The 288,358-nt window shown below is 45.1% G+C and overlaps 2 protein-coding genes across 2 annotated transcripts; both read left to right on the top strand.

Moving 5' to 3' along the window:
- The first annotated feature begins 139,751 nt into the window (after positions 1-139,751).
- TUT7 (terminal uridylyl transferase 7) lies at positions 139,752-255,457 on the top strand. Its single transcript, XM_077299541.1, has 29 exons — positions 139,752-139,885; positions 149,346-149,827; positions 152,940-153,112; positions 161,441-161,557; positions 161,688-161,865; positions 162,258-162,346; positions 164,654-164,705; positions 164,824-164,893; positions 166,233-166,359; positions 169,578-169,697; positions 195,455-195,589; positions 198,603-198,783; positions 199,822-200,840; positions 204,575-204,725; positions 206,824-206,910; positions 207,029-207,129; positions 207,219-207,276; positions 207,383-207,486; positions 231,219-231,308; positions 231,406-231,519; positions 238,719-238,796; positions 240,378-240,555; positions 240,832-240,879; positions 240,966-241,057; positions 242,042-242,157; positions 249,716-250,023; positions 250,195-250,271; positions 252,185-252,242; positions 254,609-255,457. The coding sequence occupies exons 2-29, from the start codon at positions 149,371-149,373 to the stop codon at positions 254,674-254,676; spliced, it is 4,446 nt and encodes a 1,481-aa protein (XP_077155656.1). The 5' UTR covers positions 139,752-139,885; positions 149,346-149,370; the 3' UTR covers positions 254,677-255,457.
- An 8,378-nt stretch (positions 255,458-263,835) lies between these two features.
- On the top strand, positions 263,836-280,080 carry ISCA1 (iron-sulfur cluster assembly 1). Its single transcript, XM_077299537.1, has 4 exons — positions 263,836-264,270; positions 267,566-267,619; positions 269,212-269,317; positions 277,625-280,080. The coding sequence occupies exons 1-4, from the start codon at positions 264,190-264,192 to the stop codon at positions 277,771-277,773; spliced, it is 390 nt and encodes a 129-aa protein (XP_077155652.1). The 5' UTR covers positions 263,836-264,189; the 3' UTR covers positions 277,774-280,080.
- The last annotated feature ends 8,278 nt before the right edge of the window (positions 280,081-288,358 follow it).

The raw sequence follows: 288,358 nt of genomic DNA, 5'->3' as shown, positions 1-288,358 counted from the left end.
CAACGTTTGCACGTGTTTGCATGCATTTTTGCATGCGTTCGCATTGTTTATGCGCATGTCTTAAGAAAAAAAATTTCACAGAGAATTTCATTGACACAAGCCACATCCAATGGGCGAGGCTCATGGGATTTTTGTATATAGGCCCTTGTGCAAATGCAAGCAAACGCATGTCCTTGCGTTCCTATGCGTTCCCATAGACTATAATTCGTTGTTTTGACACACTCCTTCCGCAAGCGTCCGCATGCGTATGGCGGCGTAAATTTGACTCCAAAAAAATTCTAACATTGTGCATTAGCCGTGCCTAGCAGCACACTTCCAAGCTACGCATGCGTAAGCAAACACGAGCGAACGTATGCAAACGCATACACCTGCGTCTACAATGTTAAAGATAGGAAATCAAAACTCATGTGGATGTATGTGTCAGAAACGCTGCGGACACAACCGCAAATGTGAAACCAGCCTAAGCCACACTGTGGGACTCAGAATGGAAGGAGCACTATTTGACTCTCGGAGAACACATTATCGCAAAATAGTTTGCGCATACCATATACAGAGCTCATAAGTGCAAGAAGAGCAGAATACCCTGTTAGGCTAGCTTCACACTAGTGTTCGGATGGCAGCCTTCTTCCTCCACTGGCGTGCCTCTTCGTTCAGCTCCACCTACGTCTCCATGCTTTCTTTGCACCCTATCTTTAACATAGGGTACGCAGGCATGCATCGTTTTGAAGCTGCGCCGACCGCAACAAAATCCTAACATGTTGCATTTGACGCAGGTCAGCGCAGCGTCAAGACGACGCATGCGGAGGCATCCGTATACATCCGTATGGCCTGCGTACCCAATATTAAAGATAGGCTACGCAGGACACATGCAGAGCTGAAGGAAGAGGTGTGGCAGTGGGCGGGGCTTAACGGAGGAAGAAGGCTAGTGGGAAGCCTGCCTTAGGCATCGGGATTCCTCTGCTGTGCGGGATAGATCCTAAACATTGCCTGGTGCTGTGGTCTCCCATTCTGGCCCAGCCGCTGCAAGTGCTGCTCAGCACAGACAGTGGTCCCAGCATCTTGCTCAGGCTCATGGTATTCGTTTGGTTACTGCTGGCTCCCCAGCTAAGTCTATGGTAACCAGCGATGAGCAGGTGCAGCCTGATGCTTGGGAGTCTAAGTCCAGAAATCATCCGACTGAGCATGTCCGTGACATGACGTCCTCCCATTGGTGGTCGGTAGTGTTGAGCGATACCTTCCGATACTTGAAAGTATCGGTATCGGATAGTATCGGCCGATACCCGAAAAATATCGGATATCGCCGATACCGATACCAGATACCAATACAAGTCAATGGGACACAAGTATCGGAAGCTATCCTGGATGGTTCCCAGGGTCTGAAGGAGAGGAAACTCTCCTTCAGGCCCTGGGATCCATATTCATGTAAAAAATAAAGAATAAAAATAAAAAATATGGATATACTCACCCCTCCGGCGGACCCTGGACCTAGCGGTGTTAACCGGCAGCCTCCGTTCCTAAGAATGAGCAAGTGAAGGATCTTCGATGACGTGGCGGCTTGTGATTGGTCGCGTGACCGCTCATGTGACCGCTCACGCGACCAATCAGAAGACCGCGACGTCATTGCAGGTCCTTCACTCGCTCATTCTTAGGAACGGAGGCTGCCGGTTGCAGCGGTTACAACCAGGGCGCGTCAGAGGGGTGAGTATATCCCTATTTTTTATTTTTATTCTTTATTTTACACATGAATATGCATTCTGATCCCGATTCCCGATATCGCAAAAATATCGGAACTCGGTATCGGAATTCCGATACCGCAAATATCGGCCGATACCCGATACTTGCGGTATCGGAATGCTCAACACTAGTGGTCGGACTTAGCTGCTCTGGTGATGTGGCAGCTCCGGATTGGCCCACATGTGATGCCTCGATTGACTAGGCGTGAGTGTTTGGGGTGGAGCCTAACGTATTAAAAGCTCTCAGCGGCGCGCTAGTATCATTTCTGTTTGGTGTGTGAGGGTGGATATTCTACCACTATGTCTGCATGTGTGTGTGTCTTTGCTTCGAGACTGTACACATTGGCAGGCTGGTTGCACACTTATGCGGTTTCGTGCCATTGGCTCAACGCCTGATTCTAAAGTTTACTAGATGCTATGGGTGCCGGTCAGGCACAGGTTCAGTAGTGTCAGGACTGCGGTAACTAGCCGCTTGGCTTTGCATCTTTTTCGTTCATGTGTGCGATTGGCACAGTTCAGCTACAGAGCAAGCTCAACCCTTATGCTATACTTCTCGGTGTAAGCGACAGGGTATTGTACCTAGCGTCTATGAGCTCTCTCTTTTGGCTCTGCATCTGCTTCATTCAGGTGTGTGGATAGCACCGTTTAGTTGCAGAACTAGTCACGTGCTATTTTCCCTGTGACGTTAACAGGGTATAGCACTTCGCATATTTGTACCATACCTCTCGGTGAAGTAATTGAGCTTGGTATTCGGTGTTCAGTTCACACTGAGTGGCGTTAATTCAGTGTGTTCAAGGTAATGCTCGCTGTTTTGTTCAGTCATTGTCCACACTAGCAGCAGTTTACATCTCTACACAGTGGACCCCGAGTTGCGATTGCACTTTAATTTATATTTTAATTTGTGTAATCCCCAACCCTAACATACCCCTTCAAGTGACCCAATTTTGGAAATTACACACCTCTGGGAATTTATCTAAACGTGAAGTGACAATTTTGACACCATGGCTGTTTTCCAGAAGAAAGGAGAAGTGGATGTTGCGGTGTTAAAATTGCAAAACTGCAATTGTAGTGCCCATACATTGTACAGTAATGTGCATATATTGTGCCTAGCTTGTGTTTCTGGAGACATGGACCGTGTAAATTAAGTGGGCTCTCATTGCTGGATTTGGCAGCGCAGAATTCACTGGATTTTTTAAGAGTCATAGTGCGCTTCCATAGACTTTGTGCTACCACATTTATCCTGCTCTGTATGCTCAGCCCTTATATCAGGGTTTCCATCTAAATTTCCGAATTATGTGATTAAGATGAAACCTCTGAAAGATCCATGCACTAAAGTGAGGCAGCAGAGTTTCTCTGGACTCCATCTGGCCTCTGTTCAGCAGTGTCCTTTTCAGAAGTGCACAAAATTGTGGCTCAACCGCACTTTTATGGACGCTTAAACAGACAAACACTAACGGATCATAGGCCAGACAGCGGCCACAGTGTCTCTGTCTGCCTCATTATAGGGAATCTTCCGCTGTGGGTTCCATCTGAATCACGTATTTCAGAGATTTACATGGAAACACCGGTGTTAGCGCTCAGAGCAGAGCACAGGATAAATGTGTGCTGAGCCTTACTGCGATCTTTGTGAGGCAGAATGAAAAAAATCAACAGTAGGAGAAGAATTGGTTTTATTATTTTTTTTACGACGTTCCTCGTGCGGTATAAGTGGTTAGGCGACTTTATTCTTCAGGTTGGTGCGATTACAGCGATAACAGATTTATATTGCTTTTTTTTTGTTTGGCTGCTGTCACACACTAAAAGACTCTTTTTATTGCAAAAACTAGTGTTTTGCATCACCATATTTTGAAAGCTATAATTTTTCCATCTTTGGGCCTATAGAGTCATGTGAGGGCTTGGTTTTTGTGGGATGAGATGAAATTTTTATTGGTACCATTTTCAGACACATTTTTTTTATCACTTTCTATTCTGATTTTTGTGAGGTAGAATGAACAAAAAAAAGCAATTCAGGAATTTATTTGGGGGGGGCTGGGGTTAGGTCATTACGAGTGTGGTAAAATTGATAAGGCAGTTTTATTCTTTGGGTCAGTACTATTAAAGTGATACCTCATTTATATAATTTTATTATGTTTTGGCACTTTTACACAATAAAAACTATTTTATAGGAAAAAATAATTATTTTTCAGCGCTTTATTCTGCTGATGGAGCTGTATGACAAGATTATGTTTTCAGCGGTACCATGTTTATTTATACCCATCTTTTTTATTGCATTTTAATCCACTTTTTGTTTAGCAGTATGATGATAAAGCATTGGTTTTAGCCTTGTTTTTTATTTATTTTTTTATGGTGTTCACTAAAGGGCTTAACTAGTGGGACAGTTTTATAGGTCTGGTTGTTCTGAACATGGCGATACCAAGTATGTCTACTTTTATTGTTTACATTTTTTTCAAACAAATATTTATTTATGGATACAATATCTTTTGATTTTTTATTAGAATTTTTTTTATTTTTATATATACACTGCTCAAAAAAATAAAGGGAACATGAAAATCCCACATCCTAGATATCACTGAATGAAATATTCCAGTTGTAAATCTTTATTCATTATATAGTGGAATGTGCTGAACAATGAAACCTAAAAATTATCATCGTAAATCACAACTAATATCCCACGGAGATCTGGAGTTGGAATGATGCTCAAAATCAAAGTGGAAAATAAAGTTCCAGGCTGATCCAACTTCAGTGGAAATGCCTCAAGGCAAGGAAATGATGCTCAGTAGTGTGTGTGGCCTCCACATGCCTGTATGACCTCCCTACAACACCTGGGCATGCTTCTGATGAGGCGGCGGATGGTCTCCAGAGGGATCTCCTCCCAGACCTGGACTAAAGCATCCGCCAACTCCTGGACAGTCTGTGATGCAACGTGACGTTGGTGGATGGTGCAAGGTTGCCTGGGTGTAATAATCTGTCTCGTGTCAATAAGAACCAGGGTGCAGGGATGTATTATTATGGACCATGTCGAAAGGGGTTAAAGCAAGCAAGCGGCCAACCTACTCCTAACCCCCCTCACCACGATGATATGGGCTGTCATGCCAGCTGGTGGCTTGCTGACCAGGAGAACATGATTTTTATTACCGCATATACTCGTGTATAAGCCGAGATTTTCAGCACATTTTTTTGTGCTGAAAACGCCCCCCTCAGCTTATACGCGAGTCATTGTCCAGAAAGCCAGTGGGGTAAGGGGAGAAGAGCGGCAGAGCAGTGGCAGGAGGCAGCGTCTGTGACATCATACTCACCCTCCTCGCGCGGTCGCTGCACATCCCTGCATCTCTGTTGTCCCGATGCAGCAGCTCTTCCTGTGCTCAGCAGTCACGTGGTACTGCTCATTAAGGTAAAGAATATGATCGCGTCTCCTCTCCCATAGTCGTGGAGCGCATATTCATTACCTTAACCCCTTAAGCCCCAAGGGTGGTTTGCACGTTAATGACCGGGCCAATTTTTACAATTCTGACCACTGTCCCTTTATGAGGTTATAACTCTGGAACGCTTCAACGGATCTTGGCGATTCTGACAATGTTTTCTCGTGACATATTGTACTTCATGATAGTGGTAAAATTTCTTCGATATAACTTGCGTTTATTTGTCAAAAAAATGGAAATTTGGCGAAAATTTTGAAAATTTTGCAATTTTCCAAATTTGAATTTTTATGCCCTTAAATAACAGAGATATGTCACACAAAATAATTAATAAGTAACATTTCCAACATGTTTACTTTACATCAGCACAATTTTGGAACCAACATTTTTTTATGTTAGGGAGTTATAAGGGTTAAAAGTTGACCAGCAATTTCTCATTTTTACAACACCATTTTTTTTTAGGGACCACATCTCATTTGAAGTCATTTTTAGGGGTCTACATGATAGAAAATACCCAAGTGTGACACCATTCTAAAAACTGAACCCCGTAAGGTGCTCAAAACCACATTCAAGAAGTTTATTAACCCTTCAGGTGTTTCACAGGAATTTTTGGAATGTTTAAATAAAAATGAACATTTAACTTTTTTTCACACAAAATTTATTTCAGCTCCAATTTGTTTTATTTTACCAAGGGTAACAGGAGAAAATGGACCTCAAAAGTTGTTGTACAATTTGTCCTGAGTACGCTGATACCACATATGTGGGGGTAAACCACTGTTTGGGCGCATGGCAGAGCTCGGAAGAGCAGGAGCGCCATTTGACTTTTCAATGCAAAATTGACTGGAATTGAGATGGGACACCATGTTGCGTTTGGAGAGCCCCTGATGTGCCTAAACATTGATACCCCCCACAAGTGACACCATTTTGGAAAGTAGACCCCTTAAGGAACTTATCTAGATGTGTGGTGAGCACTTTCACCCAACAAGTGCTTCACAGAAGTTTATAATGCAGAGCCGTAAAAATAAAAAATCATATTTTTTCACAAAAATTGTATTTTCACCCACAATTTTTTATTTTCCCAAGGGTAAGAGAAGAAATTGGACCACAAAAGTTGTTGTGCAATTTGTCCTGAGTACGCCGATACCCCATATGTGGGGGTAAACCACTGTTTGGGTGCACGGCAGAGCTCGGAAGTGAAGAAGCACCGTTTGACTTTTCAAAGCAAAATTGACTGGAATTGAGATGGGACACCATGTCGCGTTTGGAGAGCCCCTGATGTGCCTAAACAATAAAACCCCCCACAAATGACACCATTTTGGAAAGTAGACCCCCTAAGAACCTTATCTAGATGTGTGGTTAGCACTTTGACCCACCAAGCGCTTCACAGAAGTTTATAATGCAGAGCCGTAAAAATTAAAAAATCATATTTTTTCACAAAAATGATCTTTTCGCCCCCAATTTTTTATTTTCCCAAGGGTAAGAGAAGAAATTGGACCCCAAAAGTTGTTGTGCAATTTGTCCTAAGTACGCTGACACCTGATATGTGGGGGCAAACGACTGTGTGGGTGCACGGCAGAGCTCGGAAGGGAAGGAGCACCGTTTGACTTTTCAATGCGAAATTGACTGGAATTGAGATGGGACACCATGTCGCTTTTGGAGAGTCCCTGATGTGCCTAAACATTAAAACCCCCCACAAGTGACACCATTTTGGAAAGTAGACCCCCTAAGGAACTTATCTAGATGTGGTTTGAGAGCTTTGAACCCCCAAGTGTTTCACTACAGTTTATAATGCAGAGCCGTGAAAACAAAAATTCTTTTTTTTTTCGCAAAAATTCTTTTTTAGCCCCCAGTTTTGTATTTTCACAAGGGTAACAGGATAAATTGGACCACAAAAGTTGTTGTCCAATTTGTCCTGAGTACGCTGATACCTGATATGTGGGGGGGAACCACCGTTTGGGCGCATGACAGAGCTCGGAAGGGAAAGAGCGCCATTTGGAATGCAGACTTAGATTGGTCTGCAGGCATCACATTGCATTTGCAGAGCCCCTGATGTACCCAAACAGTAGAAACCCCCCACAAGTGACCCCATATTGGAAATTAGACCTCCCAAGGAACTTATCTAGATGTGTTGTGAGGACTTTGAACCCCCAAGTATTTCACTAGTTTATAACGCAGAGGCGTGGAAAAAAAAAATTCCAGAAAATTATATTTTAGCCCCCAGTTTTGTATTTTCCCAAGGGTAACAGTTGAAATTGGACAACAAAAGTTGTTGTCCAATTTGTCCTGAGTACACTGATACCCCATATGTGGGGGGAACCACCGTTTGGGCACATGACAGAGCTCGGAAGGGAAGGAGCGACATTTGGAATGCAGATACAGATGGATTGGTCTGCAGGCGTCATGTTGCATTTGCAGAGCCCCTGATGTACCCAAACAGTAGAAACCCCCCACAAGTGACCCCATATTGGAAACTAGACCTCCCAAGGAACTTATCTAGATGTGTTGTGAGAACTTTGAACCCCCAAGTGTTTCACTACAGTTTATAACGCAGAGCCGTGAAAATAAAAAATATTTTTTTTTTCCACAAAAATTATTTTTTAGCCCCCAGTTTTGTATTTTCTCAAGGGTAACAGGAGAAATTGGATGCCAAAAGTTGTTTTCCAATTTGTGCTGAGTACGCTGATACCCCATATGTGGGGGGAACCACTGTTTGGGCGCATGGCAGAGCTCGGAAGGGAAGGAGCGCCATTTGGAATGCAGACTTAGATGGATTGGTCTGCAGGCGTCACGTGGCATTTGCAGAGCCACTGATGTACCCAAACAGTAGAAATCCCCCACAAGTGACCCCATATTGGAAACTAGACCTCCCAAGGAACTTATCTAGATGTGTTGTGAGAACTTTGAACCCCCAAATGTTTCACTACAGTTTACAACGCAGAGCCGTGAAAATAAAAAATCTTTTATTTCCCACAAAAATGATTTTTAGCCCCCCAAATTTTTATTTTCCCAAGGGTAACAAGACAACTTGGAAGTTGTTTTCCAATTTGTCCTGAGTACACTGATACCCCGTATGTTGGGGTAAACCCCTGTTTGGGCGCAGTGGAGAGCTCGGAAGGGAAGGAGCACTGTTTTACTTTTTCAACGCAGAATTGGCTGGAATTGTTGATCGGACACCATGTCGCGTTTGGAGAGCCCCTGATGTGCCTAAACAGTGGAAACTCCCCAATTCTAACTGAAACCCTAATCCAAACATGCCCCTAACCCTAATCCCAATGGTAACCCTAACCACACCCCTAACCCTGACACACCCCTAACTCTAATCCCAACCCTAATCCCAACCGTAAATGTAATCCAAACCTTAACCCTATCTTTAGCCCCAACCCTAACCCTAACTTGAGCCCCAACCCTAACCCTAACTATAGCCCTAACCCTAACTTTAGCCCCAACCCTAACCCTAACTTTAGCCCCAACCCTAGCCCCAACCCTAACCCTTGCCCTAACCCTAACCCTAGCTCTAACCCTAACCCTAAACATAGCCCTAACCATAACCCTAGCCCTAACCTTAACCCTAGATCTAACCCTAGCCCTAACCCTAGCCCTAACCCTAACCCTAGCCCAATGGGAAAATGGAAATAAATACATTTTTTTAATGTTATTATTTTTTCCTAACTAAGGGGGTGATGAAGGGGGGTTTGATTTACTTTTATAGCGTTTTTTTATAGCGGATTTTTATGATTGGCAGCTGTCACACACTAAAAGACGCTTTTTATAGCAAAAAAGTTTTTGTGTCTCCACATTTTGAGACCTATAATTTTTCCATATTTTGGTCCACAGAGTCATGTGTGGTCTTGTTTTTTGCTGGACGAGTTGATGTTTTTATTGGTAACATTTTCGGGCACGTGACATTTTTTGATCGCTTTTTACTCCGATTTTTGTGAGGCAGAATGACCAAAAACCAGCTATTCATGAATTTCTTTTTTGGGGGGGGGCGTTTATACCATTCCACGTTTGGTAAAATTGATAAAGCAGTTTTATTCTTCAGGTCAGTACAATTACAGCGATACCTCATTTATATCATTTTTCTATGTTTTGGCGCTTTTATACGATAAAAACTATTTTATAGAAAAATTATTATTTTGGCATCGCTTTATTCTGAGAACTATAACTTTTTTATTTCTTCGCTGATGATGCTGTATGGCAGCTCATTTTTTGCTGGACAAGATGACGTTTTCAGCGGTACCATGGTTATTTATATCCGTCTTTTTGATCGCGTGTTATTCCACGTTTTGTTCGGCAGTATGATAATAAAGTGTTGGGTTTTTTTTGCCTCGTTTGTTTTTTTTTTTTTACGGTGTTCACTGAAGGGGTTAACTAGTGGGACAGTTTTATAGGTAGGGTCATTATGGACGCGGCGATACTAAATATGTGTACTTTTATTGCTTTATTGCTTTTTTTTTATTTAGATAGAGAAATGTATTTATGGGAATAATATTTTTTTTTTACTTTAATTAGGAATTTTTTTTTTTTTTTACACATGTGGAAATTTTTTTTAAAACTTTTTTACTTTGTCCCAGGGGGGGACATCACAGATCGCTGATCTCACAGTTTGCACAGAACTCTGTCAGATCAGCGATCTGACTTACAGCGCTGCAGGCTTACCAGCGCCTGCTCTGAGCAGACGCTGGTAAGCCACCTCCCTGCAGGACCCAGATGCAGCCCCGCGGCCATTTTGGATCCGGGCCTGCTGCAGGGAGAGGAGGTAAGAGACGCTCGGAGCAACGTGATCACATCGCGTTGCTCTGGGGGCCTCAGGGAAGCCCACAGGGAGCCCCCTCCCTGCGCGATGCTTCCCTATACCGCCGGAACACTGCGATCATGTTTGATCGCGGTGAGCCGGGGGTTAATGTGCCGGGGGCAGTCTGTGACCGCTCCTGGCACATAGTGCCGGATGTCAGCTGTGATAGTCAGCTGACACCCGGCCGCGATCGGCCGCGCTCCCCCCGTGAGCGTGGCCGATCGCATATGACGTACTATCCCGTCACAGGGAATTAAGTCCCAGGTCACCTTGACGGGATAGTACGTCATGTGGGATTAAGGGGTTAATGAATGGTACCACATAATCGCTCAGCACAGGAAGAGCTGCCGCGCCTGGACAACGGAGATGCAGGGACGTGCAGCGACCGCTCGAGGAGGATGAGTATGACGGGGAAGACAAGGGAGGACACCGAGCCATGCATACAAGGGGGAGGATGCCGAGCCATGCATACAATTGGGAGGACAGGGGAGGAAGCTGAGCCATGCATGCAACTAGGAGAATAGGGGAGCCACACATAGCATGACAGGGATGAGGGGACAATGCATACCATACCCAGCTTATACTCAAGTCAATAAGCTTACCAAGTTTTCTGTGGCAAAATTAGGTGCTTCGGCTTATACTCTGGTCAGCTTATACTCGAGTATATACGGTACATAGTGCAATACTAACACGCTGATGAAGCAACATAGCAAAATGCAAGTTGCAGTGATGCTGAGGCGGAGCAGGCCATATTATGCAATTGGGTTAATTATACTTAATACTCTGCCAAGAAGAGTGGGCAGCTTTACCATCTGAGAAAATAAAGAACCTCATCCACAACTACCACAAAAGACTTCAAGCTGTCATTGACGTTAGAGAGGGCAACACATGGTATTAAGAAAAGCGGTATGTAAACTTTTGATCGGGGTCATTTGGATGTTTTGAGTTGTCATTATGATTTAGAAAGAGAAAACAGTAGTTTGACAATAAATGGCTTCACCCAACCACTAACCACGAGTGGAGAAAAAGTTTTGGTGTTATCATTCTTATTCTCTGAAAAAAGTCCAAGAAAGCAAAAATTCTACCAAGGTATGTAAACTTTTGAGCACAGCTGTATGTTGTATCTTATAGAGGATATTTCTTGTTATTCTTTTCCTGTTTTGGGGCTTTTGAAATTTTATGAGGTTTCTACTTATTGTTTGTCTAAGCTCTATAAATATATTTTTTTTATTTATTGAGGTATTTTCTTATAAATTGGGTAATACTGTAGCATTGCAGTAAATAGTAAAAGCACTCACATTTTCAAGTCCCCTAAAAAGGAAAAAAAGTTAAAAAAACATAAAAGAAAAACATTTGAAAATTCAAACTCTTCTCCTCCAATAATATAAATAATATAAAAAAATACTTATATGTGGTATTGTAAGGAAATGGACATGCTGCCCACCTTTCCTTCTTGAACAAAAAAGTGTTGTGTGCTATAATGTGAAATGTGATGTATAATGTGAATTGCGATGTGCGTTAAAGGTGTTTGTGATACTGATGATATGTGTAGTTTAGGGATAATGAGAGTTAATGTGTGGGACAAGCCCAGAGTGAGAGGGGATAAGTTGAAGGAAAAGTGAAAATGTCATGTCAAAAAGTCAGATAGTGCCTGAAGTGCAAAGAAAGAGAACCTAAGGTCCCTTGTGAGCAGTGCCGCATCTTGGGATGTCCCTAAAGTGAAAGACATAGTGAAATCCGGAGTAGAAGTGACTAAGAAACAGAGTGATTGATCAAAGACAGATCCTGGGAGAGGACATCTAGCAGAAAAGTCCAGAGTTTATAACTCTTGAAGGTAGCGAACCTAGACTTGACTGATAACGTGAGACGAGCACAAACTCCTGGGCAGGAGTTACAGAGCATCAGGGAGCTTGAAGTTAAAGGGAACCTGTCACCCCCAAAATCGATGGTAAGGTAAGCTCTCCGTCATCAGGGGCTTATCTACAGCATTCTGTAATGCTGTAGATAAGCTGCCGATGTTACCTGAAAGAGGAGAAAAAGACGTTAGATTATACTCACCCAGGGGCAGTCCCGCTCCGATGGATGTCTCAGGTCCGCTCTGGCGCCTCCCATCTTCATTCCATGATGTCCTCTTCTGGTCTTCACGCCGCGGCTCCGGCGCAGGCGTACTTTGTCTGCCCTGTTGAGGGCAGAGCAAAGTACTGCAGTGCGCAGGCGCCGGGAAAGGTCATAGAGGCCCAGCACCTGCGCACTGCAGTACTTTGCTCTGCCGGAGCCATGGCGTGAAGACCAGAAGAGGACGTCATGGAATGAAGATAGGAGGCGCCGGAGAGGACCTGAGACACCCATTTGACCGGACCGCAGCCCCTGGGTGAGTATAATCTAACCTCTTTTTCTCCTCTTTCAGGTAACATCGGGGGCTTATCTACAGCATTACAGAATGCTGTAGATAAGCCCCTGATGACGGTGAGCTTCCCTCACCATCGATTTTCGGGGTGACAGGTTCCCTTTAATCCCGTCCATACTGGCACCCTAATGGGAAAGAAGACGGAGAACCACAGGGCGAGTAAAGGACTCTTGCTATGCAGTACTGTAGGAGTTGGGTTGTGGTGGAGTAGTGAGAAACAGTGGAGACGGAGAACAAGTAAAGAAAGGAAAAAGTAAAGAAAGGAAAACAATAGAAGAAAGAGGAAGGAATCTGTGTGTGGAAAATGCTTCAAGTTGTAAAGGAAACGTTCATTAAGACTGTGTGCATAAGACTATTCCCTGTATATACTGTCCTCATACACGCTAGCAGGGTGTGCAATGAGACATGTAGCTAAACCCCCTGTCTTCTTTAAGAAAAGAGGCTGTAAAGTTGTAACCTTCTTTTATTGATTGCAGATGTGACAGGAAAGGGTGAAACTATAGGATGCAATGACAGGAGCATTTCAGAATATATATAACTGCATAGAGCATGAAACACAAATAGTCTGCAATACACAGGTAACATGAGGTAATGTACAAACTGATGATTACCTACTTAGTACAACAAACATATTGATAAACACAGGATTATAACACATAGATAGTGGCTTACCAACTATGCTTAGAGCAGGCTGTTTAAGGAGCATGAAGAACACGAATGGTGTAGTTTCTCCTAACACGCATGGAGGAGCAATGGCTACTGTTCCCTTCACAGTGTCATAATAAGACCATAATGCAACAGAAACAATCCCACAATGCCCTAGGAACTTCCCACAAGACATTGCAAATTAAACTAGAATCTATGCATTAAACGGACAGCAGGTGGTGCTGTTACCTTACAATATAAAATATATGAAGGATTAATACACACAAAAAATACAATGTCTGTAATAACGGAGACATAAAAAAACGACTAGACTTTCTAGACAGCTATTATATGGCTGGACAGAACACTGTATATATTCCCTACCAAGTTCCCATTCAGGAGAAAGTTTATTTTCAAATTGTCCATCACCTGGTCCTGACAAACCAGCAACATTGGTTACATGCAGACTGCACAGATGTAGTTCTCAACAGCACAAGTCCACACACCCAGCCAGGACCTCTACTTTCATATAAGGCCGGTTTCACACGTCAGTGGCTCCGGTACGTGAGGTGACAGTTTCCTCACGTACCGGAGACACTGACACACGTAGACACATTGAAATCAATGCATCTGTGCAGATGTCATTGATTTTTTGCGGACCGTGTCTCCGTGTGCCAAACACGGAGACATGTCAGTGTTCGTGGGAGCGCACAGATTAAACGGACCCATTAAAGTCAATGGGTCCGTGTAAAACACGTACCGCACACGGACGTTGTCCATGTGCAGTCCGTGTGCCGTGCAGGAGACAGCGCTACAGTAAGCGCTGTCCCCCCCACGTGGTGCTGAAGCCGCCATTCATATCTTCGCTGCAGCAGCGTTTGCTGCAGAGAAGATATGAATAATCCTTTTTTTTGTTTGTTTCTCGTGTTTAACATAAAGATCCATGTCCCCACCCCCCTCCCACCCCCTGTGCGACGGCTGTTATTAAAATACTCACCCGCCTCCCTCGCAGTGTCCTGTCCTGGCCGCAGCTTCTCCTGTATGCGGTCACGTTGGGCCGCCCGTTACATAAATGAATATGCGGCTCCACCCCTATGGGAGGTGGAGCCGCATATTCATGACTGTAATCGGCGGCCCCACGTGACCGCTCATACAGTAGAAGGTGCGACCAGGACGCAGCACCAGCGAGGGAGCCGGGTGAGTATTTTAATAACAGCGGGCGGGCGCACAGGGGGTGGGAGGGGGGTGTGTTGTGAATTTGGATTCTGGGCTCCCCCGGTGGCCGCTTGTGGAATTGGACTTGTCATCCTCTTTCCTGTTTCACCTGGTTCCATCAGTAGTGGGTGTCGCTATTTAAGCTCATTTCTCTGGTGGTTTCTTGCCGGTCAACAATGTTATCTGATGCCTCTCAGTGCTTGTTCCTGCTTCTAGACAACTTCTAGATAAGTTGGACTTTTGTCCATGTTTTGTTTTGCCTATTTGTTCCAGTTCACAGCTGAAGTTTTGTTACTGTGTCTGGAAAGCTCTCGTTGATCAGGGATTGCTACTCTGGCGTTATGAGTTAATGCCAGAGTTTAAGGTAATCTCTGGATGGTGTTTTGTTAGTGTTTTTCTGCTGACCATGAAAGTATACTATCTGTCTTCTGCTATCTAGTAAGCGGACCTCAAATTTGCTAAGACTATTTTCCTGCTGCGTTTGTTGTTTCATCTGAACTCACCGTCATTATATGTGGGGGGCTACTGTCTTCTTTGGAATATTTCTCTAGAGGTGAGCCAGGTCTTATATTTCCCTCTGCTAGCTATTTAGGTCTTAGGCCAGAGCTGGGCATCTAGCGATAAATAGGAAATGCTACCTGGCTATTTCTAGTTGCGCGGCAGGCTTAGTTCATGGTCAGTATAGTTCCATCTTCCGAGAGCTTGTCCCTCTATAGGCTTGCTATGATCTCTGCTTGCAGAGATCATGACAGTTTGACCGGCCAATAAAGTGTTAAAGACCCAGGTTGAGAAAGGAGAGTTATAAGAAGTCTGCTGGAATTTTTTTTTTTTTTTTTTCCTCCAGTCTGCCTTGCTGCAGTCTTTTTTCTCTCTCTCCTCCTAATCTCTGTATGCTCTGTGTGCACCTGACAATAATGGATCTCCAGAGTGTAACTGCGGGTTTGAATAATCTCATCACGAAAGTACAAAATTTACAAGATTTTGTGGTACATGCTCCGGTATCTGAGCCGAGAATTCCTTTGCCGGAGTTCTTCACAGGGAATAGAGCTAGCTTCCAGAATTTCCGAAATAATTGTAAGCTTTATTTGTCCCTGAAGTCTCGTTCAGCTGGAGACCCTGCTCAGCAGGTTAGGATTGTGATTTCCTTGCTCAGGGGTGACCCTCAAGATTGGGCCTTCTCATTGCCAGCAGGGGATCCTGCGTTACGCGATGTGGATGCGTTTTTTCTGGCCTTGGGCTTGCTTTATGAGGAACCTCATTTGGAACTTCAGGCAGAAAAAACTTTGATGGCACTATCTCAGGGGCAAGACGAAGCTGAAGTTTTCTGCCAAAAATTCCGTAAATGGTCTGTGCTTACTCAGTGGAATGAGTGCGCCTTGGCGGCAACTTTCAGAGAAGGTCTCTCTGATGCCGTTAAGGATGTTATGGTGGGGTTCCCTTTGCCTGCAGGTCTGAATGAGTCCATGACAATGGCTATTCAGATTGATAGGCGTCTGCGGGAGCGCAAACCGGTGCACCATCTGGCGGTGTCTATGGACAAGACGCCAGAAAGTATGCAGTGTGATAGAATTCTGTCCAGGAGCGAGCGACAGAATTTTAGACGGAAGAATGGATTGTGTTTCTATTGTGGGGAGTCTACTCATGTTATATCAGCATGCTCTAGGCGTACAAAGAAGCTTGATAAGTCTGTTTCCATTGGCACCATTCAGTCTAAGTTTATTTTGTCTGTAACCCTGATTTGTTCTTTGTCATCCATTGCCACGGACGCCTATGTTGACTCTGGCGCCGCTCTGAGTCTTATGGATTGGTCCTTTGCCAATCGTTGTGGTTTTGATTTAGAGCCTTTGGAGACTCTTATTCCTCTGAAGGGGATTGACTCCACCCCATTGGCTAATAATAAACCACAATACTGGACACAAGTAACCATGCGTATCGATCCGGATCACCAGGAGATTATTCGTTTCCTGGTGCTGTATAATTTACATGACGATTTGGTACTGGGATTGCCATGGTTGCAGTCTCACAACCCAGTCTTGGACTGGAGAGCAATGTCTGTGTTGAGCTGGGGATGTAAGGGTATTCATGGGGACGTACCTTTGGTTTCTATTTCGTCGTCCATTCCCTCTGAAGTCCCTGAGTTCCTCTCTGATTATCAAGACGTCTTTGACGAACCCAAGCTTGGGTCGTTACCTCCGCACCGTGAGTGCGATTGTGCCATAGATTTGATACCGGGTTGTAAATATCCAAAGGGTCGTTTGTTTAATTTGTCTGTGCCGGAACATGCTGCTATGCGGGAATATATAAAGGAGTCTTTGGAAAAGGGACATATTCGTCCATCTTCTTCTCCCTTGGGAGCTGGGTTTTTCTTTGTCTCAAAAAAAGACGGCTCTTTGAGACCATGTATTGATTATCGGCTTCTGAATAAGATCACTGTTAAGTATCAATACCCATTGCCATTGCTTACTGATTTGTTTGCTCGTATAGAGGGTGCTAAGTGGTTCTCTAAAATTGATCTTCGTGGGGCGTATAATTTGGTGCGGATCAGGCAGGGGGATGAGTGGAAGACCGCATTTAATATGCCCGAGGGCCACTTTGAGTATTTGGTCATGCCTTTTGGTCTTTCTAATGCCCCTTCAGTTTTCCAGTCTTTTATGCATGATATTTTCCGCGATTTTCTGGATAAATTTATGATAATATATCTGGATGATATTCTGATTTTTTCTGATGACTGGGACTCTCATGTCCAGCAGGTCAGGAGAGTTTTTCAGGTTCTGCGGTCTAATTCTTTATGTGTGAAGGGGTCTAAGTGCGTTTTTGGGGTCCAGAAAATTTCCTTTTTGGGGTATATTTTTTCTCCCTCTTCCATTGAGATGGATCCCGTCAAGGTGCAAGCTATTTGTGACTGGACTCAGCCCTCCTCTCTTAAGGGTCTTCAGAGATTTTTGGGCTTTGCCAACTTTTACCGCCGATTTATTGCTGGTTTTTCGGATGTCGTTAAACCACTGACTGATTTGACCAGACAAGGCGCTGATGTTGCTAATTGGTCCCCTCATGCTGTAGAGGCCTTTCAGGAGCTTAAGCGCCGTTTTGCCTCTGCCCCTGTGTTGCGTCAGCCTGATGTGAATCTGCCTTTTCAGGTTGAGGTTGACGCTTCGGAGATCGGAGCTGGGGCAGTGTTGTCGCAGAAAGGTTCCGACTGCTCCGTCATTAGGCCTTGTGCCTTCTTTTCTCGCAAATTTTCGCCCGCAGAGCGGAATTATGATGTTGGGAATCGGGAGCTTTTGGCCATGAAGTGGGCTTTTGAGGAGTGGCGCCATTGGCTCGAGGGGGCTAGGCATCAGGTGGTGGTATTGACTGACCACAAAAATTTGATTTATCTTGAGACTGCCAGACGCCTGAATCCTAGACAGGCGCGCTGGTCTTTATTTTTTTCTCGCTTTAATTTTGTGGTGTCATACCTACCGGGTTCTAAGAATGTTAAGGCAGATGCCCTTTCTAGGAGTTTTGACCCGGACTCTCCTGGTAATTCTGAACCCACAGGTATCCTTAGGGAGGGAGTAATTTTGTCGGCCGTTTCTCCTGATCTGCGGCGGTCCTTGCAAGAGTTTCAGGCGGATAGACCGGATCGTTGTCCGCCTGATAGACTGTTTGTTCCGGATGATTGGACCAGCAGAGTCATCTCTGAGGTACATTCTTCTGCATTGGCAGGTCATCCCGGAATTTTTGGTACCAGGGATTTGGTGGCAAGATCCTTCTGGTGGCCTTCCCTGTCACGAGATGTGCGAGTCTTTGTGCAGTCATGTGACGTTTGTGCTCGGGCCAAGTCTTGTAGTTCTCGGGCTAGCGGACTGCTGTTGCCCTTGCCTATTCCTAAGAGGCCTTGGACACACATCTCGATGGATTTTATTTCAGATCTGCCTGTTTCCCAGAAGATGTCTGTCATCTGGGTGGTCTGTGACCGTTTCTCTAAAATGGTCCATTTGGTTCCTCTGCCCAAGTTGCCTTCTTCTTCTGAGTTGGTTCCTCTGTTTTTTCAGAATGTTGTCCGATTGCACGGTATTCCTGAGAATATTGTTTCTGACAGAGGTACCCAATTTGTGTCTAGATTTTGGCGGGCATTCTGTGCTAGGATGGGCATAGATTTGTCTTTTTCATCTGCTTTTCACCCTCAGACTAATGGCCAGACCGAGCGGACTAATCAGACCCTTGAGACATATCTGAGGTGTTTTGTCTCTGCTGACCAGGATGATTGGGTTGCTTTTTTGCCATTGGCAGAGTTCGCCCTCAATAATCGGGCCAGTTCTTCCACCTTGGTGTCCCCGTTTTTCTGTAATTCGGGGTTTCACCCTCGATTTTCCTCCGGTCAGGTGGAATCCTCGGATTGTCCTGGAGTGGATGCGGTGGTGGAGAGATTGCATCACATCTGGGGGCAGGTTATGGACAATTTGAAGTTGTCCCAGGAGAAGACTCAGCGTTTTGCCAACCGTCATCGTCGTGTTGGTTCTCGGCTTTGTGTTGGAGATTTGGTATGGTTGTCTTCTCGTTTTGTCCCTATGAGGGTCTCTTCTCCTAAGTTTAAACCTCGGTTCATCGGCCCTTATAGAATATTGGAGATTCTTAATCCTGTTTCTTTCCGTTTGGACCTCCCTGCGTCCTTTTCCATTCATAACGTTTTTCATCGGTCGTTATTGCGCAGGTATGAGGTACCTGTTGTACCTTCAGTTGAGCCTCCTGCTCCGGTGTTGGTTGAGGGTGAGTTGGAGTACGTTGTGGAGAAAATTTTGGACTCTCGTGTTTCCAGACGGAAACTCCAGTATCTGGTTAACTGGAAGGGTTACGGCCAGGAGGATAATTCTTGGGTCAATGCATCTGATGTTCATGCTTCTGATCTTGTTCGTGCCTTCCATAGGGCTCATCCTGGTCGCCCTGGTGGATCTGGTGAGGGTTCGGTGCCCCCTCCTTGAGGGGGGGGTACTGTTGTGAATTTGGATTCTGGGCTCCCCCGGTGGCCGCTTGTGGAATTGGACTTGTCATCCTCTTTCCTGTTTCACCTGGTTCCATCAGTAGTGGGTGTCGCTATTTAAGCTCATTTCTCTGGTGGTTTCTTGCCGGTCAACAATGTTATCTGATGCCTCTCAGTGCTTGTTCCTGCTTCTAGACAACTTCTAGATAAGTTGGACTTTTGTCCATGTTTTGTTTTGCCTATTTGTTCCAGTTCACAGCTGAAGTTTTGTTACTGTGTCTGGAAAGCTCTCGTTGATCAGGGATTGCTACTCTGGCGTTATGAGTTAATGCCAGAGTTTAAGGTAATCTCTGGATGGTGTTTTGTTAGTGTTTTTCTGCTGACCATGAAAGTATACTATCTGTCTTCTGCTATCTAGTAAGCGGACCTCAAATTTGCTAAGACTATTTTCCTGCTGCGTTTGTTGTTTCATCTGAACTCACCGTCATTATATGTGGGGGGCTACTGTCTTCTTTGGAATATTTCTCTAGAGGTGAGCCAGGTCTTATATTTCCCTCTGCTAGCTATTTAGGTCTTAGGCCAGAGCTGGGCATCTAGCGATAAATAGGAAATGCTACCTGGCTATTTCTAGTTGCGCGGCAGGCTTAGTTCATGGTCAGTATAGTTCCATCTTCCGAGAGCTTGTCCCTCTATAGGCTTGCTATGATCTCTGCTTGCAGAGATCATGACAGGGGTGGGGACATGTATCTTTATGTTAAACATGAGAAACAAACAAAAAAAAGGATTATTCATATCTTCTCTACAGCAAACGCTGCTGCAGAGAAGATATGAATGGCGGCTTCAGCACCACGTGGGGGGGACAGCGCTTATCTCTAGCGCTGTCTCCTGCATGGTGCGTGTGGTATCCAGTCGGCACACGGGCAACACACGTGTGCCGCACGTGTGCCACACTGATGTGCCACAGAAACGCACGGGCACACGGACACGGATAATTCCGGTACCGATTTTTCCGGTACCGGAATTATCTGGACGTGTGGGACTGCCCTAAGAGACGAGTACCTTGCCCACGGCTGCCGCACAATGTTACAGTATCACTGTGTCAGTAAAAGTATAACATTATTTAACCCTATTGGTAAACATTGTAAAGAGAAAATAATTGCCAGAATGGCAATTTTTTGGTCGCTACAACACCCCAAAAAATGTAATGAGAAGTGATCAAAATGTCACCACACAGATAGCAAGCCCTCATACAGCTTTTTCAATATACAAAATGGAAATGATCTTCGAAAAGGGAAACACAATCAATTTATTTTTATTTTGAAATTTCCAAATTTGCTTTTGCTACATTTTTTTCCCACTCATTTGTCAGTCACTTCACTCATTTTTATGACTCTTGGAGGAAAAATAGGAAAAAAAGCAAAGCATAACAACAGAAAATTGCTTAACTTTGAACTAATTATTAGTTAATGCATTATCAAAAAAAGTATTATTACTTACAGCAGTTCTTTAATATGCACATATTTAAAAACATTTATTTATTTTTTAATGTGGCTTTAAAAAAAGATCTTGAAATATTTTACACTAGTCACTAGAAGGTCAGTCGTGATAGCCTAGTCAACTTTGCTGTACAGACTGGGAGAGCATAAGCAGAGTCATCTCATTACTATTACAGCAATTTGTACTATAGTGTTGGAGACCTGGATAAGGCAGGATTGCAGCAGTATACATTCTACACAAAGATATGGCTCTTTATATAACTTAGGTCTCTGTGTTAGAGGCTGTAATCCATCACTTTCAGTAGGCTGTAATAAAACAGATTCCATTTATTGCAACCATAAATATCACACACTCCTTGCTATACTATCTTTACAGACAACCCACAAAAGAAATAAGATGTGAGTAGCTATAGGAAAGTTTTTAATGACACAAAATAAATGGCTGCTGTACAATATCAAAAGAGCATGTTTCTACATTTCTTTTACATGTTCTACTTATAGTATAGCTAAGTGAAGAAAAGAAAATCTAGCTTATTCTCTTGAAACGTATTTCTTGCATGCTGTTTATCTAAGAATGAATGTAGCAACTGAACAACACCATGCTCCATGAGACATGACTGAGTATTGCCCAAGCCCAAAATGTAATGAAACGAGTGATGCAATACTTCTTACTAGACAGGATTTACAAGGTTACATAAATATTTTATGAGGTTCTCTCTAGATTTATGGGAAAGCCTTGATCCACAGGTTGTAACCAGCATGTTTAGGTGCTTTCAAATTATATTAAATTAGACATGCCTCATGCAAAAGCTATTCTGCATTTCTAGGTAAGGTCTCAGGAGAAATATTACAATAGATGCATTTTTACTATACCATATTGAACACCTGCACCTTTTAAAATAATCATGTTAACAGTTTATTGGAAGAATGAAGGAATGTGACTATTAATGCACAGAATATGCATTTACAGAGTTTAAAGAATTAATTTTTATAATTAAAAAATATACTGTGTAACACAAGTTCTACATCTTAAGTTAGTCATAAGAAATTGTCTAAAATCACAAGAACTTAAGAACTTTCAGAAAAAAGAAAGTAGGATTAAAAAATCTTCATCTCTGAACTTGGGCAGGGCAGGGGTTATAACTACAATGGGTGTAGTCACGGCCATGCCCTAGAATTTAGGTGAGCTCAAAGTGTCCGTTCTCTGAGCAATCCAGAAGTCACAATCAGGGCTCACACTCATCGGTGAGGAAAACGGACGAGTTCAATCCGATAAAATAAAATTGGATTGCAATAGGACCAATGTTAATCTATGATTCCCTGCTTGTCTGCAATTTGTTTCTCAGCCGTCATCAGACTGAGAAAAAAATCACAGCATGCTGCGAATGTCCTTGTATATCGGATGAGACTCGCCAATGCAAGTCAATGGGAGTGAGAAAAAAAATCGGACGACATAAGAACCATCTGTACGATGCCTGATTTTTACGGAGCAATGTTAATAAAAATAAACAAAAACAACCGGAATCATCCCTTGACAAGAAGTGACACACAGGGAAGTGTTTGCAGGCTTCCATAAAACAAAGCACCATTGCATGTTCCATACCTCCACGGAGTTGACAGAAGAAATTTGGCCATGTCACGGGCAACAAATGTCGAAATGTTGTTGGTTTTAGTTCAGGAGCGGCCAGAGCTATGGGACTCAAGGGACTCCAAATATCAAGACAAAAATGTTAAGGATGCATCCTGGAGAAATTTTTGTAGACAATTATTCACACAATATGTTGAGAGTACTCCGTATGTCCAAATGGGGATGAGGAAAATTTTTTTTTTAATTAAAAGGACTATTTTGTTATTGTCAAATTTTGTTATGCAGGGTGATTATAAAAAGTATGTTTTTTTAATTAACTATTAAGTTGTCTAATGTACTTGCAAAAATTGTGAACTTCTAAGTTATTAGCATTTTGGAAATTGACATATTACCTTTTGCAGTGAATGATGTTACCCAAAGATGGAGAAGTTGTGGTGATCAGTACAGGAAAAAGAACCAGCAGCGAGAGAAAAGTGAAGCTGGAGCAAGTAAAAAAAAGACCCTATCTGTATATGTCAGTCTTAAAATTTTTGGCACCCGTAATGGAATTACGACCGTAAGTTTGCCATCCCCATGCTGTATTAGCGATCAGCCTGCAAAAAAAGTTTTAAAAAAAATAAAAAAACCTTTTTTAAATAATTGTCAAATTATTTTTTATAAAATCAAAAATAATTGTAAAAAATCTAAAGATATTGTATCTATAAATAAATATTTGAATGAAAAAAACAATAAAACAACACATATTTGGAATCGCCGCGTCTGTAACAACCCGACCTATGAAACTGTCCCACTAGTTATCCCCTTTAGTTACACCGTAAAAAATAAATAAAAAACAAGGCAAAATACAATTCTTTATCATCATACCGCCAAACAAAAAGTAAAATAAAACGCGATCAAAAAGATGGATATAAACATGGTACTGCTGAAAATGTCATCTTGTGCTGCAAAAAACAAGCCACCATACAGCTCCACCAGCAAAAATATAAAAAAGTTATAGCTCTCAGAATAAAGCGATGTAAAAATAATTATTTTGTCTATAGAATAGTTTTTATTGTGTAAAAGTGCCAAAACATAAAAAAAACTATATAAATTGAGTATCGCTGTACTCATACTGACCCGAAGAAAAAAACTGCCTTATAAATTTTACCACTCACTGAACAGCATAAACCTCCCCCAAAAACAATTGCTGAATTGCTAGTTTTTGTTCATTCTGCCTTGCAAAAATCGGAATAGAAAACGATCAAAAAATGTCATGTGCTTGCAAATGGTACCAATAAAAACGGCAACTCATCCTGCAAAAAACAAGCCCTCATTTGACTCTGTGGGACAAAATACGGAAAAATTATAGCTCTCAAAATGTGGTGATGCAAAAACTATTTTTTGCAATAAAAAGTGTCTTTTAGTGTGTGAGAGCAGACAAAGAAACCCGAAATAAATCTGGTATCGCTGTAATTGCACCGACCACCGAACTAAAGTCACCTAATCACTTATACTGCATGAGTAACAGCTTAAAAAATAAATAAAACCAATTCCTCACCTACTGTTTATTTTTTCATTCTGCCTCCCAAAGATCGCAGTAAGGTTCAGCGAACATTTATCCTGCTTGCAACGGGGTTTCTGTGTAAATCTCTGAAATACATGATTCAGATGGAACCTCTGGCGGAAGATTCCCTATAATGAGGCAAATGGAGGCACTGTGGATGCCGTCTGACCTGTGATCCGGTGGTGTCCGTCTTTTTAGGATTGCAAAAAGTGACGTCGGCCACAGTTTTGTGCACTTCTGAAAAGAAGGACACCGCTGAACAGAGGTCAGACAGAGTCCGGAGTAAATCAGCTGCCTCATTATAGTGAATGGATCCCTCGGGGGGTCATCTGAATCCCGTCACTCAGAGATTTAGATGGAAACCCCAACTTAGTTTTCAGCGCAGAGTGCCAGATAACTATCATCCAAAACATTATGCAAAATGTTCCCAATAAAAGCTTCAACTCAATCCACAAAAAAAGCAAGTCCCCACTCAGGTCTGTCATCTCTTAGTGGAAATATAGAGGGCTTCCACGTTACTGGTAGTACAAAGGCTCTGGAAAAGCAAAATGGCTCCTCGACCAACTGAAGTAATTTAGCAAATTTTCCGCTCTCAAATCCCAATGCCCCCCTCCCTTATGAGCCCCATAGTGTACCTAAACCACATATTGCATCCACGTTTGGCATTTCTGAAACAATGAGAGCACACCTAACTTATGGGTGCATACTTTTAGAAGCACTAGCTGGGCATAACGTACTGGTGACTACAACGTACTGGTCACTACAGTATACTGGTCACTACAACAGCAGTTTGCAATTTTCACACAGCAACATTCATTGCTGCTTGTTTCTGGAAAATACCCATGGAGTCCCTACACCTGTAGATAAATTCCCCAAGGGGTATAGTTTCCAAAATGGGGTCACTTGAGGCGGGATTCTGCTCTTCTAGAAATTATGGGCCCTGTATATGTAGTCTGCAAACTGTTCTAGGAAAATTTGCGCTCCAGGAGGAAAATAGCGCTCCGTTCCTCCCGAGTCTCTCCGTATGACTAAGTAGTACTGTACAGCCACATAACGGGTATTGCCACATTCAGTAGAAATTGTAGGGCAAATTTTGGTGCCATTTTTACCAACTTCTTGTGTGAAAATGTAAAATTTAGGGCTAAGACAACATTTTGGTGGTAAAAATATACCGTATATACTCGAGTATAAGCTGAGAATTTCAGTCCATTTTTTTAGGCTGAAATTGTCCTTCTCGGCTTATACTCGAGTAATTCCCGGGGTCGGCAGGGGAGGGGGAGCGGCAGCTGTCTAATCATGCTCACCTGCTCCTGGTGCGGTCCCTGCATGTCCCTGGTTCTCCGGGTGCTGACAGCTTCTTCCTGTATTGAGCGGTCACATGGTACCGCTCATTACAGTAATGAATATGGACCCGACTCCACTCCCATAGGGGTGGAGCCGCATATTCATAACTGTAATGAGCGGTACCATGTGGCCGCTCAATACAGGAAGAAGCTGTCAGCGCCCAGAGAACCAGGGATGTGCAGGGACCGCGCCAGGAGCAGGTGAGTATGATGGGGGCAGTGCGTGATATTCACCTGTCCCCCGTTCCACCATCAGGCGCCACTCTGTCTTCCGCGTCCTCTGCAGTGACGCTCAGGTCAGAGGGCGCGATGACGCAATTAGTGTGCGCGCCGCCCTCTGCCTGAACAATCAGTGCAGAGAACACAGAAGACGCAGCTGCGCCCAGCGGTGAAACGCGGACAGGTAACTATAGCAAGTGCCAGGGGCCTGAACGACAAGAGGTGAGTATGTGATTTTTTTTTTTTTTTTTATCACAGCAACAGCATATGGAGCATAATAGTCTATGGAGCATCTTATGGGGCCATGTGCAGCATTTGTGGAGCATTATATGGGGCAAATGTGTCTATGGAGCATCTTATGGGGCCATAATCAGCATTTGTGCAGCATTATATGGGGTAAATATCTCTATGGAGCATCTTATGGGGCCATAATCAGCATTTGTGGAGCATTATATGGGGCAAATATCTCTATGGAGCATCTTATGGGGCCATAATCAGCATTTGTGCAGCATTATATGGGGCAAATGTCTGTATGGAGCATCTTATGGGGCCATAATCAGCATTTGTGCAGGATTATACGGGGCAAATGTGTCTATAGAGCATCTTATGGGGCCATAATCAGCATTTGCGCAGCATTATATGGGGCAAATGTGTCTATGGAGCATCTTATGGGGCCATAATCAGCATTTGTGCAGCATTATACGGGGCAAATATTTCTATGGAGCATCTTATGGGGCCATGTACAGCATTATATGGAGCATATGTTAATATGGAGCATCTTATGGGGCCCATCATAAACTGTATGGAGCATTATATGGGGCGTATTTTGTATGGAGCATCATATGGGGCCATTATGAACTGTATGGAGCATTATATGGGGCTCCTGATTCAATATGGATATTCAAAAACACTTAACCTACTAATGTCTCAATTAATTAAACTTTTATTGGTACCTATTTTTATTTTTGACATTTACCGGTAGCTGCTGCATTTTCCACCCAGGCTTATACTCGAGTCATTAAGTTTTCCCAGTTTTTTGTGGCAAAATTAGGGGTCTCGGCTTATACTCGGGTCGGCTTATACTCGAGTATATACGGTAGTTATTTTTTCTTAACTGCCCAATGGTATAAAATTATGTGACACATCCCTGGTGTCAGTATGATCACTGCACACCTAGATGAATTCATTAAGAGGTGCTGTTTGTAAAATGGGGTCACTTATGGAGAGTTCTGCTGTTTTGGCACCTCATGGGCTCTCCCAGTGGGTTATGGCACCTGCCATCCATAACAGTAAAAAAAAAATTCCCAAATACATGTAGGGTATTGGCGCACTCAGGAAAAAATGGACCTCAGTTTGTTGTAAAAAAAATGCTATTAGCCCTCAGAAGCACCTGAGGGTTCAATGTGCTCACCACACATGTAGATAAGTTCCCTGAGGGGTCTAGTTTCCAAAATGGTGTCACTAATGGAGGATTTTCATTGTTTAGGCACATCAGGGGCTCTCCAAACTTGATATGGCATCTGCCAATTGTTCCAGCAAATTATGCATTGAAAAAGTCAACTGGCGCTCCTTGCCTTCCGAGCTCTGCTGTGTGCCCAGACAGTGGTTTTCTCCCTCATATGGGGTATCAGTATGCTCAGGAGAAATTACACAATAAATTTCGGAGTCCATTTTTCCTGTTACCCTTGTCAAAATAAAAAAATTTGGAACTGAAGTAAATTTTTGGTGATAAAAAGGTAAATGTTAATTTATTTAGTTTAAAACATTCCTGTGAAGCACCTAAAGGGTTAATAAACATCTTGAATATGGTTTTGAGCACCTTGAGAGGTGCAGTTTTTAGAATGGTGTCACTTTTGGGTGTCTTGTAACATATATACCCGTCAAAGTGACTTCAAATGTGATGTGGTCCCTAACAAATGGCTTTGTAAATTTTGCTGGAAAAATGAAAAATCGCTGGTCAACTTTTAACCCTTATAACTTCCTAACAAAAAAAAATGTGGTTCCAAAATTGTGCTGAAGTAAAGTAGACATGTGAGAAATGTTATCTGTTAACTATTTTCGATGACATATCTCTATGATTTAAGGGCATGAAAATTCTAATTTTGAAAATTGCGAAATTTTCCAAATTTTCACAAAATTTCAGGGTTTTTTTCACAAATAAATGCAAGTCATACCAAACAAATGTTACCACTGTCATGAAGTACAATATGTCAAGAAAAAAAACAAACTAAGAATCACCGGGATCCATTGAAGTGTTCCAGAGTTATTAACTCGTAAAATGACAGGGGTCAGAATTGTAAACATTGGCCCGGTCATTAAAGGAAAGGTGCCGTATTTTATTTTTTGTATTAAAAATGATTGTTTATATGAACAATTATTTTTAATACAAATTTACATTTTTTAACTTTAACATTTTTTTTATTATTAATTTTTTTTTCAGCCACTGGGCGCCGCCATTTTACTTTGCGGGAGTGTAAGTGTACCTGCACGACACTTACACTCTGCAAATACGGCAGCCCTGGGCATAGAGATCTGCGGTTGGTGTCCGACCATATAGTTTACATTGTGCTGCTCTCTGCTGTGACTGGCCACGCCCCCTGAGCCGTCCACACCACAGCAGAGGCAGGAGATCAGCGCCATCTTCCTGGAGCTCACAGTGCATCTGTGAGCTCCAGCTTCCCAGGATAATAACAGGAGCCCTGCGGTTATAGGAGGAGGAGAAGGAGGAGACCAAGGATGGGAGGGAGAAAGGACTCAGCAGGGAGCCTTGAAGTAAGTATCAGTGGGGAGGGGGAGAGGCAATCTAATCCTATCCTTTGTGGTGTTGACTCTGAGCAGTTATCTCCTCCCATGTTTGTTACTGTGCTGACTGTATATCTAATCCTCTCCTGTGTGATACTTTGCTGAGCTGTGTATCTACTTCTCTCCTGTGTGATACTGTCTGCTGAGCCATGCATCTAATCCTATCCCATGTGTTACTGTGCTGACTGTGTATCTAATCCTCTCCTGTGTGATACATTGCTGAGCTGTGTATCTAATCCTCTCCTGTGTGATACTTTGCTGAGCTGTGTATATAATCCTCTCCTGTGTGATACTTTGCTGAGCTGTGTATCTACTCTTCTCCTGTGTGATACAGTCTGCTGAGCCCTGCATCTAATCCTGTCCTGTGTGATACTGTCTGCTGAGCCGTGTATCTAACCCTATCCTGTGTGATACTGTCTGCTGAGCCATGTATCTAATCCTACCCTGTGTGATGCTGTCTGCTGAGCCATGTATCTAATCCTACCCTGTGTGATACTGTGCTGAGATGTGTATCTAATCCTCTCCTGTGTGATACTGTGTGCTGAGCCGTGTATCTAATCCTATTCTGTGTGTTACTGTGCTGAGATGTGTATCTAATCCTCCCCTGTGTGATATTGACTGCTGAGCTGTGTATCTAATGCTATCCTTTGTGATACTGACGGCTGAGCCATGTATCTAATCCTATCCTGTATGATACTGACTGAGCTGTGTATCTAATACTGTTCTGTGTGATACTGACTGCTGAGCTGTGTATCTAATCCTCTCCTATGCACTCCTCTCCCCCCGTTATGTGTGATCTATATGGCGGTATTATGTGAGATCTATATGGCGTCATTATGTGAGAAGTACATGACGGTATTATGTGTGATCTATATGGCAGTATTATGTGAGAACACTGGTGGTATTATGTGAGATCTATATGGCGGTATTATGTGAAGTATATGGCGGTATTATGTGTGCTCTATATGGCGGTATTATGTGTGCTCTATATGGCGATATTATGTGTGCTCTATATGGTGGTATTATGTGTGATCTATATGGCAGTATTATGTGTGCTCTATATATTGGTTTTATGTGAGAACACTATGGCGTCGTTATTTGCGATCTATATGATGGTATTATGTGAGAACTATAGGACAGTATTATGTGTGCTCTATATGGCGGTATTGTGTGCTCTATATGGCGGTATTGTGTGCTCTATATGGCGGTATTATGAGTGATCTATATGGCGGTATTATGTGAGATCTATATGTCGGTATTATGTGAGAACACTATGGCGTTGTTATTTGCAATCTATATGATGGTATTATGTGAGAACTATAGGACAGTATTATGTTTGATATATATGGCGGTATTATGTGAGAACACTATGGCAGTATTATCTTCATAAACGGACCAATTCTATGGTGGTCCTGGCAGAGCACCTGCACACGGGTCTGGGGTAATAGAGGGGGCAGCATGACCTCCAGTTAGGTGCAGTCAGGGGAGGGCTGGTGAGGCAGCTGAAGAGAGGGGTCTCATTTTCATCGTAACTATATGGCTACATTTCCTTCCCAGCATCACCCCGGACTGCGCCTGTCACCTCGCTTTCCCACATCGCCAGGACAGGATGGAGAAGACAGGATCTGAGGAGGGGAATGGGGTCTTTGCATGCAAAGTCTGGATCAGAACAGGCTATCAATCCACAGAAATGTTTCCTGGATTTCTGTGGAGCAGACAAGCAGACTGTCCATCCATGTGTATAAAAGACAGCGCTCTATGTAAATCCCTGGCTGCTCCGCACCGAACATGGTGCCCCCATAGACCTGCACATTGCTCTCCTGAAATACTCTGTGCTGCTGTCACCCTGCTCCCTCCACCACATATCTCCCAGAATCCTTGCTGCCTGCCATCCTCGGTGACTGTCTACTTGTCAGTATAACTCTGCAGTCGCCAACAAAATGGCTGCTCACTGGGTTCCTGAATATCATCCTCTCTTATCCCTTAGCAAACACCCAGAAGGGGAGGAGAGGAGACATCACACACGTCAGCAGACTCCGCCCATAATTACTGCAGTGCAGTAATGTGAGCTAGTTGTACACTAGGTTTTTGTCAAATTTCATTAGCTGCTCCCCCTAGTGTTTAAAAGTGGAAATGCCAAACCTTTTAAAATTTATTTTTCATATTTTACTAAATTATAAACAAATGATAATATTTTTTAAGGAAATTTAAACATTAATTCTTTACATTTTTTCAATCGCTGGAAAAAAAAATTTTTTGATGGCACCTTCCCTTTAACATGCAAAGGGGTTAAAGCTGCAAACAAAAACATCCATACTACATCTCATCTATGCTGCCATCCCTCTAAAACATACCCTCCTTCCACTGTTCCTCCTACTGACTCACAACATCCCTATACCAGTGAACCAGCACCATACATACGCCAGCATACTACCACTGGCTATCCGCCATCCACAGGACCTCCTGTATTAGGTACTCATGAAACATCCTCCAGACAAAACCCACACACAGGAACTCAGCCAGCATCTGATCCAGCACAAACACATTATTGACAATGATTACTTACTATGCACCACACTCCACACAACCACAGTTTGCTCGGCAGATTATCGCAGCCATACTGTATATCCTCCTGGCCAACTCCACAGGATCCTTTTTGGTAGTATTCTGCTCCAGTTGATTATGTTCCCAGTCAGCAACCACAAATAGCACTTCCTAACACCCCCCCCCCTCCGCAAACATTGTACAATATCAAGCAAGCCCTCAGCCAACCAACCCCAAGCATCTTTCAGTCTACCCTCCCCCTCCGCATCACATCATTCCTTTTTCCAGTTGTAATATTTTGTGTGGGCTATTGTTAAATCATTGTCAAAATTTACAAATTGACAGATGTGCCTAAATTAAGGCAAATGTGTCTAAATTAAATGCTCGTGAATAAGCAAAATATGTGTCACATTTTATAATGTGAGTGCTGTCTGCATTGTGCACATGAAAGTTTACACATTGTTAGATTATTACAACAGTCATAATCGACACAAATCATGCAACATAGCCCTACATTTTCATGCCAGGGTATGGGTCCCTCAGGCATCAGAAAATAATCCGCAAGAACTTTGTGCAATTGGACTAGGATTGTTAGCCAATCCTCCCTCAGCATTTATGGACACATCATGGATGCAAGAAAAATTGTGTACACAGGCCTTAATGCCACCATTGACATTTTGCTCAGTTACTTGGAGGGCAGTAAGCAAAATCCTACATTTAGCGGTTAAAATGCCAAAGGCGCATTAAACCAGACATTGTGCCCGAGTTAGCCTGTAATTATAAATCTGACGAAGTCAGTCATGGCTACTTGGCACTCAGAAGGATTTGCAGTGAATGGAGTTATTTATTCAGGCAATCAAAAAAGTTAAACGTTTTCAGTCTTACAATCAGACCTTCCTCAGAACTGCTTGCCACTAGTTTGCCGGAGTCAGTCCATGCAGCTGCGCTGGTGTGTGCAACAAGCCTTCACCAGAACAGCTGCACGCAGTGACTCCAGCAAACCAGTGGCAATCAGTGCCACGGATCCATTTATTTTCTATGGGAGTGTCTGAAAAAGCCCAGTCACAATAAGGTGCAGTTTACAATGCTAAAGACGCCAGGCTCCTTTAGGCCAGTCTCGCACGTCCAGATAATTCCGGTACCGGAAAAATCGGTACCGGAGTTATCCGTGTCCGTAAGCTCACGTAGGCCATCCGTGTGGCACGCGTGCGGCAGCCGTGTGCCGCCTGGGTACCACACGGACCGTGCAGGAGAGACAGCGCTACAGTAAGCGCTGTCCCCCCAGCATGGTGCTGAAGCCGCCATTCATCCCTTCTCTCCATAGGGGTGGAGCCGCATATTCATCACTGTAATGGGCGGCACCACGTGACCGCTCATACAGGAGAAGCTGCGGGGCGGAGAGCAAGCGTCGAGGAAGGCAGGTGAGTATTTTAATGCCGGCGGCCGGGCGCACAGGGGGTGGGAGGGGGGAGGATGCCCTAAAGTTTATTTTAAACACACAAAAAAAAAGATTTTTCATCCCTTCTCCACAGCGAGCGCTGGAGAGAACGGATGAATGGCGGCTTCAGCACCATGCTGGGGGGACAGCGCTTACTGTAAGCACTGTCTCCAGCACGGCACACGGACTGCACATGGAAAACATCCGTGTGCGGTACGTGTTTTACACGGACCCATTGAGTTTAATGGGTCCGTGTAATCCGTGCGCTCCCACGAACACTGACATGTCTCCGTGTTTTCCAAACGGACACACGGTCCGCGAAAACACGCTGACGTGCAGAGACACATTGATTTTAATGTGTCTACGTGTGTCAGTGTCTCCGGTACATGAGGAAACTGTCACCTCACGTACCGGAGCCACTGACGTGTGAAACCGGCCTTAAACTGATTGTGACAACCAGAGGCGTAGCTAAGGTTTTGGTTCAGGGGGGTGAAGCTTCTGAGTGGGCCCCTAACCAGGTAACCATGATTACAACTCGGTGACACACCCTAATAGTGGATGTAAGAGAACCTCAGTAGATGACCGCGCTGTTACTGAAAATAATCTCTGTACAAAAACCAATATGGATATTACTGCCATATGGTCAGTGGTAGATACCAGCCCTACAGAACATAGATCACAGCACAGTTACAGATAATGACTTACCACTGACGTTCTTTCTGATGGAGTTTTTCACATTTCCCGTCTTTTCCATCTGGCCCAGACCAACATGACAACTTCTTCCAGCCATGACTCGGCTGCAGAGAATACAACAAAGACACATTTTACTTCTCATATTCCAGCCCCATCACCATCTATTACCAACCTGCACAAACTCCTCATCCTGCTGATACCCCAATATTGAGCCGCTGCTGCCGTGTGTCCCTATTACTGCACCTGATACCCCAATACTGAGCCGCTGCTGCCGTGTGTCCCTATTACTGCACCTGATACCCCAATACTGAGCCGCTGCTGCCATATGTGTCCCTATTACTGCACCTGATACCCCAATACTGAGCCGCTGCTGCCGTGTGTCCCTATTACTGCACCTGATACCCCAATACTGAGCCGCTGCTGCCATATGTGTCCCTATTACTGCACCTGATATCCCAATACTGAGCTGCTGCTGCCGTATGTGTCCCTATTACTGCACCTGATACCCCAATACTGAGCCGCTGCTGCCGTGTGTCCCTATTACTGCACCTGATACCCCAATACTGAGCCGCTGCTGCCATATGTGTCCCTATTACTGCACCTGATACCCCAATACTGAGCCGCTGCTGCCGTGTGTCCCTATTACTGCACCTGATACCCCAATACTGAGCCGCTGCTGCCATATGTGTCCCTATTACTGCACCTGATATCCCAATACTGAGCTGCTGCTGCCGTATGTGTCCCTATTACTGCACCTGATACCCCAATACTGAGCCGCTGCTGCCGTATGTGTCCCTATTACTGCACCTGATACCCCAATACTGAGCCGCTGCTGCCGTGTGTCCCTATTACTGCACCTGATACCCCAATACTGAGCCGCTGCTGCCATATGTGTCCCTATTACTGCACCTGATACCCCAATACTGAGCCGCTGCTGCCGTGTGTCCCTATTACTGCACCTGATACCCCAATACTGAGCCGCTGCTGCCATATGTGTCCCTATTACTGCACCTGATATCCCAATACTGAGCTGCTGCTGCCGTATGTGTCCCTATTACTGCACCTGATACCCCAATACTGAGCCGCTGCTGCCGTATGTGTCCCTATTACTGCACCTGATATCCCAAAACTGAGCCGCTGCTGCTGTATGTGTCCCTATTACTGCACCTGCTGTGTGGATCTATGTGCCTTCTAAATTCTAAAGCAACCTTCTATAATATAGTAATGCTGGGTGCAAGTGCCCTAGAAAACAGTGCCCATATTTTACCCCCTAAAAAGTAATATTGCCCTGTGTGCCCCTTTGATAGTCACAATAACCTGAGTTCCCCTATAACAATAAGTGCCCACTTTACATTTAACAATGTCCCGAGTCTCTACCCTGTTCAGCTCCCCTATACAGTACACAGTATGATGCTCTCTTATACACAGTTAATAATAATAATAATAATAAAGTTTAATGCCCGCTCACTGTATAGTACCACCCACTCAGTATACTGACCCCTTAGTAGCCCCCAAACTGTTTGATGGCTCCAACACTGTAAGATGACCCCCTCACTGTAATCTCCACACTGTATGATGGCCCCCTAGATAGCTTCCATATAGTATAGTGCACCAGATAGTCCTTAATATAGTATAATGTACTCCCCATATGCATTCTTATAGCATAATGCACTCCCCATAGGCCTTTATATAGTACTAGACTGTGGCCCGATTCTAACGCATCGGGTATTCTAGAATATGCATGTCCCCGTAGTATATGGACAATGATGATTCCAGAATTCGCGGCAGACTGTGCCCGTCGCTGATTGGTCGAGGCAACCTTTAGGACATCATCGTCGCCATGGCAACCATTATGACATCTACGTCGATACTGTGCCCGTCGCTGATTGGTCGAGGCCTGGCTGCCTCAACCAATCAGAGACGCGGGATTTCCATTATGACATCATCGTCGCCATGCTGTGCCCGTCTCTGATTGGTCGAGGCCTGGCGGCCTCGACCAATCAGAGACGCGGGATTTCCAGGACAGACAGACAGACAGACAGACAGACAGACGGAAAAACCCTTAGACAATTATATATATAGATAATGCACTCCCCATAGGCATACTCTATATTGTATAATGCACCCCCTTAGGTAGACTCTGTAGCATAAGCAGCCCACATAGGCAGACTCTGTAGTATAAGGCAGCACCCCATAGGCAGACTCTATAGCATAAGGTATCCCCCATAGGCAGACTCCATAGCACAAGGCAGCCCCCATAGTCAGACTCTGTAGTATAAGTAAGCCCCCCATAAGCAGACTCTAGTATAAGGTAGCCCCCATAGGCAGACTTTGTAGTATAAGGCAGCACTCCATAGGCAGACTCTGTAGTATAAGGAAGCCCCCATAAGCAGACTCTAGTATAAGGCAGCCCCCATAGGCAGACTCTGTAGTGTAAGGAAGCCCCCCATAGGAAGACTGTAGTATAAGGAAGCCCCCATAGGCAGACTGTAGTATAAGGAAGCCCCCCATAGGCAGACTCTGCAGTATAAGGAAGCCCCCATAGGCAGCCGCCGTAGTATAAGGAAGCCCTCATAGGCAGACTCTGTAGTATAAGGCAGCCCTCATAGGCAGACTCTGTAGTATAAGGAAGCCCCCCATAGCCAGACTCTGTAGCATAAAGAAGCCCCTCCATAGTCAGACTCTGTAGTATGAGGAAGCCACTCCATAGTCAGACTCCGTAGTATAAGGAAGCCCCATAGGCAGACTCTGCCGTATAAGGCAGCCCCCATAGGCAGACTCTGTAGTATGAGGAGGCCCCTCCATAGTCAGATTCTGTAGTATAAGGAAGCCTCCATAGGCAGACTCCGTAGTATAAAAAAGCCCCCATAGACAGACTCTGTAGTATAAGGCAGCCCACATAGGCAGACTCTGTAGTATAAGGAAGCCCCAATAGGCAGACTCTGTAGTGTAAGGAAGCCCCCATAGGCAGACGCTGTAGTGTAAGGAAGCCTCCCTGTTATGACCCCAATGGCAGAGGGTCTCAGAAATAATTACTAACTCTGCAAACACAAAAAACCAGCTCATAGGGCAGTGGTAACTGAGCTGACCATATATCTAATCCTAGCACCACAAATAGAAGCAGCCGGGGAACGTGCCTACGTTGGTTCTAGACGTCTCGCGCCAGCCGGAGAACTAACTAACCCTAGAAGGGAAAAGAAAGACCTTTCTTGCCTCCAGAGAAAAGACCCCAAAAGTTGGATACAAGCCCCCAACAAATAATAACGGTGAGGTAAGAGGAAAAGACAAACGTAAGAATGAGCTAGGTATTTAGCAAAGAGAGGCCCACTAGCTAATAGCAGAATATAGTAAGATGACTTATATGGTCAGCAAAAACCCTATCAAAATATCCACGCTGGATATTCAAGAACCCCCGAACCGTCTAACGGCCCGGGGGGAGAACACCAGCCCCCTAGAGCTTCCAGCAAAGTCAGGAATCACATTTAGTACAAGCTGGACAAAAATAAGAGCAAAGCAAATAAACAAAAAACAAAGAAGCAGGACTTAGCTTAATTTTGCACGAACCAAGACCAGCAGACAGGAGCAAACAGAAAGGATCTGATTACAACGATGCCAGGCACTGGACTAAGGATCCAGGAAGTTTATATAGCAACACCCCTGGACTAACGACCCAGGTGGGTGCCAAACTGAGGAAAGACAATCCCAGAGTCATATCACTAGTAACCACAAGAGGGAGCCAAAAAGTCTAATTCACAACACCTCCCATAGGCAGACTCCGTAGTATAAGGAAGCCCCCATAGGCAGACTCTGTAGTATAAGGAAGCCCCCATAGGCAGACTCTGTAGTATAAGGCAGCCCCCATAGGCAGACTCTGTAGTATAAGGAAGCCCCCATAGGCAGACTCTGTAGTATAAGGAAGCCCCCACAGGCAGACTCTGTAGTATAAGGAAGCCCCCACAGGCAGACTCTGTAGTGTAAGGAAGCCCCCATAGGCAGACTCCATAGTATAAGGAAGCCCCTATAGGCAGACTCTGTAGTATAAGGAAGCCCCCCATAGGCAGACTCTGTAGTATAAGGAAGCCCCCATAGGAAGACTCTGTAATATAAGGCAGGCCCCATAGGCAGACTCTGCAGTATAAGGAAGCCCTCCATAGGCAGACTCTCTAGTATAAGGAAGCCCCCATAGGCAGACTCTGTAGTATAAGGCAGCCCTCATAGGCAAACTCTGTAGTATAAGGAAGCCCCCATAGGCAAACTCTGTAGTATAAGGAAGCCCCTCCATAGACAGACTCTGTAGTATAAAGAAGCCACCCCATAGTCAGACTCCATAGTATAAGGAAGCCCCATAGGCAGACTCTGCAGTATAAGTCAGCCCCATAGGCAGACTCTGTAGTATGTGGAAGCCGCTCCATAGTCAGATTCTGTAGTATAAGGAAGCCTCCATAAGCAGACTCTCTAGTATTATGCAGCCCCATAGGCAGACTCTGTAGTATAAGGAAGCACCCCATAGGCAGACTCCGTAGAATAAGGAAGCCCCCATAGGCAGACTCTGTAGTATAAGGCAGCCCCCATAGGCAGACTCTGTAGTATAAGGAAGCCCCAATAGGCAGACTCTGTAGTATAAAGAAGCCCCTCCATAGTGAGACTCTGTAGTATGAGGAAGCCACTCCATAGTCAGACTCTGTAGTATAAGGCAGCCCCCATAGGCAGACTCTGTAGTATAAGGAAGCCCCCATAGGCAGACTCTGTAGTATAAGGAAGCCCCCACAGGCAGACTCTGTAGTGTAAGGAAGCCCCCATAGGCAGACTCCATAGTATAAGGAAGCCCCTATAGGCAGACTCTGTAGTATAAGGAAGCCCCCCATAGGCAGACTCTGTAGTATAAGGAAGCCCCCATAGGAAGACTCTGTAATATAAGGCAGGCCCCATAGGCAGACTCTGCAGTATAAGGAAGCCCTCCATAGGCAGACTCTCTAGTATAAGGAAGCCCCCATAGGCAGACTCTGAGGACTCTTCCCCCTGAGGAAGGCAAATCGCCGAAACGCGCGTCGGGGTGGATGCGAGTGCTGTGCGTGGGTACCGTGACTGATTACTGGGGTAGGTATTTCCACCTTTGAGATATATTTATATGTATGATTATCGGTACCGCTGAAACAGATATCTTCATGTGATGGATATTACTTGGATTCTCCATTTGGACTTCTACCTGTGTAGTCCGTAATATACATTAGTCACGCACCTTACTCGGGTCCTTTTGGGATATGCGTGTGTGGGTTTGTATAGCGGATGGTTTTTCCTACCATGCTGTGTACCTGTGTGTTTTTATCTCTCAATAAAGTTTTTCTATATTTATATTATTTGACGCTTTTTTTTACTGCATGTTTGGTGCTGTGCTTTTGTTCTGTAGTATAAGGCAGCCCTCATAGGCAAACTCTGTAGTATAAGGAAGCCCCCCCATAGGCAAACTCTGTAGTATAAGGAAGCCCCTCCATAGTCAGACTCTGTAGTATAAAGAAGCCACCCCATAGTCAGACTCCGTAGTATAAGGAAGCCCCATAGGCAGACTCTGCAGTATAAGTCAGCCCCATAGGCAGACTCTGTAGTATGTGGAAGCCCCTCCATAGTCAGACTCTGCAGTATAAGTCAGCCCCATAGGCAGACTCTGTAGTATGTGGAAGCCACTCCATAGTCAGATTCTGTAGTATAAGGAAGCCTCCATAAGCAGACTCTCTAGTATTATGCAGCCCCATAGGCAGACTCTGTAGTATAAGGAAGCACCCCATAGGCAGACTCCATAGTATAAGGAAGCCCCCATAGGCAGACTCTGTAGTATAAGGCAGCCCCCATAGGCAGACTCTGTAGTATAAGGAAGCCCCCATAGGCAGACTCTGTAGTATAAAGAAGCCCCTCCATAGTGAGACTCTGTAGTATGAGGAAGCCACTCCATAGTCAGACTCTGTAGTATAAGGAAGCCCCCATAGGCAGACTCTGTAGTATAAGGAAGCCCCCACAGGCAGACTCTGTAGTGTAAGGAAGCCCCCATAGGCAGACTCCATAGTATAAGGAAGCCCCTATTGGCAGACTCTGTAGTATAAGGAAGCCCCCCATAGGCAAACTCTGTAGTATAAGGAAGCCCCCATAGGAAGACTCTGTAATATAAGGCAGGCCCCATAGGCAGACTCTGCAGTATAAGGAAGCCCTCCATAGGCAGACTCTCTAGTATAAGGAAGCCCCCATAGGCAGACTCTGTAGTATAAGGCAGCCCTCATAGGCAAACTCTGTAGTATAAGGAAGCCCCCCATAGGCAAACTGTAGTATAAGGAAGCCCCTCCATAGTCAGACTCTGTAGTATAAAGAAGCCACTCCATAGTCAGACTCCATAGTATAAGGAAGCCCCATAGGCAGACTCTGCAGTAAAAGTCAGCCCCATAGGCAGACTCTGTAGTATGTGGAAGCCCCTCCATAGTCACATTCTGTAGTATAAGGAAGCCTCCATAAGCAGACTCTCTAGTATTATGCAGCCCCATAGGCAGACTCTGTAGTATAAGGAAGCACCCCATAGGCAGACTCCGTAGTATAAGGAAGCCCCCATAGGCAGACTCTGTAGTATAAGGCAGCCCCCATAGGCAGACTCTGTAGTATAAGGAAGCCCCCATAGGCAGACTCTGTAGTATAAAGAAGCCCCTCCATAGTGAGACTCTGTAGTATGAGGAAGCCACTCCATAGTCAGACTCTGTAGTATAAGGAAGCACCCATAGGCAGACTCTGTAGTATAAGGCAGCCCCAATAAGCAGACTCTGTAGTATGAGGAAGCCCCCATAAGCAGACTCTCTAGTATTAAGCAGCCCCCATAGGCAGACTCTGTAGTATAAGGAAGCACCTCATAAGCAGACTCTCTAGTATAAGGCAGCCCCCATAGGCAGACTCTGTAGTATAAGGAAGCCCCCATAGGCAGACTCTGTAGTATAAGGAAGCCCCGATAGGCAGTCTCTGTAGCTTAAGGCAGCCCCATAGGTAGACTCTGTAGCATAAGGAAGCACCCCATAGGCAGACTCCATAGTATAAGGAAGCCCCCATAGGCAGACTCTCTAGTATAAGGCAGCCCCCATAGGCAGACTCTGTAGTATAAGGAAGCCCCCCATAGGCAGACTCCGTAGTATAAGAAAACCCCATAAACAGATTCTGTAGTATAAGGCAGCCCACATAGGAAGACTATATATTATAAGGCAGCCCCCATAGGCAGACTCTGTAGTATAAGGAAGCCCCCATAGGCAGACTCCATAATATAAGGAAGCCTTCATAGGCAGACTCTGTAGTATAATATAAACATAAGGATGAATGACCTTGGGGAGATCAAAACATCCAACACCGCGGAGACACCATCACGTGTTTCTCAACGCAGTGATCCAGAACACTGCCCCCATCCCTTAAGGGAAATATGCAAATGCATGTAGAAAAGCCGCGGAGACACCATCACGTGTTTCTCAACGCAAGCAATGAATAGCCAGGTCTTTCACTGGGAAGGAACAACCACGGGAAGGGCAGCATCCATTAAAGGAAAACCACCTATGCCAAAACATGGTATCCATCCACAGACAGCTGTTTCGGGGTATTTGCCCCTCATCAGTGTTGAGTAGGAAACTGGCTATTAGGAGCAGTGCCTAGTGAAGAGACTATAAGCATAAGGATGAATGACCTCGGGGAGATCAAAACATCCAACACAGCAGAGACACCATCACGTGTTTCTCAACGCAGTGATCCAGAACACTGCCCCCATCCCTTAAGGGAAATATGCAAATGCATGTAGAAAAGCCGCGGAGACACCATCACGTGTTTCTCAACGCAAGCAATGAATAGCCAGGTCTTTCACCGGGAAGGAACAACCACGGGAAGGGCAGCATCCATTAGAGGAAAGCCACCTATGCCAAAACATGGTATCCATCCACAGACAGCTGTTTCGGGGTATTTGCCTCTCATCAGTGTGGAGTAGGAAACTGGCTATTAGGAGCAGTGCCTAGTGAAGAGACTATAAACATAAGGATAAATGACCTCGGGAAGATCAAAACATCCAACACCGCGGAGACACCATCACGTGTTTCTCAACGCAGTGATCCAGAACACTGCCCCCATCCCTTAAGGGAAATATGCAAATGCATGTAGAAAAGCCGCGGAGACACCATCACGTGTTTCTCAATGCAAGCAATGAATAGCCAGGTCTTTCTGTAGTATAAGGCAGCCCCAATAGGCAGACTCTGTAGTATAAGGCAGCCTCCATAAAAATAAATAAATACTCACCTCTCCTCATCCTGGCTCCTCCGCTGCTCCGAGCGCCCGCTCCTCTCTGGACAGCAGGCACCGTGTAGTGACGTCATCGTGACCCCTGTCAGTGTCTGAGTCAGACGCTGAAAGGAAGATGATGAGAGGAAGCATAACGCTCCTTCTCTCATCAATGCGGTCAGTTGTATCGGCATTCAGCCGATACAGCTGACCTTGCGATAACAGGCGGGGAGCCCACTGCTGGCACCGGGCCCCCTGCCTGCTCAGGGCCCCCATAGCGACCGGGCAGTAAAGCAGGGAGATCGATTCTCCCTGCTCTGCCGCAGAATGTAACTGTATCGGCACGCTGTGCACACGCCGTTACAATTACAGTAGCATAACTCCGGGTGGGCCCCCTGAGAGAGTGGGGCCCGGGGTGATGGCCCCCCTCTGCCACCCCAGTGGCTATGCTACTTGTGACAACAGATCATCACAAGTGCAAAAAAGGTGAGCTATACCATTTCAACACATAATGACATTCCAAAACTAGATCCCTTTCATCTCCAAGTGTACCTGGGAGGAGATTGGAGAAAATCCTTAGTTTTGTCATGTGACTCACAATAAACACACTTTCTCAAGGCGCTGGAAGGTAATGTCAGTTCAGTTCTTTAGAGTAAAAAAAAAATAGACTGGTATAAAAGTTTCAGCATTAGAGTTTTTCCATTTATTTTTATTTCCAAGCAATAATTATGTGACAACCGTGAAACAGCCGAGACCATAAAACTGTCTAGTAAACTTTAACTAATAAAACTTGAACATCTGTAGAAGTCAGGAGAAAGGAGGAGTAAAACTTACCCTATATTTTCTATACAGGGAAAATCTCCATTCTTGTGTAATGCAATATCATTTACAAGCATGGAGAAAAAGACAAACAATTCCCATCCCTACATGGACATATCAAACTGAAAAGCAAATTGATTGGCAGCATTTCTTTCAGATGCACTATTACTACTGTACTTTGTCACGATTGCCCAATATTACTGGACTGCACTTCTTTTTGGAATATATTTATAACGAAAGCTTACACTGGATGTCTGGTATTTTCAACCAGTGCAAAAATAGAAGTGACCAATAAATTATGATAAAAACATGATTTTTTTACTTAGAAAAATCAACATAAAATTTAACCGAATAAAATTCAGGAATGGGTTCTGGAAAGAATAGAAGTTAAAGGATCTAAAGTAAAAATAGCAGCATCGGTATATAATAACTCTATAATTTTATGAGTCAACACTTTATAATACAAGAAAATGTATATATTTGCCTGTTTGAACCTGGGAGTTTTTTTCAGAACAGTTATACCTATAAGTAGAGATGAGCAAACTTGTTTGGAAAACATTCGTCAATCTCAAATTTGGCATGAATGTAGCCAGAGCCCGGACAAAACAGGAGGAGTGTGAGATCGGCTTACTATTACTCACGATGTCGGAAAGGGGTTAAAAATCGTTAGGCCTAATATTGGGGTGCAGTGAGGAGGCCCAATTAGCTAATCCAAATTGTTTGTCATAAAACTGTGTTTCAAAGACAAATCAGAAGGCCAGATTTCCACTTAAAAATCGTTAGTCCTAATATTGGGGTGCAGCCATGAGGCTTAATTAGCTAATCCAAATTGTTTTGATAAAACTGTGTTTCAAAGACCAATCAGAAGGCCACATTTCCAAATCATTAGGTATAACAGTGCTGTTCAGGCTCACTATCTAAGAAAATAGAGATTGTTCATTTAGTGACAGGTGACTGACAGCTGTGTGCCTAAGGTTGTGAAACAGCAGGTTACAAGAGGGGAAGGCTATGCAGCGCCCCAGAGTCCTGGCTGTTGCAGTACTGATGCTCCGCCGCTAAGGGGGGCTATGGTACGTCTGATGGCACTGAAGGAGTTCACCTGACCAGGTATCACAGACACCAATACACTTCACAGTCTGGCCTCCAGGGGGAGCTAAGGGTGCTATGTATTAGGCCACTCCTCACAATCTGACAAGCTGACTGGGGATCGAACAGGCAACATCCTGTGGCAGAGGGTGTTGCAGGGAGAGACTCAGGGGGGTCCTTGTCAGGAGTGGGATCCTGGCAGAGACCTAGCGAACCAGAGAGAACGTTACGGGACCGCGCCTGCACCTGATCGCGGCGGTACCCTAAGAAAGGACAAGAAGCGAGGTTTATTGTGCTGAGTGAGAAACGAGATCAACGCAACAAGGAGAAACGCCAGTAGGAGTCGTGCTGTAAGACCGAGGCAACATCCTACTGAGGCACGCAGCCGGTGGCCGGAACGCCGAGGAAGTATAGAGCTCCAGGCCTAACTTCAAACCTACGGCAGGACAGTCAGTTATAGGCGGGCTGTCTCACTCAAATCACCTAAGAAGACATAGGGGGCAACATTTGGAGAGGGGCGACACTAGGGTCCCGGAAGAGCTCCGAGCCTACCCGTCATACGGGTGCGTCCTAGCCATATGATCTGGGGGACGAAGCAGAACATCATAATCGAGTTGTGAGGGAACTTCAGAAACAGACACAACAGTTGTGGGGACTATCCCGTAAGCACAGCAGGGGAGGACCACAACACACAAGCGCTAGAAGGTAGGCACAGATTTCCACCTGCAAAGGGAACTCTGGAGGTGCCATTGGACCGGCCGGACTTGCGCAGCCCGGTTAACCGTATTCCGGACTGAGGATCCTGAAGCCTTCAGTAAAGAGGTAAAGAGACTGCAACCTGGTGTCCTCGTTATTTACTGCGGCCCACATCATAACATCATCACCATACCTCCACCTTCATTGTACGCCCCCCCAGCAGGGTCACGGACCGGGTCTAGCCACCGTGACAACCCCAGAACAGAGACTCAGAGGCCCGGTACCGGGTCTCGGCCCTGCGGCAGTGGGGGCGCTACAACTTGGCGTCACGAACAGGATCTACTTAAGCCTGAAGAATCAGGTCATGTGTGCCTTGGAACTGTGATTTATTATACTTGGACTGTGACTTATTGCAAAGACTGTGCATTGCCACTTGCCGCCAAAAGTGCCCGCCAAAGCGGCCGCCATTACAGCGCTAAGGAGAGCGCAGGAGAAGAAGAGGGGCGTGAAGTGGGCGTAAACAAGCTGAAGAGCGCGAAAGACAATGGCCGCCCAGTCTAAGTATTTCTGTCCCTTGAGGACATGTCCGTCAGCAGCCGAGATCCGCCTCCTAATCCTTAGTGGAGGGCGGAGGCAAAGAAAGCGAAACCGCCCACGAAGGAGAGAGCGGGAAAAGGACCAGGAAGAAGAAGTCAGCGACATGGAGGACGCCATGGCGAGCCACCCGGAGCCGGAGCGTGGGGTAGGAGCAGAGGACTCCCCCAGCTACCCGGAGGGGCACCGCAACCAGGCCTCCACCGCTGATATTGACTTCCTGCAGGCCGGAGTGGATGAGCTCAGCGACCAACTCCTGCGGACGCAGCTGAGCACTGAGGCCGGGTGGAAGAAGACCTTCATCGGGAGCCTCACCAGACGTCTGTCGGCAGCCTCGTCTGGTCCGGAGCAAGAAAGAAGTTACAGCGCTCCGAAGCCAGAAAGCAAGGCTCTGCCGGAAAGCGAAATGCTGCAAACGGAGATGACAACGCCGCAGCGCAAGGTCCTGCAACCAGCGTTCCAGATCCCAGCGGAGACGGAGCAGATCGGCACCGGAGGGACCGCATCTGAAGCAGGTATGAAGAACGACCCTGCCTCGCCAGCAGAGGACCTGCTGATAGGCCCTGTCGCGTTACCCCCTCTCCCTGGGACTTATAGACTCCGGCGCTTTACACCCTGGGATCGGGCCACGGGTATGGAGCACTTCTTAAAGGCCCCGATCTCGCCGATCACCTTGCCGAGCGAGGTCTATGCGGAGCTACGGCCGCCAGAGCGAGAGTAAACCTCGATGCCATGGATATGTAAATAGTTAACTGTTTGTTTCCCTGCTCTTTGCTGCTTTAAACCCGACTAGGGTTATTCTTAAAGGGATCCCTTTGTTTACCCGGGATCCCTATTGCTTTTATTTTTGTTTTTGTTTTCCCTTTCTGCTCCTTTTAACCCCCTATTTGGAAAAGACTGCTGGATCATGAACACTGCATGATTACAAACTCATTGTAAATAGTTTGCACCTTCTTAAAGGTGCCCTCTACTGGTTTTACAAAAGAAAGGACTCTTTGCGAAGAAACTGTTCCTGGAAGCAGTACCGGAGTCCTTGCTGCACACTGACTTGCAGCTTGAGAAAGTTGCACTACCTCATAGAGACTTGGTCCCCTCTTAAAGGGAACGTTCACCCATAGCACTTAAAGTATAATGATGCCTTAAGAAAAATAGTGATAATGCTTACATGTAAAGTTATGTGTAGTTAGCTAGTTAATTGTAAGAAATGTTTAATAATGTGTTAGAAAATGAGGACAGGAAGTGAACCCGTATGGGGTTAGTCGGTGAGTCCTCCTAGGAGCCATACAGAGATGGCTCAGTGATCTTGAACTGAGAGAAGGATGATACGTTCTATACTGTGTATAGTAGCAGAAGGGCAGTAGGCCCGGGTGGAAAGGGGCGGTCCTGCAACAGAACGAGAGGCAGTAGGCCTGGGGCAGATAGACAGGCGGTCCTGCAGATGTAAAGGTGGAAAATGAAGAAAAGTTGATTAGCCTTATAGCGTTTTATAAGAAGGTCTTTAGTGGATTTCGTGTGTACGTCCTTAAAGGCAATGTTAAATTATTGTTCAAAAATTTGCACTTAGTAGAATACCCGGTTGGGTAAGAGAAGTTATTTATAGTATGTTATTTAAAATATTTAACCATGTTTGTAATGTTCAAGTGTCCTCACCTCCCATAAAGGGAAGCTCTGTTCAAACTTGCTTATTGTTATTGCATTTCAAAATTGTATGTCTTTTTGCTGACATATATTATTGTTTTCTTCCCAGTCCAGGAGTACTGGATTTAACCGGGGGGGAGTGCAGCGCCCCAGAGTCCTGGTTGTTGCAGTACTGATGCTCCGCCGCTAAGGGGGGCTATCGTACGTCTGATGGCACTGAAGGAGTTCACCTGACCAGGTATCACAGACACCAATACACTTCACAGTCTGGCCTCCAGGGGGAGCTAAGGGTGCTATGTATTAGGCCACTCCTCACAATCTGGTAAAACTGGGGGTTAGACAGGAAGTTAGAAGGAAGCTGACTGGGGATTGAACAGGCAACATCCTGTGGCAGAGGGTGTTGCAGGGAGAGACTCAGGGGGGTCCTTGTCAGGAGTGGGATCCTGGCAGAGACCTAGCGAACCAGAGAGAACGTTACGGGACCGCGCCTGCACCTGATCGCGGCGGTACCCTAAGAAAGGACAAGAAGCGAGGTTTATTGTGCTGAGTGAGAAACGAGATCAACGCCTTCAGTAAAGAGACTGCAACCTGGTGTCCTCGTTATTTACTGCGGCCCACATCATAACATCATCACCATACCTCCACCTTCATTGTACGCCCCCCCCAGCAGGGTCACGGACCGGGTCTAGCCACCGTGACAACCCCAGAACAGAGACTCAAAGGCCCGGTACCGGGTGCCCCTCGGCCCTGCGGCAGTGGGGGCGCTACAGCTACATAGAAGGCCAGTCTCACACGTCCAGATAATTCTGGTACCGGAAAAATCAGTACCGGAGTTATCCATGTTATCCGTGTGCTCACATGGCACATCAGTGTGGCACACGTGCGGCAGCCGTGTGCCGACTGAGGACCACACGGACCATGCAGGAGACAGCGCTACAGTAAGCGCTGTCCCCCCTGCGTGTGGTGCTGAAGCCGCCATTCTTTCCTTCTCCCCAGCAGCGTTCGCTGGAGGGAAGGAATGAAAAATCATGTTTTTTTATTTTTTTTTTTTTTTTTAAATAAAGTTTCCAGTCAGCTCCCGCCTCCCACCCCCTGTGCGCCCGCCGCTGGCATTAAAATACTCACCCAGCTCCCGCGATGCTTCCTCTCAGCGCCGCAGCTTGTCCTGTATGAGCGGTCACATGGTACCGCTCATTACAGTGATGAATATGCGGCTCCACCAAGGCGCACAGGGGGTGGGAGGCGGGAGCTGACCGGGAACTTTATTTTAAAAATAAACAAAAAAAAAACATGATTTTTCATTCCTTCTCTCCAGCGAACGATGCTGGAGAGAAGGAATGAATGCCAGCTTCAGCACCACACGCTGGGGACAGCGCTTAACTCTAGCACTGTCTCCTGCACTGGCCGTGTGGTCCTCAGTCGACACATGGGCGGCACATGGACAGCATCCGTGTGCGGTACGTGTTTACATGGACCCATTGACTTTAATGGGTCCGTGTGATCCGTGCGCTCCCATGAACACTGACATGTCTCCGTGTTTTTCAAACGGACACATGGTCCGTGAAAACAAGACATGTGCAGAGACACATTTATTTTAATGTGTCTACGTGAGTCAGTGTCTCCGGTACGTGAGACAACTGTCACCACACGTACCGGAACCACAGACAGGTGAAAACAGGTGAAACAGGCCTTACATGGGTGGGAAAAAAATGGAAAAAGTGAACAACTCCATACGAAAGAACGTCAGCTGTAATTCACCATCTATAACTGTACTGTGATCACTTATTTGGTATCTACCACTATATGGTCTCGATATAGTAATATCAGTGTTCGTTTTTATAGATAGATTTATTATTCCCATAGTCCTTATTTCATAAGGCTGCAGGTCACTTCAAAAATCAATAAATTACATATTCAATTGTGGAATAGCACAAAAGAAAACGAAGTGAAGAAGGAGGGAAAAATTGTTTAAAAAGTAATAAATTTATTGAAACAATGTGTTAAAAATTTATACAGAAAAACATGGGAAAAGACAAGGGATGGGAAGGGGGGTTAAACCACCAGACTAGAGAGAACGGATCTGCACTGTACCATACAGGGTTAAAAAAGTGAACCCAATAGTAGTATGATGGTAGTTATGGTACAAAAAAAGAAGAAAAAGGGGAGCGATCTAGGTACACCTGAAAAAATATATTAGTATCCACAAAGAGCAAAAAGAGTCCCCAAATACACACGAAATATCCTATTAATGGGTTAATATGTAGATGTAGGGTAAATGCATGTCTATCCAGGTATGCAAGACAAGGGAAAAACTGCTAATAAACCTGGAGAATATACCCACAATAAAATGCCAAGATGGAAAAGCTGCCAAAAGAAGGAGGAATTTGATGTGGGGGAGTAGATTACCTGTGGTGCAGAGCAAGTGCGATGGTACCTAGCGCTGATGGTAAAAGTGCAGATGCGGTTCCCCTGCGCCCGACAAGCGCTGTTTCGCCGTAGCTTCTTCGATAGGGGCGAGGACAGGGTTTAGGAGGTATACGGGGCTTTTATAAAACGTTAAATGGTGACGCTGAGTAGACCGGAAGTGTCCCAGGCAGCTTCAAACTGCGCGCGCGTCACAGGGCCGTCCCACCATACCAAAGGGACTTCCGAGCATGCGCACCGTGGCACACAGTGGAACGCACTGTGGTCACGTGATTAGCGCCTCTCGGAAGTCAGAGGGGGAGTACGGACCCCGCGCGTGCGCAGTACCGCTTCTGGATACACGAAGAAGGGGAAGGAGTGTCAGCAGGTCATCCCAGGCAGCTTCCCACTGCGCACGCGTCTGAGACTCCTGGAGAGAGGTTTGACCTTTTCACTTACGTGTCCGTTGGATACCTTCACGGCAGTTTGCGACTTACACCTTTTCTCCAGGAAACTCATTCTCAAAAACTCCCATTATAAAAGTGATATCAATGATACCTTCTCTACAGTGGAAGAAAGGGAAACACTAAGAAATCTTGAGGAACTTTTACAGGAGAATACATCAGCCCAGGTAAGCAATTTTCCCCATAATTTATTTAATAAGTCTCGGAAATTTCCTCCTATTAATACATGCCCGGCCATTGATATATTTACGAGGGTTCTCACCACTGAAATCGAATCGTTATCTGAAAAACCGGCCTGGCTTTCTAATTTGAAAAAAGAAGAAAAACAAGCTTTGGTCCATTTACAGTCTTTAAAAGACATAGTCTTTAAACCAGCAGACAAAGGTGGTAATTTGGTAATATGGCCAGTTAGCATGTATGAAAAACAAGCCTACAAACTGCTCGATGCACCAGGCTGCTACAAAAAGCTAACATACAATCCCCTCTCTAGATATCATGCAGATCTTTTACAAATAATTGAAAAAGCTTTTGAACAAGGGATTATTACTAAAAAAAATGGTGGAGACCATCCAAAAATTACACCCTAGGTTACCCACTCTGTATTTAATCCCTAAACTCCACAAGGATCCTGTGGACCCCCCAGGAAGGCCTATTATCTCTGGAAATGGTGGCCTATGTGAAATTATTTCGGATTTCATAGACTTTTTTCTTAAACCACTGGTATTTACTTTACCATCCTATATCCAGGACACCACGTCGGCTCTCCAGAGACTCAACAACTTGTCCCTGGATGACCACATGACTATGGTCACTGCCGACGTGGAGGCCCTATACACCTCCATTAGGCATACTGATTGCCCCAAAGCGGTTGAATGGTATCTGCAAACCAGTGATTTAGATAGAACTATCATTCCCCTAATTCTTACCCTTCTGGAATTTGTGTTAACGCATAACATCTTCACTTTTAATAGACACACCTACTTACAGACCCAGGGCACCGCTATGGGGGCCTCCTGTGCCCCCTCATATGCCAATCTTTTTTGGGGGGCATGGGAAAGGGAAATCTTTCAAGGGGACACCATCCCTGAGATACAGTGGGTCCAGGGGTGGATGAGGTACATCGATGATGTATGGTTTATTTGGGAGGGAACATCTCAGGACCTTCAGAATTTAATGTCAAAATTAAACAATAACACCCGTAACATCTTCCTGACTTATAAATCTGGACGAGATTTGGAATTTTTGGATATAAAAATCAAAGTGTCTGATGGTATTATACGTACAGACCTTTATAGAAAGCCTACGGCAACCAATTCCCTGCTACATGCCACCTCTTCCCATCTTCCCACAATTATCAAAGGAATCCCGATAGGGCAGTTTTTAAGAGCTAGACGCATTTGCTCTGAGGATTCTGATTTCGAAAAACAAGCAGTGGATCTCACAGATAGGTTTTTACAGCGGGGGTATAGTAAAAGGAACATTCGGAAAGGTTACAGAAGGGCTAAAAACACCTCCAGAGACTGCCTACTATACTCCACCCAAAAAAAGTTAAAAGAAACTGGAAATCAGGTAAGATTCATCACAACATACAACAACCGCTGGAGTTACATTAAACTACTCTTTAAGAAACACTGGAATATCCTCATGACTGACCCAATCCTTCAAAAAATCCTTCCCCCTGGTCCATCAATGGTAGCAAGAAGAAGTAGAAATCTACGGGACTTATTAGTACACAGTCATTATGACCCTACTCCCGAATCCAGGCAAAAACCATTTCAACAGGGATTCTTCCCATGTGGGATTTGCAAGGGGTGCCTCAATATGAAAAAGGCGTTTTCTTTCACCAATGCCGAGGGATCTAGGACCCTGGATATCCGTAAACATCTTACATGTTCCTCCCAAGGTGTTGTATACCATGCCACATGCCCATGTGGCCTAATATATATTGGCATGACCACTCGGGAGGTTAAAGTGCGGGTACGTGAACATGTTATAGACATAGAAAAGGCTAAAACAATCCAGGACCTCTCCCTTCTAAAGACTCTACCGCGTCACTTTAAAATCAGACATGACTGTAACTCTAAAGGACTATTGTTTAAAGCCATTGATCAGGTCAATTTGGGGACACGTGGCGGTGATTTGGCCAAGTCTTTAGCACAACTGGAAAGCAAATGGATTTTATCGACTTGGTACAATCACCCCACGTGGCCTAAACGAAAGCTTTGGCTTTAATTCATTTCTGTAACTGCATACCTATATAATGTGGGACCGGTTTTTAGGTATTTTTAATCATTCTTTGTTCATGTCTTTTAACCTTTCTATTTACCTCATTTCCGGGGGTTTTAATTCACATTGAATGTATAATTAACGGTGATGTTCTTATCTTAGGCCTGCATATCTGTGTGGCGTTGCTTTTGGCTGTTGTGTTCCTTCTGGCTCTTCTTCCTCTGGTCATTCTGGATCTTGGTAGATGCCTTGCTCCAAAGGACGGACCTCCTCCCATCCTTTTCCGTGAAGGAGTCTGGATGACCTGCAAAAGAGGATACTGTGGAAAGAACGGGTGGACTACATTTCTACACACGGACTTATAGATAGTTCAGTTACATGCATTTATTTTTTAAAATTGTGTGGTCCCTGGGCAGGTACTCTCTAAGTGTTATCTCTATCCCCAATACTATTTTTCAAATATTCACATATCCCTGTATGTGGCCCTGGGGATGGTACCCTCTAAGTGTTTTCAACCTTATGTGTGTATATGGATATTAGGTCCTTCTCACTGTGGTCAGCATCACTTGCTTTCTTTACACTTATCTCACATACTGCCACCAGTATAATTCTTTAACCTGGGACTGTTTTTACTCATCCCTAGACACACCTCTGATGGTTTATTACTTCCATTCTTTGTGGAAGGTTTTTACAAACGTTGGTTTAATTATAGTTATATATGTCACTCACGCCCTTCAATTAGTATCTCATTTCCCTCCCCCCCCCTTTTAATAAAAAAAGTTGGCCGTAACATCCTTCATATTAGATACATTAATCTGGTCTTACTATGATTGCACTTATCTAAGCAGGTCTCTGCTTTTATCTTCACTGTCCCACTTTTTTCACCTCCTATTTTCCCCAATATCCATTACGGTCTATGTCCCCTTATAACCCCCCCCCCCCCCCCCCCTTTTTTTGAGCAATTCTGGTATTTTGTCCCCTGGTTTTTTGCACTTTGTCATCTAACATGTCTAACGGTCTACTCAGCGTCACCATTTAACGTTTTATAAAAGCCCCGTATACCTCCTAAACCCTGTCCCCGCCCCTATCGAAGAAGCTACGGCGAAACAGCGCTTGTCGGGCGCAGGGGAACCGCATCTGCACTTTTACCATCAGCGCTAGGTACCATCGCACTTGCTCTGCACCACAGGTAATCTACTCCCCCACATCAAATTCCTCCTTCTTTTGGCAGCTTTTCCATCTTGGCATTTTATTGTGGGTATATTCTCCAGGTTTATTAGCAGTTTTTCCCTTGTCTTGCATACCTGGATAGACATGCATTTACCCTACATCTACATATTAACCCATTAATAGGATATTTCGTGTGTATTTGGGGACTCTTTTTGCTCTTTGTGGATACTAATATATTTTTTCAGGTGTACCTAAATCGCTCCCCTTTTTCTTCTTTTTTTGTACCATAACTACCATCATACTACTATTGGGTTCACTTTTTTAACCCTGTATGGTACAGTGCAGATCCGTTCTCTCTAGTCTGGTGGTTTAACCCCCCTTCCCATCCCTTGTCTTTTCCCATGTTAACGTTTTCTGTATAAATTTTTAACACATTGTTTCAATAAATTTATTACTTTTTAAACAATTTTTCCCTCCTTCTTCACTTCGTTTTCTTTTGTGCTATTCCACAATTGAATATGTAATTTATAGATAGATTTATTGTCAACCACAGTGCGGTCATCTGCTGATGTTCCCCTATACTCAAAAATAGGGTGCACCACGTAGCTGTAGTCAGGATTACCTGGTTAGGGGCTCACTCAGAGCTTTCGCCGCCCCCCGGAGAGCCAAAAACCCTAGCAATGCCTGTGGTTCAGAGGCCGGGCAGTGAGTGGTAGAATGCGCGCACACCCTCAGTGAAACCACCAACACCAACTGGTTGTCTGTCACTGAAGATGGCAAACACTGAAGCAGGACAATTATTATTTCATATGTTACATTTTTGCATATTACATAGCATCAGGTCTGTCCATAGCTTATCTCGGAGGAATTCCTCAATTTCATAAGATGACATATTGCCATCTAGTGACCGTTGTCCATATTACATCTTTAATAACAGGATGACAGGATGGTTATTAATGCCATATAATAAGTTATTGTGCATGATGGTTAAGAAAGCATGGAGAGCCACTCAATTGTTTATAACCCCACAAATGGAACATGAAAATGGTACAAACGCAAACCAATAAAATAAAGATAAATAGATTTTTTAAAACATATACAGCAATCATAATAATGAATCAATCAAAACCACCAAACAGATGACCCCATACATTTCAGTGCGTAGAGTTCTAAATAAATGGGGCAAAACTTACTACATCATTAAGGCCTTTTGGTTTAACCCCCTAGTGACGGAGCCAGTTTGCAGCTTAATGGCCGAGCCAATTTTAACAATTCTGACCACTGTCACTCTATGAGGTTACAACTCTGGAATGCTTAAACCGATCCCACTGATTCTGAGAATGTTTTTTGGTGACATATTGTACTTCATGATAGTGGTAACATTTCTTCGATATTACTTGCGTTTATTTATAAAAAAAAAAAAAAAACAGAACTATGACAAAAAAAAATTAAATTTTGCAATTTTCAAACTTTGAATTTTAATGCCCTTAAATCAGCGAGATATGTCACACAAAATAGTTAATAAATAACATTTCCACATGTCTACTTTACATCAGCACAATTTTGGAAACAACTTTTTTTTGTTAGGAAGTTACAGTATAAGGGTTAAAAGTTGACCAGCGATTTCTCATTTTTACAACAAAATTTACAAAACCATTTTTTAAGGGACCATCTCACATTTAAAGTCACTTTGAGGGTTGTACATGACAGAAAATACTGAAAAGTGACACCATTCTAAAAACTGCACCCTCCAAGGTGCTCAAAACCACATACAAGAAGTTTATAAACCCTTTTCGTGCTTCACAGGAACTGAAGCAATGTGGAAGGAAAAAATTAACATTTCACTTTTTTTTACAAACATTTTAATTCAGAACCAATTTTTTTTTATTTTCAAAAGTGTAAAAAGACAAAATGAACCACAAAATTTGTTGTGCTATTTCTCCTGAATGCGCCGATACCCGATATGTGGGGGTAAACCACTGTTTGGGCGCACGGCAGAGCTTGGAAGAGAAAGAGTGCCATTTGACTTTTTCAAGGCAGAATTGTCTGGAATTGAGATCGGACGCCATGTCGCGTTTGGAGAGCCCCTGATGTGCCTAAACAGTGGAAACTACCCCACAAGTGACACCATTTTGGAAACTAGACCCCTTAAGGAACTTATTTAGATGTGTGGTGAGCACTTTGAACCCCCAAGTGCTACACAGAAGTTTATAACTTAGAGTCATAAAAATAAAAAATCGTATTTTTTCCACAAAAATGATCTTTTCTCCCCCAAATTTTTAATTTGACAAGGGTAACAGGAGAAATTAGACCCCCACAGTGGTTGAGAAGTTTGTCCTGAGTACATCGATATCCCATATGTGGGGGTAAACCACTGTGTGGGCGCACGGCAGTGCTTGGAAGGGAAGGAGCGCCATTTGACTTTTTCAATGCAGAATTGGCTGGAATTGAGATCGGACGCCATGTCGCGTCTGGAGAGCTCCTGATGTGCCTAAACAGTGGAAACCCCCCCACAAGTGAAATCATTTTGGAAACTAGATCCCTTAAGGAACTTATCTAGATGTTTGGTGAGGACTTTGAACCCCCAAGTGCTTCACAGACGTTTATAACGCAGAACCGTGAAAATAAAAAATAAAATTCCCTCAAAAATTATTTTTTAGCCTGCAATTTTTTATTTTCACAAGGGTAACAGGAGAAATTGGACCCTAAAAGTTGTTTTCCAATTTGTCCTGAGTACGCTGATACCTCATATGTGGGGGGGACCACTGTTTGAGCACACATCGGTGCTCGGAAGGGAAGTAGTGACGTTTTAAAATGCAGACTTTGATGGAATGGTCTGCGGGCGTCATGTTGCATTTGCAGAGCCCCTGATGTACCTAAACTGTAGAACGCCACCCAAGTGACACCATTTTGGAAACTAGCCCCCCAAGGAGTCTTATGTAATATCATATCACCAAATCCGTCAATAACACCGAAAAGAGCCCCAACATGCCCCAACCATGATATGTTAGTTCGTAGTCAAGGCCAATACCTTTTGAAAATTTCCCACATTTCCCTCCATTGAGCATGATAAAGTGTTATTAGTCTCTGCTGATCCTTTTTGTGTGGATTCGTTTTAAGGAGATGGTCTCTTGGGGTCATCCTTGCCCTGTCGTATCCCTGTTGGATGACATCATTGTTATAACAATCACCAAATTCATCAATAACACCAAAAAGCGTCCCAACACTCAATGATATGTTAGCTCATAGTCATTACTAGGTTCGGATTACGATCTCTGAATTTGCAATATTTGCCAATTAATTCGTCATATATTCGCCGAACTTATAACGGCCCCAAATGCTGCCAAAATACATCAAATTAGGGGCAGACACCATGAAAGTGGCATCAATTCACCCACAGTAAAAATTGTAGCATGGCAATGCAGCAATCAGCCAGGCATGAGGTATGGGGCAGCATTTACAGCTTTCAATTGAACGGCACAGTAAGATAAGGTGGGTGAGGGATCGATGTAGGGCCCCTTTGCTGGGAGCCCTGATACCACATGCAACACCTCTACCTGCTTTCATGCTGAGCCACACTCAGGTGGCACAAATATCAGTTTCGTAGACTACCATTGTCAGAAAAATTTAAGGATAGTAACACGTAACACTATGTGAGGCAGTGACAGGTGTTATATGCGAGGGTCACTATGTGTTCCCCTGGATGTGCAAAGAAGCATATATGATTGTGATTGCAATGCAAAATAAAAGTGAGTATTGGTCTTGGGCATGCAATGTGTCCAGGGCAGATATAAGAAAACCTGTTCTGGGCTTTTATTTTTTAAATGGACTATGGGATGGCAGCGGAGCAATCCGTTTACTCCCTGGCCCTGGGCTTTCCATGTGGCCAACGGCCACAGGTTCTTTTGTAAAAGTCCCTTCAGCAGAGGGTTGGGTGTGTCAGTTTTGGTCTTGGAAGCAGGCAGAGCAAAAGGCTCTGCAGAGTTCAACCTGTGTGAGGCAATACAGGGCCAAGCAGAGCAAAAAGGCCTGGCACCCTCAGTGTACACATCGGTGCAGTCGCCCACGGCAATAGGTCACGGACTATCTTTGTTTTCCCGGCTGTGACCCAGAGGATCCGAATATTAAAAGAGACTTTACTTTAAACTTTTTCTGGGTCACATCATCATCACTGCACAGCGTGGATACCTCTGCACTACAACGGGTAGTTGAGTCCAAGGTGGTGGAGGCCTGACGGTCTCGGAGGCTAACTGCTACATGTAACACCCATGAAGGCGACCCAACCAGGAGTCTACACATTTTCAAAATGTAGTGGCAGACACTACCAAAGTGGCATCAATTTCACCACAGTAGAAATAGTATAATAGAGACTGACAGGTCTTCCACTAAAACCAATCCAGCAGATGGACACCCAACCAAGAGTTTTCACATTTTCAAAAATTATTGGCAGACAATACCACAGTGGCATCAATTTCACCACAGTAGAAATAGTATAATAGGAACGGACAGGTCTTCCACTACACCCAATCCAGCAGATGGACACCCAATCAGGAGTGTTCACAATTAAACAAATGAGGGCCTTACACCACAGAAGTGGCATAAATGTCACAACAGTAGAAACAGTATAATAGGGACCGACAGGTCTTCCACTACACCCAATCCAGCAGATGGACACCCAACCAGGAGTGTTCACATTTAAACAAATGAAGGCCTTACACCACAGAAGTAGCATACATTTCATGAGAGTATAAATAGTATAATAGGGACCGACAGGTCTTCCACTAAGCCCAATCAAGCAGATGGACACCCAACCTGGAGTTTTCACATTTTAAAAAATGAGGGCCTGACATCACCGAAGTGGAATAACTGTCACGAGAATAGAAATAGCATAATTTGTACCGACACATCTCCCACTACAGCTAACCCAGCAGATGTAGACCAACCATGACTGTTCACATTTTCACAAATTTCTGTTAGTAGCAGCAGCCACAGGTGGCACAGAATCCACACTAAAGGTATCACAGAGTGCAGTTACATGACATTAATGCATCACACTAAAAATGCAATATCACCTAGTCTCTACAGTCTGTGATTGGGGTGCAAAAGTCCTTAGAAATCCATGACTTGTTCATCTTGATGAAAGTTAGGTGGTCTAGACTTTCAGGGGACAGCCGGATGCGCATATTCGTCAGGACACCACCAGCAGCGCTGAAGACACGTTCTGAGAGAACGCTGGCTGCCGGGCATGATAAAACCTCCAAGGCGTGTGAGGTGAGCTCAGGCCACTCATCCATTTTGGAAGACCAAAATGTGAAAGGGTCCAAACCCTCCCTAATGGTATTGATATTCAGATCTAGATACTCCTGCACCATCCTCTCCATTCGTTCACCATGTGTAAGACTTGGACTCTGTTGTGCTAGTGCACGAGTTGGTCTAAAAAAAGTGTCAGTTAGGGTTGAGCGAAACGGGTCGATCATTTTCAAAAGTCGCCGACTTTTGGCTAAGTCGGCGTCTCATGAAACCCGATCCGACCCCTGTGCTTGTCGGCCATGCGGTACGCGACTTTCGCGCCAAAGTCGCGTTTCAATGACGCGAAAAGCGCCATTTCTCAGCCAATGAAGGTGAACGCAGAGTGTGGGCAGCGTGATGACATAGATCCTGGTCCCCACCATCTTAGAGAAGGGCATTGCAGTGATTGGCTTGCTGTCTGCGGCGTCACAGGGGCTATAAAGGGGCGTTCCCGCCGACCGCCATCTTACTGCTGCTGATCTGAGCTTAGGGAGAGGTTGCTGCCGCTTCGTCAGAAGCAGGGAGAGCGTTAGGCAGGGTCCACTAACCACCAAACCGCTTGTGCTGTAGCGATTTCCACTGTCCAACACCACCTTCGGTGTGCAGGAACAGTGGAAGCTATTTTTTTTTTTTTTTTTCCTCAGCGCTGTAGCTCATTGGGCTGCCCTAGAAGGCTCCGTGATAGCTGTATTGCTGTGTGTACGCCACTGTGGAAACCAACTGCTTTTTTCAAAGCACATATCCTCTTGTTCCTTTCTGCACAGCTATCTTTTTTGTTTGTCCACACTTTTTATTTAATTTGTGCATCAGTCCACTCCTATTGCTGCCTGCCATACCTGGCTTAGATTACTGCAGGGAGATAGTAATTGTAGGACAGTCCCTGTTTTTTTTTTTTGTTTTTTTTTTGTGGGAGATTAAGATTGGCATTTCTGCTACAGTGCCATCCCTGTGTGTGCCATCTCTCACTGAGTGGGCCATAGAAAGCCTATTTATTTTTTCCGTGATTTGTGTTCTAAATTCTACCTCAACACAAAAACACTACATCAATCAGTGGTAGAAAAATATTGGCCTCAGTCAGGGCTTGTGTGCCACTGCTGTGTGTGCTATCTCTCATTCAGTGGGCTATAGAAAGCCTATTTATTTATTTATTTTTTTTCTTATTATTTGGTTTCTAAAGTCTCCCTGAAAAAAAAATAAAAATAAAAAAACAGTGGGAGAGTAATATTGCCCTTTCAGCTTGTGTGCCAGTCTTGACTCCTGGGTGTGCCACCTCTCTCTCATTCAGTGGGCCATAGAAAGCCTATTTATTTTTTTGGTTTTTTTAATATTATTTGGTTTCTAAAGTCTCCCTGAAAAAAAAAAAAACATAAAAAAACAGTGGGAGAGTAATATTGCCCTTTCAGCTTGTGTGCCAGTCTTGACTCCTGGGTGTGCCACCTCTCTCATTCAGTGGGCCATAGAAAGCCTATTTATTTATTTTTTTAAATATTATTGGGTTTCTAAAGTCTCCCTTAAAAAACAAAAAATACCTAAAAAAACAGTGGGAGAGTAATATTGCCCTTTCAGCTTGTGTGCCAGTCTTGACTCCTGGGTGTGCCACCTCTCTCATTCAGTGGGCCATAGAAAGCCTTTTTTTTTTTTTCCTTGATTTGTGTTCTAAAATCTACCTCAACACAAAAACACTACATCAATCAGTGGGAGAAAAATATTGGCCTCAGTCAGGGCTTGTGTGCCACTGCTGTGTGTGCTATCTCTCATTCAGTGGGCTATAGAAAGCCTATTTATTTATTTATTTTTTTTCTTATTATTTGGTTTCTAAAGTCTCCCTGAAAAAAAACAAAAACATAAAAAAACAGTGGGAGAGTAATATTGCCCTTTCAGCTTGTGCGCCAGTCTTGACTCCTGGGTGTGCCACCTCTCTCTCTCTAATTGTGGGCCATAGGAAGCCTTTTTTTTTTTGTTTTTTTTTAAATATTATTTGGTTTCTAAAGTCTCCCTTAAAAAACAAAAAATACATAAAAAAACAGTGGGAGAGTAATATTGCCCTTTCAGCTTGTGTGCCAGTCTTGACTCCTGGGTGTGCCACCTCTCTCTCTCATTCAGTGGGCCATAGAAAGCCTTTTTTTTTTTTTTTTTTTTAATATTATTGGGTTTCTAAAGTCTCCCTTAAAAAAAAAAAATACATAAAAAAACAGTGGGAGAGTAATATTGCCCTTTCAGCTTGTGTGCCAGTCTTGACTCCTGGGTGTGCCACCTCTCTCTCTCATTCAGTGGGCCATAGAAAGGCTATTTATTTTTTTGGTTTTTTTAATATTATTTGGTTTCTAAAGTCTCCCTGAAAATAAAAAAAAAAAAAACTTAAAAAAACAGTGGGAGAGTAATATTGCCCTTTCAGCTTGTGTGCCAGTCTTGACTCCTGGGTGTGCCATCTCTCTCTCTCATTCAGTGGGCCATAGAAAGGCTATTTATTTTTTTGGTTTTTTTAATATTATTTGGTTTCTAAAGTCTCCCTGAAAAAAAAAAATAAATAAATTAGGTGGGAGATTAATATTGACATTAGTGCTTGAGTGACAGTCCTGCGTGTGTGTCATCTCTGTGATTTTGTGCCACAAAAAACAGAGTGTGTAACATTGTGCCTGATTTTCCTTGTGGTCTCACCAACCTGTTAAGGGATATTGAAATCATACTGAAGTTATAGCTCACCGTGTAAGTTGTTTGACAGCAACAAATAAAGTTACTTTGGTTAAGATTTTAAAACAATGAGGAAGTCTGGTGCAAGAGGTCGTCGTGGGCGTTCATTGTCAGCTGGTAATGATGGTAGTGGTAGTGGAGCATCAGGTGGTCGTGGGGATAAAAATATTCCACCTAAGTCTGGAGCTGTGGAGCCAGTTTCGTCGTCAGGCTACACAAGGCCTCGAACGCTCTCTTTTCTGGGAGTAGGAAAACCGCTTTTAAAGGCGGAGCAGCAACAGCAAGTTTTGGCTTACATTGCAGACTCAGCCTCTAGCTCTTTTGCCTCCTCTTCCGAAACTGGTAAATGTAAAAGCAGCGCGTCGCTTGTGGATGTTCACGGTCAGGGACAAGTCGCTTCCTTGTCCTCCTCAGCAAAAACTACAACAAGAGAGAAGGATGCAGCAGGCGACACAACGGGTCACTCCATGGAGCTCTTTACACATACCGTCCCTGGCTTAGAAAGTGAAACATTTAACAGGCCATGCCCATTACAAGTATATTCTGACATGGAGTGCACTGATGCACAGCCACAGCCAGAGTACTATGCTGCTCCTTTGACTCAGACCACCACATTGCCCTCTCAGGGTACAGATCCACAATCAGACCCTGATGAGACTATGTTGCCCCGCCACGAACGCTATACCACCGACCGACACAGTGACACAGACGAAGTTGCACACGAGCTCGAAGAGGAGGTAATAGATGACCCAGTTATTGACCCCGATTGGCAGCCATTGGGGGAACAGGGTGCAGGCGGCAGTAGTTCAGAAGCGGAGGTGGAGGAGGGGCCGCAGCAGGCATCAACATCGCAACAGGTTCCATCTGCCGGGCCCGTATCTGGCCCAAAACGCGTGTCAAAGCCAAAACCTGTTGGAGGACAGAGTGGCCATCCGGTTAAAGCTCAGTCTGCAATCCCTGAAAAGGGATCCGAGTCTAGGAAGAGTGCAGTCTGGCATTTTTTTAAACAACATCCAACTGATCAGCGCAAAGTCATCTGTCAAAAATGTTCAACTAGCTTAAGCAGAGGTCAGAATCTGAAAAGTCTAAATACTAGTTGCATGCATAGACACTTAACCACCATGCATTTTCAAGCCTGGACTAACTACCAAACGTCCCTTAAGGTTGTAGCACCCTCGGCCAATGAAGCTAGTCAGCAACGCAACATCCCTTCCGTCACTGTAAGGCCACCATTTTCCGCACCACCGGCAGTATCTGTGCAGGTTTCTTTGCCAGCCAAAAGCAGTCAGGGTCAGGGAACCACCAGTTTTGTAGGAGGAAATATTGCATCTAGGGCACCGGCGGAAACAATACCGTCTCCAACCGTCTCTCAGTCTGCCATGTACACCGGCACACCCGAAAGTTCCACGATCTCCAGCTCTCCAGTCCAGCTCACCCTACATGAGACTCTGGTTAGAAAAAGGAAGTACTTATCCTCGCATCCGCGTACACAGGGTTTTAACGCCCACATAGCTAGACTAATCTCGTTAGAGATGATGCCCTACCGGTTAGTTGAAAGTGAAGCTTTCAAAGCCCTGATGGAGTACGCTGAACCACGATACGAGCTACCCAGTCGACACTTTTTTTCCAGAAAAGCCATCCCAGCCCTGCACCAGCATGTTAAACAGCGCATCGTCCATGCACTCAGGCAATCTGTGAGTACAAAGGTGCACCTGACTACAGATGCATGGACCAGTAGGCATGGCCAGGGACGTTATGTGTCCATCACGGCACACTGGGTGAATGTGGTGGATGCAGGGTCCACAGGCGACATCAATTTAGGGACAGTTGTGCCTAGCCCACGGTCTAGGAAACAGTTGGCTGTAGGCGTTCGCACCCCCTCCTCCTCCTCCTCCTCGTCCTCCTGCAGAAGCTACAGCTCTTCCACAGAACGCAGTCTGCCAACCACTCCATCGGCAGATGACACTGTTGCACACCAGTTGTCCCATTATGGGCCAGCTACTGCCAAGCGTCAGCAGGCTGTATTGGCTATGAAGTGTTTGGGCGACAACAGACACACCGCGGAAGTTCTATCCGAGTTCTTGCAACAAGAAACGCAGTCGTGGCTGGGCACAGTAGATCTTGAGGCAGGCAAGGTAGTGAGTGATAACGGAAGGAATTTCATGGCTGCCATCTCCCTTTCCCAACTGAAACACATTCCTTGCCTGGCTCACACCTTAAACCTGGTGGTGCAGTGCTTATTGAAAACTTATCCTGGGTTCTCCGACCTGCTCCTCAAAGTGCGTGCACTTTGCTCACATATCCGACGTTCGCCTGTACACGCCAGCCGTATGCAGACCTATCAGCGGTCTTTGAACCTTCCCCAGCATCGCCTAATCATAGACGTTGCAACAAGGTGGAACTCAACACTGCACATGCTTCAGAGACTGTGCGAACAGAGGCGTGCTGTTATTTATTTGTGGGAGGATACACGGGCAGGCAGTAGGATGGCAGACATGGAGTTGTCAGGTGTGCAGTGGTCTAAGATACAAGACATGTGTCAAGTCCTTCAGTGTTTTGAGGAATGCACACGGCTGGTTAGTGCAGACAACGCCGTAATAAGCATGAGCATCCCCCTAATGCGTCTGCTGATGCAAAGTTTGACGCACATAAAGGAGCAGGCGTCTGCACCAGAGGAAGAGGAAAGCCTTGATGACAGTCAGCCATTGTCTGGTCAGGGCAGTGTACAGGACGAGGTAGCGGGCGAAGAGGAGGTGGAGGACGAGGAGGATGATGGGGATGAGTATATTTTTAATGCCGAACCTTTCCCGGGGGCACAGGAAATTGGTTGCGTGTCACGGCCGGGTTCTGGTTTTTTGAGGGACACAAGTGACGTAGATTTGCCTGCAACTGCCCCTCAACCAATCACAACCGGAGATTTGACAACTGGAACTTTGGCCCACATGGCGGATTATGCCTTACGTATCCTAAAAAGGGACACACGCATTACGAAAATGATGAACGATGACGATTACTGGTTGGCCTGCCTCCTTGATCCACGCTATAAAGGCAAATTGCAAAATATTATGCCACATGAGAACTTGGAACTAATATTAGCAACCAAACAATCAACTCTTGTTGACCGTTTGCTTCAGGCATTCCCAGCACACAGCGCACGTGATCGTTCTCACACGAGCTCCAGGGGGCAGCAGACTAGGAGTGTTAGGGGTGCACACATCAGAAGTGGCGTTGGACAGAGGGGTTTTCTGACCAGGTTGTGGAGTGATTTTGCTATGACCGCAGACAGGACAGGTACTGCTGCATCAATTGAAAGTGACAGGAGACAACATTTGTCCAGTATGGTTACTAACTATTTTTCATCCCTTATCGATGTTCTCCCTCAACCGTCATTCCCATTTGATTACTGGGCCTCCCAGACACCTGGCCAGAATTGGCAGAATATGCATTGCAGGAGCTTGCTTGCCCGGCAGCAAGTGTCCTATCAGAAAGAGTATTCAGTGCTGCAGGTTCAATATTAACCGAAAAAAGGACTCGTCTGGCTACCCAAAATGTTGACGATCTAACATTCATTAAAATGAACCACAACTGGATTTCGAAATCTTTTGCCCCACCTTGCCCGGCCGACACCTAGCTTTCCTATGAAAAGCTCTTGCCTGTGAATTACTTTTCTAATGTCTAATTTGCTGCAGCTGATTGTACAGCATACGACATGTTTACACCTCCCTAAATGGCAAAACTCCCCACACGGGGCCGTGGTATCGCGACTTAGCGCAAGCACCCGTGAGACTGCTGTTTGTCTGAAGAGGTGGGTGTGCTCGCTTTTGGTTGACGGCATTGCTACTGGGTCCCTCATAGTACAATGTAGTGTCTCTGGCGGTGGCGGTGCGCACCCAACGTCAGACACACCGTTGTAACATGAGGGGCCCTGGGGCGGTCCCGCCGGCCTCAAGAGAGTTCCCCCCTACCCCAGCTCAAAATGTGCTCTACCACGTGCAAAATTATGTCGCACAGCTCCACCAATCTTTAGTCTATTCGCTGACATCATTCAATGTCTGGCACTGACAATACAAATTTGTAGACATCTATGATGCAACTTAAAGTAGTCTGTGTCTGTGTCCTATATTGGCACCATTAAATAGTTACTGCCAAATTACTATGTCAGAAACTCAGTAGATGAGCCCACCCCTGTACCTAAGTATGCCACCTTTTTTTTTGTTTTGGTTGTTTTGCGAGACATTAACATCTATTTATATTTTGGGAGTACTGGGACAGACACTCCTTGCACTACTCCTCCACTCACCACCAAGCTGCCTGTGTATCCATGTAACCGCTGTAAAGCTGCCATGAGCCTATTGTTTGTTATTTTAGGCCTTTGATAGCCTGTCTGCGGTCCCTACTTTAAATACTCCTCCACTCATCACCAGCTGCCTGCCCGTGTATCCATGTAACCGCTGTAAAGCTGCCATGAGCCTATTGTTTATTATTTTAGGCCTTTGATAGCCTGTCTGCGGTCCCTACTTTAAATACTCCTCCACTGACCACCAAGCTGCCTGCCCGTGTATCCATGTAACCGCTGTAAAACTGCCATAAGCCTATTGTTTGTTATTTTAGGCCTTTGATAGCCTGTCTGCGGTCCCTACTTTAAATACTCCTCCACTCACCACCAAGCTGCCTGTGTATCCATGTAACCGCTGTAAAGCTGCCATGAGCCTATTGTTTGTTATTTTAGGCCTTTGATAGCCTGTCTGCGGTCCCTACTTTAAATACTCCTCCACTCACCACCAAGCTGCCTGTGTATCCATGTAACCGCTGTAAAGCTGCCATGAGCCTATTGTTTGTTATTTTAGGCCTTTGATAGCCTGTCTGCGGTCCCTACTTTAAATACTCCTCCACTGACCACCAAGCTGCCTGCCCGTGTATCCATGTAACCGCTGTAAAACTGCCTTAAGCCTATTGTTTGTTATTTTAGGCCTTTGATAGCCTGTCTGCGGTCCCTACTTTAAATACTCCTCCACTGACCACCAAGCTGCCTGCCCGTGTATCCATGTAACCGCTGTAAAACTGCCATGAGCCTATTGTTTGTTATTTTAGGCCTTTGATAGCCTGTCTGCGGTCCCTACTTTAAATACTCCTCCACTCACCACCAAGCTGCCTGTGTATCCATGTAACCGCTTTAAAGCTGCCATGAGCCTATTGTTTGTTATTTTAGGCCTTTGATAGCCTGTCTGCGGTCCCTACTTTAAATACTCCTCCACTCACCACCAAGCTGCCTGTGTATCCATGTAACCGCTGTAAAGCTGCCATGAGCCTATTGTTTGTTATTTTAGGCCTTTGATAGCCTGTCTGCGGTCCCTACTTTAAATACTCCTCCACTGACCACCAAGCTGCCTGCCCGTGTATCCATGTAACCGCTGTAAAACTGACATGAGCCTATTGTTTGTTATTTTAGGCCTTTGATAGCCTGTCTGCGGTCCCTACTTTAAATACTCCTCCACTGACCACCAAGCTGCCTGCCCGTGTATCCATGTAACCGCTGTAAAACTGCCATGAGCCTATTGTTTGTTATTTTAGGCCTTTGATAGCCTGTCTGCGGTCCCTACTTTAAATACTCCTCCACTGACCACCAAGCTGCCTGTGTATCCATGTAACCGCTGTAAAGCTGCCATGAGCCTATTGTTTGTTATTTTAGGCCTTTGATAGCCTGTCTGCGGTCCCTACTTTAAATACTCCTCCACTCACCACCAAGCTGCCTGTGTATCCATGTAACCGCTGTAAAGCTGCCATGAGCCTATTGTTTGTTATTTTAGGCCTTTGATAGCCTGTCTGCGGTCCCTACTTTAAATACTCCTCCACTCATCACCAGCTGCCTGCCCGTGTATCCATGTAACCGCTGTAAAGCTGCCATGAGCCTATTGTTTGTTATTTTAGGCCTTTGATAGCCTGTCTGCGGTCCCTACTTTAAATACTCCTCCACTCACCACCAAGCTGCCTGTGTATCCATGTAACCGCTGTAAAGCTGCCATGAGCCTATTGTTTGTTATTTTAGGCCTTTGATAGCCTGTCTGCGGTCCCTACTTTAAATACTCCTCCACTGACCACCAAGCTGCCTGCCCGTGTATCCATGTAACCGCTGTAAAACTGCCATAAGCCTATTGTTTGTTATTTTAGGCCTTTGATAGCCTGTCTGCGGTCCCTACTTTAAATACTCCTCCACTCACCACCAAGCTGCCTGTGTATCCATGTAACCGCTGTAAAGCTGCCATGAGCCTATTGTTTGTTATTTTAGGCCTTTGATAGCCTGTCTGCGGTCCCTACTTTAAATACTCCTCCACTCATCACCAGCTGCCTGCCCGTGTATCCATGCAACCGCTGTAAAGCTGCCATGAGCCTATTGTTTGTTATTTTAGGCCTTTGATAGCCTGTCTGCGGTCCCTACTTTAAATACTCCTCCACTGACCACCAAGCTGCCTGCCCGTGTATCCATGTAACCGCTGTAAAACTGCCATGAGCCTATTGTTTGTTATTTTAGGCCTTTGATAGCCTGTCTGCGGTCCCTACTTTAAATACTCCTCCACTGACCACCAAGCTGCCTGTGTATCCATGTAACCGCTGTAAAGCTGCCATGAGCCTATTGTTTGTTATTTTAGGCCTTTGATAGCCTGTCTGCGGTCCCTACTTTAAATACTCCTCCACTCACCACCAAGCTGCCTGTGTATCCATGTAACCGCTGTAAAGCTGCCATGAGCCTATTGTTTGTTATTTTAGGCCTTTGATAGCCTGTCTGCGGTCCCTACTTTAAATACTCCTCCACTCATCACCAGCTGCCTGCCCGTGTATCCATGTAACCGCTGTAAAGCTGCCATGAGCCTATTGTTTGTTATTTTAGGCCTTTGATAGCCTGTCTGCGGTCCCTACTTTAAATACTCCTCCACTCACCACCAAGCTGCCTGTGTATCCATGTAACCGCTGTAAAGCTGCCATGAGCCTATTGTTTGTTATTTTAGGCCTTTGATAGCCTGTCTGCGGTCCCTACTTTAAATACTCCTCCACTGACCACCAAGCTGCCTGCCCGTGTATCCATGTAACCGCTGTAAAACTGCCATAAGCCTATTGTTTGTTATTTTAGGCCTTTGATAGCCTGTCTGCGGTCCCTACTTTAAATACTCCTCCACTCACCACCAAGCTGCCTGTGTATCCATGTAACCGCTGTAAAGCTGCCATGAGCCTATTGTTTGTTATTTTAGGCCTTTGATAGCCTGTCTGCGGTCCCTACTTTAAATACTCCTCCACTCACCACCAAGCTGCCTGTGTATCCATGTAACCGCTGTAAAGCTGCCATGAGCCTATTGTTTGTTATTTTAGGCCTTTGATAGCCTGTCTGCGGTCCCTACTTTAAATACTCCTCCACTCATCACCAGCTGCCTGCCCGTGTATCCATGTAACCGCTGTAAAGCTGCCATGAGCCTATTGTTTGTTATTTTAGGCCTTTGATAGCCTGTCTGCGGTCCCTACTTTAAATACTCCTCCACTCACCACCAAGCTGCCTGTGTATCCATGTAACCGCTGTAAAGCTGCCATGAGCCTATTGTTTGTTATTTTAGGCCTTTGATAGCCTGTCTGCGGTCCCTACTTTAAATACTCCTCCACTGACCACCAAGCTGCCTGCCCGTGTATCCATGTAACCGCTGTAAAACTGCCATAAGCCTATTGTTTGTTATTTTAGGCCTTTGATAGCCTGTCTGCGGTCCCTACTTTAAATACTCCTCCACTCACCACCAAGCTGCCTGTGTATCCATGTAACCGCTGTAAAGCTGCCATGAGCCTATTGTTTGTTATTTTAGGCCTTTGATAGCCTGTCTGCGGTCCCTACTTTAAATACTCCTCCACTCATCACCAGCTGCCTGCCCGTGTATCCATGTAACCGCTGTAAAGCTGCCATGAGCCTATTGTTTGTTATTTTAGGCCTTTGATAGCCTGTCTGCGGTCCCTACTTTAAATACTCCTCCACTGACCACCAAGCTGCCTGCCCGTGTATCCATGTAACCGCTGTAAAACTGCCATAAGCCTATTGTTTGTTATTTTAGGCCTTTGATAGCCTGTCTGCGGTCCCTACTTTAAATACTCCTCCACTCACCACCAAGCTGCCTGTGTATCCATGTAACCGCTGTAAAGCTGCCATGAGCCTATTGTTTGTTATTTTAGGCCTTTGATAGCCTGTCTGCGGTCCCTACTTTAAATACTCCTCCACTCACCACCAAGCTGCCTGTGTATCCATGTAACCGATGTAAAACTGCAGTATTTTGCTTATAAAAAAGAAAATACTGGAGAGATATCAAATGCAGACATTTTAACATTAAAAACAAAAACACATACAACAAAAAACTGGTACAGTACAAAAATTGGCCACCAGCTACAAAAACTTTCTCCTGCAAGTAGTTAACTGAAAGGTTTTTTTCCATTGAAAACACAGATATGGCATCCACCGAGTGTTGTCCTGTCGCGTCTTCTTTATATTATTGCCAAGAAGCTGCAACTGAATAAAGCTGAGCTTCTACCTTCTGCCTCTTATTAACTGCTTTTTTTTAAAAAAATTGTCCACCAGCTACAAAAACTTGCTCCTGCAAGTAGTTAACTGAAAGGTTTTTTTCCATTGAAAACACAGATATGGCATCCACCGAGTGTTGTCCTGTCGCGTCTTCTTTATATTATTGCCGAGAAGCTGCAACTGAATAAAGCTGAGCTTCTACCTTCTGCCTCTTATTAACTGCTTTTTTTTTATAAAATTGGCTGTTCCGGCCTACTAAAGGTGTCTGTCTGCCCCTGCCTGGTGTTGTCCTCAACTGAATAAAGCTGAGCTTCAACCTTCTGTTCCAAATTACCATTTTTAAAAATGCAATTGGCTGTTCCGGCCTACTAAAGGTGAATGTCTGCCCCTGCCTGGTGTTGTCCTCAACTGAATAAAGCTGAGCTTCTACCTTCTGTTCCAAATTACCATTTTTAAAAATGCAATTGGCTGTTCCGGCCTACTAAAGGTGAATGTCTGCCCCTGCCTGGTGTTGTCCTCAACTGAATAAAGCTGAGCTTCTACCTTCTGTTCCAAATTACCATTTCTAAAAATGCCATTGGCTGTTCCGGCCTACTAAAGGTGAATGTCTGCCCCTGCCTGGTGTTGTCCTCAACTGAATAAAGCTGAGCTTCTACCTTCTGTTCCAAATTACCATTTCTAAAAATGCCATTGGCTGTTCCGGCCTACTAAAGGTGTCTGTCTGCCCCTGCCTGGTGTTGTCCTCAACTGAATAAAGCTGAGCTTCAACCTTCAGTTCCAAATTACCATTTTTAAAAATGCAATTGGCTGTTCCGGCCTACTAAAGGTGAATGTCTGCCCCTGCCTGGTGTTGTCCTCAACTGAATAAAGCTGAGCTTCTACCTTCTGTTCCAAATTACCATTTTTAAAAATGCCATTGGCTGTTCCGGCCTACTAAAGGTGTCTGTCTGCCCCTGCCTGGTGTTGTCCTCAACTGAATAAAGCTGAGCTTCAACCTTCAGTTCCAAATTACCATTTTTAAAAATGCAATTGGCTGTTCCGGCCTACTAAAGGTGTCTGTCTGCCCCTGCCTGGTGTTGTCCTCAACTGAATAAAGCTGAGCTTCTACCTTCTGCCTCTTACTAACTGCTGTTTTTTTAAAAAATTGGCTGTTCCGGCCTACAAAAGGTGTCTGTCTGCCCCTGCCTGGTGTTGTCCTCAACTGAATAAAGCTGAGCTTCAACCTTCTGTTCCAAATTACCATTTTTAAAAATGCAATTGGCTGTTCCGGCCTACTAAAGGTGTCTGTCTGCCCCTGCCTGGTGTTGTCCTCAACTGAATAAAGCTGAGCTTCTACCTTCTGCCTCTTACTAACTGCTGTTTTTTTTAAAAATTGGCTGTTCCGGCCTACTAAAGGTGTCTGTCTGCCCCTGCCTGGTGTTGTCCTCAACTGAATAAAGCTGAGCTTCAACCTTCTGTTCCAAATTACCATTTTTAAAAATGCAATTGGCTGTTCCGGCCTACTAAAGGTGTCTGTCTGCCCCTGCCTGGTGTTGTCCTCAACTGAATAAAGCTGAGCTTCTACCTTCTGCCTCTTACTAACTGCTGTTTTTTTTAAAAATTGGCTGTTCCGGCCTACTAAAGGTGTCTGTCTGCCCCTGCCTGGTGTTGTCCTCAACTGAATAAAGCTGAGCTTCAACCTTCTGTTCCAAATTACCATTTTTAAAAATGCAATTGGCTGTTCCGGCCTACTAAAGGTGTCTGTCTGCCCCTGCCTGGTGTTGTCCTCAACTGAATAAAGCTGAGCTTCTACCTTCTGTTCCAAATTACCATTTTTAAAAATGCAATTGGCTGTTCCGGCCTACTAAAGGTGAATGTCTGCCCCTGCCTGGTGTTGTCCTCAACTGAATAAAGCTGAGCTTCTACCTTCTGTTCCAAATTACCATTTCTAAAAATGCCATTGGCTGTTCCGGCCTACTAAAGGTGAATGTCTGCCCCTGCCTGGTGTTGTCCTCAACTGAATAAAGCTGAGCTTCTACCTTCTGTTCCAAATTACCATTTCTAAAAATGCCATTGGCTGTTCCGGCCTACTAAAGGTGTCTGTCTGCCCCTGCCTGGTGTTGTCCTCAACTGAATAAAGCTGAGCTTCAACCTTCTGTTCCAAATTACCATTTTTAAAAATGCAATTGGCTGTTCCGGCCTACTAAAGGTGAATGTCTGCCCCTGCCTGGTGTTGTCCTCAACTGAATAAAGCTGAGCTTCTACCTTCTGTTCCAAATTACCATTTTTAAAAATGCAATTGGCTGTTCCGGCCTACTAAAGGTAAATGTCTGCCCCTGCCTGGTGTTGTCCTCAACTGAATAAAGCTGAGCTTCTACCTTCTGTTCCAAATTACCATTTCTAAAAATGCCATTGGCTGTTCCGGCCTACTAAAGGTGAATGTCTGCCCCTGCCTGGTGTTGTCCTCAACTGAATAAAGCTGAGCTTCAACCTTCTGTTCCAAATTACCATTTTTAAAAATGCAATTGGCTGTTCCGGCCTACTAAAGGTGAATGTCTGCCCCTGCCTGGTGTTGTCCTCAACTGAATAAAGCTGAGCTTCAACCTTCAGTTCCAAATTACCATTTTTAAAAATGCAATTGGCTGTTCCGGCCTACTAAAGGTGTCTGTCTGCCCCTGCCTGGTGTTGTCCTCAACTGAATAAAGCTGAGCTTCTACCTTCTGCCTCTTACTAACTGCTGTTTTTTTTAAAAAATTGGCTGTTCCGGCCTACTAAAGGTGTCTGACTGCCCCTGCCTGGTGTTGTCCTCAACTGAATAAAGCTGAGCTTCAACCTTCTGTTCCAAATTACCATTTTTAAAAATGCAATTGGCTGTTCCGGCCTACTAAAGGTGAATGTCTGCCCCTGCCTGGTGTTGTCCTCAACTGAATAAAGCTGAGCTTCTACCTTCTGTTCCAAATTACCATTTTTAAAAATGCAATTGGCTGTTCCGGCCTACTAAAGGTGAATGTCTGCCCCTGCCTGGTGTTGTCCTCAACTGAATAAAGCTGAGCTTCAACCTTCAGTTCCAAATTACCATTTTTAAAAATGCAATTGGCTGTTCCGGCCTACTAAAGGTGTCTGTCTGCCCCTGCCTGGTGTTGTCCTCAACTGAATAAAGCTGAGCTTCTACCTTCTGCCTCTTACTAACTGCTGTTTTTTTAAAAAATTGGCTGTTCCGGCCTACTAAAGGTGTCTGACTGCCCCTGCCTGGTGTTGTCCTCAACTGAATAAAGCTGAGCTTCAACCTTCTGTTCCAAATTACCATTTTTAAAAATGCAATTGGCTGTTCCGGCCTACTAAAGGTGAATGTCTGCCCCTGCCTGGTGTTGTCCTCAACTGAATAAAGCTGAGCTTCTACCTTCTGTTCCAAATTACCATTTTTAAAAATGCAATTGGCTGTTCCGGCCTACTAAAGGTGAATGTCTGCCCCTGCCTGGTGTTGTCCTCAACTGAATAAAGCTGAGCTTCAACCTTCAGTTCCAAATTACCATTTTTAAAAATGCAATTGGCTGTTCCGGCCTACTAAAGGTGTCTGTCTGCCCCTGCCTGGTGTTGTCCTCAACTGAATAAAGCTGAGCTTCAACCTTCAGTTCCAAATTACCATTTTTAAAAATGCAATTGGCTGTTCCGGCCTACTAAAGGTGTCTGTCTGCCCCTGCCTGGTGTTGTCCTCAACTGAATAAAGCTGAGCTTCTACCTTCTGCCTCTTACTAACTGCTGTTTTTTTAAAAAATTGGCTGTTCCGGCCTACTAAAGGTGTCTGTCTGCCCCTGCCTGGTGTTGTCCTCAACTGAATAAAGCTGAGCTTCAACCTTCTGTTCCAAATTACCATTTTTAAAAATGCAATTGGCTGTTCCGGCCTACTAAAGGTGAATGTCTGCCACTGCCTGGTGTTGTCCTCAACTGAATAAAGCTGAGCTTCTACCTTCTGCCTCTTACTAACTGCTGTTTTTTTAAAAAATTGGCTGTTCCGGCCTACTAAAGGTGTCTGTCTGCCCCTGCCTGGTGTTGTCCTCAACTGAACAAAGCTGAGCTTCCACATTCTGGCTTTCGCCCTATACTATCAGATATTAAACTGCATTTGGCCTACTAGTGTGGTTATGCCCTTGAAACAGTGTCTGCTGCTCTTGGGTTTGCTACTCCACTGAACAAAGCAATGCCGCCTGTTTAGTCCTGTTACCAATTTTGAACTGCATTTAGCCTACTTTATTCTTTGGCCCTATATCTGTTTCCTCCTCATCCTGCCCATTGCCCAGCCACTGCTAGATGAGTCTGCTGGTACATTGACCTAGACCACTACATTCCCCTTATACTCTACACAGCCAGAATCTGACCCTGCTGAAAGTAAGGTTCCCCTTCCCGCATGTTATACCACCTTACACAGGGACAGAGAGGAAGGTGCAGATGAAAGTGCAGGTTCCTTCATCAGGTGGGGGGGCATACTCGTTGGCGACGTCACTGGCACAGGGCCCCTCAGAGTACGCAAAAGTGTCGCTGCTGGTGGGAGGCGCCCCCGCCATGCAAACACACATCGCTGTACTTTGAGGGGCCCTGTGCCAGTGCCAATGCGAACGAGTGGGCCCCCCCTGCTTGCTCAGGATCACAGCACTTGCAACGTTGAAATACTTACCTTTCCCTGCAACACCGCCGTGACGTAGTCCGCATTTCCTGGGCCCACGAAAAACTTGAGCCGGCCCTACTCCCCCCACAACTTTTGCCAAATGACCCCCAATTCCCTATGCCCAACTATTATTATAAAGTTAATTAAGATTGACAAGCTTCAGAAACAAGAATGGATGTTTTTGGCATTAAAATGGGCACTGTAGGTGTTTTCCTGGCCTCCACTCACTGCCGACTATGCTTCCCCATTGACTTGCATTGGGTTTCGTGTTTCGGTCGATCCCCGACTTTTAGCGATAATCGGCCGACTGCACTCGACTCGACTCTGGACAAAATCGGGTTTCACAAAACCCGACTCGATCTTAAAAAAATGAAAGTCGCTCAACTCTAGTGTCAGTGTCAAAGGACTCACAGAAATTGCTTCTTCCACTTTAACTGTTGCTGCTAATGTTTTGTTGTTGATGAATTGACATGCCGGAAGTTGGAAGCCTAGAGCTGCGATGCGAACTGCTGTCTTGGGAAAAAGCTCTCTTAAGGTTGTGTAAAAGCGTGTTTCGATACTCCAGCATTCGCGGGTCCCTTTCCAGGGAGGGAAGTGTTGTGAATTCTGTTCTCGAACTCCCTCCGGTGGTTATGAATGGTACTTCGGCGAGTTCTGCCCATGGACTCCCTCTGGTGGCTGTGAGTGGAGCTGCTGGTTCTGAGGTTCTGTCCTCAGATGACCTCGTTTAGTCCTAGGCTGGCTGCTCTATTTAACTCCACTTAGATCGTTACTTGATGCCAGCTGTCAATGTCCTAGTACTGGTTCAGTTTGCTCTTGGATCTTTCAGATGACCTGTCTACTCCAGCAAAAGCTAAGTCCCTGCTAGCTTATTTGTTTACCACTGTTTTCTTGTCCAGCTTGCTATCATGATTCTGCCTGGCTAGCTGGAAGCTCTGGGATGCAGAGTGGCACCTCCACGCCGTGAGTCGGTGTGGGGTCTCTTTTGCACACTCTGCGTGGTTTTTTGGTAGTTTTTTATGCTGACCGCAAAGATACCTTTTCTATCCTCAAGTCTGTTTAGTTAAGTCTGGCCTCCTTTGCTGAAACCTATTTCATTCCTGTGTTTGTGACTTCCATCTTAACTCACAGTCAATACGTGTGGGGGGCTGCATATTTCTTTGGGGAATTTCTCTGAGGCAAGTTAGGCCTTATTTTCTATCTTTAGGGGTAGTTAGCTCTTAAGCTGTGAAGAGGCGTCTAGGCAGAGTCAGGTACGCTCCACGGCTATTTCTAGTTGTTGTGATAGGTTTAGGGGTTGCGGTCAGCAAAGCTCCCACTTCCCAGAGCTTGTCCTGTATTACTAGTTTGCTCATCAGGTCATTCCTAGTGCTCCTAACCACCAGGTCATCATAACAGTACAGCTGGCCCGTAAAGTGTTAATGCATCTCAATAGAGGGATAAAGGAAGTTCTGAGACCATTTTTTTTTTCCTCTGCAGCGTGTTTTGTTTTTCTTTTCCCCTAAATCTCTGGGTGGTTCAGGACACAGGTGTAGATATGGACATTCAAGGTCTGTCCTCTTGTGTGGATCAACTCACTGCAAGGGTACAAGGCATTCAAGATTATGTAGTTCAGAACCCGATGTTAGAACCCAGAATTCCAATTCCTGATTTGTTTTCTGGGGATAGATCTAAGTTCCTGAATTTCAAAAATAATTGTAGACTGTTTTTTGCTTTGAAACCCCGCTCCTCTGGTGACCCCATTCAGCAAGTAAAAATCATTATTTCTTTGCTACGTGGCGACCCTCAAGACTGGGCATTTTCCCTTGCGCCAGGAGATCCTGCATTGCGTAATGTAGATGCGTTTTTTCTGGCGCTTGGGTTGCTTTATGATGAACCAGATTCAGTGGATCAGGCAGAGAAAATCTTGCTGGCTTTGTGTCAGGGTCAGGATGAAGCGGAGGTATATTGTCAGAAGTTTAGAAAGTGGTCTGTGCTTACTCAGTGGAATGAGTGTGCCCTGGCGGCAATTTTCAGAAAGGGTCTTTCTGAAGCCCTTAAGGATGTTATGGTGGGATTTCCCACGCCTGCTGGTCTGAATGAGTCTATGTCCTTGGCCATTCAGATCGATCGACGCTTACGTGAGCGCAAAACTGTGCACCATTTGGCGGTATCTTCTGAGCAGAGGCCTGAGCCTATGCAATGTGATAGGACCTTGACCAGAGCTGAACGGCAAGAATACAGACGTCAGAATGGGCTGTGTTTTTACTGTGGTGACTCCACTCATGCTATCTCTGATTGTCCAAAACGCACTAAGCGGTTCGCTAGGTCTGCCACCATTGGTACGGTACAGCCAAAATTTCTTTTGTCCGTTACTCTGATTTGCTCTTTGTCGTCCTATTCGTTTATGGCATTTGTGGATTCAGGCGCTGCCCTGAATTTGATGGACTTGGAGTTTGCCAGGCGCTGTGGTTTTTTCTTGGAGCCCTTACAGTATCCTATTCCATTGAGAGGAATTGATGCTACGCCTTTGGCCAAGAATAAGCCTCAGTACTGGACTCAATTGACCATGTGCATGGCTCCTGCACATCAGGAGGATATTCGCTTTTTGGTGTTGCATAATCTGCATGATGTGGTCGTTTTGGGTTTGCCATGGCTACAGGTCCATAATCCAGTATTGGATTGGAAATCAATGTCTGTATCTAGTAGGGGTTGTCAAGGGGTACATGGGGATGTCCCATTGTTGTCAATTTCGTCTTCTCATCCTTCTGAAGTCCCTGAGTTCTTGTCAGATTACCGGGATGTATTTGATGAGCCCAAATCCAGTGCCCTACCTCCTCATAGGGATTGTGATTGTGCTATTAATTTGATTCCTGGTAGTAAGGTTCCGAAGGGCCGACTGTTCAATTTATCTGTGCCAGAACACGCCGCTATGCGGAGTTATGTAAAGGAGTCCTTGGAGAAAGGGCATATTCGCCCGTCGTCGTCACCGTTGGGAGCAGGGTTCTTTTTTGTGGCCAAGAAGGATGGTTCTCTGAGACCTTGTATAGATTGCCGCCTTCTCAATAAAATCACCGTTAAATTTCAGTACCCTTTGCCGCTACTGTCTGATTTGTTTGCTCGGATTAAGGGGGCTAGCTGGTTCACCAAGATAGATCTTCGAGGGGCGTATAATCTTGTGCGTATTAAACAGGGCGACGAATGGAAAACAGCATTTAATACGCCCGAGGGCCATTTTGAGTACCTGGTGATGCCATTCGGGCTTTCTAATGCTCCATCTGTGTTTCAGTCCTTTATGCATGACATCTTCCGAAAGTACCTGGATAGATTCATGATTGTATATTTGGATGATATTTTGGTCTTTTCGGACGATTGGGAGTCTCATGTGAAGCAGGTCAGAATGGTGTTCCAGGTCCTTCGTGCTAATTCCTTGTTTGTGAAGGGGTCTAAATGTCTCTTTGGAGTTCAGAAGGTTTCATTTTTGGGCTTCATTTTTTCCCCTTCTACTATCGAGATGAACCCTGTTAAAGTTCAGGCCATTTATGATTGGACTCAGCCTACTTCTGTGAAGAGCCTTCAGAAATTCCTGGGCTTTGCTAATTTTTACCGTCGCTTCATCGCTAATTTTTCTAGTGTTGTTAAACCATTGACTGATTTGACCAAGAAAGGTGCGGATGTGGTCAATTGGTCCTCTGCGGCCGTTGAGGCTTTTCAGGAGTTGAAGCGTCGTTTTTCTTCTGCCCCTGTGTTGTGTTAGCCAGATGTTTCGCTCCCGTTTCAGGTCGAGGTGGATGCTTCTGAGATTGGAGCAGGGGCTGTTCTATCTCAAAGAAGTTCTGATGGCTCGGTGATGAAACCATGTGCTTTCTTTTCTAGAAAGTTTTCGCCTGCTGAGCGCAATTATGATGTGGGCAATCGAGAGTTGTTGGCTATGAAGTGGGCGTTCGAGGAGTGGCGACATTGGCTTGAAGGAGCCAAGCATCGCGTGGTGGTCTTGACGGATCACAAGAATCTGACTTATCTCGAGTCTGCCAAGCGGTTGAATCCTAGACAGGCTCGATGGTCGTTGCTTTTCTCCCGCTTCGATTTTGTGGTTTCGTACCTTCCGGGTTCTAAAAATGTGAAGGCTGATGCCCTTTCAAGGAGTTTTGTGCCTGATTCTCCGGGAGTTCCTGAGACGGCTGGTATTCTCAAAGAGGGGGTAATTTTGTCTGCCATCTCCCCTGATTTACGGCGGGTGCTGCAGGAGTTTCAGGCTGATAGACCTGACCGTTGCCCAGCGGAGAAACTGTTTGTCCCTGATAGATGGACTAGTAGAGTTATCTCTGAGGTTCATTGTTCGGTGTTGGCTGGTCATCCTGGAATCTTTGGTAATAGGGATTTGGTGGCTAGATCCTTTTGGTGGCCTTCCTTGTCACGGGATGTGCGTTCTTTTGTGCAGTCCTGTGGGACTTGTGCTCGGGCTAAGCCCTGCTGTTCTCGTGCCAGTGGGTTGCTTTTGCCCTTGCCGGTCCCGAAAAGGCCATGGACGCATATTTCCATGGATTTTATTTCAGATCTCCCTGTCTCTCAAAGGATGTCGGTTATCTGGGTGGTTTGTGATCGCTTTTCTAAGATGGTCCATTTGGTGCCTTTGCCTAAGTTGCCTTCCTCCTCTGATTTGGTTCCGTTGTTTTTCCAGCACGTGGTTCGTTTACATGGCATTCCGGAGAACATCGTGTCGGACAGAGGTTCCCAGTTTGTTTCGAGGTTTTGGCGGTCCTTTTGTGCTAAGATGGGCATTGATTTGTCTTTTTCTTCGGCTTTCCATCCTCAGACAAATGGCCAAACCGAACTAACCAATCAGACTTTGGAGACATATCTGAGATGCTTTGTTTCTGCTGATCAGGATGATTGGGTGTCCTTCTTGCCTTTGGCTGAGTTCGCCCTTAATAATCGGGCCAGCTCGGCCACTTTGGTTTCGCCTTTTTTCTGTAATTCTGGTTTCCACCCTCGTTTTTCTTCAGGACAGGTTGAGTCTTCGGACTGCCCTGGTGTGGATTCTGTGGTGGACAGGTTGCAGCAGATTTGGACTCACGTGGTGGACAATTTGACATTGTCCCAGGAGAAGGCTCGACGTTTCGCTAACCGCCGTCGCTGTGTTGGTCCCCGACTTCGTGTTGGGGATTTGGTTTGGTTATCGTCTCGTTATGTTCCTATGAAGGTTTCGTCTCCTAAGTTTAAGCCTCGTTTCATTGGTCCTTATAAGATTTCTGAAATTCTTAATCCTGTGTCGTTTCGTTTGGACCTTCCAGCTTCTTTCGCCATCCATAATGTGTTCCATAGGTCGTTATTGCGGAGATATGTGGCTCCTATGGTTCCCTCCGTCGACCCTCCTGCCCCGGTGTTGGTTGAGGGGGAGTTGGAGTATGTGGTGGAGAAGATTTTGGATTCTCGTATTTCGAGACGGAAACTTCAGTACCTGGTCAAGTGGAAAGGTTATGGTCAGGAGGATAATTCTTGGGTGGTTGCCTCTGATGTTCATGCTGCCGATCTTGTTCGTGCCTTTCATTTGGCTCGTCCTGATCGGCCTGGGGGCTCTGGTGAGGGTTCGGTGACCCCTCCTCAAGGGGGGGTACTGTTGTGAATTCTGTTCTCGAACTCCCTCCGGTGGTTATGAATGGTACTTCGGCGAGTTCTGCCCATGGACTCCCTCTGGTGGCTGTGAGTGGAGCTGCTGGTTCTGAGGTTCTGTCCTCAGATGACCTCGTTTAGTCCTAGGCTGGCTGCTCTATTTAACTCCACTTAGATCGTTACTTGATGCCAGCTGTCAATGTCCTAGTACTGGTTCAGTTTGCTCTTGGATCTTTCAGATGACCTGTCTACTCCAGCAAAAGCTAAGTCCCTGCTAGCTTATTTGTTTACCACTGTTTTCTTGTCCAGCTTGCTATCATGATTCTGCCTGGCTAGCTGGAAGCTCTGGGATGCAGAGTGGCACCTCCACGCCGTGAGTCGGTGTGGGGTCTCTTTTGCACACTCTGCGTGGTTTTTTGGTAGTTTTTTATGCTGACCGCAAAGATACCTTTTCTATCCTCAAGTCTGTTTAGTTAAGTCTGGCCTCCTTTGCTGAAACCTATTTCATTCCTGTGTTTGTGACTTCCATCTTAACTCACAGTCAATACGTGTGGGGGGCTGCATATTTCTTTGGGGAATTTCTCTGAGGCAAGTTAGGCCTTATTTTCTATCTTTAGGGGTAGTTAGCTCTTAGGCTGTGAAGAGGCGTCTAGGCAGAGTCAGGTACGCTCCACGGCTATTTCTACAGTTAGGTCCATATATATTTGGACAGAGACAACATTTTTCTAGTTTTGGTTATAGACAATACCACAATGAATTTTAAACAAAACAATTCAGATGCAGTTGAAGTTCAGACTTTCAGCTTTCATTTGAGGGTATCCACATTAAAATCGAATGAAGGGTTTAAGAGTTTCAGCTCCTTAACATGTGCCACCCTGTTTTTAAAAGGACCAAAAGTAATTGGACAGATTCAATAATTTTAAATAAAATGTTCATTTTTAGTACTTGGTTGAAAACCCTTGGCTGGCAATGACTGCCTGAAGTCTTGAACTCATGGACATCACCAGACGCTGTGTTTCCTCCTTTTTGATGCTTTGTCAGGCCTTCACTGCGGTGTTTTTCAGTTGCTGTTTGTTTGTGGGCCTTTCTGTCTGAAGTTTAGTCTTTAACAAGTGAAATGCATGCTCAATTTGGTTGAGATCAGGTGACTGACTTGGCCATTCAAGAATATTCCACTTCTTTGATTTAATTAACTCCTGGGTTGCTTTGGCTTCATGTTTTGGGTCATTGTCTATCTGTAGGATGAAACGACGACCAATCAGTTTGGCTGCATTTGGCTGGATCTGAGCACACAGTGTGGCTCTGAATACCTCAGAATTCATTCGGCTGCTTCTGTCCTGTGTCACATCATCAATAAACACTAGTGACCCAGTGCCACTGGCAGCCATGCATGCCCAAGCCATCACACTGCCTCCACCGTGCTTTACAGATGATGTGGTATGCTTTGGATCATGAGCTGTACCACGCCTTCGCCATACATTTCTCTTTCCATCATTCTGGTAGAGGTTGATCATGGTTTAATCTGTCCAAAGAATGTTCTTCCAGAACTGTGCTGGCTTTTTTAGATGTTTTATAGCAAAGTCCAGTCTAGCCTTTTTATTCTTGATTCTTATGAGTGGCTTGCACCGTGCAGTGAACCCTCTGTATTTATTTTCATGCAGTCTTCTCTTTATGGTAGATTTGGATATTGATACGCCGACCTCCTGGAGAGTGTTGTTCACTTGGTTGGCTGTTGTGAAGGGGTTTCTCTTCACCATGGAGATTATTCTTCTATCCTCCACCACTGTTGTCTTCCGTGGACGCCCAGGTCTTTTTGCATTGATGAGTTCACCAGTGCTTTCTTTCTTTCTCAGGATGTACCAAACTGTAGATTTTGCCACTCCTAATATTGTAGCAATTTCTCGGCTTGTTTTTTTCTGTTTTCGCAGCTTAAGGATGGCCTGTTTCACTTGCATGGAGAGCTCCTTTGACTGCATGTTTACTTCACAGCAAAACCTTCCAAATGCAAGCACCACATCTCAAATCAACTCCAGGCCTTTTATCTGCTTAATTGAGAATGACATAACGAAGGGATTGCCCACACCTGTTCATGAAATAGCCTTGGAGTCAATTGTCCAATTACTTTTGGTCCCTTTAAAAACAGGGTCGCACATGTTAAGGAGCTGAAACTCCTAAACCCTTCATCCAATTTTATTGTGGATACCCTCAAATGAAAGCTGAAAGTCTGAACTTCAACTGCATCTGAATTGTTTTGTTTAAAATTCATTGTGGTAATGTCTATAACCAAAATTAGAAAAATGTTGTCTCTGTCCAAATATATATGGACCTAACTGTAGTTGTTGTGATAGGTTTAGGGGTTGCGGTCAGCAAAGCTCCCACTTCCCAGAGCTTGTCCTGTATTACCAGTTTGCTCATCAGGTCATTCCTAGTGCTCCTAACCACCAGGTCATCATAACAGGGAAGCATCTGGCAAAATTTGGTTTTATAACGTGGATCTAACAGAGTGTCAACCCAGTAGTCAGCAGTAGGGTTGAGCGACTTTTGCTTTTTTAGGATCGAGTCGGGTCTCGTGAAACCCGACTGTCTCGAAAGTCGGATCGTGTGAAATCGGCCGATTATTGTGAAAAGTCGGGGGCCAACCGAAACACGAAACCCAATGCAGGTCAATGGGGATTTTTTTTTTTCTTTTTTTTTTCTCTCTCTCTCTCCCCTCCGCCCCTGCAAAGTTTGCGTTTCACTGTGCAAATCGCTATATCCCAAACATTAAGATGGCGGTTTTACCCCCTGTGACGCCGCACAAAGCAAGCCGGAACCTATGTCATCACGCTGCCCACACTCCTTCATTGGCTGAAAAAATGGCGGGGAAAGCGTCATATGAAACGCGACTTTGGCGCGAAGATCGCCGACCGCATGGCCGATCCCACAGTGGGATCGGGTCGGGTTTCATGAAACCCGACTTTGCTGAAAGTCGGCGACTTTTGAAAATGTCCGATCCGTTTCGCTCAACCCTAGTCAGCAGTATTCCTAATCATAACTATACAAGGATCATGTTGCTGATAGTGCAGCAATAAGGCACTCATATGTCAGGCTCTACCATGAGGCTCTACCATGGGTAACAATGAGGCTTGTTTCCTCTGTCTCCTCCCACCAACCACGAACAACAGAGAGGGATGGTGTCATGGTTGTGAACAGGGTTCCTTCCCTGTCCTCCCTGGGTTAATTTCTATAGCATCCTTTTGGTTTGGGGTGGGCTATATTTACCCGCCTTTATCTGGGGATCCTTGTCAGTGATACATCTGTCTTGGCTGTGTGTCTGACCCCCTGGTGTGCTTGCATACTGTTTAGTCCGATTGCTTGCTTGTGTACGTCTCGGTCTGTTTCTCGTTCTGTGCTTTGCCTTGTGATTCTGTGCTTCTTGTCTGTTTCTGGTTCTGACCTTTGGCTTGGTACTCTAACTTCCCTACTGTCTGCCCCATTTGTACTGCACCGCTATCTTTGGCTCCCCGACGTTTTGCTACATATCGACCACGCTTAAGTCTCACCCCTTTTTGGTACTTCATTGATCTCCCTCCTAGCTTGACTTCGGCACGTTCAGACTACTCTCTGACTTCAACGGTCACCGCCACTACTTGACGTCTGGCTCCGCCACCGTCCACTCCCCGGAAGTCACGTGTTTCAGGCCCTGTGCTCCGGCAGGTAAGTTCACCACAGCGCTCCTTCCTCTCTCTCTGTCCTTCTGTAACACGTGCACAGACTCCTGCTGTAAGTCTGCAGCAGGGCTCTTGACAGGTGGATTATCCTCTTCATCTGACATTTGCTTGCCTATCATCTCTTCCTCCTCCATTTGTTCCTCAGATCTTGAACCTTTGATAACAGTTTGTCTGTTATCACCAGCCTCACTCGATCGCAGTAATCCACCCTCCCTTGGCACTCGCCTGTGTGACGACAGTCTGGAACTTATAGACAATTTTATTTTAATATTCTGCATCCTCCTCTGCTTCCTCATCTTCTTCTGGGACCACTATCTCCTCCCGCAGGCTATTCAAAGCCTGCTCCAACATATAGATGACCAGAATAGTGATGCTGATGATGGCGGCGTCATCGCAAATCATCTTAGTAGCCATTTCAAAACTGTGCAGAATAGTACAGAGGTCATTAATCGGTGCCCAATCTATAAACATGATAAGTGCCATGACCGTACTGCGTTGGCCCAGGCTATACAACATGACATACTGAATCAGGGTTCGTTGCTGCTGCCACAGTTGCTGCAATATGTGCAGAGTGGAATTCCACCGTGTCGGCACATCGCATATCAACCTGTTAACTGGCATGGACAAAGACCTCTGTATCAATGCAAGTTGATGTGCAGAGGGGTGCGAATGGCGGATATGAGCACACAGCTTACGTGCTTTCTGGAGCAGCTCACCCAGGCCAGGATAGTGGCGGAGAAAATGCTGTACCACCAGGTTGAGGACGTGAGCCATTTTAACAATTATTAAGCATAATAACAGATGCGGATTCTTTACTGTAAGAGCTGTGAGACTATGGAACTCTCTGCCATATGATGTTGTAATGAGTGATTCATTACTTAAATTTAAGAGGGGACTGGATGCCTTTCTTGAAAAGTATAATGTTACAGGTTATATATACTAGATTCCTTGATAGGGTGTTGATCCAGGGAACTAATCTGATTGCCGTATGTGGAGTCGGGAAGGAATTTTTTTCCCCAATGTGGAGCTTACTCTTTGCCACGTGGGTTTTTTTTGCCTTCCTCTGGATTCAGGTATCCAAGAATTGCATTTTAGACTGTGAGCAGTCCATGGTGAACCCCAACCCAGGATGAACATTATTCAAATAGAGATGGAACCGCTCATGGCTGTCCTGGAGGGCGAACACGTGTATACATCGCGGTTCTGGAGCAGTGTTAGGGGCTGGCGGCGCTACATCGACGACATTTTCTTGATTTGGGATGGGGACCATAGTGAACTTGAGCGGTTCCATCTCTATTTGAATAATGTTCATCCTGGGTTGGGGTTCACCATTATACCTGTATGAGTAATTTTGTGGTCTATGTCCTTAGCTGTCCTTGTGGTCTATACTATGTTGGGGAGACCACTAAGGAGGTTAGGACTAGGATCAGCAAACACAAAAGTACTATTAGAACTAAGCGTATTGAACTCCCGGTACCTAGGCATTTTCATGAAATGGGACATTCAGTTAATCAGTTGAGATACAGGATTATAGATGACGTTCCTGTACCTAGACGTGGTGGGGACCGGGTTTCTATGTTGAAAAAGAAGGAGCTCAAATGGATATTTGAGCTTGATACACTCTCTCCAAGAGGTATGAACATTGAGTATCAACAGAGTTGCCTACTATAGAGCTGTCTCCTTTAGCGCCCATGGGATTGAATGTGGGTCCTCATTAGTGTATTGTTTTTAACCGTATTTGTGTTTTAGTTTCGTTTTTAAAGAAGTGATACCCCCTATGATTAGGTATCTCTACCTCCCCCTGTTATATGTGCTATGTGGGTTTGAATATGTCTGTATTTTCATAATATAGAGATGGTATATTGTATTCTGAAATATGATCTTGATGTATTATGTATCCATCCTCATTAGATAGCGTGTTCGCTACTATGACAAGATATCTAGATGTCCATGTTAGGTTGTTTTTTCCAATATATATGGATTTGTATATTGTGCGATCGGAACCGTTTCTTTTTCTTTTTTTCTTTTTTTCCTTTGATGTATTATTATAGGGTCTGAATAAGGCTCTGGGAATAAGAAGATGTTTAAAGTTGCTGTTGAAATATGGACACTGCACACAATATATGATGGATTTGGTACGTTATCCATACCTGCCTATCATTTGGAAGTGGAGGATTAAAATACACCCGGTGGTCTCAGTTCCTGGAATATGTGCACGAAGTAAAAGCCATATGGCTATGGATATTATATACCATGCGCATTGGAACTTTCCATGAAACTGGAGCTGTACTGAATGGAATTGAGACCATGACATTGTGGACTTGTGCACTTTATTATCGGTCCTGGACTCGGATGGGCAGCTCGTGAATTAAGGACGTGCACATTATAATATCGGTCCTGATTTGGGATGTTTTTTAAGGACATGCGCACTGATGGACTGCCTCTTAATTTGCGCTGTATGATATGGGGCTTGTGAGATTCTTTGCAGTACGGTAAATAGAAGCCCTGTGTTGGGACTCCAGTGGGCGGATGCTGGGGCATGCGCAGTGGTGGTGTCCTCTTAACTTGCGCTGTATAGTATCGGCCGTGTGAGATTCTCTACAGCTTGGTAAATAGAAGCCCTGTGTTGGGACTCCAGTGGGCGGATCCTCTGTTGGGGCATGCGCAGTGGTGGTGTTCTCTGTGGGGTGGTGGGCGCTGTATACCAAACACAGTGCGGTCACATGGGACCAGCGCTGCGGCCTGATTGGGCTGCGCCCATTCTGTACACACCCACGGAACCATGGTAACCACTGATGCATTGCCCCAATAGGATGATGGTGTATGTTTACAAGAGGGAAGCCGGGAACATGTACACTGGATTTATGAGGTGGGATATGTTAAAGGGATCGATCAAGAGGTGTTTTCCTATATATAAGGGGGTTGAGTATTGTCTGTTGGATATTTTGTACTGTTTTTATGTATTTTTATGGTGTTTAGAATATCGCTATTTTTTTCTATCTGATTGTGACACCCTCATTGGCTGTTTGTTAACCATGGGGGTGGTCCGACTCCTATTGATATATAATGGTGGTTGAAACATGCTTGTACTGTGCTTGAAAAAGGTCTTCGGACCGAAACGTTGCCGCAGGAGGCAGAATAAAGTGTATTGCTGTCTATCACTTCCTGATGTGGCGCTGTCCTCTTTCAATCTTTATCATGGACTTCTTCTGCTGGGCTGGACCCCCTGGTGTGGACGTGCGCCCTGATGTCCATGAAGACTACGTTAGTATTGGGTGCGGCTTGACCGAGTTTTGTTTGATATTGGCATAGGACGTGACTTTATGGTTCACTAGTGCTTTCACTAACATTACCACCTACCCCACGTACACCTTGAACACCAAGCGTAATTCCCCTTCCACCATGGCCTCGCTTTTTCCCAGTCATGTTGCTCAGATAGTGGGGTAGGAGCAAAGTATTAGCAAACAAAAATTAGATTTTTAAACTCTGCACCACCTCTGCAAACTGCTGAATTTCAATGACATTAAATTCCAAGGTGAAATATGGCGTGCTGTGTCATGTTAGTCATAGAAGAAAGAATTGTTTGAGTGCTGATGAGGCCTGTATGACAAAGAAGATATGCTACAAACAATTTGAAAGTCAAATGTCCACTATTAGGTTATATATACTAGATTCCTTGATAGGGTGTTGATCCAGGGAACTAGTCTGATAGCCGTATGTGCAGTCGGAAAGGAATTTTTTTCCCCAATGTGGAGCTTACTCTTTGCAACATGGGTTTTTTTTGCCTTCCTCTGGATCAATATGTTAGGGCATGTTAAGTTAGGCTATGGGTTGAACTAGATGGACTTAAAGTCTTCCTTCAACCTTAACCCCTTAATCCCATATGACGTACTATCCCGTCAAGGTGACCTGGGACTTAACTTCCAGTGACGGGATAGTACGTCATATGCGATCGGCTGCACTCTCGGGGGGAGCGCGGCTGATCGCGGCCGGGTGTCAGCTGACTATCGCAGCTGACATCCGGCACTATGTGCCAGGAGTGGTCACGGACCGCCCCTGGCACATTAACCCCCGGCACACTGCGATCAAACATGATCGCAGTGTTCCGGCGGCATAGGGAAGCATCGCGCAGGGAGGGGGCTCCCTGCGTTCTTCCCTGACACCCTCGGAGCAACGCGATGTGATCGCGTTGCTCCGAGGGTCTCTTACCTCCTTCTCCCTGCAGGCCCCGGATCCAAAATGGCAGCGGGGATACATCCGGGTCCTGCAGGGAGGTGGCTTACCAGCGCCTGCTCAGAGCAAGCGCTAGTAAGCCTACAGCCCTGCATGTCAGATCGCTGATCTGCCACAGTGCTGTGCAAAGTGTCAGATCAGCGATCTGTCACTGCAACATGATGCCCCCCCCCCGGCCCAATGTTATAAAGTGAACAAAAAAAAAATGTTGTAAAGTGAAAAAAAATATATTCACATGTGTAAAAAAAAAAAAGAAAAGAAAAAAACCTAAATAAAGAAAAAAAATATATATTGTCCCCATAAATACATTTCTTTATCTAAATAAAAATAAAAAAACAATAAAAGTACACATATTTAGTATCGCCGTGTCTGTAATGACCCCACCTATAAAACTGTCCCACTAGTTATCCCCTTCAGTGAATGCGGTTAAAAAAAAAAAAAAAAAAAAAGATGCAAAAAACAACGCTTTATTATCATACCGCTGAACAAAAAGTGGAATAACACGCGATCAAAAAGACGGATATAAATATCCATGGTACCGTTGAAAACGTCATCTTGAACCCAAAAAAACGAGCCACCATACAGCATCATCAGCGAAAAAATAAAAAAGTTATAGTCCTCAGAATAAAGTGATGCAAAAGTAATTATTTTTTCTATAAAATAGTTTTTATCATATAAAAGCGCCAAAACATAAAAAAGATATAAATGAGGTATCGCTGTAATCGTACTGACCCGAAGAATAAAACTGCTTTATCAATTTTATCAAACGTGGAATGGTTTAAACGCCCCCCAAAAAGAAATTCATGAATAGCTGTTTTTGGTCATTCTGCCTCACAAAAATCGGAATAAAAAGCGATCAAAAAATGTCACGTGCCCGAAAATGTTAACAATAAAAACTTCAACTTGTCCCGCAAAAAACAAGACCTCACATGACTCTGTGGACCAAAATATGGAAAAATTATAGCTCTCAAAATGTGGAGACGAAAAAACTATTTTTTGCAATAAAAAGTGTCTTTTAGTCTGTGACGGCTGTCAATCATAAAAATCCGCTAAAAACCCGCTATAAATAGTAAATCAAACCCCCCTTCATCACCCCCTTAGATATGGAAAAATAATAAAATTAAAAAATGTATTTATTTCCATTTTCCCATTAGGGTTAGGGCTAGGGTTAGGGCTAGGGTTGGGGCTAGGGTTAGGTCTAGGGTTAGGATTAGGGCTAGGGTTAGGGTTGGGACTAGGGTTAGGGTTTCAGTTAGAATTGGGGGTTTCCACTATTTAGGCACATCAGAGGCTCTCTAAACGCGACATGGCGTCCCATCTCAATTCTAGCCAATTCTGCGTTGAAAAAGTAAAACAGTGCTCCTTTGCTCCTTCCCTTCTGAGCTCTCCCGTGCGCCCAAACAGGGGTTTACCCCAACATATGGGGTATTATAATAATTATAGGGGATAACTCAGGAGACTCTTTGCATGGAACAAGAAAACTACAGGACACAGTTTTCTAAGTGGTAAAGTCTATATTATCACACGGTGATTCAAACAGGTGCAGAGAGAAACTCAAGTCCACAACACTTTGAGTAAATATTAAACACAGCTTAGCAGTCTATAGGAAACTTCAGAGAAAAATGCAATCACGCAGAAAGTCTATGAAGCACAATTATTCTTGAGGATACTTGACACGAATAAGTCCTTGTTTTAGTCCAAACACAGATAGATATGCTTATAAGGCAGTTCAAATAATATCTTAGCTCAACCAGGGAGGCCTGGGTAATAGTCTCAGGTTTTTTCAGAGCAGCAACAGCTTACATGTCCAGCAAATGCAGATGGAAGTAAACACGAGCAGCAGATGAAGGAGGATTACTGGAAACTGGTATATGCAGCAGGAACTCAGAGCAGAGTAGCAGGATCACCACACAGGTTCACAGGAGCAGGTATATAGCCAGGGAGTCATCAGAGTCAGGAGCTGGATGCAAGGCAGAATACTCCAGCACAGACTGAAGGCTGGGGTGGAGTTTTATAGCAGGAAGACATAGTGCACATGAGACCAAAGGCGCCATCTTGGAAAAGGGCAGTAATGCACAAAAGGTAATAAAAAATGTTCAGAGTCCTGACATTACTCCCTCCTTAGAAGCGGCCTCAGGACGATCCTGGACCTGGTTTCTCAGGGAATCTCTGATGAAAATGAGAAATCTTCTGTTGGGCATTGATGTTTTCCACAGGTTCCCAAGAGTCTTTCTCAGGGGGATATCCCTGCCATCTTATCAGATATTGGAGCCAATTCCTGCGAATCCTGGAATCAACAATTTCCTCCACCACAAATTGTTCTTGCCCATCAATCACCACAGGCTGCGGAGGTGACACAACACGTCCCTGGAAGGTATTAGGAGATACAGGCTTTAGTAAAGATACATGAAAAACTGGATGTACCTTCATAGTCCTAGGCAGCTTCAGCCGGCAGGCCACAGAGCTCACAATACCGTTGATCTTGAAAGGGCCAATGAATTTCTGTCCAAGTTTTTGTGAAGGAACGTTTAACTTCAGATTCTTAGTTGCTAACCACACGGAATCTCCTACCTTGAACATGGGTGCAGGTTTACGGAATCTATCAGCCGATCTCTTATAACGTTCTTGAGCTGTGGTCAGGGATTCCTTCAGAACCTCCAGATTTTGCCTCATCGCAGTCAGCCTTTCCTCCACTGCCGGAACCGGAGAATTAATTGGAGACCTAGGTAAGATACACGGATGATAACCCAGATTGGGAAAGAAAGGTGTAAATTTTGTGGAGGCGCTCTGAGAATTGTTATATGAAAATTCGGCTAACAGCAGCAACTCCAACCAATCATCCTGGAGATGGCTGACATAGCATCTTAGATATTGTTCCAGCGTCTGGTTGGTACGCTCAGTCTGACCATTTGTCTGGGGATGATAAGCGGAAGAGAGATAGACATTTATATTGAGTGCAGAGCAAAATCCCTTCCAGAATCTGGAAGTGAACTGTATTCCATGGTCAGAGATGATCTCATCCGGAACCCCATGCAACCGGAAGACATTCTGTATAACCAAGTTCACTGTATCTTTAGCTGAGGGGAGGCCGTTGCATGGAACAAAATGAGCAGCTTTAGTCAGGCGATCAACTACCACCATGATTGTATTCATGCTCCCCGATGTAGGCAGCTCCACAATAACGTCCATTGATATAGACCCCCAAGGTCAGGACGGAACAGTTAATGGTTGTAGAAGACCTGTAGGTGCCACATGAGGAGTCTTGTAACGAGCACATAACTCGCAAGAGAGAACATAGTCCTTGGTATCCTTCAGGCAAGTTGGCCACCAGAAGAATCGGCTCAGGAACTCTTGTGTCTTCTGTACCCCCCTGTGACCAGCCAACTTGGAGTCATGTACCAACTTGAGGATCTGCAGACGGACGACCTCAGGGACGTAGAAACGTCGATCTCTGAACCACATGCCACCCTTAAAGACAAGATTAATATCCACAGGTGGGTTGGCCAGAAATACATCACCGTCATAGGCCTCCCTGCACTCCTTCCACAAGTCCTGATCGTGGATAACTCCGATGAAATTGGCATCAGATAGAATGGTCTTGGACGGGGCTCCAGGTACGGAATCCGCAGCATGGATTCGGGATAAAGCATCAGCCTTCCCATTACGAGAACCTGGACGGTACGAGATAACAAAGTTAAATTGATTTAAAAATAAGTTCGAACGAGCCTGATGTAGAGAAAGACATCTAGTGGATCTGAGGAACTCTAAATTGCGATGGTCAGTTAGCACTATGATCTGTTGTGCAGCTCCTTGCAGATGATGCCTCCAATCTTTGAAAGCCGCAATTGTAGCCAGCAATTCCTTGTCTCCCACGTCATAATTCTTCTCTGCTGAGGTTAGTCTACGGGAAAAGAAAGCACAAGGATGTAGCAGACCCTTCTCTCCAGTTCTTTGGGAGAGAATAGCCCCCAAAGCATTATCAGAAGCGTCACCTCCACAATGAAAGAAAGTGTTGGATCTGGGTGTATCAACAGCGGTGCTGATGTGAAACAGATCTTAAGCCGATCAAAAGCTTCTTGAGCCTGTGATGACCACTTAAAGGGCTTTTCCTTCTTTGTCAAGGAAGTAATGGGATGGACAATATCAGAAAAATTTCGAATAAAGCGTCTGTAGAAATTTGCAAAACCAATAAAACGTTGGACCTCCTTAACGTTCTTGGGTACCGGCCAGTCAAGGATAGCCTGAATCTTACGAGATTCCATGTTCAGCCCCTGGGGAGAGATGATATAACCTAAGAACTGTATCTCAGAACGATGGAACTCGCATTTCTCCAGCTTAATATACAGATGGTTCTCTTTCAGATGTCTTAAAACAGTTTTGACATGTTCTTCATGTTCCTGTAAAGAGTCAGAAAAGATTAGTATATCGTTCAAATAGATCACCACAATCTGGTCCAGCAAATCTCTGAAAATGTCATTAGCAAGGTGTTGAAACGTTGCAGGGGCGTTACAAAGCCCAAAGGGCATCACAAGATATTCAAAGTGTCCATACCGGCATCTGAATGCTGTCTTCCACTCATCCCATGGACGAATACGCACCAAATTATAAGCCCCACGAAGATCCAGTTTAGAGAACACCTTAGCATGGCGGACTCTTTCCAGTAATTCGGGAATCAGAGGCAAAGGGTAATGATTTCGTACGGTTACCTTATTGAGTTCCCGATAGTCAACACAGGGTCTCAGGGTCCCATCCTTCTTTTTTTACAAAAAATATAGGTGCCCCTGCTGGTGAGGAAGAAGGACGTATGAAGCATTTGGCCAGATTTTCATTAATATACTCCTTTAAGGCTTGAAGCTCAGGTGCCGCCAAAGGGTATACGTTACAAAAAGGAATAGCTGCCCCAGGAAGCAGCTCAATGGGACAGTCATAATGCCTGTGTGGAGGAAGCTGATCTGCATTCTTCTTGTCACAGATGTAAGAGAACTCTTTATATGCTGGAGGTAAAGAAAATACCTGTACATGTGGTTTCGTAGCCGTGGACTCAGGGACAGCTTCTGTTAATGCTGAGTTGCTTCTTGTTGGAAAAATAATCTCCTTGGTCTCCCAGTTGATAATTGGGTTCTGAGAACGCAACCAAGGAATGCCAAAAATCACAGGAAAATGAGGAGAAGAAATTAGCAAGAAAGAAAGTTGCTCCTGATGATTAGGCTCCAACACAATTTCAAGGGGTACAGTCTCCTGATCCACAGGCCCAGAGATTAAAGGTGACCCATCCACTGTTTCCATGGTAATTGGAGAGGCTCTTTGCTGAATTTCAATACCATGTTCCTTGGCAAATGCGATATCCATGAAATTGCCACCTGCACCAGAGTCAATCATAGCTGCACTGGAAATCCACTGTCCTGAACACAGGATCTTAATAGGGAGAGAACAGTGAGAGTTCTTTTCCTTAAGCTCCTTGGGGGCTGAAGTCATAGAAAGTGAATGGAATACAGCGTTTAAAGGCAGGCTACATTCAGAGATGTCAGATTCATCATCACAGTTGTCATACTCTCCTACTGCTGCTAGCACCTTGTTAGGCCGTCTAGGACACTTAGGACAATTGATCAAGAAGTGGTCAGACTGGCCGCAGTAGAAACATAGACTTTCACGAAGGCAATGCTCCTGGTGCTCATTGATCTTGCGCCTCTGAACGGAATCAATTTGCATGGGCACTGCCTCCTCCTCCCGAGAGGTTTTACCTGTAGGCTCTTTGGAAGGAAGGGAAAAGTTAGAAATACGGTTATATGCAGCAAACTTCTCCTGCCTACGCTCAGTAAGATGAATGTCTATGCGCACACAATGCTGTATAAAGGTCTCTAGCTCTTGTGGTGACTCAGAGTGAGCTAGTTCATCTTTTACAATACTAGACAGACCCCTTTTAAAAATAGGCAATTGTGCATAACTGTCCCAATTGGTATCTACTGCTAATCTCCTGAATTCAGTAGCATACTCAATAACAGAACGTTTAGCCTGGCGTAAAGACAATAAAGCAGATTCAGCGGTTGCACGGCGATTAGGGTCATCAAACATTAATGCCATAGCGGCCAAGAAATCATCCAAGTTATTTAACCGTGGGTCACGAGACTCAATCATTGGATTCGCCCAGGCGAGCGCTCGTGCGGTCAGCAGCATTATTACACACAATACTTTGGATCTATCATTAGGAAAACAGTCAGTATGCACATCAAAATATAGCATACATTGATTCACAAAGCCACGAAATTTGTCGCGATCACCATTAAATCTGAATGGGGGCAACTTAGGTGGACTAGCTGGTGGCGGTTGCCCAGAGGGTAAAGTCGCTTGTGCAGCTATTTGCGTGCTTATGTCCTGAAAAGCCCGTCCATACTGGGACTCTATGCCAGCAAGTTTGTTTTCCTGGGCTGCCATGCGGGTGCTTAAGTCCTGCAAAGTCTGTCCAAACACTTGTTGATTGTGTTCAAAGCTTCCAAACTTCTTTTGCAGACCTTCCACATCTTTCTGCAGTGATCTAATTATGGAAAACACCTGCTCTAATCTGCTCTCTGCAGTCATTGTTCCAGCAGTCTCCTATTTTGTGGCTAGAGTATCCTGTAATAATTATAGGGGATAACTCAGGAGACTCTTTGCATGGAACAAGACAACTACAGGACACAGTTTTATAAGTGGTAAAGTCTATATTATCACACGGTGATTCAAACAGGTGCAGAGAGAAACTCAAGTCCACAACACTTGGAGTAAATATTAAACGCAGCTTAGCAGTCTATAGGAAACTTCATAGGAAAATGCAATCACGCAGAAAGTCTATGAAGCACAATTATTCTTGAGGATACTTGACACGAATAAGTCCTTGTTTTAGTCCAAACACAGATAGATATGCTTATAAGGCAGTTCAAGTAATATCTTAGCTCAACCAGGGAGGCCTGGGTAATAGTCTCAGGTTTTTGCAGAGCAGCAACAGCTTACATGTCCAGCAAATGCAGATGGAAGTAAACACGAGCAGCAGATGAAGAAGGATTACTGGAAATTGGTATATGCAGCAGGAACTCAGAGCAGAGTAGCAGGATCACCACACAGGTTCACAGGAGCAGGTATGTAGCCAGGGAGTCGTCAGAGTCAGGAGCTGGATGCAAGGCAGAATACTCTAGCACAGACTGAAGGCTGGGGTGTAGTTTTATAGCAGGAAGACACAGTGCACATGAGACCAAAGATGCCATCTTGGAAAAGGGCAGTAATGCACAAAAGGTAATAAAAAATGTTCAGAGTCCTGACAGGTATCAGCATACTCTGGACAAATTGAACAACGTTTGGGGTCCAATTTCTCTTGTTACCCTTGGGAAAATAAAAATTTTGGGGGCTAAAAAAACATTTTTGTGGGAAAAAATGATTTTTTATTTTCACGGCTCTGCGTTATAAACTGTAGTGAAACACTTGGGGGTTCAAAGTTCTCACAACACATCTAGATAAGTCCTTTGGGGGTATAGTTTCCAATATGGGGTCACTTGTGGGGGGTTTGTACTGTTTAGGTACATTAGGGGCTCTGCAAACGCAATGTGACGCCTGCAGACAAATCCATCTAAGTCTGCATTCCAAATGGCGCTCCTTTCCTTCCGAGCTCTGCCATGCGCCCAAACGGTGGTTCTCCCCCACGTATGGGGTATCAGCGTACTCAGGACAAATTGGACAACAACTTTTGGGGTCCAATTTCTCCCGTTACCCTTGGGAAAATACAAAACTGGGGGATAAAAAATAATTTTTGTGGGAAAAAATAATTTTTATTTTCACGGCTCTGCATTATAAACTGTAGTGAAACACTTGGGGGTTCAAAGCTCTCACAACATATCTAGATAAGTTCCTTAGGGGTTCTACTTTCCAAAACTGTGTTACTTTTGGGAGTTTCTATGTTTAGGCACCTCAGTGGCTCTCCAAACGCAACATGGCGTCCCATCTCAATTCCTGTCAATTTTGCATTGAAAAGTCAAATGGCACCTTCCTTCCATTCTGAGCTCTGCCATGCGCCCAAACAGTGGTTTACCCCCACATATGTGGCATCAGCGTACTTAGGACAAATTACACAACAACTTTAGGGGTCCAATTTCTTCTCTTACCCTTGGGAAAATAACAAATTGGGGGCGCAAAGACCATTTTTTGTGAATAAATATGATTTTTTATTTTTACGGCTCTGCATTATAAACTTCTATGAAGCACTTGGTGGGTCAAAGTGCTCACCACACATCTAAATAAGTTCCTTAGGGGGTCTTCCTTCCAAAATGGTGTCACTTGTGGGGGGTTTCAATGTTTAGGCACATCAGTGGCTCTCCAAACACAACATGGCATCCCATCTCAATTCCTGTCAATTTTGCATTGAAAAGTCAAACGGCGCTCCTTCCCTTCCAAGCTCTGACATGCGCCCAAACAGTGGTTTACCCCCACATATAGGGTATCAATGTACTCAGGACAAATTGCACAACAACTTTTGGGGTCCAATTTCTTCTCTTATTCTTGGGAAAATAAAAAATTTGGGGCGCAAAGACCATTTTTGTGAAAAAATATAATTTTTTATTTTTACGGCTCTGCATTCTAAACTTCTTTGAAGCACTTGGTGGGTCAAAGTGCTCACCACACATCTAGATAAGTTCCTTAGGGGGTCTACTTTCAAAAATGGTGTCACTTGTGGGGGGTTTCAATGTTTAGGCACATCAGGGGCTCTCCAAACGCAACATGGCGTCCCATCTCAATTCCAGTCAATTTTGCATTGAAAAGTCAAATAGCGCTCCTTCCCTTCTGAGCTCTGCCATGCGCCCAAACAGTGGTTTACCCCCACATATGGGGTATCGGCGTACTCAGGATAAATTGTACAACAACTTTTGTGGTCCATTTTCTCCTGTTCCCCTTGGTAAAATAAATCAAATTGGAGCTGAAGTAAATTTTGCGTGAAAAAAAGTTAAATGTTCATTTTCATTTAAACATTCCAAAAATTCCTGTGAAACACCTGAAGGGTTACTAAACTTCTTTAATGCGGTTTTGAGCACCTTGAGGGGTGCAGTTTTTAGAATGGTGTCACACTTGGTTATTTTCTATCATATAGACCCCTCAAAATGACTTCAAATGAGATGTGGTCCCTAAAAAAAAATGATGTTCTGATGTAAAGTAGACATGTGGGAAATGTTACTTATTAAGTATTTTGTGTGACATATCTCTGTGATTTAAGGGCATAAAAATTCAAAGTTGGAAAATTGCGACATTTTTAAAATTTTTGCCAAATTTCAATTTTTTTCACAAATAAATGCATGTTTTATCGAAGACATTTTACCACTATCATGAAGTACAATATGTCACGAGAAAACAATGTCAGAATCATCAGGGTCCGTTGAAGCATTCCAGAGTTATAACCTTATAAAGAGACAGTGGTCAGAATTGTAAAAATTGGCCCGGTCATTAACGTGCAAACCACCCTTGGGGCTTAAGGGGTTAATAGCTATGTTACTATGTTACTACTGTATGATAATAGGAATAGAAGAATGTTGTGTGGACTCTGGATCATGTCTCTATAACACACCAGATGCTACAAACTATGTTAAAACCAGATCCCCTACTGTATGACACTAGGAACAGAAAAATTTTGCGTGGCCTCTGGATCAGGCCTCTAAAACACACTAGATGCTACAAACTATGTTAAAACCAGATCCCCTACTGTATGACACTAGGAACTGATTTTTTTGTGGCCTCTGGATAAGGCCTCTAAAACACACTAGATGCTACAAACTATTTTAAAGACAGGTCCCCTATTATATGACGTTAGGAACACAAGAATTTTTGTGTGGCCTCTGGATCAGGCCTCTACAGCTTAATTTTAACCCAACAAAATGACAAAGTGTAATACGGCGGGCTGTCTAACTTCTTGCAACTGAAAAAATATAATTTGTTTTAATGTGCCTTAGGTCTTTCCAGCAGTTTCATATCACCACAGCACTAAATGAAAAGGTGGGAAAAAATATTATTTAGAACTCTATACTTGTGCATAGAGTACAATAGAAGCAGTGCACAACACACTTGTAGGACATGTGCCCTGCTGGATTTTTCTGTGGACCTCAGTAATGGCCAAAAAAAGCTGGAAGGTAAATTTAACAGCCATACTGGACACTATCTAGCTACACTATCTGACTTATATACAACCGCATAGCTAACTAGCTAAAATCTGGGATACAGCAGGCTGTTTCACATTTAGCTAGTGAAAAATGTTATTAAGGCCGGGTCTCACTAGCGTATAACACGGACAAGTGCTATGCGAGAAAACCTCGGCATGCAAGAACAATGACAGCATGCTGCGATTGGCACTGAGACTCTTCCGAGTCTCGGCTCACTTGCACCCATATAAGTCTATAGGTGCGAGTGACACAGCGCACATCACTCGGATATCATCCGAGTGCTGTGAGATATATGCCGACGCTGGCAATGGAGGAGATGGAGAAATTAACTTCTCCACCTCCTCCGCAGCTGTGCTCCGATCCTCTCTGTGCGAAAGGCTCGTAGCACAGTAGCATGACACTCGGGGCTCCAGCTCGCAGCAGAGCAGGAACCGAGAGTCATTAGCATATCGCATCCGATGCCGTACGCTAGTATGACCCTGGCCTTAGAATCCTATACTCGTGCATGGAGCACAATAAAAGCAGTGCACAACACACTTATAGGACATGTGCTCTGCTGGCATTGTCTCACTAATGGCCAAAAAAAATGATCTAAGGTAAATTTAACAACCCCACTGGACACTAACTAGCTACACTATCTGACTGATGTACAACCGCCTAGCTAACTAGCTAAAATCTTTGATACAGCCGTCTTTTTCACATTTAGCTAGTGAAAAAATATTATTTAGAATGCCATACTCGTGTATGGAGCAGAATAGAAGCAGTGCACACCACACTTGTAAGATGTGTGCCCTGCAGGCTTTGTGTGTGGACCTGAGTAAGGCTACGTTCACATTTGCGCCTTTAGGCGCAGCGTCGTCGACGCATAACGACGCATGCGTCATGCGCCTCTATCTTTAACATTGAGGGCGCATGGACATGCGTTGTCACGCGTTTTGTTGCGTTTTGCGACGCATGCGTCGTTTGAGCGCACCTGGAGGGGCGCGGCAAACGCAACATGTTGCAGTTTTCCGGCGTCAAAATTTTTTTTAAAAACGCATGCGTCGTGTTTGCGTCGCCGATGCGCAAAAAACACCCATTGAAGTCTATTGACAACGCAGGCGACGCAGGTACTTGCGTCGCTGTGCATTGTATGACGCATGCGTCTTTTTACTAAAAAACAATAAAAGTGTCTAGACACTGTCTAGACACTACAAAACACCCTATAAATAAAAAAAAAGGGGTTGGCATTGTCATTTGCCAGCTGCAATACAGCCAGACAACACCTGAAGAGAGATCTGCTTTCAAAAGCTGTAAGTATCTATTCTCATTGCATTTTTTTTATGTTTTTTTTCTTCATTTTCAATTCAATTTGTGCAATGTTTGCTTACGGCTATGGCACTGTGGGTTTTTATTGAAAATCTTCTTTTTACATCTGGTTCTGATGTATTTCTGGCGTGATATGATGGCATTTTCTTGTTTCCGGCCTTGCTTCTTTTTGGATTGCTTTTAATGTATTTTGGGTTCTTCAGTTGACATGCGGTTGTTCCACTGTTTTTTTAAGGATTTTCTTGTTTAATTTCTGGTTTTAAGTATATCACTTCTCATTGCATTTGTTTTCTGTGTTTTATTTCTTCATTTTGAATTCAATTTTGCAATGTTTGGTCTGTACTTTATAACGGCTATGCCACTGTGGGTTTTTATTTAAAATCTGTGGTTTTATATATGGTTCTGATGTAGTGTATTTCTGGCGTTACATGATGGCGTTTTCTTGTCTCCGGCCTTGCTTGTTGTTGGTTTGCTTTTAATTTTATTTTGGGTTCTTCTGTTGTCATGCGGTTGTTCCACTGTGTTTTTAATGATTTTCTTGTTTAATTTCTGATTTATGTGGTTTTCTTTCTGGTTTCTATTCTGGGGGTAACCGTATGGCGTTTTCTTGGGTCATGTCTTGCTGTTTTTTATTGTAAAGTATGGCGGATTATGCTCGATTGCCTTTTCTTTGCCCTTTGTATTTTTTTTTTTGTTTTGTTAAACCAAAAAGGTATTTGTGTCTAATTTTTTGGATTTCTACATAGGGGGATGTTGTTGCTGAATTGTTTTTTTGTCTTTTATGGAACTGAATTCAGCTTTTGCTATACTCTGCATTGTGTTGTATCTGCCATAGATTTTTATAGCAATGTATGGTGTAGTGGTTTGATCAGCGCTTGCTGAGTTGGCATTGTCCTATGAGTGAACAGTCCGTTGTGGTAGTAATGATGTATTTATATTTTTTGCTATTTTCTTTTATGTGGCTGTGTTTTTGTGCCTTTTCTTTAAAATTTTTTAAAATTTTCCCTTGCAGAATTGTCAAGGTAGAATGGCGAGCGACTCATCTAGCCACACGGCGCAGGGGAGTTCGGTGAGTATTCTGTACAGTTGCTTACTATTTGCTGTAAAATTTGTACTCTTGGTACTATTTATTTTGTAAACAATTACAGGCTTCTGGAAGTGAGGAGGAAGGAACCCAGCAGGAGCAGCGACCTCGGGGCCAAGCTGTGGCGGAAAGACGGCGACTAAGTATTTTTCTAAACAAAAGTAATGTTTTTTATATTTATTTCCTTTTTTTTTCATGGTGGAGGGGGGTGGGGCCTGGTGGGTCGTGTTGGTGGTTGTTGTTGTTGGCAATTTGTTCAAAACGTTATCAATAATGTTTTTATATTATTCTAGGTTTCACAACGGGACCGCGATGAGAGTATAGATGTCGATCTCCTTATTTCCAGCATACAGGAGCGTGGCCCGTTGTGGGACAGCCGTGACCCCCGGCACGCGGACCAGGTTGTGTTGAGGCGGATGTGGGCGGAGGTGGCAAAATCGCTGTGGGATGGCTTTGACAGCGCATCCACTACGGAGAAATCAAACTTTGGTAAGTATTTTTGAAACTCCGCTCAGACCCATCAGTCCAGGATAACACAACCGTGTGTGATGTGATCAACGCCTTCAAATTTGTTGCATCGCACACGGCTGTGTTATCATTTGGAAATGTACATTATCTTACCTTTTTTTTGTTTGCATTCACAGTCAAAAAGTTGAAGACCAGATGGCGATCCATGAAGGACCGTTTCAATCGGGGCCTGCGGAAGGAGAAGCAGGCTCGAAGTGGTGCTGCTGCGGCAAGGACATCCACATACAAATATACAAGGGCATTGCAGTTTCTGAGACCGGTCCTTGGCCGCCGAGAGTAAGTATTGGTGCTAAGCATCTGGAACTGCACAATATGCATGTCCACATAGCAAATTGCCCAGCCACATAGTACATGTCCTAGCCACGTATTATATTTCTCATCCACATAGTATATTGCCCAGCCACATAAAACATTGTCCAGCCACATAGCATATTGTCCATCCACGTTGTATATTGGCCATTCCACGTAGTCTATTGGCCAGCCACGTTACATTTTCACTAGTGCCATGGTATATTGCCCATCCATTATTTTTTTTTTTTTTTTAATTTATTACCGTGACAGTCCTTGTAGTCCACGACAGTTTCCGTTCCGAGCCAGGGTAGTTCTGATCGCAGGAACTGTGATGACGTCTCTGTCACATGACAATGACGTCATGGCACGTCCTGCGATCATCGTAAAATCTGGCGGTCGGTCGTCTCAATAGCCAACAGAAGCCAACAATGTTTTTTTTTTCAAATCAAATTGTGACTTTCAAGTTTTTAAGATTCATGCCGCATAGGCAGCGTCAATACTAAAGAGTTGCTGACACCAATGTTTTTAGTCCAAAAACTTTTTGTATGAACGCCGGCCGTTAGCAATGACAGTGGTGAGTATGCGGGCGACAGGCATTGACTGCGGGAAGGTTTCACTCATTTTCTTCTGCAATGTGCCCATCGCTGATTGGTCGCGTCAGCCATGACAGGCAGCTGGCGAGAACAATCAGCGAATTATGAGTTAAGGACAGACAGACTGACAGACAGACGGAGTTATATTTTAAAAAATGTTACTGTTGAGTTATGTAATGTTAACTTTATTATATTACAGGACTTGGCGTATGTGATCTGTTTTTTTGTAATATTAATGTTTTCCTTATCTTTCCACAGAACACACAGCAGCACCCTCGAGCCTGTTGGCCTATCTGGAGCGGTCCTTCATGAATCGCCATCTGACCCGTCACAGCCATCCCACAGCGAGAGCAGGCATGCACCACCATCTGGAGAACCGGCAGCCGGTCCATCAGGTGTTCCCCTGGCCGAGGCCACTGGCGCTCCTTCCTTCGGGTATTCCCGACAGCGTCAGCGGGCCTCGGACAGGCCGCTAATGCCCGAATTTTTGCATTTGAGCACGGTCTTCCAGAACTGTTTCAAGGCGCTGGGCGATAGAATGGACACTGCTCTGTCCAATATCGACCGGCGCCTTGAAAATATGAAATCCGAGCTCTCGAGGCCGGCAAAACATTTTTTTAGTGCCATTGCGAAGGGCATGGTGGAACATCTTACGCCGGAACTCCAGATTTCGGTGATGCAGGCCTGCAACAATGCCTACGTGAGTGCTCTGCAGCAAGCTCGGATCATGCAGTCAGCGACTACAATGCCCGTAGTGCCATCGCTGGCTAGCATGACTCCGACTCCTGCTGCAGAGCCACTCTCCCGAGGTCCCGGTGCCGAGGGATGCCGCCACCGACACCATCACACAGAGCCGCCGAGGCCTGCTCCTGGTAGGCCCTCAGCCTCCAGAACCCGTCCTGCTGGGGAAGGCGCAGAGGGACAAAAAAAGAGGAGGAAGACTACAAGAACAGCTGCTGCGGCTCTGGCTGCTCCAACACAGACACCAAGATCTCGGCTGGGGTCGAGCCGGAGCAGCAGCAGCCAGAGCCAGTCAAGAACAAGTGGCAGGCTTGTGTTGCCTCCTCCCTCCCCTGCAGAGGTGGCTTTATCTTCACCGGCATACACAGAGGGCTTTGATTTGCCCTCAAGTCTCTTGGACTACGGCTCTACATCCTCCTCCTCTTCCTCTCCCCACTCCCAAGCAGAGACCTACCACTCACCCATGGTAGCTGAGGTTGATACCCCATAGTTTTATTTCCCCCTTTTTTTCCTGTTTCCCCTATTAAAACAGTTATTTTTCAAACAATATTTGTTTTTATTGTGCAGTGTACTTCTCGGCAACTCACACCGTGCGCCGTCTACACATATTTTGTGTTTTAAACACCTCATATATATGCAATGTCATACACTATTTCAACAATTTTTATTTTGCCTTTTTTTGGGTGTCTCTCATTGCTCTATGAGGTGTTTACAAACACTAACTGACATAGATTGTATACATAGAATAAGGTCAGTGCTCCAGTAAGTGGTTGCAATGGTCACGTGGCAAAGTGTTGACACTATTTGAATCAGGATGTATTTCTGCATCCTGACTTCAATACTGTAGACTCGCAAGAGTGGAGCGAACAAGATTGGCTCCCTCGTTGGCAAGCTGAACACTTTCCAAATACTTGCATATGGACCCGGCTTCCTGGTGTGCGGTTGATGATCTGCTTTTTTCCGGCACCGCAGCCGCATGTTCCAAGGCTGTGTGAGTGGCACAACCCATGCACAACCGAAGCCTATTTGTTGGCCTCGCCATGGTGTGGTGCCAGTCACACTGCCGCGTCACATGCAGCTGGGGTGAAAGTGTATGATCAGCCAGCGCGCTCAATGAAGCCGTGTTCCACATGCAACTAGTCTGGAAACTTGACAGTTTGCCAAGGAGGGAACCGATCTTGTTAGCTCAACTATCGAACACACGGCCATGTGAACAAAAGTGTGGGTTTTTTTTGGGAGCTGGTGATCACCAGAGTACGTTTTGGGCGGTACACTGTTTTAGCACAGTTGGTAGAAAAATGGACTTTGGAGAAGTCTAGAAAACTGTAAAATATTTTTTTATTAAACAACAACATTTTAAAAAAAGGGTAGCCAGTTTGTAGATAGGGCACATAAGTTTAGTCAAAACACAAACATTTATAAAGTATAGGTAGATGCCAAATTTGAAAGAACATTACATTACCCACCTAAACTGATGACATTTATTGCACATAATACTGCAGAAATATTTTATTATCATTATATTATATTTTTAGCACAGTCACAGTAAAGGTATTTATTGTTGTAGTTAAAACCAGAATAAAGTACAGCAGTAAAACATAAACACTACACCATTGTATCTTGCCATGACACACGGCCAACATCTGAAACAAAATAGGAAGCAAATTGATCCCTCATCTGCGCAATTTCAACACTTGTCCTCAGAGGATCATTTTGGTAATCGGGCAATGGGTTTGGTATGGGTTCATCGAGTTCCACGTTCAGTCTCTCTTTGGCCATAATATAATTGTGGAGAACCACACAAGCCTTCACCACCTCATCCACTGTCTCAATTTTCAGATTAATGGCGGATCCTAATATACGCCATTTGGAGACAAGGATGCCAAAGGCGCACTCCACAGTTCTTCTGGCCCTGGACAGTCTGTAATTGAAAATACTTTTTGTGTGGTCCAAACCCCGACTGGAGTAGGGTTTCAGTAGGTTGGCACACATTTGAAATGCCTCATCCCCCACCACAACAAATGGCATTGCCGGGCCTTCGGTGTTGGGAAGAGGTCGTGGCTGGGGGAAATTAAAATTGTTCTCATATAATCTTCGCCCCATATCAGACTCCTTAAATGTCCGTGAGTCATTTGCCCGGCCAAACGCACCAATGTCCACGGCGAGAAACCTGCAGTGCGCACCTGCAATTGCCATGAGCACGGTGGAAAAGTATTTTTTGTAATTAAAAAACAGAGATCCACTTCTTGCAGGCTTTGTAATCCTAATGTGCTTCCCATCCACCGCTCCAATACAGTTGGGGAAAGAACACAGTTGTTCAAATTTATTGGCGTTGGCCTCCCATATTTCAGTGGTAGGGATGGGTAAAAATTCATCACGGAGATTATCCCACAAAGCGCGACATGTGTCGGCAATAATTCCCGAAAGTGTGGAGACTCCAATCCTGAATTGGAAATGCAGGGATCTTAAGGTCTCTACGGTAGCCAGGAAACTGCCAAGAAGAAAAATAAAGAAATTAAATTAAAGTACATTGTAATAAAAATAAATACATTTACCATACCCAACCCCAAAAACTTCCCAAAAAAAAAAAAGGGCACAAGGGCAGAAAATATCACTGTCATGCTACATTATGTACCGTAGAGTCACCAACAGCCGTTCCTCTGCAGAAATTGATCGCCGAAGCTGCGTGTCCTGCCTGGTAATGGCTCCTTCCACCAGACGCAGCAGATAGCGGAAGCTGTCTTGAGACATCCTGGTATATTCAAAATATTTGTCCAGGTTGTCATTTAGCTCTCCACACAAGCAATGGTAGGCTCCACGGCTCTCCCGGACTTCCACAATAGGGTGTAGCCAAAAGCGCCGATGACTCCTTCTCCGTTTATCCCTTTTCCTTTGATGGTAATAGGCGATAGCATAGGCATTAGCCAAGGCAAAATCCAACTCCATATCCATGTAGATACTCTCCATGGGACGCTCCATCATGATGCTGGAAACACAAGCAAAATGGGAGGAATTCATCTCTGCCAGGGTATATATAGACAATTACATTACACCCACCCTCTTCTAGCCATTGGTGGTCTTTATCTAGTGTCTAGACACTATTTGGGGTTTTTCTTTGGAAGAATGACATCACTTTAGGAAAACGCATGCGTCGGAAAACGCTGCGTTTTTTGGCCAAAACGCAAAGATTTTACAAAAAAAACGCTGCGTTTGCCGACGCAGGCGTTGCGCACCTGCGTCAAAAAAACATGCGTTTTTCCAAGTGTTTACATGCGTCGTGCGTTGCATCGACGACGCTGCGCCCAAAGGTGCAAATGTGAACGTAGCCTAATGGGCAAAAATTTTTTTTTACCTTCCAGCAATTTTTTTTTTAACAGCCACACTGGACACTTTCCATCTACACTATCTGACTGATATACAAACACCTAGCTATCTAAAATCTTGCTGCTAACAGTGCCAGCGTCAGGAGCAGCCTCTCTGCGCTGTTACAGTGTCAAAATCGCGCTAAAGTCTACTGATTCATCTAGTAGACTTACATTTAATGCTATATGGCCATGCAAACTTATATATGTTGGCCTGACATCACAAGAGTTTAGAGTCAGAATATTAGAGCTTATCAGAGATATAAAAAAATGTTGCTAAAACTGTGGAATCGGACAAATTGATAAAATTAAATAATATTCCTAAGCACTAAGATTAGCAAGATTGTAATTGGAGGTTACTCTAATTTTGGGGCGTAGACAACTTGGGGGCTAGGGGTGGTGACCTTGTAAGGATGCCACACTTGATACTGTTAAACCAAAAGGCCATAATGATGTAGTTAGTTTCGGCCCATTTCTTTAGAACTCTATGCACTGCAATGTATGGGGTCATCTGTGTGGGGGTTTTGATTGATTCATTATCATGATTGCTGTATATGTTTTAAAAAATCTATTTATCTTTATTTTATTAGTATGTGTTTGTACCATTTTCATGTTCCATTTGTGGGGTTATCAACAATTGAGTGGCTTTCCATACATTATTAATAGTTATGACCGAGCGTACTCGTTGCTCGGGTTTTCCTGAGCACGCTTGGGTGGTCTCTGAGTATTTGTAACTGCTCGGAGATTTAGTTTTCGTTGCCTCAGATGCATGATTTACAGCTGATAGACAGCTTAATTACATGTGGGGATTCCCTAGCAACCATGCAACCCCCACATGTACTCAGCCTGGCTAGCAGCCGTAAATCATGCATCTGAGGCAACGAAAACTAAATCTCCGAGCAGTCACAAATACTCGGAGACCACCCGAGCATGCTTGGGAAAACCCGAGCAACCAGTATACTCACTCATCACTAATTATTAACAATCATGCTGCACAATAATTTATTGTATATGGCATTAATAACCATCCTGTTATTAAAGATGTAATATGGACAACGGTCACTAGATGGCAATATATCACCTTATGAAATTGAGGAATTCTTTGTGGAGAAGCAATGGACAGACCAGATGCTATGTAATATGCAAACATGTAACGTATGATATATTAATTGTCCTGCTTCAATGTTTGAAATCTTCAGAGCCAGACAACAAGATGGCGTCGGTGGTTTCACAGTGGGTGAGCACAGAAGGATCTACTGTGCTCACATGCACGGTGGGGATTCCGTGATGATGGCCGGGTTGAGTGACACGCGGTGGGAGGGATACATGTGCCCAATTACACAGTGAGTCACTGGGTGCCGCCCATCATCCCTCCTCCTCCTTGCTCGGCACCCGATGAGATCTCCAGGGCAATGTATTTAGTGTAGATTTCCTGGGCGGCGACCACGGAGCACAATGGATGATGGGTGGCTACCTTTTGTTTCCTCCCTCCCCCACCTGATGGCCATCTGGTCCTGCAGCACACACCGCATGGACCTGTCAGCCGGTGAGATCTGGATGAGCAAGAGGCGACACTTTTAAATGAATGACAGGTGATTTGATGGCGAGCACACCTACATATACCCCACTGGAACATTGCCTCAGTACCCCCTGATAAAGCTACACGCGAAACGTACATTGGGTGCTGGGCACTGTGGTTCGACTTACTATAATGGCACATGGCCTGTATCGTTGAGCTATATTTGTTAACATACTTCTTGCTACCCTACAGGGGTCCTTTTCCTTCTATCTCAATATAGGCAAGTTATACGTAGCAGCATAAATGAGATGCTCTTTTTGCTCTCCTTTCTTATTCCATTGCCACTGCGGTGACTCACTGAGCTCAGCGCTGCACCGTGAGACTTTTCCTCACTGTGCTAGCTGAGATCTCACTGAGGTCACAGCAGTTCAAGATCCCAGCTGGGAACGCAGCCTCAGTGACCTGAAGTAACCTCGATAACATCACCGCTAGTCACTGATGCTGAGATATCAGCAGCTCATTCTCCAGTGGTTTAAAGCTTGGACGACCGCATCTTGGCACCATCCAGGTTGAAAACTATTTATGCCAGACATGGATTAATGCATGGGATAGAACATCGGACAGGTGAGGGATATGGTTGTTTTTTATTTTTGTTTTTTTACAGGAGACCATCGCTTCAATGGAATGCACGTTAGGTATTTTTGCTGTTTATTAGTCTCTGTTTTTTTTTTACAGGGGGACCCATCTATTCTTGATAACCAGCCTTGCTAAAGCTGACAGCTGAGGACTGCAGTCCACAGTTGTCATGACTTCAGCAGCAGTCCACTCCTTGTGAATCTCCCCCAATTTTTTAAATGGTCTTTTCATAACAATCCTTTCAAGGCTGCGGTTATCCCGTTCCTTATGCATCTTTTTCTACCACACTTTTTCCTCAACTTTCCATTAATATGCTTGGATACAGCACTCTGTGAACAGCCAGCTTCTTTAGCAATGACCTTTTGTGGCTTACCCTCCTTGTGGAGTGTGTCAATGACTGACATCTGGACATCTGTCAAGTCAGCAGTCTTCCCCATCATTGTGGAGCCTACTGAAACAGACCTTTTTAAACACTTTGCAGGTGGTTTTTTTTGTTAATTATTCTAATTTACTGGGATAATGACTTTTGGGTTTTCATTAGCTGTAAGCCATAGTCATCAACATTAACAAAAATAAACACTTGAAATAGATCACTCTGTTTGTAATGACTCTATCTACTATATAATTGTCTAAGGGTCACTTCCGTCTGTCCTTCTGTCTGTCTGTCACGGATATTCATTGGTCGCAGCCCGTCTGTCATGGAAATCCAAGTCGCTGATTTGTCGCGGCAAAACGGCCACGACCAATCAGCGACGGGTACAGTCCGGCAGCAAAATGGCCGCTCCTTACTCCCCGCAGTCAGTGCCCGCTCCATACTCCCCTCCACTCAGCGCTCACACAGGGTTAATGGCGGCGGTAACGGACCGCGTTATGCCGCAGGTAACGCACTCCGTTACTGCTGCTATTAACCCTGTGTGACCAACTTTTTACTATTGATGCTGCCTATGCGGCATCAATAGTAAAAAGATCTAATGTTAAAAATAATAATAATAAAAAAAAATCGTTATATACTCACCGTCCGTCGGCCCCTCGGATCCAGAACCGGTTTTTCCCGCTCCTCGCGACGCTCGGGTGACCGCTCCATGCATTGCGGTCTCGCGAGATGATGACGTAACGGTCTCTCGAGATCGCTACGTCATCATCTCGCGAGACCGCAATGCACTCTTGGGACCAGAGCGCGTGAGGAGCGTCGGTAACCGCTTCGCCTGCATCCGGGGGCCAACGGAGGGTGAGTATAGAACTATTTTTTATTTTAATTCTTTTTTTAACAGGGATATGATGCCCACATTGCTATATACTGCGTGGGCTGTGCAATAGTCTACGTGGGCTGTGCTATATACTGCGTGGCTGTGCAATATACTACGTGGGCTGGGCAATATATTACGTGGCTGTGCAATATACTATGTGGGCTGTGCAATATACTACGTGGCTGTGCAATATACTATGTGGGCTGTGCTATATACTGCGTGGGCTGTGCAATATACTACGTGGGCTGTGCAATACACTACGTGGGCTGTGCAATATACTACATGGGCTGTGCAATATACTGCGTGGGCTGTGCAATATACTGCATGGGCTGTGCAATATACTACGTGGGCTGTGCAATTTACTACTAAAATAAAAAATCGTTATATACTCACCGTCCGTCGGCCCCTCGGATCCAGAACCGGCCTTTCCCATTCCTCCGGTGACCGCTCCATGCATTGCGGTCTCGCGAGATGATGACGTAACGGTCTCGAGAGACCGCTACGTCATCTCGCGAGACCGCAATGCACTCTTGGGACCGGAGCGCGTGGCCTGTTATACACTACGTGGCCTGTGTTATACACTACGTGGCCTGTGTTATACACTACGTGGCCTGTTATACACTACGTGGGCTGTGTTATACACTACATGGGCTGTGTTATACACTACGTGGGCTGTGTTATACACTACATGGGCTGTGTTATATACTGCGTGCGTAGGCTGTTATATACTACGTGAGCTGTGTTATATGCTACGTGGGCTGTTATAAACTACGTGGCTGTGTTATATGCTATGTTGGCTGCTATACACTCCGTGGGCTGTGCTGTATACTACGTGGCTGTGCTATATACTCTGTGGGCTGTGTTATATACTACGTGGCTGTGCTATATACTCCGTGGGCTGAGCTATATACTCCGTGGGCTGTGCTATATACTACGTGGCTATGCTATATACTACGTGGCTGTGCAATATACTACGTGGCTGTACAATATACTACGTGGCTGTGCTATTTACTACATGGGCTGTTATATACTACATGGCTGGCCGCGAACAATCAGCGACAGGCGCAGTCCGGCTGCGATTTGGCGCAGGATTTGAACCACGCTTCGCTAATTGGTCGCGGCCGGCCGAATCCTGTGTATTCAATGTATTATTCTAAAATCTTAATAAATAAACTACATACATATTCTAGAATACCATCTAGTGTAATATATGAGTTTCACTTTTTGTATTGAAGAACTGAAATGTCACGACCACAAGGGTCGGTCCAGCGGACATCACAACAAACACCAACAATGGGATGGGAAAAGGGGGAGGAAGGCCCTAATGGTAGGGAACGAGGGATGGGGCACCTCATAACTCAGCCTGTGCCTTTCCCTAAGCTCCCCTAATGCTCTCTGCAGGTCCTTCCCTCAACACTGGTCCCTTGATTTCACCTCACTCAACCCTGGCTAGTGCACTGGCCGGCAAGGACACTAGTGTCACCACTGCAGATGATACAAACACAGGGGATAGTGACATACACGAGACAGACAAGGAAAATACACAAGTAACTTAGCTCCAGGCAGTGCTGCCAAGCTCCACACTGCAGAGGACACGGAAAAAGGACCCCGAACTCCACCAAAGTAGTTGATTCAGCACTGACACCAGGGAGCTGCACACGCCAGTCCTGGTCTACATAGAATAACTCTATCACCAACAGTCAGCTGATGCATCATGTGACTATTTATAGGATGGTGGGAGTGGTCACCACCCACATCAGCAGACTTAGCAACTCAGCAGCTTGCAGCAAGGAAAACTGACATTAACCCTCGCTGGCTCAAAAGCAAAAAACGTTTAAATTAAAGCAGAGCGAGAGCTGTCACGAATCCAAAAATGGTTCATGACATGAAATTACATTTTTGATGATATTCTAATTTTGTGAGAAGCAGTTGTATATGTATTTTTTGAGAATTAATTGGATTTGAAAAGTTTGTTTTTACAAATTACTTTTATTTTGGAAGGATTTATTATTTATGGTAAAACTCTGTTTAAATGCTAAAGTGTCCATAGTAAAATGAGAAAAAAACATCTACACACCTCCTAAAGCAGCACCTTGACAAGCGGCCACTAATAGGCTGCAGCATTCGTATGAAATAACACATAGCAACAACAACGCTGGAACAGCGCCGGTCCTGTTAGGTGATTATTTTTTATTATTATTATTGTTATTATTATTTACTGTGGACACTTTAGTGGGCCATTAACCAGCAGTGGAAACCTCTAACTTTCCATACTTCAATGGACATCTTCCATCAGCAAACTAGAGCATGTTGCAATTGTAAAATATGTAGATAGTTTATGTGGGTATTGTGAATGAATCAATAGATGAAAATTAGTCCCTGTGTTTTTTCACCTATGCAAAAAAATAGTCCAAGTGTCATCTGTGTTTTGGATTGGAGATTTATCAGTGTTTGGTCGCTATGTCTATTTTTCCCATCAGTGATTTTCACAGAAGGATAAATAAATAAATGAATAAGCTTCTCCAATCTATTCCAATGTTAACCCCTTAGTGACCAAGCCAATTTTTACCTTAATGACAAATCCAAATTTTACAATTCTGAGACTGTTTTCTTGTTACATATTGTACTTCATGATTGTGGTAAAATGTATTCAATATGACTTGTGTTTATTTATGAAAAAAAATAAATTTGGCAAAACTTTTTAAAATGTTGCAATTTTCAAACTTTTATTTTTTGTGCCCTTAAATCAGAGAAATACAGGTCCTTCTCAAAAAATTAGCATATAGTGTTAAATTTCATTATTTACCATAATGTAATGATTACAATTAAACTTTCATATATTATAGATTCATTATCCACCAACTGAAATTTGTCAGGTCTTTTATTGTTTTAATACTGATGATTTTGGCATACAACTCCTGATAACCCAAAAAACCTGTCTCAATAAATTAGCATATCAAGAAAAGGTTCTCTAAACGACCTATTACCCTAATCTTCTGAATCAACTAATTAACTCTAAACACATGCAAAAGATACCTGAGGCTTTTAAAAACTCCCTGCCTGGTTCATTACTCAAAACCCCCATCATGGGTAAGACTAGGGACCTGACAGATGTCAAGAAGGCCATCATTGACACCCTCAAGCAAGAGGGTAAGACCCAGAAAGAAATTTCTCAACAAATAGGCTGTTCCCAGAGTGCTGTATCAAGGCACCTCAATGGTAAGTCTGTTGGAAGGAAACAATGTGGCAGAAAACGCTGTACAACGAGAAGAGGTGACAGGACCCTGAGGAAGATTGTGGAGAAGGACCGATTCCAGACCTTGGGGAACCTGAGGAAGCAGTGGACTGAGTCTGGTGTGGCTACAGGTGCCGCATTCCCCAGGTAAAGCCACTTTTGAACCATAAACAGCGGCAGAAGCGCCTGACCTGGGCTACAGAGAAGCAGCACTGGACTGTTGCTAAGTGGTCCCAAGTACTTTTTTCTGATGAAAGCAAATTTTGCATGTCATTCGGAAATCAAGGTGCCAGAGTCTGGAGGAAGACTGGGGAGAAGGAAATGCCAAAATGCCTGAAGTCCAGTGTCAAGTACCCACAGTCAGTGATGGTGCGGGGTGCCATGTCAGCTGCTGGTGTTGGTCCACTGTGTTTCATCAAGGGCAGGGTCAATGCAGCTAGCTATCAGGAGATTTTGGAGCACTTCATGCTTCCATCGGCTGAAATGCTTTATGGAGATGAAGATTTCATTTTTCAGCACGACCTGGCACCTGCTCACAGTGCCAAAACCACTGGTAAATGGTTTACTGACCATGGTATTACTGTGCTCAATTGGCCTGCCAACTCTCCTGACCTGAACCCCCTAGAGAATCTGTGGGATATTGTGAAGAGAAAGTTGAGAGACGCAAGACCCAACACTCTGGATGAGCTTAAGGCCGCTATTGAAGCATCCTGGGCCTCCATAACATCTCAGCAGTGTCACAGGCTGATTGCCTCCATACCACGCCGCATTGAAGCAGTCATTTCTGCCAAAGGATTCCCGACCAAGTATTGAGTGCATAACTGAACATTATTATTTGATGTTTTTTTTGTTTGTTATTAAAAAACACTTTTATTTGATTGGACGGGTGAAATATGCTAATTTATTGAGACAGGTTTTTTGGGTTATCAGGAGTTGTATGCCAAAATCATCAGTATTAAAACAATAAAAGACCTGACAAATTTCAGTTGGTGGATAATGAATCTATAATATATGAAAGTTTAATTGTAATCATTACATTATGGTAAATAATGAAATGTAACACTATATGCTAATTTTTTGAGAAGGACCTGTACAGTACAGACCAAAAGTTTGGACACACCTTATCATTTAAAGATTTTTCTGTATTTTCATGACTATGAAAATTGTAAATTCACACTGAAGGCATCAAACTATGAATTAACACATGTGGATTATATACTTAACAAAAAAGTGTGAAACAACTGAAAATATGTCTTATATTCTAGGTTCTTCAAAGTAGCCACCTTTTGCTTTGATGACTGCTTTGCACACTCTTGGCATTCTCTTGATGAGCTTCAAGAGGTAGTCACCGGGAATGGTCTTCACTTCACAGGTGTGCCCTGTCAGGTTTAATAAGTGGGATTTCTTGCCTTATAAATGGGGTTGGGACCATCAGTTGTGTTGTGCAGAAGTCTGGTGGATACACAGCTGATAGTCCTACTGAATAGACTGTTAGAATTTGTATTATGGCAAGAAAAAAGCAGCTAAGTAAAGAAAAACGAGTGGCCATCATTACTTTAAGAAATGAAGGTCAGTCAGTCCAAAAAATTGGGAAAACTTTGAAAGTGTCCCCAAGTGCAGTGTGTCATGGTTCTCAATGGCAAGAGACCGTAGTAAAGCATACAAAAGGACTAGCTCTTGGAAGATGGGAACTCGAGCTGACTGTGAGCTAAACCTACCGCACAACTAACAGTGGCCGGGTAGCGTGCCTACGTTTTATCCCTAGACGCCCAGCGCCAGCCGGAGGACTGCCTGACCCTAGCAGAGGAAAATACAGACCTGGCTTACCTCTAGAGAAATTTTCCCCAAAAGGCAGACAGTAGCCCCCACATATATTGTCGGTGATTTTAGAGGAAATAGACATACGAAGTATGAAGATAGGTTTAGCAAATTGAGGTCCGCTTACTAGATAGTAGGAAGACAGAAAAGGGAACTTCACAGTCAGCTGAAAACCCTTTTCAAAACACCATCCTGAAATTACTTTAAGACTCTAATATCAACTCATGACACTAGAGTGGCAATTTCAGCTCACAAGAGCTTCCAGCCTCAGAAATATTCAAACACAGAGAACTGGAACAAAAATGCAAAACAAACTTAGGACTACAAGTCCAACTTAGCTGATAGTAGTCTAGGAGCAGGAACATGCAACAGAAAGGCTTCTGGTAACATTGTTGGCCGGCATAGAAATGACTGAGGAGCAAGGTTAAATAGAAAACTCCCACAGCCTGATGGAAACAGGTGAACAGAGGAGATGAAGCACACAAGTTCAGTACCACCAGTGACCACCGGGGGAGCCCAGAAACCCAATTCACAACAGTACCCCCCCCTCAAGGAGGGGGCACCGAACCCTCACCAGAACCACCAGGGCGATCAGGATGAGCCCTATGAAAGGCACGGACCAAATCGGAGGCATGAACATCAGAGGCTGTCACCCAAGAATTATCCTCCTGACCGTAGCCCTTCCACTTGACCAGATACTGAAGTCTCCGTCTGGAAACACGGGAGTCCAAGATCTTCTCGACAACGTACTCCAACTCACCCTCAACCAACACCGGAGCAGGAGGCTCAACGGAAGGCACAACCGGTACCTCATACCTGCGCAACAATGACCGATGGAAGACATTATGAATAGAAAAAGATGCAGGGAGGTCCAAACGAAAGGACACAGGGTTAAGAATCTCCAATATCTTGTACGGGCCGATGAACCGAGGCTTAAACTTAGGAGAAGAAACCTTCATAGGGACAAAACGAGAAGACAACCACACCAAGTCCCCAACACAAAGACGAGGACCAACACGACGACGGCGGTTGGCAAACTGCTGAGTCTTCTCCTGGGACAACTTCAAATTGTCCACCACATGCCCCCAAATCTGATGCAACCTCTCCACCACAGCATCCACTCCAGGACAATCCGAAGACTCCACCTGACCGGAAGAGAAACGAGGATGAAACCCCGAATTACAGAAGAAAGGAGAAACCAAGGTGGCAGAACTAGCCCGATTATTGAGGGCAAACTCCGCCAAGGGCAAAAAGGCAACCCAATCATCCTGATCCGCAGACACAAAACACCTCAAATAAGTCTCCAAGGTCTGATTAGTTCGCTCGGTCTGGCCATTAGTCTGAGGATGGAAAGTAGACGAAAAAGACAAATCAATGCCCATCCTAGCACAGAATGCTCGCCAAAATCTAGACACGAATTGAGTTCCCCTGTCAGAAACGATATTCTCCGGAATACCATGCAAGCGAACCACATTTTGAAAAAACAGAGGAACCAGCTCGGATGAGGAAGGCAATTTAGGCAAGGGGACCAAATGGACCATCTTAGAGAAACGGTCACACACCACCCAGATGACAGACATCTTCTGAGAAACAGGAAGATCAGAAATAAAATCCATGGAGATGTGAGTCCAAGGCCTCTTCGGAATAGGCAAAGATAACAACAATCCACTAGCCCGAGAACAACAAGGCTTGGCCCGAGCACAAACATCACAAGACTGCACAAAACCTCGCACATCTCGCGACAGGGAAGGCCACCAGAAGGACCTAGCCACCAAATCCCTGGTACCAAAGATTCCAGGATGACCAGCTAACGCAGAAGAATGGACCTCCGAGATGACTCTACTGGTCCAATCATCCGGAACAAACAGTCTACCAGGCGGGCAACGATCAGGTCTATCCGCCTGAAACTCCTGCAAGACCCGTCGCATGTCTGGGGAAACAGCAGATAATATCACCCCATCCTTAAGGATACCTGTAGGTTCAGAATTACCAGGGGAATCAGGCTCAAAACTCCTAGAAAGGGCATCCGCCTTCACATTTTTAGAACCCGGTAGGTAAGAAACCACAAAATTAAACCGAGAGAAAAATAACGACCAGCGCGCCTGTCTAGGATTCAGGCGCCTGGCAGACTCAAGATAAATCAAATTCTTGTGGTCGGTCAATACCACCACCTGATGTCTAGCCCCCTCAAGCCAATGACGCCACTCCTCAAAAGCCCACTTCATAGCCAAGAGCTCCCGATTACCAATATCATAATTTCGCTCAGCGGGCGAAAATTTACGAGAAAAGAACGCGCAAGGTCTCATCACGGAGCAGTCGGAACTTTTCTGCGACAAAACCGCCCCAGCTCCGATTTCTGAAGCGTCAACCTCAACCTGAAAAGGAAGAGTAACATCAGGCTGACGCAATACAGGGGCGGAAGAAAAGCGGCGCTTAAGCTCCCGAAAGGCCTCCACAGCAGCAGGGGACCAATCAGCAACATCAGCACCCTTCTTAGTCAAATCAGTCAACGGCTTAGCAACATCAGAAAAACCAGTTATAAATCGACGATAAAAATTAGCAAAGCCCAAAAACTTCTGAAGGCTCTTAAGAGAAGAGGGTTGCGTCCAATCACAAATAGCCTGAACCTTGACAGGGTCCATCTCAATGGAAGAGGGGGAAAAAATGTACCCCAAAAACGAAATCTTTTGAACCCCAAAAACACACTTAGAACCCTTTACACACAAGGAATTAGAGCGCAAAACCTGAAAAACCCTCCTGACCTGTTGGACATGAGAGTCCCAGTCATCCGAAAAAATCAAAATATCATCCAGATACACAATCATAAATTTATCCAAATATTCACGGAAAATGTCATGCATAAAAGACTGAAAGACTGAAGGGGCATTTGAAAGACCAAAAGGCATTACTAAATACTCAAAATGGCCCTCAGGCGTATTAAATGCGGTTTTCCACTCATCCCCCTGCTTAATTCGCACTAAATTATACGCCCCACGAAGATCAATCTTAGAGAACCACTTGGCCCCCTTTATTCGAGCAAACAAATCAGTAAGCAGTGGCAAAGGATACTGATATTTAACCGAGATTTTATTCAAAAGCCGATAATCAATACACGGCCTCAAAGAGCCATCTTTTTTAGATACAAAGAAAAAACCGGCTCCTAAGGGAGATGACGAAGGACGAATATGTCCCTTTTCCAAGGACTCCTTAATATATTCCCGCATAGCAGCATGTTCAGGCACAGATAGATTAAATAAACGACCCTTTGGAAACTTACTGCCCGGAATCAGATCTATAGTACAATCGCAATCTCTGTGCGGAGGTAGTGAACCAAGTTTAGGCTCCTCAAAAACGTCACGATAATCAGATAAAAATTCCGGAATCTCAGAGGGAATAGATGACGAAATGGAAACCAAAGGTACGTCCCCATGAGTCCCCTGACATCCCCAGCTTAACACAGACATTGCTTTCCAGTCGAGGACTGGGTTATGAGATTGCAGCCATGGCAATCCAAGCACCAACACATCATGTAGATTATACAACACAAGGAAGCGAATAATCTCCTGGTGATCCGGATTAATACGCATAGTTACTTGTGTCCAGTATTGTGGTTTATTACTAGCCAATGGCGTGGAGTCAATACCCTTCAGAGGTATAGGAACTTCCAGAGGCTCTAAATTAAACCCACAACGTTTGGCAAAGGACCAATCCATAAGACTCAAAGCGGCGCCAGAGTCGACATAGGCGTCCGCGGTAATAGACGATAAAGAGCAAATCAGGGTCACAGACAGAATAAACTTAGACTGTAAAGTGCCAATTGAAACAGACTTATCAACCTTCTTAGTACGTTTAGAGCATGCTGATATAACATGAGTTGAATCACCACAATAGAAGCATAACCCATTTTTTCGCCTAAAATTCTGTCGTTCGCTTCTGGACAGAATTCTATCACATTGCATAATCTCTGGCGCCTTCTCAGTAGACACCGCCAAATGGTGCACAGGTTTGCGCTCCCGCAAACGCCGATCAATCTGAATGGCCATTGTCATGGACTCATTCAGACCTGTAGATTATAGATTGTAAGCTTGCGAGCAGCAGGGCCCTCATTCCTCCTGGTATCTGTTTTGAACTGTGATTTCTGTTATGCTGTAATGTCTGTTGTCTGTAGAAGTCCCCTCTATAAGTTGTAAAGCGCTGCGGAATATGTTGGCGCTATATAAATAAAATTATTATTATTATTATTACCTGTAGGCACAGGGAACCCCACCATAACATCTTTAATGGCATCAGAGAGACCCTCTCTGAAATTCGCCGCCAGGGCGCACTCATTCCACTGAGTAAGCACAGACCACTTACGAAATTTTTGGCAGTATATTTCAGCCTCATCTTGCCCCTGAGACAGGGCCATCAAGGCTTTTTCAGCCTGAATCTCTAAATGAGGTTCCTCATAAAGCAACCCCAATGCCAGGAAAAACGCATCCACATTGAGCAACGCAGGATCCCCTGGTGCCAAAGCAAATGCCCAATCCTGAGGGTCGCCCCGGAGCAAGGAAATTACAATCCTGACCTGCTGTGCAGGATCTCCAGCGGAGCGAGATCTCAGAGACAAAAATAATTTACAATTATGTTTGAAATTCTGGAAGCGAGATCTATCCCCGGAGAAAAATTCAGGTAAAGGAATTCTAGGTTCAGATATAGGAGCATGAATTACAAAATCCTGTAAACTTTGAACCTTCATAGCGAGATTATTCAAACCTGTAGCTAAACTCTGCTGATCCATTTTTATCAGGTGAAATCAGAACCATTCAAGGATTAGAAGGAGAGAGAGACGAAGGCTGCAGTAAGCAGAGATGCAAGTGAATCAACTAATGAGCAAACTCAGGAAAAAAAAAAATTCTCTGCAGACTTCTTTTCTCTCCTTTCTTCTGCCAATTATTTTAACCCTTGGCTGGCCAAACTGTCATGGTTCTCAATGGCAAGAGACCGTAGTAAAGCATACAAAAGGACTAGCTCTTGGAAGATGGGAACTCGAGCTGACTGTGAGCTAAACCTACCGCACAACTAACAGTGGCCGGGTAGCGTGCCTACGTTTTATCCCTAGACGCCCAGCGCCAGCCGGAGGACTGCCTGACCCTAGCAGAGGAAAATACAGACCTGGCTTACCTCTAGAGAAATTTTCCCCAAAAGGCAGACAGTAGCCCCCACATATATTGTCGGTGATTTTAGAGGAAATAGACATACGAAGTATGAAGATAGGTTTAGCAAATTGAGGTCCGCTTACTAGATAGTAGGAAGACAGAAAAGGGAACTTCACAGTCAGCTGAAAACCCTTTTCAAAACACCATCCTGAAATTACTTTAAGACTCTAATATCAACTCATGACACTAGAGTGGCAATTTCAGCTCACAAGAGCTTCCAGCCTCAGAAATATTCAAACACAGAGAACTGGAACAAAAATGCAAAACAAACTTAGGACTACAAGTCCAACTTAGCTGATAGTAGTCTAGGAGCAGGAACATGCAACAGAAAGGCTTCTGGTAACATTGTTGGCCGGCATAGAAATGACTGAGGAGCAAGGTTAAATAGAAAACTCCCACAGCCTGATGGAAACAGGTGAACAGAGGAGATGAAGCACACAAGTTCAGTACCACCAGTGACCACCGGGGGAGCCCAGAAACCCAATTCACAACAGTACCCCCCCCTCAAGGAGGGGGCACCGAACCCTCACCAGAACCACCAGGGCGATCAGGATGAGCCCTATGAAAGGCACGGACCAAATCGGAGGCATGAACATCAGAGGCTGTCACCCAAGAATTATCCTCCTGACCGTAGCCCTTCCACTTGACCAGATACTGAAGTCTCCGTCTGGAAACACGGGAGTCCAAGATCTTCTCGACAACGTACTCCAACTCACCCTCAACCAACACCGGAGCAGGAGGCTCAACGGAAGGCACAACCGGTACCTCATACCTGCGCAACAATGACCGATGGAAGACATTATGAATAGAAAAAGATGCAGGGAGGTCCAAACGAAAGGACACAGGGTTAAGAATCTCCAATATCTTGTACGGGCCGATGAACCGAGGCTTAAACTTAGGAGAAGAAACCTTCATAGGGACAAAACGAGAAGACAACCACACCAAGTCCCCAACACAAAGACGAGGACCAACACGACGACGGCGGTTGGCAAACTGCTGAGTCTTCTCCTGGGACAACTTCAAATTGTCCACCACATGCCCCCAAATCTGATGCAACCTCTCCACCACAGCATCCACTCCAGGACAATCCGAAGACTCCACCTGACCGGAAGAGAAACGAGGATGAAACCCCGAATTACAGAAGAAAGGAGAAACCAAGGTGGCAGAACTAGCCCGATTATTGAGGGCAAACTCCGCCAAGGGCAAAAAGGCAACCCAATCATCCTGATCCGCAGACACAAAACACCTCAAATAAGTCTCCAAGGTCTGATTAGTTCGCTCGGTCTGGCCATTAGTCTGAGGATGGAAAGTAGACGAAAAAGACAAATCAATGCCCATCCTAGCACAGAATGCTCGCCAAAATCTAGACACGAATTGAGTTCCCCTGTCAGAAACGATATTCTCCGGAATACCATGCAAGCGAACCACATTTTGAAAAAACAGAGGAACCAGCTCGGATGAGGAAGGCAATTTAGGCAAGGGGACCAAATGGACCATCTTAGAGAAACGGTCACACACCACCCAGATGACAGACATCTTCTGAGAAACAGGAAGATCAGAAATAAAATCCATGGAGATGTGAGTCCAAGGCCTCTTCGGAATAGGCAAAGATAACAACAATCCACTAGCCCGAGAACAACAAGGCTTGGCCCGAGCACAAACATCACAAGACTGCACAAAACCTCGCACATCTCGCGACAGGGAAGGCCACCAGAAGGACCTAGCCACCAAATCCCTGGTACCAAAGATTCCAGGATGACCAGCTAACGCAGAAGAATGGACCTCCGAGATGACTCTACTGGTCCAATCATCCGGAACAAACAGTCTACCAGGCGGGCAACGATCAGGTCTATCCGCCTGAAACTCCTGCAAGACCCGTCGCATGTCTGGGGAAACAGCAGATAATATCACCCCATCCTTAAGGATACCTGTAGGTTCAGAATTACCAGGGGAATCAGGCTCAAAACTCCTAGAAAGGGCATCCGCCTTCACATTTTTAGAACCCGGTAGGTAAGAAACCACAAAATTAAACCGAGAGAAAAATAACGACCAGCGCGCCTGTCTAGGATTCAGGCGCCTGGCAGACTCAAGATAAATCAAATTCTTGTGGTCGGTCAATACCACCACCTGATGTCTAGCCCCCTCAAGCCAATGACGCCACTCCTCAAAAGCCCACTTCATAGCCAAGAGCTCCCGATTACCAATATCATAATTTCGCTCAGCGGGCGAAAATTTACGAGAAAAGAACGCGCAAGGTCTCATCACGGAGCAGTCGGAACTTTTCTGCGACAAAACCGCCCCAGCTCCGATTTCTGAAGCGTCAACCTCAACCTGAAAAGGAAGAGTAACATCAGGCTGACGCAATACAGGGGCGGAAGAAAAGCGGCGCTTAAGCTCCCGAAAGGCCTCCACAGCAGCAGGGGACCAATCAGCAACATCAGCACCCTTCTTAGTCAAATCAGTCAACGGCTTAGCAACATCAGAAAAACCAGTTATAAATCGACGATAAAAATTAGCAAAGCCCAAAAACTTCTGAAGGCTCTTAAGAGAAGAGGGTTGCGTCCAATCACAAATAGCCTGAACCTTGACAGGGTCCATCTCAATGGAAGAGGGGGAAAAAATGTACCCCAAAAACGAAATCTTTTGAACCCCAAAAACACACTTAGAACCCTTTACACACAAGGAATTAGAGCGCAAAACCTGAAAAACCCTCCTGACCTGTTGGACATGAGAGTCCCAGTCATCCGAAAAAATCAAAATATCATCCAGATACACAATCATAAATTTATCCAAATATTCACGGAAAATGTCATGCATAAAAGACTGAAAGACTGAAGGGGCATTTGAAAGACCAAAAGGCATTACTAAATACTCAAAATGGCCCTCAGGCGTATTAAATGCGGTTTTCCACTCATCCCCCTGCTTAATTCGCACTAAATTATACGCCCCACGAAGATCAATCTTAGAGAACCACTTGGCCCCCTTTATTCGAGCAAACAAATCAGTAAGCAGTGGCAAAGGATACTGATATTTAACCGAGATTTTATTCAAAAGCCGATAATCAATACACGGCCTCAAAGAGCCATCTTTTTTAGATACAAAGAAAAAACCGGCTCCTAAGGGAGATGACGAAGGACGAATATGTCCCTTTTCCAAGGACTCCTTAATATATTCCCGCATAGCAGCATGTTCAGGCACAGATAGATTAAATAAACGACCCTTTGGAAACTTACTGCCCGGAATCAGATCTATAGTACAATCGCAATCTCTGTGCGGAGGTAGTGAACCAAGTTTAGGCTCCTCAAAAACGTCACGATAATCAGATAAAAATTCCGGAATCTCAGAGGGAATAGATGACGAAATGGAAACCAAAGGTACGTCCCCATGAGTCCCCTGACATCCCCAGCTTAACACAGACATTGCTTTCCAGTCGAGGACTGGGTTATGAGATTGCAGCCATGGCAATCCAAGCACCAACACATCATGTAGATTATACAACACAAGGAAGCGAATAATCTCCTGGTGATCCGGATTAATACGCATAGTTACTTGTGTCCAGTATTGTGGTTTATTACTAGCCAATGGCGTGGAGTCAATACCCTTCAGAGGTATAGGAACTTCCAGAGGCTCTAAATTAAACCCACAACGTTTGGCAAAGGACCAATCCATAAGACTCAAAGCGGCGCCAGAGTCGACATAGGCGTCCGCGGTAATAGACGATAAAGAGCAAATCAGGGTCACAGACAGAATAAACTTAGACTGTAAAGTGCCAATTGAAACAGACTTATCAACCTTCTTAGTACGTTTAGAGCATGCTGATATAACATGAGTTGAATCACCACAATAGAAGCATAACCCATTTTTTCGCCTAAAATTCTGTCGTTCGCTTCTGGACAGAATTCTATCACATTGCATAATCTCTGGCGCCTTCTCAGTAGACACCGCCAAATGGTGCACAGGTTTGCGCTCCCGCAAACGCCGATCAATCTGAATGGCCATTGTCATGGACTCATTCAGACCTGTAGATTATAGATTGTAAGCTTGCGAGCAGCAGGGCCCTCATTCCTCCTGGTATCTGTTTTGAACTGTGATTTCTGTTATGCTGTAATGTCTGTTGTCTGTAGAAGTCCCCTCTATAAGTTGTAAAGCGCTGCGGAATATGTTGGCGCTATATAAATAAAATTATTATTATTATTATTACCTGTAGGCACAGGGAACCCCACCATAACATCTTTAATGGCATCAGAGAGACCCTCTCTGAAATTCGCCGCCAGGGCGCACTCATTCCACTGAGTAAGCACAGACCACTTACGAAATTTTTGGCAGTATATTTCAGCCTCATCTTGCCCCTGAGACAGGGCCATCAAGGCTTTTTCAGCCTGAATCTCTAAATGAGGTTCCTCATAAAGCAACCCCAATGCCAGGAAAAACGCATCCACATTGAGCAACGCAGGATCCCCTGGTGCCAAAGCAAATGCCCAATCCTGAGGGTCGCCCCGGAGCAAGGAAATTACAATCCTGACCTGCTGTGCAGGATCTCCAGCGGAGCGAGATCTCAGAGACAAAAATAATTTACAATTATGTTTGAAATTCTGGAAGCGAGATCTATCCCCGGAGAAAAATTCAGGTAAAGGAATTCTAGGTTCAGATATAGGAGCATGAATTACAAAATCCTGTAAACTTTGAACCTTCATAGCGAGATTATTCAAACCTGTAGCTAAACTCTGCTGATCCATTTTTATCAGGTGAAATCAGAACCATTCAAGGATTAGAAGGAGAGAGAGACGAAGGCTGCAGTAAGCAGAGATGCAAGTGAATCAACTAATGAGCAAACTCAGGAAAAAAAAAAATTCTCTGCAGACTTCTTTTCTCTCCTTTCTTCTGCCAATTATTTTAACCCTTGGCTGGCCAAACTGTCATGGTTCTCAATGGCAAGAGACCGTAGTAAAGCATACAAAAGGACTAGCTCTTGGAAGATGGGAACTCGAGCTGACTGTGAGCTAAACCTACCGCACAACTAACAGTGGCCGGGTAGCGTGCCTACGTTTTATCCCTAGACGCCCAGCGCCAGCCGGAGGACTGCCTGACCCTAGCAGAGGAAAATACAGACCTGGCTTACCTCTAGAGAAATTTTCCCCAAAAGGCAGACAGTAGCCCCCACATATATTGTCGGTGATTTTAGAGGAAATAGACATACGAAGTATGAAGATAGGTTTAGCAAATTGAGGTCCGCTTACTAGATAGTAGGAAGACAGAAAAGGGAACTTCACAGTCAGCTGAAAACCCTTTTCAAAACACCATCCTGAAATTACTTTAAGACTCTAATATCAACTCATGACACTAGAGTGGCAATTTCAGCTCACAAGAGCTTCCAGCCTCAGAAATATTCAAACACAGAGAACTGGAACAAAAATGCAAAACAAACTTAGGACTACAAGTCCAACTTAGCTGATAGTAGTCTAGGAGCAGGAACATGCAACAGAAAGGCTTCTGGTAACATTGTTGGCCGGCATAGAAATGACTGAGGAGCAAGGTTAAATAGAAAACTCCCACAGCCTGATGGAAACAGGTGAACAGAGGAGATGAAGCACACAAGTTCAGTACCACCAGTGACCACCGGGGGAGCCCAGAAACCCAATTCACAACAGTACCCCCCCCTCAAGGAGGGGGCACCGAACCCTCACCAGAACCACCAGGGCGATCAGGATGAGCCCTATGAAAGGCACGGACCAAATCGGAGGCATGAACATCAGAGGCTGTCACCCAAGAATTATCCTCCTGACCGTAGCCCTTCCACTTGACCAGATACTGAAGTCTCCGTCTGGAAACACGGGAGTCCAAGATCTTCTCGACAACGTACTCCAACTCACCCTCAACCAACACCGGAGCAGGAGGCTCAACGGAAGGCACAACCGGTACCTCATACCTGCGCAACAATGACCGATGGAAGACATTATGAATAGAAAAAGATGCAGGGAGGTCCAAACGAAAGGACACAGGGTTAAGAATCTCCAATATCTTGTACGGGCCGATGAACCGAGGCTTAAACTTAGGAGAAGAAACCTTCATAGGGACAAAACGAGAAGACAACCACACCAAGTCCCCAACACAAAGACGAGGACCAACACGACGACGGCGGTTGGCAAACTGCTGAGTCTTCTCCTGGGACAACTTCAAATTGTCCACCACATGCCCCCAAATCTGATGCAACCTCTCCACCACAGCATCCACTCCAGGACAATCCGAAGACTCCACCTGACCGGAAGAGAAACGAGGATGAAACCCCGAATTACAGAAGAAAGGAGAAACCAAGGTGGCAGAACTAGCCCGATTATTGAGGGCAAACTCCGCCAAGGGCAAAAAGGCAACCCAATCATCCTGATCCGCAGACACAAAACACCTCAAATAAGTCTCCAAGGTCTGATTAGTTCGCTCGGTCTGGCCATTAGTCTGAGGATGGAAAGTAGACGAAAAAGACAAATCAATGCCCATCCTAGCACAGAATGCTCGCCAAAATCTAGACACGAATTGAGTTCCCCTGTCAGAAACGATATTCTCCGGAATACCATGCAAGCGAACCACATTTTGAAAAAACAGAGGAACCAGCTCGGATGAGGAAGGCAATTTAGGCAAGGGGACCAAATGGACCATCTTAGAGAAACGGTCACACACCACCCAGATGACAGACATCTTCTGAGAAACAGGAAGATCAGAAATAAAATCCATGGAGATGTGAGTCCAAGGCCTCTTCGGAATAGGCAAAGATAACAACAATCCACTAGCCCGAGAACAACAAGGCTTGGCCCGAGCACAAACATCACAAGACTGCACAAAACCTCGCACATCTCGCGACAGGGAAGGCCACCAGAAGGACCTAGCCACCAAATCCCTGGTACCAAAGATTCCAGGATGACCAGCTAACGCAGAAGAATGGACCTCCGAGATGACTCTACTGGTCCAATCATCCGGAACAAACAGTCTACCAGGCGGGCAACGATCAGGTCTATCCACCTGAAACTCCTGCAAGACCCGTCGCATGTCTGGGGAAACAGCAGATAATATCACCCCATCCTTAAGGATACCTGTAGGTTCAGAATTACCAGGGGAATCAGGCTCAAAACTCCTAGAAAGGGCATCCGCCTTCACATTTTTAGAACCCGGTAGGTAAGAAACCACAAAATTAAACCGAGAGAAAAATAACGACCAGCGCGCCTGTCTAGGATTCAGGCGCCTGGCAGACTCAAGATAAATCAAATTCTTGTGGTCGGTCAATACCACCACCTGATGTCTAGCCCCCTCAAGCCAATGACGCCACTCCTCAAAAGCCCACTTCATAGCCAAGAGCTCCCGATTACCAATATCATAATTTCGCTCAGCGGGCGAAAATTTACGAGAAAAGAACGCGCAAGGTCTCATCACGGAGCAGTCGGAACTTTTCTGCGACAAAACCGCCCCAGCTCCGATTTCTGAAGCGTCAACCTCAACCTGAAAAGGAAGAGTAACATCAGGCTGACGCAATACAGGGGCGGAAGAAAAGCGGCGCTTAAGCTCCCGAAAGGCCTCCACAGCAGCAGGGGACCAATCAGCAACATCAGCACCCTTCTTAGTCAAATCAGTCAACGGCTTAGCAACATCAGAAAAACCAGTTATAAATCGACGATAAAAATTAGCAAAGCCCAAAAACTTCTGAAGGCTCTTAAGAGAAGAGGGTTGCGTCCAATCACAAATAGCCTGAACCTTGACAGGGTCCATCTCAATGGAAGAGGGGGAAAAAATGTACCCCAAAAACGAAATCTTTTGAACCCCAAAAACACACTTAGAACCCTTTACACACAAGGAATTAGAGCGCAAAACCTGAAAAACCCTCCTGACCTGTTGGACATGAGAGTCCCAGTCATCTGAAAAAATCAAAATATCATCCAGATACACAATCATAAATTTATCCAAATATTCACGGAAAATGTCATGCATAAAAGACTGAAAGACTGAAGGGGCATTTGAAAGACCAAAAGGCATTACTAAATACTCAAAATGGCCCTCAGGCGTATTAAATGCGGTTTTCCACTCATCCCCCTGCTTAATTCGCACTAAATTATACGCCCCACGAAGATCAATCTTAGAGAACCACTTGGCCCCCTTTATTCGAGCAAACAAATCAGTAAGCAGTGGCAAAGGATACTGATATTTAACCGAGATTTTATTCAAAAGCCGATAATCAATACACGGCCTCAAAGAGCCATCTTTTTTAGATACAAAGAAAAAACCGGCTCCTAAGGGAGATGACGAAGGACGAATATGTCCCTTTTCCAAGGACTCCTTAATATATTCCCGCATAGCAGCATGTTCAGGCACAGATAGATTAAATAAACGACCCTTTGGAAACTTACTGCCCGGAATCAGATCTATAGTACAATCGCAATCTCTGTGCGGAGGTAGTGAACCAAGTTTAGGCTCCTCAAAAACGTCACGATAATCAGATAAAAATTCCGGAATCTCAGAGGGAATAGATGACGAAATGGAAACCAAAGGTACGTCCCCATGAGTCCCCTGACATCCCCAGCTTAACACAGACATTGCTTTCCAGTCGAGGACTGGGTTATGAGATTGCAGCCATGGCAATCCAAGCACCAACACATCATGTAGATTATACAACACAAGGAAGCGAATAATCTCCTGGTGATCCGGATTAATACGCATAGTTACTTGTGTCCAGTATTGTGGTTTATTACTAGCCAATGGCGTGGAGTCAATACCCTTCAGAGGTATAGGAACTTCCAGAGGCTCTAAATTAAACCCACAACGTTTGGCAAAGGACCAATCCATAAGACTCAAAGCGGCGCCAGAGTCGACATAGGCGTCCGCGGTAATAGACGATAAAGAGCAAATCAGGGTCACAGACAGAATAAACTTAGACTGTAAAGTGCCAATTGAAACAGACTTATCAACCTTCTTAGTACGTTTAGAGCATGCTGATATAACATGAGTTGAATCACCACAATAGAAGCATAACCCATTTTTTCGCCTAAAATTCTGTCGTTCGCTTCTGGACAGAATTCTATCACATTGCATAATCTCTGGCGCCTTCTCAGTAGACACCGCCAAATGGTGCACAGGTTTGCGCTCCCGCAAACGCCGATCAATCTGAATGGCCATTGTCATGGACTCATTCAGACCTGTAGATTATAGATTGTAAGCTTGCGAGCAGCAGGGCCCTCATTCCTCCTGGTATCTGTTTTGAACTGTGATTTCTGTTATGCTGTAATGTCTGTTGTCTGTAGAAGTCCCCTCTATAAGTTGTAAAGCGCTGCGGAATATGTTGGCGCTATATAAATAAAATTATTATTATTATTATTACCTGTAGGCACAGGGAACCCCACCATAACATCTTTAATGGCATCAGAGAGACCCTCTCTGAAATTCGCCGCCAGGGCGCACTCATTCCACTGAGTAAGCACAGACCACTTACGAAATTTTTGGCAGTATATTTCAGCCTCATCTTGCCCCTGAGACAGGGCCATCAAGGCTTTTTCAGCCTGAATCTCTAAATGAGGTTCCTCATAAAGCAACCCCAATGCCAGGAAAAACGCATCCACATTGAGCAACGCAGGATCCCCTGGTGCCAAAGCAAATGCCCAATCCTGAGGGTCGCCCCGGAGCAAGGAAATTACAATCCTGACCTGCTGTGCAGGATCTCCAGCGGAGCGAGATCTCAGAGACAAAAATAATTTACAATTATGTTTGAAATTCTGGAAGCGAGATCTATCCCCGGAGAAAAATTCAGGTAAAGGAATTCTAGGTTCAGATATAGGAGCATGAATTACAAAATCCTGTAAACTTTGAACCTTCATAGCGAGATTATTCAAACCTGTAGCTAAACTCTGCTGATCCATTTTTATCAGGTGAAATCAGAACCATTCAAGGATTAGAAGGAGAGAGAGACGAAGGCTGCAGTAAGCAGAGATGCAAGTGAATCAACTAATGAGCAAACTCAGGAAAAAAAAAAATTCTCTGCAGACTTCTTTTCTCTCCTTTCTTCTGCCAATTATTTTAACCCTTGGCTGGCCAAACTGTCATGGTTCTCAATGGCAAGAGACCGTAGTAAAGCATACAAAAGGACTAGCTCTTGGAAGATGGGAACTCGAGCTGACTGTGAGCTAAACCTACCGCACAACTAACAGTGGCCGGGTAGCGTGCCTACGTTTTATCCCTAGACGCCCAGCGCCAGCCGGAGGACTGCCTGACCCTAGCAGAGGAAAATACAGACCTGGCTTACCTCTAGAGAAATTTTCCCCAAAAGGCAGACAGTAGCCCCCACATATATTGTCGGTGATTTTAGAGGAAATAGACATACGAAGTATGAAGATAGGTTTAGCAAATTGAGGTCCGCTTACTAGATAGTAGGAAGACAGAAAAGGGAACTTCAGTCAGCTGAAAACCCTTTTCAAAACACCATCCTGAAATTACTTTAAGACTCTAATATCAACTCATGACACTAGAGTGGCAATTTCAGCTCACAAGAGCTTCCAGCCTCAGAAATATTCAAACACAGAGAACTGGAACAAAAATGCAAAACAAACTTAGGACTACAAGTCCAACTTAGCTGATAGTAGTCTAGGAGCAGGAACATGCAACAGAAAGGCTTCTGGTAACATTGTTGGCCGGCATAGAAATGACTGAGGAGCAAGGTTAAATAGAAAACTCCCACAGCCTGATGGAAACAGGTGAACAGAGGAGATGAAGCACACAAGTTCAGTACCACCAGTGACCACCGGGGGAGCCCAGAAACCCAATTCACAACAGCAGTGGCAAAAACCATCAAGCGCTACAAAGAAACTGGCTCACATGTGGTCCGCCCCAGAAAAGGAAGACCAAGAGTCACCTCTGCTTCTGAGGATAAGTTTATCCGAGTCACCAGCCTCAGAAATAGCAGGTTAACAGCAGCTCGGATTAGAGACCAGGTCAATGCCACACAGAGTTCTAGCAGCAGACACATCTCTACAACAACTGTTAAGAGGAGACTTTGTGCAGCAGGCCTTCATGGTAAAATAGCTGCTAGGAAACCACTGCTAAGGACAGGCAACAAGCAGAAGAGACTTGTTTGGGCTAAAGAACACAAGGAATGGCCATTAGACCAGTGGAAATCTGTGCTTTGGTCTGATGAGTCCAAATTTGAGATCTTTGGTTCCAACCACGGTGTCTTTGTGCTACCCAGAAAAGGTGAACGGATGGACTCTACAAGCCTGGTTCCCACCGTGAAGCATGGAGGAGGAGGTGTGATGGTGTGGGGGTGCTTTGCTGGTGACACTGTTGGGGATTTATTCAAAATTGAAGGCATACTGAACCAGCATGGCTACCACAGCATCTTGCAGCGACATGCTATTCCATTCGGTTTGCGTATAGTTGGACCATCATTTATTTTTCAACAGGGCAATGACCCCAAACACACCTCCAGGCTGTGTAAGGGCTATTTGACCAAGAAGGAGAGTGATGGGGTGCTACGCCAGATGACCTGGCCTCCACAGTAACCAGACCTGAACCCAATCGAGATGGTTTGGGGTGAGCTGGAGCGCAGAGTGAAGGTAAAAGGGCCAACAAGTGCTAAGCATCTCTGGGAACTCCTTCAAGATTGTTGGAAGACCATTTCCAGTGACTACCTCTTGAAGCTCATCAAGAGAATGCCAAGAGTGTGCAAAGCAGTCATCAAAGCAAAAGGTGGCTACTTTGAAGAACCTAGAATATAAGACATATTTTCAGCTGTTTCACACTTTTTTAAGTACATAATTCCACATGTGTTAATTCATAGTTTTGATTCCTTCAGTGTGAATTTACAATTTTCATAGTCATGAAAATACAGAAAAATCTTTAAATGAGAAGATGTGTCCAAACTTTTGGTCTGTACTGTATGTCACACAAAATAACATTTCCCACATGTCTACTTTACATGAGCACAATTTTTGAAACATAATGTTTTTTTGTTAGGAAGTTAGGTTAAAAGTTGACCATCGATTTCTCATTTTTACAACAAAATTTACAAAACCATTTTAAGGGACCATCTCACATTTGAAGTGACTTTGAGGGGCCTATATGACAGAAACTAACCAAAAGTGACATCATTCTAAAAACTGCACCCATCAAGGTACTCAAAACCACATTCAAGAAGTTTATTAACCCTTCATTTGAATCACGAGCAATGTGGAAGGAAAAAATTAACATTTAGGGGAGCACGGTGGCGTAATGGTTAGCACAGCAGCCTTGCAGCGCTGGAGTCCTGGGTTCAAACCCCCACTCAAGGACAACATCTGCAAAGAGTTTGTATGTTCTCTCTGTGTTTGCGTGGGTTTCCTCTGGGTACTCCGGTTTCCTCCCACATTCCAAAGACATACTGATAGGGAATTTAGATTGTGAGCTCCAACAGGGACAGTGATGATAATGTGTGCAAAACTGTAAAGCGCTGCAGAATATGTTAGAGCTATATAAAGATTATTATTACATTTAACTTTTGTCTTAAAAATTTTTATTTAGACCCAAACTTTTTTATTTTCACAAGGGTAACATTAGAAAACAGACAAGATTTGTTGTGCAATTTCTCATGAGTATGCTGATTCCCCATATGGAGGAAATCTACTGTTTAGGTGCATGGCAGAGCTCAGAATTAAAGGAGTGATATTTGACTTTTTGAACACAAAATTATCTGGAATCGAGAGCGTTTGAGGAGCCCCTGATGTGCCTAAACAGTGGAAACCCCCCACAACTTACCCCATTTTGGAAACCACACCCCTCAAGGATTTTATCCAGCATAAAGAGCATCTTGAAATCACAGGTACCACACAGAATTTGATAACATTAGGACATCATATTGAGTATGTCATCATCAGTGTTGGGTGTGAGTGTTCGCTACTCCAGTTTGCATCAGGTGCTTGGGTACACGCTGAATATCGTGGGTGCTCAAGTGACATGCTCGAGTCCCTATCCCGCATGTTTCGTGGCTGTTAAACACCCACCAAAAATGCAGGGATCTGTTATACTTCGTGCATACCCGAGAACCCAATGCAAACTCAAGTAGCGAGCACTTGCGCTCAACACTAGCCATCATATTGTTAAGTCCTTCTCAGTCCCTGGCTTACTGGAGGTAAGCTTCCAGGTAAATGACACGCAAACAAAGTATTGTGTGATCATATACAGGGGAAGCTCAGGAGCGCGTCTGACTCTCTGGGCTTTACCCCTCCTTTATAAAGAAAAAGAGTTATGCATTTGCAGACATGCGCACAAGCGCTCATTATTTCACATTCTCTTACAAAGCTTATCTATACTGTGAAATTTACAACCTCTAGTATGTAGGTAAAAGGCTATAATAACAGAAGGAATGCGTGCATAAAAAGGAAATGTCAACTTGCTCAAGTTTCTTGCTGATAAGCCAGACGTCTCAGCAGAAAGACATAATGGATTCTTTCAGTCTAATCTCTACAATTCCCCCCTTTGACATATTCCTTTTATTTATTACCATAGGGCCAAAGACAAAGCCTTTATTTTTGGTATTACACATACACACACTTATATTATTAATAAGGGAATCAAATCTAGTATTAATTCTTCTATTGCAAATTATTTTCTTCTTTAGCAGTATACTAAAATATAAAAACAAAAATTAGTACAGTAATATTAATCAGAATCACTAGAGGATAACATAAGAATAAAGGAGAAAGAAAAAAAAAACTTTATACTCTTGCATCTATTACACAAAGTTTATCTGTGCATACTGAGATACCCTTGAGCACAATCTGGAATAGTACGTATATGACTACAATAATCATAACTATATGTATTATGCTCTGCATAATCCCAGCAACCCACCCACCGATTCCTCTGAACCAGTTGGCTGGGTTAAGAAAAGAAAAGGTATCTGACCACCAGTTATCCTTATTCTGGTCATTATCTTTGTCATACTGATCTCTGAGTCGTTGTACGTCCTATTGTTCAAAGGGGTTAGAGAATTTAGTCTATCCCATGCCTCCGTTGAGATTAACATTATTAACATCAATATCATGAGTTTTGTACTGCTTTTTTGCAGTGGCTTGCATGTATCCATGATGCCTTTCCTTCAAGCTTGACTGATGTAGGTGTTGTCAACAGGACTTGGAAGGGTCCGTCAAACCTTGGTTCTAGAGCCTTTCTGGTGTGTCTTTTTACATAGACTTGATCACCTGGTTCCAACTTGTGACTTCCTTCAATGTTGTCAGGATCTGGAAGGGAAGCAAAAACTTGTGCATGCACCTTAGTTAATTGTTTCTGAAGATTTTGCACATAAGAAGTCAATGACTCAATATTTAACACAAGTTGTTGTGGAAAATAACATCCTAAATTGGCAGTCCTGCCAAACAAAATTTCATATGGAGACAGTTTAGTCTTACCCCTTGGGGTATTGCGTATTGAGTAAAGGGCCAGTGGAAGGCATTCTGTCCAAGGCTTTCCTGTTTCAGCCATGGCTTTCTGTATTTTTAATTTTAAAGTTCCATTCATGCGTTCCACCTTACCAGAACTTTGAGGATGATACGGAGTGTGTAACTGACTTTCAACACCCAACATTTTCAGTACATTTTGAAATATTTCTCCAGTGAAATGAGTACCCCTATCTGACTCGATCACTTCAGGGAGACCATAACGGGGCACCAGTTCGGCAACTAGCTTTACAGCAGTGTTTTTAGCTGAAGCCTTCCGAACTGGATAGGCCTCTGGCCACCCTGAGAACATGTCCACACACACCAACACATACTCATACCCATTACTTTTTGGCAGCTGGATAAAGTCTATTTGTAATCGCTGAAACGGATAGAGAGGTCGGACGTGGTGCTTCATAGGGGTCTTTGTCGTCTGTCCGGGATTATGTGCCAGGCATATAACGCATGCAGCACAATAGTCTCTTGCGTAGTTGCCAAAACCTGGAGCCAACCAGACTTGCTTTGCCAGTAGTGTCATTGCATTTGCAGACACATGAGTAGGGTGGTGCAGTCCACCAACTACAATCGGGTACCAGGCTCTAGGTAGACATATTAGTCCATCTTTCTTCCAAATTCCTGCTTGTTCTTCTGCCCCTTCCTTTTTCCACCTGTCCCTCTCCTCTTCTCCTGCATCTTCCTGTGCTTGTCTCAGTCTATCTTCAGTATTTTCTGTGGGGTTTACAGTATGAACCTGCTGTAAGGGTTTGACCGCTGCTGCCTTGGCTGCTTTATCAGCCCTATCATTTCCCCTAGATTCCCTAGTGTCGAGTCTCACATGTGCAGCTACCTTAATTACTGCTACTTCTTTTGTTTCTTGTGCAGCCTCTAAGATCTGTTTGATCAGAGAAGCATGTTTTACAGGTTGGCCTGACGCTGTCATGTAACCTCTAGCTCTCCAGATTACTCCAAAGTCAAACACAATACCATGTGCATACCTAGAATCAGTGTATATATTAGCTGTCTGATTCTCAGCTATTTTTAGCGCTTCAATCAATGCTGTTAGTTCTGCTTCTTGTGCAGACTGTTTTGGTGGAAGTGGTTCTGCTTTGAGAGTTTCAGATTCTGACACAACTGCATACCCTGTATGGAAGTTACCTGTGTCATCTGCAAACCTACTACCATCTATAAACAGCTCTAAATCTGGATTTTGAAGTGGTGTTTCGGATACATTGGGTAAGCCTACCGTTTCTTGTAAAATGAGCTCTGTACAATCATGTGTATCTGTAGGGAAAAAATTTGCGTGTGGATCAGTGTCCTTATTCCCCCCTTCAGACTCGAGAGGTAGCAGTGTAGCTAAATTGAGAGTCTGAAGCCTTGCAAATGTGATAGTAGAGGGAAGCAGCAAAGAACACTGTAGCCGCAAATGTCTGGCCATGGAAATGTGTTTTGGTTGGACCTGGTTTAATATCCCATAAACATCATGTGTAGTTTGAACTGTGAGTGGATACTCTAGGACAATTTCTGATGCTTTGTCCAACAATAGCGAGACAGCAACAACCACACGTACACAGGTTGGCGCTGCCTTAGCCACTGGATCTAACCTTGCTGAAAGATATGCAATTGGTCTTTGTTTCCCTGCATGCTTCTGGGTAAGAACTCCTGTAGCATGGGAATCAACTTCTGCAGCCATAAGCTGAAATGGTTTGGTGTAGTCTGGTAGCCCTAACGCTGGAGCTGAAACAAGGGCATCTTTTAATTGTTGGAACGAAATCTGACCTTCTTTTGTCAACAAATAAGGTTCACTTTTTACACAGTCATACAGTGGTTGCATTAGTTGACTGGCATGTATAATCCATTGTCTACAATGAGACACTATTCCTAAAAATGCTCGTAGCTGTTTATGATTTCTAGGCTCATTCATCTGTCTTATTGCTTCAGTTCTTTGAGGTGTAAGATGCTTTTTACCTTGAGAAATGCAATGACCTAGAAAGACCACTTTGATCTGACAAACTTGTAGCTTTTGTCTATTCACTTTACACCCTTCTTTTTCTAGAAAACATAGTAAACTCACAGTGGACCTTTCTGCAGTTTCTAAATCTGGGCAGCAAAGTAGTAGGTCATCCACATACTGCAAAATTACTACCTGTGATTCAGGTTCAAACCTTTGAAGAACTGTTTGTAGGGCATTTGAATAAAGAGTAGGGGAGTGTATCATTCCCTGTGGAAGGCGTGTCCACGCCAACTGTTTGCCCTTAAATGTAAATGCAAACAAATGCCAACTATCTTGGTGTAAAGGAACCGAGAAAAATGCATTTGAAAGATCTATTACAGTAAACACTTGAGAACTGGCTGGTATCTGTGATAGTAACGTATGAGGATTGGGTACAACTGGGGTGATTGGATCTAGAACTTTATTTATTTCTCTTAGATCATGTACCATACGATATTTGGGCATGGAACCCTTATCAAGAGTTCTCTTCTTGACTGGATACAGAGGAGTGTTAGCAGGTGATTGTATCTCTACCAAAACTCCTTTCTCTCTATATCCCTCTATCTGTTTTGTAATCGCTAATTCCTGCTGGGCACTCACAGGGTATTGTCTGAGCTGTGGGAGAACAGCTCCTGGTTGCACAGATAATTTTACAGGAGAGATATGCAATAATCCCACATCAGTGTCACCCTGTGCCCACAGTGTTTCTGGGATCATTGAGAGGTCTAGATCTGTGGTGTACTCTTTTTCTTCAGTATAATCCTCAAAAGCCTGAATTCTAACATATTGTTCTAATGATTCTGCATCATCAGGGATAGTCAGCATAACTGTGCCATCGTCCCTAAAATTGATGTTAGCTTCTAATTTCTTTAGTACATCAGTTCCTAACAGACATGTTGGGGCACCTCTGGCATACAAAAATCTGGATGCAAAACATTTAGGTCCTAATGAGACCTCTAGGGGCACAGTATATGGCAGTGTTCGAATTACCCCATCATAACCCTCAGCAAAAGTTGTTTGTTCTGAAATATCTTCCGGATTCGGAAGAAAATCTTGATTCAAAATTGAGGAAGTTGCACCTGTATCTATCAAAAATGGAATCTCTCTCCCCCCCACATTCACCTGTATCATAGGTCTTCTAGCTGGTAGGAAAGTTTGTAACACATCGAGTCAATCTGAATCTGGTATGGGACCATCTATGATGGTAGATTTCTGCTGGTTGTCCGTTTGGGGAGGGTTATTTCTGGGAACAAATTTGCCTGACTTTATATCTGCCAACTTCTTCCTGCACTCTCTTTGGAAATGACCTGGCTTTTTACAGTAGTGGCAAAGAAAATTGTGTCTCACTCTTCCTCCTGTATTAGCTTGTGCTATTCTAACAGGCTTACGATTCTCTCTCATATCCATGGCTATTCCTAAACATCGTTGTTTCACAATATTTGGTTGTTCAATTGTTCTCCAATCTGGAGTAGAGGATTTAAATTTTTCTCTGATTTTCGGATCTAGCCCCTCTATTAATTGTTTTGTAAAAAGTCTCCTTACTGAAGCATCAGTCAAATCCAATCCTTCATCCCTAAAGCTATTTTCTAGTTCTTGACTATATTCTTCAATACTTTGCCCAAATTTCTGCATAATCACACCTGTAGACCCCCTTTCCCTCTGTTTTCCTCTCATGAAAATTATTAATGCCTCTGTGAACTGGGTACCTGATGCTTCTGTCTGTAAGGCACCCCCTTCTGCCACTGGTCTATTGGGCTGTAGGTGTGTCAATAATTCCTGAAAAAGTCCGGGGGACATTTTCATTCTACATAATTCTTCCCCGTCCGCCCAGACCCCAGCATGAGTCTGCATGATTTGTTGTATATACTGCGCAAACCTTATAGGGTATTGAGTGGGATCAGGCGCATTATGTAGGAGGGACATACCCTCGGCAGGGGACCAAGGAAAGTATTGTCTGGTCTGATGATATCTGGTGTTCATTACCCCGTCAGCACCAGCTTCTCTAAAAGGTCTTGGTACTACCCTAACAGGGGCAAGTACAGCGCCATATCTAGGTGTACCACAGGCTAGGCAATCATTTCTCCAATCTGGATTTTGTTGTCCACAGTGTGAACATTCCCATCCTCCTACCCCACCAAGATTGGGATACAAGGCTGGAAATTGTTTTCCTCCTTCTGCTCTTCCAGATGGTACAAATGATTGGGCTTTTGGATCTAGGTAAGGTGGCGGGATTATGTCACAACTTTTTCCCTTCCCCATGATCCATTTGGAAGTGTCTGGATCATACTTCCAATTCTCCTCTTTAGCTGTTTTTGAGACCTCTATCATACAATGTATGATTTCTTCCCACCCATTGTCTTTGATAATTCCACCTCGTTCTTTACTCAGTCTTTCCCATTCTGTACTGAACATTAGTGCTTCTGAAATTCCCAATTTTCCTCTTACCCTTCTAATCTGTCTTCTGACTGTCTTTCCACATCTTTCCTGTATGATATCTGCTGCTTCCACTTGTCCTAAGACAGTTTTGGTCTGTTTATTTCCCATTTTTCTTTTCAATATTAGCTATGACTACCCTAGGTGACGTTTGGACAATCACTTACTCTATGGTGATGTCTCGTTGCCTTCTCTCCTAGGGAGCTAAAATATTGAAGGGCTTGTCTGCTCCGTTTCTTCTAATATGCAGGACGTACTTAAGTGCTATTATGCACACAGACAGACCCAGCAACACCATACAGATCACAAAACTTTCTGTGTCAGTTAGCATACTTGTCCCAGGCTCATGATTCCGCGTCCTGGGCTCATTCTATCAAACCTTATCCAGAAATGAAGGAGGTTAAGCACTTAATTGAGAGTCAAGCATGGGCGGAGGTCTCCCAGAAGGACGCAACAACATGACCCAGTTAGGCTGACTTTCGTGTATAAGGCTTATACCCCAACTATTTCGGCTTATTTTTCTACGCACTTTTGCTCTTCTTTCACAACATACCACAACCTTCACACTGTTCACACACTGCCAGGGACAGGACTCATAAGTCTATACAATATGGTAACCCGAGTTTTATAGGTATCTACTCACTACTAGACTAACCCAGCGTGACACGGCTCATAGAGATCTTTCGGATAATACAGGGCAGATAAAAGAGAACTAATAATGTCTCTTACCTGGCCAGGTTTTTCAGTTCATTTGCCGTCCATTATCCCAGATCTCCGTTGTCCGTATCCGCAGGTAAATCTCGAGCAAATACTCTTATCTCAGGTCCCTGTTCGGGCGCCAAAGAAATGTTAAGTCCTTCTCAGTCCCTGGCTTACTGGAGGTAAGCTTCCAGGTAAATGACACGCAAACAAAGTATTGTGTGATCATATACAGGGGAAGCTCAGGAGCGCGTCTGACTCTCTGGGCTTTACCCCTCCTTTATAAAGAAAAAGAGTTATGCATTTGCAGACATGCGCACAAGCGCTCATTATTTCACATTCTCTTACAAAGCTTATCTATACTGTGAAATTTACAACCTCTAGTATGTAGGTAAAAGGCTATAATAACAGAAGGAATGCGTGCATAAAAAGGAAATGTCAACTTGCTCAAGTTTCTTGCTGATAAGCCAGACGTCTCAGCAGAAAGACATAATGGATTCTTTCAGTCTAATCTCTACAATATCATTTTTTTTTACATTTGGAAAACCCCCAATTTTAACCCCAAACCTAACACAACCCTATCCATAACCCTTAGGCTAGTTTCACACATCAGGTTTTTGGTTTCAGGCTAAATCTGGCAAATTTACAAAAAAACGGATCCGGCGTAAAGTGTAAAAAACTGATGCACCGGATCCGTTTTTTAGCTGGATCCGGCTTTCTTTACGAGAGAGAGATTTTTCCCATGCCAGAATCGAAAACAAAGTGCATTCCGCTGTTGGGCATGCGCAAACCACTACGACACCAACGGAAAGATAAGCAAGATCTGGGGGAGAAGAAGCGACTTCACCACGTCCATCTGACCAGACCACCTTGATTGACAGGCGAAAATGGCGACTTTGGTAAGGTATTTCGGCAGCATAGGTGGGGAATCAGGGTACACAAAATACACTATTGTCCAGCACAGCTCAGGCCCTATTTAACGGTATTTTTATCTCATACTGAAAAAACGGGGTGACAGGTTCGCTTTAAAAGAGCCTTGCCACATGACTTAGGATAAAGTTCCATAATTTTTTAGCTGCAGAATGTTCTCATCTCATTCACGACTATGGGGAAAATCTGCACATAAAATGAATATTTACCACAAGAGAAAATGACGTGCGGAGGATTTGCATTTTGTTTCCGCGACAAAAATAAGTAGCAAAACAAAACCACCAAAGACTCCAGGTGGGAACGCTGCCTCACACACAGCTGTAGGCTCGGTGTTATATACATCCATTATACAGTCACTCTCTCACTACACAATTATTTGCTTTCCTCAGCATTGTCTCTTCCGCATGACACGATCCACGGCAGTCACAATGCCGCTGCCCACAGTAGTCGCGCTGCTAAAACCGTTAGAGCAGCTCGCTATGACCCCCTTCTGGCGCACTGACGAACTGCAGCCAGAGCGAGTATCGGGCATGCGCAGTACAGCAGACGAACGGACATGCGCAAAGCCGCAGCGGAAAGACGCGGAGGATGTATTTTTGATACTGACAATCTCTTCCGGTGTCAGTGATTGCTTACTTCCGGGTGGAAAGAGCCGAACTGCACGATGGAGAGTGGCAAATAAAAGCCGGGAGGCAGTGGCGGGCCAATAGGGCTGGTGAACGGCTGCACGGGGAGCGCGCGGAGGAGTGACTCGGTCAGTGGTGGGCAGCGGGGGGCGCTTTGTTTTGCCTTCCTCTGCTGCTTGGCCGTCTGTTTCTCTGTAGGGAGCTGTGTTGTGTGCACTGTGCCTCCTGCAGTCAGCGGCGGTGAAGGGAGACCGGTGGGGGTCCCCTGTGAGGGGCAGTGTGACAGGCTGCTCACCTCATGGGTACCCCTGCCCTGTGTGTGCCAGCGCCCTCTGTACATGCCCAGCGCCTACCCCCGCAGGACCAGGCACCCTGGCTGCCCACTGTCACACAATGCCTCAGGGGAAGCCCAAATATTGGAGGATGATCACTGCACAAGTTTATTAAAAGCAGCACTAAGGCATTGAGACAAATGGCACCTGGCCTGGTGGAGGAAGACCCCCTGGAAAAGCCATATGTGAGGCAGTGTGACCTCGCTCTGACCCATTGATTCTACATAGCATGGCCGCCCCTCTTGTCTGTACCCATCTGTCAGCCGCACACGGGCAGCAATGTCTGTCTTCTGCTGCTCTTCCTCCATGTTTCCACCTGGTATGGCTCTTGTGGTTTTTCTTTTTACTTTTAATTAACTTGACTGGCCACTTTATTTAAAGTATTTTGGATTGTTTTGAACATACCCATGTGTTTGAGTGAGTGAAGATGGTGGCTTTTTGGTAATTGGTTTCCTATGGGGTGCACTGTCCCATAGTGATTGTTTTCCTAGTACAGATAGACCGATCTAGTAAACCGGTTATATGAACAGTGAGTCACTATGCAGAGAATAAGCAAGAATGGAGCAGCAGAGATTCCAGACTTCCTTATCTTATGAAATAACACTGCACAATGTTGAGGGACTTTGTTTTGACTTTTTTTTTTCCTCCATGGCTGTGCAATCTGTAGGTGAAGATTTCTGACTTCTTCATAAATGGCCCAACAGTAGTAACAAATTTACAGTATTAAAATTATAATTAGAAGGCTACGTTCACCTTTTGGGTGTGATGCAGTTTTCAAATTTTTATGTATAGTTCGTTAGTAAAGAGACCTACATCTTCACTTGGCCCCATTTGCTTTAATTGAGCTGAGCTGCAATACTGACCACATCCCACAGACTGGGCTGTTAGGCTATGTGCACACGTATTCTGGTCCACTGCGGATTTTTCCGCAGCAGATTTGATAAATCTGCAGGGCAAAAACGCTGCGTTTTTGCTGCAGATTTATCGTGGATTTTCTGCGGTTTCATAGGAGCAGCTGTAAAACTGTTGTGGAATCCGCAGAAAGTGACATGCTGCGGAATGTAAACCTGCTGCGTTTCTGTGCGTTTTTTTCCGCAGCATGTGCACACCGTTTTGTTTCCCATACATTTACATTGTAATATAAACTCATGGGAAACTGCTGTGGATCCGCAGCATTTTCCGCATCGTGTGCATATACCCTTAGAGGTGCATGCATATCCCAACCTCCTAACAAATGCCTGACACGAGCACTGGGGCAGCCTACATTATAAATGTGATTGGCTTGTGACTATTGTATAGAAAATGGGTTTGTCCTTTTAGTTGGCAAACGTGTGTGTGTGTGTGTGTGTGTGTGTGTGTGTGTGTGTGTGTTTTTTTTCTCTCTCTTCAGCCTAGCCACTGGCAGAACCCTTAGGCTATGTGCACACGTTGCGGATTTTGCTGTGGATCCGCAGCGGTTTTGACGCTGTGGATTCACAGCTGTTTTCCATGAGTTTACAGTACCATGTAAACCTATGGAAAACAAAATCCGCAGTGCACATGCTGCTGAAAAAAACCGCACGGAAACGTAGCGTTGTTTATTCCTCAGCATGTTCATTCTTTGTGCAGATTGCGCCGCGGTTTACACCTGCTCTGTAATAGGAATCCGCAGTAAATTCGCAGGTAAAACGCAGTGCTTTTTCCTGCGGATTTCTCAAAATGGGTGCAGAAAAATCCGCAGAGCTTTCAACTATGTATGCTCATACCCTTACTGATTGTGCAACTAGGGCTCTGAAGTGCCTATCACAATGTAGTGATGGCAATGCCAGACCACTCATGATGGCTCCATTGCACATGGAAGTATCAGAGCTGTTCAATCTCGTCAAGACCTCAGATTTCCAGTTGTCAATTCAGTCTTTTGTGGGGGCAGGGACTTTGATAATCCTAATGAAAGGTGTTTTAACAGAGCTCCTCCTCCAATTGGTCCTGCTTCTGGAACAGTTGGTGTTTTGTTTTTGTTTTTTTGTTTTTTTTTTCCTTCACCTTCTGCACCTCTGTTCCAAAGTTATGCCCCCCTGGAAATAAAGTAGGAAATTTTTCGTTCAACCACCTGATGCTAGCCAAACTCCTGCAGAGAGGTTCCGTGGTATACTCAAAGGAGAAAAAGAAAAATCAACACTCCAGCGACCACAGTTCTGTGGTACACATCTAGTTGGTTGAATGGAAAATTTCCATCTATATTATCATGGTGCATAACTCTGCACCTGAGGCAGTGCAGAAAAAGGAACTGTTCCAGAACCAGTGGAGCTACACCAATTGGAGAAGGTACTCAGTTGAAGCTTCTAAATCTAGCAAAGATGCTCTTTAACCCTGTTACCCCTCTGATGCCTGTTCTCACCAAATCTTACAATTCTGACCACTGTCACATTATGAGGTTATAACTCTGGAACACATCAACGGATCCCATTGATTCTGGGATTGTTTTCCCATAACATATTGTACTTCATGAAGGTGGTTAAATTTCTTTGGTAGGACTTGCATTTATTTATGAAAAAAAAAATTGCCAAATGTAAATTTTTTTTTTTGCAATTTTCAAACTTATTTTTTTATGCCCTTAAATCAGAGGGTAAGTCGCACAAAATAATTAAACAATAATTCCCACATGTCTACTGTACATCAGCACAATTTTTGACACTTTTGTAGTTGGAAGAGTTAAGTTGACCAGCAACTTCTAATTTTTCCAACATTTTGCAAAACCAATCTTATAAGGACCAAATCACATTTGAATTGACTTTGAGGGACCTATGTGACAGATAATACCCAAACGTGACAACTCTAAACACTGCACCCCGCAAGGTGTTCAAAACCAGATTTGAGAAGTTTATTAACCCTTTATGTGCTTCACAAGAATTAGTGGAATATGGAAGGAAAAAATGTAACTTTTTTTTCACAGAAACTTTATTTCAGACCCCAATTTTTTATTTTCACAATGGTAATAGGATAAAATGAACCCCAAAATTTGTTGTGCAATTTCTTCTGAGCATGCTGATACCCCATACGTAGGGGACGACCAGTTTTTGGGCACATGGTAGAGCTCTGAAAGGAAGGAGCGCCGTTTGACTTTTTGAATATAAACTTTGGTGGAATAATTAGCAGACACCATGTTGCGTTTGGAGAGCCACTGATGTGTCTAAACACACACAATTGATACGTTATATTGGCCTCAATTTTTTTTTTTTTTTTTTCTTTTTTGTAAGGGTAACAGGAGAAAATGGACCTCAAAATTTGTTGTGCAATTTCTCCTGAGTACACAGATAAACCATATGTGGCGGGGAAAACAACTGTTTGGGGGCCCAGCAGACCTTAGAAAGGATGGAGTGAAATTTTGGAATACAGACTTTGATGGAATTGTCTGCGAATGTCATGTTGCGTTTGGCGAGCCCCTGATGTGCCTAAACAGTGGTGTCTGCGTTTTGGAAACTAGACCCTTCAATGAATGTATCTAGATGTGTGGTGAGCACCTTGAACCCCCCCCCCCCAGGTGCTAAACAGATGTTTAGAATGTAGAGCCGTAAAAAAAAAAAAAAAAAAAAAAAAAAAAATTCACACAAGTTATTTTGGCCACAAACGTTTTATTTTCACGAGGTTAAGACAAGTCGACCCCAAAACTTGTGCAATTTCTCTTTAGTTCAGATACCCTATATGTGGCTGAGAACTACTTTTGAGGCACAGTGCAAAGGTCAGAAGGGGAAAGAGCGCCATATTGGAGTTCAGATTTTGCTGCACTGGTTTGAGGGAGCCATGGCACATTGGCAGAGCCATGGTTATGGCCACTGATAGTGACGGCCACTGACAGTGACAGGTAGCTAGTTGCTAGTGGTCGTAACTATCGATCCCGAAGTTGCTGCAAAGCCTGCACATGGAGTAAGCAACATAGTGAATCAGAAAAAAACTATACTAAATTTCTAACTGGAGGTATTTGCTAATATTTCACCTACTACATTTCTGGATATGATCTTGGAGATGGGAGTACCCCTTTTTAATAGGAATCTGTTTGGCATCCAAAAGAGACCGCTTTTTGGTGAGTGGAGCCTAAGGCCATGTTCACACTTCGCGGTTTTTACCGCGGATCCGCGGCGATTTTGATGCTGCGGCTCCGCAGCAGTTTCCATAGCGTTTACATTAACATGTAAACCCTATGGAAACCGCAAACCGCAGTGCACATGCTGCGGGAAAAACCGCACAGAAACGCAGCGGTTTACAACCCGCAGCATGTCACTTCTTTGTGCAGAATCGCTGCGATTCTGCACCCATAGGAATGCATTGATCCGCTTACTTCATGCATGGGGCTGTACCCACGTTGCGGGAAGTAAGCGGATAATGTGCGGTTGCTACCTGGGGTGGAGGAGAGGAGACTCTCCTCCAGGCCCTGGGAAGCATAAATAGTGTAAAAAAAAAAAAAAAAATTAAAATAAAATATGCTATACTCACCTCTCAGCACTGCACGCGGCCGTCCCCGGTCTCAGTTGCTGTGCGAACAGGACCTGCGGTGACGTCACGGTCACTTGACCGTGATGACGCCGCGGTCACATGACCGTAACATCACGAAGGTCCTTCTCGGCACAGCATCTTTGGAACCAGACCGCCGAGTGCAGCGCCGAGGAGATCGCGACGTCAGAGGGTGAGTATAGCCAATTTTTATTATTTTTAACATTACTATTGATGCTGCATATTGCTGCATATGCAGCATCAATAGTATAGGCGGAAACCCGCAGCGGAAACCGTGGAACAAACCGCGATAAATCTGCAGGGATAACCGCAGCGGGTTTGCCCTGCAGATTTATCAAATCCGCTGCGGGAGAACCCGCAGAGGTCACACGCAAAGTGTGCACATAGCCTAATCCTCCTGATCATCAAAAGAGGTTTAGTGGCATCACAACTCTTTTTTTTTTTTTTTTTTTTTTAAATCAACGTACCCCTCCAAGGCCAGCATATAGGTATCCACATCTGCTAGTCTACTCACAAATCTGGAGACCTTGTGCTAAGGATATGTGCACACGTTCAGGTTTTTTCGCGATAAAAACGCTATAAAAACTCATTAAAAATGCATACATTATGCATCCTATCAGTTAGAATGCATTCTGCATGTTTTGTGCACATGGTGCGTTTTTTCCGCGAAAAAAAAAAACGCATCGCGGTAAAAAAAAGCAGCATGTTCATTAATTTTGTGGATTTTCTGCGTTTTTCCCGCTATTCTATGCATTTGGAAAAATGCGTCAAAACCGCGAAAAAAAAGCGAAAAAAACGCATGCGGATTTCTGGCAGAAATGTCCGATTTTTGTCAGGAAAATTTCTGCAAGAAATCCTGATGTGTGCACATACCCTAATGCTCCGAGCTGGCAGACAGCTACTAGCCACATATCATGGGCCCCTCTGTCACATGTGGCTCACAAGCCACAGTTTGGGACAACCCCCCCCCCACACACCCCCCCCCCCCCCCAAAAAAAAAAAATGCATTTGAGTTTTGGCTGTGCAAATTATTAGTTTGCAGTTTCATTGTTTTGAGATCATTTAGTCAAATGTTACTACGGTTACTGAAGTACAATTAGAACAATCACCTTTCAAGACTTCTGCACTTCGTTCTGGAAGTTTGTGGCGCTCTGCTTGGCTATTCATCTGTATGGCTTCTGACAAGTCACTGATCCCTCACTGACCCGGCACCTATTTTACATAATTATATATATATCAAATGAAAAAATATATATGCCTCCTTGCAGGCACTGGCAGCACCATCTTGGAGGTGTTATATTCCCAAGATTAAAGGGTCAAGGGTTGGGACACAATTAGATTAATATCATAAGGATTGATTTGTATCAAATGTTAAGGTCAAATAAAACACAATACCTATTCATATTAGAGATGCATATCCAACGAAGACCAATGTTTCTAAGATATCGTTCATGGTTACAGTCTATGCCAAGTAAAGATACTTTTAGGGTACTGTCACACAGTCACACTTTGATCGCTACGACCGTACGATCCGTGACGTTCCAGCGATATCCATACGATATCGCAGTGTCTGACACGCAGCAGCGATCAGGGATCCTGCTGAGAATCGTACGTCGTAGCAGATCGTTTGGAACTTTCTTTCGTCGCTTGATCACCCGCTAACATCGCTGGATCGTTGTGTGTGACAGCGATCCAGCGATGCGTTCGCTTGTAACCAGGGTAAACATCGGGTAACTAAGCGCAGGGCCGCGCTTAGTAACCCGATGTTTACCCTGGTTACCAGCGTAAAAGTAAAAAAAAACAAACCGTACATACTTACATTCCGGTGTCTGTCCTCCGGCGTCTCCGCTTCTCTGCACTGTGAGCGCCTGCCAGCCGGAAAGCGAGCACAGCGGTGACGTCACCGCTGTGCTTTCCGGCTATGCTGCTTACACAGTGGAGAGAAGCAGAACGCCGGGGGACAGACACCGGAATGTAAGTATGTACGGTTTTTTTTTTTACGTTTACGCTGGTAACCAGGGTAAACATCGGGTTACTAAGCGCGGCCCTGCGCTTAGTAACCCGATGTTTACCCTGGTTACCCGGGGACTTCGGCATCGCTCCAGCGCCGTGATTGCAACGTGTGACCGCAGTCTACGACGCTGGAGCGATACTCATACGACGCTGCGATGTCACGGATCGTGCCGTCGTAGCGTCCAAAGTGTGACTGTGTGACAGTACCCTTAGTAAGAGTGTATTTGTAGGAAGTAACCCATTGTCTGTGTCCTGTCTGCACGTTGGCAGAGATATCCCCCCCCCCCCCCAACACTTGTTTTGCGTGTTGCTTTCTCAGGGGGCGTTAAAAATGGGCTGTCAGTCTAGCATGTAGCTTACATCCTTGAATGAAAGGTAAACCAGATATGGAGTACGTAAAGAGGGACCAACTTTTGTCTGCAACTACAGTGGGTACAGAAAGTATTCAGACCCCTTTAAATTTTTCACGCTTTCATTGCAGCCATTTGGTAAATGCAAAAAAGTTCCTGTTTTTCACATTAATGTACTCTGCACCCCATCTTGCCTGAAAAAAAGAAATGTAGCAGTTTTTGCAGATTTATTAAAGAAAAACTGAAATATCACACGGTCAGAAGTATTCAGACCCTTTGCTCACACTCGTATTGAAAGGGAAAATGTGTCTCCCCCCCCCCCCCCCCCCCCAAGGGCCTATTAAGTTAAGAGCCACCTTCACCAGCACTAAGGCTGCAGTCTGTGAAGGTGGCCCTTATGCTTAGTATCCCTAGGAATGCTGAAATCGCTTTTATAAAATTTTGCGCCATCCTCTATTGCCTTGCGCTGGCGTGTACTCCGGAGGACAGAGAATGAACTTCAATCCAATATTGCGGCCAGCATGCAGCCAGCGGGTAAGGAAAGGGTGAATCAAACACCCAAAAACCCCGCCCATATGACCCAAAACTGGTCCCGCCAAATTCAGGTGACAGGTTCCCTTTAAGGACTCCCAGACTGAGGAAAAAAGATTCTCTGGTCTGAGACGAAGATGGACCTTTTTGGTGATAAGCGGTATGTGTGGAGAAAACCAGGCACTGTTCATCTGCCCAATACAATCCCAACAGTGAAACATGGTGGTGGCAGCATCATGCTATGGGGTTGTTTTTCAGATGCAGGGACAGGACGACTGGTTGTTATTGAAAGAAACATGAATGCGGCCAAGTACAGAGATATCCTGGATAAAAACCTCTTCCAGAGTGCTCTGGACCTCAGACTTGGCCGAAGGTTCACCTTCCAACAAGTGACCCTAAGCACACAGGTAAAATAACAAAGGAGTGGCTTCAGAACAACTGTGTCCATTCTTGACTGGCCCAGTCAGAGCCCTGATATAAACCCAATTGAGCATCTCTGCAGAGACCTGAAAATGGCTGTCCACTAACGTTCACCATCCAACCTGATGAAACTGGAGAGGATCTCAAGGAAAAATGGCAGAGGATCCCCAAATCCAGGGGTGAAAAACCTGTTGCATAATTTCCAAGAAAACTCATGGCTGTACTAGATCAAAAGGTGCTTCTACTCAATAGTGAGCAAAGGGTCTGAATACCCATTACCATGTGATATTTCAGTTTTTCTTTTTAGATACATTTGCAAAAATTACTACATTTGTTTGTTTTTGTTTTGTTGTTTTTATTCAGTCAAGATGGGGTGCAGAGTGTACATTAATGAGAAAAAATGAACTTTTTTGAATTTGCCAAATGGCTGCAATGAAACAGTGAAAAATTTAAAGGGGTCTGAATACTTTCCGTACCCACTGTATTCGTATGTATAGCGATCCATATGCAACTTGTGTCATTATAACCAGTAGAGTAGAAATGCAGCACTCGCCCGTATCCTTTTGAATGTCCTTTCCTTATTTAAAGGACACGGGTGAGTGCTGCATTTCTACTACTTAATGCATACATGTAAATATTAAGTCTTTGCATAAACATTATCTTGTCAGTAAATTGTAAAAACTTGTGTACTTGGTAATCAAAGAAACAAAAAGATCTAAAAATACTGAAGCATCAAATTTGGTGTAAATTAAAATTTATGCCGGTCAACTTTTCACCACCATTAAATACTTCTGAAAATACAGGATACATACAGTATTGTGATGTTTTGTTTTTTGGGACCTAACTTTCAGTGCGGAGTGAAGGCTAGTGTTTGGATCTAACATGTTGGGTGTTGTGTGTTACCATTCATTTTCTCTTGTAGTCTCATTCATTTACCGTATTTTTCGAACTACAAGATGCAACTCCCCCCCCCAAAAAAAAAAAAAAAAAAAGGGGGAAAATAGGGGGTGCGCCTTAGTCGTAATGCAGGCTTACCCGCACCGACACCATCCCTCCTGTGACCCTGCTCTGCCACCGCCAGCCCTCGGGTAAGATACTGTAAATTCGGACAATAAGACGGACCCCCATCTTATAAAAAAATCTTTTTTTCTGCAATTTTCACCCCAAATTTGGGGTGCGTCTTATGGTCCGGTGCGTCTTATAGTCCGAAAAATACAGTACTTTATTGAAATCTTTGATCTCCCCACCTCTAGATGGCAGTGCTCAAATGGTATTTACCACTTTCCAGAAATTACCAAGTGAATTTATATTTATTCTTCTCAAATTTTATTGTTCATGCAATTTTCAGTCTTACCTTTCTCACATTCAGTAGTCACAGGGGCAAATAGCTGTTGGGTTATATGATAAAGTAATATAAGAAACAGCTTCACATAATTTTTTTTTTTTCTTTCTAGATGAGATTTCTCTGAACTTGTAAAAATGGGAGATGCTGCCAATCAAGTCAGAGCAAAGGTGTTAAAAGATGAAGATGATTTTAAAAGAAGTCCTAAGAATCCGTCATATTTGGGTCACGAAAACCAAGGAAAGAAATTAGAAAGAGATTCTCCCAAGCCAAAGGCCATCCCAGTCATTTATGGCAACAGATCTCGTAATGGGCCACATCAGAACTTTGGAAAAATTTTTAGTCCTGGTGGGCGAGCAGGCACAAATCCCAAGGACATTGTTAAACGATGGTCTGCAGAAGAGCAGAGAAGTGACTCTGATAACTGGAGAGATCGCCAGACACAGAATTCAAACAGATCAAGGAACAATTCAACCAATGAATCGGGGGATTCCACCAAATGGCAGGACGGTGGGGATAGACGGAATCCTGCAGGAAGACGTCAAACGCACAAAGAACTTGTACATTTGTCTGAGGAACATCCTGGAGCTTCTGGTAGATGAATTTATTTATATGAAGGCTTACTGTGTATGGAAAATAATGCTAATATCACTTGATGATTCTACAAGTGGCTTTAAAGCCACTTGCACAGGCAACTGGGGGGTGCCATTTCTCTTGATGGCACCGTATAATTTGGCAAAATTTCTGTTGCGGAAATGCAAGAAGTTGACATTCTGCTGTCTTGAAAGTTGTGATGCATTTCAGTGTCCACGGGTGATCCGCAGCCAACTTTGCATGCATAGAGGACATGGGCTTTCTAGAGTGCCACATAAAAAAAATATTGTCATAATCCTCATCTTTCAGTGGAATCAACCAGTCTATATGGGTATATAGGTCATAGGAAGCTGAATAAAATATCTATGATGTGGAATGTGGAAAGGAATGCTCACTTATATGAAAGTGTTTAAGATCTGTGGAATGGAAACTGATTATCTTGAGAATCTGCGTCCAGGAATTTTTTAATTGAAGGGGATAATTACCAGTAGTGTTGACCCCTATTTACAGATGCCCTTTAACCCCTTTCTGACCTCAGACGGGATGTCAGAATCCCCGCTTTGATGCGGGCTCCGGCTTTGAGCCCGCATCAAAGCCGGGACATGTCAGCTGTTTTGAACAGCTGACATGTGCCCGCAATAGCGGTGGGTGAAATCGCGATTCACCTGCTGCTATTAACTAGTTAAATGCCGCTGTCAAACTCTGACAGCGGCATTTAACCGGCGCTTCCGGCCGGGTGGCCGGAAATGAGCGCATCGCTGACCCCGTCACATGATCGGGGGTCAGCGATGCTTCTGTATAGTAACCATAGAGGTCCTTGAGACCTCTATGGTTACTGACCCCCAGTGGCTGTGAGCGCCACCCTGTGGTCGGCGCTCATAGCACACCTGCATTTCTGCTGCATAGCAGCGATCTGATGATTGCTGCTATGTAGCAGAGGCGATCGGGTTGTGCCAGCTTCTAGCCTCCTATGGAGGCTATTGAAGCATGGCAAAAGTTAAAAAAAAAAAGTGAAAAAAAAAATGTGAAAAAAAATATAAGTTTAAATCACCCCCCCTTTCGCCCCATTCAAAATAAATCAATAAAAAAAATCAAACCTACACATATTTGGTACTGCCGCTTTCAGAATCGCCCGATCTATAGAAAGAAAGCATTAACCTGATCGCTTAACGGCGTAGCGAGAAAAAAATTTGAAACGCCAGAATTACTTTTTTTTGGGTCGCCGCGACATTGCATTAAAATGCAATAACGGGCGATCAAAAGAATGTATCTGCACCGAAATGGTATCATTAAGAATGCCAGCTAGGCATGTAAAAAATAAGCACTCAGATGGCCATATTGACGGAAAAATAAAAAAGTTATGGCTCTGGGAAGGAGGGGAGCGGAAAACGAAAAATCCCAAGGTCATGAAGGGGTTAATAAAATGTAAAGTTAACAAAGCTCGGCTCTGTGGTCCGTGTCATCACTTTTCAGGAAGCCTTGTTCTTATTTACGCTGAACATAATGTCATTAAGAATTACCGTGTATATACTCTCGTATAAGCCGAGGCACCTAATTTTGCCACAAAAAAGTGGGAAAACGTAACCACTCGCGCATGAGCCGGGTATGCATTGTACCCCCCCCCCCTCATCCTGGGCTGTGTGACTCCTGATCTTCCCCCCCCCCCCCCCCCCCATCCTGTTCTGCATAGCAACTATGAGAAGCATAAAAATAAAAATACTACTTGGCTTCCCTGCGTGCCCTCACAGCATCTTCCGGTGCCAGCAGATCCTGCAGCCGAGCGATCACGTGTCCCTGCTCATTAAGGTAACGAACATTGACCTCTCTCCACGCCTATGGGAGTGGAGAGGGGTGAATAATATTAATTACCTTAATGAGCCGGGACACGTTATAGCCCAGCAGCTACTGGAAGCCGGTTGCTGTAACTGCGTGCTATAAGAGAAATGAATATTCATTGCCAGTGCAGTGAATATTTCTCTTTAGCAGTGGGCACAGGTTCAGGTGCAGCCGCCAGCTCCTGCCTCCTGTAACCCGCTGCTCCCCCGCCCCCAACTGTCTTTCTGGACAATGACTGGTATATAAGCTGAGGGGGTAGTTTCCAGCACAAAACAATGTGCTGAAAAACTCAGCTTATACACGAGTAGAAGTATATACGAGTAACTGTTTGTCAGTGTCCTGCTGTAGTATACAGTGGGAGTCATTGATACGCTTGCCTGATGGTATTGCAGACGTATCTGCCTGAATTTGCCAGCATTGAGAACATTAATTCTGTTCAAATCCCCCTATTAATTTTGCTGAAATGCAGCCTCAAACTTGCAAAGAACCTTCACCATTCTTCACTGTTGCCTGCAGATGTTCATTATTGTACCACCCTACTGTCCTTAAGCAAGTAAACTGCCTTCTATTGCAGTTTCACGCTTTTACTATTCCGTGAAGAGAGCCTACTGCCTTTTTTCTTCACCCCAGTTCCTATTTTTTGTGCACTAGTGACACTTGTGTTTTTTTTTTCTTTTTTTTTTTTTTTTTTTAAAGGTAGATAAATATACCTGGGTCCCACTGTTTACTGCTAGTTCTTAGCTAATGGCACTGCTTTGCTGCACAAAGTTTCCATACCCAGCCACTGTCTATGATCTTCAACATTGCCCATTTCTTGGTGTCCTCTTTAGAAATACAGGCAGATACTTGTGCAATACAATCAGGGAGGTGTCTTATGGCCTTTAAACTGCAGATATGACCCAAAAAGTCAAAAGCATTTAAGATTTATCCTTTAGCGTAAAGAACAAGGAGTCCTAGAATGATGTGACCTCTGCCCCCAACAGAGGCTTGCTTTTCATGCAGTTCAGACATTCTCTATATTGAGGATTTGCACCAATCTACATCCACAGATTTGTTGTTGGTTCTCAGATGTTTGAAACAACCTCCCTGCTGACTTTGAGGGGGTTAAAGTGTATTTAAGAACTGATGCTGTTTTGAAAGCCGTATTGTCACACCAAATATTGATTTTTATTTTTACACTTTTTTTTCTTTCGACTCGCTTTGCATTTTATTAACTTATGATATATTTTTTATTTTTTTTTGTAAATGACAAGATTACATATTTTCTCCAATACAGATTTATTGACTCCTGTAAAACGAGAGCGGCAGCACTCACGGTCGGAAAGAGATGAAGATGACTGTCTTGGCAGCCCAGTCATTGATGAATCCATGCTGTCCAAAAAAGAGCTACTAGGCCTGCAGCAAGCTGAGGAGCGGTTAAAGCGTGACTGTATTTACAGGCTGAAACGGGTATGAAACATAAGAATTCTCTACTTTCTTAAGACTTTCTATAAATTGTGATTAAAATATTATTTTTCAGCCCACGTAACTCTGGCCTGTTTTTTGTGGGACGAGTTGTACTTTTGAAAGACACCATTCATTTTATCATGTGATTCTATGGAAAGTGGGAGGAATTCCAGGTGTGCTGAAAACGCCAAATTGCAGCTCAGTTGTGGGGTGTTTTTATTTTAATTTTTAAATGTTCAATGTAAAACTGACCTAGCAATAATTCTTCCTGTTTGTATGATGACACAGATGCCTAACATGCTTATTTTTTGCACAAAAAATGGACTCTTGTATGGATACATTTTTGAGGCACATATGATGTTTGGGGGTATGTCCCACGACCCTTAGTTGCTGCGTACTTGTGCAGCATGAAACCCACAGCTGCAATTACTGCATAGTGGATGGGATGTCCAGAAATCCCATGTACACTACGCTTCCATAGACTCCTGTGGTGTCTTTCCAGACCGCAGCATGTCCATTTCTCTTGCTGAGACTCTAGTCTCCCCAAGAGAAATTACATCGATAAATGGTTCAGTGAACACATGCGCTGCATCCAAAGCACTGCTAGTCCTGGTTCTTTGGCACCCAGGCTTGATTACCTTTTATTGCAATTTTACAGTTGCATTAAAGGAATAATTGCATTACTCTGTCGCCTCATTGGGGGACACAGGACCATGGGTGTTATGCTGCTGTCCACTAGGAGGCGACACTATGCATAATCTGAAAAAGATTAACTGTGGCTCCTCCTCTGCAGTATACACCCCTGGACGGCATCAGCCTTCTCCAGTTTTTGCTTAGTGTCGAGGATAAAGGCCCCTGAAGGTGTGACAACAGCACCCTCCCTAATCCCCCTCTGGGGGTATTAGGTTGAGACACCTCAGGTAGGGCCTGTACAGGCAGCACTCTGAAGCTCCCAGCAATGGGCCAGCACACTGCGCCTGCATCCAGGGACCCCAGCCCAGCTGCGGGCTCCTGTTGGGGCTGGGGGGAGTGCAGGCAGGCATGGCACATACAGACACAGGGCTCCCTGCGCCCCTGTCTCTGCGGCAGCACCAGCTCTATACTGCCTCAGGGAGACCCCAACCGGGCTTCCGCTTATAGCCCCACCACCATCCTGCCTTTAAATCCGGGGGGGTCCGGTTCAGATCCGACCCCCTCCCGGACTTTCGCGCCGGCTTGGAGCCCTTCTGGGCCTCAGGTGTTGTGAATTCTGCTTTTGGGCTCCCTCCGGTGGTTGTAGGTGGTAATGCAGTTGCCCCTGAGTTGCAGCCCTGGTCAGGTGTATCTGCTGATTGCAGATCTGACTGGGGTATTTAAGCGTGCAGGATTCATTAGTCCTTGCCAGTTGTCAATTGTTGTTGGGAGGTGTAGGACCTCTGCCTGGTTCCTCCTGCCTTTCTGCCAAATCAGCAAAGATAAGTGTCTGGTTCTTTTTCCCTGTGGCACACATGTTGGGTGCTTCACAATTCAGTGCTATTCTTTGTGTTTTCTTGTCCAGCTTAGATTGTGTCAGTATTTTCTCAGTCTTGCTGGATTCTCTGGAGTGGCAGATATACATTCCATGTCTTTAGTTAGATTGTGGAACTTTTTGTATTATCTGCTGTGGATATTTTTGGAAGGGTTTTAATACTGACCGCCTAGTAATCTGTCCTATCCTTTCCTATTTAGCTAGAGTGGCCTCTTCTGCTAAATCCTGTTTTCTACCTGCGTGTGTCTATTCTTCTCCTACTCAGTCATTATTTGTGGGGGGCTGCCTATCCTTTGGGGGGTCTGCTCTGAGGCAAGATAGCATTCCCATTTCCATCTATAGGGGTATTTAGTCTTCCGGCTGTGTCGAGGTGTCTAGGGAGTGTTAGGCACACCCCACGGCTACTTCTAGTTGCGGTGTTAGTTCAGGATTGCGGTCAGTACAGGTTCCACCGTCTCCACAGAAAGTTTCATGCGGCTCCAAGGTCACCAGATCACAACACTCAGGCATCTAATTTAGGCCCCGGCTTCAGCCTAGCTGAAGCCGCCGCCTCCTCTCCGCCCCCCCAGATGACAAATATGACACTCTACAGTGTCATTAAGGGGGTGGATCGAGACAAAGGGCTCGTTTTTACACAGCCTTGCCGCCTTTTTCCAGCTCTCCGCCCCCTTCTCCTCCTTCCTCTTTCTCAGCAGCCATTTTCGGCTGCAGATTAACCCTGCATCTCCTGGTCTTCAGGACCAGGCAGCCAGTCTCCGGGGGGCACAGGACTGTGGATCTTCGGCGCTGGACCTAGGGGCACACTGGTGGGGTAAGATCACAGCTGGGTTTTTTACTCGGCTGTGAATCCATATTACCTATAAGGCTCCCCTATAGGTTTCTCTACCCCTGTAAGGTCCTCTGCTGGCATCTGGGCACTATGCCGGGCTCAAGGTCCAAGAGAACCAGGCAGAACTGCTATTATGCATTCTGTACAGCCTGCGGGACTACTCTCCCCAGTAGCGGCACGTACCCGCATTGTCAGAACTGTATACAAACTAATGTGTCAGAGCCCCAAGAAGCCCTTGCCAATGCCTCGGTGTCTAATGCCACGCCGGAATGGGCTACTCGGATATCGCAATCTTTGACGCAGTCTATAGATAACCTAACCTCCACATTGCTTCAGGCTCTGCAGGGTCATGCCCCGGCTATGACAGTTACCCAGCAAAGGGAGAGCTTGACTCAGGAACAAGATGACCCTGGCACATCCACATCTAGGTCAGGACGCAAGCGGACCCATAGATCAAGTCCACCTGCGTTATCCCATAGCACACGGTCATCCCCCTCTAGGGAGAGACACCGTAGCTCCAGGTCATCTAGACCGTCCCATTCCAGGGACAGACAATGCAGATCTACGCAATCCCTGACCAGAGAAGACCTCCTCCCCGGCCCACTCAGCAGGGGATGCCTCAGTGATGCACAGGATTCGGAAGGCATCTGCGACTCTGATTCAGACAGAGAAACGGAGGGGTCCCTGATCCCAATCCCTCCTAGCAATACAGCGCTAGTTGAGGACATAATTTCTTCCATCCATCGGGTGCTGGACATTTCTGATCCGCCACCAGAGGCTCCAGAACATAAGATTTCCTTTGAAGGACCTCTGAAGCCACCTAAGGTTTTCTGTAACCACCCAGAGTTTAAGGCAATCCTTAAAAAGCAGCTCACAGCCTGAGAAAAAATTCGCTAATCGCAAATATCTGGAGGCTAGGTACCCCTTCCCACAGAAGGACACCAAGGAATGGACAGATCCACCTGAAGTGGACCCCCCCCCCCCCCAGTCTCTAGGCTAGCAGCACAGACCCTCCTTTCACTGCCAGATAGCTCAACCCTCAGGGACGCAGCAAACCGGCAGGTAGAACGCATGGCTCGTTCAATTTTCGAGGCAGCAGGGGCATCCCTGTCTCCCGCGTTCGCCTCAGTTTGGGCTGCCAAGGCCATTCTGGGCTGGGCAAAGAATTTACAAGCTCTCCAAGCATCCGCTCCTGAGCTGTCGGACCAAGTGGTTCAAATAGCAGACTACATGCTCCATGCAGCTCTGGATTCAGCAAGGGGAGTAGCATCAAACGCCATCACGATTCGGCGTATCCTCTGGCTGCGGGAATGGAAAGCGGACGCAGCCTCAAAGAAGTCCCTCACGCACCTCCCCTACCTCAGTGGGAGACTTTTCGGTGAACAGTTGGACACTATGATATCCAACGCCACCGGGGGTAAGAGTACTTCTCTTCCCCAACTGAAACCTATACGCACTTACAAGAAGCGTAACCAAACTCTATTCCGATCCTTTCGGAATTCCTCCGGCTGGTCTGTCTCGCGTCCAGCACAAAATCGTAACCGTTCCTCACGCAGGGACAACTCACGATCGACGCAAAGGTTGGACAAGACCTGGCAGTCAAAAGCAGGCCAGCCTAAGCCCAGGGGAGGAAAATCTCAGACTTTCTCCTCATCATGACTCACGGACTCCGGAAGACACCACACCAGTAGGCGGCCGACTTTTTCTCTTTCATCAAGTCTGGCTGCCTATTACAGAAGACAGGTGGGTCAGGGAACTAGTGTCTTCCGGATACAAAATAGACTTCACCTCCAACCCACCGGACCGATTCTTCCTCTGTCCACCCAAAACCGCCAGCCAAGGCTCAAGCCTACCACCAAGCGGTCTCCTCGCTTTTTTCAAGCAGGAGTCATAGTACCGGTACCCACGACCGACTGCTTCCGAGGGTTCTACGCCAATCTGTTCGTAGTTCCCAAGAAAGGAGGCAGCGTAGTACAGCCCATACTAGACCTAAAACAGCTCAACAAATATGTACGGGTCCGTCATTTCCGCATGGAGTCCCTTCGGTCCATCATTGCGTCCATGGAGAAGGGAGAATATCTCGCCTCCATAGACATACAAGACGCATACCTGCATATACCCATTGCACCTGCCCATCAGAGGTTTCTCAGGTTTGCAATAGGCCAAGACTACTACCAATTCGTGGCTCTCCCTTTCGGACTCGCCACGGCTTCCAGAGTGTTCACCAAAGTCATGGCAGCCACCATGGACGTCCTACACTCCAGAGGCATAGTAGTCGTTCCATACCTGGACGATCTACTCATCAAGGCTCCCACCTTCAAGGACTGCGAGCTCAGCGTCTCAATCACAACCGATACTCAGTCGCATGGGCTGGTTAATCAACCTACAAAAGTCATCACCAACCCCGAGTCAGTCCCTGACCTTCCTGGGAATGTTCAACACCTCCAGGGGTCTAGTGCTCCTTCCCAAGGACAATGCACTGGCTCTCCGACTAGCAGTTCGCACCCTCCTCCGCAAACCCCCTCGATCTCTCCGGTTTGCCATGAGAGTCCTCGTCAAGATGTCAGCAGCAATAGAAGCGGTCCCATTTGCCCAGTTTCACCTCAGACCTCTCCAACTAGCCATTCTCAAGTCCTGGGACAGGAATCCCTTTTCTTTCGACAGGGAGTTCCAGCTAACATCGGCAACCAGGAGGTCCCTGCACTGGTGGCTCAAGCCAACCTCGCTAGCAAAGGGGAAATCCTTTCTCACAGGTCAATGGAAGGTTCTGACCACCGACGCGAGCCTGACGGGTTGGGGTGCGGTGCACCTACACCACAGGGCAAGTGGTCCCCAGTGGAAGCGACCATGCCAATCAACATCCTGGAAATTCGTGCCATCCTTCTGGCATTGAGGGCCTTCCATCACTTACTGGCAGCCTCTCACATCAGAATACATTCGGACAATGCCACGGCTGTGGCATATGTGAATCGCCAAGGGGGGACCCGCAGTACGCAGGCGATGCGAGAAGTGTCTCTCATCCTCCGCTGGGCGGTTGACACAGGGTCGGTTCTTTCGGCGGTCCACATTCCGGGTGTGGACAACTGGGAAGCAGACTTCCTCAGCCGACAAGGAATAGACTCGGGAGAGTGGTCTCTCCATCCTGAAATTTTTCACCAGATCTGTCTCCGCTGGGGGACCCCGGATGTGGACCTAATTGCATCCCACTTCAATGCCAAGGTCTCCAACTTCATGGCCAGAACACACGATCCGCGGTCGCTCGGAGCAGACGCTCTGGTTCAGGACTGGACCAAGTTCCAGCTTCTGTATATTTTTCCACCTCTCCCCCTGATATCCAGAGTGGTGAAGATCAAACAAGAGGGAGTTCCAACCATCCTAATTGCACCGGACTGGCCCAGACGCACATGGTACGCCGACATTGTACAACTCGCAGCAGACGCCCCCTGGCGTCTCCCCGACCACCACGATCTTCTATCACAAGGCCCGTTCTACCACCAGAACTCAGGGGCTCTCAATTTGACGGCGTGGCCCTTGAGACCTGGGTTCTAACCCAGGCAGGGCTCTCGACGGACGTCATTGGAACCATAATCAGGGCACGGAAGCCAGCATCTGCCAAGATTTATTACCGTACCTGGAAAGCTTTCTTTACCTGGTGCGAATCTTGTGGCCAGATCCCACTCCCTTATTCCCTACCCAAAGTACTTGGTTTTCTCCAATCGGGTCTGGAGGCCAGGCTGTCATTGGGCTCACTTAAGAGCCAGGTGTCAGCCCTCTCGGTGCTTTTTCAAAGGCGCATTGCTACCAAGCCGCAAGTAAGGACTTTCCTTCACTGGGTTTCCCGATTTGGTTCCCCCCCTACAGACGACCACTAGAAACGTGGGACCTCAACCTGGTCCTGACAGCATTGCAGGAACCACCCTTCGAACCCCTTAAGGAGGTCCCGCTCCGCCTTCTTTCCCAGAAGGTGGTTTTTCCTGGTGGCAATCGCCTCGCTACGCAGGGTGTCTGAACTGACAGCACTCTCCTGCAGACGGCCCTTCCTGGCTTTTCACCAGGACAAGGTAGTTCTTCGTACGGTCCCATCCTTCCTTCCGAAGGTTGTGTCCAACTTCCACCTCAATGAGGAAATTTCACTACCATCCCTTTGTCCGGTTCATAGAGTGGAGAAGGCTCTGCATACGCTTGACCTTGTCAGGGCATTGCGTATATACGTGTCTAGGACTGCATCCTTCCGGAGGTCTGATTCTCTTTTCCTCCTTCCGGAAGGTGGCCACAAGGGTCTGCCAGCTTCCAAAGCTATCCTTGTATGGTGGATTTGATCCAACTGGCAAGAGGCCTACCGCCTTAAGAATTCTCCTCTTCCAGCCGGTATTACGGCACACTACACGGGCGGTAGGGGCCTCCTGGGCCATTCGGCACAACAAGTGTGTAAGGCGGCCACTTGGACTAGCTTACACACGTTTACTAAACACTACAGGGTTCATACCCAGTCCTCAGCGGACGCGAGCCTGGGTAGATGTGTCCTGCAGGCGGCGGTGCCCTAAGTATAGGGGCCTGTCTGCACAATATTCGTCCATTGCGTCCCACCCAGGGACTGCTTTAGGACATCCCATGGTCCTGTGTACCCCAATGAGGTGACAGAGTAAAGGAGATTTTTGTGTACTCACCGTAAAATCTTTCTCTTAGCCTCTAATTGGGGGACACAGCTCCCACCCTGTTGCCCTTTCCGGGCTGTTGTAACTGAGTTCTCATAATAATTTCTTGAACTCGTACATAGTTGCCTTCTTACAGGCATAATTATGTTATTCATGTTACGTTCCTCTTACTGCTTTTGCACAAAACTGGAGAAGGCTGATGCTGTCCAGGGGTGTATACTGCAGAGGAGGAGCCACAGTTAATCTTTTTCAGATTATGCATAGTGTCGCCTCCTAGTGGACAGCAGCATAACACCCATGGTCCTGTGTCCCCCAATTAGAGGCTAAGATTTTACGGTGAGTACACAAATCTCCTTTTTTAATGTGTTTTTTTTTTTTTTGTTTTTTTTTTCTAGTCACACACTTTATCAATCGGATTAATTTTGTGTTTTGCTTGAACTTAAACCCCTTCAAAACATGTGTCGTACATGTAAAGCGCATGTCGAGTCTCCCCCCCTTTGTGGGCTCCAACACTGAGGCCCACTTCTTTCCTGGCACAGGTCGGCGGTTTTGAACAGATGGCATGTGCTTCTAACAGCCGCGCGTGGAATCGCGACCCTCCTGCGGCTTTTAATCTGTTAAACGCATTTTAACTCGCGCTTCCTGGAATCGTGTCGGAACCCTGCCCATGGGTGACACACACACACACACACCCCCCCCCCCCCCATCACGTGATCATGGGTCAGCATGACAACCAGAGGTCTCCAGCAGACGTCTATGGTTGTTATAGCCAGATTGCTATGAGTGCTGCCCGGTGGTTGGCGCTCATAGCAAGTAAGCATTTCTACTACATACAAGCGATCTGATCACTCTTAATGACCTGGAGACTCATAATGGCGAGTACATTTTTGCATTTAATGAATATGGTTAAAAGAAAACAAACTAGGTTTGCACTTTTTTTTGCAATTTCATCACACTTGGAATTTTTTTTCCTGTTTTTCCACGAAATGTTAAAACCAATGGTGTCGTTCAAAAGTACAACTCATCCTGCAAAAAAAAACAAGCCCTCAAATGGCTATTTTGACCAAAAAATAAACATGTTATGGCTCAGGGAAGGAGAGCAAAACAATGAAAAATGCAAAAATACCTCTGATCATTAAGGGGTTAACTTCACTAATATGTTGTGGAAACCTTCCAGATTTTCTTCAATGTCCTCAACAAAATGAGTGTTAATTTTACGTCGGCTGTACAAAATGGTAGTAATGTTTTAATCCGTGTTTGAGCCGAAATAAAAATACACTTGCACACAGTATATGTATATATGTACTGTAATATATAATTTATATTTTTTTCCCACAAAGCGTCCCCGAAGGTATCCTACCGCTGTCTATACTTGTAAGCTCTGTGATGCCCTACTTGACTCAATACCTTCTGCACATAAACACATGAAAGAAAAGAGGCACAGGAGAAATATAAAGGTGAGTCACTACTTTTTTTTTTTTACACTTGTGCAAACCTACTAGTTCCATATCAGAATGAATTGTATCGCACGACTAAACTATACAGTATGTCAGAACTTGTGATTCATATAAATTATAATTTCTATAGGAAAAAAGGGAAGAGGAATTGCTAACAACACTGCCGCCACCAAAGCCGCCTCAGATCCATGCCATTAGTATTGCAATAAGCAAGGTGGTACAGGAACACGGCTTAAATGAAGATGACATGGTTAAGAGACTGTCCACGGTGTCGGCTATGGAAGCAGTCATTAAAGAGAAACTCCCAGGTAAAGTAGATTTCAAGTACACTGAACTTTGCCTGAAGGTTAATCCTTAGTACCTGTAGCATAATTCACCTGAACGCTCACAAGGTAATAATTTGGTGTCTATATTACACAATACGACTGAATACATTTTTACCCACTCATTCACAACTATCTTGCAGTGTAAATGCCCCCTTAGACTGGCTTTTGGTGTGGGTGTTATTACTCACTTTGTCTAAAGAGTTGACTTGTGCTTGAGCTACTGTGAGGCTCAAACCATTAATTGTCACCAGAATGAGGTCATCTAATTGTGCAACCACTGTATGAACAAGAGACCTCCTCCTAAATGTCTCTGCAACCTGCAGCTATATACTAGATGGGTGTGCACAGGGCCTAATCTGTGTGCTCTTTCTTAGGATGTTCTTTGAGGCTCTATGGATCCTCTTGCAGCAGGCTGGGTTTCAGAAATTCTGATCTGAACATAGACATTCAGTTTCCTGACTCTGTAAGTTACCTGAGTTTTGATAATTGTAATATCTTACAATGACTTTCTTCTCTCCTAGAGAAATGAGGCAGAGAAGGATTTATCATATAAGGCTATGTGCACACGTTGCGAATCCGCAGTGTGTTGTGTTTTTTTTGTTTTTTTTTTTCCACGCAGAATTGCAACAGATCCGCAATGTATTGCCCAAGCAATGTTAATCAATGGGAATCCAGAATTGGTGTGCACATGCTGCGGAAAATTCCGCGTGTATTTGCATCATTTTATTTTCCGCAGCATGTCAATTCTTTTTGCAGATCTGCAGCATTTCTGCACTCACTGACTTCCATTGAGTCAGTCACATCCGCAGCTGTAAAAAGGTTTGCGCATTTGTGTGCCAAAAATGCTGCAGACAGGAAGGAGGAACAGTGTGTGAGTGGAGAATGTGTGTGGCCCGGCATCATCTGATGGGACTAATGCTCCCATCCAGCTATGTCTACTGTCACATATAACAGTGATAGCATGACTCGATGATGGGACAGTAGTCCCATCACCTGGCGACTGTGTTCGTGTGTGTGTGTGTAAAAAAACAAAATATTTACATAATCACATGCAACATTCATACCAAACACCTAATTCCCCAACGCACGCGACTTCTGCAACAAAAATAAAATAAACCACCATATATTTACCTTTCCGCCGTAGTCCATTTAAGTGTCCCACAGCGATCTCATGTGTAGAACAGTCACATTGGGAGATGTGACCGCTCTACCCGACTTGATACTCTGTGGGAGGATCACTTCCTGTCAGTGTATCACTACGCCGCCATGAGAGAATTCACCAGAGTTCGTGCTGTCACTTGAGGCAGTGTAGAGCAGTCACATTTTCTGATGTGACTGTTCTACATGGGAGATCGTTGTGAGACACTCGTCATTAAATGGACTATGGCGGACAGGGAGTATTTGTTTTACTTTTTGTTGCAGGAGATCGAGGGAGTCGGGGATTAGGCAATGCAGTAAGTATGGTTAATTAAGATTAATAAAGGATTTTATTCTGGCTATGTCTTTATTTACCATACAACTGTAGGATTAGTGATGGATAGGAGTCTTATAGACGCTTCTCCATTACTAATCCGTGGGCTTGATGTCACCTGACAATACAAAGGTGAAATCAACTCCACAAATATGAACCCCACTTGCCACTGCTACAGGGCAAGTGGGAAGAGCGAGGCCAAGTGCCAAAATTGGCACATCTAGAAGATGTGCCATTTTTGAGACGGCTGAGAGCTGATGTCTTTTGCTTGGGGGATGCCACCTTTACCGGTTCTATTTTTATAGGGGGACCCCATGTCAATTTTTTTTTTTTTTTCCTTCTGGGGTTCCCCAGTCAGTAAAGGCTAAGCAAACATCTACAGCTGATATTAACAGCCTGGGAACCTTTTTATGACTATTGGCTCCTTCCCAGAATATTAACTTCAGCCATCAGCTTTCCCTCTGCTGGTTAAGAAAACTATGCGGGAGCCAACGCAATATTTATTTATTTATTTTTTAGGGTATGTTCCCACAGTCAGGAATCGGCAGCGCTTTGGACGCAGCACACGTCCACTCTGTCCAAAACGCTGCCGGCTTTTGAACGCAGGTGATTCCATATGTGTTCATTGAACCGTGCGAAATCACCGGGGACATTTCTCTTGCGGAGTCTGAGTGTCCAAGATAAATTGAAATGCTGCAGACTCCACAGGGAAGCCGGAGGTGTCCCTGTACACATAGTGGAGATGGGATTTCTTCAAATCCCATCCACTATGCTGTAACATCTGGACGCTGCGGATGTACGACGCAGCGTCCAACCCACAGCGTTTACTGACCGTGGGAACATAACCCTTATAAAGTTTTTGAAAATTTAAGATACTGCGTTTAACACAGATTGCGTGTGTCTTTAACTTTTTATTTACCATTTTATTAATGAGGGTATCTGGCTGACGCCTGTTCGTTACAAAATCTCGGGCTTGGAATTACATATGTATGTGTATATACTTGTGTGTAAACATTATATTTGAACATTGTATGTAATGATATATTATGATCTTCAATGGAGAATGTAAGAGGTTGGGCTAGGAAATGGCATCACAATTCTTTTTTTTTTTCTTTTTTTAATATCTTTATTTAGCTTACAAAAACGCATGCAAATCTGCATAAAAAAAAAACCATAAACGCATCAAATCCGTGTGGATTTTTAACTGCGTTTTCTGCCAAGAGGAAGAATACATAGATTTTTACAACAGCAAATATGCAGTGTGCGCACATACCCTAAATGTTCTTTTGTTACTTCTAGATGAATCAACCTGATGTTCTTCTATTGGTTCAAGAAAGCCTGAAGCAAAGTGGTAAGATTATACCAGTTCTTAGTTCACGTGCTGGTATATTATTCTGCTGGACATGTGTTAGATAGCATCCACTGGCTGCTAATTTACTGACTGTTTAATCTTGGTGCTTCCATTTCAGATTTATTCACAGACTTTGAAGCTGATTTCCATGCCAGGGTGCCTGTAGTGGTGTGCAGAGAAAAGCAAAGGTCTGTACACCAAGATTTGTTAACCCTTAAAGGGAACCTGTAACCTCCCAAAATCTGTTAACCTGCAGATGTAGGGGTATTTTTCAGGTAGTAGCTGGCTTGCTTGTGTAGTGCCTATGGGAAGGAATTTGCATTCTATTCACCATGCGTCCACTCTTCCAGGCATTTGGGTGGTGCAAGGCTATACATGGAGTGTGCAGTGATTGGAAGAAAGCTGCTGCAGTGGGAAAATAATTTTATTTTCTCCCTGTAGCTGATGTTCCAGTAAGCCAGGCTAAACAATCCAAACAATGTTTTGCCTAGCATTGTTTTTTTTTGGAGGTGACGGGTTCCCCTTTTTAAATAGATGTCCCATAAACTTAATGTGTATATACTATTACCACCCTTCCTTTCTTTCACCCACCCTACAAAAAAGAAAAAAAATCAAATTTTTGTATATATAACTTTTTTGTGGGTGCTGTCCTCATACTGAGATAATGTGCCCTGCCCCCTCTTCTTTATACTCAATCACATATCAATGAAGCTCCAGTCATTGGCATGAAAAAGGATGGTGCAGAGCAGACTGTGGGGTCTGCAGCATAGGCAAGACTGCAGTGGGAGCTGTGGTAAGGGAGACTTGTCAACTAATAGTTGGGCTGAGTTATAACCCACAATGTAGAAAGCCAAAGACATGCTGATGGCGAATCTAGATTGGGAGCGAGGCCCAATGGGGACAGTGCAAATGTCTGTAAAGCTCTGGAATTAATGGCTCGATATAAGCGAGTAAAATGAAAGTGTAGACTGATTTGATTTTTAATGATGACTATCATGATTTCTAAAGCCACAGTAAATGGCCAATATGTATCAGTAAGGCTACTTTCACACATCGTTTTGTTTCAGGCACAATCCGGCAGTTTTAGAAAAAAACGGATCCGTTTTTTTCCCATACAGTTGTATTAGCGCCAGATTGTGCCTGAAGGGCATGCGTTTCATCCGTTTTTTTGCCGGATCCGTTCCTTCAGGCTTTTTTGCCAGACACAAAACGTCTACTGCAACGTTTTTTCTGTGCGGCGAAAAAGCCTGAAGGGATTTTTCCGGCAATAAACGCATGGAACGGATGTGTGTATGAACGGTTCCGGCTAGCGAATCCGTTTTTTGCACATTGAGCATGGTCAGAAGCTTTGTTTTCGATTTCTGGCTTAGGAAAATCTCTCTCGCTCTCTGCGTTACACCGCGGTGTAACACAGTCCATCTAAAGGACTGCTTAGACGTAATGTGAACCCAGCCTAAGCCATATCACTTAAAAACCTTGTCGTTTTGTTTGTATTTATTTTATTTTTTTTTTTTCCCCGCCTCATAGTGGCCTTGTATGTAAAGTGAGTGCGGGCAATGAGAATGCTTGTCTTGCCACCAACCTTTTGGCTGCCTTGGGCAGAAAAGAATCAAGGCTTGTACCTCTTGTGGTGGCTTTCCGATATTGGGCAAAGGTAAGTCTTGCTAATCTAGATGAGGGTTTCCCCAATATTGAGTTTAAAGGGAAGGTGCCATCAAAAAAAATTTTTTTCCAGCGATTGAAAAAATGTAAAGAATTAATGTTTACATTTTATTAAAAAATTATCATTTGTTTTTAATTTAGTAAAATATGAAAAATAATTTTAAAAGGTTTGGCATTTCCACTTTTAAACACTAGGGGGAGCAGCTAATGAAATTTGACAAAAACCTAGTGTACAACTAGCTCACATTACTGCACTGCAGTAATTATGGGCTGAGTCTGCTGACGTGTGTGATGTCTTCTCTCCTCCCCTTCTGGTGTTTGCTAGGGGATTTGAGGATTCAGGAACACAGTGTGCAGCCATTTTGTTGGTGACTGCAAAGTTATACTGACAAGTAGACAGTCACCGAAGATGGCAGGCAGCAAGGATTCTGGGAGATATATGGTGGAGGGAGCAGGATGACAGCAGCACAGAGTATTTCAGGAGAGCAGTGTGCTGGTCTATGGGGGGCACCCTGTTTGGTGCGCAGAGCAGCCAGGGATTGTACATAGAGCGCTGTCTTTTATACACATGGATGGACCGTCTCCTCAGAAATCCAGGAAACATTTCTGCTGATTGATGGCCTGTTCTGATCCAGGCTTTGCATGCAAAGACCCCATTCCCCTCCTCAGATCCTGTCCTGGCGATGTGTGAAAGCGAGGTGACAGGCGCAGTCCGGGGTGATGCTGGGAAGGAAATGTAGCCATATAGTAACGATAAACATGAGACCCCTCTCTTCAGCTGCCTTACCAGCCCTCCCCTGAAGGCACCTAACTGGAGGTCATGCTGCCCCCTCTATTACCCCAGACCCGCGTGCAGCTGCTCAACTGGAACCACCCTAGATTTGGTCCCCTTTCTGCAGATAATACTTCCATAGTGTTCTCACATAATACCGCCATATAGATCACTCATAATACCGCCGTATAGAGCACACATAATACTGTCCTATAGTTCTCACATAATACCATCGCAAATAACGACGCCAGAGTGTTCTCACATAATACCGCCATATAGAGCACACATAATTCCGCCATATAGAGCACACATAATACTGCCATATAGAGCACACATAATACTGCCATATAGAGCACACATAATACTGCCATATAGAGCACACATAATACTGCCATATAGAGCACACATAATACTGCCATATAGAGCACACATAATACTGCCATATAGAGCACACATAATACTGCCATATAGAGCACACATAATACTGCCATATAGAGCACACATAATACTGCCATATAGAGCACACATAATACTGCCATATAGAGCACACATAATACTGCCATATAGAGCACACATAATACTGCCATATAGAGCACACATAATACTGCCATATAGAGCACACATAATACTGCCATATAGAGCACAGTACCGCCATATACTTCTCACACATAATACTGCCATATAGAGCACACATAATACTGCCATATAGAGCACACATAATACTGCCATATAGAGCACACATAATACCGCCATATAGAGCACACATAATACCGCCATATAGAGCACACATAATACCGCCATATAGAGCATACATAATACCGCCATATAGAGCATACCGCCATATAGATCTCACATAATACTGCCATATAGAGCACACATAATACTGCCATATAGAGCACACATAATACCGCCATATAGAGCATACCGCCATATAGATCTCACATAATACTGCCATATAGAGCACACATAATACCACCAGTGTTCTCACATATCGCCATATAGATCACACATAATACCACCATATACATCACATAGTACCGCCATATACTTCTCACAGAACGCCGCCATATAGATCACACATAACGGGGGAGAGGACTGCATAGGAGAGGATTAGATACACAGCTCAGTCAGTATCATACAGGATAGGATTAGATACAAGGCTCAGCACAGTATCACATAGGATAGGATTAGATACATGGCTCAGCAGATGGCATCACACAGGAGAGGATTAGATACACAGCTCAGTCAGTATCACACAGGATAGGATTAGATACGTGGCTCAGCACACAGTATCCCACAGTAGAGGATTAGATACACAGCTCAGCACAGTATCACACAGGAAAGGATTAGATACATGGCTCAGCAGACTATCACACAGGAGAGGATTAGATACACAGCTCAGTCAGTATCACACAGGAGAGGATTGGATACACAGCTCAGTCAGTATCACACAGGAGAGGATTGGATACACAGCTCAGTCAGTATCACACAGGAGAGGATTAGATACACAGCTCAGCAGACAGTAACACACATGGGAGGAGATACACTGCTCAGAGTCAGCACCACAAGGGATAGGAATAGATTCCCTCTCCCCCTCCCCACTGATACTTACGGCTCCCTGCTGAGTCCTTTCTTCTCCCTCCCATCCTTGGTCTCCTCCTCCTCCCCCCTGTGCAGGACGGCTCAGGGACCGTGGCCAGACACAGCAGAAAGCAGCTTATAATGCTAGCTATAGAGTCGGCTCCCGACCGCAGATCTCTATGCCCTGGGCTGCCGTAAATGCAGAGTGTAAGTGACGTGCAGCTTCACTTACACTCCTGCAAAGCAAAATGGCGGCGCCCAGTGTCTTAAAAAAAAATTAATTAAAAAAAGGAAGTTTGTATGAAAAATAATTGTTTATATAAACAATTATTTTTAATACAAAAAATAAAATGCGGCACCTTTCCTTTAAAGACTGCTTTTGTGCCCATGGTCAGGCGCCATCCACCATAGGGACCCATTGTAAAGAAACAAACATACTGCATGGTTTAAATTTCTGTGCGGTGGCCCTATGTATTGGAAAGTTTAGTTGGATGTGGTTTCTCATCACATAACACAAACGCCTATGCAAACTGTATGATCGCCTATGGCAACTTTACAGTATACATTGTAGGGTTAGGCGCAAGACTTGTGCTAAAGGCTAATGTACTGACTGTGTGCATCTAGGCTCGCCAACCAGATCGAAGAACAATGTAGTGCCTTACTCCAGAAACCACATGTAAGTTATAGGCTACTTGCATATTTCAGCTGAATGTGCCTAAGAAACAAACTTTGCGTGTTGGTAGCCGTAGCTTTTGCTTTCAATGCATAGGTTACTGGTTAGAAGAAATGCTATTGTATGAGGTCTACAAATTAAATTAGTGCTTAGTTTTCTCAAACTTTTTTTATCTATTTAACAGTTGTGCTGCATTGATAGGCCAGAAGAAGGTGGTTTACCACCCTACGTAGCTGCACTCATGGTGGTTTTCTTCCTTCAGCAAAGAAAGGAACCCGTTCTTCCTGTTTACTTAGGACCCTGGGTATGTTTTGGTATCAGTATTTTGTTACGTGCTGTATAATTTTCTTACAGAAATGTAAGATTTTTCAGACATTAAAGGGGGTCCTTCACTTTGCTATTAATGACGCTTCATTTGTATTGATACAGCCATAGCAGAAGGTGAGATTGCAGCACACCCACAGATCAGCTGTTTCTGGCTATCTGTGCAAGGATTTTTTTTTTTACATGGGAATGTTGCTATCCAGCAATTGGATCCATGCCTTGATTTTATTTTTTTATATATATATACGCTATAATATAGGGAAAATGTCACATGCACAACTTTCCTCTTAACTTTTATTCAAGGTTCATTTAAAAAAAAAAAATATATATATATTTATTATTATTATTATTATTATTATTATTATTATTATTATTATTATTATTATTATTTTTATTTTTTTCCGACATGAGGCACACTGCTCATGCCATTTAGTTGCTTTGTACTAATTTTAAATATCCAATGTGACTTTCTATAAAAGCAGTTTTCCAATTCACTCTGTCCTGGTGCCACTCTGGTCCTGATCCGCTAACTTGTGACTGCGACTTATGACTGACCGGAAGTCATTTGGAATTGCCACAGTCTCTCCATGTAGGTTTATTGGAGCCTGTTTCCGGCTGAGTGACATGGGGTTGTGACTTCTGATTTCTCCCAGCAAGCACAGATCGATCTGGCAGGTGACAGCCTGCATAAGGGTATGTGCACACGTTGCGGATTTCTTGCAGAAATTTCCTGAAGAAAACCGGAAATTTTCTGCAAGAAATCTGCATATTTTTTTTTTGCGTTTTTTTTAGCATTCTGCAAGCGTAATTAGCTTGCAGAATGCTAAAGTTTTCCAAGCGATCTGTAGCATCGCTTGGAAAACTGACTGACAAGTTGGTCACACTTGTCAAACATACTGTTTGACAAGTGTGACCAACTTTTTACTATAGATGCAGCTTATGCAGCATCTATAGTAAAAGATAGAATGTTTAAAAATAATAAAAAAAATAAAAAAAAATGGTTATACTCACCCAGACATCTCATCAGCGGCGTCCGTTCGTCTTCCTATAGCTGGTGTGTGCGCGCAGGACCTTCCGTGACGTCACGGTCACATGACCGCTCACGACCAATCACAGGACAGTGACGTCATCGGCTAGGTCTTTCGCCGCACACCAGCTACAGGAACCGAACGGCAGCGTGCAGTGGAGGCGGGAAGACATCGAGGGTGAGTATAGGACTATTTTTTATTTTAATTCTTATTTTTTGACCACTTATATGGTGCCCAGTGCGTGGAGGAGAGTCTCCTCTCCTCCACCCTGGGTACCAACCGCACATAATCTGCTTACTTCCCGCATGGTGTGCACAGCCCCGTGCGGGAAGTAAGCAGATCAATGGACCCCTAGGTGTGCGGAATCCCCTGCAATTCCGCATTTTAATGAACATGTTGCTTTTTTTTCCGCGATGCGATTTTTTCGCGGAAAAAAAGGCTACATTTGCACAAAAAATGCGGAATACACTTAAAATAATAGGAGGCATATGTAAGCGTTTTTTTCGCGTTTTTATCACGTTTTTATAGCGAAAAACGTGAAAAAAACGCGAAAAATACTGAACGTGTGCACATGGCCTAAGACTGACCTGACCAGCGCAGATAACTGAAGATACCATCTGGTGAGAATGAGATTAGAAGCCAGGAACTTGGATTAGTGGCACCACTCCAGCTGTAAAAAAAAACAAAAAAAAAACGCAACCAATATATACAATTTTGCACTTGCCTGTCCTTTAGCAAAAAAAGTTGGATAATGTGGCCCCTGAGTTAATAGGACACAGCAGTGGGGGAAAGAAATTCCTTATGCTTTTCAGTAAAACTATGAATAACATGGGTACTGAGGGTTGTCCTTTGAATAGTAACTTCCTCAGCGTGTTATCCAATTTATGGCTCTTTTTCTATGTGATAAAACATCAGCAATATAGACTTCTGATCACTAGATAATTTGCCGCAAGTGCCATTCAAACGTGAGCAGTATGAAGTACTATATATCCTGCTTTACTATACTTGTGAAAATTATAATCCAGTTATCCACATCTGCTGTGGCTTTATGTTGAACCACAGTAACTTGTATATATACTAGATGGTGGCCCGATTCTAACGCATCGAGTATTCTAGAATATGTATGTATACAGCAGCCACATAGTATATAGCACAGGCCACGTGGTATATGAGTACTACGTGGCCTGTGCTATATACTATGTGGCTGCTATATACATACATACATATTGTAGAATCCACGATGCGTTAACGCAAGCCCACGGAGTATATAACGCAAGCCCACGGAGTATATAACGCAAGCCCACGGAGTATATAACGCAAGCCCACGGAGTATATAACGCAAGCCCACGGAGTATATAACGCAAGCCCACGGAGTATATAACGCAAGCCCACGGAGTATATAATGCAAGCCCACGGAGTATATAGTCCCATACAGCTTCATATGATACACGACTACTCCGCACAGCTGGGGCCAGCATACACATAGATCACTACACCTGGGCCCGGCCACTCACTGTGTAATTAAAATATAAAATAGTTAGATACTCCCCCGCCAGGTTCCAGCGAAGCTGCGCCGATGCGCGTGCGGCTGCCGCCATCTTTCGTTCCCAGGATGCATTGCGAAATTACCTAGATTACCCAAACCGCTAAGTCTTCTGGGTAATTTTTCATTTTTAGTCAGACGGAAGTACCCCTTAGACAATGAGAGAGAGAGAGATATTTATTTGCAGACACTTCATAGTGTCTGATCCTTCTGTAACTCTGAAATGGATCTAAAGCTGGCACTCATGACTTTAGTGGATATTAATTGGGGTTACTCAACCCCGCATCTCTGTACTCCCATTCTGATTCTGCAAAAATTTGCTTTGCTCATGAATAATAATGTAATTGGCGCACAGCAAATCAAAAAGATCTCAAATCAACATTGGGGGTGCAAACCAAGTGGGCAAAAATTAGAACATGGCAAAAAAAAGGAAGAGACTATATAGTATGCACACCGCCCATGATAATATAAAATAGGAAAACTTTATTGGCAACAATGTTAAAAACAAAACAATACAACACACCACCACATGAATCCTGTTCCTAGACTAAACTAGAGATAATGCATGGCGACCAGAAATGCACATATGATATTCGGACAATGCAGTACCAGACAAAACCTGACCAGGTTGATAATACAAGGCACCAGGGCACAGAGGATACAAAAAAGCCCTCAATCGAATAAAGGTTAGAGAATATAATAAAGGGATATAATAAAACCCTTTTAATGAGATGATTGTAAAGTGCTCGTGTATAAGTGCAGGGTCCAACAAGTAACGGTGCTGCTGGAAGGTAGCAGATCTCTAAGCAATACATACTGGCAGCCAAACAAAGGAGCAGGAGGTGGAGGAGGAAGCACCCAACGCCTGTCGCTGTTACCGGGACAGCTTTGTCAGGGGAAGTGATTGTAGAGCTGCCAGTATCGTTTTGTGTGTGGATGTCAGGAAGGGAGGCAGAAGTGACGACTGTTGGTCACATGGTAGAAGCAGACGTCTCTGCTGTAATATGTCAAGTGCGCACGCGCTGGTCTCACGACCAGCGCGCCACCCGAGACTGGGAAATGCAATAGAAAAAAGTTAAAGTGCATGCGAGACTCCCAGGAGTAAGGGAGAGAGAACCCACACCATATGAAGATGTTGAGAGGACCACACGATTGGACGTTAATAAGATGGAGTAAGGGTAAAAAGGCAAAGCATTATGCACATTGGGTGAATAGAATAAAAAAACAACCCTGCTAAACAGGTAAATGATGATGAATAAAAAGTAACATCTAATCCAATCAATCCCGTTGTGCCCCAAGGACAATTCAATCCCGTTGTGCCCCAAGGACAATTGAGCATGAATAAGATAAAAGATGACTTATAAATTGATTTATTTATTAGAACATGTTCAGATGTACAAAGACTGAAATCTGCGGAGAATAATTCCAAAATTGAACGCCATTAAAGTGGTGTAAGGCTATGTGCACACGTCAGGATTTCTAGCAGAAATTTTCCTGGCAAAAACCGGACATTTCTGCCAGAAATCCGCATGCATTTTTTTATGCGTTTTTTCATGCGTTTTTTTTCCAAATGCATAGAATTGCGGGAAAAACACGGAAAATCCGCAAAATTAATGAATATGCTGCTTTTTTTACCGCGATGCTTTTTTTCGCGGAAAAAAAACGCTCCATGTGCACAAAACATGCACAATGCATTCTAAATGATAGAATGCGTAATGCATGCGCTTTTAATGAGTTTTTATCGCGAAAAAACGCAAAAAAACCTGAACGTGTGCACATACCCTATATAGATTCCCATAGATTAAGGGTAAGATGTTGTTGCTTGTACCAAACAGACAGGTAAGTATAAAAAAGCCATCAAATATGAATAAGAAGGGAAATGAGAATTTCTCTTACGCCTCATTGGGGGACACAGACCGTGGGTGTTATGCTGCTTGCCACTAGAAGGACACTAAGTAACCACATAAAGAATTAACTCCTCATCTGCAGTATACAACCCTTGACTGGCCAGTAATGACCCAGTTCTTGCTTAGTGTCTGTAGGAGGCACTTGGGTCTGTTTTCAGACACCAACTTTTTTTTATTTTTATTTTCTGTAGATTTTTATATTTTAATTAACAGAGTGAAGGGGGCAACAGATTCCTTTCTAGGGTCCGCTCTCCCCCGAACCATCAACAGGTGAGCACAGCGAGTATACCTCTCCTGCAATGACTGGGGCACGCCTAATCTACACTAGGGCGACGGTTCCTATACGGTCCCGATCTCCCCCACCCCCCCGCCCTGTAAGATGGCGAGCAGAGTATTGGCTCTTATGTGCATCTCACGGGCTCCACTGCAATCAAGCCCTTACCTAACGGCGTCATCCCCACAGTAGCCGTAAGTTCCCTGCGGCAGGCACATATGAAGATGGACAGAGGCTCTCCATCCTCCGGCAAAGCGAGGATCGATTAACCTTGTTCCCTCGCAATGGAGGCTGCATCTCTGCTCGGCGGTGGTGAGTAATTTACTACTTCACGCTGCCTGTGTGGGAAGGTATGGTCCTGGTCCCTGGGGAGAGGTGCCGCTGGCTGGACGCCAGCGGCGATCATTCGGCGCTACATTGCGGCTCGCTGGCGCGGTCTGCCCGCAGGCTCCATAAATTTGGTCCCCGTCTTTTTCAGCCGGACTAGGCCGCAGTTGAAATCCCCGCCCACCGCCGGAGCCCCGCCCACTACTCGGGCGCTTCTCGCTCTGAATGAGAAGCTCCCTGCAAATCTCGGGCGCCATCTTGGGACTCCACTTCTGTGGGGAATCGGCCGAAACACTAGCCTAACTACTTGGAAGGCGCAATCTTCTCTCTTCCTCCCTGGGGACACAAGCACAGGACTGTGGGTAAGCTGCTTCACACTGTAGGAAAAAGCTTAACCCCTTCTCTGCACCCATAGCCCTGCTATCGCAGTTTATTGGAGAGAATAAACATACACTATGTCTCAAGGAGGCAAAAAGGAGCAATAAAAAGCACACGGATTTTATTCGGACTCCCATGACCGCACCACGAGAGAGGGGATCCGCCCCTTAAGAACAGGAAACCCACAGATACAAAAGGGCGGCACCTCTCCCACGTATCAGTTGGTTTTTTGTTCCTAAAGGGGCGGGATCCTGCAGAAATTACAGAAGGATCCCAGGCCGGCCAACTCGGGTAGCGCGGGGGGGGTCTCCTACCTCGGCCGGTGCGGAGATCCTGGAGATGTCACGGTGGTCCTGGCGGGGCTGCACGGCGGCGACATTTCGTCAGGAAGCGGTCGCCGGTGGTGTCCTGTCTCCGGGACCAGCACTAGGTGAGTATGTCCCCTGGGCTCCTCTACCTGGTAGGATGGTGTGGCTGGGGGGCTCTGTGTCCGGCAGCGCATTTGGTGGCGCCACCCGGTGTGCTGCAGGCTAGCCCGGCGTCCCACACTGCTCTAAGCGCCGACAGGAAGCGCTGGGAGCTGGGGTGACGTCAGGGGCGGAGCCAGCAGTCACTTCCGAGTTTTCGGGTCCTGCACATGCGCAGTGTATCCAAGATGGCGGCGCCCACCGGTAATTGCACGCCGCTGACATTCAGACCCCAGAGATGACCTGCACCTGGGGGGAGGCAGGCAGCAAATCAGGGGAGCGCTGGGCATATCTGCTGATTGGAGGAGGGGTTATATAAAGAACTCCGGATCGTGGGTCCTTGCTTCTGGCCTCATTTTGTGAGTATGGAGGACGAGCATGAACAGCAGCCTCAGCTGCTGGAAGAGGTGTCTCAGAAGCCCAAAGGAAAGGAACGCGACAGAAGGAGTAGTGAATCTGGCTGCAAAAGCTCCTCCAGACATGGGTCTGGAGCATCAGCCAGGAAGAATCCCCCTCATATTCCAGTATTTTTTGAGGCAGATGCTGGTAAGTGATCTTCGTGAAAGTTCACCCAGTGATATGATTCCCCCTCATATGTTTTATTATAGTGGAAGAAATGCATCAGTAAGGCGAAACACAGAGAATGTGGCATCTGCGGGGTTCCCTTACCTGATTCGTGCCCTAAAAAACTATGTGCCCCCTGTATCCTGCAGACGGTGAGGTCTCAAGAAGGGGGAGGGGGTGAGAGCATTATATCTACATAGACTAGATTGCCTTACTTTCCCCCTCAGGTAGCGGAAGAATCCCTTACTTTGGCCGCAAGCCTGAAAGACATGGTCAGGATGGAAGTCAAACAATCCATAAGTGCCTATCTCAAGCGGGAAGTTCTAAATATAAAGCTCCATTGTTCTCCGATTCTTCAGTGGATGATGATAGGGAGGAAGTTTTCTCCGGTTCAGCTGCATCTTCCTCGGATGAAGACACCGCTCGCTTCTGTCTACCCCTTGAGAGTATACATGAGTTAGTTAAAGCGGTCAGAGGAACAATGGGCATAACAGAATCAAAACCCCAACTTTCCATGGAGGAAATTGTTTAGTGGATTGGAGCAAAAGAAGTGTAGAGTTTTTCCGCTCAATGAAAAAATTCAAGATCTTATTAATAAGGAGTGGAAGAAGCCTGAGAAAAAAGGTTCCTTACCACCAGCACAGAAACGCAGGTATCCCTTTGATGACCCGGCAGTCATCAATGGCTATTGCCGCATCCAACTTAAGGGCTTTTTCCCAAAGTGGCAAAACGGGCCTCTCTCCCCTTTGAGGATATGGGAACCTTAAGGACCCCCTTGACAGGAAGGCGGACACTTCTCTAGGAAATGGCGGCCGGTTCCTTAAGACCTGCAGTAGCTTCAACATGTACAGCTAGATCAATGATGGTTTGGCTGGATCAGTTAGAGACCCAGTTGAAAGAGGGAGCTTCTAGGGACTCTATTCTTACGGCCTTACCGGTGATTCAGGAGGCAGCTGCCTTCTTGTCGGACGCTTCCATTGACTCCGTTAAAATGGCTGCTAGGGCAGCGGTACTCTCGAATGCGGCGAGGAGAGCCCTGTGGTTAAAATGCTGGCCAGGTGATATCCAAACGAGATCAAAGCTTTGTGCCATTCTGTGCAAAGGAGAATATTTATTTGGTCCCACCTTGTATGAACTTCTAGAGAAAGCAGGAGACGACAAAAAGAAGTTCCCTAATCTATTTGGGTCCTATCGTCGTCCCTTTAACCCCTTCATGACCCAGCCTATTTTGGCCTTAATGACCTTGCCATTTTTTGCAATTCTGACCAGTGTCCCTTTATGAGGTAATAACTCAGGAACGCTTCAACGGATCCTTGCGGTTCTGAGATTGTTTATTCGTGACATATTGGGCTTCATGTTAGTGGTAAATTTAGGTCGATAATTTCTGAGTTTATTTGTGAAAAAAACGGAAATTTGGCGAAAATTTTGAAAATTTCGCAATTTTCACATTTTGAATTTTTATTCTGTTAAACCAGAGAGTTATGTGACACAAAATAGTTAATAAATAACATTTCCCACATGTCTACTTTACATCAGCACAATTTTGGAAATAAATTTTTTTTTTGCTAGGAAGTTATAAGGGTTAAAATTTGACCAGTGATTTCTCATTTTTACAACAAAATTTACAAAACCATTTTTTTTAGGGACCACCTCACATTTGAAGTCAGTTTCAGGGTTCTATATGGCTGAAAATACCCAAATGTGACACCATTCTAAAAACTGCACCCCTCAAGGTGCTCAAAACCACATTCAAGAAGTTTATTAACCCTTCAGGTGTTTCACAACAGCAGAAGCAACATGGAAGGAAAAAGTGAACATTTAACTTTTTAGTCACAAAAATGATCTTTTAGCAACAATTTTTTTATTTTCCCAAGGGTAAAAGGAGAAACTGGACCACAAAAGTTGTTGTCCAATTTGTCCTGAGTACGTTGATACCTCATATGTGGGGGTAAACCACTGTTTGTGGGCACGGCAGGGCTCGGAAGCGAAGGAGCGCCATTTGACTTTTTCAATGAAAAATTGGCTCCAATCTTTAGCGGACACCATGTCGCGTTTGGAGAGCCCCCGTGTGCCTAAACATTGGAGCTCCCCCACAAGTAACCCCATTTTGGAAACTAGACGCCCCAAGGAACTTATCTAGATGCATAGTGAGCACTTTAATCCCCCAGGTGCTTCACAAATTGATCCGTAAAAATGAAAAAGTACTTTTTTTTCACACAAAATTTTTTTAGCCTCAATTTTTTCATTTTCACATGGGCAACAGGATAAAATGGATCCTAAAATCTGTTGGGCAATTTCTCCTGAGTACGCCGATACCTCATATGTGGGGGTAAACCACTGTTTGGGTGCACGGCAAGGCTCGGAAGGGAAGGCGCGCCATTTGACTTTTTGAATGAAAAATTATCTCCATCGTTAGCGGACACCATGTCGCGTTTGGAGAGACCCTGTGTGCCTAAACATTGAAGCTCCCCCACATGTGACCCCATTTTGGAAACTAGACCCCCCAAGTAACTTATCTAGATGCATAGTGAGCACTTTAAACTCTCAGGTGCTTCACAAATTGATCCGTAAAAAATGAAAAAGTACTTTTTTTTCACAAAAAAATTTTTTTAGCCTCAATTTTTTCATTTTCACATGGGCAACAGGATAAAATGGATCCTAAAATTTGTTGGGCAATTTCTCTTGAGTACGCCGATACCTCATATGTGGGGGTAAACCACTGTTTGGGTGCACGGCAAGGCTTGGAAGGGAAGGCGCGCCATTTGACTTTTTCAATGGAAAATTAGCTCCAATCGTTAGTGGACACCATGTTGCGTTCGGAGAGCCCCTGTGTGCCTAAACATTAGAGCTCCCCTACAAGTGACCCCATTTTGGAAACTAGACCCCCCAAGGAACTAATCTAGATGTATAGTGAGCACTTAAAACCCCCAGGTGCTTCACAGAAGTTTATAACGCAGAGCCATGAAAATAAAAAAATATTTTTCTTAAAAATGATTTTTAGCCCGGAGTTTTTTATTTTCCCAAGGATAATAGGAGAAATTGGACCCCAAATGTTGTTGTCCAGTTTGTCCTGAGTACGATGATACCCCATATGTGGGGGTAAACCACTGTTTGGGCGCACGGCAGGGCTCGGAAGGGAAGGCACACCATTTGGCTTTTTGAATGGAAAATTAGCTCCAATCATTAGCGGACACCATGTCGCGTTTGGAGAGCCCCTGTGTGCCTAAACATTGGAGCTCCCACACAAGTGACCCCATTTTGGAAACTAGACCTCCCAAGGAACTAATCTAGATGTGTGGTGAGCACTTTGAACCCTCAAGTGCTTCACAGAAGTTTATAACGCAGAGCCATGAAAATATAAAATTATTTTTCTTTCCTCAAAAATGATTTTTTAACCCACAATTTTTTATTTTCCCAAGGGTAACAGGAGAAATTGGACCCCAAAAGTTGTTGTGCAGTTTCTCCTGAGTACGCTGATACCCCATATGGGGGGTAAGCCACTGTTTTGGCACACGTCGGGGAGCGGAAGGGAAGTAGTGACGTTTTGAAATGCAGACTTTAATGGAATGCTCTGCGGGCGTCACGTTGCGTTTGCAGAGCCCCTGATGTGCCTAAACAGTAGGAACTCCCCACAATTGACCCCACTTTGGAAACTAGACCCCCAAGGGAACTTATCTAGATGTGTGGTGAGCACTTTGAACCCCCAAGTGCTTCACAGAAGTTTATAACGCAGAGACGTGAAAATAAAAAATGTTTTCTTTCCTCAAAAATATTTTTTTAGCCCAGAATTTTTTAATTTTCCCAAGGGTAACAGGAAAAATTTGACCCCAAAAATTGTTGTCCAGTTTCTCCTGAGTACGCTGATACCCCATATGTGGGGGTAAACCACTGTTTGGGCGCACGTCAGGGCTCGGAAGGGAAGTAGTGACATTTGAAATGCAGACTTTGATGGAATGGTCTGCGGGCGTCACGTTGCATTTGCAGAGCCCCTGATGTGCCTAAACAGTAGAAACACCCCACAAGTGACCCCATTTTGGAAACTAGACCCCAAAAGGATCTTATCTAGATGTGTGGTGAGCACTTTCAACCCCCAAGTGTTTCACATAGGTTTATAACGTAGAGCCGTGAAAATAAAAAATAATTGTTCTTTCCTCAAAATTATGTTTTAGCAAGTAATTTTTTATTTTTGCAACGGTAACAGGAGAAATTGGACCCCAATAGTTGTTGCCCAGTTTGTCCTGAGTACGCTGGTATCCCATATGTGGGGGTAAACCACTGTTTGGGCGCACGTCGGGGCTTGGAAGGGAGGGCGCACCATTTGACTTTTTGAACGCAAGATTGGCTGGAATCATTGGTGGCGCCATGTTGCGTTTGGAGACCCCTGATGTGCCTAAACAGTGGAAACCCCTCAATTCTATCTTCAACACTAACCCCAACACACCCCTAATCCCAACTGTAGCCATAACCCTAATCACAACCCTAACCCCAACACACCCCTAACCACAACCCTAACCCCAACACACCCGTAACCCTAAATCCAACCCTAATCCTAACCCTAATCCCAACCCTACCCACAACTGTAACCCCAACACAACCCTAACCCTATCCTTAACCCTAACCACAAGCCTAATCTTAACCCTATTTCCAACCCTAGCCCTAATTCCAACCCTAAGGGTACCGTCTCACATAACGATTTACCAACGATCACGACCAGCGATACGACCTGGCCGTGATCGTTGGAAAGTCATTGTGTGGTCGCTGGGGAGCTGTCACACAGACCGCTCTCCAGCGACCAACGATGCCAAGGTCCCGGGTAACCAGGGTAAACATCGGGTTACTAAGCGCAGGGCCGCGCTTAGTAACCCGATGTTTACCGTGGTTACCAGCGTAAAAGTAAAAAAAAAAACGTACATACTCACATTTTGGTGTCCTTCAGGTCCCTTGCCGTCTGCTTCCCGCTCTGACTGAGCGCCGCTGTACAGTGAGAGCACAGCACAGCGGTGACGTCACCGCTGCGCTCTGCTCTCACTTTCCGGCCGGCAGACAGTCAGAGCGGGAAGCAGACGGCAAGGGACCTGAAGGACACCGAAATGTGAGTATGTACGTTTTTTTTTTTTTTTTACTTTTACGCTGGTAACCACGGTAAACATCGAGTTACTAAGCGCGGCCCTGCGCTTAGTAACCCGATGTTTACCCTGGTTACAAGTGAACGCATCGCTGGATAGCTGTCACACACAACGATCCAGCGATGACAGCGGGAGATCCAGCGACGAAAGAAAGTTCCAAACGATCTGCTACGACGTACGATTCTCAGCAGGGTCCCTGATCGCTGCTGCGTGTCAGACACAGCGATATCGTATGGATATCGCTGGAACGTCACGGATCGTACCGTCGTAGCGATCAAAGTGCCACTGTGAGACGGTACCCTAACTCTAATTCCAACCCTAACCCTAAGGCTATGTGCCCACTTTGCGGATTCGTGTGAGATTTTTCCGCACCATTTTTGAAAAATCCGCAGGTAAAAGGCACTGCGTTTTACCTACGGATTTACAGCGGATTTCCAGTGTTTTTTTGTGCGGATTTCACCTGCGGATTCCTATTGAGGAACAGGTGTAAAACGCTGAGGAATCCGCACAAAATTGACATGCTGCGGAAAATACCGTGCGGAAACGCTGTGTATTTTCCGCACCATGGGCACAGCAGATTTGGTTTTTCATAGGTGTACATGGTACTGTAAACCTGATGGAAAACTGCTACGAATTCGCAGCGGCCAATCCGCTGCGGATCCGCGGCCGATCCGCGGCCGATCCGCGGCCGATCCGCTGCGGATCCGCGGCAATCCGCTGCGGATTCGCAGCCAAATCCGCACTGTGTGCACATGCCCTACCCCTAACCCTACCCCTAATTCTAACCCTAATTCTAACCCTAGTTCTAACCCTAACCCTAGCAGAAAAAAAAAATATATATTTTATTTATTTTTATTATTGTCCCTATGGGGGTGATAAAGGGGGGTCATTTACTTTTTTTTATTTTGATCACTGTGATAGGCTATATCGCAGTGATCAAAATACTTCTGAAATGAATCTGCCAGCCGGCAGACTCTGCGGGCGCAGTGCGCATGCGCCCGCCATATTGGAAGATGGCGGCGCCCATGGAGAAGCCGGACGGACATCGGGAGGCCCGGTAAGTATGAAGGGGGGGTGATCGGATCACGGGGGGGGGGACCGGAGCACAGGGGGGGGGGACCGGAGCACAGGGAGGGGGCACCGGAGCACGGGGGGAGCAGACAGGAGAACGGAGGAGCGGACAGAACGAATTATGGGGGCGGACCGCGCACCGGAGCACTGGGGGGGCGATGGGTGGGGTGGGGGCAGATTAGGTTTTCCAGCCATGGCCGATGATATTGCAGCATCGGCCATGGCTGGATTGTAATATTTCACCGTTTTTTGGGGTGAAATATTACAAATCGCTCTGATTGGCAGTTTCACTTTCAACAGCCAATCAGAGCGATCGTAGCCACGAGGGGGTGAAGCCACCCCCCCTGGGCTGAAGCACCACTCCCCCTGTTCCTGGAGATCGGGTGAAATTGGAGTTAACCCTTTCACCCGATCTGCAGGAGCGCGATCCCTCCATGACGCATACGCTGCGTCACAGGTCGGGAAGGCACCGACTTTCATGACGCAGCGTATGCGTCAAAGGTCGGGAAGGGGTTAATAAGAGATTTGGTCGGGGAATGAAGCGTGCTTTTTCACCTGTAAGAGATCGGTCTAGATGGGATGATGGAACATATATCCTGTACCTCTTCTACGTCTGTCGTTCCTCAAAGGAGAGAAAGAAGGAGGACGAATGACTAGGAATCCCGGTGGGGGGTAGACTATTGCATTTCTATCCAGAATGGTCAGAGATCACAAATAGTGTTTGGGTTCAAAACACTATTTCTCAATGTCTCACGCTTGAGTTTATCTGTACCCCACGGGATAATGTTAAATTAACTCCTTTACGTTCTTCTCCCCTGGAACAATCTGCTTTAGAAGAAGAGGTGTGGTCTGTGCTAAAAATGTCCTTATAGAACGTTCCAAAGTCTGATAGAGGAAAGGGGTTTTATTCTCCCCTATTTCTTATTCAGAAGCCTGATAAGACTTATAGGACCATTATAAATCTCAGACATCTTAATAGTTACCTGGTTAAACATACCTTTTAGATGGAGTCCATCAACTCAACAATAAAAATGCTGTTCAAAAATTGTTTTATGGTAGTAGTCGATTTAAAAGATGCCTATTATCATGTGCCCATTCATGAAGATTTCCAGCAATTCCTGAGTAGCAGTATTAATGGGGGGAGTAGTTCACCATTTTCAGTACAGAGCTCTTCCCTTCGGTATAACTTCTGCTCCTAGAATATTCACAAAAATAGTTGCAGAGGTTATGGCTCATTTGCGGGAATCTAATCTTATTGTTCCCTACCTTGATGATTTCCTCATAGCAGGGAACTCAGTGGAACACTGTCTCAATTAGAGGTAACTAAAGTTAAATTGGAACACCTAGGCTAGATAATTAATTATGAGAAATCCCGGTTGCAGCCCCTAAAAATTCAAACGTTTTTAGGGTTATTAGATTCAACTACACAAGTGTCTCCTTCCAGAAAATAAATTATATCAGATTCAGCATCAGGTATTAAAGGCGATCAATACACCCTCTATGACCCTTCGACAAGCTATGTTCCTGCTGGGGTCCCTCACATCATGCATTCCAGCGGGCCACCACATCAGGATCCTCTCGGACAACGAGGTGGCAGTCGCCTATATAAATCATCAAGGCGGAGCACGTTCCGAGACTCTGATGCAGGTCACAGATCGCCTGTTCCAGATGGCAGAGACGAATTTTCAATCTTTGCTCTCCACATCAGAGGAAAAGAAAATATAAAGCTGACTTTCTCAGCCGCAATATACTAAGACAAGGGGAATGGTCTCTAAATGGAGACGTCTTCAACCAGATTGTCTGCCGATGGGGTTGGCCAGTGGTGGACCTATTTGCTACAAGAGACAACAAAAAAGTGAAAACTTTTGTTCTCTGAATCCCAGGGAAAATCCGTTGGCAGTGGATGCATTCCTCATAAAATGGGATTTTACTCTGGCCTACGCCTTCCCACCATTGAACCTGTTACCTCTAGTGGTGAGGAAAATCAGAGAAGATCGTGCGAGAGTCATTCTGATTGCTCCTTTCTGGCCCAGGAGAACCTAGTTTGCATGGCTCAGGAGAATGTCAGTAGGCGATCCCTGGATGCTACCAGACATCCCAAATCTACTTTCCCAGGGGCCGGTATTCCATCCACAAGTGAAGGGACTTCATTTGACGGCTTGGAGTTTGAGCGGTCATTATTAAAAAAATAAAGGCTTCTCCTCTAATTTGGTTGATACCCTCTTAAAAAGTAGGAAGCAGATAACAAGAATCTACTCCAGAACCTGGAGAAAGTTCCTGACTTTCTCCGATTTTAACATCCATGAAGGAGTACCGATACGCCAAATATTAGAATTTTTGCAGAGTGGGTTGGAGTTAAATTTCTCTACAAGCACTCTAAAGGTACCGTCACACTCAGCGACGCTGTGGCGATATAGACAACGAGCCGACCTAAACTAGATCGCTGGAGCGTCGCTGTTTAGGTCGCTGTAGAGACGTCAAACACAGCAACTCCAGAACGATGCCGGAGCGATCCAGTGACGTAACGGCGACTCACTTCTCGTTCTCGCTGGTTGATAGCTCCATGTCTGGCATTGCTGGCGTCGTTGCTTTTGATGTCAAGCATGACGATACACGCTGACCTGGTGACGAAATAAAGTTCTGGACTTCTAGCTCCGACCAGCGATGGCACAGCGGGATCCAGATCGCTGCTGCGTGTCAAACACAATGAGATCGCTATCCAGGACGCTGCAACGTCACGGATTGTTGTGGTTCTCTTTGCAAAGTTGCTGTGACGGTACCTTAAGAGTACAGGTGTCAGCACTTAGTGCCCTGTTCTCGTGTAATATTGTCAACAATTATTGGGTGTCGAGATTCATTAAGGCAGTCGGTAGAGCCAGACCATTACATAAAAATAAATAGTACCGTGGGACTTAAATCTAGTCCTTTCTTCTCTAACAAAAGACCCCTTTGAGCCCTTACATGAAGCCTCAATCAAAATGTTCTCTCAAAACCGCTTTTCTGATAGCTATAACATCGGCTCACAGAATAGGAGACATCCAGGCGCTTTCTAGACTTCCCCCGTATATGGAATTCTTACAGGATAGTTATCCTCAGGCCAAACCCAGCCTACTTACCAAAGGTAGCATCGCAATTTCACAGATCACAGGAGATGGTTCTACCTTCATTTATCCCTAATCCTTCTAACCCTAAAGAAAATGAACTCCATGCATTAGATGTCAGGAGATGCCTTTTACAATATATTTCAGTTACTAATTATTGGAAGAAAGATAATGCACTATCCTTAGGGTACCGTCTCACAGTGGCACTTTGGTCGCTACGACGGTACGATCCGTGACGTTCCAGCGATATCCATACGATATCGCTGTGTCTGACACGCAGCAGCGATCAGGGACCCCGCTGAGAATCGTACGTCGTAGCAGATCGTTTGGAACTTTATTTCGTCGATGGATCTCCCGCTGACATCGCTGGATCGGCGTGTGTGACACCGATCCAGCGATGTGTTCGCTTGTAACCAGGGTAAACATTGGGTTACTAAGCGCAGGGCTGCGCTTAGTAACCCGATGTTTACCCTGGTTACCATCGTAAATGTAAAAAAAAAAACAAAACAGTACATACTCACATTCCGGTGTCCGTCAGGTCCCTCGCCGTCTGCTTCCCGCACTGACTGTAAATGCTGGCCGGAAAGCAGGGCACAGCGGTGACGTCACCGCTGTGCTCTGCTTTTACTTTACGGCCGGCACTCAGTCAGTGCGGGAAGCAGACGGCGAGGGACGTGTGACAGACAGCAGAAAGTGAGTATGTACTGTTTGTTTGTTTTTTTTACATTTACGATGGTAACCATCGGGTTACTAGGCGCAGCCCTGCGCTTAGTAACCCGATGTTTACCCTGGTTACCCGGGGACTTTGGCATCGTTGGTCGCTGGAGAGCTGTCTGTGTGACAGCTCCCCAGCGACCACACAACGACTTACCAACGATCACGGCCAGGTCGTATCGCTGGTCGTGATCGTTGGTAAATCGTTTAGTGTAACGGTACCCTTATCCTTCCAAGGTCCTAGGAAGGGGGTTAGAGCATCAAAATGCACACTAGCTAAATGGATTAGGGAGGCTCTCTCTGGCTTACACAGCAGGAGGGCGTCCGGCTCTGCAGAATCTGAGGGTGCATTCCACCCGAACCATGGCATCATCCTGGGCGAAAAGATCTGGAGTGTCAATCGACCAGATATATAAGGCGGCAACATGGTCATCCCCTTCCACCTTTTTCAAACAATATCGGTTGGACTTGGGGTTCTACTCAGATCTCACCTTCGGGTTAAGGGTGCTGCAGGCTGTGGTCCCTCCCTAGAATGGCTTACATCTCTGTAAATCTCTCGTGGTGCTGTCATGGGAGTCCGAATAAAGCATTAAGCTACCTACCGGTAGCGGCATTTTTCGGAGGCCCATGACAGCACCCTTAGTTCCCTCCCTATTCACGTGGGGGTTGCACATCCTTAGAATGTTAAAGAAAAAAAGTTTCTCGTGTGATATCTGGATTGTTACTTCATTAAAGATATTGTATTTAACTGTATATAATGTTGTGCTTGCTTTTGCTTGTCATTAACTGCGGTTGTCCTCTCGGGCTCTGTAATACAACTGATACGTGGGAGAGGTGCCGCCCTTTTGTATCTGTGGGTTTCCTGTTCCTAAGGGGCGGATCCCCTCTCTCGTGGTGCTGTCATGGGCCTCCGAAAAATGCCGCTACCGGTAAGTAGCTTAATGCTTTTACTTCATGTGCCACTTGCAATTTTGCTTTGCCACTTGCCCACAATACTCCTTTGTGCCAGAACTGTGACCTGGCCTGTGTGCAGCCGCCTTCTGCCTCCACCTCCAATGTCTCCACCGATCCCACCGAGCCTAACCCTCCTGAGTGCGCCGCTTCCTTGTCACGGTCTATGGATTCTTTGGCCAAGGCATTGGATTCTTTCCGGGGATCCTCCCCAAGCCAGAACACACACACACACACACACACACACACACACACACACACACACACACACACACACACACACACACACACACACACACACACACACACACACACACACACACACACACACACACACATCTGCGAGCTCAACTTCTCACTGCCCTTTCCCCGGGGTCGCAGCGCACATGACTTGGAATACGAGGTGGAGGAATCTTTAACCCAAGACTCCTCGATCGGTCAGGAGACACTTGACTCCCTTATTGAGGCAGTCAACAAAACGCTAATGGCTGATGAGGAATCTGTATCCACTCAGGAACATGTTGTGTCTTTTAAAAAGACTAAAGGTGTCCAAAAGATAATTGCTAATCACCCTGAGTTTAAGGACCTTGTCCAAAAACACAGGGAACACCTAGATAAGCGATTTACGGCTCAAAAGGCCACGGAAGCTAAATATCCTTTCTCCAAGGACCTAATGAAGGAGTTGCTTCTCTCTCCTTCTGTATATCCTGCCGTATTGCGACTTGCATCCAAAACAATCCTATCTGTCTGACGGTTCATCAGTCAAAAACCCTTCTGATCGTCAAAATGACTACCTGGCTCGCTCAGTCTTTGAGGCCTCAGGAGCAGCACTCCTTCCATCTTTCGCTGCTACGTGGGTGGCTAAGGCAATGGTCGCCTGGGCACAGGTGTTAACCTCTACCGTCCATGACAGTAATCTTCCCCCCCAGAAGTGGCCAGACTCGCTAACCAGATAGCTCAGGCCAGAGACTTTGTAGTTAACGCTTCCATAGATGCAGCTAATTGCGTGGCGCAAGCAGCTGCAAACACAATCTCCATCAGGAGGGCCTTGTGGCTCCGGGATTGGCGAGCAGATTCTGCTTCTAAAAAGTCGCTCACTTCTTTACCTTACCAAGCTGGTCGTTTATTTGGAGAGAAACTAGACCAAATCATTTCTGACGCTACCGGAGGGGAAGAGTAAATTTCTTCCTCAGCAAAAACCTACCTGGCCCTTTCGGAATCAACAACCGATTCGGTTCCGGTCCTTTCGTAACAACTCCAGTTGTTCATCCACTTCCCTTGCTCCTGGTTCGGGACTGCGGGGAGACAGAAATCCCCAGGTCTCATACAGACCTAACCATTCCTGGAAACCCAGACCGAGACCTTCTGGCCCTAAGGCGTCCACATCCCTTAAACCTTCTACACAATGACTCGTCGATGTGTCCGGTGGACACCGACAAAGTAGGCGGACGTCTTTTTTCGTTCCGTCAATCTTGGCTCTCGGTCGTTCACGACAAGTGACTCGGAGAGCTCGTGTCCTCCGGATACAAAATCGAGTTTTCTTCCATTCCCCCCCTCACTCTTGTTCCAGTCCTCTCCCCCCAAATCAAGAGCATCAGATCTTCTTCAGGCCATACAGGCGCTTCGAAGGTACGGTGTCATCGTTCTGGTCCCTCGAGACCAAAGGTTCAGGGGGTTTTACTCAAACCTATTCGTGGTTCCAAAGAAGGATGGGACTCTACGGCCCATACTGGACCTCAAGCTGTTAAACAAGTTTGGGCGGGTTTGACACTTCAGGATGGACTCGCTCCGTTCCATTGTCGCGTCCCTGGAAAGAGTTCCTAGCATCCATAGACATCAAGGATGCTTATCTCCACATCCCAATCTTTCCCTCTCATCAGCAGTTCCTGCACTTCGCAATCCAGGATGAACATTTCCAGTTTGTGGGCTTCCCCTTCGGCCTCGCCACCGCTCCCAGAGTTTTCACGAAGGTCATGGCGGCTGTCATGGCCATTCTTCACGCTCGGGGAGTGGTAGTTCTTCCGTATCTAGACAACCTATTAATCAAGGGTCCGTCCCATTCTGCCTGCGAGGAGTCTGTAAGTATCACCGTGGATTCTTTCTAGCCTGGGTTGGACAATCAACTTTGAGAAATCTCCAGTGCCAGCTCAGCAAATCTTCTTCCTGGGCATGATCCTGGACTCTTCCCGCGGCTTAGTCATTCTCCCTCCAGAGAAGGGCTTGTCCTTACAACAGGGAGTGTGCAAGCTTTCCCGTCCAGTCCCTCACTCCATTCGCTTCACGATGCGCATCCTCGGGAAAATGGTGGCGGCGATGGAAGCCGTTCCGTTTGTGCAGTTCCATCTCCGTCCCCTGCAACAGGTGCTGCTGTTAGCCTGGGACAGAAGTCCGTTCTCCCTCAACTTGTTTTTGCCTGTCCCCACAGGTCAGGCAGACCCTCAGGTGGTGGACGATGAAAGATTCTCTGAACCATGGGAAATCCTTCCTCCCGGTGCGCTGGTTAGTGGTGACCACCAATGCCAACCTTTTGGGCTGGGGCGCAGTTTTCAATCACCACACAGCACAAGGTCGTTGGTCCACGCGAGAGTCGCATCTCCCAATCAATGTCTTGGAAATTCGAGCGATCACACTTGCCTTACGCAATTTTCAACACCTTCTCGTAGGCCATCCCATCAGAATCCAATCCAACAATGCCACGGCTGTGGCGTATATAAACCGGCGAGGGGGAACCCGCAGTAGGGCGGCCATGCGCGAAGTCACTCACATCCTACGCTGGGCTGAGACCAATCATTCATTCATCTCGGCGATCCACATACCGGGCGTGGAGAATTGGGAGGCGGACTTCCTCAGTCGCCAAGGTCTTGCATCAGGCGAGTGGTCCCTCCATCCGGAAGTCTTCCAGCAGATTTGTCTTCGCTGGGGACACCGGATGTGGATCTCATGGCCTCAAGGCTAAACAACCAGGTTCCCCAGTTCATTGCTCGATCCCGCAATCCTTACGCCATCGGAGCAGATGCTCTGGTTCTGTGGCATCGGTTCCAGCTGCCGTACATCTTTCCTCCTATTCCTCTGCTCCCGAGGGTCACCAAGAAGATCAGGGCAGAGGGGAGACCGGTGATCCTTGTCGTGCCGGACTGGCCACGCCTAGCATGGTACGCGGAACTCGTCCAAATGGTCGCCGATTTTCCCTGACTGCTTCCAGATCACATGGATCTTCTCACAAGGCCTGATTTGCCACCAGAACTCCGGGGCCCTGTCTTTGACGGCGTGGCTGTTGAATCCTGGATTTTAGCCCAAACTGGATTCTCTCCAGGGGTTTCTTCTACCATGATTAGTGCTAGGAAACCCACATCCATGCGCATTTGGACGTTCCCCTTTGGTGTTTGCATTTCCTCCATTCTGGAGTTCCTCCAATCAGGCTTAGTCAGGCCTTGCCCTAGGCTCGCTCAAGGGACAAGTGTCCGCATTGTCAGTTCTATTCCAACGAGAGAGCGCTTCCAGACTGCAGGTTAAGACGTTCATCCAAGGAGTCTCCCGGGTGGCCCCTCCCTATAGAATGCCGTTGGCTTCATGGGATCTGAACTTGGTTCTCGGAGTTCTTCAGGAGGCCCCTTTAGAACCATTGCAGGACATCTCTCTGACCCTCCTTTCATGGAAGGTGGTCTTTCTAGTGGCGATTACATCAATCAGGCGAGTCTGAGCTGGCTCTCCCCCTTTCCGATTTTTTTTTTTTTTTTTTTTCCACCCAGACAAGGCAGTTTTGAGGACTTCTCCCTCTTTCCTGCCTAAGGTCGTCTCCTCTCTTCACCTAAATGAGGACACTGTCTCGCCGTCATTCTGCCCGGCACCAACCCATCGTATCGCAAAAGCTCCTCCATACTCTTGATGTAGTTAGGGCTCTTTGGCGGTACATATCTTGGACGGCTCCCTTCCGTAAGTCGGATGTCCTCTTCGTGCTTCCGGAGGGACATAGGAAAGGTCTAGCTGCCTCAAAGGCCACTCTAGCTAGGTAGATTCGCTCAACTATCCAGGAATCCTACCGCATCAGGAACACTCCTGTCCCAGCAGGGATTAAGGCGCATTTTACTTGATCGGTCGGTGCCTCTTGGGCCATTCGGCACCAGGCGTCAGCACAACAGCTTTGCAAAGCTGCGACTTGGTCCAGTCTGCATACTTTTGCAATGCATACTTTTTACAAAGCACTATCTCTTTCATACCCAGTCTTTGGCAGACGCTGCCCTTGGCAGGCACATTCTGCAGACAGCGGTACCTCAGTAAGCCAGTAGTACATGGGGTTTTAGCAGTGCAATTGCTCCCCACCCAGGGACTGCTTTGGGATGTCCCACAGTCTGTTCCCCAATGAGGCGTAGGAGAAAAGGAGATTTTTGTGTACTCACCGTAAAATCTTTTTCTCCGAGCCAATCATTGTGGGACACAGCACCCACCCTGTTAGTTTTTCGGCTTGTTGGCGGTTCTTCGGTTTTGACATACTGTAGTTTACTTGTCTTGGTTTTTTATACTCCTACTGCTTTACTACCGAACTGGGTCATTACTGGCCAGTCAAGGGGTGTATACTGCAGAGGAGTTAATTCTTTGTGTTTACTTGGTGTCCTCCTAGTGGCAAGCAGCATAACACCCACGGTCTGTGTCCCCCAATGATTGGCTCGGAGAAAAAGATTTTACGGTGAGTACACAAATCTTTTTCATGCGAACAAACTAAAGTCAACAGGGGTCCATCCGGTAGCGTATGCCCAATACAAGATGCCCAGGTCATGCATGAAAATAGTGCCCAATAGGTTGTGAGAGAAACAACAACCTACAGACTCGGTACAGATGACAATTGGTTAACCGGTATACAATACGTAATACTCAACGGTTGTAATATACTGCCCCATATTCCATCAAAATCCTCCCTTGAGTACAAATATTGAAATAGTCTATCTTGGCTAATAATTGTCCCAAGGAAGGGAATGCCCACGATTAAACAAAATATAGGATGCCACAGACACAGGTGAAGGCCAGCGCAAGCCAAATGAAATTCCATTGAAGAAAGTTCGTAGATCCCCCAAGATAACGTGTTTAGTCAAATCGAAAAAATGTCCAGGAGAAGGAGACCGCTCACAGATTGGCACGGGCTTATCAAAATGATTTTGCTGGTCCGAGACATGGCAGGAAATATTCAATTGACAGGTCAACCCAGGAAGCCTGTGAATAGAAGGTCTGCATTAATACCATGCGGTGCCGTAGAGTGAAGCAAAAAGATCCAACGGGACTCTGCCTGTAATAGTTTCTTGTGTAGGGACCCACCTCTACCGGAGCCCCTTATGTGTTCTAGTTCAACTACCCTGGTATTGGAACAACTCCCTGCATGGTTAGTCAGAAAGTGAGATGGCAATCTGGCGGCAATCTGTGGCAGCTGTGTTAATAGTTGAAAAGTGTCACTGGATCCTGCGACTAAAGGTACCTTCACACTAAGCGACGCTGCAGCGATATCGACAACGATGCCGATCGCTGCAGCGTCGCTGTGTGGTCGCTGGAGAGCTGTCACACAGACAGCTCTCCAGCGATCAACGATGCCGAAGTACCCAGGTAACCAGGGTAAACATCGGGTTGCTAAGCGCAGGGCCGCGCTTAGTAACCCGATGTTTACCCTTGTTACCAGTGTAAATGTAAAAAAAACACTACATACTTACATTTGCGTCCCCCGGCGTCCGCTTCCCTGCACTGTGTAAGTGCCGGCCCTAAAGCGCAGCAGTGACGTCACTGCTGTGCTTTGCTTTCCGGCCGGCACTGACACATTCAGTGCAGGAAGCTCTGAGCAGCAGCGCGGACGCCGGGGGACGTGACAGACATCAGAGGGTGAGTATGTAGTGTTTTTTTTTTTTTTACTTTTACAATGGTAACCAGGGTAAATATCGGGTTACTAAGCGCGGCCCTGCGCTTAGTAACCCGATATTTACCCTGGTTACCATTGTAAAACATCGCTGGCATCGTTGCTTTTGCTGTCAAACACAACGATACACGCCGATCTGACGACCAAATAAAGTTCTGGACTTTCAGCAACGACCAGCGATATCACAGCAGGATCCAGATCGCTGCTGCGTGTCAAACAACGATATCGCTATCCAGGACGCTGCAACGTCACGGATCGCTGTCGTTAGCGCTGCAAAGTCGTTTAGTGTGAAGGTACCTTTAGTTCTTGTAACGTCTGACCTATATAAACAAGGAAGCAAGGGCAGATTATGGCATAGATAACGTTGGTCGTTTTGCAGAAAATATAAGTCTTCAGATTGTGCTGGGTTTGATCAAACGGATTGCAAAATACATCACGTGTAGGGTGCATGTATTGACAAACGTTGCAATTACCCCATGGAAACAAGCCCTTCAAGATAATGCCTCGATTGAGTCTAAGTGGGCCTCGTGTAGTAACTCCTCGTGAGGATGTCCCTTGGGTTGGGGGCTCTACTCGCAGTCACGAGTGGCTGTTTACTCACAACCCGAGAGGTCTGCAAATCTATAGTCAAAATTCCCCAATGCTCTTGTAAGATATTTTTAACCTGTGCCCTGTGAGTATTAAAACTCGTGATGAAGCGAATGATTATCAGAATCCTTTTTATTTGAAATCAGTAGGGAATCCTGTGTTTCTGCTTTGGCCCTCTGATAGGCCCGAGAAATGCATTTCCTAGGATAGCTTCTCTTCTTGAACCTATGAGTGAGATCCAACGCCTCTTTCTGAAAGTCTTGATAGTCTGCAATTACGCCTGACCCTCAAAAATTGACCAACCGGAACATCTTGCTTGTAGTACCATAACAAAATTATGTACCAAGTGATCAAAATGGTATCCATAAAACATCTGACCCGCAAAAAAATAAGCAGTCACAATCTGTTTTTTTTTTTGTTTTTTTTCTGCTGAAATAATTAAAAATTGGACATGTTTGGTATCATTGTGATTATACTGACAAGGGAAATCATATTGTAAAGTCTTTTTTACCACAAAATGTACACCGCAAAAAGCGATCAGAATCGCTGTGCTGCTTTTCCAATTTCCCTGTATATTATGTGGTAAAATGAATGATTGTCATTCAAAAGTACAACTAGTCTCCCAAAAGAACAAGCCCTCATGTCTGAGGACAGAATAATCAGTTATGGCTCTGGGAAGAAGGGGGGGGTATGGAAAAATCAAAAATGGAAATTGGCCACGCCTTGAAAGGGTTAAATTCCATAAACCTAGTTGGTTGTACATCCTCACTTGACTCCTCATCGGTTGACTCCTAATCCGAGCAGGAAACATTGACCTGTTGTCTTCCCCACCAGACTCCCTCTTAAATTCCACTTAATCTATAGTGTTCCCCATTGTGACATCAGGACTCTAATTTAAAGGAAGTCATTAGTGGAGGTTGCAATTGTGCTGCAAAAAAAATACCCAATTTGGTGGGAGTAAAGTGTAGAACCTCTATTTAGTTATAGTAGCAATTCTTGTATTTTTGAAATCGTCACTTTAAATGATCACAGATAAATGAAGGGGGCAGTGCATGCTTTATAGCTCCTGTATCAGTCGTTCTTATGGAGACTGTAAATGACCAGTTGAAGTATTGTAATAAGATTTAAATATACTCTAACATAGAAATAGGTAAATTAAGAATCAAGAAATGTAGTTGCAAGTATACCTGCGTAAAGGGTGTGTGGAACATGAAGGACATGCAGCTAATGTATGGAAAAACACAGCCATAATATCCCTTGTAATATTGCATGGAGTGTGCCAAATTGTGGACCTGTACGTCATGCATACAGTGGTGTCCAGTATGTGACAGATTTCGCAGCATACATTATGGAAAACTGATATATTTTTATTCCGGCCTGTACAAATTTGTAATAACTGTGGATAGTGATTTTTATACGGCAACATTGCACTGATTATCCCAGGAGAACATGGCATATGGATTTCAGCAGTTAAGCCACTGTAATATATGAAGAGACAATGTTTCAAATCTTTAAACCCAACGTTTTTTGGATATAACAGATTTGATTGTTTTTGCAACAAATTATTGCACATACTTTTTTAATGTAAGGCCTTTGTTCAGATAAAGCACTTTGGTATTAAGGTGTTTTTTTTTTGTTTTTTTTGCCTTTGTTAATGTGGTGTCTAATGCATTTTCAAGGTTCCTGTATGTACTGTTGGTAATCAGAATTTTAGCTATTAAATGTTTCTCGTTTGTCATGCCTATAAATTGCATTGTTTTGGCTCTAGTTTCTTTTGTAACTTTGACTTATTCTGTCCCATATAGATAAGTGGGTTTACAATTTCTAAACTGGCCCAATACAGTTTGAAGGAGCCAAACAATGAATATGTATTTTGGGAGTACAAAGCTGTTGTAGACAAAGAGAATCCAAATAACGAAGAACGTTCTTCTAAAGGAAAGGTGAGAATTGTACTCGATTTTATATATCAAAAAAACAAAACAAAAAAACTTCAGAATCTAGCTTTAACCCCTTAGTGACGGAGCCAAATTTTTGAAATCTGACCAGTGTCACTTTATGTGGTAATAACTCTGCAACGCTTCAACAAATCCCAGTGATTTTGAGACTGTTTTTTTCATGACACATTATACTTTATGATAATGGTAAATCTAGGTCAATATGTTTTGTGTTTATTTATAAAAAGTATCAAATTTTAGTAAAATGTTAAAAAATTTGCATTTTTCTAAATTTGAATGATTATCTCTTTAATCCAGATGGTCATACCACAGCGAACCATTAATAACATTTCCCACGTGTCGGCTTTATATCAGCACCATTTGTAAAATGTTATTTTGTTTTGTTAGCATTTTGAGGTTTAAAAATGTAGCATAAATTTTTCATATTTTCAAGGAAATTTACACAATTTCTTTTTAAGGACTTATCCATGTTTGAAGTGACTTTAGGGGTCCTATATATTAGAAAACCCCCAAAAGTGATACCATTTTAAAAACCGCACCCCTGACATATTGAAAACTGCAGTCAGTTTGTTAACCATTCAGGTGCTTTACAGGAATTAATGCAGAGTGGCATGACAGAAATGAAAATGTCTATTTTTACCACCTAAATGCCTCTAACTTCTGAACAGATTACTACAGCAGTCAGACTGTAAGGCTGCTATTTGGTCATGAACTGACATGGCAAACATCAGGACCACACAATCGTGATCTGAGGGCAACAATTTGGATAAAGAGGAAGCCCTCACACTCTGTTAACCATTTATAATGATGTAGTCACTACTGACAGCAGCATCTAAGGGGGTTAAACAGATTTGGATGGTGCAAACACTGATCATGGCTGATACAGCAAGTTGTCAGCTATAGTGCACAACCGACAGCTGCTAGATTGTCACCTGTATTGGGAGGCTATTCTCCTATATCTCAGGTCAGTTAAAAGACGTATTGGCTGTCATTAAGGGGTTACAGATCAGGAAAGGCTTAGCTGAAGAGATAATTGATTTGAATTGGTGGCCAGTCTCAAGGATCCATATGTTCCTAATTTCATACCGATTTTAAAGGGGTAGGTTCAGATTTATAGATGACTGCCTTTTATTATAGCTACTATTGAATGTCTTGTATTCTCTGAAGACATTGCTGTAAACTGTCTGTTTGTCCTGTATGTTAATGACAGGGATTGTCCTGTCAAAACCGATAACTCGTACATGCCCTCTGGTCCCAGGTCGTAAACCGGCGAATCCTCATTGCGTGTGCTGGGGTGATTCATAGGTCTGCAGTAAGTGACTGACATGAGACTTGTTGGTTCTGATAGGACAACCCCTTTAAGATGGCGCTATGATGCCCTATTCATTTACCTAACTGGGAAGCATCTTGAGCTATAGGTGTGGGAAGTTTTGGAGTTTAAGTAATAAAACTGTTTATTTTAATGCATGCAGTGTTAGTAGTAGTCAGGACTTTCAGACAGCCAGTAATCGTGAGCGACATGGAAAACTTGTCAATCTTTTTGGCTTGTGTAAACATGCCACAATTGACCAACAAAAAGGGGGAAAAAGCTCTTGTTGGTGATTGGATCTTTCGTGCTAGCAATAAAATAATCGTTCTCTGCAGCATTTTCCTGTGTAAACAGAATATAATTTTGGCAGCATCTCCGATCACCCAGTCCACATGTAACTCTGGTTGAACTGTCTGAACAGGCCATTAAAGGACCTCTGACTCTCTCAAATTCCATCTAGCTTGCATCAGTAAAATGTTAATATGTTCAGGGTTTGACTTGAGTAGAAGTGGGTTATGCACCTGAAGCCTCATCAGATGTGCTGGCATCCAATGTAATCAAATGGGTAATAACATGTATAATGTTTTCCCATACATCGCATGTAGAGAAAAAAAAAATGTAAAATCCGTCTGTGGCTATGCAGCAGAAATGGTGTTGGCAGTAGTCTGTGCATAACCAAATACTAAAAAGGAGAGCCCGAGTCCAGAGCTACATAGAGAAATTAAGAAAAAAAAAAAAAAAATCAAGCAATATCATATCAAGCATATCAAGACAATAGTAAAATTGTATAAACTAGAGCCTAAAGGTGTAAGTAAAAATATAAAGCCTCAAAACCTACCCATCGCAAAAGTAAGCAAAGTGTACAAACAGCAGTTTTGGCCGATATAAAATGCAGCTGCCACCTTTAAGGACTTATCTACAGCATTATATAATGTTGTAGATAAGCCCCCCCCCCCCTCCGACCTGAAAAATAAATTACCCGGGAGACCGGTCCGGTTCCTCCCGTCTTTTTGCGATGCTGCCCTCCTGTTGCTTCATTGTTCCCTGGCATCACGCTCCTGTGCAGGCGTACTTACCTGCCCTGTTGGGGGCAGAGCAAAGTACTGCAGTGCACAGGTGCTGGACCTCTCTGACCTTTCCCAGCACCTGCGCACTGCAGGACTTTCCTCAGCCCTCAACAGGGCTGGTAAGTACGCCTGCAAAGGAGAACGATGCCGGGGAGCAATGAAGCAACTGGAGGGCGGCATCGCAAGAAGATGGGAGGAACTTTACCAACCTCCCGGTAATTTATTTTTGTTATCTTTCAGGTAGGATCATTATATAATGCTGTAGATAAGCCCTGAAAGGCAGTGACGACATCTTATATCGGCCAAAACTACTGACAGGTTCCCTTTAAAGTGCTGTTTGTGTGGTGGTTGTTTCAATTAAGACTGGCCATCCACACTTTGCACACAGAACAATCATACTGTGCTCATAAAACATTGGATTACTGGCAACTGCCATATTCAAGTGATCTTTAAAAATCATCCAACCCAGTTTAAGTGTAGGGTGTGGGGTTTTTGGTTGGGGGGAGGGGGGGGCTAGTAATGAATTTCTTCATATAGCCGATGACTGTTAAGGAATATGCCTTAAAATATTTATAGCATAAACTTAAGTGTTTTTGGTTTTTTTTTTAAACTTATTTTCTAGGTTCCCCTATTCTTTGCCACAGAGAAATATTGTTCTGCCTCTATCGGTCAACTCTGGGTAGATCTTTTGAGATTTTATGCACTAGAATTCAACATGGCTGACCTGGTTGTCAATATTCGTGTTAAAGAGAAGCTTTCTAGGGAATTGAAGGACTGGCCTAAAAAACGAATTGCTGTAGAAGGTAACGTCGCTATGCTTATTGTGTGTTTCCATATAGTATTCATGTCTGTTACATAATAGTGGTCGCTTTATAGGACTTAATTTCTTGATTGCTACAAACCAGTTTTCTCCTGTCCTATTAAAACAAATGTATTTGTAGCAAGATTGAAGTGTGATGATGGTGGTTTTTATAGGAAAATGTGAAATATTTAAGGGAATTGATCGCTATTTTCTTTGAACCAACATTATGCTGCTCTCAGGCTAAAATGGCAGAGACCCTGATTCCATCAATGTGTCGTTTGGGCAAAACTGTTGCAAGCTGTCCAGCAGTTTTATCTGCTGCAGATCTAGCAATTCTCTGAATAGTGAGCTGATTAATCCAACCCACACCACTTAATGGCGGCTTTCTGTCTACACTATGCAATCAGTGGTGTGGGCAGGTTATACAGATCTCAGAATTCGTACAGCTGCCCTATCTGCAGCAGATACAATGGTGATGTAGCTGTTGAATCCAGGTCTTTTCCCCCTACTTTCTGCTGCTATGATGGGTAAGCAAAAACCTTTTTGGGCTATGTTCACATGCAGTGTGTTAGTGGTTCTTTTTTGTGCAAATTAAAAGTTGCATTTTACTTATCCAGCAAAAGCTATGAGACGTCAGCCAGCAATCTCATGCGTACATTTTTGTATTTTTTACTGTGTTTGAAATGTGCGGCATGTCAATTCTTTCAGCATTTATCACCCATAAAGACGGGAGGGCTAACTTTTTTTTTTAATTTATTTATTTATTTATTTTTATAGCCATTTTGGTAGACCATGTGCAAACATAATCCGCACCGCAAAAATGCTGCATGTGAACATGGTTTAAGTGATGAGAAAAAAATGTAAGAGCAGGGAAAACCTAGGGCAGTTTGAGGAACACTGTTATAGCAGCAATTAAATAAGTCGTAGATATTTAGAATTTCTGAATCATATCCTGAAAGACGAGTTATGAATTAAATGCTTGTTTTTGACCAGTTGTGGATGATGCACATATTAAAACAATATCAATCTTTAAAATCAGATCCTTATTCTGTAAAGAGGAACGTTGCAAGATCCATGAACAGTCAGTTGGTGTACGAGTATCTTCTTCACTGTTTAAAGACAACCTACAAATATTTTGCTTTGCCTCAAACAAAGTCTGGAAAAACAATCGCTCAAAAATCCACCAATTCTGCTGCAAATGGTAACAAAGGAAGTACTCTAAATACTTTGAAGAGTCCAAACTCTGTCCAGACCATAAGCAAGATGCTGGAAGATTTGACCATAAGCGATAAGGATAATTCAGCCTCTCGTGAAATTGCCCAGCCCCATCACCGTAACACTCCACAAGAGCTGAATAGTACTGCAACGAAACAGCTGGTCTATAATGTAACCTACCCAGATGTTAACCTTGAAGATGCAGACTGTATAACAGAAGAAATTATTTTAGATGACCCAGAAGATTTTTTCCAGGGCTGTGAAGAACCAGAAAGTCCTCATGAAGAGTCGGACGATGATGATGATGACCTCCCTCTAATGGAAAATGAAGAGCCTGGTGATTACATCATGATTGATCAAGGCTATGAGGATGATAGTGAAGGTGGAGAGTTGGCTTTGCCAGGCAATGAAGAAACAGACAGCTTGTCTGATTTTGAAGGAGGTACTGTGGTTGAGGGTGAAGAGGTTGGCTTTGGGAACAGCCTGTATGTTAGAAAAGGTTACGTAGAGGAGAACGTAGAGGGTATAGATGAACTAGAAGAAACTGTCCATGACTTTGGACTGGCGGCTCTAGTGAATTCAGATGATGAGGCAGATGACGAGTCTGCATCAATATTGAATCACAGTAAATATCTAGATGATGACCTAGAGATCACTTACACTGGCTCAGTGGATGGCCTGTTGTCTGAAGATGAGCAAACTGGACTAGATTCTGCATTTTCTCGCAATGTGCTACAGAGACCAGAACATGCCAACAAACCTCTGTCAGTTGCTGAAGTCTCGATTATTGAAGAGGTTTCCTTGTTTTATGAGTTCAACAAAGCAACATTTACAAAAGGCAAGGTAAGTTTGAAAACCACTTTTATTTTGCTATCTTTAACTTACTTTTATTTAGTCACCCTAGGTTATATTTTAGAAAAAAATCACAGCTGAAGGTGTACAGTTCTCAGTGAAGTGTTCCTGGCACTGCAGGTCAGGGAAGATAATGTTTTCTGAAAATTATAGGCTTTAATTTAAAACTATGTTGACAGCTAATGTATGCTGCCCTAACTTCAAGTTGCATGGAATACTAACTGGTTCAGTCATTTTATAAGAAATGTTTTGCTGCAATGTTTCTCTACAAATGGGCAAATTCAGCAGAAAACTGGTGGCCATGTTATGCACGTGATTATATACACTGCTCAAAAAAAAATAAAGGGACCACTATAATCCTACATCCTAGATATCACTGAATGAAATATTCCAGTTGTAAATCTTCATTATGTAAAATGTGTTGAACAATAAAACCTAAAAATGATCAATGTAAATCATAACTAATATCCCACGGAGGTCTGGAGTTGGAATGAGGTGGAAAATTAAGTTATAGGCTGATCCAACTTCAGAAGAAATGCCTCAAGACAAGGATATGATGCTCAGTTGTGTGTGTGTGTGTGTGTGTGTGTGTGTGTGTGTGTGTGTGTGTGTGTGTGTGTGTGGCTTCCATGTGCCTGTATGACCTCCCTCCAACACCTGGGTATGCTCCTGATGAGGCGGCGGATGGTCTCCTGAGGGATCTCTTCCCAGACCTGGACTAAAGCATCCGCCAACTCCTGGACAGTCTGTGGTGCAACGTGACGTTGGTGGATGGTGCGAGACATGATGTCCCAGATGTGTTCAATCGTATTCAGGTCTGAGGAACAGTTGGTCCAGTCCATAGCTTCAATGCCTTCATCTTGCAAGAACTGCTGACACACTCCAGCTACATGAGGTCTGACATTGTCCTGCATTAGGAGGAACCCAGAGCCAACCGCACCAGCATATGGTCTCACAAGGGGTCTGAGGATCTCATCTCGGTACCTAATGGCAGTCAGGTTACCTCTGGCAAGCACATGGATGGCTGTGCGGCCTCCAAAGAAATGGCACCCCATACCATTACTGACCCACTGCCAAAGTGGTCATGCTGAAGGATGTTGCAGGCAGATCGCTCTCCACGGCGTCTCCAGACTGTCACATCTGTCACATGTGCTCAGCGTGAACCTGCTTTCATCTGTGAAGAGCACAGGGCGCCAGTGGTGAATTTGCCAATCCTGGTGTTCTGTGGCAAATGCCAAGCATCCTGCACGGTGTTGGGCTGTGAGCACAACCCCCATCTGTGGAGGTCTGGTGCTCAGAACATCCTCATGGAGTCGGTTTCTAACTGTTTGTGCAGACACATGCACATTTGTGGCCTGCTGGAGGTCATTTTGCAGGGCTCTGGCAGTGCTACTCCTCCTGTTCTTCCTTGCACAAAGGCTGAAGTAACGGTCCTGCTGCTGGGTTGTTGCCCTCCTACGGCCCCCTCCGCTTCTCTTGGTGTACTGGCCTGTCTCCTGGTAGCGCCTCTAGACACTGCGCTGACACACAGCAAACCTCCTTGCCACAGCTCGCATTGATGTGCCATCCTGGATGAGCTGCACTACCTGAGCCACTTGTGAGTTGTAGAGTCAATCTCATGCTACGAGTGTGAAAGCACAACCAACATTCAAAAGTGACCAAAACATCAGCCAGAAAGCATTGGTACTGGGATGTGGTGTGTAGCCCCACCTGCAGACCCACTCATTTGAGTGTGTCTTGATGATTGTCAATAATTTCCATCGGTTGTCTATTCCATTTGCACAACAGCATGTGAAATTAATTGTCAAACAGTGTTGCTTCCTAAGTGGACAGTTTGATTTCACAGAAGTTTGATTTACTTGGAGTCCTATTCTGTATGTGTTCCCTTTTTATTTTTTTGAATGTGTATATATTCTTGTAAGTGGGCGCTATTAAAGCACCACTCCAGCATTTATTTTTTTGATTCAGCACTTATGTAGTACCACAAATCTAAGTTCCCTGACCCTAGTAATATGCTTATCAGCCGCCATCTATAGCTCTTAATGACACTACTCTGGTCCCACTCGGCCAGCTTGTGACTGCAACTTTTCACTGATTCTAAATTGGAGTTAACGGTCAGAAGCTCTTAAGCCCCTTTCACACATCAGTTTTTTGTTTTTTTTGCCGTCAGTCACAATCCGTTGCAGATTGTGGAAAAACTGATGCGACGGAGCCGTCTTTTAGCCGGATCTGGCTAATTGGATCAGAGCATTCTCGGTTAAAAAAAGGAATCCATCGCTGTTCATTTTTTCGACGTACACAAAAAACATTCCTTTGGCGGCCGGAGACAACGGACAAACAATTTTTGACGGATCCGACGAACGACTGACGAAACGTGAGGCCATCCGTCGCTAATACAAGTCGATGAGAAAAAATGGATCCGGCGGCATCAGTTGCCGGATACGTGTTTGTTTTTTTTTTTTTTTTTTTTTGTTTTTTTTCTCCCAACATTCGACGGATTGCAACTGATGGCAAAAAACTGATGTATGAAAAGGGCCTTAATGCTAGTCTGAGAGTTTCGTTCTTGGTAGTGAATTCTGGATCGCCCAGAAAAGTGGAGCGATCCATTACGTCACAACCTGCACAAGACCGCCCGAAATTGCTGCAGTAACTGATGGTGCTCGTGAGTATATTACTAGGGGCAAGAGATGGCTTTTGGTTTATCTGACAGCCATCTAATGTGTGTGGCCAGCTAAAGAGCGTGTTAATCTGGAAGGTCAGGTGCTTTTGGTAAACCTTCTGGCAGCCCTATTGTTCACTTGTTGATTACTTGGACAGAGCATTGTATTAGGCTGGTTTCAGACTTGTGTTCCTGTGCGCTGCGGATGGCAGCATACTTCCTCCTTGCTTCCGTGACACTCCGCCTTCTGCTGGCTGTGTCCTGCGTTTCCCTGCGTACCCATCTATAACATTGGGTACGCAGGGACATGCACTGTATGCAGATGTATTCGCGTGCGGCGATTTTGAGGTATGCAGCGCCCGCACGGAAACGCAAAATTTTGTTTTTCCATGCGGTCGCCGCATGCAATAGGTACACAGGACGCAGAAGGCAGAGCTTCACGGAGGAAGTACGCTGTCATCCGGAGCGCACAGGAACGCAAGTCTGAAACCAGCCTTACCGAGAGGTGAATAGCTTTACTTGTCACTAAAGCATCTTTCTAGCAATTTGAATGGTTAGTCTTTGAGCTATATTCGTTATAGACGTTATGAATAAAATACATTCATGACACATTCTTTGACAAATATCTTGGTAATGAAAGAATGCTTCCAAATCAAGTCAGTTCTCATGCTTCGCACTGACGAGGGCCAACAGCCTGAAACACCGTGTCTGCGAATTGAGATACTGATTTGGCTTTTATCCTAAGTCATATTGTACGACTCGTTAAACTGTTTGTGACTTGTAGGATCGCTACTTCCAACAGGTGGCGCTATAGAGTTTAAGTCCTCTTTTTCCCAGAAGAGGCAATTTGCATATCCAAATCATAGTATTTTCTTTTTAAATGTACATCGTCTTTAGAAACTCTTTCTAAGAAAATAAAATGTTCTAGCCCTCTGCTAGACTTAACTTTTCAGTTCATCCTAGGGAACAGACACTCAGTGATCATTTATGTTTGATCTAAAATTTGAAGGTCTCAATGTTTTGATTTGTTTTGGTTGGTTTTTTTTGTTGTTTTTTTGCAATTCAGCTTCCCACCGTTGTGTGCAATTTGTGCAAGAAAGAAGGGCATCTAAAAAAGGACTGTCCAGAAGACTTTAAAAAAATCGAACTGGAACCCTTGCCACCGCTCTCTGCTAAATTCGGACAGCTTTTGGATCAAGTTTGTATCCAGTGTTATGGTGAGTGTTTAGTGAGTTGTAGTGAGTTGGAAGGATGTATTGCATGTTATATCTATATAGCTAGCATTGTGTGGATATTGAGCCCTTTGTGTTTGCTACTTGCAAGTTCTTGACTGGTCTTCCTCCCTTTCCCTTCCTTTAATTAGCTTCAGTATGTCACGTGATTCCCAGTCTTGGTGCAGATTTGAGTTTTCTTGTCTCCTACAGAAGACTGAGTCTAAAGCTGCTCTTATGTCTCTCAAAACGCAAACCCATCTGGCTATGCCCTGGCTAAACACCTAACCAGTAGAAGATTGCAGTGACTCATTGGATAATCCATTAACTCATCCAATCTCCGGAAGTTATATATCCATGTATTGGAAGTAACTTTCTGACTGGTGGGTATCCACCCAGGGCCGGCTCCAGGTTTTCATGGGCCCTGGGAGAAACAGTCCCGGTGGGCCCCTTTAACACATACCACAATTCGTAATGCACTGATACGGCAGAGAAATATAGGTATAGTACAATGCCAAAGATTTCACTTACTACTTACATTACATGAGTGATATCTATTGTACATTCTACATTAGCTCAGAAACCGGACAGTATAGTCCTCTATACAGAATAATGAGCCCCATATATTGCTCCAAACAGAATAAGCCCAATATTATGCTCCATACAGAATAATGAGCCTCATATAATGCTCCATACAGTATAATGGGCACCACAGAGTGCTCCATACAGAATGAGCTGCATATATTGCTCCATACGGAATTGACCCCATATAATGCTCCATACAGTATAGTGAGCCACATATAATTCTCCATACAGTATATGATGGGCCCCATCTATTGCTCCATATATAATGGGCCTCATATAATGCTCCATACAGTATATGATTGGCCCCATCTATTGCTCCATATATAATGGGCCTCATATAATGCTCCATACAGTATATGATTGGCCCCATACAGTATACCGAGTCCCATATGATGCTCCATACAGAATGGGCCCCCTATGATGCTCCATACAGAATGGGCCCCCTATGATGCTCCATACAGAATGGGCCCCCTATGATGCTCCATACAGAATGGGCCCCCTATGATGCTCCATACAGAATGGGCCCCATATGATGCTCCATACAGAATGGGCCCCATGTGATGCTCCAAAAATAATTGGCCCCATAAGATGCTCCATGTATAATGGGCCCCATATAATGTTCCATATAAAATTAATTAGTCCCATAAGATGCTTCATATATTATTGTCCCCATATACTGCTCCATATTGAATTGGCCCCATAAGATGCTCCATATTAAATTGGCCCCATATAATGCTCCCTATAGAATTGGCCCCATATAATGCTCCATATATGAGACCCTTCTGATGGTCCCCATATATTGCTCCTAATATTAAAAAAAAAAAAAAGCTCACCTCTCGTTGCTTGACTCTGCTCTGGACTCCTCACCGTCGGCGTCTTCCTGCTCTCTGTGCTGCGACTGCTCAGGCAGAGGGCGCGCACTGGTGACGTCATCGCGCCCTCTGACATGAACGTCAGTCAGAGGATGGAAGACGCTGCAGCGCTGGAACAGAGGGTTAAGTATCGCAAGTGCCAGGCCTGGAGCAGGCGGGGGGTCCACTCGTGGGGGCCGGCACCATAGCGCGCCAGTGTCCCTAACGGCAAATGGGCCCCCTGCCTGCTCAGGGCCCCGGCCCTTGCCTGGGTGCTGATGCTGGCCCTGGATCCACCCATTGGGACCTCCATCTGCTGAGCACGGTCTGATTTGCTATAGTGGCTGGACATGTGCCTCAGTGCCAATCATTCTCTGGTACTGCTAAATACAGCGCTTTGCTTTTTTACATCTGGTAGTCCCATAGAGAATAAATGGAGCAGTGAAATACATGTCCAGCCACTGTGCATTAAGACCAGAGCCCTATTCTGTTGAAGGTCCCAGTGGTTGGATACCCATTGACTAGAAAGATCGTTTCTAGCAATGGGACTAAACCTGCACATTTTATTTAAGGAATACATCTATATGTGGGTTATAGCTGTAAATATGTTGATGGAAGTTACTGAAATATCTTATTTATCTTATTTATCATTGGCCTATCTTGCACAGAGGATTTTTGTCCGACATCACTAGAAGACAAAGCCCGAGAACATATAAGATATGATCTGGAGGACTTCATCAAACGTGAATTTAAGGGTAAGTATATTGTATTGAACGCTGTTATGAGCACATAGCTTTACCAGTCACTTGCACTTTTTTCCCTATACTGACATGAATACTATGATTACGACTGACAGTTACCATCTCATTTTAGGAGCCAGGTTGAATTTGTTTGGGTCTTCGAAAAATGGGTTTGGCTTTAAACAGAGTGACTTGGATATCTGCATGACATTTGAGGGCCTTGAAACTGCAGAGGTAATTAATGTCGTCAGTAAAATACCGTGGTGTATGATGGGAACTGCAATGACACACCTTTCTTTGCAACTTTTTTTTTTCTTCTCTAGGAACTAGATTCCATAAAAACTATTGAAGAATTGGCAAGGCATCTTAGAAGACATCAAAGTAACCTTGAGTGTTTTGATATTGGCCTTACAACGGCATAATGTACACCATAATTCGGAGGAGCAAGTGGAGGAAAAATAATCACAAGATTTTTCTTTCCTCTAAGGTTTGAGGAACATTCTTCCGATTACCACAGCTAAAGTACCAATTGTAAAGTTCTACCACGCAAGAAGCGGACTTGAAGGAGACATCAGTTTATATAACACACTGGTAACTATATGTAATTGATGTTAATGAAGATTGTACTCCAGACACAATAGGAACTCAATCCTATTTCTAATATTGGGCTATGGTCACACGATCTGTATTTATCACCCACTCCTAGTTTTGGCTTCCAAATACTTAAGTGGTGACTTGTTTCTATTATACTTTTTCCTCCAATTGTTCCATTCCTGGTTTTGGCTTATAAATGCTGATGTATAATATGCAGTGTGACCATAGCCTAAAGCTCACTCTTGTCCAATTTACTAGATTGCAGCATTTTAGCTAAACATTTCTAAGCGGTTACCAATACATTTAGGATTTGGAAGGAGAAATATGCAAAAGAGTTAGCAGAAAATCAGCGGAGTTCAGTGTCTGACTTGTTCTTTCCAAAAGGTTGTGTGGGGTTTTTTCCTTCCTTATTGCAGTGTATTTTGGGGTACTGTAAAGGTACCGTTACACTAAGCAACTTACCAGCGATCGCGACCAGCGACGTGATCGCTGGTAAGTTGCTGTGTGGTCGCTGGGGAGCTGTCACACAGACAGCTCTCTCCAGCGACCAAGCGACTTCGGCATCGCTGAAACTGTCTTCAGCGATGCCGAAGTCCCCATGTAAAAAAAACAAAAAAAACACTACATACGCACCTTCTGTCGTCCTTCATGTCCCTCGGCGCTTGCCGCACTGACTGTGTCTCAGCGCCGGCCGGCCGTAACAGCGGTGCCCAGCGGTGAACCGCTGTTACTGCAGGTTCACCGCTGGGCTCTGCTTTACGGCCGGACGGCGCTGAGACAGTCAGTACGGCAAGCTCCAGGGGACGTGACGGACAACAGACTGTGAGTATGTAGTGTTTTTTTTTTACTTATCGGGTTTCTAAGCGCGGCCCTGCGCTTAGTAACCCGATGTTTACCATGGATACCAGTGAAGACATCGCTGGATCGGCGTCACACACGGCGATCCAGCGGTGTCAGCGGGAGAGTTGCGACGAAAGAAAGTTCGTCCACTCTCCCTGCAACCAGCGATATCCCAGCAGGATCCAGATCGCTGCTGCGTGCCAAACATAGCGATATCGCTATGCAGGACGCTGCAACGTCACGGATCGCTGGCGATATCGCCTAGTGTGACGGTACCTTAACACCCTTTGCATGTTTGCCTCAACGCTTGGTGCTTTATAAATAAACCCTATATGAAAACCAGCTAAACACTTTATCCCTTCATTGGGGACACAAGAAACCATGGGTATATGCTAGTTGGCTCCTCAGTAGTATATACCCACCAATCGGAGCCAAGCCCATCAGTTTTGGCTTAATGTCAGTAGGAGGTGGACGCAAGGCTGCTCTTGGCCAGATTTCTACTTTTAGTTTTGTGGTGTTTTATTTTCTTTTTTTGCAGAAACAGCTTATTTGGGCGACAGAGTGTAATTAATCACTCTGATTTCCCCCTAGCTGTTGCGTCACTACTGTACCCTATTGTCTACCAGGCAGGACCCTGTCCCACCTAGTGTAACATGTCAAGAGTGTTCAGGGCATCCGCACAGAGGGACAGGCAAGACTGGTCCTTGCCTACATTCCCCGGCCATGTGCACCCCAATAGCCAGAGATGCAGGGTGGGTAGCTGGTACCTTCCAGCCCCCCGACAGACAACTATCGGAATGCCTGATTACAGACTTCCCACTGTGCTGCGAAGATTGGTGCCGGGGCCTTCAGAAGATGTATCACGCTCCATAAGTCCTGGGGATAAAAAGGTAGAAGGGGAGCTCCCTGTGTTTAAAAAAAAAAAAAAAAAAAAAAAATTTGCTGGTAAATGCAGAGGTGGCGTTTCCCTGTCTCCTTACTGTGAAGCGGAGCTTGAGTTTCTGGGGTCATGGGTATATTGCTGGGGTCCCTTTTTTTTTTTTTCCTTGACTTTATATCCCAGGTGCGGCTCCATGCTGTCCTGCTGCTCTTCAGTGGCTGGGTTTCTAAATGTAGTCCCCGGCTCAGTTCAGGGTCTTCTCCTATGGCGGGAACTCGCCCTCGCTATCTCAGCCAGTCGAGTGCCTTTTTTATCTAATGCGTGAACACTGCATGCTCCTTTTAATGATGCCCCCTCCTCGTCGCAGTCGGTCTTCCGTTGATGCCAGCATTACACCCAGAGCTGCCACCTGGAATTTCAGGGCCCCATACTGGCAATTTTTTCATGCCCCCTTGAGATTCTGTCCAGGTGCCACTCCAGCCCTGCCTCCACCCATCGAACTTTCCACAGTTCCACCACCCACTACTGGAAATCCACTTCTGCACCACGTCCTCTCCAATCGCACATTAACCGTTCCCATCACTGAATCACATACATGGCCATCAGCCGTTTTGACAAAAAAACTTTTTCACCCTCCACCATGACATGGTAGACTCCTTTGACCTGGCCATACTCTACTCTAACCTAGTAAACATGTTAAAATATCTTGTATTCTTTAGCTAGATTTTTATTTATTTTTAAAATGACTAATGCCATATACAAGGGACAAATACTGCCACATCATGCCCAGACCACATATTACCATCATATAATGAACGAATATTACAATACTCATCATTCATAAAAAAAATACTATTACCATAAGTGCCACTATACCCGGAGCTCTGTACATAGTATACTATGTCCATGTACAGGTAATGCAGTGATCAGTGACATTACACATGGGAGCTCTGTATAGTGTCAGTGTATAGTATTAGTTTAAAGGTAATACACTGACTCACCAGTGACACCTCTAGTGGAAGTTTTTTATCCAGCACACCCTGCATCACCTCTTCCAGCCATCTCTGCAGAAAATAAGTTATGTAGAGCAGCGCTTCCAGATAACATTACTTCATTTTTTTCCCAACTTCACTACAGCAGATGACGAAAAAAAGGCTACCAAGTCACCCTGCACAGTACCAGCACCCCCTCCTCATTAAAAACCGTATCCTCAAATAAAAAGTATCACTGCAGTAAAAATATCCCTTAAGCCCCTGCAGTAATGGCATCCCCCATCCTGGCCCCATATGTTCTGCCGCATGTGATGTCCCATCCTGCCGCATGTCACATGATGCAGGATGGCCATGCGTCCTATGTTGCTGCCCAATGTGCATACATATTGCAGCTTGCCGCTTTTATTAAAAAAAAACCAAACCTTTGTTTACCTTGCTGCTGTCCAGAGGTGGCGTCTCCTCATCCATTTGAAATAAGAACAATGGGAATAGGGGAATGTGTAAGTGGGTTAAGAGCTGGCTCAGGGATAGGAAACAAAGGGTGGTTATTAATGGAGCACACTCGGATTGGGTCGCGGTTAGCAGTGGGGTACCGCAGGGGTCAGTATTAGGCCCACCTCTTTAAACATATTTATTAATGATCTTGTAGGGGGCATACAGAGTAAAATTTCAATATTTGCAGATGACACTGAACTCTGCAGGGTAATCAATACTGAGGAGGACAATTTTATATTACAGGATGATTTATGTAATCTAGAAGTTTCGGCTGATAAATGGCAAATGAGCTTTAATGGGGATAAATGTAAGGTCATGCACTTGGGTAGAGCAAATAAGATGTATAATTATGTGCTTAATTGTATAACACTGGGCAAAACTGTTACTGAAAGACCTGGGTGGACGACAAACTCACATTTGGTGGCCAGTGTCTGGCAGCTGCTGCAAAGGCAAATAAAATAATGGAATGCATTAAGAGACATGGATGAACTAGAGCGGATGCAGAGAAGAGCGACCAAGGTTATTAGAGGAATGGGGGGTCTGCAATACCAGGATAGATTACACTTGGGGCTATTTAGTTTGGAAAAACAAAGGCTAAGGGGTGATTATATTACAATGTATAAATACATGAGGGGACGGTAAAAAGACCTTTCTAATCTCTTTACTTAGGCCTCTTTCACACTTCCGTCTTTTAGCTCCCGTCGAAATCCGTTGTTTTTTGAAAAAAACTGGATCCTGTTTTTCTCCTACGTATCATTGGGGGACACAGGACGAATGGGTGTTATGCTGCTGCCACCAGGAGGACACTAAGTTAAACACACACAAAAGATTAACTCCTCCCCTGCAGTATACACCCACAGGCTGGACAATCCAGAGCCAGTTCTTACTTAGTGTCTCAGGAGGCACTTGGGTCCTCAGGACCCCACCAATTTTTGTTTTTAATGGAAGGGAGCGACAGGCAAATTTTCAGCTCTGATCTCTCCCGCACCAACAACGGGCAAGTACATGGAGCGTTCCTCCTGTATCCTTTCCCGCGACGATGGATGCCAGCCCTGGCTCACTTTCCAGTGTGGCGACGGTTCCTTAGCGTTCCGATCTCCCTCCCTCCCTGTCAGGCGACCACGGGGACTAATCATCCACCTAAGTTTCCTGGAGCCAGGGCACAGCCGGACAGAATGCCATGGCGTCCGTGCAGCCGCCCACTGCATCACCACTGAACATAGCGGATGTTGCACGGCGGCAGAAGCTCTCCACCCTCTCCCTACTAAGGTGAAGGTGGATGGAGCATCGGCCCCATCGCACAAGGTAAGTGCGGGGGCCGACCAGCTGACAGGGGACCGCCCGTTCAGGGATCCCTTATCCTCTTTCTAATGCGGCGCTGCAGCCGCGGGGCAGCTTTATAATGGAGGCATGGCGGGCAATCCGGCGCTCTGTTAGGGCGGTGGCACAGTTTACCGGCCCTGGGCCGGACTCCAACACGGACAATCAGACTCCCTCCCTCATACAGCAGGATGGTGGTGGCAATGGCAGCGTTCCGACGCGCATAGCAGGGAATCCACCGCCCGCCCACGACACGCCCCCCTCCCTCTCTCTCTCTGGGCGCTTCTCGTTCCCGAGAAGCGCCCTTCTCACATCTCGGCGGCCATCTTGGACCAGGAAGTGCGCTGGCGGCTCTGCAGCACCACAGCGCACAGGACTTCAGGATCTCCCTGCCAAGCACCGCAGAACTTGGTGAGACGCACTCAGTAGGATTGTCTCTTCCCCTGCCAGTACGCTCACTTTATGGCAAAGATGTCACAGTCTAAGCAAAAACGGACTGGAAAGACCCACTCTGTTATTTTTGCTGTGTGCACCTCCTGCAAGGTATCTCTGCCCCGAGGTCACACTACCCCGCTGTGCTCCGCCTGCGAAATGTCTGCGGCACAGGATACTCCGGCCTCTGACCCGGAATGTAGTGAGCCTAGTACCCCCGCATGGGCGTCCTCCCTTGCTCGATCTGTGGCATCCTTGGAAAGGACGATACAGTCCCTCCGTGACCCGTCCCTTACCCAGGGCGCTTCCACGGATGATGTAACGCGGCCTAAAAACCCCTCTCGGCCTAGAGGTCGTACCGTTTCCAGAAGCCCTCTCTCATCTAGAAAGAAGTCCAGGGTAATATCTCCGGTCCGTGATCAGCCCTCCGGCTCAGAGAGCGAAGTCTCTCGTCACTCATCCCCAGCTCATAGCAGGGAATCCTTTCTGGACGACGCATCCAGCGTGTCCTGTTCCCCAGAGTATCGTCACGACCAAGAGACCCTAGATTCTCTCATAGACTCGGTAAGTCAGACGCTACAGTTAGAGGAGGAAACCCCGTCCAAGGCGGTTCATCCCGTGTCATTCGGGCGAACCACAAAGGCTCATAGATTTTTTCCTACGCATCCTCAATTCAAGGACATTGTCGATCTCCACAGAGTCCGTCCGGATAAACGCTTCTCAGGTCAGAAGGCTATGCAATTGAAGTATCCGTTTGCTCAGGACCTTGCTAAGGAGTGGTCTCAGTCACCCTCCGTGGACCCGCCAGTGTCGCGGCTAGCCACCAAGGCGGTTCTATCCTCCTCCGAGGGCGCGTCCATCAAGCATCCCACTGATAGACAAATTGACCAGATGGCTCGCTCGGCTTTTGAAGCTTCCTCGGCTTCTCTTCCCTTCTTTTGCCGCCACATGGGTTGCAAAAACCATGACCCATTGGGCCGAGTCTTTAGCCTCTACAGCACTACACGCCGACTTACCCCCCGAGGTTTCACACCTGGCCACTCAGATTGCCAGAGCGGGGGACTTTGTAGTTTCCGCATCCTTAGACGCGGCCAACTGTGCCTCACAGGCAGCGGCCAATGCTGTCACGATCCGCAGATCCCTTTGGCTCAGGGACTGGAAAGCGGACTCGGGATCCAAAAAATCTCTCACGTCCCTTCCATACCAGGGCGAACGCCTTTTTGGGGACAAACTAGATAAAATAATCGCAGACTCCACAGGGGGAAAGAGCAAATTCCTTCCCCAGCAACGGACCTTTCGCCCCTTTCGCAACCAACAGGGCCGAGGCCGATATTTCCGTTTCGGCTCAAATTGGTCCAATCCTCCCTCCGCGCCACCCGGCGCCGGGAGAGGTCAGCGCAAGGACAGAACCTCCCAGCCATCTTACAAACCTTCTCCCTCTTGGAGAGGCAGACCCAGACAACAGGGGTCCAGGGGGCCCAGACCTAACAGGTCTCCACCTCAATGACTCTTGGCAGACGCAAAAGGACACCGACAGAGTTGGCGGCCGCCTACTCTTCTTTCGGGACGCGTGGCTCTCGGTAGTTCCCGACCGATGGGTCCGCGAACTGGTATCCTTCGGTTACAAGATAGTTTGTCTCTCTTCCCCCATCTCGTTTCTTCCAGTCCCCTCCTCCCAGAGCAAGGGTCCGTCAGTATTTTCAGGCCATAAGATCGCTATGGGAAGACGGGGTCATCATCCCGGTACCTCAGAACGAGAGGTACCAAGGTTTCTATTCCAATCTTTTCATTGTACCAAAGAAGGACGGCTCAGTACGTCCAATATTGGACCTCAAGCTCCTCAACAAGTACGTCCGTGTACGTCAATTCCGTATGGAGTCCCTCCGCTCGGTAATTGCCTCTCTGGAAGAGGGCGAGTTCCTTGCATCTCTAGATGTTCAAGACGCTTACTTGCACATTCCCATCCTACCGTCTCATCAGCGCTTCCTCCGCTTCGCGGTCCAGGGGCACCATTTTCAGTTTGTCGCCCTACCTTTCGGGCTGGCCACTGCTCCTCGGGTGTTCACCAAGGTCATGGCAGCTGCCGTGGCCATTCTACATGCTCGAGGCATAGTGGTGTTGCCCTACTTGGACGACATCCTCATAAAAGGCCCCTCTTTCCGGTCCTGTTCAGAAGCGGTAGACGTCACTATAAATACCTTTTTGCGCCTGGGCTGGAAAATCAATTTCAAAAAATCTTCCCCAGTCCCGGCCCAAACCATATCCTACCTGGGAATGATCTTAGACTCCTCTCAGGGTCTAGTACTTTTGCCTCCGGAAAAGGTATCCACTCTTCAGAGAGAAGTCCGGAAGCTTACTCAACCTCGCTCACTCCCTACGCTTCTCCATGAGGGTACTCGGCAGGATGGTGGCGGCAATGGAGGCAGTGCCCTTTGCGGTTTTTCACCTCCGTCCCTTACAACACGCCATTCTGGCAGTATGGGACAGGAATCCCGCCTCGCTCGACCGCCGTCTCCTTCTCTCTCGCCCAATCAGACAGTCCCTCAGGTGGTGGACCAAGAGGTCCTCCCTGACTCGGGGGAAGTCTTTCCTTCCGGTGCACTGGCTGGTTGTCACAACGGACGCCAGTCTCTTCGGCTGGGGTGCAGTGTTCCAGCGCCACTCGACTCAGGGTCGCTGGTCTCCGCAGGAGTCCCAGCTGCCCATCAATATCCTAGAGATTCGGGCAATCAGACTGGCTCTCCATCATTTTCAGCCGTTCCTCTCCGGCCGTGCGGTCAGAGTCCAGTCCGACAACGCCACTGCGGTAGCCTACATCAACCGCCAAGGGGGCACTCGCAGCAAGGCGGCCATGGTCGAGGTGACGCTAATTCTCCGCTGGGCCGAGACACATCATTCCATACTCTCAGCAGTTTTTATCCCAGGCGTGGAAAACTGGGAAGCGGACTTTCTCAGTCGCCACAGCCTCGATCCCGGAGAGTGGTCTCTCCATCCCGCAATCTTTCACCAGATATGCTCTCGATGGGGGACCCCGGACGTGGACCTAATGGCATCTCGCCTCAATTGCCAGGTTCCCGTCTTCATGGCCAGGTCTCACGACCCCTCAGCCTTCGGAGCCGACGCTCTCGTCCTCTCATGGCAGGGTTTCAGACTCCCATACATCTTTCCCCCAATTCCTCTTCTGACAAAGGTGATCAGGAAGATCAAGGCAGAACGGATCCCAGTACTTCTCATCGCTCCGGACTGGCCGCGCAGGACATGGTATGCCGAGATGGTTCAACTGGTCTCAGACGTACCTTGGAGGCTGCCGAGTCGCGCAGACCTCCTGTCTCAAGGGCCCATTTACCACCCGAACTCAGAGGCCCTGTGTTTAACGGTGTGGCCGTTGAGTCCTGGGTACTGAGGCAGAAGGGGTTGCCCCAGACGGTGATATCTACCATGCTCCGCGCACGCAAGCCTTCTTCTATGCGCATCTACCACCGCGCCTGGAAGGCATACTTCGCCTGGTGCAGGAAGCGGGGACGTTTCCCCCTCCGTTTTTCTATCCCTCACATTTTGGAATTCCTCCAATCAGGCGTAGACTTGGGTCTTGCTCTCAGCTCTCTTAAGGGCCAAATTTCTGCTCTCTCGGTTCTTTTTCAGAGAAAGATTGCAAACAGATTGCAGGTCAGGACCTTCATCCAGGGTGTTTCTCATATGGCTCCGCCTTACAAGATGCCCTTGGAACCATGGGACCTGAACCTAGTTCTCTGTGCTCTTCAAGAGCCCCCCTTTGAGCCCTTGCATGAAGTGTCTTTGCTGTTCTTGTCTTGGAAGATTGCCTTCCTCGTGGCTGTCACGTCTATTAGACGTGTCTCTGAGCTGGCAGCTCTGTCGTGCCGACCTCCTTTCCTTGTGTTCCACCAGGACAAGGTGGTTCTGCGGACATGTCCGACTTTTCTTCCGAAGGTCGTTTCCTCCTTCCATCTTAATGAGGAGATTGTCCTTCCCTCACTGTGCCCTGCTCCTTCCCACCGCACGGAAAGGGCGCTCCACACTCTGGACTTAGTGAGGGGTCTCAGACGTTACGTCTCCAGGACTGCGTCTCTCCGTAGGTCAGACGCCTTGTTCGTTCTTCCGAAGGGGCCACGGAAGGGACTACCCGCTTCCAAGGCCTCCATTGCCAAGTGGATTCGTTCCGCCATCCAAGAGTCCTACCGTGTCAAGGGTCACGCCGCACCTCCGGGGATCAAGGCTCATTCTACCCGGTCAGTCGGCGCGTCCTGGGCCATCCGGCACCAGGCATCGGCGGCACAGGTCTGCAAGGCTGCTACATGGTCCAGTCTACATACGTTCACGAAGCACTACCAGGTGCACTTTCAGGCTTCGGCAGACGCTTCCGTCGGTAGGCGAATCCTACAAGCGGCTGTGTCTCATCTGTAGTTTGTAGGCTCGCTCAGCATTTATAACTTCTGGTGACCCACCCAGGGACTGCTTTGGGACGTCCCATTCGTCCTGTGTCCCCCAATGATACGTAGGAGAAAAGGAGATTTTTGTGTACTCACCGTAAAATCTTTTTCTCCGAGTCATCATTGGGGGACACAGCACCCTCCCTGTTAGCCTAGTTGGCTCAATTGTTCTTTTCAGTCTGTGTTTTGACTATGACATGTTTTCTGTTTGTTAACTGGCTTACTCCTACTGCTTTGTTACCGAACTGGCTCTGGATTGTCCAGCCTGTGGGTGTATACTGCAGGGGAGGAGTTAATCTTTTGTGTGTGTTTAACTTAGTGTCCTCCTGGTGGCAGCAGCATAACACCCATTCGTCCTGTGTCCCCCAATGATGACTCGGAGAAAGATTTTACGGTGAGTACACAAAAATCTCCTTTTTCCCATAGACTTGTATTAGCGATGGATTGTGACGGATGGCCATCCGTTTCATCCGTCGTGCACTGGATCTGTCGTAAAATTGCTGTCCGTCGGGTGGAGAAAGCGTTCAGAGGAAACGTTGGAAAATCGCTCAGCGACGGATCCTGCGCTGCCTGTCGTTGGCTATAATGCAAGCCTATGGACGCAGGATCCGTCGCTGACTGTGAAAAGCAGGAATCAAGCAAAGGGTTCCGTCTTTTGAAACTGAGCATGCGTGGAAAAATTTCCAGTCAGGAAAATTATCTCTCGCTTGCTCTTTTTACTATTGATGCTGCCTATGCAGCATCAATAGTAACAAGATAAAATGTTAAAAAAAAAATCGCAATATTCTTACCTTCTGGCGTCCCGCGCAGAGTTACTTATGCTCCCGTTCCCAGTAATGCATTGCAAAATGACCTGATAACTTCGCGATCTCGAGAGACCGCGACGTCATCAGAGGTCGTTGCACGCAAGCATTACTGGGAACGCAAGCTGCCGCGAGCATCGGTAACGCTGTGCGGGACGCCGGAAGGTAAGAATATTGCATTTTTTTAAAAAAAAAAAAATTTAAAACCTGGGTTGTGTCTGCGTCTTCGCAGCGGACGCATACACAACGGGTGCACACATAGCCTCGACGTGTCCGTCAGAAAAAACGGGCCCAGTGCACCCGTGTTTTACAATCTGCACAGGATCCATCATTTCAACATTTTGACGGATCCTGTGCAGATTGTAAAAACGGAAGTGTGAAAGAGGCCTTAGACCTGAGACGGGGACAAGGGGGCATCCTCTACGTCTGGAGGAAAGAAGGTTTTATCAGAACACACGGATTCTTTACTGTAAGAGCAGTGAGACTATGGAACTCTCTGCCGTATGATGTTGTAATGAGTGATTCATTACTTAAATTTGAGGGGCAAACTCAAGGCAAGGTATACATAGATAGTTCAGTAAATTTATAGAAAAGACAATGTATTCTAAATCAAAATATCATATGTACCCCAATATGGACATTGTAACGGACGAATCTGAGATTATACACAAGAAACAAGAACAAAAAACCGAACTCATGCCCAAATAATCATATTAAATAAAATTTATTTGTGAAAAAATACACCATATGGTAGGGGGAAAAAAGAAACCAAAAGGGGGGCGCTATACCAAGGAGACAGAGCCATATGGTAAACAGGGTTCTGGAGAGGTTACATGGTAATACAATAAAAATTAGATAAATAGATAAATGTATGTCACCAAACACAGAACTAAGACAAAAATAATGGAATATACACACAAAATTGGATAAATATGGTGGTAAAATATGTGCAGAAATACACTTTTACAGATTGAGTTGCAAATGCAGCCACCAAAAAATTGTATAGCCTAACATGTGCTCCAAAGCTAAGGTGCATATAATAATTACTAGATACAATAATGAATGTATGTATATACTTATACCAGAGTAGGATGCAAAAGTGCGGCCAGTATACCAATATAGGGTGCAAAAATTGCAGCCAGTATACACCGAAAAAAAATAGTAATATGTGCAGATACCTGCTAAATAATATTTAGGCAGTATAACAGAAGTCACCAAGGTTAAATCCTATACCATAGTGTAATGTGTAATAATGCCTAAGAGCAGAGATTACCTGCAGAGCTACCGTCTCCTGGATGTGCCCGTCCCGACGCGCTTTTCGGCGTCAGCCTTCGTCAGGGGGTGACTAAGCAATGTTGGGCTATACAATTTTTTTTTGGTGGCTGCATTTGCAACTCAATCTGTAAAAGTGTATTTCTGCACATATTTTACCACCATATTTATCCAATTTTGTGTGTATATTCCATTATTTTCGTCTTAGTTCTGTGTTTGGTCACATACATTTATGTATTTATCTAATTTTTATTGTATTACCATGTAACCTCTCCAGAACTGTTTACCATATTGCTCTGTCTCCTTGGTATAGCGCCCCCTTTTTTGGTTTCTTTTTTCCCCCTACCATATGGTGTGTTTTTTCACAAATAAATTCTATTTAATATGATTATTTGGGCATGAGTTCGTTTTTTTGTTCTTGTTTCTTAAATTTGAGGGGACTGGATGCCTTTCTTGAAAAGTATAATGTTACAGGTTATATATACTAAATTCCTTTTATAGGGTGTTGATACAGGGAACTAGTCTGATTGCCGTATGTGGAGTCGGGAAGGAATGTATTTATTTATTTTTCCCCAATGTGGAGCTTGGTGTTTGACGCACATGTTTTTTTGTTTTGTTTTGTTTTTGTTTTTTTTTTGCCTTCCTCTGGATCAACATGTTAGGCTATGGGTTGCACTAGATGGGCTGTCTTCCTTCAACCTTAAATACTATTACTATGTTACTATGTAACCCTTGTAATCACCTTGGATAATCTATTTGCTAGAATCTTAGCCAGCAGTTTACTGTCGGTTTGGAGGAGGGAGATGGGCCTATAAGAATCAGGCAGGGATGGATCCTTTCCAGGTTTCAAGATCAAAACCACCACCGCCTCTTTCATAGATTCCGGGAGGTTACCAATTCTAATACTTCAAAAACTTAAATATTGCTTCCAAATTTACTGGCAGTTTTTCAAGAATTCCCCTGGTAACCCATCTGAGCCTGGGGCCTTCTCATTTTGGGACCCTGGAATGGCCTCCTCCGAATTCCTCAAGTTCAGTTGGTTTGTCTAGTATATCCCTCTCTAGCAACCATTCTATTACCACAATTATATCTAAAGTTAATTCTTCTGAACTAGTGACGCTTCTAGAAAAATAAATACTTGAAAAGTAGTTGTGCAGAGTGTGGAGAATATCTCCATCCTCCGTAACCACAACCATAGTGTCAGATTAGTCTAGAAATGTACGAGGACCCATTTTAAGCTTTAACAATAGTTGCTTACAAGTGGCCCGCACTTTCACCCTCCGTAAAATGTTTGTTTTGCAAAAAAAAAAAAACGTTTTTGTGCACCTAGTCTCAATAGGTGATTTTTTTTTTTCATTAGTTTTAGAGATTCTTTCATATTTTCCACAGTGCTAGCTGAGGGGGTTTGATATAAATTCTGATTCTGCTAGCCCGTCCTGCTCTTGTAACTTTTGGATGTTTTCTCGTTTTAGTTTTCCATTTACTAATTTCACCAATATAGAGCCCTCTAACAAATGCTTTCATAGCATCACATGCTGCTATTCTCCAAAGTGGAGTTCATATTAATGTTAAAGTATTCCCGCAATCTGTCATGTAGAGAACCCCCAATAGTCTGAATCCAAAATGGGTTTAACCGCCTTATGTTCTTGGTGACCAAGCCTTCCATGCCCAACCTCTGTTGTACCCTTATAGGGCAATGATCTGACAGTAATTGGTAAATTTTCAACCTCCTTTACCAGAGACACAATACTCACATTTCCAACCGCCAAGTCAATTCTGGATAACAAATGGTAAGATGTTAACAAGAGTATTGTTTGATATTGTGGTGCTTAGTGCGCCAAATATCTATCAACTCCAGCTCTGACAGTACTCTGGATAGAGAGGTCTGTGAGGCTGACTCAGAGATATGGTTCCTGTATGAAATTTATCCCAGTACAGGTGTAAAATACATATTGAAATCCCCCATCCTGAGCAAAGGCACGTGTGGAGGAGAGTGAGGTTGTTTTTTTCAGCACCTCACCAGAGTAAGGTGGAGGGATATAAATGGCTACTACAAGGATTGGGGTGTTGTGCATAGTACAAAATATATAGAGACAAAGCCACTTTCTGAGTCTACCATGACTTTGATGCACGTGAACGGGATGGCCCTATGAACCAAAAGACTCCCTCCTCTTGAGTGCATGCTATAGACCTAATGATATCCAAATGACATCCATGACCTATGCAACAGATGCGTCTTTTCCTTCACCATATGTGTTTCCATTAAGCATAGTATTGCTGGTTGGTAAGTGTGCAACCATGAAAATATTGTGCATCTCTTGGATGAGTCACCCAGTCCTGACATTCCACGCTGTAAAATTTTACGTTTTTGGACAAAAAGCTAAGTGGCATATAGTATCACTGTTGTTTGCACTTAGAGAGAGCACACTGGAAGGTAGCTGGTCATGCATACAGTAGTTCCCTAACCCAACTACATATAAAAAGCTAACGCATATAAGCAACTTACCGTATATACTCGAGTATAAGCCAAGAATTTCAGGCCTTTTTTTTTTTTTTTTAGGCTGAAATTGCCCCTCTCGGCTTATACTCGAGTCATAATCAGGGGTTGTCAGGGGAGGGGGAGCAGCAGCTGTCTAATACTCACCTGCTCCCATAGGGGTGGAGCTGCATATTCATTACTGTAATGAGCGGTACCATGTACCGCTCAATACAGGAAGAATCTGCCACCACCGGAGAACCAGGGACTGCACCGTGCCAGGAGCATGTGAGTATAATGCAGTGCGTGATATTCACCTGTCCCCTATTCCAGCGACGGCCACCGCTGCCTTTTTCCCCGTCCTCAGCAGTGACGCTCAGGTCAGAGGGCGCGGTGACGCGATTAGTGTGCGCGCCGCCCTCTGCCTAAACGTCAGTGCAGAGGACGGGAAGACACAGCGGCGGCCGTCAGTGGAACGGGGGACAGGTGAATATAGCAAGTGCCGGGGGCCTGAGAGGTGAGCATGTCACTTTTTTTTTTTTTTTTCTCGGCTTATACTCGGGTCGGCTTATACTCGAGTATATACGGTAATAGCCATTCCTCTTCTAATAAGAGGATTGAGGCTCTATGTTCCTGGCATTGACGGGCTGCCACCATCCATTTGAATTCCAGCCACTCTGCTTATCTAAACAGGTATTAAGTAGCTCCCTGCCACAGAACAGACTGACATAAATCGAAAAATATTATATGCAGGGAAGGGGTAAAAAAGAAACCACAACCATCCTCGTGTCCGGATCATACAGCTTTCATGGGCGCCTGTTCCGTAGGTCTTTTTCGTTATTGTCCAGCCACACCAAAGCATCATGCAGGGTCTCAAAGATGTGCATCTCTTTTGCACCTACTCAGTTTAGAAGGATAAAGCATGGAGTAGGGCACTTGATTGTGTTTTTTTCTATCAAAAAACTTTGCTCGCTATTTTGTTTCTGCAGAAAAATCTGAGTAAATGGAAGTTTTATATCCATTAATAGAGAGATCTTTAAGTTCCCTGGCTTTATTTAGAAAACCATCTTTCATGGTAGTGCAGCATGCGGCTAATGACTGGACGTGGGGGAGCACCTGGTTCAAGGGGACTGCTGGGGACCCTGTGCGCTCGTTCAGTTGCAAAAAAACTGACGAGTGCCTCCTTTCCTATGGTATTATTTAGCCACTTTTCAAAAAATCCCACAGGATCCTTTCCTTCCACTTTTTTGGGGACCCCCACCAGCCTTATTTGTTCTTCGCATTCTTGTTTTATCCAACAGTAGGGACATGTTCTGCACAGTTTTCTTAACATCTCTAATGATTTGAAGTATTTTATCCTCCATGCATCCAACCCTCATCCAGTTCCTCCACTCTTCCATTTACTGTATGGAGGTCCTGTTTATGGCAGTGAATATCCTCCTTCATGCTGCCCATTTGTTGACTAATCATTGCTAGGGTAGTGTTGGACAAGGAGACTGCTGCAAATACATCTGAGTTGGTTCACGGACATAATCCTGTGTGAGCACATAGCAGACTTGCTCCCTTTGGTCTGCAGGGGTGATCGTTCCTCCCACTCTGAGTGTCTGCACCATGTTACCATCTTGTAACTCTTTTCCCATCCCCAGTTGTTGCTCAGTGATATTGTGAGCATTTTCAAAGCCTGATTGTGCCTCAAGCTGCAGGGGAGTCAGAGACTCTTGCAAAACGTTCTAGTCTTGCAGTAGCATCTGATGATCTGTCTGGGGATGTAGCACCTTGTGTAGGAGCCATTTTGGGGGATTCATCGTCCCCCGGCCGGGTCGCTCTCTCCCACTTTCCTGTTGTGTGTCCTGATTTATCTCCTCAGCAATGTCCCTGGAGCACAGACCGCAGTTAGGGGACACACTGGTCAGTTCTGGGCTGCAGTAGTGAGTCCAAAGCCAGGTAACTGAGGAATATTTTTTCAGGATGGAAAGCGGGAGCTGTGTAACACTTCTTCTTCACATGCTGTCCAGGCCACACCCCCACTCTATCGACTTTTTAGTGAGTCAGATTCTACACCTACCATGATTGTCATGGCTGATTGCGCGATCCAAGGGGCCTTGAGTGGTCTCATTGCCTCAGCTCCTTGTCTTTGTCCCTTTCTTAAGGTACCGTCACACATAACGATTTCGTTAACGATATCGTTGCTTTTTGTGACGTAGCAACGATATCGTTAACTAAATCGTTATGCGTGAAAGCGACCAACGATCAGGCCCCTGCTGGGAGATCGTTGGTCGTTGGGGAATGATCAGGACCTTTTTTTGGTCGCTGATCACCCGCCGTCATCGCTGCATCGGCGTGTGTGACGCCGATCCAGCGATGTCTTCACTGGTAACCAGGGTAAATATCGAGTTACTAAGCGCAGGGCCGCGCTTAGTAACCCGATATTTACCATGGTTACCATTGTAAATGTAAAAAAAAAAAACACATTCCTGTGTCTGTCACGTCCCTCGCCGTCAGCTTCCCGCACTGACTGAGCGCTGGCCGTAAAGCACAGCGGTGACGTCACCGCTGTGCTGTGCTTTACGGCCGGCGCTGATAGTCAGTGCGGGAAGCTGACGGCGAGGGACGTGACAGACACCGGAATGTTAGTATGTAGTGGTTTTTTTTTTTTTTGTTTTTACATTTACAGTGGTAACCAGGGTAAACATCGGGTTACTAAGCACGGCCCTGCGCTTAGTAACCCGATGTTTACCCTGGTTACCCGGGGACTTCGGCATCGTTGGTCGCTGGAGAGCTGTCTGTGTGACAGCTCTCCAGCGACCACACAATGACTTACCAACGATCACGGCCAGGTCGTATCGCTGGTCGTGATCGTTGGTAAATTGTTAAGTGTAAGGCTGTGTGCACACGTAGCAGATTTTTTGCAGTTTTTTTGCGGTTTTTCGCTATAAAAACGCTATAAAACCGCAAAAAAAACGCTAACATTAAGCATCCTATGTAACAGATTGCAATCCGCATTTTTTGTGCACATGCTGCATCTTTTTCCTGAGCGGAATCGCAATCCAGAAAAAAACGCAGCATGTTCATTAAAATTGCGGAATCGCGGCGATTCTGCACACATAGGAATGCATTGATCTGCTTACTTCCCGCACGGGGCTGTGCACACCATGCGGGAAGTAAGCAGATCAAGTGCGGTTGGTACCCAGGGTGGAGGAGAGGAGACTCTCCTCCACGGACTGGGCACCATTATAAGTGGTAAAAAAAAAGAATTAAAATAAAAAATAGCGATATACTCACCTTCTGGCGGCCCGACCTTCTCAGAGGCTTCCGAGGTGTATGTGAAGGACCTGCGATGACGTCGCGGTCACGTGACCGCTACGTCAATGGAAGGTCCTGAACACACAGCATTAGGAACGGAAGCCGCTGAGGTGAGTATAACCTTTTTTTTTTATTATTTTTAACATTCTATCTTTTACTATAGATGCTGCATAGGCTGCATCTATAGTAAAAAGTTGGTCACACTTGTCAAACACTATGTTTGACAAGTGTGACCAACCTGTCAAACAGTTTTCCAAGCGATGCTACAGATCGCTTGGAAAACGCTAGCACTCTGCAAGCTAATTATGCTTGCAAAACACTAGTTTTCTGCGGGTATATGCATGCAAATTCTGCATGCGATATACCCGCGGCAGGAGGCGCAGAATTGCCGTGGAAATTTCTGCGGCAATTCTGCTACGTGTGAACTCAGCCTCACGGTACCTTTACTTAGAGATCTGATAACGCCTTGCCCTCTGCAAGGTGCAGCCAATGTGCGGGAAAGCTGGTCCAGGGCTGAAGGTCTCATACATCACGTAAATGAGCTCCCTCCTCCTGCAAGAATAGTGCCCTTTCTCAGTATTTGAGTTGTAATTCTGTGGGTGTGTGTATATGTATATATGTATATTTATTTATATATATGTATTTTTTTTTGTTCCCCCCCCCCCCCACCCCTCCTGGTAATTGGATTGAGTCTCAGATTCAGCACGGTCTCACCTGGACAGTCCATTCCAGCTTATTTGATCCCTGGCTAAATGTGACCCTGTGGTCCACAGTCAGCACTTGCACCCAGATGTGGTGGTGAATCTGCAACAAACATCCATTGCTAAATAGACTGCCTTTGTTTGCTTTTTCCTACAGCTACACACAATTCTCCACCCTCATCGTGATTATCTAGAGAAGAGTAGAATATTAAAACTGCACTCCAGAGGGGATAGATGAGGTGCCTGAGTAGGGTACCAATCCATACCAGTAGTAGTATTGAAACTGCACTCAAAAGGATATGTTGCATAGACTAAAGAAATTCACCTTGTTTTGCAACAGCTAGTGGATAATGTTTGTCTGCATGGACCTTCATCAGATAAATGCTGTTTTTTAAAGTGGAAGATGAATAGTCAATACTCATAGGGATGACACCGCTTCCTGACTGTGGCTTTCAGCCACCATACCCCAGCGTGCAGACATGCCTCTTACCACCTTCAGTCCATTTAGTGTCATCCCATGAGTATTGACTAATCATATTCCAAATCAACACAGCATTTATCCAATGAATGTCCATGCGGACCGAAACATTACCCACTAACTGTTGATCCACGGACTGTAAATAAATGTAATCTTGTTTTCCAACATATCCTTTTGAGTGCTGAGTTTCTTTACTACTCGTGCTGATCTGTTTTGCTGTGGCTCATGTCAAGGAAAGCTGTTCTGCAGGTGAGGATTCTTCCTTTCCGGACAAGAGCTACCAAAGAGGGCTCGGGTTATCTGCACTTGTTTCCATAGGTTAGACCATTCGTCCTCATGGCGATTGGAGTCTTCTATTTTTTTGCCATTTCTGGCTCTCTGCTTCTCACTGTTGTACCTCAAACAATTTGGGTTCTAGGTTCTGACCTCACCATGGACCACTCGCCAAGGAGTTTCTTTCCCATGGTTGCGTGCCTTTACTCCCAACACCTCAGGTGTGGTTGCATGGGGTTTGTTTTTTTTCTCTTCTGGTCCAGTGGTAGGACAGTACCTATTCTTCCATTCTGGGTCTCTGGTTTATGCACTGATGTGTTCTTAAAGCCCCCTTCCCCACCCAGGATTGAGACCTTGTTTACAGATAACCACATGGAATCTATGGCCTTCCTCCTTCGTGTGCCCGAATCTGCATCCGTTCCTTATCTTCTGGACTGCTAAGGATGTCAAGAATCTCTGCCAGCCCTTGGCATTACCATCAGATTAGCTGCTTATTATTATTTATTATTATAGCGCCATTTATTCCATGGCGCTTTACATGTGAGGAGGGGTATACATAATAAAAACAAGTACAATAATCTTGAACAATACAAGTCACAACTGGAACAGGAGGAGAGAGGACCCTGCCCGCGAGGGCTCACAATCTACAAGGGATGGGTGAGGATACAGTAGGTGAGGATAGAGCTGGTCGTGCAGCGGTTCGGTCGATTGGTGGTTACTGCAGGTTGTAGGCTTGTCGGAAGAGGTGGGTCTTCAGGTTCTTTTTGAAGGTTTCGATGGTAGGCGAGAGTCTGATATGTTGTGGTAGAGAGTTCCAGAGTAGGGGGGATGCACGAGAGAAATCTTGTATGCGATTGTGTGAAGAGGAGATAAGAGGGGAGTAGAGAAGGAGGTCTTGTGAGGATCGGAGGTTGCGTGCAGGAAAGTACCGGGAGACGAGGTCACAGATGTATGGAGGAGACAGGGTGTGGATGGCTTTGTATGTCATGGTTAGGCTTTTGTACTGGAGTCTCTGGGTAATGGGGAGCCAGTGAAGGGATTGACAGAGGGGAGAGGCCGGGGAATAGCGGGGGGACAGGTGGATTAGTCGGGCAGCAGAGTTTAGAATAGATTGGAGGGGTGCGAGAGTGCTAGAGGGGAGGCCACAGAGCAGGAGGTTACAGTAGTCGAGGCGGGAGATGATGAGGGCATGGACTAGGGTTTTTGCAGATTCTTGGTTTAGGAATGTACGGATCCGTGAAATATTTTTGAGTTGGAGGCGGCAGGAAGTGGAAAGGGTTTGGATATGTGGTTTGAAGGAGAGATCAGTGTCAAGGATTACCCCAAGACAGCGGGCTTGTGGGACTGGGGAGAGTGGGCAGCCGTTTACTGTAATGGATAGGTTCGTTGGGGAGGTCGCGTGAGATGGGGGAAAGACGATGAATTCTGTTTTATCCATGTTAAGTTTTAGAAATCTAGCGGAGAAGAAGGATGAAATAGCGGATAGACATTGAGGGATTCTGGCTAGAAGGGTGGTGATATCTGGTCCAGAGATGTAGATCTGTGTGTCATCAGCATAGAGGTGATACTGAAAGCCGTGAGATTCTATGAGCTGTCCCAGGCCAAAGGTGTAAATGGAGAAGAGCAGGGGCCCTAGAACTGAACCCTGTGGGACTCCGACAGATAGGGGGCGAGGTGAGGAGGTGGTGTGTGAGTGGGAGACGCTGAATGTCCGGTCTGTTAGGTATGATGAGATCCAGGATAGGGCCAAGTCTGTGATGCCAAGGGATGAGAGGGTCTGGAGCAACAGGGAATGGTCCACTGTGTCAAAGTCAGAGGACAGGTCCAGGAGGAGGAGGATAGAGTAGTGCCGCTTGCTCTTGGCGGTTAATAGGTCATTGGTGACCTTAGTTAGAGCAGTTTCAGTGGAGTGGTGTGACCGGAAGCCAGATTAAAAGCGGTCGAAGAGGGAGCAGGAAGATAGATGGGAGGACAGTTCAAGATGGACGTGTTGTTCCAGTAGTTTTGAGGCATAGGGGAGAAGTGATATGGGGCGATAGCTAGATACAGAGGATGGGTCAAGAGAGGGCTTTTTGAGGATAGGTGTGATTGAGGCATGTTTAAAGCTTGAGGGGAAAACACCAGTTGTTAGTGATAGGTTGAAGAGATGGGTTAGGGTTGGGATGAAGATTGTGGTGAGGTTTGGGATGAAGTGGGATGGGATCGGATCAAGTGCGCAGGTGGTGAGATGCGATCTTGAGAGTAGAGTGGAGAGTCTGTCTTCTGTAATGGTGGAGAAGTTGGTTTTGGAGGTGGAGGGCAGGGAAGTCGGGAGGAAGGGTTCTGGGAACACTTTTCCAAGAACACTTATCCAGTGTTCTTGCGAGGTTCACTCATGTGGTTCAGATATCCTTTTTCCTATATACTGGGGTATTTTCTACACTTTACTCTGCGTGCATTTATCCTTCGGGTTTGATGTGCAACAGGTCTCTAATCTCAACCAATCTTTAGTCTTTTGGAGCAGGCTATTTCAGTCTGCACAAGCAGCCATTCTCTCCCCAGAATGGTTTTCTACTCTCCCTCTTGGAACTCAAATCGCTCTCGCCTTTTTTACATGTCCTTCTCATCCCAGATTGCTACTTCCTGGTCTAGTAGCAGATGTCCTACCCTCATTCTTCTCGAAAGACCCTTCCAGGTCGAGGTAAGTTTGATTGCTTACATTCTTTCTCAGCTGGGACACTTCCAGTGTAACACAGTTCAGGATCGCCAGTAGGCTAGGTCACCCCTCTCCCTTTATCTGAAACCCAGAAAGGTAATATTTGCTTTCCTTTCCATTTCCAAGAAGGAACCCTATCCTGCTCAACCTCTGAGAAAGTATCTGGTCATATACTGAACAAAGCCTAATGGTTTTTTTCAGCAATTCCCAGTAGACTGTTCTAACGAATTCCCAACCTGTGAAAGGCCTTCGACAGGAGAGGGGTTGTCTCTTCAGACGGTTCTGGTCCACTGCCGTTTGTCAGAACATACTCTATCGATCAGAAGAGATCCAGGGTGTTCTTTTCAGTTTGACTCGGCGGTTGTTCAACTTGTCATCTGCTAGACTCTCATACATTATCCCCCCAGCCCCCCCCCCCCCCCCCCCCCACCTTCCGAGTTCTCATAGCGCTGAAGTAGTCTGCTTTCTTATAATCTCTGCATGGGAGTTTCCATATCTGTTTTCTAGTTCCACCCTTTTCCATGATTTTACTTGTCTCCGTTTCACAACCTGCTTGTGAATCACAGCGTTCAAGCCTCAGTACATCTGATCATGTCTCATCTGCAATGTAAGTGGGGAAAACTTCTTGCACTCCCACTCCTCTTGCCTCTTTAAAGGCCTCTTTCACACTTCAGTTGTTTGGCGTCAGTCTAAAACCGTCATTTTCCTCAAAAAACGGATCCGTCATTTTTTGTGACGGATCCGTTATTTTCCCCATAGACTTGCATTAGCGACGGATTGTGACGGATGGTCGTCCGTTCCATCCGTCATGCGACGGATCCGTCAAAATTTGGCGGACGTCATCTAGACATTGACGGTCATTGCAACGTTTTTTGTCTGCGTTGAAATGGCGGATCACGACGGATCCCTCGCGTCCGTCATTTTATAGAATGGGCGCCTATGGGCGACGGATCCGTCGCGACCGTCATTTCGACGGATCCGTCGCCCCAATCCGTTTTTTCAATTGCACATGCTCCAAAAAGTATATACAACCCCCGAGTAACGGATCCATCAAAACGGATCCGTTACATCCGTTTTTTCAACTATTGTGATGGATCCGTCGATCTGTCATTATGTCGGAAGTGACTGACGCCAAAAAGCTGAAGTGTGAAAGAAGCCTAGTGTCAAGCCTGGAGTCTGGTTTGTTCCCCAGCTCCCTAAGGTCAGGTTTCTACCTGCTTTTCAAATGAAACTAGTTTTTATATTTATCCGTTTGAGTTTGTCTTCTGGTGTGTATGCTCTACAGTGATTTTCTTCATACCCCCTTTTTAGTTATTCTGCCTTGCTTCTCCGGCAGCAATAATTTCCTGGCCCTTCTTTGTCGCTCTTCTTGACCTTGTTAGGTTCATGGTGGTCCTGCATTCGGTTCTTCTTTGGAACTTCCCATGATTTCCGGTGTCCCCCCCAATGATGCAATAAAGAAAATGAAGATTTTGGGTTCTTGCTGTAAAATCTTTCTCGGTGCCATCTTCTTTGTTGGACACGGCACCCACTCTTTCTAAATTCCTCTGTTGGGTCAGTGCGTATTTTATTTTAATTGCTTCTCCTACTGCTTTCCTACTAACTGATCGCTTTGGCTCCAGTTGGTGGGTGTATACACTGCTGAGAAGGAGCTGTTTTAATTTTTTTTTCCATTGCTTAGGCCGGGTTTACATTAGCGTTTGGGGGCTTTGCGTACGGCTGCGTACATCCTCCACTAAGCCCAGCCTACTTCCGCATACTTCTGTATGCGTCCTGCGTACCTATCTTTAACATTGAGTACGCAGGACATGCGGATTTGTTCGGATGCGTTGTTTTGACGCGCCTGCTGACCGCACTGGAATGCAACAAGTTGCCTTTTGTGTGGACGTCTAGCACGTCAAACTGACTCGTCTGCATGTCCTGGGTACCCAATGTTAAAGATGGGTACGCAGGATGCATGCAGAAGTAGGTGGGGCTTAGCAAAGGACGTATGCAGCCCTCCGCAAAGCTCCGAACTTGGCCTTAGTGGCAGCAGCATACACCCATGGTTTCCTGTGAGGGAAGGCTCTGTGAAAGATTTTACAGCAAGTACCCAAGATCTTCATTTTCCCTGCAGCAGTAAGGTGACTACTCAAGCATCAGATTAGAAGCCACTGTTCTATAGAAGGGATAAATGTGAGACAGCGATCCTTTGATAGGCGTGTTTTTGTTAAACTCCTTTTTAATGGATGAATTACAAGAGCTGTCTAGTCCTTCCATCATTCTAGAAAAGGCAAGATCTATCCTACAAATTACAACCAAACTTTGCTTTTGTTTTGCAGGCTCTTCATAACACTCTTCTTTTAGCATCGTATGCTGCAATTGATTCAAGAGTCAAGTATCTCTGTTATATTATGAAAGTCTTCACCAAGGTACAGTCCCTGATTACAAAAAAAAAAAAAAAAAAAACTTTGCCTACCATATGATCATCTATGTTTCAAGTCTTATAAAGTGTCCTGTTTTCTCAAGATGTGCGACATCGGAGATGCTTCTCGTGGTAGCCTTTCTTCATACGCATACACACTTATGGTGCTGTACTTCCTTCAGCAGAGGAATCCACCTGTTATCCCTGTTCTCCAGGAGGTAAATCCAGATTTGTGCGTATTCTTGACCTGAAACATCTGCTATAGTTGGTCCGGCACTACTGTGTGGCCATTATCTACAGATGAGAAATATGACTACTAGATAAGTCAGTTTTCCCTTGTTTTTGGCTTAAAAATCTGCTCTGTGTAAATGAGGCACAAGATGAGTTTAAAGTGAGTGTCACTCTGGATTTAGGTTAACTACCTAGCAGTTAATGTTCGGTCTATCTACAGTTGTTGTATTACCTGCTAATGCATTATCTAGTTCCCTTCTCCTCCCCCCCCCCCCCCCCCCTTTTTTTTTTTTTTTTTTTTCTTTTTTCTTTTTTCCTTCCCCTTCCCCCCTTCCCTTCCCCCCTTCCCCTCCCCCCTTCCCCTCCCCCTTCCCCTCCCCCCCCTTCTCCCTCTCCCTCCTCCCCTCTCCCCCCTCCCGCTCCTCCCCCCCCTTCCTTCTCCCTCCTCCCCTCTCCCCCCTTTTTTTTTTTTTTTTTTTCTTTCTCTTCTCTCCCATCCCTTTCACCCGCCCCTTCTCTCCTCCTCTCTCCCCTTATTATACAGTCAACTTTATATGATTCAAGGGTTGGGGTCCTAAGGGTTGTACCATGCTGCCCAACCCTGGCGATTTTTGGCGTCCTTTTTAATATGGGACCCCAGATCGCCATACTTTGTGGGCTCAATGCCCTTTGGAAAACTTTTGTTCTGTTCTGTCGACGTCCTCCCCTTGTTTCTCTTTCCCTCTGTTCCCACATAGAGATTATGGCTGTGATGGTGAATTTGTAGGCCGAGGTCAGGTGGGAGGTGATGGTTTGCATTCTTCTAGCAGTACTCATTTAACCAAACATGTGTAGAGTGCTCTCCCATAATGTTAGGGGCTTTAACTCACCTGTAAAACGTAAAAAGGCCTTCCTCGATTATCAGAAGCACAATCCGGATGTAATCTGCATTCAGGAAACCCATTTTTCCAACTCATCCCAACCCAAATTCCTGGACGCACATTATTCAAAATTTTTCCTTTCAACCTGGGACCGCAAAACAAGGGGTGTGGCTATTCTAATTAAAAACAGCTTTCCATTCCAACCCACCAACACGTATTCCGACTCTGAGGGCAGATTCATTATCTTGATGGGAACCCTACAGGGTCTAAATATATGCATTGTTAATAGTTACCTGCCAACGGCCACTCAGACTCGGGTCATGCGTTTAATCTTATCAAAATTGGCCTCATTCTCATACCATCACCTTATCTGGTGTGGCGACTTTAATCTCACTCTCAGCCCGTCGCTTGACAGCAGCTCACTAAATCGAGTTGACATATCAAAAATAGACAGGAAAAAGATTCTACAAATGCTGAAAGTAAATTGTCTGGCCGATATCTGGCGAGAGCAAAATGGCCCTCAGAGGGGATATACTTACTTTTCACCTGCACAAAAGTCCTATTCCAGAATTGACCTACATCTCACATCCTCCAGAACCCTTCCCTCGGTTTTATTCTCCCGGCATATCGTATCGTCTTGGTCAGACCACGATGCGGTCCTATCTGCATTTAACTTTGCCATTACCTCTTCTAGACTCTTCAGGTGGAGACTAAATGAATCCCTACTAGTAGACCCATCGGTTTTATCTACCATAAAGGACGAACTGAATCTATATTTCCAAACCAACAATACTGCAGAGGTGTCCCCGGGAAATGTGTGGATGGCACACAAAAAATTTATAACAGGGACGCTAATTAAAATTGCCTCTAGCAAAAAAAAGCAAAGGTCTGAGCTACAATTACAATTAGAAAATAAACTCTCAAAATTAGAACAGGCAAACCAAAACCTCCCCTCACTTTATCTAATTAAGAAAATTCGTGAAACTAAATTACAACTCAATACCATTTTAACAAACAGATCAGAAAGAGCCCTGGCTTGGACGAAATCCACTTTTCACAAATATGCAAACAAACCAAGCAGCATGTTGGCCCGTAAACTTAAGAGTAGAGAGCTCCTGAATAATATCCCCCATATCAAAGATCCTTCAGGCCGTATCACTGCCCACCCTGATGCAATATATAAAACGTTTCAGCAATTTTATCAAAATCTCTACTCTCTCCCACGGCCTCCTTCTCCAACTCGCATCCAGAATTTCCTCAAAGACCTGACATTACCTAAAGTCCCAAATTCTGATATGGCACATCTTCAAGCGCCAATCGACTCTGAAGAAATAAAGGCAACGATCAAAAATTTGAAAAAAAATAAGGCTCCGGGAACTGATGGGCTCACCGCGCAGTATTATAAAAAATTTGACAGCATACTTATACCTTATATACAAAGCTTTTGTAATGCTTTACTAAACGGAGCCCAAATGCCATCCGAATTTTACGTTGCCCACGTCACTGTGATTCCAAAACCGAAGAAAGATCACCTTTACCCCAAAAACTACAGGCCTATCTCACTGCTAAACATAGACTTAAAAATTTTTACATCTATAATCACGGCCAGAATAAATAAAATACTGCCTACCCTAATTCACCGGGATCAAGTGGGGTTCATTCCCAGAAGACAGGGCCCAGACAATATTAGGAGGAACCTTAATTTAATACATTTAGCTAATCACTCCAAACAGTCCTTACTCTTGTTAGCACTCGATATAGAGAAAGCCTTTGATTCGGTGTCGTGGTCGTACTTGTTCGAAGTCCTTGCGAAATTTGGCTTTCCGAGTGGTTTCACCTCCTGCCTTAGACTCCTGTACGACCACCCCACGGCCTATCTAAAGTTACCCTCAAACCAGCCTACCCCTATTAACATCCAACGTGGCACCAGGCAAGGATGCCCGCTCTCCCCAGCTCTATTCGCCCTAGCCATGGAACCATTAGCGGAAGCTATCAGAACCAACCCTAACATTAATGGACCTACAATCAGAGGTGACCACTACAAGGCTAGCCTTTTTGCAGATGATCTGCTTTTGTCCTTAGTCAATCCCATAATTACACTCCCAAATCTTTTTGTCGCTCTCCATGAATTTGAAGTGGTCTCAGGCCTCAAGATTAACGTAGATAAATCCGAAGCCCTGTTTATTAACACTCCCAGGGATACACAAAACAACATAACAGCGCAATTCAAATTTACCAGGAATGAGCAATACTTAACCTATCTCGGCATAAATTTAACTTCCCATAGGTCGGCTTTATTTAAATGGAACTATGCTCCCTTAATTTCTAACCTCAAATCGGACCTTGCCAGATGGTCGTCCATGCCCTTATCCTGGTTGGCTAGACTCCATGCCATTAAGATGGTTTCCTTACCACGATTTCTGTATGTCTTTCGATCCCTGCCCATTCCTCTCCCTGCCAAAACGTTGCTAGATATTCACAACATGATTTCTAAATTCATATGGCAGGGGAAGAGGCCTAGAATAAGGCTTAAGACTATGTTTATTAACAGAAGACGGGGAGGTCTGTCCCTACCCAACTTCATCTTATATTATAGAGCGGCCCAGCTAATAAGTGCTAATGCGGACAAACACAGCACTCCCAGATGGGTGAATCTCGAATCTCACCTCCTATCCCCATTCACCCTTCCTGGCCTCATGTGGACGTTGCAGAGACTCCCGAAAGGGATTCATAAGTCAGCCCCTTTTACAGCACACTCCCTGATGCTGTGGAGGAAGGAGAGATTTAAACACTCCCTACAATCCAGGTCCTCCTTAATGACACATATTTTTCACAATCCAGCTTTCTCCCCAGGGTTGGATCCTCGCCCTTTCAGTTGGTGGACATCTAGGGGTTTAATTACCCTTAAACAGCTTACCTCACCATTTAACACTCTACTTACCAAGCTTGAGTTCATCCAAAAATACTCTCCACCAAGCTCTGAAATATTGCGTATCATCCAAATTTTTCATTTCGCTGAACAGATACTGGGACATGGTACCACCCACCGCCCATCGGGTTATGAACAAATATGCTTAAGTGACCCACTGGGCGGGGGAGCTATCTCTTTAATTTATTCGAACCTAAATGCAATACCAGAAGATGTAAAACTTAAATATATGATACAGTGGGAAAATGACTTCAATAAGATAATGTCCCCATCTGATTGGCAAAAATGTTGTTGCTCCCTCACTAAGGGCAGTCTCCAGACTTCTATAGTTGAGACGTCTATCAAACTTCTACATAGAACATATCTAGTCCCGAGCAAGCTACATGCTATCTTCTCAAACATATCGGATCGGTGTTTCAGAGGGTGTGGTGCCCTGGGAGATCTGAGGCATACGTGGTGGGATTGCCCGGTCGTGTCCGCCTTTTGGTCAAAAATCAAATCTATTGTAGAGGAGCTGTATGGTGGGGCGATCCAGTTAGAAGAAACAGTGTTCCTACTGGGGGCCAGATACCCGGGCTTCTCCAACAAGCTCCATAATTTAGTTAATCAACTATTTCTTGCTGCTAAGCTGCACATTGCAGCGAAATGGAAAACAGCTACCCTATCTCTCTCCCCAGTAATTGACAAGATGAATACTATCATGCTATGTGAACGAATACAAGCTACAAGAGAGGACTCCTGGGAGTCATATTATAAAGTGTGGAGACCGTGGATTGAAAGGAATTCTAACAGTAATCTTGATCAGGCTTTAACATTATCTCTATGAGGCTAATCTAATATCTGATGGTTTCTATTGGACTCGCTCCTTATACCTGACCATTGATTGATTAATTGGTACCACTATGATGCAGTTATGGATCTCTTATGCCCCCCCCCCCCCCCTTCCTTCTTGTTCTTTCCATTTACCTGTCTTTGTCTATGTGTTTATTTGTATTGTTTAAATACCATGAAAGTTATTCTGAATTTTGATAATATTTAAGTATACTCCCCTGCGTGGGATTTTGTTGTAAAGCATTCTGGATTTATCTTGAAAATAAAAACTTGTTGAAACTAAAGTGAGTGTCACTTAGATTATATATATATATATATATATATAGATATAGATATAGATATAGATATATATATATATATATATAGATATATATATATATATATATATATATATATATATATATATATATATATATATATATATATATATATATATATATATATAGATATATATATATATATAGATATAGATTTTATATAATCTATCGATCTATATATCTATCTTCGTAATTACTCGCTAATCCCACCCCTGCACAGTAGCTCCGCCCCCACACATCACCACACATAATCCCGCCCCCACCCCATTATTACACATAATCCCGCCCCCACCACATTACCACACACAATCCCGCCCCCCACCACATTACCACACGAGGCTCTGTCCCCCCACATTACCACACGAGGCTCCGTCCCCCCACATTACCACACGAGGCTCCGTCCCCCCACATTACCACACGAGGCTCCGTCCCCCCACATTACCACACGAGGCTCCGTCCCCCCACATTACCACACGAGGCTCCGTCCCCCCACATTACCACACGAGGCTCCGTCCCCCCACATTACCACACGAGGCTCCGTCCCCCCACATTACCACACGAGGCTCCGTCCCCCCACATTACCACACGAGGCTCCGTCCCCCCACATTACCACACACAGCACTTCCTTTCTATGTAATTCAACCACTTCAGCCAAGGTAAACGTACATTTAATTGCATCCGCATTCTCCAAAACAAAATGAGCCAAGAAGAGTCGCCAGGTCCATCTCACAGGCCACAGGAAAATCCGGACAACGATGCAGTAGCTGATCGACAACAACAATATCGACTAAATCGTACGATTGTTGTCATTATTTACTTTAGTTTAATCACCAGCAGCGTTAATTAGATAGCAATGAGCGTGCCGAGCGTTAGCTGGCTGGAAACCGCTAGATGTATGTATGTATGTATGTATGTAATTTTACACATGCACACAGTGGCATAACTAGAGTCTGATGGGCTCCTGTGCAAAATTTGGACCTGGACCCCCTCCTACATGCTCCTCAGATGTATGGGCCCTTGTAGCGTTCCAGATTCTGTTAAGACATGCGTGTTCACCCTCTCATGTATGCATGTCCCCCATCCTGTGCTTATTCCAGTAATGTACCTGGTGAGAATTGCTTATGTCCCATGCCATCGGCTGTGACAGTGCTCCATGGCCGCTGCATGGGAGCATTAGTCCTGCCTTTAGTCTGCCAGCATCCACAGCTCTTATTTTGATTGGCTGGCCTGCCATGATGTAAAGTACGTTGCGCCAGGCCAGCTAATCTAAAGAGTGGATGCGTTACTCCCTTTCCCATGCAGTGCCGACAGACCACTGTGCATGATCAATGGAATGTGTGAAGATTTGCACCAACTTTAGTGGAAATATAATATTCTCTGTTAAAAATCATGGAGGGATCACTATCAAGCTAAAATTTAAGGCCATGCTCTTGTAAGGGCCTGTTGCATCTTGTTTTTATTTTTGTTGTTTTTTTGTTTGCCTAATTTTGTTGCGACCTAAACAGTTTTACTCCAAAGTGAATAAGTTTCTTGAAGTTTCATGCCCTCGTTACTTTTTTTTTTTTCTTCTTTATTTTACTTGCAGCAGGTTTCACCCATAAAAATGAATGGGAAAAATGAATATATTATGCTGTTTTTTCCAGCCAACAAATCTACTTGCAGCAGACATTTCTGCTGCAAATACTGAACATGTGCACATACCCTTAGATAATTCACTATTTGTGAAGGGTAAATCTTCTGGCTCAAACTACGTTACTATAAAGGAATATGAAAAAAACTTTCTTCTGCCCTCAGACGTAGGTGGGATGTCTGCGGATTTTTCCACACCTGTTTTTGTAAATCCACAGGTAATCCGCAGTGCAGTTTACCTGCGGATTTACCACGGTTTTAGTGCGGATTCCACCTGCGGTTTTACACCTGTGGATTCCGATTATGGAGCAGGTGTAAACCGCAGCGGAATCCGCACAAAGAATTGACATGCTGCGGAATGTAAACCGCAGCGTTTCCACGCGTTTTTTTCGCAGCATGTGCACTGTGGATTTTGTGTTTCATGGGTTTTCATGGTACTGTAAACTCATGGAAAACAGCTGCAGATCCGCAGCGTCAACCACTGGATCCGCAGCGTGTGTACATACCCTTACTTTTCATACTGGAATTACAAAGTCATGAATCACTTTCAGAACAACATTTTCAACCACTTTTATAAAGCATGATGTGTTTTTTTTTTTTTTGTTTTTTTTTAATTTTAGATCTACATTAATGACTGTAAGCCTGAAATCCTGGTTGATGGCTGGAATGTGTATTTCTTTTCCCAGATAGGCGATCTGGTAAGCATGTTCTGAAAAGCTAAGCTTATGCCCATTGTTAAAAAAAGAAAAAAAATGCTTCCTGTGTAACGAAAGTAGTTAGGGTAAATTCCCTTTGACACGTAGTAACAATACAATACAGTGCCAAATATTATTTTTTACCTTCTGGCATCTGTTGGCTGGCTGACTAAATGCCAACCACAATTTAACACCATACTTTTAAGCTATGTGCACACATTGCAGATTGTATACGGTTTTTGCTGCGATTTTTCGCTGCGAAAACGCATACCCAACACAGCCCATTGAATTCAATGGGATTCCGCAATGCTGTGCTAATGCTGCATATCTTTCCGCAGCGGAAACGCATCGCGGAAAAATAAGCAGCATGCTCATTCTTTGTGTGAAATCGCAGCGATTCCACACACATAGGAATTCATTGATCCACTTGCTTCCTGCAAGGGGCTATGTCTACCAAAGTAAGCGGATCATGTGCGGATGGTACCCAGGGTGGAGGAGAGAAGACTCTCCTCCAGGACCCAAAAAGAAAGAAAATAAAAAATAGTTATACTCTCCTTTCGGCGGCCCCCGAATCCTGCCCAGGCCTTAGCGATGCTCCCGTTCCCAGTGATACCTTGCGACAATGACCTGTGATGACATAGCATCACGCGAGACCGCTGTTATCTGGGGTCATTGTCGCGAGGCATCACTGGGAATGGGAGCTGCCGGGAGCATCGCAAGGATCGGGAAGGCTGCGGGGCCGCCGGAAGGTGAGAATATCATGATTTTTTTAACATAACTTTTTACTATTGATGCTGCATAGACAGCATCAATAGTAAAAAGTTGGTCACACTTGTCAAACACTATGTTTGACAAGTGTGACTAACCTGTCAATCATTTTTCCAAGCGATGCTACCGATCGCTTGGAAAATGCTAGCTTGCAGAATGCTAATTACGCTTGCAAAATGCTAGTGTTTTAGCGGGCATGCCAATTCCACATGTGTTTTTCACGCGGCAGGGAGTTGCAGAATTGCTGCGGAAATTTCCGTGGCAATTCCGCAACGTGTGCACATAGCCTAAGACAAGTTACATGCAGCAAAAATAGCCATGTTTTTCTGTTGTAGGCGTCCGATACCTGAGTGGGAACAAATTATCCTACCCGATTTAGATATCGTAGCAAGCAGTGAGAATAAGGCTTAATTTTACACTTGCTGCATTTTTTTTTTCTAGTTCAAAGAGTAATAAGTTTAATAAGTTTGACTCTTACAGGGCCAGCAAAGTGTTGCTGATCAGCAGGTATGCAATTTCTCAGCACTAATCTCCATCATCGCCTTGCCCCAATGGCTCAAAAAACGCTCTGGACAGGGATGCTCATGTATGAGCTGTGCTCAGTTATGTACAGGCTCGATAGAAACTGAGTGGGGTCAGTACACTTTATGCGCACACTCCTGCAGAAGCTGCTTGCATTGAGCGATAAGTCAATCTGGGGATGTTCATCCCTACTGATCATCTACACTTTGCTGCCCTTGGTAACCTTACAAATGACTGTTACATTTTTAAAATTGTGCTGGATAGTAGAAACTTAAAACAAACATTGAATTTTAGGCAAAGTACTGGCCAGAATATGGGAAAAATAAGGAATCCGTTGGCGAACTATGGCTGGGCCTCCTGCGCTTTTACACTGAAGACTTTGATTTTAAAGAACATGTCATCTCAATCAGAAAAAAAAGCTTGCTAACAACTTTTAAAAAGCAGTGGACATCCAAGTATATTGTCATAGAAGGTACATGTGTTTCACATTGCTATTTAATGTTATGCACTATGCCATAAGGCAGCATCCTTAGTAGTATTACAAAATAAGCAAAGCGATTTGAGCAATCCTAAATATGGAAACTTCTGCATCTTCATTTTAATTTTTATACACTGAATATTCATGAAAACGTTACATTAAACAAGCTGTGTGACATAACTGTTCACTGATGGTTAATCGGTCACATCTTCTATTTTAAATGCAACATACTGATCTATGTAATTTGTATGTTTTCATTTATAAAAATAGATCCATTTGACTTGACTCACAACCTTGGAGCTGGATTATCCAGGAAGAGTAAGTTCTTTAAAATGTCAGCATGTTACTGTATTGTGATCTATTGATTATAAAGTTAATTTTATTTTATTTTTTTTACCCATCAGTGACAAATTTTATAATGAAGGCTTTTATCAATGGGAGACGTGTGTTTGGCACTCCAATAAAGGGAATCCCCAAGGAATATCCATCCAAAATGGTAATCCATAGTTGTAGCGTCATATAAATAGTTCTGGATAACCCCTATAACATATCTTTTTTCTATGGGCATAAGAACTTGTAGGCAGGTAATTGCCATGTCCCTGCCTATTGTGTCCAGCACCGATCTTTGGTGATTTAGCGGCTATCACTGACATGTAATAACATTCGAGTGGTCAAAATCCGCAGCGGAGACTATTGTCTCAGCTACAGAAAATGACATACTGTGTCTTGTAAATCCGCACTGTGGGCAAGTTTACCCATAGGGTTTCTATAAATCCCATCCACTGTCTTCTAATGCAGAACGCAACGCCTATGCACTGCACCCAACACACTGGTATTCCTGATCGTAGGTACACAGCCTGACTCAAAAAATGTACTGTACGCACTTTATTATAGATGTAGATATCTCTCTGGTGTTTAGATTTGAAATCTGACTTTATGATTTATTGAAGTGTACACTTTGATGCCCGTCAAGATTAAGTCGTGGATCACCTGCAGACAGGAGCTACAATTGCATGTCAAGCAGGAGTTGGCAGTATCTAGCAACATGCTATTATACTCAAAATTTTACGCTTTTTTAAAGTTTTTTTTTTTGCATTTGTTTACACTTTTTTGGGGGGTTTTGTGTCCTTGAATGTCACAACCTTGATTTGCTGTAAAGCTTTATTTTATAGCACCATTAATTTTACAGTGCTTTATAGACAAACACAGTGCAGTTTTTCTGTATTGCAGTGCTATGCATATCAACATAATGCTGATACACCTCTTCAGACCCTTCCTAAAGTCACCTCCCTCCTTTTGTCAAACAACTTTCACCCCATTATTGCTGTGGCAAAAGCAGTGTCAAACTGCTGGGAACGCTCTGTATCAGCTACACCCTTGCTACTGATGTCCTCTTTAGTTGCTGTACCTGCAAGATCAGTGTGACTTGCATATCTATCATGATGGGTTTTTTTTTTTTTTTTTCCTAATTTCATTGTAGGAATACTTCTTTGATCCAGATGTCTTGACTGAAGGAGAAGTTGCTCCAAATGACAGATGTTGCCGCATTTGTGGCAAAATTGGGCACTTCATGAAAGACTGCCCACTGAGGAGAAAGTAGGTAACAGCATATTATTGAAGGAATACAAACATTATATAAAATATTATCAACATTTTTAACCTTCACCCTGAAACCTGTTTTCACCTTTCTGACCATGCCAATTTTTACAATTCTGACCACTGTCACTTTGAGGTTCTAACTCTGGAACTCTTCAACGGATCCCACTGATGCTGAGACTTTCTCGTGACATATTGTACTTCACGATGGTGGTAACATTTTCTTTGATTTGACTTGCATTTATTTGTGAAAACAGATTACGCAAATATTTCGCAATCTTCAAACTTTTAATTTTTATGCCTTAAATCAGTCATATTGTACAAAATAGTTAATAAACATTTCCCACATGTCTACTTTACAATCAACACAATTGTTGAAGTTTTTTTTATTTTGTTAGGAAGCTATAAGGGCTTGTTCACACTATCCTTTTTTTGCTGCGGATTTTTCAGCTGCGGGTTTGGAAAACCCGCAGTTAAAAACCGCGGTGGTTTTCCCTGCGGGTTTTTGTGCGGTTTCTTCTGCGGATTCCACTGCGGGTTTCCAACTGCAGTTTCCTATTGGTGCAGGTGGAAAACCGTTGCGGAATCCGCAGAAAGAATTGACATGCTAATTATTTTTTTCCGCAGAAAATCCGCGCTGATTTTCTAGTGGAAAAAAGCAAAGTGGGCACAGCGGTTTTTGTTTTCCATAGGGTAACATTGTACTGTACCCTGCATGGAAACCGGCTGCGGATCCGCAGCTGCAAATCCGCTGCGGATCCGCAGCAAAAACCGCAGCGTGTGAACATAGCCTAAAGGTTAAAAGTTGACCAGCAATTTCTCATTTAACAAAATTTGCAAAACCTTTTTTTTTCGCCAAAATTTTCCTGTAGACCTAAATTTTTTTTCTTCTTTCGCAATATTAAGTATGTAATTCTTCAGAATTTCTTTTAGTCTTTGCCTGATGAAGAGACCTGAGTAGTCTCGAAAGCTTGCAATTTGTTACCATCTTTTCAGTTAGCCTTTAAAAGGTATCAACTAAAGAGGACTCTCAATTCTAAATATTTTTCTATCCACTGGCTAACAAGGTACCAAGATATTAATCTTTCCTATATCTAATATTAGACACCTTTTTACCCCTTCACGCAGCTGCCAACTTTTTTTTTTCTTTTTCCAAGAGCTATAACTCTTATTACTCTGTCGCCTCATTGGGGGACACAGGACCATGGGTGTTATGCTGCTGTCCACTAGGAGGCGACACTATGCATAATCTGAAAAAGATTAACTGTGGCTCCTCCTGTGCAGTATACACCCCTGGACGGCATCAGCCTTCTCCAGTTTTTGCTTAGTGTCGCAAAGGAGGCACACCTAAAGATTTTTACTCCGTTTTACTCCGTTTCCCGTTTTCCGACGGGATTACAGATGAAGAAAAGAGGGTCTCCTGTGAGACCCCCGGCATGGCTCCTTCCTCGGCCCCCTATTATGGGGTGCCCAGTTGAAGTTGAGATGGCTATTCCCCATGCTGCTCCTTCCCCAACCTCTCGGGTGTTGGTTCGAAGTCGAGACCCCCCTCCTTCCCCAATTCCTTTTGGTTTCTGGGTTGAGGTCGAGGCGAGGATAAAGGCCCCTGAAGGTGTGTGACAAAAGCACCCTCCCTATCCCCCTCTGGGGGTATTAGGTTGAGACACCTCAGGTAAGGCCTGTACAGGCAGCATCCTACAGCTCCCAGCAATGGGCCAGCACACTGCGCCTGCATCCAGGGACCCCAGCCCAGCTGCGGGCTCCTGTTGGGGCCGGGGGGAGTGCAGGCAGGCATGGCACATACAGACACAGGGTTCCCTGCGTCCCTGTCTCTGCCGCAGCACCAGCTCTATACTGCCTCAGGGGGACCCCAGCCGGGCTCCCCCTTCCGCTTATAGCCCCACCGCCATCCTGCCTTCAAATCCGGAGGGGTCCGGTTCAGATCCGACCCCCTCCCGGACTTTCGCGCCGGCCTGGAGCCCTTCTGGGCCTCAGGCATCTAATTTAGGCCCCGGCTTCGGCCTAGCTGAAGCAGCAGCCTCCTCTCCGCCCCCCGGCCCGCCCCCCGGATGACAAATATGACACTCTACAGTGTCATACAAGGGGCGGATCGAGACAGAAAGGGCGGGTTTTTTATAGCCTTGCCGCCTTTTTCCAGCTCTCCGCCCCCTTCTCCTCCTCTCTCCTCTGTCTCTGCAGCCATTTTCGGCTGCAGATTAACCCTGCATCTCCCGGTCTGCAGGACCAGGCAGCCAGTCTCCGGGGGGCACAGGACTGTGGATTTTCGGCGCTGGACCTAGGGGTACACTGGTGGGGTAAGATCACAGCTGGGTTATCTTTACTCAGCTGTGAATCCATATTACCTATAAGGCTCCCCTGTAGGTTCTCTACCCCTGTAAGGTCCATCTGCTGGCAGCACTTCTGCACTCTGTGCACTATGCCGGGCTCAAGGTCTAAGAGAACCAGGCAGAACTGCTATTATGCATTCTGCACAGCCTGCGGGACCGCTCTCCCCAGTAGCAGCACGTACCCGCATTGTCAGAACTGTATACAAACTACTGTGTCACAGCCTCAAGAAGCCCCTGCCAATGCCTCGGTGTCTAATGCCACACCGGAATGGGCTACTCAGTTATCGCAATCTATGACGCAGTCTATAGATAACTTAACTTCCACATTGCTTCAGGCTCTGCAGGGTCATGCCCCGGCTATGACCGTTACCCAACAACGGGAGAGCTTGACTCAGGAACAAGATGCCCCTGGCACATCCACGTCTAGGTCAGGACGCAATCGGATCCATAGATCAAGTCCATCTGCGTCATCCCATAGCACACGGTCATCCCCCTCTAGGGAGAGACACCGTTGCTCCAGGTCATCTAGACCGTCCCATTCCAGGGACAGACAATGCAGATCTCCGCAATCCCCAACCAGAGAAGGCCTCCTCCCCAGCTCACCCAGCAGGGGACGCCTCAGTGATACACAGAATTCGGAAGGCATCTGCGACTCTGACTCAGACAGAGAAACTGAGGGGTCCCTGATCCCAATCCCTCCTAGCAATACAGCGCTAGTTGAGGACATAATATCGTCCATCCATCGGGTGCTGGACATTTCTGATCCGCCACCAGAGGCCCCAGAACATCAGATTTCCTTTGAAGGACCTCTGAAGCCGCCTAAGGTTTTTTCTAACCACCCAGAGTTTAAGGCGATCCTTAAAAAACAGCTCTCACAGGGGGAGTCGCGGGGATAGCATCAAACGCCATCACGATTCGGCGTATCCTCTGGCTGCGGGAATGGAAAGCGGACGCAGCCTCAAAGAAGTCCCTCACGCACCTCCCCTACCTCAGTGGGAGACTTTTCGGTGAACAGTTGGACACTATGATATCCAACGCCACTGGGGGTAAGAGTACTTCTCTTCCCCAACTGAAACCTAAACGCACTTACAAGAAGCGTAACCAAACTCGATTCCGATCCTTTCGGAATTCCTCCGGCTGGTCCGTCTCGCGTCCAGTACAAAATCGTAACCGTTCCCCACGCAGGGACAACTCACGATCGACGCAAAGGTCGGACAAGACCTGGCAGTCAAAAGCAGGCCAGTCTAAGCCCAGAGGAGGAAAATCTCAGACCTTCTCCTCCTCATGACTCACGGACTCCGGAAGACACCACACCAGTAGGCGGCCGACTTTTGCTCTTTCATCAAGTCTGGCTGCCTATTACAGAAGACAGGTGGGTCACGGAACTAGTGTCTTCCGGATACAAAATAGACTTCACCTCCAACCCACCGGACCGGTTCTTCCTCTCTGTCCCCCCAAAACCGCCAGCCAAGGCTCGAGCCTACCACCAAGCGGTCTCCTCGCTTTGTCAATCAGGAGTCATAGTACCGGTACCCACGACCGACCGTTTCCGAGGGTTCTACTCCAATCTGTTCGTAGTTCCCAAGAAAGGAGGCAGTGTACGGCCCATACTAGACCTAAAACAGCTCAACAAATATGTACGGGTCCGTCATTTCCGCATGGAGTCCCTTCGGTCCATCATTGCGTCCATGGAGAAGGGAGAATATCTCGCCTCCATAGACATACAAGACGCATACCTGCATATACCCATTGCACCTGCCCATCAGAGGTTTCTCAGGTTCGCAATAGGCCAGGACCACTACCAATTCGTGGCTCTCCCCTTTGGACTCGCCACGGCTCCCAGAGTGTTCACCAAGGTCATGGCAGCCACCATGGACGTCCTGCACTCCAGAGGCATAGTAGTCGTTCCATACCTGGACGATCTACTCATCAAGGCTCCCACCTTCAAGGACTGCGAGCTCAGCGTCTCAATCACAACCGATACTCAGTCGCATGGGCTGGTTAATCAACCTACAAAAGTCATCACCAACCCCGAGTCAGTCCCTGACCTTCCTGGGAATGTTATTCAACACCTCCAGGGGTCTAGTGCTCCTTCCCAAGGACAAGGCACTGGCTCTCCGACTAGCAGTTCGCACCCTCCTCCGCAAACCCCCTCGATCTCTCCGGTTTGCCATGAGAGTTCTCGGCAAGATGGCAGCGGCAATAGAAGCTGTCCCATTTGCCCAGTTTCACCTCAGACCTCTCCAACTAGCCATTCTCAAGTCCTGGGACCGGAATCCCTTTTCTCTCGACAGGGAGTTCCAGCTAACGTCGTCAACCAGGAGGTCCCTGCACTGGTGGCTCAAGCCAACCTCGCTAGCAAAGGGGAAATCCTTTCTCTCAGGTCAATGGAAGGTCCTGACCACCGACGCGAGCCTGACGGGTTGGGGTGCGGTGCACCTACACCACAGGGCACAGGGCAAATGGTCCCCAGCGGAAGCGACCATGCCCATCAACATCCTGGAAATTCGTGCCATCCTACTGGCATTGAGGGCCTTCCATCACTTACTGGCAGCCTCTCACATCAGGATACAGTCGGACAATGCCACGGCTGTGGCATATGTGAATCATCAAGGGGGGACCCGCAGTACCCAGGCGATGCGGGAAGTGTCACATATCCTCCGCTGGGCGGAGGACACAGGGTCGGTTCTTTCGGCGGTCCACATTCCGGGTGTGGACAACTGGGAAGCAGACTTCCTCAGCCGACAAGGAATAGACTCGGGAGAGTGGTCTCTCCATCCCGAAATTTTTCAACAGATCTGTCTCCGCTGGGAAACCCCGGATGTGGACCTAATGGCATCCCATTTCAATGCCAAGGTCTCCAACTTCATTGCCAGAACACACGATCCGCGGTCGCTCGGAGCAGACGCTCTGGTTCAGGACTGGACCCAGTTCCAGCTTCTGTACATTTTTCCACCTCTCCCCCTGATATCCAGAGTGGTGAGGAAGATCAAACAAGAGGGAGTTCCAACCATCCTCATTGCACCAGACTGGCCCAGACGCACATGGTACGCCGACATCGTACAACTCACAGCAGACGCCCCTTGGCGTCTCCCCGACCGCCACGATCTTCTATCACAAGGGCCGTTCTACCACCAGAACTCAGGGGCTCTCAATTTGACGGCGTGGCCCTTGAGACCTGGGTTCTAACCCAGGCAGGGCTCTCGGCAGATGTCATTGGAACCATGATCAGAGCACGGAAACCAGCCTCTGCCAAGATTTATTACCGTAGCTGGAAAGCTTTCTTTACCTGGTGCGAATCTCGTGGCCAGATCCCACTCCCTTATTCCATACCCAAAGTACTTGGTTTTCTCCAATCGGGTCTGGAGGCCAGGCTGTCCTTGGGCTCGCTTAAGAGCCAGGTGTCAGCCCTCTCAGTGCTTTTCCAAAGGCGCATTGCTACCAAGCCACAAGTAAGGACTTTCCTTCAGGGGGTTTCCCGATTGGTTCCCCCCTACAGACGACCACTAGAAACGTGGGACCTCAACCTGGTCCTGACAGCATTGCAGGAACCACCCTTCGAACCTCTTAAGGAGGTCCCGCTCCGCCTTCTTTCCCAGAAGGTGGTTTTCCTGGTGGCAATCACCTCGCTACGCAGGGTGTCTGAACTGACAGCACTTTCCTGCAGACGGCCTTTCCTGGCATTTCACCAGGACAAGGTAGTTCTTCGTACGGTCCCATCCTTCCTCCTGAAGGTTGTGTCCGACTTCCACCTCAATGAGGAAATTTCACTACCATCCCTTGTTCCGGTTCATAGAGTGGAGAAGGCTCTGCATACGCTTGACCTTGTCAGGGCTTTGCGTATATACGTGTCTAGGACTGCGTCCTTCCGGAGGTCTGATTCCCTTTTCCTCCTTCCGGAAGGCGGCCACAAGGGTATGCCAGCTTCCAAAGCTACTCTTGCCAGGTGGATCAAATCCACCATACAAGAGGCGTATCGCCTTAAGAATTCTCCTCTTCCAGCCGGCATTACGGCACACTCTACACGGGCGGTAGGGGCCTCCTGGGCCATTCGGCACCAGGCTTCGGCACAACAAGTGTGTAAGGCGGCCACTTGGACTAGCTTACACACGTTTACTAAACACTACAGGGTTCATACCCAGTCCTCAGCGGACGCGAGCCTGGGTAGACGTGTCCTGCAGGCGGCGGTGCCCTAAGTGTACGGGCCTGTCTGCACAATATTCGTCCATTGCTTCCCACCCAGGGACTGCTTTAGGACGTCCCATGGTCCTGTGTCCCCCAATGAGGCGACAGAGTAAAGGAGATTTTTGTGTACTCACCGTAAAATCTCTTTCTCTTAGCCTCTAATTGGGGGACACAGCTCCCACCCTGTTGCCCTTTCCGGGCTGTTGTAACTGTTGAGTTCTCATATTGTTTCTTGAGCTCGTACATAGTTGCCTTCTTACAGGCATAATTATGTTATTCATGTTACGTTCCTCCTACTGCTTTTGCACAAAACTGGAGAAGGCTGATGCTGTCCAGGGGTGTATACTGCACAGGAGGAGCCACAGTTAATCTTTTTCAGATTATGCATAGTGTCGCCTCCTAGTGGACAGCAGCATAACACCCATGGTCCTGTGTCCCCCAATTAGAGGCTAAGAGAAAGAGATTTTACGGTGAGTACACAAAAATCTCCTTTTTTCCATCCACATAGCCATATGAGGGTTTTTTTTTATTGTGAAATGAATTGATTTTGAATGACAGCATTAATTTTATCATGTGATCCTCTGGGAAGTAGGGAAAAAATGCAGGTGTGTTTAAACTTCAAAGAGCGTGCAATTCCACATTTTTTATTTGCCATGGGCAGTATATGGTAAAACTTGTTGTGGCAATATGATTCTCCAGGTCAATATGATTACGCAGATACCAAACAAATAGTGGGGGTTTCATCACCAAATAAACAAAATTTAGCTTGTTGCCATTTTCCAGTACCCAGAACTTTTCCAATTTTCAGGCTAAGGGGCTGTGTGAGAGCTTGATCTTCTTGGGCCCTGAGCTGACGTATGTATTTGTTTTTTTTGTTTTTTTTTAACTACTGAAAACACTATGGGGAAGATGCAATGTTTTGATCCTATTGTATTTTAGTGCACTGATGAAACCTTTAGTGGCATCTCTTCAATAATATAGGTAGTTGCTGGATACTGACTTTATTGTCCATATTGCTTCTTTAGTAGAGTTAGAAGGCGTAACAATGAAAAGCCTACAAACCAAAGATATGTAGACAAGCGACAACAAAGAAATCTTGAAGATAATGAAATGAACATGGAAGGTGATGGCTCCTATATAGATAAAAAGCAGAACACCGTACCCAATAAGCCCCATCAGGGAGCCAGAAGCACAGTTGAAGCCTGCAGAGACAGAACACCCAAATATCCTAGTGAAAAGTGGAGACGACAGGAAGAAGTGAGGGAGAAGCGCTGCTTTATATGTGGAAGAGAAGGTCACATCAAGAAAGAGTGTCCTCATTACAAAGGAGCAGGTGAGCAGCCCTTGCCTGTATTAGGTATGCATGGGCTTCTAGCAAAGTTTAAGTACCTGAGTGAATTATATAGAATTCTAAAATATATAGATTTTGGGAATGTGACTTGAATAAACTGAACTCACCACTGTACAATGATTATGCCTCTATTTTTTTATTTTTCAATGGTAGGAAGCCCAAAGGCTGATGCGTCATTTGGATCTCCATCGGCTTCCAGTCCACTGAAATCCCAGGGAAGGTTTATCCAGGTAAGTCAGTTTCAAATTTTTGGTCTAACTCAATACCCCCCTTTATCTACAACAAATCCTAAAAACTAATCTGCCACAATTGTGATTTAGTGCAGAGTCAGCCATGGTCAATTGAATGGGACTGTACTGTGATGGCCCCACTGTGCAGTATAAAGCAGATGCAGTGTGATTTTGGTATATCAGCAAGAAATCCGCACTTTGGATTTACAGTGGAATTACTGCGTTTTTTGTGCGGATTCCACCTGCGGTTTTACACCTGCGGATTCCTATTATGGAGCAGGTGTAAACCGCTGCAGAATCCGCACAAAGAATTGATATGCTGTGGAATAACCAACGCTGCGTTTCCACGCGATATTTTCCGCAGCATGTGTAATGCAGATTTTGTTTTCGATAGGTTTACATGGTACTGTACAATGCATGGAAAAGGCTGCGAATCTGCAGCGGCCAATCCGCTGTGGATCCGCAGCATGTGCATATACCCATAGGGTGCGTGTCCATGATCCGTAATGACTGCGCTTTGGATGGAGCGGAAACCCTGCTCTGCCCAAAGCGCCGCCCCTTTCTGTACGCACGGTGATTCCGGATTTGTTCATTACACACATCCAAAATCTCCGCACCCCATACATAGTTCCTTGTGACTTACCTTGTGGCGACGGAGCTTCGCTGCAAGGTAAACAGACATGCTGCGTTCTAAAAAGACGCGCCGCATGTCCGTTAACTCGGGGCCACCGGGTGCGTGTTCGCACGCATAGTGGAGACTGGATTTCATAAAATCCCCTCCACTAAGCTGTAACATCTGGACGTTGCAGGTTGAACGCTGTGGCTGTACACAGCATCCAGTCTGCAGCAATCTGGATGCATTCCTGAGTGTGGACACATACCCTTAAGGTACCTTCACACTAAACAACTTTCCAACGAGAACGACAACGATCTGTGACGTTGCAGCGTCCTGGATAGCCATCTCGTTGAGTTTGACACGCAGCAGCGATCTGGATCCCGCTGTTATATTGCTGGTCGGAGCTAGAAGTCTGGAACTTTATTTGGTCGCTAGATCGGCGTGTATCGTCATGTTTGACAGCAAAAGCAACCATGTCAGCAATGTTTTTACATGGAGCGTGAACGATAAGTGAGTCGCCGTTACGTCACTGGATCGCTCCTGCATCGTTCTGGAGTTGCTGTGTTTGACGTCTCTAGAGCGACCTAACAGCGACGCTCCAGTGATCTAGTTTAGGTCGGATCGTTGTCTATATCGCTGGAGCGTCGCTTAGTGTAACGGTACCTTATTCTCAGGCTCAGTTGGGTTCCAGAGGTTTAAAAACGAGTAAACTTTATTGTAAAAGCTAAAGGAATCTGTAGAGGTTGCTTGTCTAGAAGTGGGAAGGCAACTGCTTTGATTCTGGCTTACAAGACCCTGCACAATCCTGAAGATTAGTATGGATTTTTAGTATTTTATCGAAAAGCAGGACATGCTCTTGGTCATGCGTGTGTACATAGTAGACCTAAGTGACTTTACTTCATCGTGACCTAATGTGACAATGCTACATTCTTCAGGGCGTGTTTTTTTTTGTTTGTTTTTTTATGGGGGGGGGGGGGGGGGGGGGTTCTCAAATCTCCTAGGTCCTGCAAGTCTCTTATGTTACACATAGACCTTTATATTGTATAGGCAAGTTGAAACACAAGGTGTATGGACTTCAGTATAGGTATTCGTTTCAACTCAGCAAGACTAGGCTATGTAGATGCAGAATGTCAGTGTGGATCTTGAAAATGGTGTTTTAGAAGGACACATCTGTACATCACTGTCCCATAATTTATTGAAATTGGGGTAGTATGCTATCTAAACATACAATTGTGACTGCAAAGCTGAAATTGAAAACTAGTGTGAATTCTCACATTGATTTTATGCATAATTTCAGGTAGTACCATTACAAGATGAAAAAAGGAAGCCGAAGATGTCTTTCAGTCCTCAGTCAGGTAAATGGATTTAGAACTGCTATGCTAATTATGTATCAAATAGAGGTATTCTCAAGTTTAGAAGTTATTCCCTGTCTAACAAGATGAGTCATGACATCCCAGTAGCTGGGGGTCCAACCACCATGACCCACTTGCCCTCTGATCTTGACACTGGAGTGGAAGTCTGACATTCCCATAAGAATTAATGGAGTGGCAGTGAAAGACCAACAGGACGCAGCTCGCTGCTATCTCTGATGGTCCCCTTAAGAATGAATGGAGCTGCAGTGCACATGATCAACTTCTGCTTCAATCACATGGAGCTCTTTCAAGCTCCAGTTCTCTGGATCAGTGGGGGTCTCACCAATCAGTAAGTTATCTCCTGTTCCATGGGTAGGGAATAACTTCTAAACTCATAAGTACCCCTTTTTAATTGTGGCAAAGCAAATGTATGTTTTAAAACTTGAAATAAAACATACAAATGTGGTAATCCTAAAAATAACATGTTAGTTTTACCGCACAGTAAGCGCCATAAAAACATATTCAACACTAAAGGTACCTTCACACTAAACGATATCGCTAGCGATCCGTGACGTTGCAGCGTCCTGGCTAGCGATATCGTTTAGTTTGACACGCAGCAGCGATCAGGATCCTGCTGTGATATCGCTGGTCGTTGAACAAAGTTCAGAACTTTATTTGGTCGTCAGACCGGCGTGTATCGTCGTGTTTGACACCAAAAGCAACGATACCAGCGATGTTTTACACTGGTAACCAGGGTAAACATCGGGTTACTAAGCGCAGGGCCGCGCTTAGTAACCCGATGTTTACCCTGGTTACCAGTGTAAAATGTAAAAAAACAAACAGTACATACTCACCTTCGCGTCCCCCGGCGTCCGCTTCCCACACTGACTGAGCTCCGGCCGGCCGTAAAGTGAAAGTACAGCACAGCGGTGACGTCACCGCTCTGCTGTAAGGGCCGGCGCTCACACAGTGCAGGAAGCGGACACCGGGGGACGCGAATGTAAGTATGTACTGTTTGTGTTTTTTTTACATTTTACGCTGGTAACCAGGGTAAACATCAGGTTACTAAGCGCGGCCCTGCGCTTAGTAACCCGATGTTTACCCTGGTTACCCGGGGACCTCGGCATCGTTGGTCGCTGGAGAGCGGTCTGTGTGACAGCTCTCCAGCGATCAAACAGCGACGCTGCAGCGATCGGCATCGTTGTCGCTATCGCTGCAGCGTCGCTTAATGTGAAGGTACTTTTAGACCCCACTAATCACATATTGACCTATTCACTGACTAGGTCATCAATTGTTAGTGGTCAGCCACTTTCTCTTATTAGTTCAGCTTTCCTTGACTACACAGCACTTATCAGAACATCAGACTCTCGCCTACCATAGAAACTTTCAAAAAGAACCTGAAGACTCACCTCTTCCGACAAGCCTACAGCCTGCAGTGATCCTGATCCTACTGAACCGCCGCACAACCAGCTCTGCCCTCTCCTAGTGTATCATCACCCATCCCCTGCAGACTGTGAGCCCTCGCGGGCAGGGTCCTCCCTCCTTATGTACCAGTGTGCCTTGTTTGTGCTCATGTTTAATGTATTTGTCTATATTTGCCCCGTATTTCACATGTAAAGCGCCATGTAATAAATGGCACTATAAAAATGAATAATAGTAAAATAATAAATAAAAACTAGAAGCTAAGCGGAGTAGCAAAAAAAAAAAAAAACGGAAAATAAGTATACATAGAATATTTGTTTTAGAAAATCACATTTAAAATTAAACTATACATCATACATGCAAACATAATAGAAAAAAACAAATGGAGGAGACATGAAGGTAGACAAAGAATATGCTGGGGATCGGTATAGAAAACACTGTGGATAGTTATAAAGTATACCTTTATGTCAATAGCATGAAGTGCCGCTAAAGTAAGCGCCTGCTTAACCATGGTAGGTCCAGACCACTGCAGCCGTTCTTGCAGCCCCTATACAAATATTATTTCAGTGCGGTTTAAACTATGTTCTGCGTTTGTTCTGGGAAAGCATTCCTGGATCACACGCCAAATGTATCCATAAGCCTCTGTCCATTTGGCAAACCTTAATTGTGCAGCAGTCTTTAGACTGTAAACCAATGCAACCTAACCATGCAAAGGAGTGTTAATCTGCCCCCCCATAGAATGTAAGTCCGCAAGGACAGGGTCCTCTCCCCTCTGTACCAGTCTGTCACTGTAAACCTGTTTACTGTAAATGATCTCTATAACCCTATATGTAACCCCTTTCTCATGTACAGCACCATGGAATTAATGGTGCTATATAAATAAATAATAATAATAATAATCTGCCTGTTCTTACATTTTATTTATTTTTTTTCTTCCCTCTCCTTAGGAAGCCTTTCCACTAAATACATGACTCAGGGAAAAGCCTCTCATAAAAAGGCACACCAGGAATTTTAAGGGTGAAAGCACACTGCCACAGATGGAGCCCTATACCGTCCAGGAACATGCCTCTACCTTTTTTTTTGGAACAAAGTTTACGTTGAGCAAAGCTTCTTTGTACAAGACCAGCAGCATTGAAATATTGGACATTGAAAAAAAATCCAATTTTTCTTTTTTTATTCAAGATGGGAATTTAAAATATAAAAATGTTGTTTTAATGTAAAACTTACCATGGGAACCTACTTCTTAATTTATTTTATTTGAACATTTTAACTAAAGATCCACGGAGATATACTTTGTGTATGCCAAGCTGGACCATATTAAATTATAATTTGAATTTAATGCCCCCTATGACCCACCTCATTTTAATTGCAGCAGACCTATTAATATCTCTGGTTGCCCATGTAACGAAGATTCCTTGTTTTCTTTTTACAGAAATGAATATTTTTTGAGGTAAATTATATTTATTGTGTCAGGAGTCCTTGTATAAAATTGTTTAGACCATTTGTGAACCGCTGCTGTAACATGATTTTATGATAATTGTATCCAGCTCGATTTTTGAGTCTTTTTATGTAAATACCTCATTGGATGCAATGCTACATCTATTACTATTTCTTTCCTTTTTATTGGTCCTCTTTCATGTATGCTTTGAACATCATCCTGAAAAAAAAAACGGCTCTTGATGTATTGCATGACATTTTACTCTGAAATCGGGTTGTTCCAGAATTTTGCTGCTAATGTCCAAAAAATAATTGCAGAAAGAGGTTTATGGTGATAATAAAAAGGAAAGTTCAATGCCTTTTTGTATTTATATATTCTTGTCTCTTGATATATCTGAGCCATTGACATCCATGCAGAATTGCGTGCTACGGTTTTCTGAGTGCTGTAGACGTGAGTGGCCACATCTGTGCATCCAGTTCTCTGTTTATTCTGTGTGGGTGCTTCAGGAGACCCCTGTTCTCTCCAAAGGTGAGTTTCAGAGGTGGCACCTACATCTAGCACACTTGGAGGAGTGAAATCCTACTGACAGATTCCCTTTAACTATTTATATGCACATGTAGCTCTTGTAAAGTTATTGCTGGACTACTCTTGAAATGTCCAGTGCATTTCTCCTTTACTGAAAAATCAGTGTTTGATTTGATATGCAAATGAGGCTGACAGTAGATCTGAAGCCTCTGTCAGCTCTACTTCCTGCCCAGCTTCTATGCTGTTTGACTTCAGGCAAAGAAGGGAGTTGAGGCAAGCAGGAATCTTATTACTATTTTCACTAATATATTTATGTACATTTACTTTATACCAAACCTATCAAGAAAAAGGGCTACAACTGGACAAAATGCAGTATAAGGCTATGTGCACACGTCCGGAAAGTATGCAGAAATTTCCTGAGAAAATCCTGAGGTTTTCCACAGGAATTCTGCATGCGTTTTTGTTGCGTATTTTGCGCGTTTTTTTGTGCCAATTTTTCGCGGGGTTTTTTTTTTCGGAGGTTCCCAATGCAATAACATAGTGGGAAATCCGCTTAAAATGCCAGAGTTTGACTTGCATGGTGCAATCTGAATATCAGCTCAGTCCATGGAAACCATCGGACTCCATTCCGATGACATCAGAGTGCAGTCTGATTTATGAGCACTGACACAACAGACAGTTTTGTTTTTATTTTTATTCCTCTCCGTGCTCTGACCAAACTCTAATCAGTGTGGTTTACATAATTGACCCGATTGCCTAAATGAAGAGATTCTACGGTTGTCTGCGCCTACCCTGGGGTTGAGGCAATATGGTGACTTGGCAACAACGCACTTTGAGCAAAAATCGCTACATATAGCTCCTATATCGCAGTGTTCTGCAAGTTAATTTGGGCACATTGTGACTCCTAGGGGTAACATAACAGCAGAAAATCCAGTCAGGTATTTAGGTGACACAATGTGACCCATTCACATGCATTGCACTGAGAGCATCCTTTGTGTTGTGGCCAAAGTTGCTGTGTAGCCGCGGCCTTCCTGCACTCTTGGGACTACTTACACCTTCTTCTCACTAAACTAGAATATCATCAAAAAGTTAATTTCAGTTCATCAATACAAAAAAAAATGAAACTCCTTTATTATATAGTCATTACAAACTGTGATCTGTGTTTATTTTTGTTAATGTTTACGGCTTACAGCCAATGAAAAACCAAGTCATTTTCTCCTTCACCTCATTGGTGGGCACAGACCGTGGGTGTATGCTGCTGCCACTAGGAGGCTGACACTAAGTGATACGAAGTAAGTTAGCTCCTCCCCTGCAGTATACACCCTCCTGCTGGCTCTCAGCTAACCAGTTCTTGCTTAGTGTCCGTAGGAGGCACACGGACAGGTCTGCTATTGAGACCCAAAACTCTTTTTTATTTTATTTTTACATTTTTGATTTTACCTTCAACGAAGGGATGACAGATACTTTCAAGGTTCCGATCTCCCCAAACCATCAACAGGCGAGCACTGAGTGTCCTCTCCTGCGACGTGGGATGCCACGCCTGAGCTGATTCTTGGGGGCGACGGGTCCCTTCAAGGGCACCGATCTCCCCACACCCTGACCAGACGAGCACATGGAGTGTCGCCTCCATGTATCCTCTTCCCCAGCCAGGCCTATTGACGGACATTCAGCCCTGTCCCATCCTAGGTGATTATCCCTTTGGATGTACAGAGGCCTACCTCGTGGCATCCAAGCAGCCCCCACTGCACCACCACTGTTGAAGGTGGCTGGTATCTCTCCACCTCCCTGCTAAAGGGACAATGGATTGAGGGTTCCTCTTTATCCCTGCACCGTCCAAACAGCAGCAACAGCAGAGGATCTCTTCTAACTTCCCTGAACTGCTGAACAGATCTGCATACTCGGCCTTGCGGCAGCTTCCTAGGTAAGTGCCGAGAATCTAGCAGCTGGAGGGCTCTGCGCAACCGGTGTTTTTTTTCCCATTACTTTTTTGCAGCAACGGGTCATTTTCCCCTTTGTCCTGCTCGGCGCCGGCCACCACCAAAAATTTAGTCCCCGACTTCGGGTTCGTGTAGGCCGCAACCCGGAGCCTCTGCCCATGCTAGGCAGCGCGTTATGGCTCCGCCCCCTATTCAGGCGCTTCTCGTTAAGGACGAAAACACAGCATGTTCTCAGCAGCCATATTCATCCTCCTGCCACTTCCGGACACGAGCTGTGTACATCCGGAAGCGGCTGATGCATCGGAAGCGGCGGTATTTAGCGCTGGAGAGACTAATCCAACGCTGACGGGGGACTCGGGATCCGGGTAGGGAGACGCCGCTCCATTCCCCCACATCTCGCACCTCCTCCGGCAGCATACAGAGGTGCATAATGGATTGGGAAACTGCCCAGTCGATCAGCAAAAACGATATGCCCAGTATTCCCTGGTCCTAAACCTAGTCTTAAAGGCACACGGCCAGCATAAACGCTATATCCAGCATTCCTGGCCCTGGTCCTAAAGCTGGTCTTAAAGGCACATGACCAGCATTCCCTGGTCTGAAAGGTACATAACCAGCATTCCCTGGTTTTATATGTACATGACCTGTATACCCTGGTCTGAAAGGCATAGAAACGTACAAACGTCTAGCATAACAAGCCCGAAGCCGGTCACCTTTCCCAGAGTACCTACTTCAAATTAGCGCAGGAGCCCTCCGCCAATCCCAGCTAGTTCCTCTGAGTGGCTTTGTCACTGCCGCAATCCATAGCTTCTCTGACCAGGAGATTATATCCCTATGTGAACCTGCTGTGGTTCGGAGTGCTCGCAGGACCAATACACATGGATCCTCTGCTACATATGAGCCGTCGGCTAGCAGAGGCCGCAAGTATTCTAGAGACGTTCAGGCGTCTAGAAAACAGGAGCTTCATTTCTTGATCTCCCTCACCAATGATTTGCTGAGAACAAGACTCCGCATCTGAATCACAGGTGACCTTGGATCTGGACTCTCCAAAGCCTCAGCACAAGCTCGATTTGCCCATTTAGGCTACTTTCACACTAGCGTCGGCCGACGCACGACGAATTGCGTTGTGACGTACCGACGCTAGCAGTGAATGCGCCGCACAACGGGGGCAGCGGATGCTGTTTTTCAACGCATCCGCTGCCCCATTGTGAGGTGCGGGGCGGAGTTCCGGCCGCGCATGCGCTTTCGGAAAAGGCGGGAACGACGCACCAAAAAACGTCACAAGCAACGTTTTTTGGTGGTGATAGTCCGACACAACCGTCGCACGACGGTTGCGATGTGTGGCAATGCGTCGCTGATACAAGTCAATGGAGAAAAAACGCATCCTGCAAGCACTTTTGCAGGATGCGTTTTTTCTGCAAAACGACGCATAGCGACGTGCAGTGCACGACGCTAGTGTGAAAGTAGCCTTAGACCATCATCCAGTCTCTGGATTTGCCATTTTCCTGGACAGCGAGAGTCTGGATAAGCGATTCACGGGCGAGCACCATGGTAGCGCAGTGGTAAACACTGGTGTTTTTTACAGCATAGGAGTCCAGGGTTCCGGCCCCACCATGAACAATCGCAAATGGACTTGCTATAGAAGCAGACGCCTCTTCAAGCGACACCAGATGCCATGCCTGGCTTAACTGTTTTTAAGGGCGACGGGTCCTTCAAAGGACACCAATCTCCTCGCACCATCATCGAATGAGCACATGGAGTGTCGCCTCCACGTATACTCTGGGCGACGGGTCCTTCAAAGGACACCGATCTCCTCACACCATCATCAAATGAGCACATGGCGTGTTGCCTCCACGTATACCCTGGGTGACAGGTCCTTCAAAGGACACCGATCTCCTCACACCATCATCAAATCAGCACATGGAGTGTCGCCTCCACGTATACTCTGCTACAGCCGGGCCTGATGTCAACCCGGTCCTCCAGGGGCTTGATCTCCGCAGATGTAAAGACGACCTCCTTTTGACGTCCGAACAATCCCCCTCTGCATCGCCACTATTTAATGGATGATGGGTAGAGGCGGACGATCCCTCTCCTCCTCCCTGGTAAGAGAATGTTTGATTGAGGGTTCATCTTTTTATCTCTGCACGTTCAATGACGGCAGCAACGCAAAACACTTTGCTACCTAGCAGCTTAACTCCTATGGTATACTACCAGTGTCCCTGACCGATGGATCATCTTTTAAACATACCACGGACTGTCAAACAATTTGACTCGTTCCGTCTTGCGGCCTCGAGTTCAGCGCTCTGCCTTTCTTTAGCCCCGCACGGGTTGCCACAGCAATGGTCCCCTGGCCGGAGACCTTAGCTACTTTGATTCACAATAATAATAATAAAAAAAAAATTGGAGTAGTGTCCACAACGCATAGGAATGTCCTATGTAATTGTGTTATAGACCTCACCACAGGGTGTTTGGTCTGTGTAGCTTTTGTTACTAATGGTTCCAGTGTTGGTCTATATTTGTTTGATTCAGAACAGTTGTTCTTTTCCGGAGACAGTACAGCTGGCCAATCAAACCTCTTGAGCGGGAGACTTTGTGGTGCACGCCTCTTTGAATGCGGCTAGTTGCGCAGCGCTTTCTGCAGCGAATACCATTTCATTCAGAAGGGCTTGATGGATCAGAGAATGGAATCGTACTCCGCGTAAAAAAAGCTATCTTCTCTGCTACGTCGTTAAACGAAGCGGGTTCTCAGGACGGCTGAATTTGAGCCCCGATCTGTTCCTGCCCTAATTCCATCCGATCGGCAATGAGGATCCCTAGGAAGAATAATAGCAATGGAGACCGTTCACTTCGCTCCGCTTGCTTTCTGCAGGACACACAGGTTTCCAGAGGGTAGTCTCTGAGCGTCTTTTACATCCGGGGGAGATCCTTTCTCCCGATTCAATACGTACTAGTGACTACAGAGCATCACCACACTGCTCAAGGCCTCTGATTATCTCGGAATCCAGTCTCCCGATCAGTTTTCTGGGGATCCCCAACAGTACCTCTGCTCCTACAGAAGGCCCAATGCCTTTTGGCACGTCTCCCCATCCAAATTCAGTTGGATATTGTCTCGGCGGTGCCATACGTCTATCATTTAGCAGGTACCCGCGGTTAGGCACCTTGACCTACGTACCTCACACGCCGATGGGCCGAGATCTATTATTCGGTGATCTCGGCAGTACTCATCCCAGGAGTAGAACTCTGACCGGCAGTTTTTCCTCAGCCGCCATGTGAGTGGGAAATTCATCCAGAAGTCTTCCGACAAATCTGCCTTCACTGGAGCACTGCAGATGTAGATCGAATCGCGTCCAGACCCAAAAGCCATCGCAGTGCATGGTCTGGTTCTTTTGTGATACCAGCTCCATCATGCCTCTTCCAGAGGGCTTTTAGGAAGCAGGAAGGCCCCAGTGTTCCTGGGAGATCCGCACTGGCCAAGTCAGGTGTTAGGTTCTTTTGTTTAGTGGACCTAGTATTTTTCCACCTTATTGCAACAAAACTGCAAGGACTTTCTTGCAGAGAGTTTTCACATGTGGTCTCCCTATCGTATGTCTTTACACTTTGGGTCTTTAATAGTTCTGGGAGTTTTACAGTAGACTCTGTGATCTGGATAGACTTTGCTATACTGCGAGGTCCCCGCTCCCCTTTTTTCTCTGCGATCATGTCATTCAGATGTGTCTTCGGAGCTGGCCACTCTGCTCCTTCAGACCTTTTTCCTTATTACCATCCAGGCAAGGTTGTCCTCAGGCCGTCCTCGTCTCTTATTACAAAGGTGGTATCGTACTTCCACTGTTACGAAGGACTCGTTCTTCCCTCTTCTCTTTCCACTCCGGTCCTTAAAACGAAATGGGTTCCCCATACCCTGGACAATGTGAGGGCCCTGAGTACGTACATGACGAGGTCGGCGTCCTTCCAAGAGGATGGACACTTCATTTGGGCTTCCTGCCGTTTTCAGGAAGGGCTTAGCCGTTTCTTCGGCCATGTTAGCATAGTGGTTTCTTCACACATCCAGAAGTCCTTCCGTGTTAGACGTCAGCCTATTTTTACTCCACTCGATCGATCCAGTTTTTTCTTGGGTTCTAGACACCAGGCGTCAGCAAGGCACGTCTATCAGTTTTGCGGGTTCGTCCAGTCCGCATGCATCCTTGAAGCACTATAATTCCCAGACTTCCGCAGACGTGAGTCTGGGCAGGTGGACTCTGCAAGCCGCGGTGGCGCACTTGTAAGTAGCGGTTACACAGGGCCTGATCTGCTGTTGTCCCCACCCAGGGACTGCTTTGGGACGTCCCACGGTCTGTGTCCCCTAATGAGGCGACGGAGAAATAGTGATTTTTGTGTACTCACCGTAAAATCCTTTTCTCCGAGCCATTCATTGGGGGGACACAGCTCCCACCCTTTGTGCTTGTTTTTATAATTTGACATGCTATACTGTCATATATATAATTTGACATGTTATACTCTCGTATGTTGTTATTGTTCTAATGCTTTTGCACCGAACTGGTTAGCTGAGAGCCAGCAGGAGGGTGTATACTGCAGAGGAGGAGCTAACTTTCTTTGTATCACTTAGTGTCAGCCTCCTAGTGGCAGCAGCATACACCCCACGGTCTGTGTCCCCCAATGAATGGCTCGGAGAAAAGGATTTTACGGTGAGTACACAAAAATCCCTATATCTCAGTAAATTAGAATACTTTATAACACCAGCTTTAAAATTATTTTAAAATCCAAAATGTTGGCCTGAAATGTATGTTCAGTAAGTGCACTCAATAATTTTTCGGGGCTCCTTTTGCACCAATTACTGCATCAATGCGGCCTGGCATGGAGGCAATCAGCCTGTAGCACTGCTGAGGTGTTATAGAAGCCCAGGTTGCTTTGATAGCAGCCTTCAGCTCATCTGCATTGTTAGGTCTGGTGTCTCTCATCTTCCTTTCGACAATACCCCATAGATTCTCTATAGGGTTAAGTTCAGACAAGTTTGCCGGCCAATCAAGCACAGTGATACTGGGGTTTTTAAACTAGGTATTGCTACTTTTGGCAGTGTGGACAGGTGCCAAGTCCTGCTGGAGAATGAAATTTCCATCTCCAAAAAGCTTGTAGGCAGAGGGAAGCATGAAGTGCTCTAAAATTTCCTGGTAGACGGCTGCGCTGACTTTGTTCTTGATAAAACACAGTGGACCTATACCAGCAGATGACATGGCTCCCCAAACCATCACTTATTGTGGAAACTTCACTATAGACCTCCAGCAGCTTGCATTGTGTGCCTCTCCACTATTCCTCCAGACTCTGGGACCTTGATTTCCAAATGAAATGTAAAGTTTACTTTCATCTGAAAACAACACCTTGGACCACTGAGCAACAGTCCAGTTCTTTTCCTCCTTGGCCCAGGTAATTCGCTTCTTGTGTTGTCTATTGGTCATGAGTGGCTTGACACAAGGCATGGGACACTGGTAGCCCATGTCCTGGATATGTCTGTGTGTGGTGGCTCTTGAAGCAATGACTCCAGCAGTAGTCCACTACTTGTGAATCTCCCCCAAATTTTTGAATGGCCTTTTCTTAACAATCCTTTTAAGGCTGCAGTTATCCCAGTTGCTTGTGCACCTTTTTCTACCACATTTTTTCCTTCCGCTCAACTTTCCATTAATATGCTTGGATACAGCACTCTGTGAACAGCCAGCTTCTTCAGCAATGACCTTTTGTGGCTTACCCTCCTTGTGGAGTGTGTCAATGACTGCCTTCTGGACATCTGTCAAATCAGCAGTCTTCCCCATGATTGTGGAAACTACTGAAACAGACAAAGGGACCTATTTAAACGCTTAGGAAACCTTTGCAGGTGTTTTTTGTTAATTCTAATTTACTGAGATAATGACTTTTGGGTTTTCATTGGCTGTATGCCATAATCATCAACATTAACAGAAATAAACACTTGAAACAGATCACTCTGTTAGTGATGACTCTATGTTTCACTTTTTTTGTTGAAGAACTGAAATTAACATTTTGATGATATTCTATGTGACAGTCAGGACACGTCCTACAAGCAGCTGATTATCGGGAGCGATCCAGGTAGCCGGTTCGGAGGCAGCTATATGATAAGCGCTGAATGAGGAGGGGCCGACAATGTTCGCTCATCTCTACTGCCAACTCCGACTCCAGGGTTCCCTATGCCGCACACATGGCATTGGGGCACGGCTTGGCGAATACGGTTTTACTATTTTTAACCATTGGAATTCTAAGGGTTTACATACATATAACACCTTTAAAATCCTAAAACCGGCCATTTCTGCAGCTCTTCTCCTGGGTACGGTCAACTTTATGCTCCGTCTGCAGCCGGCAGCATTTTAGGCTTCATAGCTGGTACTAGTAACATTCATTAACCCCCTGCGCGTTGTGTAACAAGGACACCGTGCTCTGCCTACTGATGGCTGCGCAGGCGCACTGGCAGCTCACAGCCGGATATACAATGTTCGTCCAATCCGCTGGGCGTTAGAGGGAGGAGTCTCAGTGAAGTCGCTGTCACCTCGGCTTGTCCTGTGTGTTATTGCTGGGAGGCTGGGAGCTAGCTCCTCCGGTTCATGGGGGAGAGGGTGAGAACAACAACAACATGTCCGCCTCGCTTGTGAGGGCGACCATCAAGGCGGTCAGTAAAAGGAAGCTGCAGGCGACCCGGGCTGCTCTGACACTGGTGGGTAACGCGGCCTGTGAGGGACAAGTGTGACGTTATCCCCAATAATATGTCTGTCATCCGCTTGTTACAATGTGTGAGGAGAGAATAGGCTGCCCGTAGTGAGCACACAAGGAGCCTGCCCTCTGTAAGGTGTCCTGTCCTGGCTGCAGTGCTGGGCACTCGCCATATGTGCCACGGCCGCTGCCTGTAGTGTGCTGGTTCCTCCTGTCACGGCCGCTGCCTGTAGTGTGCTGGTTCCTCCTGGCACGGCCGCCGCCTGTAGTGTGCTGGTTCCTCCTGGCACGGCCGCCGCCTGTAGTGTGCTGGTTCCCCCTGGCACGGCCGCTGCCTGTAGTGTGCTGGTTCCCCCTGGCACGGCCGCTGCCTGTAGTGTGCTGGTTCCCCCTGGCACGGCCGCCGCCTGTAGTGTGCTGGTTCCTCCTGGCACGGCCGCCGCCTGTAGTGTGCTGGTTCCCCCTGTCACGGCCGCCGCCTGTAGTGTGCTGGCTCCTCCTGTCACGGCCGCCGCCTGTAGTGTGCTGGCTCCTCCTGGCACGGCCGCCGCCTGTAGTGTGCTGGTTCCTCCTGGCACGGCCGCCGCCTGTAGTGTGCTGGCTCCTCCTGGCACGGCCGCCGCCTGTAGTGTGCTGGCTCCTCCTGGCACGGCCGCCGCCTGTAGTGTGCTGGCTCCTCCTGGCACGGCCGCCGCCTGTAGTGTGCTGGTTCCTCCTGGCACGGCCGCCGCCTGTAGTGTGCTGGTTCCTCCTGGCACGGCCGCCGCCTGTAGTGTGCTGGTTCCCCCTGTCACGGCCGCCGCCTGTAGTGTGCTGGCTCCTCCTGGCACGGCCGCCGCCTGTAGTGTGCTGGTTCCTCCTGGCACGGCCGCCGCCTGTAGTGTGCTGGCTCCTCCTGGCACGGCCGCCGCCTGTAGTGTGCTGGCTCCTCCTGGCACGGCCGCCGCCTGTAGTGTGCTGGCTCCTCCTGGCACGGCCGCCGCCTGTAGTGTGCTGGCTCCTCCTGGCACGGCCGCTGCCTGTAGTGTGCTGGTTCCTCCTGGCACGGCCGCCGCCTGTAGTGTGCTGGTTCCTCCTGGCACGGCCGCCGCCTGTGTGTGCTGGTTCCTCCTGGCACGGCCGCCGCCTGTAGTGTGCTGGTTCCCCCTGGCACGGCCGCCGCCTGTAGTGTGCTGGCTCCTCCTGGCACGGCCGCCGCCTGTAGTGTGCTGGTTCCTCCTGGCACGGCCGCCGCCTGTAGTGTGCTGGTTCCTCCTGGCACGGCCGCCGCCTGTAGTGTGCTGGTTCCCCCTGGCACGGCCGCTGCCTGTAGTGTGCTGGTTCCTCCTGGCACGGCCGCCGCCTGTAGTGTGCTGGTTCCTCCTGGCACGGCCGCCGCCTGTAGTGTGCTGGTTCCTCCTGGCACGGCCGCCGCCTGTAGTGTGCTGGTTCCTCCTGGCACGGCCGCCGCCTGTAGTGTGCTGGTTCCTCCTGGCACGGCCGCCGCCTGTAGTGTGCTGGCTCCTCCTGGCACGGCCGCCGCCTGTAGTGTGCTGGTTCCCCCTGGCACGGCCGCCGCCTGTAGTGTGCTGGTTCCTCCTGGCACGGCCGCCGCCTGTAGTGTGCTGGTTCCTCCTGGCACGGCCGCCGCCTGTAGTGTGCTGGTTCCTCCTGGCACGGCCGCCGCCTGTAGTGTGCTGGTTCCTCCTGGCACGGCCGCCGCCTGTAGTGTGCTGGTTCCCCCTGGCACGGCCGCCGCCTGTAGTGTGCTGGTTCCTCCTGGCACGGCCGCCGCCTGTAGTGTGCTGGTTCCTCCTGGCACGGCCGCCGCCTGTAGTGTGCTGGCTCCTCCTGGCACGGCCGCCGCCTGTAGTGTGCTGGCTCCTCCTGGCACGGCCGCCGCCTGTAGTGTGCTGGTTCCCCCTGGCACGGCCGCCGCCTGTAGTGTGCTGGTTCCTCCTGGCACGGCCGCCGCCTGTAGTGTGCTGGCTCCTCCTGGCACGGCCGCCGCCTGTAGTGTGCTGGCTCCTCCTGGCACGGCCGCTGCCTGTAGTGTGCTGGCTCCTCCTGGCACGGCCGCTGCCTGTAGTGTGCTGGTTCCTCCTGGCACGGCCGCCGCCTGTAGTGTGCTGGCTCCTCCTGGCACGGCCGCCGCCTGTAGTGTGCTGGCTCCTCCTGGCACGGCCGCCGCCTGTAGTGTGCTGGTTCCCCCTGGCACGGCCGCCGCCTGTAGTGTGCTGGTTCCTCCTGGCACGGCCGCCGCCTGTAGTGTGCTGGCTCCTCCTGGCACGGCCGCCGCCTGTAGTGTGCTGGCTCCTCCTGGCACGGCCGCTGCCTGTAGTGTGCTGGCTCCTCCTGGCACGGCCGCTGCCTGTAGTGTGCTGGTTCCTCCTGGCACGGCCGCCGCCTGTAGTGTGCTGGTTCCTCCTGGCACGGCCGCCGCCTGTGTGTGCTGGTTCCTCCTGGCACGGCCGCCGCCTGTAGTGTGCTGGTTCCCCCTGGCACGGCCGCCGCCTGTAGTGTGCTGGCTCCTCCTGGCACGGCCGCCGCCTGTAGTGTGCTGGTTCCTCCTGGCACGGCCGCCGCCTGTAGTGTGCTGGTTCCTCCTGGCACGGCCGCCGCCTGTAGTGTGCTGGTTCCTCCTGGCACGGCCGCCGCCTGTAGTGTGCTGGTTCCTCCTGGCACGGCCGCCGCCTGTAGTGTGCTGGCTCCTCCTGGCACGGCCGCCGCCTGTAGTGTGCTGGTTCCTCCTGGCACGGCCGCCGCCTGTAGTGTGCTGGTTCCCCCTGGCACGGCCGCTGCCTGTAGTGTGCTGGTTCCCCCTGGCACGGCCGCTGCCTGTAGTGTGCTGGTTCCCCCTGGCACGGCCGCTGCCTGTAGTGTGCTGGCTCCTCCTGGCACGGCCGCTGCCTGTAGTGTGCTGGTTCCTCCTGGCACGGCCGCCGCCTGTAGCGTGCTGGTTCCTCCTGGCACGGCCGCTGCCTGCAGCGTGCTGGCTCCTCCTGGCACGGCCGCTGCCTGTGTGTGCTGGTTCCTCCTGGCACGGCCGCTGCCTGTAGTGTGCTGGTTCCCCCTGGCACGGCCGCCGCCTGTAGTGTGCTGGTTCCTCCTGACACGGCCACTGCCTGTAGTGTGCTGGTTCCTCCTAGCACAGCCACTGCCTGGTGGGAGTAGAGGTGAGTATGTTTTGTCTTTTTTAGTCTAGTAGTAGGCAATCCCTTTAAACAGATTTAAGAAGATTCTGTTCCTGATGAGCTATGGTTGTTTGATACTGCTTCAATATTGACATTCGCTAGAATAAAATAACTGTATTCCTACAGACGCCATCTGCTGTGAACAAAGTAAAGCAACTACTAGAAGAGAAGCCTGACCATGTAAGTAGGACAATGATTTGTAATCTAATTTCGATAACAAATTCTATAAGTTGGCAGAGGGCAATCAGGAACCTTATGTTGGCAAATGTATAGCATTTACTCATGGTGCCTTTCTAGAGATCATGACACGTCCATGCATTAGACAGTCCTTTGATGTGTATAATACTTTATCTTCCCTCTGGTGGTGCTGCAGTAAAATTGCACCATTGCTGATTGTTCTCCAGGATATCACAGGCTTTAACCAAGGGCTCATTGCAGCATCACACCCTATGATCAGCTTCTTCGGAAACTCTTAACAAGGACTCAAATACCAATTTTACTAAATTTCCTCCTAAAGGACTCTAAATTAGTTCATCTCCTCCTCCACTGTAACATTATCTGGGCAGATCCGAGTCATAGGTCCCATTTTTAAAACTTTCCCTAATGTGTCACTGAATCTAAACTGAACAGCCCCTTTAACAAGTGGAGTACTTTGTATGACAGATCACTACTATGAGATTGGTTTATGATCCCGTTTATATCCCCTTCATTTGAGTAAGAGAATAAACATTAGTACTCGGCTGATACCAATAAGCAATGTACAGGAATGCAGTGTCTGCCCCGTACATCACTTCTATCCATCAGAAGCAGATTTCAGCTCATTGGTGGGCTTTCCAGGTGCTGCTTCTCTCCGCTCTCATATTGATGATCTATTTCTATTCTATGGATTGACAATCACTTTGAAGTTTTAAAAGGAACCCGTCGGTACTTCAAGATAGGCTTCCCGATTTTAGCCAATCGCTTGAACTGACAGATCTATGCAAACACCTGAGCACATGTCTCAAGCTATATTTTCTCTAAAAAGTAGGAGGGAGCCTGTCTGGTTTTTAGGGTATGTGCACACGTACCTGTGAGGGCTGCGGATTTTTCCGCAGCGGATTTGTTAAATCCGCAGGGCAAAACCGCTGCGGTTTTTCCTGCGGATTTATCGCGGTTTCTATTGTGGATTCCGCTGCGGGTTTACACCTGCAGTTTTCTATTGGAGCAGGTGTAAACCCGCAGCGGAATCCGCACAAAGAATTGACATGCTGCGGAATGTAAACCGCTGCATTTCCGCGCGGCTTTTTCCGCAGCATGTGCACTGAGGATTTCGTTTCCCAAAGGTTTACATTATACTGTAAACGCATGGGAAACTGCTGCGGATCGGCAGCAAAATCCACAGCGTGTGCATATATCCTTATGCTTCCTCTGGTGTGGGCTGCAGGAAACTGCAGATAGATTTCCCTTAACACTTCACAGTAAGAATAAAAAATTTTAACCCATTTTCCTCCACATAATACAATGCTGTCAGTGAAATAAAAAAATATGTATTCATTTACTTGGGTATGATAAAATGAGCTTGGGATCTTGACATTGTACCGATCATCGGGTCCCTGAATATTTAATTTTATTTTCATTCAGGGCACATATAGCATAAAGCAATCTATTCTGAATCTACCCCCGTCTTGTAGAAGATGGTTGTTTTCTTCTGTGCTGAGAAAGTGACTCCCCAAGATTGACAACTACAATGTGAGGTGGTCATAGATGTTCTATAACCAGACTTTCTTTTCTAGATTGGCCTGAAAGTGGGTGTCCGTACAAGAGGCTGCAATGGCTTGTCCTATTATCTAGAATATGTAAAGGCCAAGGGAGTTTCAGACGAGGAAGTAGTTCAAGATGGTAAGTCTTTATTATCCCTTAAAGGACCAGGGGATTTTTTTAGTTTTTGCCTTGCTATAACTTTTTTTATTCTTATGTCAACATAGACATATGAAGGCCTGTTTTTTGCAGGACAAGGTGTAGTTTTGAATTGCACCATGAAATGGTCAAAAAAATTAAAAAAAAAACCAGAGTTCTGCCATTTATTGAGGTTTTTCGTTTATAGCTTAATTATGCATTAAAAATGACATAGAAACCTGATTGTCCATATATTACTTTTAATGTTTATTTTGTTACATTTTTTTTTAGTACACTTCAGATGCTTGAACCTACAATGGGCTGATCACTTATACGATCTACTTCAATACTGCATTATTGCAGGATATGGTAAAAATCTGTCTCCAGTGGAGCTCCTACTGCTGAGCTTCATAGGAGGGCCGAGATGACAGCGATGGGGTCTTCAGCAGATCCCCAGCTGTTATAGTAACCCTTCAGTCCCCTATCATTCATGGGATCGCTTTGCATGTATTTTGAGCGAAAAATACATTTTTGCTATGGGTTGTCTTTGTGTATATTGCTGGCTGCAGAATAAGTGAACTGAAATTCTATCAGTCAATCAGCCTGCGAGACAGTTTTGCTACTCCTTATATCTACAGTGCCTTGCGAAAGTATTTGGCCCCCTGGAACTTTTCAACCTTTTCTCACATATCATGCTTCAAACATAAAGATACCAAATGTAAATTTTTGGTGAAGAATCAACAACAAGTGGAACACAATTGTGAAGTTGAACGAAATTTATTGGTTATTTAAAATTTTTGTGGAAATTCAAAAACTGAAAAGTGGAGCGTGCAATATTATTTGGCCCCTTTAACCAAATACTTTGTTGCGCCACCTTTTGCTGCGATTACAGCTGCAAGTCGCTTGGGGTATGTCTCTATCAGTTTTGTACATCGAGAGACTGAACTTCTTGCCCATTCTTCCTTGGCAAACAGCTCGAGTTCAGTGAGGTTTGATGGAGATCGTTTGTGAACAGCAGTTTTCAGCTCTTTCCACAGATTCTCGATTGGATTGCTGTCTGGACTTTGACTGGCCATTCTAACACCTGGATACTTTTATTTGTGAACCATTCCATTGTAGATTTTGCTGTATGTTTGGGATCATTGTCTTGTTGGAAGATAATTCTCCGTCCCAGTCTCAGGTCTTTTGTAGACTCCAACAGGTTTTTTTCAAGAATGGTCCTGTATTTGGCTCCATCCATCTTCCCATCAATTTTAACTATCTTCCCTGTCCCTGCTGAAGAAAAGCAGGCCCAACCCATGATGCTGCCACCACCATATTTGACAGTGGGGATGGTGTGTTCAGGGTGATGAGCTGTGTTGCCTTTACGCCAAACACATCGTTTGGCATTGTTGCCAAAAACTTCGATTTTGGTTTAACCCCTTAACGACCGCTGATACACCTTTTAGCGGCAGTTAAGGGTACTTAAACCACAGCGCAGTTAATTAACGGCACTGTAGAAAAAGTGTATAGCGCCCCCAGAGTCAGATTTTCTCTGGGGTCTCGGTTGCCGGGGGTAGCCGAGACCCCAGAGAACATGATTCGGGTCTGTTTTTACCAACACCCGGGTTGCAATCACCGGTAATTAATCGTTTACCGGCGACCGCAAAAAAAAGAAACGCGATTTTGCCATTTAATTTCTGTCCTCCGATGTGATAGCACATCAGAGAAATAGGGTCCCCGATACTTACCGGTGTCTCCCGGTGCTCCTCGTGCTTCCCCCATGGGCGCCGCCATCTTCCAGTAAAGAAATGGCGGGCGCAATGCGCCTGCCGACCGGCAACCAACAGGTCTTGGGTTCTCTGCTGCCGGGCGTAGCCGAGACCCCAAAGAACATGATCGGGGTTTGTTTTTACCGACCCCTGTTTTGCGATATTAAGTTTATCGGCGACCGCAAAAAAAAGTGCGATGTGTCAATCAATGTCTCTGTCCTCTGATCTGATCGCACATCAGAGGACAGAGAAATGGGGGGGATCGGGGAACCTCTCATACTTACTGGTGTCCCTGGGTCCTCCTGTTTCCCCTCACGGCCGCCAGCATCTTCCTCCAGTAAGAAAATGGCGGGCGCATGCACAGTGCGCCTGCTGTGATCTGACGGCCGGCAGAGGAAGATTCTTCCTCTTGTTTCATTTTGGTCACACTGATAGATCCTATCACAGTGATCAAAATAAGAAAAAAATCGTAAATAACCCCCCCTCCCCTTCATCACCCCCTTAGTTAGGAAAAAATAATGAAATAAAAAAATGTATGTATTTCCATTTTCCAATTAGGGTTACAGTTGGGCTAAAGTTAGGGTTTGGGCTAATGTTAGGGTTGGGGCTAAAGTTAGGGTTATGGTTAGGGTTGGGATTAGGGATGTATTGGGATTAGGGTTAGGTTTGAGGTTATGCTTAGGGTTGAGATTAGGATTAGAGGTGTCTTGGGCTTAGGGTTTTGAGTAGGGTTATGGTTAGGGTTGGGATTAGGGGTGTGTTGGGGTTAGGGTTGTCATTAGGATTATGGATCGGGTTAGGGGTGTGTTGGGGTTAGGGTTGGAGTTAGAATTGGGGGGTTTCCACTGTTTATGGGGTCTCCAAACGCGACAGCCAATTTTGCGCTCAAAAAGTCAAATGGTGCTCCCTCCCTTTTGAGCTCTGCCATGCACCCAAACAGTGGTTACCCCCACATATGGGGCATCAGCGTAGTCAGGACAAATTGTACAATTTTTGGGGTCCAATTTCTCCTGTTACCCTGGGTAAAATTCAAAACTGGGGGCTAAAAAATCATTTTTGTGGGAAAAAAAAAAGGTGTTTTTTTTATTTTCTCGACTCTGCATTATAAACTTCTGTGAAGCAGTTGGGGGTTCATAGTGCTCACCATACATCTAGATAAGCTCTTTGGGGGGAATAGTTTCCAAAATGGGGTCAGTTGTGGGGGTTTCTACTGTTTAGGTACATCAGGAGCTCTGAAAATGCAACATGACGCCCGCATTCCATCAAAGTCTGCATTCCAAAACGGTGCTCCTTCCCTTCCAAGCTCTGCCATGCGCCCAAACAGTGCCCCCCCACATATGGGGTATCAGCGTACTCCGAACAAACTGGACAAAAATTTTGGGGTCCAATTTCTCCTGTTACCCTTGTGAAAATAAAAAATTGTGGGCTAAAAAAAAAAAGTTTTGAGGGGGAAAAAAAGGATTTTTTATTTTCATAGCTCTACGTTATAAATTTCTGTGAAGTACTTGGGGGTTCCAAGTGCTCACCACACATCTAGATAAGTTCCTTAATGGATCTAGTTTCCAAAATGGGGTCACTTGTGGGGGGTTTCCACTGTTTAGGCACATCAGGGGCTCTCCAAACGTGACATGGCGTCCGATCTCAATTCCAGCCAATTCTGCATTGAAAAAGTCAAACGGAACTCCTCTACCAAGCTCTGCCATGCGCCCAAACAGTGGTTTACCCCCACATATGGGGTATCGGCGTACCCAGGACAAATTGCACAACAACGTTCGTGGTCTAATTTCTCCTGTTACCCTTGTGCAAATAAAAATTTGGGGCCGAAAAGATCATTTTTGTGGAAAAAATAAGATTTTTTTTTATTTTCACGGCTCTGTTATAAACTTCTGTGAAGTACTTGGGGGTTCCAAGTGCTCACCACACATCTAGACAAGTTCCTTAAAGGGTCTAGTTTCCAAAATGGTGTCACTTGTGGGGGTTCTACTGTTTAGGCACATCAGGGGCTCTCCAAACGCGACATGGCGTCCGATCTCAATTCTAGCCAATTCTGCATGGAAAAAGTCAGATGGCACTCCTTCTCTTCCAAGCTCTGCTGCGTGCCCAAACAGTGATTTTCCCCCACATATGGGGTATCGGTGTATTCAGGAGAAATTGCACAACAAATTTTGTGGTTCATTTTCTCTTTTTACACTTGTGAAAATAAAAAAAATTGGTTCTGAAGATGCAAAAAAAGTTAAATATTATTATTATTATTATTTATTGTTATAGCGCCATTTATTCCATGGCGCTTTACATGTGAGGAGGGGTATACATAATAAAAACAAGTACAATAATCTTAAACAATACAAGTCATAACTGGTACAGGAGGAGAGAGGACCCTGCCCGCGAAGGCTCACAATCTACAAGGGATGGGTGAGAATACAGTAGGTGAGGATAGAGCTGGTCATGCAGCGGTTTGGTCGATCGGTGGTTACTGCAGGTTGTAGGCTTGTCGGAAGAGGTGGGTCTTCAGGCTCTTTTTGAAGGTTTCGATGTTAGGCGAGAGTCTGATGTGTTGTGGTAGAGGGTTCCAGAGTAGGGGTGATACGCAAGAGAAATCTTGTATACGATTGTGGGAAGAGGAGATAAGAGGGGAGTAGAGAAGGAGATCTTGTGAGGATCGGAGGTTACGTGTAGGTAAGTACCGGGAGACGAGGTCACAGATGTATGGAGGAGACACGTTGTGGATGGCTTTGTACGTCATGGTTAGGGTTTTGTACTGGAGTCTCTGGGCAATGGGGAGCCAGTGAAGGGATTGACAGAGGGGAGAGGCCGGGGAATAGCGGGGGGACAGGTGGATTAGTTGGGCAGCAGAGTTTAGAATAGATTGGAGGGGTGCGAGAGTGTTAGAGGGGAGGCCACAGAGCAGGAGGTTGCAGTAGTCAAGTCGAGAGATGATGAGGGCATGGACTAGGGTTTTTGCAGATTCTTGGTTGAGGAATGTACGGATTCGTGAAATATTTTTGAGTTGAAGTCGGCAGGAAGTGGAAAGGGCTTGGATATGTGGTTTGAAGGAGAGATCAGCGTCAAGGATTACCCCGAGGCAGTGAGCTTGTGGGACTGGGGAGAGTGGGCAGCCATGTACTGTAATGGATAGGTTCGTTGGGGGGGGTCACGTGAGATGGGGGAAAGATGATGAATTCTGTTTTGTCCATGTTAAGTTTCAGAAATCTAGCGGAGAAGAAGGATGAAATAGCGGACAGACATTGAGGGATTCTGGTTAGTAGGGAGGTGATATCTGGTCCAGAGATGTAGATCTGTGTGTCATCAGCATAGAGGTGATACTGAAAGCCATGAGATTCTATGAGCTGTCCCAGGCCAAAGGTGTAAATTGAGAAGAGCAGGGGCCCAAGGACTGAACCTTGTGGGACTCCGACAGATAGGGGGCGAGGTGAGGAGGTGGTGTGTGAGTGGGAGATGCTGAATGTTCATTTTTTTCCTTCCACATTGTTTCAGTTCCTGTGAAGCACGTAAAGGGTTGAGAAACTTCTTGAATGTGGTTTTGAGCACCTTGAGGGGTGTAGTTTTTAGAAAGGTGTCAAGTTTGGGTATTTTCTGTCATGTACAAAGTGACTTTAAATGTGAGATGGTTGTAAAAATGAGAAATCGCTGGTCAACTTTTAACCCTTATAACTTCCTAACAAAAAAAAATTTGTTTCTAAAGTTGTGCTGATGTAAAGTAGACATGTGGAAAATGTTATTATTAACTATTTTGTGTGACATATCTCTCTGATTTAAGGGCATGAAAATTCAAAGTTTGAAAATTGTAAAATTTTGAAAAATGTTGCCATATTTACGTTTTTTTCATAAATAATCGCAAGTAATATCAAAGAAATGTTACCACTAACATGATATGTCACGAAAAAACAGTCTCAGAATCAGCGGGATCTGTTAAAGCGTTCCAGAGTTATAACCTCATAAAGTTAGTGGTCAGAATTGTAAAAATTGGCCTGGTCATTAAGTACCAAATTGGCTTTGTCACTAAGAGTTTAATCTGGCCAGAGCACATTCTTCCACTTGTTTGGTGTGTCTCCCAAGTGGCTTGTTTCAAACTTTAAATTACACTTTCTATGGAGAAATGGTTTTCTTCTTGACACTCTTCTATAAAGGCCAGATTTGTGCAGTATATGACTGATTGTTGTCCTATGGACAGACTGTCCCATCTCAGCTATAGATCTCTGCAGTTCATTCAGAGTGATCATGGGCCTCTTGGCTGCATCTCTGATCAGTCTTCTCCTTGTTTGAGATGAAAGGTTAGAGGAACGGCCGGGTCTTGGTAGATTTGCAGTGGTATGATACTCCTTCCATTTCAATATGATCGCTTGCACAGTGCTTCTTGGGATGTTTTAAAGTTTTGGAAATCATTTTGTATCCAAATCCGGCTTTAAACTTCTCCACAACAGTATCACGGACCTGCCTGTTGTGTTCCTTGGTCTTCATGATGCTCTCTGTGCTTCAAACAGAACCCTGAGACTATCATACAGCAGGTGCATTTATACGGAGACTTGATTACACACAGGTGGATTATATTTATCATCATTAGGCATTTAAGACAACATTGGATCATTCAGAGATCCACAATGAACTTCTGGAGTGAGTTTGCTGCACTGAGAGTAAAGGGACCGAATAATATTGCACTCCCCATTTTTCAGTTTTTGAATTTCCACAAAAATTTTAAATATCCAATAATTTTCATTCAACTTCACAATTGTGTTCCACTTGTTGTTGATTCTTCACCAAAAATTTACATTTGGTATTTTTATGTTTGAAGCATGATATGTGGGAAAAGTTTGAAAAGTTCCAGGGAGCCAAATACTTTCGCAAGGCACTGTATATTTAACTGAAGCTTCTTTCTACTTACTGATTTATGATCAAAACACAAAAAGGATTAGAATAGCTTATTGCTGTGCATCCATAATGGGTATGTAGCCTATAAATATGATACTCAGCCAAATATACTGATAAAATTATATATTTATTGAGTACATGATTAAAATGCAATTACAAAAAGAAAAGGGTAAGAAAGAACCTCATAAAGTGCTTGTGCAGGGGTAGTAAGATAACAAGGTAACCACAATGTCCAAAAGTGTTATAATAAAGCACAATATGTGCACATTATGAATGCATGATACGTAGTATATGGCTCAGATAACTTTTGGATAATTCACTTGTAATTTATTTAAAGTGCTTACTGGTAGACACAGATGGCCATATAGAAAGAAATATATATATATATATCTCAGTATGTATACATACTAGTATGCATCAAAAATCATTGTGTACAAATGGCAGGAGGAAACCAAGGTAAGAAGCTATAAACTGATGCTAAGTAATGGTAAGGAAGTGTACTAACCCACTGCCATTGCACCTGCCCAACGCGCGTTTCGCCTATGGCTTCAACAGGGAACTGAATTAAGAGGTAAGAGGGAGTGTGTATATAGAGCGGGAGTCCAATGAAATTGCTCCTGCATTGTGTAAATGACTCATGTGTGGCAGCTAGTGATCGCGTATACCATGCATGGTTATGCTGGCGTCACATCTGCCCCGGGCGGCACGCTTCCATGGGAACGCAATGCGCTGGGCGGAAATTACTTTGGCGATCCATTGAATGATCAGCTTCCCTTTGCTGTGGGTTGTGGTTATAAGTAAGCTCAGAGGAGCTTAGTAAATCCAGTTCACTGATGGATTCTCTGCTAACTTATTTTGTAGCCAACTATGTGTAGGAAACAGCCTTTTAACCAAAACAGTGAAAAATCTTTAATGAAAACCAATTACCAAAATGTTTATCCAAAAATAAATCGATTAAAGTAACGAAGGTGTAAATATCCTATACATTCAGTAATAAAGACAAGTGTAACGATCCTGGGGGAGACAGACATTGAGTTTATCTAACTTAATTCTGTTTGTCAGCTGAAACTGCTGTCCTATGTAAGGGTTGTGTATTACAGCTACAGATGTGTAGTAATGAGGAGAGAACTATACACATTATTTATTTATCCATCTGTTGTTTCAACAGTGTGCTGAGGTTTTAGGTTTTTTTTTTTTTTTTTTTTTCTTTTTAATATGCCATCCATGTGCATCTATCTTTTTGTTTTTCGTTTCTTGTGACTGACCCATTCACCTGGAATAGTGAGTTCTGTTCTGAAAATGGGTCAGAGCAAGACATATCGGACCATCAGTCGGCAAAAAAAAGGACTGATGTATGTACACATCTTTTTCGTGCTGATTCTGTCTGAAAAAGCACTTGAAATGTCCACTTTCACTTGGAAGCTGCCACTATGATATATAAAGTTATAAAAAAAAATTAGCACCAACTTCAAATCCACTGCAAAATTCCCCAAAAAATCAGAAGAAACTCTTCAAATCTTTTGTTTCAAAAACAATGCTGGTACGCCAGTGTCACAAAGATGCCATGTGCACATACCCTAAGTTTTATGTTACAATTGAGGGTTATGTTGGAATTTCAGCTTCATTCTGCTCTTCCTAAAGTCTTTTTTTTTTTTCTATTTTCTAATGGCAGGAGTGAGAGTGTTCATAGAGAAGAAGGCTCAGCTAACTCTTTTAGGAACTGAAATGGACTATGTAGAGGACAAACTTTCCAGCGAGTTTGTATTTAATAACCCGAACATTAAAGGAACGTGTGGATGTGGAGAAAGTTTCAACATTTAACACAAAAGCACTCAGTCCGCTCTGGAGCTCCCGGGAAAAGCTTTCCACCATATCCGAGCATTGTAAGGCACTTTGTTTGCCTCAGGTTTTGTGACATGCCGCTAGCTTAATTTCAACAAATAAAGGTTTGGAGTGTTTCATGATCTAAAACCCATTTATATGACACAGATCATTTAGTTCTGGCTGCCTTTTTGTTTTCTTTTCATATTTGTTCTAGGTCATTTTTAAAGAGTTCATCTTTGTTTAGCGTCCTTACACTGTAGACACAACACCATAAAAATGGATCTCTTTTTATCCCTTAATTAAATATACCAAAAAAAAAACGTATACAGATCATTTTAGTTACTAATGGTGTCTACTCATGCTGTATCACCAGGTGGCGCCATCACAGCTATTGCCTGTGTTTCAATTGATCATGGAGAAATAAAAATTACCTAGTGTATGCAATGGACATGAAGTCTTAGAAAAAAAGATATGGGTTTTCCCATAGCAAACCATTTTTCCCTGTCTTATGCTACATTAAATTCTTTCTATTACAGGCATATTCATTACTTCACTTTAAACTTTCAGCTAAATATGTAAAGTGCCATTTGCCTTGTTACATTTTAGTGACAGGTTAAAAATCCTTACCCCTAAATTGTTTCTTCATTACCACCTTCCACTCTTCACTTTCCTTCCTGTTATCAGCCTAAGGCTAGAGTCACACTACCGTATAACACGGCCAAGTGCTATGTGATAAAACCTCATATAGCACTCAGCCCAGTGTTACTCTATGGGGCAGTTCAGATCTGCGATTAATTTCTCATACCAAATCGGCATCTGAGAACAATCGCAGCATGCTGCGATTGGCACCGAGACTCTGCTCACTTGCACCTAAACGACTGTGGGTGCGAGTGAAATATCGCACTGCACTCGGATGTCACTTGAGTGCAGTGCGATCGACGCCAGCAGCAGAGGAGATGGATAAATTACTTTCCCCATCTCCTCCTCAGCTGTGCTCCAATCCTGTCATGTGAGCGGCTCGGAGCACAGAGCACTGACACTCGGCTCACACTTGCAGCAGAGCAGGAGCCGAGGGTCATTAGCATATCACATCTGATACTCTCACATCACATGCTATACACTAATGTGACTCTGGCCTTTTTTGTTTTTCAGCTCTAGAGTGGTATCACTAATCCATGTTGCCAGCCCCTAGTAATATACTTGCCATGGGACCTGCCGTCTTCAGCTCTTTCCAACTTGAGTCCTATCCACCACCTTGGGATCGCAGCTCCTAACTGACCAGAAGTCAGGGATAACGGTTGCTGGCTCTCAATGTAAATCAACAGAAGAAGACGGCGGCTGGCAAGTATATTACTGGGGGCAGGGAACTGACATTAGTTCAGCAGGTAAAACCTGAAGGAAAAAAATAACAACTGGAGTGGTGTTTTAATAATATCTTTCTCTTCTCTTCAGTCTGTGTCATTTCAGTCCTCTAGCAGAGAGAACCCATTCTGTATGATTATGTTTTCTAGAAACGCACAGTGTATGTGCTCTATGTACTCAGTCCGTCCTTAGAATAAAAATTTACATCCTCTAAGGTTATGAACTGTACAGAATGTCACATAACCCCTGTAAATTGTACAGTTTCCATTCTACACTTTAGACGCGCCTTTCTACTTCTATATCCATGTACATGAACAAGTAAATGTTATCTTTCATGCTTCCTACAAATAGATCAACCTCAGACTACCTGCTTTTTCTGTACTTGTCCAATGACTTACTAAGGAATATGTGAAAATATGCATAATGTGTGTACTATGTAATGTCTGATTGTCAAAGGGGTATTATAGCTTGTTTACAAAGACCGAAAGTGTCAAGTAATGGTGAACGGAGAAAAGATATACTAGCCCAGTAGTCCACTCCTCACTCAAGTGCTACTTTTACGACTGTCTTTGTCACACCTCTAGCGATGGCCTCATGACCTCCAGTCGCCTGACAACTGCAGTAGTTGCATGAGAAGGTGGTCGGGGTGTCATCGATGGTGGTTTTGTGGAAACTGACAGAATGTCCGGAGCAGGGAGCTGATTCCTGGGATGCATATATCTTTTCTACTTGCATTTCAATGGCTTGCTGCTGTAAGTGTTTCAAACCAACTCCAGCACCCTTTTAACTTGATACTGATATTCTGTTCAAGGACTCCCGAAACGCACAAGTAGATTCTTTACCTTGAACAATGATGTTATAGAATGATCTTCTGCCTGGAAGAGTCAGTTGCTTGTTTTATGCACATTTTTTGATTTGGAAAATAAAATATTAAACATCTTATGGCTTGTGTTGATTGCTCGGTCATTTTACACCATGTACTGGCCCGCCCGTTCCCCAGACCTGAATCCGATTGAACACATCTGGTACATCATGTCTTCCACCATCCACTATGTCACGTTGCACCACAGACTGTCCATGAGTTGGCATATGCTTTAGTCAAGGTCTGGGAGGAGATCCCTCAGAAGACCATTTGCGGCCTCATCAGGAGCATGCCCAGGCATTGTAGGGAGGTCATACAGGCACGTGGAGGACACACACACTACTGAGCATCATTTCCTTGTCTTGAGGCATTTCCACTAAATTTGGATCAGCCTGTAACTTCATTTTCCACTTAGATTTTGACCATCATTCCAACTCTAGACCTCCGTGGGATATTAGTTGTGATTTACGTTGATAATTTTTAGGTTTTACTGTTCTCGACATATTCCACTATGTAATGAATATAGATTTACAACTGGAATATTTAATTCAGTGATATCTAGGATGTGGGACTTTAGTGTTCCTTTTATTTTTTTTTGAGCAGTGTACATTTACAGAAACCCTCAATTTCCAGGTTCTGTAATATTTCTGTAATATTTGTCATACTTTTACTGTGTTCCACTAATCCACTACAACTCCACTTTGACACCAGTACTTTCATCCCAACACTTGTGAATTGAGACAAAAACCAGGAAGGAAGAGATACCGATTGGGATTCTGTGGCCCCTATTCGCCACCTGCCTACAATACCATTTTCCTTACAAAACCAATTTAAATTCATGTCTGATAATGTCTGTCTGTATATTTCTGTAATTGTCCTCTGACATACCATGCACAATCACTGATCCAAATGATTATAAAGCAGGATATGCCGTGGCTTTTAACAATGCATTTCTGGCAGGGAAAAATAGATGGTGCTTGCCGAGTTTACTCTCTGTTGGGCATTCAACTCTGTGCACCTTGTAGACATGGACATTGTTTTCATGGTATTGATTAATAACTATTTAAGTTTCCACTTTAGCTGCAGTACACTCTTTTAAAACAGCTGAAGGCATTGGCCATTGTGATGTATATTTGTGTATGCGTTTTGGTTTTTTCAGTACAGCCAACTATTTTAACATGAAATATGAAAGTTGTCAATTTGCTGATTGAGAGATAACCCCTTTACCCCCAAGGGTGGTTTGCACGTTAATGACCGGGCCAATTTTTATAATTCTGACCACTGTCCCTTTTATGTGGTTATAACTCTGGAACGCTTCAACGGATCCCGGTGATTCTGATATTGTTTTCTCGTGACATATTGTACTTCATGATAGTGATAAAATTTCTTTGATATTACCTGCGTTTATTTGAGAAAAAAATGGAAATTTGGCGAAAATTTTGAAAATTTCGCAATTTTCCATCTTTGAATGTTTATGCAATAAAATCACAGAGATTTGTCACACAAAATACTTAATAAGTAACATTTCCCACATGTCTACTTTACATCAGCACAATTTTGGAACCAAAATTTTTTTTTGTTAGGGAGTTATAAGGGTTAAAAGTTGACCAGCAATTTCTCATTTTTACAACACCATTTTTTTTAGGGACCACATCTCATTTGAAGTCATTTTGAGGGGTCTATATAATAGAAAATAACCAAGTGTGACACCATTCTAAAAATTGCACCCCTCAAGGTGCTCAAAATCACATTTAAGAAGTTTATTAACCCTTCAGGTGTTTCACAGGAATTTTTGGAATGTTTAAATAAAAATGAACATTTAACTTTTTTAGACACAAAATTTACTTCAGATCCAATTTGTTTTATTTTACCAAGGGTAATAGGAGAAAATGGACCCCAAAAGTTGTTGTACAATTTGTCCTGAGTACGCCGATACCCCCATATAAGGGGGTAAGCCACTGTTTGGGTGCATGGCAGAGCTCGGAAGCGAAGGAGCGCCATTTGACTTTTCAATGCAAAATTGACTGGAATTGAGATGGGACGCCATGTTGCGTTTGGAGAGCCCCTGATGTGCCTAAACATTGAAACCCCCCACAAGTAACACCATTTTGGAAAGTAGACCCCTTAAGGAACTTATCTAGATGTGTGGTGAGCACTTTGACCCAACAAGTGCTTCACAGAAGTTTATAATGCAGAGCCGTAAAAATAAAAAATCATATTTTTTCACAAAAATGATCTTTTCGCCCCCAATTTTTTTATTTTCCCAAGGGTAAGAGAAGAAATTGGACCCCAAAAGGTGTTGTACAATTTGTCCTGAGTACGCTCATACCCCATATGTGGGGGTAAACCACTGTTTGGGCACATGGGAGAGCTCGGAAGGGAAGGAGCCCCGTTTGACTTTTCAATGCAAAATTTACAGGAATTGAGATGGGACGCCATGTTGCGTTTGGAGAGTCACTGATGTGCCTAAACATTGAAACCCCCCACAAGTGACTCCATTTTGGAAAGTAGACCCCCTAAGGAACTCGTCTAGATGTGTTGAGAGCTTTGAACCCCCAAGTGTTTCACTACAGTTTATAACGCAGAGCCGTGAAAACAAAAATTCTTTTTTTTTTCCACAAAAATTATTTTTTAGCCCCCAGTTTTGTATTTTTCCAAGGGTAACAGTTGAAATTGGACCCCAAAAGTTGTTGTCCAATTTGTCCTGAGTACGCTGATACCCCATATGTGGGGGGGGGAAACCACCGTTTGAGCGCATGGCAGAGCTCGGAAGGGAAGGAGCGTCATTTGGAATGCAGACTTAGATGGATTGGTCTGCAGGCGTCACATTGCGTTTGCAGAGCCCCTAATGTACCTAAACAGTAGAAACCCCCCACAAGTGACCCCATATTGGAAACTAGACCCCCCAAGGAACTTATCTAGATGTGTTGTGAGAACTTTGAACCCCCAAGTGTTTCACTACAGTTTATAACGCAGAGCCGTGAAAGTAAAAAATCCTTTTTTTTCCACAAAAATTATTTTTTAGCCCCCAGTTTTGTATTTTCCCAAGGGTAACAGGGGAAATTGGACCAATGTCCAAAGTTGTCCAATGTGTCCTGAGTATGCTGATACCCCATATGTTGGGGTAAACCCCTGTTTGGGCACACGGGAGAGCTCGGAAGGGAAGGAGCACTGTTTACTTTTTCAACGCAGAATTGGCTGGAATTGAGATCGGACGCCATGTCGCGTTTGGAGAGCCCCTGATGTGCCTAAACAGTGAAAACCCCCCCAATTATAACTGAAACCCTAATCCAAACACATGCCTAACCCTAATCCCAAAGGTAACCCTAACCACACCCCTAACTCTAATCCACTCCTAACTCTAATCCCAACCGTAAATGTAATGCAAACCCTAACTTTAGCCCTAACCCTAATGGGAAAATGGAAATAAATACATTTTTTTAATTTTTCACTAACTAAGGGGGTGATGAAGGGGGGTTTGATTTACTTTTATAGCGGGTTTTTTAGCAGATTTTTATGATTGGCAGCCGTCACACACTGAAAGACGCTTTTTATTGCAAAAAATATTTTTTGCGTTACCACATTTTGAGAGCTATAATTTTTCCATTTTTTTGTCCACAGAGTCATGTGAGGTCTTGTTTTTTGCAGGACGAGTTGACGTTTTTATTGGCAACATTTTCGGGCACGTGACATTTTTTGATCGCTTTTTATTCCGATTTTTGTGAGGCAGAATGACCAAAAACCAGCTATTCATGAATTTCTTTTGGGGGAGGCGTTTATACCGTACCGCATTTGGTAAAATGGATAAAGCAGTTTTATTCTTCGGGTCAGTACGATTAAAGCGATACCTAATTTATATCATTTTTTTATGTTTTGGTGCTTTTATACGATAAAAACTATTTTATAGAAAAAATAATTATTTTTGCATCGCTTTATTCTGAGGACTATAACTTTATTTTTTCTTTGACGCTGTATGGCGGCTCGTTTTTTGCGGGACAAGATGACGTTTTCAGCGGTACCATGGTTATTTATATCCGTCTTTTTGATCGCGTGTTGTTCCACTTATTATCTGGTGGTATGATAATAAAGCGTTGTTTTTTTGCCTCGTGTTTTTTTTTTTTGTTTTTTTTTACGGTGTTCACTGAAGGGGTTAACTAGTGGGACAGTTTTATAGGTCGGGTCGATACGGACGCGGCGATACTAAATATGTGTACTTTTATTGTTTTTTTTTTTAATTTAGATATTGAAATGTATTTATAGGAACAATATTTTTTTTTTTTGCATTTTTTTTTGGGGGGGGGGATTTTTTTTTTTTTTTTTTACATTATAACATTGCCCCAGGGGGGGGGGGCATGATGTTATAGTGTAAGATCGCCGATCTGACACTTTGCTGTGCACTGTCAGATCGGCGATCTGAGGTGCACAGATTCAGGCTTCCCGGCGCCTGCTCTGAGCAGGCGCAGTGAAGCCACCTCCCTGCAGGACCTGGATGCCGTGGCCATCTTGGAGGAGGTAAGAGACCCTTGGAGCCCCCTCCCTGCGCGATGCTTTCCTATACCGCCGGAACACTGCGATCATGTTTGATCGCAGTGTGCCGGGGGTTAATGTGCCGGGGCCGGTCCGTGACCGCTCCTGGCACATAGTGCCGGATGTCAGCTGCGATAGTCAGCTGACACCCGGCCGCGATCAGCCGCGCTTCCCCCGTGAACGCGGCCGATCGTGCTGGACGTACTATCCTGTCGGTGGTCATACAGGCCCACCCCACCTCGACGGGATAGTACGTCCGATATCAGGGGTTAAAGGAATTTTCCCACAAGCAAAGTACATTTTAATCAATAGATTTGAGAATAAGTCCCACGATTGAATGTGTTAAAGGGAACCTGTTACCTCCAAAATCGAAGATGAGCTAAGCCCACCGTCATCAGGGGCTTATCTACAGCATTCTGTAATGCTGTTGATAAGCCCCCGATGTATCCTGAAAGATGAGAAAAAGATGTTAGATTATACTGACCCAGGGGCCGCTGTGGTCCGGTCCGATGAGTGTCCGGGTCCGGTGCCTCCTATCTTCATAGGATGACGTCCTCTTCTGGTCTTCATACCTTTGCTTCGGCGCAGGCGAACGTTGTCTGCCCTGTTTAGCAGTACAGGGGTTAATCTGCTCGGTTAACGCACCTGGAAGCTTTCCTGGGTTAAGGTTCTCAGCTGTTCACTGTTAGCCACTCCCTTCTCCTATATAATCTGGGCCCTGGCTAGCACTCATTGTCAGAATGGGCTTATGCTACATGGCTGGAGGTTGGTGGTGGTTGTTATTGGAGGTGTTTGGTGGATTTATCTGTGACTGTTGCTAGGTTTTGAGTTTGTGATAATTCCCTTTATTCTCCTACATTGGTTTAACCTCATCCTCCACTCCCTGGTGCCTTCCTCTGTTGTATGTGTGAGTATATTTGTATGTTTGGTATTTTCTGTTATCCTTATTCGTACTACCTTGTTAGTCTGGTTAGTGTATACTACTATTTGCCTCTTCTCTGTACCTAATGCTAGGGGCGCCCTAGCTGGCCCTGTTCCCTGGATTACTTGTGATGGTTAAGACGCCGGGCCACGTACCATGCATTAGCTCCTGAATCCGCCCTCAGTCTGTACCTTTCCCCCACCCAGCTAAGAGCAACTGAGCAACTTGCTAAAAGTAAATGACACCATTTTATATGACGGTGAAGTGCTTCTATTTTGTAGTGGTACAACACGGCACGCGTACTATCATGCGAGTTAGGTGCTCAAGTAAGGCATCCAGCCCAAAGCAATCCAGACAATAGAGAAACTTGGCTCTCAAAAAGTACTTAAGCGTGGATAGTTATTTATTCAATATGCATCCATAGAGACAAAAGTTGAACGTTTTCGGTCCACATCCGGACCTTCATCAGAACAATTATACTGGGAAATACGTATATTCTGTCAAAACTGGTTCCAACAGAGTTTTCAAAAAAGCCTGGATGCGAAGAGGAATCCTGAGTGTGTCCACGCACATGGAGGGCAACAGAAGTCGCGTGGTAAGTTGCGTTATTTATTTAATGTGGTGAGTTGCACATTGAATAAATATCTACGCTAAAGTACTTTTTGATTGCCAAGTTTCTCTATTATCCGGGTGAAGATCTTCTAATCAGTGCAGGAGTAAGAGAAATCGGATGCTGTGGTCTTCTGGCTCCTCTCTATCTCAGTAAACTAAAAGAATTGTCTATTTTATACACGACCGTTCAAAAGTTTAGGGTTACTTAGAAATGTCCCTATTTTTTGAAAGAAAAGCAGTTTTTTTCCAATGAAGCTAACATTAAATGATTCAGAAATACACTCCATACATTGTTAATGTGGGAAATGACTATTCTAGCTGCAAAAGTCTATAGGTGTATACACTGTGCAGAATTATAAGGCAAGTTGTATTTTGATCACATACTTTTTATGCATGTCCTACTCCAAGCTGTTAAGGCTTGAGAGCCAACTACCAATTAAATAAATCGGGTGATTTGCATCTCTGTAATGAGAAGGGGTGTTGTCTAATGACCTCAAAACCCTATATAAGGTGTGCTTAATTATTAGGCAACTTCCTTTCCTTTGGCAAAATGGGTCAGAAGAGAAATTTGACGGGCTCTGAAAAGTCCAAAATTGTGAGATGTCTTGCAGAGGGATGCAGCAGTCTTGAAATTGCCAAACTTTTGAAGCGTGATCACCGAACAATCAAGTGTTTCATGGCAAATAGCCAACAGGGTCGCAAGAAGTGTGTTGGGCAAAAAAGGTGCAAAATAACTGCCCATGAATTGAGGAAAATCAAGCGTGAAGCTGCCAAGATGCCATTTGCCCCCTGTTTTGCCATATTTCAGAGATGCAACGTTACTGGAGTAACAAAAAGCACAAGGCGTGCAATACTCAGGGACATGGCCAAGGTAAGGAAGGCTGAAAAATGACCACCTTTGAACAAGAAACATAAGATAAAATGTCAAGACTGGGCCTAGAAATATCTTAAGACTGACTTTTCAAAGGTTTTATGTACTGCTGAAATGAGTGACTCTTGATGGGCCAGATGAATAGGCCAGAGGCTGGATCAGTAAAGGGCAGAGAGCTCCACTCCGACTCATGCCAACAAGGTGGAGGTGGGGTACTGGTATGGGCTGGTATCAAAGATGAACTTGTGGGACCTATTCGGGATGAAGATGGAGTGAAGCTCAACTCCCAGACTTACTGCCAGTTTCTGGAAGACAACTTCAAGCAGTGGTACGGGAAGAAGTCGGTATCGTTCAAGAAAAACATTGCTTTTCATGCAGGACAATGCTCCATCACATGCCTCCAACTACTCCACAGCGTGGCTGGCCAGTAAAGGTCTCAATGAAGAAAAAATAATATGGCCCCCTTGTTCACCTGATCTGAACACCATAGAGAACCTGTGGTCCCTCATAAAATGTGAGATCTACAGGGAGGGAAAACAGTACACCTCTCGGAACAGTGTCTGGGAGGCTGTGGTGGCTGCTGCACGTAATGTTAATCGTAAACCAATCAAGCAACTGACAGAATCTATGGATGGAAGGCTGTTGAGTGTCATAAAGAAAGGTGGCTATATTGGTCACTAATTTTGGGGGGGGTTGTTTCTGCATGTCAGAATTGTTTATTTCTGAATTTTGTGCAGTTATATTGGTTTACCTGGTGAAAATAAACAAGTGAGATGGGAATGTATCTGGTTTTTATTACGTTGCCTAATAATTCTTCACAGTAATAGTTACCTGCACAAACAGATATCCTCCAAAGGCAATTCTAAAAAAAACCACTCCATCTTCCAAAAATATTAAGCTTTGATATTTGAGTCTTTTGGGTTCATTGAGAACATAGTTGTTGATCAATAATAAAAATAATCCTCTAAAATACAGCTTGCCTAATAATTCTGCACACAGTGTATAGGTCAATTTCCAACAACCATCACTCCAGTGTTCTTATAGTACTCTGTGTTTGCTAACTGTGTAAGAAGGCTAATGGATGGCTTGAAAACCCTTGTGCAATTGTTAGCACAGCTGAAAACAGTTTGGCTGATTAGAGAACCTATAATCCTGACTTTCCTTTGAGCTAGTTGAGAATCTTGAGAATTACATTTGTTGGTTCCATTAAATTCTCAAAATGGCCAGAAAAAAAGAACTTTCATGTGAAACTCGACAGTCTATTCTTGTTCTTAGAAATGAAGGCTATTCCATGCAAGAAATTGCCAAGAAACTGAAGATTTCCTACAACGGTGTGTACTACTCCCTTCAGAGGAGAGCACAAACAGGCTCTAACCAGAGTAGAAAGAGAAGTGGGATGCCCCGCTGCACAACTGAGCAACAAGAC

This window comes from Ranitomeya variabilis, chromosome 1 (genome assembly GCF_051348905.1).
Source record: "Ranitomeya variabilis isolate aRanVar5 chromosome 1, aRanVar5.hap1, whole genome shotgun sequence".
Classification (NCBI taxonomy): domain Eukaryota; kingdom Metazoa; phylum Chordata; class Amphibia; order Anura; family Dendrobatidae; genus Ranitomeya; species Ranitomeya variabilis.
The sequence above is the reverse complement of the archived record's forward strand: the minus strand, read 5'-3'. Positions and strand labels throughout refer to the sequence as shown.

Bases quoted from the DNA above. Each gene is read 5' to 3' on its own strand.
- TUT7 (XM_077299541.1), top strand. From the start codon at position 149,371: ATGGGAGATGCTGCCAATCAAGTCAGAGCAAAGGTGTTAAAAGATGAA. The intron at 162,347-164,653 runs GTAAGTTACCTG...TGTTACTTCTAG, and splicing joins ACATTCAGTTTCCTGACTCT to ATGAATCAACCTGATGTTCT. The intron at 207,487-231,218 runs GTAACTATATGT...TTTGTTTTGCAG, and splicing joins TCAGTTTATATAACACACTG to GCTCTTCATAACACTCTTCT.
- ISCA1 (XM_077299537.1), top strand. From the start codon at position 264,190: ATGTCCGCCTCGCTTGTGAGGGCGACCATCAAGGCGGTCAGTAAAAGG. The intron at 264,271-267,565 runs GTGGGTAACGCG...GTATTCCTACAG, and splicing joins CCCGGGCTGCTCTGACACTG to ACGCCATCTGCTGTGAACAA. The intron at 267,620-269,211 runs GTAAGTAGGACA...TTTCTTTTCTAG, and splicing joins TAGAAGAGAAGCCTGACCAT to ATTGGCCTGAAAGTGGGTGT.